The following is a 288,358-nucleotide window of genomic DNA, read 5'->3' as shown; positions in this document are numbered from 1 at the left end:
CTTCCTTCTTATATAGCATTTTCCACAAGTAGGTCTCAAAGCAATTTACAAAGGAAGTCAGTATCATTATCCTCTTTTTGCAGCAAGGGAAAGAGAGGCACAGGGAAGAGAAGAGACTTGCCCGAGGTCTCACAGCAGGCAGGTGGTAGAACCAGGAATAGAAGCCAGCCTTTCTGCTACAGTCCTATTTCCCAGGTTTAAATTATTGCTACTCTAAGATTAAAAGAATGGAGAATGCCTCATTCACCTCTCTCCAGGGTACAGTTACTCACCTTCATAGATTTCTTACATTTACATACTAGGCCACAAAAGCAAAATAAATTCCCTCTCCTCCCACATGCTTCAGAGTAAATGCTTCAACTTCAGTTCAGAGCCACATGTACAATGTGAATAACTTATCCAAAGAAAAGGCACCTGAGAATTTTAGGCTGCAAATTTGCAGGGATTTGTTGAGGCATTCCCTGTTTCTACTGTCCAGAGAAAATATTTCCCAACAAGAAATCTTACCTTCTCCAGGAAAGCTCTTTCCATTTATTTGTGTCCCCAAGGCCCCAAATTTAGCAAAGCACTAAAGCATGTATTTAACTTTAATCAAGCACATTAGTTGCCCCATTGAAGTCAATGGAACTTCTCAGGTGCTTAATGCTAAGAATGTGCAGAAAGTGTTTTGCTAAACTGAGGACCCAGGGAGGTAATGGCTGATGAAGGCAGAGAAGAAATACTCAATAAATGAACCAGAACCATCAGTAAATGAATCCCAATTGGGCAAACTTATTTGTATCTCCTGTCTCTGCTTCATTTGATAAAGAAATGTTGGCCATGGACGAGGAGCTTGTGCTGCTGCTTTTTTAAACTCTGCTTCCCAACAATAAGACCCTCAGGGAATGATCATGCTGTTTCTTTAATCCCCACTCTTCCTTATGTTCTTCATCAAGCCTCTTTCCCACCCACTTACAAAACCCTCCAGCCCATGCTTACTTGTACTTTAAACCCATGCTTGTTTGCATAGCCCAGGGCCTGGGTTAAAACTGGAGTGCTGTATAATTCTTGGAATGAAGTATACCTGCTTTGCACTGAGGATGCAGGATAAATCACTCAAGCTCCATTAATCTCTCGGTACCTTTTATATTTCCCTGGAAGCAACGAAGTTCTTCTCTAACTGACACAAGGAACCAGGAACAAATGACAGCACAATAAAATCACCAGATCTGTCCCAGACACACATAGGCAGCTGCAGAAACAGTGAGGATACAGTAATGTCGGAAGAGTGTTGTCAGGGGGAAAGCCTAGGGTAGCTCAGATGCAGGGACCATCACCCAACTCAATTAACTGTCCATAAAGTTTGTTAAAAAAAAAAAAGAGCTGTTGTATCCAGAGCTAACTGAAGCCCCATGGTAGACAGAACCCGGGTGCCATGTTGAAGGACAGAGAACACAGCATCACCACCGGGGCTAAGCAGACAGCCAAAAAGCCTGAGGCTGAATTGATTCAGTTTTTGCAGGTTAGTCTAAACTGAGATTAAGCTAAGAAACAACAACTGGACAGACACTCACTTTAGATTCAGAAAGCTCAGCCACATGCCTGCAGTGGCTCAGGTCAGAAGCTGGGGGGCACTAAAGCACAGCTGTCTGGCAGGTAGCCAGTATGGGTTGTGTGTTTGCTTCCTCTTCCTGCTGCCCCCAATGTCTCTGGGATTTGCAGTCCAGACTGATAGCAGCAGAACTCTGCAGAGTTGCTCATCACTTTCTCTTCCTAATTCTAGATATCTCTCGCTTTTGTAGTCCAGTCACACCCAGCAGTAAGTTTTTAGCATGGCAGGGCAGCGCTGTACTTGGGGGAAGGAAAGTTTAACCCCCATCCCTGGCCCCAAACCCCAGCCAGAGTTTGCTGGGGGGGGGGGCAGTCTCTGTCTCCCCCACCACCACCACCCTTCTCTGCTGGAGCAGACAGGATAGCACAACCTAGCCCAGGGCTAGAAAGCATGCTGGGATGCTGAAGGACTGTGAATTAACTTGAACCAGGAAAGGATCTGGGACAGAAGTCCCATAAACCAGTTTGACATAAATCAGTTAAGTCTGATATTATAGTCAATCAGGTTTATCTTAAACCAGTTTTAGCCATTTTGAAACTGGTTTATATGCACTGAGCTTACGTTCTGTTACAAGTTTAAACCAGTTTCCAATTACTTAAACCGGTTTATGCAACTTCTGTCCCTTGCCCTGGTAACTCATAAACCAGCTTAAGTCTTCAGAAACTGGTTTAAACCTGTAACAGAACAGAAGCTCAGTGCACAGAAACCAATTTCAGAATGGCTAAAACTGGCTAAAGATAAACCTGGTTGACTGTAGTATCAGACTTAACTGATTTAAGTCAAACCAGTTTATGAAACTTCTGTCCCAGATCCCTTCCTGGTTCAAGTCAAATCAGAGTCCCCCAGCATAGGCTGTGTTTTCACTTCCTCTTTCTGCTGCCCCCAAGGTCTCTGGGATTTGCAATCCAAACCCACAGTAGCAGAATTCTGCAGGGCTGCTTATCACTTCCTCTTCCTGCTTCCAGGTGCCTCTGGGATTTGTAGTCCATCATAACAGCCAGCAAGAATCCACAGGGTTGTTCCCTTTTGTTCAATACATGCTCACTTCAGAGAAAGGACTATTCTTGTTCAAGCTTTTATGAATTCAGTGCCACTACCTTTTTCCCCACCCACCCCCTCCTCAGCCTGGCAGGCACTGCTCCCTCCCCCTGCCAGCCAGGCAGACCCTCAAGTTAGCTCTGGGCTGGGGCCTGGCCATGCCCCCTCCACTCAAGCAGGGAGCAGGGAAAAGCCTTGGAGCTGCCAGGCTGGCAGGTGTGCTCTAGCACCCCCCGCCTTCTGGCTTAAGCCACTGAAAGCATGTGCCTGCATTTCCTGAAGCAAAAGTGAATGTCTGTTCACTTGCAAATCGGTTCAATATCTGCAGGTTAGACTAACCTGAAAAGACTAAACTGATTCAGCCTCAGGATTTTTTACTGTCTGTACTTAGCCCTGGTGTCCAAGAGGGAGTGCAGCATCCTGCAGGGAGCTTTCTCTGTGGTTTGCAGAACTGTCCCACCAAGCCTGTGCTGCTTCTGCTGCTACATGCCACTAGCTGCCTATAATAATGCTGGGTCACAGGTCTTTGCTAGGATGGGGAGTGCAAGGCCAGCAGGGGTAAGGCTGGGGGAAGAAGGGAAGGCTGAGAGAGGAGGTGATATGGTGCAGAGTATGGTCAGACACATCAGGGTACAGAGGTGAGTAGGGGCAACCCTATTTAAACCCACTGCTGCAGTCGAACAGGATTGCCAACCACAGAAAATATTTTTACTGCAAACTATTTTTGACTACCAAACTTTGTTTACTTTTTCAGTATGGGTGGTGCTAAATCCCTAAACTTGAATCCAGCCTGGCAGAAGAATTACATTTACATTATATAAAACATATATTAGTAAAAATGTGCATCAGTATGAATCAGAGAATGATTGCTTATCAGTAAGAAGCATGCAGGTTGTCAGAAAAAAAAAATCCTTGCATTCGCAAACCTGCTTGGAGAGGTAGGCTCCAGTAAAAACTTGCATAACATGTTACACAGGGACATACAATTGCCATGCTGCAGGGTCTCAACTGTTGAACTTCCACTATAATGGTCTTCTTATTTTGTTGATGATACTTTGAAAAATATGTCCCAGAAAGTAGTTTTTATAAACCTCCTTGAAGTACCATTTATTCAAATTTTCAATGAGAATTTTGTATCTATGAATTTTTAAGCGGTAGAGCTGTGCAAAATTTCACCGGCTGTTTTGTTTTGCTGCTGTTTCGACTTGTTTCGAACTTGAAACAGCGAAATCAAAATGAAACAGAGGGCTTTGAAACAGCCTCAAGTTTTAAAACTCAAGCTGAGCTTGCCTGCAGGGAAACAAAAAGTAAGGAGAGGGAGGGGGAAGAAGGGGGAAGAACTGTTCTTATATTGACTGTGTGGCTGGCCAGTGACTGTGATCTTTCCCTGAGGTCCCTTCCAGTGCCAGTGCTCTGGGGGAGGGATGGAAAAACAGTGTAAAAGGCAGCATCATTTCAACTGCCCTGCTTTCTGCCTTGGTGTCAGTCATACTGTGTGTTTCAGCAGCTCCGTGTCAGACAACAAAGGCTATAGCAGTGATCTTCTGAAGGATTTCCTACTTGCTAGCCTAGGCTAGGCTAGCAAGAAGGATTTCGGAACACCTTTTTGGCTTTTTCTTTCTTCTAGACACTTTTATTTTCTTATTATATTCATTGATTTATTCTTTTGAATTTTATAATTATATTGGATAGGATAACACTATAGAATTTACTTTATATAGGAAGGTAAATACATTTATATTTTGTTTCTATACATTTAAAGCTTTGCAGCATATATATGTACATACATTATAGAAATTATATAGGCAGAAAAACATATTTCTATTTGTTTTTATACATTTCTTCTTTGCACCACACCTACGGTATTGAATTTATATAGGAATGTGAATACATTTATATATTTGTAGAAAAGGAAGACATGAAACACACCATGAAGCATGGTGGAAAGGCAGGTGGCCAGCCTTCAGGGAGGAGCAGAAGAGGGGGCGGAGGGAGAGGTGTAAGTTACTCCCCCACCCCCAAACTGAGATGCAGCCTCTTTCCTCCAGCTGGAAGGGATGAGGCTTCCACAAGCAGCAAGGAGAGAGGAGCAATGACAGTGCCACTACCTGTGCCCGAGAATGTCCCCTCCGTGAGCACCAGCCATACCCCCCCCCACCACCACCATGACAACAACAAGTAGCCGCACCAGCATGACAGCCTACTCCACCCCTATTTCACTTCCCATGCTGAGCCTTCCAGTGTCAGAGGAAGAGCTGGAGCTGGAGTTGGATCTCAGTGTCCTAGCAAGGGAAATTCTAGGGCAGGAGGGGGAAATCACTGAGTTTGTGCTCCACACCCCTCAAGCTTCCCTTAGAGCCAGGTCTCCTTCCCCAGAAGGCACTTCAGAGGAGGTTGATGTAGCAGTGGAGGCAAGCAGCTCAGCTGAGTCCACTCCTCCTCTTGCTGTGCCTCTGCCTGCTGAGGAGGGGGAAAGTGCAGCAGCATCCGCACATGCACCTGCACCCCAGAACTGAGCGGGTAGTGTGGTCTGGGATCATTTTGAGATGGCAGATAGTCCCACGTATGCTATCCGCCTGCACTGCTAAGCCTAAACCAGCCAGGAAAAGGGAACAAAATACATGAGCACCATGGGGTTGCTGATGAATCTCCGCAAGCACCACCCCGTTGCCCTTGCTTCTCCTAAGCCTGGCACCAGCAGAAGCATGCCCGAAGGGAAGTCCCCCTCTCACTCCAAAGCCCCTGTCCCCCCAAAAGTGGGGGAAGTGGGTGAATCAAAATAGGATGCAATTTAACAAGGATAAGAGCAAGGTGCTGCACTTGGGGAGAAGGGATCTTCAATACACTGGTAGACTGGGAAGTACCATTCTGAGTACCATGGCAGTGGAAAGGGATTGCAGAGTCTTGGTTGACGCAAAAATGAACATGAGTCACCAATGTGACAAGGTAATAAGTAAGGCTAACCACACTCTTTCTTGCATTAGTAGGTGCATCATGAGCAGGTCTAGGGAGGTGATACTTCCTCTCTATGCGACACTGGTCAGGCTGCAGCTGGAGTACTGCATCCAGTTTTAGGCACCACACTTCAAGAGGGATGTGGATAACTTTGAGAGGGTTCAGAGAAGGCCTACTCATATGGCAAGATCCTATGAAGGCAGACTGAGGAACCTGAATCTCTTCAGCCTCTGAAAGAGAAGGCTGAGAGGTGATCTTGTGGCTATCTACAAACTCATCATGGGGGGTCAACAGGGAATAGAAGATACTCTGCTTATTAGGGCGCCCCTCAGGGTTACTAGAAATAATGGCCACAAACTAAAGGAGAGTTTGTGGCTAAGAGGAATGGGGTCTGATTGATTGTAATAAGGAACAGTCCAAATGAAGTGCTTGGATTTGCCTGGGGCTTGTCCCTCACCCCCTGATGCCTCTATTTCCATTTTCACTGACTGGTTTTCTTACCTGCTTTGTATCCCTGAAAGCTGGCAGGCTTTGGGACCTCAGCAGAGGTGGCCATCCCTGCAGTTTTCACCTCCCTGTGCCCTAACACAGACACAGTCACACAAGCACCCATGTCACGAGTTTTGCCAGTCAGCAGCCTGAGGTGCAGTTTCCCAGAAACCCATACACCTATCTCCTTGAAGCTTGGCAGGCTTCATGGCTCCAGAGGGGGCTACCGTCTCTGCAAGTCTCATCCAAATCAGGCAAGAAATGACAAAGTTATAGGCTGTTTTGTGCTTCTTCATTATAGCCTATGGGCAAAATGTCAAACAAGTGTCAAAACAGTGAAACTGTTTTAACAAAACGAAATGGAACAGCACTTTCAAATCAAACCAAAATTCAAAATGAAACACTATTCCATCACAACGTCAAAACAGAAGTTGAAACGGAATGGTGTCGTTTTGCACAGCCCTAACAAACTGTGTCTATTTTTTTTTCTTATTTATTATTTAGTCTAAATAAAATTCTTGGTCCGTAGGTTGTTCACAAAAAGTTGAGAGTATTTGTCATTTAAACTGTAAAAGCTAGTTTTAATTGCATGCATTGGTCACAAAGTAAGTTTCTGTTCCCTGATTGGCTGGTTTCTATTCTCTGTTTCCCTGGTTTCCATTGTCAACAGCTATAAGAGCTCAAAATTCATCTTCCAAATATACCCTTAAAATTCACTTTTCTCTGCAAGTAAACTCCTGCAAAATATTCATGAGATGCAAAATGGGCACGAATGCAGACAAAATAATTCATTTGCTACTCAAGTGAATATTCACTGAAAAATTGATAGTTAATTCTAACTCCTGGGAAAGCAGAATTGTTTGCAGTTGCCTTTGTTTGCTCTCTATTATTTTTTAAATACATTATTGGTGGCAATTTGATTTTTATTAATTATTTGTCTCACAGTAGCACCTAAGGCTGATCTCACATGGATCATGTATTGTGCATGAGCTACAAGCAATGAGATTACCAGTGTCTGAACAGGCATTATTTGAGGTCTGCATCATTTATTTGCAATTTGTCCCATGAACAATGTTATTGGAGTAGCACAAAAAGAATCTATAATATTACAGTCCAATGGTCATTGCTACCTCTTTAACAAGACTGCAACATCATTTAAAAAAAGCACTTAAACCTGTGCTTAACACTATCTTTAACAAAGACTGCAAGTGAACACATGCTTAAAAGTTAAAACATAATTAACTAACACTGTACGTAAGGATGCTTTCCTAAATCAGGGCCCAACTTATTACTATAATACAGGGAGAGATGCATGTGTGCATTTGAGAGTGGGAGAGAGCAAGGAAGAGAGAGGGAGAGATTTGAAATGGCTATAGAAGAACAGTTACAGTACTCATGAAAGAAGAGAACTTCTAACATGCAAGCTGTGTTTCTCACTAGCTATTCCCAATCCTACCCCTATAAATAACCCATTTTTAATGCAGTTTCCTTAACCATTTTATCTTGCTCACAGGGGGCTTTGAGAAAATTTCCCCGAAGGGACACAATAGATAGCAGAAAACTATCACAGTTCTGGCAGGCGCATCAGTGGGTAGATGTTTCAAGCTCATGGAATTCCTGAAGGGGCAGTGAAAATACTTCTAAAGTAGAAGAATTCCATCAGGTTTTACTTTAAATGAGAGGAACATTGCCCATTTCTTTTGCCCTTTGCAGATCTGACTGAAGGTAGCAAAGCTTTTTCTTTCTCCAAAATACCTGTGTGGCGGAGCAACAGCAATGCTTCCTATATCCCCTATATTCTAATTTCATTTCCAGGTCTCAAAAGACATCTAGAAAGCCATTCAATGTTGCTCAGAAGAGGAAAATAGGAATATAGACAGGGAAGTGACTTAACTAATGAGCTAAGTATCCAGATAGAAAGAGACAGGCTGATACTAACTAACATTACATGTTCTGTTGAGATGGATCTGACATTGCCCCAAATAAAATGATGTTTTAGGGCATGACTCAGTGCCCAGTAGTCTGTGTAAGGCTTTCCACTGACATCAATCATCCCCTTATAAACTGTTTCTATGCCCCTGCAGACAAACATTCTTCTGATACCTTTTGAGGCAAATGCTTCTCCAGCCCATTACCTGGAAAACTGCAACTTTTCCATTTTCACATTCAACTACTTCATTTGCCTGATATGCCAAATCTGCTTGGGATGGCAAGGCATGGTACACAAACACTAACAAAACATGACAGGCAGATGCAACTCTCTGCACTCTGCCACAGCAGGACAAGCCAGGGAGGAAATTTAAAGTGACCTCTTCCAAGGAAACCCAATGCAGAGGGGAAGAGAAATTAACTTTTTCTTTTATTAGGAAAAAAAAATCCCAGATACAAACTGGGTTTTCACTCTCCCTAGCCAAATACTGAAGAGTGCTTTACAGCTGAAGCAAAAAGAAAAATCCATGTGCTGTAGTCTGGCCTTCCTAATCTCTAACATAAAAACAATCTATGCTAAGGATATTAAAACAGGTGACTGCAAGTGAGTAGAAGACATTTCTAATACCTCTTCATATGTGGAATGCACTCCATATAAAGATTCTGTTTATACTATAAAAGTATATATATGCTACAATTTATAAAAGAAAAGCTCCTTGAGGTGCAGCACAGATCATTATGTGCTTAATTGCATCATCACTGATGATGCAGTTAATTTCTTTTTCAAATAGCACCTACTCCAATTTATTCTCAATTACTGTATTCTAGCTACATTCTGTGGCAAAGTGGGCTTCTCTCAGGCCAGCCGTCGCCAGACTCCCACCTGCCTACAGGCACACCGCCTGCCTGTCTCACCCGCCATGACTTGCTGGAAAATTAATAAGTAGATGTTGATTAAGCAGGAAGCTGCCCATTTCTTGCCCCAATGCCAGGGGGTGCTATCTGCGGCTCCGATCCTCCCCTACACCACAGCCCAAGCCTCACAGATGGCATCCAGATGTTACAAGCACACCAGCCCCACACTAGGCTTCAGAATCCTCCTCATAGGACCCTCCTTTGGTCCCCCCGCTCTGGCAGCCTATGCCGCCTTCATATGAGCTGCCGAGCTCCACGTAGCTGGCTCCCCTCTCGGGCGTGGTCCCTACTCAAGACCTTCAGCTACACACAGGCCCTGGCCTCACCTCAAAGGCCAGGTGGAGTCCCAGGTCCATGACTCTGGGTGCCCCTCACAGTGGGCACCTGGCCCTTTTGACCTTCTCGGTCCTGGCCCCAGCATGGGCCTGTCAAGGGGGCACTCTACCTCCGGCCTCACTAGCCCACACTCTCTCTGGGTCCCCCTTCCTGGACGTGGGGAGCTGGGGTACCTCACACCACGACTGGTGCCCCAGGGTCTCACAGGGGACTCTCACTCCCCCCCGGGGCAGCAGGTCGCGGTGCTACTCCGGATGTTACTTTCAACCCACTCTCTGCCTCGCAGCCGTGGAGGACTTATCAGGGTCAGGACTTGCCTCTCTCACTCTGGGGCTGAGTCCCCCGTTCACTTGGCCCCTGGCCCAAATCTCGGCCTCAGGTATACGGAGATTTACCTGGGCCTGCTCCCCTTGCTTGGGGCTCCACATCGCCCCCCTCACTGGGGTTTCAGATCTCTGCCTACTAGAGGCTACCACCTCATGGAGGCTCCATTACTTTGCCCTCCCTTGGGGCTAGCACACTGCCCCTCACTGGGGCTACCTGTCTTAGCCTCCTTCACTGGGACTCTGGGGCGGGGGGGTTGCTCCCTGGTGGGCACAGGTGGCCATAGCCGTGACTGGCCCCAACTCTCCCCCTCAGGATCTCGCACCCCCTCAGGGCTCAGGGGGCCTCATCTGTACCTGCCCCCCACTCTCCTCCTCGGGGCTTGCACCCCCGCAACTACCTCCGATGGAATGCAAACCCACCTGGTTGTGGGGGCTAGGATTAAGGTGCCCCGACCCGCCTTTCACTGGGGTGATAACTGGCCTGGCATTTCCTGGGGGCTCCTGCGACACTGAGAGCCCCACCAGGCCACCCACTCTCAGCAGGTGCAGTTTTAGGTCATGCCCAGGACCAGAAGCCTCCTGACCATCCCCTACAGCTCCTCCCTTACCTCCAGATGATACCAGCAGCCCTGCAGCCAGGCAATATTATTGCCTCACCTCCAGCAGCAAAACTGCCCTGTTTATATGGGCAGCCCTAGGTCCAAAATGGCTGCCTTCATCAGGTATCTGGTGGCTGCCAGCATCAGGCCCTTAAAGTGGCAGGCACCTATGGTGCCCTGCCACACATTCCATACAGCATCTGTCTTCTGGGAGAGTAGTGAATATTTATGGAAGCCCCCAACCATTGCACTAATTTACTTACAGAGCATGATCTGAAAACTGAAGACTACCCTGAACTCCAAGAGAATATTAGCTGAGCCCCATATATATCAAAGAGCAGATACAGTGCAAAAACAGCCATGTTGTTCCCATCTGTTACACTGAGTGTGAGGTTTTCAAACTAAAAAGAGAATTATAAAATAACATTCATTAGGCTCCCATCTTGCAAAGGCTTACACACTTGCTTAACTTCACACTCCACAGGCTCTGCTAATGACTCTAACAGAACTCTCCTAGTGCACAAAAATAAGCACATGCATGAGACTTTCAGGAGCAGCATGTTTGCTGTAGATCACCACTATGCTGACCATTTCTCTGAGCTCGTTTTTCTAGAACTGGTCAAGCTGTTTTAAATAAGAATAAAAACTGGCTCAAACCTTCATTCAACATGACATGAACTTTTCTGGAGCTTCAAATTCAGATCATTTCCCTATTCATTTTATCAAGGTAATCAGAGAAAGTCAAGGGGAGGGAGACCTGCCCTAGATCCCACCCTGCCAAAGCAGAATTGCTTTCTACAGCATATTTACAAGTTCTGATACTCCTTTGAGGTTCTAGCTGGGATGAAAAGTTCCCTGTACCACAGGCTTCTATAATATTCCCATATGGAGCAGAAGCAGAAAAGTTTGGAAATCTCACAAGACAAAGTCTCTCCTCATAAGATTTATGACTCAATTTGACAAAATGAAGCAGTTCTGATGCACATGGGAATTTGTGGATGCCTATTCAAATGAGTCTTTTGAGCCTTTTTAACTCCATACTCCAAGAGCTTTCAGTGCCATTGCCATTTCTTCTATAGAGCCTTCTTCCAGCCTGGCTCCTCAGTATCTTGAATATGCTGCAGACCATCCAATTCTAGAGAAGAGGTCAGTGTCAGGAAAGGACAATGACTATACAGACTGAAAGCATGGACAAAAGACTCTTGACACAGAAATTACCCCAGGCGCAAAGAAAACACCAACAATGATCACACTCAACAAAACCATCCAGAAATTTCACATTAAAAAAGGAAGAAAGAAGATTTCAAATGTCACTTTCATTTCACCACACAACTCTGCGCATGAGTGATAGTGTGAGGAAAACTAGGACTACAGAGTACGTAGCAGGTCACTAGGATTTCCCCCATTCTATTTCTTATAGCAGTTTGGTACATGCACATACATGAGTGCTCTTTCTTTTTGTAGTTTGGAAACAGTGAGAGTGAATAGGATTCTCTCTCTCTCCCCTCTCTAAAGTCTACAATAATGAGCCTAAGAATATGTTTCCACTCTTCTGAGAGAGAAAGCTTTTAGAGATGTTGCTAAATGCCTAGCTCAGAGATGTTTCTGAAAGTACTGACTGTACCCTCATCCTTCATGAAGTCACAATTCAGCAGCTGAAGAAAGACAGAAGGAAAGCTGGCATTCAGGAACAGCAGAGAAAGAATTATGAATTAAATTCTACTGATCCCAGGCATTAGTAGTTCTGCTTCATATAAAATCCCCACATTTCATTTCTGGCAGACAGATTCAAGAATAGGCAATGCATGTACAGAAATAACCAACCTCTCTCTCAAACCTTGCACTATGTGCACTGGATGTAACAGTGAAACTAAGAAAGCAAGACAGAAACAGCTTCTGGAGCACCAGTGAAAAACAAAGTATTTAATGTGAAGCTGATACAGGTATATAGCTACTAGGGCTGAGCAAAACGCCTGCGTTTCATTTCGGACTTAACATTTCGGAGGGACAGTGTTTTGCTTTGGGGTTTCGCAGGGCTGTCCAAAATGGCTGCATTTCACTTTGATTCAGATTTGGCATTTCAGAGGGACAGTGATTAATTTTTGTGTATCGACTCACTGTCCTGTTTCATTTTGGCTGAAACTTTTGGAATTTTGATGATGTTTCAGCCATAAGCTATAATAGAGAATCACAAAATTGCCTATAACTTTATCGTCTCTTGCCTGATTCAAATAAAACTTGCAGAGCTGCTAGACGTTTCTAAGGCCATGATGCCTGCCAGGTTTCAAGGGGATAGGTGCAGGGGTTTCCAGGAAACTGCACCTCAAGCTGTGTGTATGTTAAGGTGTGCCCTCACTGGTGCTACGTGACACGGTAGTGTGTCCCAGTGAGGGCTCCTCCTCCCCTACAGCCTCAGTCTGGTCCACCACTTTAAATAACAACATGTAATAATAACTTAGTTAGCAGCACAATAGCACCAGCAGCATCTCAGGCAGCCAAACTGTCACAGAGCCTTTCTTTCATTTTCTGCAGGAGCTTCTTCTCCAGCAGCTGCCAGAGAACTCTCCCTGCCAGCCCCAGCCCTGGGGCTTAGATGTGCCCAGTGCCCTGCATCCTTCCAGTCAGCTGACCAGGGACAGGTGCTGGGGGTGTAAGTTGTAGCCATGTTGATGTAAGGACATGGGACTAGCAGACAAGGTTCTTTGGGTCAGTCTGATATCTTTTATTAGACCAACCAGATAGTTGGAGAAATTCTTCTTTGCAAGCTTTCGGGTTTAAAAACCCTTCATCAGGCTGAGGAAGTGTCTAGTTGGTGTGTGTGCTCTTCCTGGATATAAGGAGTAGTAAAGAAGCCAGAGGCTGGCATGCAATGCAGGCAAGGAAGCCAGTCAGTGAAAATGTAAATTGAGGCATCACGGAGTGATAGACAGGCTGGGGTAGGGGGGGAAGGGGATATAGCAGGTAAAAGTGGAGGTACCTGCTACCTGGGGAGTCAGATATCAGGCAGGTTGTAGTGTGTCATAAATCCAATGTCTATATTGAGTCCATGAGTTTCTGCATCTAGGAGGGTCTCCTCCTTCCCCATAACCCCAGCCCATACCTCCAAGTTCTCCCTGGTATGGGAGCTCAGCAGGGACATGTTCTTCCCCTGCTGGCTGGTGATGCAGTGAGTGCCACCTCCAACTCTGAGAGCAGGGCATTGAATGGTTTTTAAAAAAGGAAAAAAGGAAATAGGTGCATATGGAGTGAGGAGGGTGGCACTCACTCCATCTGCACCGGGAGCTTGGGGAACCCCAGCAGCAGGTGGTTCACCTTGATGAACACCAGCAACTCCAACAAAACAGGATCCAAGGAGATGTCATGGGTGTCACAACATCCCCATCAATGCTGGACACCCTCTCACTTGGAACACTGGTTGGTGGACAAGACAGATGTTCCCAGGCAACCATGGCCAGATCCAGCCACATCTGGCTGCGGCTTGCCCAATAGGTCAAGGAATCGCAGTCTAGTGGCTCCACATCCTCGGCAAGATATGTAACCACCAAATCCTTGATGCTACTTACCCAAGCCTGGGGCCTGGTGCATCTGGACCCCAGCATGGAAGCCACACACATTGATAGCAGCTGGCATGGAGGAGACTGGCTTGTGCTGGGAGTGCTGACACGGGAAAGTGGAACCCCCTCCTCTTCCACAGCCCCTCACCTCTGCCCTTCTGCCTCCCTGACTGTTCACCAGCACCTCTATCCAGTGATTGAGGGTTTTGGTGCTGCCAGTGCACATGCTCCCCTTCACCGTCAGGTTGCACATACCTGCCAGCATGTGGACTGTACTGGACCACAATGGATCCAGCCTTTTTTTTATGCCCTCCTTCAGCCACTTCACCAGTACCTGCACCTCTGGGGAAAGTGGCTTGCCCCAGCCAGGAACATAGATCCCCTGGAATTTCACCATTTGGTTCTTAAACTCCTTGACTATGGGGATCACCTAGCTAAGGAAGTGTTGAGGGTCTTGATGGCCTCAAGAAAGTGCTTGAGGACCACCAAGATCTGAGAGATGGTATCCCACTCAGCTGTCTTAAGGGGGCCACTGATCTCCCCGAGCAAGGCCATCTCATGGATGGCCTTCTGTTGCTCCACCAACCTCTTAAGTATCAGGTATGTGGAGTTACATTGAGTCTCCACATCCTGGATGATTTTGTGCTGCAGGATGCTCAGCTCTGCCTGTTTGTCCTGCAGCATCTTGCCCCCTTTGATGCTCCAGTGGATGTAGCCCACCATCTTCCTGCATTTTGAAATGAGCTGGCTGGTGGTGCTGGTGCCATCACTGACAGCCTTGTTCCCCTCCAAGGCGTCCCTGACAGTAAGGTGCGACTTGTGTGCCACACAGCGGATGCCAAAAAAGTTGCCATCATGGACCACCTTAATCATGTTGACCCCGTTGTTACTGACCATAAACCCATTGGTGAGTTTGACCTACCCAACGAGCCACCCCTTCACCATGCGGTTCATGGCCCCCATGATCTCTGTTGCTGTGTGGGACTCATCCATCACCTTGGCTTGAAGGAGAGCCCACCAAGGGCCTGACTGATGGCACCAGTGCCCTGTGAGGGAGAGGTAGGCATGATGTCCACTCCGGCAGCTCCAGATGTCTGAGGTGAAGTGTAAGGCCACATGCAGACCTGCCTTGTGCCGCTCCTCCCTCAAGTACTCCCTGCATGCCTCATACAGGGAGAGCACCACCATCCTGCTGAAGGTGGTGCATGCGGGCACTTAGTAGGATGGGGCCACAAGCACCATGAGCCACCTGAACCCTGGCTGCTCAACTAGGGAGAAAGCCTGGCCATCCAGAGCAAGCATCTCCCCAATGCTCTGGGTGATCTCTCTCACCTTTGCAATGCGCCCCCCTTTCTGTCCACCTTTGCCCCACTGTTCCAGGGTGGCCTGCCTCTGCTTCGGGGGAACACGGGCTTTGGAGTGAGACGGGTACTTCTTTTCAAGGACCAGCGAGAGCTCACCGGACACCGCCGGAACCACGACGCTGAGGCAGAGCTGAGCATCCTACAGCACAAAATCATCCAGGATGTGGAGACTCAATGTAACTCCACATACCTGATGCTTAAGAGGTTGGTGGAACAACAGAAGGCCATCCATGAGATGGCCTTGCTTGGGGAGATCAGTGGCCCCCTTAAGACAGCTGAGTGGGATACCATCTCTCAGATCTTGGTGGTCCTCAAGCACTTTCTTGAGGCCATCAAGACCCTCAACACTTCCTTAGCTAGGTGATCCCCATAGTCAAGGAGTTTAAGAACCAAATGGTGAAATTCCAGGGGATCTATGTTCCTGGCTGGGGCAAGCCACTTTCCCCAGAGGTGCAGGTACTGGTGAATGGGAGCCTCACCCTGGTGCTGCCACCTGCCATGGGCTCTTCTGAGGCCTCCACCCAGATGGACCTCATGGTGGGGTCAGTGGCCCCTTGCCCCCCTGTCTGTGGGGGGGGCTCAGTGGGGTCCTGGGGGGTGGGTCCTGGTGGTCCCCCTGCCTGTCCCTCCTGTGCCTGGCTTGGGGCCCTGGAGGAGCAGGTGAGGAAGCTCCAGGCTGAGGTGAGCAGGCTGAAGGGGATCAGGAATGCAGAGGATGAAATTGATGCCTATCTCTGTTCTCTGCAGGCCCAGTCGCCCACTGTACAGCCCCCACAGGAGACGCGTCCAACGCAGGAGTCGCAGAAGGTGTCCAGATCCAGAGCTGCTCAGCATAGAGTGGTGGAAGCTCCCCAGGTACACCTGGGGAACAGGTTTGAGGCCCTGGCAGCTGTGACAGAGGAAGACACAGCAAATGCCTCCAGCGGGGACGATGCCACTCCCCACGCGACATAAAATGGCTGGAGATCGAACACCAGAAGAAAGAAACGCCGGGTCCTCGTCATCGGAGACTCCATCCTACGAGGGCTGGAAGGTCCCATCTGCCGGCCTGACCCCATGACTCGGGAGGTCTGAGTCATGCCTGGGGCTCGGGTTCGGGACATCACAGAGAGGATCCTGGCCTACATCCTACCTGCAGACCAGTACCCCATGGTTGTCATCCACATGGAAATGTATGACACAGCCAGGGGGAACCCTAACTGCATTATGAAGGACTTTGAGGCTCTGGGGGCCAAGTTTAAGGAGACGGGGGTGCAGGTGCTATTCTCCTCTCCTCTTCCAGCGAGTAGGCAGGGACGGCAACACGAGGCCTGCATTGGCGAGGTCAATTGGCGCTTATGGAGTTGGTGCCACCAGGCAGGCCTTGGGTTCCTAGACAATGACCCATGTTTTCAGGCAGGGGACTTGCTGGGGCAGGATGGGCTGCACCTCTCTCCTAAAGGCAAGCGTCTCTTCTCTTCCAGGTTGGCTGAACTTGTACGGCAAGCTTTAAACTAGCCTCGCCGGGGTAGGGGGCCGCAGGAAGACGTGGAGACACCACCCGAGCAACACAGGTGACACGTGCAAGGAATGCCCAGGTAAGACACAGGGGTCCAGATAGTCTTCCTAAACAGGGGGTGACACGCGCAGTTACGCAAGGCCTTAAATTCCTGTATACCAATGCTCAGAGTATGGGGAACAAACAGGAGGAACTCACCCTCAGAATAGCCAGTTCAAACCCAGACATAGTAGGGATTACAGAAACATGGTGGGATTCATCCCATGACTGGACAGTTAGCATTAGGGGCTATAGGCTCTACAGGCAGGATAGAGAAGGAAGGAAGGGAGGGGGTGTGGCGCTCTATGTCAAAAAGCAATCCACATCCTCTGCCAGCAAAATGGGGTCGGAGGAGGGGCAAGCTGAAGTGCTTTGGGTCAAGATACAAGGGGGTCATGGGGAGAGGGATGTAACGGTGGGGGTCTACTACAGACCCCCCAACCAAGGGGAGGAGCTGGACCAGGAATTTTTGGGCCAGCTTGCAGAGGCACTTAAGGCAAGGGATGTAGTTGTCATGGGTGATCTAAATTACCCAGACAACTGCTGGGAGGAGCAGTCAGCCAGGTTGGACCATTCCAGGAGGTTCCTGGAGAGATACAGGACCTCCGCTTAACCCAGGAGGTGCACAGTCCCACCAGAGGGAATGCCCTGTTGGACCTGGTCCTGGCCACAGGCGATGATCTGGTAAGGGGGCTTGACCACCTGGGTGACAGCGATCATCGCTTGCTGGAATTCAACATCCAGCGCAGGGTGACAAGGGCCTGCAGCAAGGTGGTAGCCCTAGACTTCAAGAGGGCCAACTTCAAAGAGTTGAGGAGATTAGTGGGAGAGATGCTGGAGTTCTTGAGGGCAGGGCAACTCAGTGCCTAAGATGAGTGGTCGTTCCTTAAGGAGACGATACTCAGGGCCCTGAGGTGATGGTCCCAACAAGAAGCAAGGGGGGCAAGAGTGCCCAAAAGCCTCCCTGGCTCACCAAGGATGTCCAGGAATGCCTGGTTGCCAAAAAGGTGGCATACAGCTGGTGGAAGGGGGGGCAATCTCGAAAGAGGAGTATACCTCCACCACTCGGGCCTGTAGGGAGGCTGTTAGGAAAGCTAAGGCAGACATAGAGCTAGGACTAGCGTCCAAGATCAAAGATAATAAAAAGTCCTTTTTCAAATATATAGGGAGGATGAAGAAGGAATCAGGAAATGTGGGGCCCCTGCAAGATACGCTGGGCAAGCTGGTGGTTGCGCCAGAGAAGAAGGCAGACCTCTTTAACAAATTCTTCACCTCCGTTTTCTTGGGCAGGGACTGGGACTCCCCCACCGTGATTCAAGACAGACTTGAGGGGAATGCCTCAAGACCTAAGGTTGAGGAGGACCCAGTTAGAGTGGTTCTAGAGGGGCTGGACGTGTTCAAATCAGCAGGTCCAAATGCTCTCCACCCCAGGGTGTTGAGGGAGCTAGCAGGGGTTATTTCAGGGCCCTTGGCACGGCTTTACGAGCACTCATGGTGCTCGGGCCAGGTGCCAGATGATTGGAAGATAGCCAATGTGGTCCCCATCTTTAAAAAAGGGAGGAGGGAGGACCCGGGCAACTATAGGCCCGTTAGTCTTACCTCAATCCTGGGGAAACTCTGAGAAGATCATCAAGGAGCACATCTGTGATGGGCTGGCATCGGGGATGATGCTCAAGGGCAACCAGCACAGTTTCATTAGGGGCAGGTCATGTCAGACCAACCTGATTGCCTTTTATGATCAGGTCACAAAACCATTGGATTCAGGTGTCGCCATGGATGTAGTCTTCCTGGACTTCACCAAGGCCTTTGACACTGTCTCCCACTCCATCCTCATTAAAAAACTAGGCGACTGTGGCATTGATGCTTACACGGACAAATGGATTGCAAATTGGCTGAAGGGTCGTACTCAGAGGGTGGTGGTGGACGGGTCATATTCGACCTTTGGGGGAGTGGGCAGCGTAGTCCCCCAGGGCTCGGTCCTTGGGCCCGCACTGTTCAATTTCTTTATCAGCAATTTGGACGACAGGGTGAAAAGCAACCTGTTCAAATTTGCTGATGATACCAAAATTTGGGGTGAGGTGGGCACGTTAGCAGGGAGGGAAAGACTGCAGAAAGACCTGGATAGGTTGCAGGGGTGGGCTAACAAAAACAGGATGCGTTTCAATATGGGCAAGTGCAGGGTGCAGGGTGCTGCGCTTGGGCAGTAGTAACCGGCAGCACACTATAAAATGGGAAACTCCCTTGAGAGCATGGAGGCAGAAAGGGATCTTGGAGTCATCGTTGATTCCAAGATGAACATGGACCGACAATGCGAAGTCACGGTCGGCAGGGCAACCGGACCTTATTGTGTATCCACAGGTGCATCTCAAGTTGGTCCAAGGAGGTGATCCTCCCCCTCTACGGGACAGCTGGAATACTGTGTCCAGTTCTGGGCACCCCACTATAAGAGGGATGTGGACAACACTGAGAGGGTCCAGAGGAGGGCCACCCGCATGATCCGGGGACAGCAGGGCAGACCCTACAATGAGAGGCTACGGGACCTGAACCTGTTCAGCCTTCACAAGAGAAGGCTGAGGGGGGACCTTGTGACCATCTATAAACTCACTAGGGGGGACCAGAAGGGTTTGGGGGAGACCTTGTTTCCCCTAGCACCTCCTGGGATAACAAGGAATAACGGCCACAAGTTGTTGGAGAGTAGGTTTAGATTAGACATCCATAAGAACTACTTCACAGTCAGGGCGGCTAGGATCTGGAACCAACTTCCAAGGGAAGTGGTGCTGGCTCCTACCCTGGGGGTCTTTAAGAAGCTGCTTGATGCCTACCTGGATGGGGTCATTTGAGCCCAGTTTTCTTCCTGCCCAGGCAGGGAGTCGGACCTGAAGATCTATAGGGTCCCTTCCGACCCTGCTTCTATGATTTTATAATTTTTTTCGGCATGCTCCCACTGGTGCCAGGCTGAGGAGGAGCAAGGGCAAGGGGGTGGTGCCTGTGGAGATGCATTAGCATAGCCATGGTGCTGTAGTGTTCCTCCTCCTTGCCCCAGCTGATCTTACAGCAGCAGTGCAGGCAGACAGCATACTTGGGATCATCTTCCACCTCAAAATGATCCCACACCACACTACTCCCTCGCTTCTGGGGTGTGGGTGTGGATCCAGCCTGTCCCTGATACCCCTCCTCAGCAGGCAGAGGCACAATAATAAGAAGAGCAGACTCATCTGAGCCACTTGCCTCCACAACTTCTACCTCAACCTCCTCCGAAATGCCTTCCAGGGAAGGAAACCTGGCTCTAAGGGAACTTTGAGGGGTGTGGCGCACAAACTCAGATTCCCCCTCAGCATCCATAATTATTTTTGCTAGGGTGCTCAGGTCCCCTGCTTCCAGATCCAGCTCTTCCTCTGGCACTGGAAGGCTCAGGCTGGGAACTGAAATGTGGGTGGAGGAGACTGTCAATGACATGCTGGTGCTGCTTGTCATGCTGGTGGTGCCAGCGAGTATTATTATGGCTGGTGTTATTGGAGAGGGTGCATATGCAGCCACTGGTCCCACCTCCTTGCTGCCACTAGTGCCAGAAGAAGCCTTATGCCCGCTAGTGCTAGGGAAGAGGCTGCGTCTAAATTCAGGGGTGGTGAACTTACAGCTCTCCCTCTGCCCCCTCTCCCTCCCCAGCCAGAAGACTTGGTACCTGTGTTTCCATCATGCTTCATATTTTGTGTGCTGGACACAAATCTGTGTGTGACTGTGTGTGTGTAATAAAATTTAAACTATGTGTATGGAGTGCTTTCAAGGCAAAACCCTGCTTTCTTTTTGTTTGAGGGTGTGGGGGGGGGGGGGAGAAATAAAAACAAACAACAGGATTTTTGGGGAAGGGTAGGCAAGGGTAAATAGATAGGAAAGGATTGGTAAATAAAATGGCTACAACTTGGTAGCAAGGCACTACCAAGCTGCAAGCTTACAGAGTTATGCTGCAGTGCTCTCAGTCTCTGCTGCTCCTGCTGAGACAGATGCAGCTGCAAAATGGCAGGCTCAGTTCGCAAATACAGCCTTTTATGCTGCTTCTCTGTTCCTCCCCCAGAGCACTGGGATTGGAAGGGACCTCAGGGACAGATTGTTGTCACTGGCCAGCTACAGATGTCAATATCAGAGCAGTCCTTCCCCCCACCTCCTTCCTTTCCCTCTTTCCCTGCAAGCCTGCCTCTGAAACAGCTCTGAAACATCCGAAACATCCTAAACGTTTCAGAAACATCCAAATCATTTTGGATGGCCTGTTTCACTTTGGAGCTGTTTCAGAGCCCTGCATTTCATTTTGGATTCAGTGTTTCAACCATCAAAATGTCTGAATCTGAAACTAAATGAAACGGCCACCAAAATTTTGCACAGCCCTAATAGCTACCAAACTACCCTGCCTTGCTGACAGACTTGAAGAAGTCCTTATGTTCCTGAATGCTGCAGCTGGTCAGATGGATCACAAAAGTAATGGACTTAGATTAAATTCTAATAGCATATTCACTGGTTAAAGGTGCTTTATTTTTTGGGTGGTCCATGTGAGATTTCCACTGGCTTAATTTTCAGACAGTGCTGAGCATCCTAGCACATATTCTGATTGAAGTTGTGGTGCTCAACATCTCTGAAAATGAAGCCTAAGTTTCCTTAAGTTGAGCATCCATAGTGAGTGGACTGCTTTGAAAATATCAGTGTAAACACTCCCTCAAGTAGGCAGAAGACCATTTTTATTTGATTATTATTTATTTAAATAGCAACAAACACCTGCTAAAATTCAAAAGTTACATGTCTGCCAGCAGTCTCTTGATTTTTAGCGGGTTCAGATTCAATACCTTTACTCAGGCTAAATAGCACACAACTCTGCCTGAAGTCCTATTGAAATAAATGGGTCCAATAAAGCAACAAAGTGTCACTCACTGAGAGAGCCTGGCCCCTATTAGCACCATCACTGTTTGTATTAGAATAGTTCCTTAAAGGCCGAGCTAACATTAGGCCTCATAGGCAGCAGAAGGGGGGCGGCTAGCGGGGCTTAGCCCTGCCAAACATGGGGCAGCAGTAGGGCTGCAAGGAACCTCAGCCAAGGGCTTCCGGTGGCTGCAGCAGGGGTGGGGTGTGGGGAGGGGTACACACTGCCCAGTCAGTAGCGCAGGACTGAGCCATGAGCGGGTCATCCAGGAGGCATGGCTCCTGCTGCTGCACACACCCCAGGAGGCTTGGGGGAACACGTGCCACCAATCTGCATAGGGCAAGGTGGCCTGCTACTGCAGGCTAGGGCTGGGACTGCACTGGGCTCTTCCCAGCGGGAGACGGGGCATGTTACACTAGGGCCAGGTGGCAGTGGCGCTGGGAGGGAGGCTACAGGTTTGGGGGGTGGTTGCAGCCACCCCAAGATTCACCATAGCCCCCCTTACCCCACTCCCAGCACCACCGCTGCCTGCCTACAGCATAGCACGCCCCTCCCCCTGGTAAGAGCCTAGCACCACCTCAGCCCCAGCCCACAGTAGCTGCCTGCCCTGCCCCACGCAGATCAGGGGCATGCACCCCCCCATGCCTCCAAGGATGCATGCAGCACCAGGAGCCGCCACCCCCTCCCCACATGAGCTGCAGCTCCGTCCCATGCCCTGCCCTGCCCCGGCGGACCAGGCCTGGCAGGGCTGGTGCGGGGGTCCTGGGTGCTCTGGCCCCTCCAACCCGGTGGTGCAGCCAAGGCTGGCCCTGCTCTGGGCCCCACTGTGCAGCACAGGGCCAGTGAGGGGAGGCAGCTGGGGCTGGGGGGCAGTGGGTTTGTTGGTGCCAGCACTGGGCAACAACCCTGGGCCCAGCTCTGCTCCACCCCCTTGCAATCTCTGCCCAGTCCCAGCCCCTCTCCCCACAGACCTTCCCGCCTGGGGGGGGCACACACACTCTCAACCTCCCCAAATTTTCTTTTCTCCCTCCGCCTAAGTTAGGTCTCCAAGTGTGCTTGGTACTGTACAAGCACACAGTAAGAAATAGTCACAGTTTCAACGAGTTCAGCAGCCATTAGACAAGGAGGAAGGAAGAGTTATTTGGTACCTTTGGATAGAAAATTAAGGTACAGTGTGATTAAGTGATTTGGCCAAGAATATGTAGGGATTTGTGGCAAAGCTAAAACTCGACCCCAAATCTCAAATCACACATTTTTGGACTTGATATCAAAATCACAGTGAAATTCCTGGCCTGTGATATGCCAGCAGAGAGACAGGATGTTCACTGTAGACCCTCTGATCTTGAAGCCTATGAAGTTATAAATCTCCCAAATCATGAGTCAATGGCCTAACCTCTAGATCCCTCTCCCATCAGACAAGCCTTCCTCTGCTTTTTTTTTCTTTATTACAAAAACATAAATATTACTCTTCTCCACCCAATATCACCTGTTCGGATCAAACTACATTTTAGGCAAATTAACTCCTCTTCCAAGAAAAAAAAATAATCCTAAATGGCAATCATCAGTCTATAAAAAGCTTTCAGGATGGAAAATAAAAATAATGGAAACCAGTTCATCCACCTCTAATAAAACAGCTCTCTAACAGGGACATATATTTTAGTATCTCTAGGGAATCGGTTATAATTCTTCCCTGTCCTGAAACATCAATAAGCTTCTCTACACGACCCTGACCATCAAGACAGGTCATATATGCTCTTACATGGGGCCTAGTCAGTCTACAGTTAAAGGCACACAAACCCCAAAGTATTGCAAACAAAAGGGGAAGGGAAGAAATGAGTTCCTGGGCCCCATATTTGGCTTTGGCAGAACTCCATGCAAGTGGATCCACATGCTATTAAGTATAGAAGTGGTGACTAAAAGGAAAAACACTGAGGAATGGGTATTAAGGCCCCAAGACTGCAATAGGATCCATGTAGATGAAATCCCAGTGGATCCAAACGACAGCACGGCAGTACAAATGTACAAGTTAATTACCTTTCTGAGGCTCAGACCGTGGTGACTAATGCTGAAGCACCTGTATCAGGGCAGTGTATAACAAACCAAATCAAGAGAGGACTCAGTGAAGTGAAAAATGGACCCATTTTTCCTTTATTGTTAAGTAAAAACAATGCTTTGAACTTTCAAAATTAGAATCAACTTTTAGATGAAGAGCAATGCTGGCATCAACACATAAAGAAATGTATGTGTTTTAAAGCAGTATTTACAATTTCAGGACAAAAGCCAAAAACCTGGAATTTTGGAGAGAATGGAACAGCCTCTCAAAAGTGGCAATCTTTGTGCACCAAATTTACCAAAAAAATGACAATTTGAAAAGCTGCACAGATTATCACTAGTGGTACATCAGTAAAGATTTTTTTTTTGGCTGGTATTGATGGCCGTTTATTAACAAGCCACATTAGCCAATACCAATCTGACAGCCGATATGTAGCCTGGCAGCTGGTAAGTCTGTGGGGGAGAAGGGAAGGGGGGAGGGAAGGAGCATTTGTGGGGGGGACCAGATCGAGGCCTCCACAGTGAGGGAAGGAGTGGAGCTGGGGCAGGGGGCAGTAGCTGCTGTGGCCGGAGTGGAGTGAGGGGCCTGGCTCAGCCAAAGTGGAGCGCACTTGGGGGGGTGGGAGGTGGAGAACATGAGCTGCCCATTGTGGGCTCAGGGCTCCCCGCCCTGCTTCCTGGTGGAACCCAGCATGGGAAAGCACAGATGGGTGGGTAGGCTTGGTGCTGCCATTGGGAGCCCCATGCTGGCCGCCCTGCCATGGTGAAGTGCCCCCCACCTGATGGAAGCAGTGGGGGACACAGCTATGTGTTGCTGCCATTGCAGCCAGGTGGGCACGGGGCACCTCGCCATGGTGAAATGGTCAGCATGGGGCTCCCAAGCCTGCCCGCCCCTCTCTGCTCTCCCACAGTGCACTGAGGCAGGGCACTCTTGGAGCATACGGTGATGAGGAGAGAGCCAGATTCAGATTCACCTGGATGACCGCATGGCTAATGGCTCCCCTTCTTCTTGGACCAAGCCCTTAAATAACCTCTCTGACCTCAGCAGCCCGGTCCAATCGAAGCTGCCAATACTGGCTACAAACCAACCAATCTCCCAAAGCATCCCTGGCTGCCTGGGCCCGCGCAGGGCCGGGTCTTTCCCCCCCTTGCCCAGGTGACCAGAGCATCTGCCTCCCAGGCGCCAGGCTTTTGTCTTGCAGACAAGGTGGGAGATCCCCACCCTGAGGGATTCAACACCAGCCTCCCAGGCTGGCTGAGACAGATCTCTGGAGAGGGGCACCGACAGTGGCATTTCTGCCACAGCCTGTACTCACCCCCACCCTGCACACAAATCTGGGGGCACATGCCCCCCCATTACCCCATCTCTGGAAGCACATGTAGTGTAGGGAACCAGCCCCCACTTCCCTGTCCCCCCAGATGAGCCACCCATGGCTCTGTCCCACTTTCCCAGCCAGGCCCCATGTTTCTGCCCTGGCCCCGGGCCCCATGCATGGCCCAGCTGGGCAGCATTCCCAACCCCAGCCCTACTCTACTCCCTCCCTCACCATGAGGATTTTAATCTGCCCTCCCCTCAATAGACTTAAAGAGTGCTTTCCACACACTCATCCAAGTCACTGATGAAGATAATGAATAGCACTGGCCCAAGGACTGAAATTTGGGGAAATCCACTGCCCACATTTTTCCAGGTTAAAAATGACCCATCCATCACCACCTTCTGGATGCGTCCCATAAGCCAATTCTCCACCCACCTGACCGTGTAATAATCTACAACACAACTGCTTAATTTATTTGTAAGAATGGGTGCAACACTGTATCAAAGGCCTTTTTAAAATCCAAGTAGATGACATCTACCTCAACTCCTGCATTTAAGAATTTTGTGACCTGGTCGTAAAAAAAATAAGGCTAGTCAGGCAGTGTGGAATCAGAAAAAATATATGCCTTAAACTTTGATTATTTTAGTTATAAGATGACATAACCGCTTTGTGTAGAATTGCTGGCTCGGTACAGTAGAACAGATAAGGGCAAGTGTTTGTTCTTTGTAACTCTTCTGCAAATGCTTCGCTCACCGCGGCCTTGAAGGTAGAAAAAAAAAAAAAAAGTATGTACAAAGTAGATTTCCAGGTGCAAGAAGGAGGTTTGTGAACTAACCCTATCTCCCCCATAATTCCCATCCTGATAACAGCAAAGAAATAATGAAGTAATATTATAGCCGCTTTTCATGCTAATTTCACTATATGATCACGTGAGTTGTAAGCGACTGTTAAAAAGTATATAAGCCTCCTGATTTTGCTCTTGGGGGGGGACCCCTTCCAAGTGCTTGGGAAATCCATGTCACTTTGGAACTCCCCCTACAGCTGTAGTTTCTTTTGAATAAAAGCTTCTGCTGACCTGACCCAAAAGTACTCTGTGTGTGTTTCCACGACAATTCCTGGTGCCGTGACTCGGATCCAGAACACAGGCTGAGGAAGGAGGACCGCAGGCTACCCCCCCCCGAACCCTGAGGCGCCAAACTTGAGAGGTAAGAGACCTAATTCAAAATCTCTATTGGGGTTTCGGAGGAGGACTGCCTGTAGGCTCCCAACTTGGCCGTGGTAACTGGATCTGAACCTTGTTAAAACAGGTCAGTCTGAACCTTACTGCCGGCTAAAATTTTCTGTCTGGTAAAGGATCCCATTTTGTGTCTGGTAACGTACGTTTTAGGGAGAAACTGTTTGAGGCACCTTCATCCAACAGCACATCGGGCTTGTAGTTAATTAACTAAGGCGGTGTGGGTTAGGAGGTCTGGCTGACTGAATAAATGTGCATGTGTGTATGTATTTAGAAATATGAGCCACTGACCAGGACTGAGACTACGGTTGGGCTCAGCCGCCCCAATTCTGCCTGACAGGGCAGTTTTGAAAGCAAGGGGGCCCAACTGGAACCTCGTGACCCAGTGGACAGGGCTTATTGAATGAATGTGTGTGTGTATTTAGAAATATGAGCCACTGACCAGGACTGAGACTACGGTTGGGTTCAGCCGCCCCAATTCTGCCTGACAGGGCAGTTTTGAAAGCAAGGGGACCCAACTGGAACCTCGTGACCCAGTGGACAGGGCGTCTGAGTGATTTTGTCTTTTCCAAACCCCTCGTCCCAGTAGCTTCTGCCGAAAGCAGGAGTGAAAGGATCCCTCTAGTGTTTCCCTCCCCATTGCCATTTTATGAGCCGGTGTCGGGTCAGAAGCCTTTTGTCTGGGCAGTGAAAAACTGCGGGGCAAGGCACTGAGCGGCCCGGACATCCTAAATAAGCCTCTCCTACGTCTCCCTGTGTGACTGAAAATGGGAACAAGTCAGTCTAAACAGGTTCCTGTCCCCCCTAAGGGGACTCCGGCGTACTTTATGTACACACACTATTCTCCCGAGACTTGCAAGTACCTGGATAAGTGGAACTGGTATACTAGGGATGATCCTGTGAAACATTTTCCACAGGAAGGAACATTTGATCAGGATAAAATAGTGCACTTGAGAGGGGCGTTAGAGTCCCGTGGATCCAAAACACCACAAAACCAGTGGGACGCGTTCTTTTATTGGTATGATGAGATGTCCAAAAGGCGGACAGAATCTCAAACTAGGAGCCTAAAAGACTCTCAAGAAAAATTAAAACAGCAGTTAAAAGCTGTTCGGGAGAAATTGGCTGCTCCCCCAAATTACACGCTGGCCACCGCTCCAATGTATCCAGCATTGCCCGGGGCGCCCCCACCACCGGAGCCAGCAGAGGATATCCTTGACCTTTGTTCGAACCCCGCTCTCCTGGGACTCCCACATCAGCAACAACCGGTTCAACATCAGGCTGCAGCCCAGGCTAGTGACCCATTAGCTGAAGCTCCTTCAGTAAATCCATCCACAGAGCTTAATAGTCCGGACTCATCCACCATATCTGCCACTCAATCATCACCAGTGTGGCAATTTACTCCTGGGTCACAACCCACCACAGGTGTATTTAGAAGAATGGGAATAGGCATGGAAAGATCTCCCATCAATCTGAGATCCCGAACTGCACAAGTTTACCCCCTAAGACAAATGCCAGGCATTGGCACCGATGGACAAAATATAGTAACTGTGCATGCACCCTGGACTCCAGGTGATCTCTACAATTTAACTCAAAAGTTCCCAAAAATCAGGGAAGACCCAGAAAAATTTCAGGAAGAATTGCAGACTGTTATAAATTGTTATAATCCAACATGGGCTGACATTAATCAGCTCATGCGATCCATTTTGCCCAAGGAGACTATGCTACGTCTGTACGCTGCCTGTACTTGGCCAGATCAAAACCCAGGGATTGGCCAAGACTTTATTGACAAGAGAAATGCTTTGGTTCAGGCAGTTCTCACAATTTGCCCAAAAAAGGCAGACTGGACCAAAATAAATACCTGTAAACAAAACAAAAATGAACACCCCAGTGACTATTTAGAATGCCTCAAACAGGCATTTGAACGATACTCAGGAATGGATAACCCAGTCGGAAATGCTAAACAAGCAATAGTGGCAGCATTCGTCCAGGGACTTAACCCTAAAATTGCTGAGAAAATTCAAACAGTAATTATTGGCTGGGAAACTAAAGATTTGACCGAAGTCCTTGCTGAGGCTAACCATTTTCATAACAAATTGGAACGGTCTAAAGACAGTGCCGAGTTTAAGTTAATGGCCTTACAGATTTCTCAGTTGCAGGGTCCAGGTAGAGGAAGGGGACGAGGACGGGGAAGGGGAGGCCCGGGTAGATTCAGGGGAAGAGATAGATCCTTGAGCCCACAAAACCCAGGCTATGGGAACCAATGTCATTATTGCAAGCAAGAAGGACATTGGAAATCAGAATGCCCCAACCGCCCCGGCCAAGGACCCAGACCCCAGCTCCCACCTCCACTTCCTGTCAATTTTCCCAGTGTTGAATAGGACAGCCTGAGGGACAGTGACATCATTGCTCCTTTGCTTGCTACTGACCAATCTGGTCCGTTTGTTGAATGCCTTATTTCTGGTAAACCTGTCTCCTGTCTTGTCGACACCGGAGCGTCCCGCTCCACGCTAAAGGCTGCTGAGTTTCCTTTTCTACCTTATTCTCCTGAAACTGTAAATGCTGTCGGTATAGGCGGACAACCTATCCCACATCCCGTCTCTGAACCTGTCTCCATCTCTATTGGCCCTTTGTCTGAGAATCATGCCTTTCTTCTTAGCCCCTGTGCACCTGTCAACCTTCTTGGTAAGGACTTGCTGTGTAAACTGGGATGCGTGATTTATTGTAGCCCAGATGGTGTTTACCTTGAGGTACCGGAACATAGGGAAACCGAGCTTGTGGCTTTGCTAACCCAGGAGTACTCTGATTCTGACACTTCCTTCTTGCAAGAGGAACTGTTGGCACGAGTACCTCCACAGCTGTGGTCCACCCATGCGAATGAAGTGGGGCACATGCTGAGTGCTGAACCAGTGCGTATCATCCTGAACCCTGCCAAGCCACTTCCTCGTGTCCCACAGTACCCCATCTCAAAGGAAACTGAGGAAGGGATCAAGCCTGTCGTTTCCTCACTCCTTGAGCAAGGGATTATTGTCCCAATACGCTCCCCTTGCAACACACCTATCCTACCTGTCAAAAAACCTGGTAAAGATACGTATCGCTTTGTGCAAGATCTTCGAGCTGTAAATGCCGCTGTGTTACCCGCTTTCCCCGTGGTCCCTAACCCTGCCACTATTCTTTCCTGTATCCCTTCAGATGCTACATATTTCACAGTAGTGGATCTTTGTTCTGCTTTTTTTTCTATCCCCGTTCATAAGGATAGCCAGTATCTGTTTGCATTTACTTATCAGGGATTTCAATATACCTGGACAAGACTCCCTCAGGGATATACAGAGTCCCCAACCCTGTTTTCCCAGATCCTAAAAAAAGATTTGGATCCTATCACGTTCAAAGGGGGGTCCACCCTTGTTCAGTACGTTGATGATCTATTGTTAGCCTCACCCACTTTAGAGGCCTGTGAGCAAGATACTTTGACACTCCTCACAGCTTTAGCTCAGAAAGGCCACAAGGCCTCAAAATCTAAATTGCAGCTCTGCAAGTCTAAGGTACATTATTTAGGGCATGATATCTCAGCAGGAGAACGACACCTTTCCCCTAGTAGAGTTGAAGCTATCCTCAACATTCCCAAACCTATGACTAGAAAACAGATGAGGGGATTCTTAGGTGCAACGGGTTATTGTAGACAGTGGATCCTGGGTTATGCTGCTTTCGCAAAACCCTTGCAAGCATTCACTCATGATACCACCCCGGAACCCCTCCCTTGGACTCCTGAAGCCGAACAAGCATTTGTGGTCCTTAAGCAAGCCCTCACTCTTGCTCCTGCTCTTGGACTTCCTAATTATAAGAAACCCTTTACCTTGTTTTGTCATGAACGGGAAGGAATCGCTTTAGGAGTACTCACTCAGCTGCATGGTGAAAAGCATCGCCCAATTGCATATTACAGCTCTGCCCTTGATCCCGTAGCTGCGGGACTTCCTCCTTGCCTCCGTTCAGTTGCAGCTGCTGCCTTGTTGGTTGAAAAGGCAGATTCTCTAGTTTTGGGACACTCTTTAACCGTTGCAGTTCCACATGCTGTGATGGCCCTTCTGCTCAAGGGCAAAACTCAGCACATTTCCAATTCCCGTCTTACTAAATATGAGAAACTTCTTCTGTCAGCTGCAAATGTAACCTTAAATCGCTGTTCAATTCTGAATCCTGCGTCACTTCTGCCTATTGCCTCTGATGGTGAGCCTCATGATTGCCTGTCTATCACAACTCAATTGTTAACCCCTCGAACTGACCTCAAGGACATTCCTATCCCAAACTCTGACCTTGTTTTGTTTGTTGATGGTTCCTGTCTTAGAAATGATGCAGGCAAATTAGTTGCGGGATATGCAGTATGCACTCAGTATGCTGTTTTGGAAGCCTATTCTTTACCCCAAGCTCGTTCTGCTTAAGTTGCTGAACTCATTGCTTTAACACGTGCTTGCATTCTTGCAAAAAATCAAACCACAACCATTTATACTGACTCTAAGTATGCTTTTGGTGTTGTTCATGATTTTGGACAAATCTGGAAACAAAGAGGGTTCCTCACTTCATCAGGGACCCAAATCAGTCATGGTTGTTATGTAAAAGCGCTCTTAGAAGCTGTTCAATTGCCTCTTGCTATTGCTATTGTTAAATGTAAAGCTCATGAGAAACCGTTTGATGATGTCACACGAGGAAATGATCTGGCAGACCGTTCTGCCAGAAATGCGGCCCTTTCTGGCCCACAGGCTCCTAACTCTGTTTTTGTTTGTTTTTCAGCAGACCAGTCTCCTTTGGCTAGCCTTTCAAGTCTGGCCCTTCTTCAAAATCAGGCCCCAAAAAAGGAAATAAATGACTGGCTGCGTGCAGGATGTTCACTGCACCCCGACTCTCTCTGGCGCTTCCTGGACGGCCGCCTGGTGGCGCCTAGAGAGCTTTTGTCACATCTTGCTCGTTTAACCCACTCTGTGGCCCATACGAGCAAGGGAGGAATGATTGCTACAGTACAAAGAAATTGGTTTGCCCCAAATTTTCCTTCCATGGCACAACAGTACTGTAGCTCCTGTCCCATCTGCTTAGCTCACAACATTGGGCAACGAGTAAAAACGACACCCGCAGCCCATCCCCCTCCATGGGGACCGTTTGTAAATCTGCAAATTGATTTTGTGCAGCTACCTAAGTGCTGTTCTTATGAGTACATTCTTGTTATTATTGATGTGTTCTCTGGATGGGTGGAAGCCTACCCATGCGTACGTGCTGATTCCATCACTGTAGCAAAGAAATTGCTCAAAGAATTCATCCCTAGATTTGGATTGCCTCTCACAATAGATAGTGACCGTGGCACCCATTTCACAGGACAGATAATAAAAAACATCTGCCAAGCACTCAACATACAGCAACACCTACACTGTAGTTATCATCCACAGTCAAGTGGTGCTGTAGAACGTAAAAACTCTGATTTAAAAACGCGCATTTCGAAGATTTGTGCTGAAACAGGCCTCAAATGGCCTGATGCACTGCCCATTGCTCTTATGCACATTAGAAACACTGTTAACAGAAAACATGGCCTAACCCCTTATGAAATACTCATGGCACGACCCATGAGGATGCCAGCTACACCACCTGTTGCCCCTCACCAAACAGACCTACAATTAACTGATGAAACTGTACTAAATTATTGCAAGGCATTAATGAAGTATGCCAGGTCTGTTCATTCACAGGTCCAAGAAGCCTTACCTCAACCACCGGATGTTCCCTGTCACAACCTCGAACCAGGGGATTGGATCTACGTAAAGGTCTATCAACGGAAAAACGCACTTCAGCCCAGATGGAAAGGACCTTTCCAGGTACTTCTAACCACTAATTCTGCTGTTCGTTGCCAAGGTCACCAAACGTGGACTCACGCCTCGCACTGCAAGAAGGTATCACCTCCATTGGACGCCGAAGCAGCTGTATTCCAACCAAGGTTGGGATCTTTCCCTGACGCCAAGGACAAAGACCCTCAGGACCTCACTCAGGCAAGTGAGGAGCATCAGGGTGCAAGTGCTAGTAACCTCTCCCCTGCACCCAACACCTCAGCCCAGCCGGATTCATCAGTTGAAGAACGAAGATATCATCTTCGGCCTCGAAGAAAGTGAATGCTCCCATTCGGAAGATCACCACCTCGATCAAGACCAAGAGCTGACATTATCAGTCCTTTAGGTAACTTGAGCCCAGAGGACGAAGAAAGACTTTGGCTGCCATCCTGGGTTTGGCTGGTAGTGTTCTTTTTCTTACTGGTGCTGGTTATGTTTGTTGTTAAGATTCTTTGTCCCTCCTGTATCTAAAAATGGCACTGATATCCTTATATATCACACTTGGGTATCTCAGTATCACCCAAGGGGGGTGGGAGAAAAATTTGTATTTGCAGATCTCCCATGCGGTGGCTCAAGCTGGAAATAAAAGTGACTGCTGGATATGCTCTCACAGCCCAGCACACCTACACCAAGGAATCCCAATGATCGGAGTACCAATATCCCTCCAGCAATGGGGAACAATAAACGGCGGCTTCATTAGACACTACTCGTTAGCTGCCCGTCGGTCCGCTCCTAAAGAATGGAGGGCCGCCCCTGCTAACTGGATAATCTCCCCAAGAGTAGAGGCGCCTTTCTGTTACAGATCCAACAACACCGGAGCTTATAATAAAGCCACACCTGTAGGACACTACCCTCATTGCCTAACTACTCTAGATTATAGCCCTAGTAGCACCAGTGGAATCCTGTTGGGTAACGTACCCTCTCTCAATTGTACAGGATTCATGGTCTACAACTTTTCTAAGGAACCTCATGTTGCTCTCATTGCAAACAGATCAGAATTTTACATTCACTCCAATTTTACTTCTTGTAATATATCTCGGTCCAGCAGAATAACAGCTGAACGTGGACCGTCCTATACGATGCATATCAATCGAAAGTGCCGGATAGGGCACAACAACTGCCGAGATTTGAGTACCCTTTCTGCCCCAGGCCTTTACTGGCTCTGCGGAAACAGGGCTCATAAAATCTTGCCCTGGAATTGGGTGGGGGCATGCACTCTTGGATGTGTTATCCCTGGTTTCGAAATGCATAGTGCAATATATCTGGAACAAGTAAAAAATTTCAACCATCACATGAAAAGGGCGGTTAACCCCTTAGCTACCAGAAACACAGGGTTCCATCGATTTGTGAGAACCTTCATACCGTGGCTTGGAGTAAGAGAATTGGAACTAGCCATAATTAACATTTCAGCCACAATGGAAGCTATGGGAAATGCCACTGCGGATGCAATTCAGGCTCTGCAAAAAGAGATCTCCCAGATCTCACAAGTAACTATACAACACCGCATAGCCCTAGATTACCTATTGGTATCCCAGGGAGGAGTATGTGCCTTAGTAAACTCCACCTGTTGTGTCTATGTCAATCAGGACATGCGAATCGAAACTGACATTCGCAAAATCCGAAATCAGTTAAGGGTCCTACATCAAGTGGCCTCAGAAAATACTGACTGGGGTCTAGAAGAAATGTGGTCTTGGCTAACCTCCTGGCTCCCAGATTTCGGGGCCCTTGGCAAGAAAATCCTGTATGGAATATTGTTTGTCTTGATAGTTCTGATAATGTTCTATGTCTTAATGCAACTGATCCTCTGCTGCGTGAAAGCCAGCAGGGGAAGCTTTAGCAAGGCAAGAAAACCCACAGCAGAGTCTAGAATAATGGTGTTACAAAAGTGTGAGCAGATTGAAAGAAAACATGAAAGGCTGCATGATGAAATAGAGGGGCTCATGAGAATGGAAATTTAAGGCTAAAGTGAGACTAAATAGTCTCAAAGGGGGGGGCTGTGGAATCAGAAAAAATATATGCCTTAAACTTTGATTATTTTAGTTATAAGATGACATAACCGCTTTGTGTAGAATTGCTGGCTCGGTACAGTAGAACAGATAAGGGCAAGTGTTTGTTCTTTGTAACTCTTCTGCAAATGCTTCGCTCACCGCGGCCTTGAAGGTAGAAAAAAAAAAAAAAAGTATGTACAAAGTAGATTTCCAGGTGCAAGAAGGAGGTTTGTGAACTAACCCTATCTCCCCCATAATTCCCATCCTGATAACAGCAAAGAAATAATGAAGTAATATTATAGCCGCTTTTCATGCTAATTTCACTATATGATCACGTGAGTTGTAAGCGACTGTTAAAAAGTATATAAGCCTCCTGATTTTGCTCTTGGGGGGGGACCCCTTCCAAGTGCTTGGGAAATCCATGTCACTTTGGAACTCCCCCTACAGCTGTAGTTTCTTTTGAATAAAAGCTTCTGCTGACCTGACCCAAAAGTACTCTGTGTGTGTTTCCACGACAGCAGGATCTACCTGCTATGAAGCCATGCTGATTACCATTCAGCATTATTTTTCCTACTGGACTCCCACAAATGTGATCCTTAGTAATTTTTTCAAAGGTTTTTCCAAGGATAGACATGAGGCTAACCAGCCTATAATTACCCAGATCATCCTTTCTCCATTTCTTGAAAATAGGGATCACATTGGCCCTTTTCCAGTCCTCTGGGACTCATCCTGAGTGCCATGAGTGCTCAAACAACTGCACCAGTGGTTCTGCTATGACACTGGCCAATTCCTTCAGCACCCTTGGATGAAAATCATCATGACCTGCTGACTTAAACACATCCAGCCCCTCCATATTACCCTTCACTACCAGCCCCTCCATATTACCCTTCACTAGGTCAGCACTAACTGTTGGTGGGTTGGAGTCCATCTTGTGCCTGTCTATAGCCCCTTTGGGAGATATGTTGTTATCCATGTTCAGGAATACAGATACAAAGAACTCATTTAGGAGCTCAGCTTTGTCCCTCCTATCTGTAGAGATCCTATGTTACCATGTGCCTTCTTTTTGCTCCCTAAGTACCTAAAGAAGGACTTTTTGTCATCTTTATTTTTTGTTCCCAGCCTGAGTTCCATTTCTGCTTTGGCCTTCCTAACTGATTCCCTGCAAATGCGAGCCAAGAAGGTATACTCCTCCTTGGCAGCTACCCCCTGCTTCCACAGTCTGTATGCCTCTCTTTTCCTCCCTAGACTTCCCTGGATTTCCCTGTTCAGTCAAGAGTGTTTCTTGGCTCTTTTTCTTCCCTTTATGTGCGCTGGGATGGTCCCCTTTTGTGACTGAAGGATCATTCCCTTGAGGAACACACACCCTTCCTGGACTCCCATCTCACCAACGCTCTTGCCTATCAGTGCTTCACTTACTAATCTCCTGAGCTCATTGAAGTTACCCTTTCTGAAGCCTAGCGCTTCTGCCCTACTAGTTATCTTTCCCACCTTTTGCCAGATAGTGAATTCTAACAATTGGTGGTCACTATCTTCTAGGTTACCCTGTATCTGCAGATCACCCACCAGGTAGCAAGCACTATGTCCAGTAAGGCATTTCCCCTAGTGGGACCGTATACCTCCTGCATTAGGCGAAGGTCCTATATGCTGGTTAGGAACCTATGTGAACAGGCAGATCTGTCTGATTGTTCTTCCCAGCAGATGTCACGGAAGTTTAGGTCACACGTGACAACCATGTCCCTTGAGTGTACCGCCTCTGAGAGCTGCCTTGAGAATTCCAGATCTAACTCATCCTCCTGGTGTGGCTGTATGTAACAGACCCCTACAACCAAGTCTCTTGTTTGATCCTTCCTTTATGCATATGAACAGATCATTAATTTCACTGGGGCAATTCACTAAAAATTAGGTGTTTGCCTCAGTTTTTTCAGGCAGGGATCTAAACAATATTCCTTTGCCTACTGTCCAATAACTTGTTTTACTAAATAATTGTCCATAAATTAAGTTCTGTCCTTCCCGAGACCATGCTCCCTGTCTGCTGCTTATTCACAGAAATGGGACTCTTGCAGCCCATCTGCTATATGCCTCCAGAACCAGTGCTGCTTCCAGACTGCTCCAAAGTTCAATCACCTTCTTTCCCAAAGCCCCAACCTTGTGGGCATGCTGGATTCAAAATCGGCACTTCAGGAAACTGTGACAGCAGAAGCAAACAGAAAAACGTGCTTTATAAGGGGTCGAAAAGACAATCACTCTTTTATTTTTACTTACTTTACTACCATAGAGAAAATAAACAGAAATAAACCAAATCAAAAACACCTATACATATTTCCTTGCCCCAGTTTTGCCACTGTTGACTGTTCTTTATATAAAAATCAGAGTCCAGGATGGCTTTTCCTCCAAATTATATAACACATGTTTCTCCTGTTAATCCAGATGCTGCCTTCTTTGGTTGGTCCTATAGTAAAACTAAACCCCTCTGCTATATTATGAGTATACTTTGATGTTTCTCTCCACTGTTTAAGTGTCTTGCAAATCACTTTAAGTGCCCTCAAATCTCTCACAGGCAGGTAAGGTTCTTTGGGTAGACGTGATATATTTTATTAAACCAACTGAGTAGTTGGAAAAAATTTCTTCACAAGCTTTCGGGTACAATTGCCCTTTGTGTGGGCCAGGGGTGAGCCGGGCCCGTCTTTGCGCACACGGGCTGTGGCCAGCAGCCCAGGCACATGGGGCCGGAGAAGACCGGGGGCGAGCTAGAATTAGTCACAGACGCATAGTGGTTGATTTAAAGATTGTTTACTTACACCAAAGATGGTCATGGTGTAGGCTGGACAGTTTCCAGGTTCAGCTCCGCTTAAATCCTCATTAGACAACTACGACAATTCGTTCTTTGCCCCGGAGTTATTGAAGCTCCGCGGGTTCGGTAGTTTCTCGTACAGGAAGGGATACGTCTAGGAATTTATCGGCGACGGGGAGAGGCTAGAGGCTGTTCGTTCTTTTCCCCGGAGTTGTTGAAGCTCCGCGGGTTCAGTTATCAGGCCTCTATTGCCTTTTAAGAAAAGCGTTGGGTCCGTAAGGATCCGCAGCGCTTAGAGATCTTCACACTCTCCCTCTCGAACTCCAATTGCTCTCTCTCCAACTTGGGCGGAAACCACCCAAGCCCTTTATACGGCTAGCAAGCCAATCGCTAGCCGCCACGTATGCATGTATTAGAATCGGCCAATAATGTGGCACGAATCTTCATACAAATGGCGGGAACTCCTTGCACCGTGCATTTCTTGGATGCAAAAGAAATGCACCATGCAAAGAAAGCTACAAATTTGGTGGGAATACTCCATTGCACCGGGGTTCTCTTCTGCAGCAGAAAACTCTACCGTGCAAGGAAGCTGCAATTTAGCGGGAAAAATAATTTAGCAGTGCCGAAGCACACACAAACAAAAATCACAACTTTGGGTTGTGACACCCTTCACCAGGCATAGGAAGTCTCTGCTGTTCTGAGACTCCAAGGAATGAAAGCAGTGTGACAGGATGTCAGTGAGAATGTAAACAGGTGGACATTAAGAAAACAAAAGGTACAGCAGGGAAAGGGTTGGGGAGAACAAGGAGAAAAAACCCGAAGATGAGTAAGGGAGATTCTACAGTAGTAGTAATTCAAGCTGCAAAAGAGGCTGACTGTGAAAAAGTAAATAGCTGGAAATTAGAAAGACAAAGGACAGAAAAAGAGGGCACGGGGAATGAAGGGGAGAAAGAAGTGTCAGGTCAGGTCTGGTAGGTACCTAGTGAATCAGATGTCAGGCAGGTTGTCATGTGTCATAAGTCCAATGTCTATATAGGGTCCATGATTTTTTGTATCCAGTAGATTTATGATAAATCTGCAACCAAAAACCCAGATCTCTCAGGATCTCTGGCATTCAAGGCCTAATCTAAACACCTAATTCCTTTATTCTGTTTATGGGATGTTCTGCTTTGTTCCACTGTATCAAAACCTTCTCAGACAAACTTGATTAGACTTGTCTCCCTAAGCTTCAGCTATCCTTGCCCGAAAGTGCTCCCACGTGAATGGGAGACATCATGGTTTAATAACCCTCCAGTTTCCCTTGCCTAAGAGCTACATGACACAGGCCAGAGGACAATTTTACCTCTTCAAATTTTAAATACAGCTTGTGGTTTTATTTAATTCTTTTATATTAGCAATAACAACCAACAATATTTAAATATTGTATATAATATTTAAAAATAATGATTGGTCTCATCTTAAAGCAATTAACTGCAGCAGGCTCAAATGAAAACTGCTTTGATTGGACCACAGGTCATATGAAAAAGTTCTGTTCTGGATAACCAGCATGCTCAGAAGCAGACATCTAATATAAATCTATTTGCAAATCCAGAAGTCAATCCAAATTCACCTACAGTTTGACTCTCGTCATCACCAAGACGCATTGCATACCAAGCACCTTACTCATCTAATTCAAGACTAGCACACATTACACCTAAAATGGTAGGTAGCACCAAGTGATATGATGTAATACTACTGGAGATATAACATGCAATGTTGTTATTAGAGAGGGCATGGTAATGAGTAACATAAGGAGATAAGAGTTAAGGTGGATCAGATCATCTTCATTTTGGCATTTCCTATTCTTTGCATTCTTAGTGGTACAATCCTGATATGCTTTTGTACTGAAATGTAAACTTTTGTGCTAGAATTTGACTACAGCTTGCAATTCCTTGCAGGCTTGCAAAGAGCACTATTTTTAAAAAACGCTATACATTAGATTTTTCCCCTCTCATTTTTCTTGATGTACAGTGCTGTCTAAATCAGTTTAAGATCAGGTCTGTACATGATCTCTGGAAATGAATACAAATACCTCTTATTCTGAGGTAAATTAAATAATCAGAAGATACAGTGGGCTCTAGCATTTTTAATACAAAGAAATGCAAAGCACACAGCTTTCTAATACATTAAAAAAACTCCCACAGCACTGATTTCCCCACACACACAGTCCCCTCAATTATAGCTGGGCTTTTACCCAATAGAGGTTTCTAGTGCTTATTTACATGAAGAGGTCAGTATCTTTTCACCTTCAAATGAGAGGAGGAACTGGACAATACAGATCAATTCCTGTTACCCTGAATGCATACGTGTGGTCTGACTACATCAACCATAAAACGACAGATGTGCCTGAGGGACTGTTCTCCCCACCACAGTCCAACCCCTATACTTGTGAAATTTTAAACAAATGCCCCTCTGCCTTCAGCATTTGCATGCTTTAAATGAGAGCCACACATTGAAGTTCTGCGCCTTGGGCCACATTACATTACACAGCAGCCCTAAATATCGTTCAGGAAAACAACATCTTGGTAAGAGAGGCTTAAGGGAAGCAATGGCAGATTTTTTCCTCCTGCTTCTAAGCCAGAGGTCACCAAACTTTGGACGCTCAGCGCCATGTTATTATCTTGCCAGGAGCCTGAGGCCTGAACCTCATTTGCATCTAAATTTACATAAAATTTTAATCAAAAATGCCCAGAACCCTAATATTTGTTGGCACTCATGTCTGCCTTGATAAACAGAAATTGCTTGCTGGAACTCACCAACCATAAAAACCTGCTGTTGATCAGCTTTGCCCTCATGTAGCAATTACAAAGAAAGGGTGGCTACTGGCTACATTTTATTACTCTGGGGCAGGCCATCAGGGTACTCTGTTTAAAATATGTGAGACAAAGCAGCTCACAAAAGTTGAATAAAAATAAAACTACCAAAGCCAGTGCAGTGAACAAGCTGGCTAAAGCAGCATCTGCTGAATGAGGGAAGCGGGGCACTGTACGTCTCTATTATCTCTTTCTGATTAACTGCAATTATTTTTAATTGGATTAGAACAAGAGCAAGAAGGCACAGTAACAACAACAACAAAAAGCTCCACAGATCAAGACAGCCTGTAGAGTGCACCCTCATCTACCACCTACTTTCAGCACCACTTCTTACATGGCTCAGCCTCCATCTTTTCCTGGTTGCCAGATGCCAAGACTTCTGAACTGCACCATGCTGTATGTTTGAGACTGCAATGGTACAGTTATCACAGTCACCTCCATTTTTAAAATGCTTCAGACCTTAGAGATTGTTCATTTGAATTTTTCTTCAGCTCTGTCAATCTCCTCATGTGATAGAGAGTAGATCAGGGGCAGGCAATTATTTTAGCTGGAGAGCCACTTAATGAGTTTTGGTGAGCTATCGAGGGCCACATGGGTAGCTCCACCCCTTGACAGTTGCCCCACCCACTTGGTCACCATCTTGGGACCAGAAGTCCCACCCCAAGCCCTAGCCTTTGCCACTAGAAGTCCCTCCCCTTGCCTAGGAGGTACTCCTTTTGGGAGGGAAGGGGAGCTGCCATCTTGGAACAAGAAAAAAACAAATCATATACTAAAAAAATTAAACATCTACTATAACGTATTTTAATTTTATTTATTTTAAATATTTTTTCCTGATGTATGTGTTTGCATAGTGCATATAGAGGCAATTGTATCATAGCACAAAATATAGTTTTGTATATTGTGTGTAGGGGGAAAAGGGGTGTATGGGGGGGTGTAATTGGGGGAGCGTGTGGACGGGTGTTTGTGGGGCGGGAAGGCTGTGTATGTGTGGGTGTGGGCCCATCCCATCTCCTCCTGGCAGCATGCGGTTCCCAGCTGTGAGGCCAGGAACCACACAATGTGGCACAGAGCCAGCCCTCCTCATCCCAGCAGCACACAGTTCCCTGCTGCATGGCTGAGACCCATACAGTGTGGCACTGAACCAGCCCATCCTGGCCCAGTAGTGCGCTAGAGTGCCAGGAGCCACAGGAAGTCCCATGCCATCAGGCTGGGACGGCTCCATGCTTCCACGTGGTGCTCCTGGCACTCTAGCCATGAGTGGCACATGGAGGCACAGAGCCAGAGTCCCATTAGCCCCACAGAGTGTGGCGATCACCAGTGGTTCCCCCCTCCCCCACCCATTCTTACCTGAATTTCAATTCTCAGATGAGGGAGGGCTAGGAAACAGCCACAAGGGCACCAGGGCAGAAGCCACTGCTAGCCAGAAGCTGCCAGTCTCCAGAAGCTTCTGGGAGGTGGAGGCAGGGTGATTGGGGTTGGGTTGGTTTAATTGCATTACAACCAGAGCCCAAGCTGCTTGCTGCTGCAGCCAACGCCTCATGCCACCAGCGCCTTGTTGGCTTTCAGACAGGCAGCCACCAGCAGGTAATAATTGTCTGAATTTTAGAGGGGCCCCACAGGCCAGATAGAATGGCCTGGTGGGCTACATCCAGCCCACAGGCCATATTTTGCCCGCCCCTGGAGTAGATAGTTGTAAACACTCCTAGGTCAGGGCACTGGGGCTACAACATCCAAATGAAAAGGGCTAAAATTCACAGAGAGCACAGGGAAACTAAATACACAGATCCTCAGCAGGACTCCAGTAAAGTGAAAGGAACCACTTCAATTCATTTCAGCTGGCTCCAAACCTCTCCATGACAAAACAGCTTTGACCACCCTAAAGAGAGCAGTCAGGATCTAGTCTGTTCTCCTGTCTCCTCTAGCACTAAAAGAGGGCTTACTTCCCCCAGGACCCCAAGCAAGCATCTTGACAGCAGCAGAGGCTGCCATACCCAAAGCTTGGGTGGGGGAAGGGGCAATGAAGCCCCCCCACCTAATTGGTCTAGCTCCCCCTAAGACCCCAGGAGGGGTAGCCTGGCCAGGCCTGTGAGGCAGAAGTGCTCTGTTTCCTTTCCCCTGCCTGCCCCAGCTCCAGGTAGGGCAGCCACAAGGCTGTTGCTGTCAAGATACTGGTATGGGGGTCAGGGGAGGAAAGGGAGCCCCCCCTGCCACGCAAGCCAGATCCAGTTCCCCTCAAGACCCCAGCAGGGGTAGCAGGGGGGCACATGTAACAGAGGAGGCTCCCTTCCCCGATTCCCTACACCCCGCGCAAGTATCTTGACAGTGGCAGAGGCTGCTGCACTTGAAGCTGGGGCAGGGGAGGATAGAGCCTCCCCACTACGCAGCCCCAGCCTCCCCCAGCTACCCCTGCTAGGGTCTTGGCAGGAACTGGGCTGGGCCCACGAGGCAGGAGGCTCTGTTTCTTTCTCTTTTCTGTGATAGGCATGGCGGCAGAGCTGGGCTGGTGTTCACCTGTGCAAAGCTGTATGGGATATTGTGGAATCACCCAAAATTAACCCTCACAGGTGCTCTTTGCCTTAAAGCATCCCTGTCTGATACATCAGACAAGGGTTAAATTTTCACATGACTGGCCTTTTTAAAAGTGCTCTGCAGCTATGAACATTTGTTGTGTTATAGCTAACAGCACTTTCTGGGGCCTCATTGCACAAAAAATGAAATGTCTGTATACACCAAAAGATGAGGACATAAATGGAAAGTGGGACCAAAAGCACATGGGTTTACAGGCAGTCCTCGCATTTACAGCAGGTTACGTTCCTGGAAAAGGTGCTGTAAGTCGATGCAAGTCGAATCTGATTTTCCATAGAAACAATGTTATAATAGGGAGTTACGTTCCTGACCAAGGGCCTGATGCCCCACTTTTTATAGAAATTACCATAAACACCATATTTAAATCAACTATTTAATCAACTATAAATGATGTACAGTACAAAGCTTTCTAAAGTGTACATCGATTAAACAGGGCAATGTATAAATCGATTAAACAGGCAATGCAGTAACTAATCCCATAAAGGAAGGAACACCTTCATCAGGATCATGGAATACAGAAGAGCTTCTTTTTCTTTTATCAGCCATTTTTAAGGACTGAATATATAAAAAAAAGCTTAACATGCACTAAGAATCCAAAGAATACAAGAAACTTATGCACCAGAGCACATCAGGAAGCAAACTGACTGGGTGACATATGTACATTTGTGCACTGCCATCATGCTGTAAGTGTGAGGATCCAGCGCCATAAGTAATAATGTGGGTGTAAATGGCAGAGCACCACAAGTACAAATCACCCTAAGTCGAAATGCCGTAAGTCAAGGACTGCCTGTATTTGAGAATGATCATGATAGACTAATTTAATATCCTCCTATGACAAGATAACAGCCTCCTTGGATAAGGGTAATGCAGTGGATTTAATTTATCTAGATTTAAGCAAAGCTTTTGATTCTGTGTCTCACGGGACACAAGATCAAATGGCTACAAACTGGCTACTTTAGATTGGAAATGAAAAGTAGATTTCTAATTATCACAGTGAAGTTTTGCAACAAGCAAAGAAGCAGAGGCAAAGAACTTGAATTGCTTTAAGACTGAACTTGGTAAGTTTATGAAACCAAGTATGATAAGACATGAAATTCTGGCTCAATAATTAGCATGCAGGATACATGGAATCATGTACTGGTGTTTACAATCCCCAAGTTGGGATATAGAAATAACTATCCTGCAGTCTAGTAATTCCATGCTTCCCAGCCTTTGCTAGTAGCCAGACAGTAGGGGCCAGGAAAGATTTAATTTCCCTCATGAATACTACTTCTTTGTGTCAGGGACAACAGATGGAGGCACCACCATTCTGTGAAACATTGGGACGTTGACTACAGCTTAGCCTGGATTTCTGACTAGGATGCAATTATGTTCCTGTCACTACTTAGAGGGTCTTGCTCTTCCACTCAGGGTCATACCAATCATCAAATCTGAAGTCAGAATGGAATTTTCCCCCACATGACAGGAACAGATGACAGGGAGTTTTGCCTTCTTCTATAGCATGGGGCATAATCATTTTTCCTAGAGTCTTCTGAGCGTATATTAACCAATGACTTCCCCATTGTTGCAATAACAGGGCAATGTCAGTAACAGCAACTGTGCAACTATGATTTGCTCTCCTCCCACTGTTGGTTTGTTGCCTCCATCTTTCTCACCTTCTGCTTAGATTGTAAAGTCTTGAGGGCAGGCATTGTCTTTTTATTCAGTGTCTGTCTAGAACTTTGTACTGTGTAACTGTGCTCCTTAACCATAATCCCTAAGGCTACCACAATGCCTTCAGCTAATGTTAAATAATTATGATCATGTTAGCTTCCATAGCTCTAACCTGACCTCAGGGCTCAGTACCTCTCAGGATCTGGCCCTGAAGTTTATTTACTCTGTACCAGTTAAAAGCCATTCTGGTTGCCCCTTTTGCTGATCTGACTGCAAGTTGAAATATCAAAACTATGGAGCAGGAGGACAAGGTTCCTTGGGTGAATTTGATATCTTTTATTAGACCAACCCAAATAGCTGGAGAAAAGTTATTAAGAAAGCTTTCGGGTTCAAAAACCCTTTGTCAGGCTAAGGACGCTGCAGCAGTCGGTGTGTGCTCTTCCTGGATGGAATGAAAAGTAAACAAGCCAGGGGCTGGGCTGGGGAGTCAGTTGCCAGGCAGATTATAATGTATCAAAAATCCAATGTCTATGTTTAGTCCCTGATCTCTAGTATCCAGGAGGTTGATGAAATGGAGCTCATAGGCTCGTCTCTGGGATGTGTTGTGTAAGTTTCCCTTGAGGATCAGGACTGAGAGATTGGAGAGAGAGTGGCCCTCCTGTGAGAAATGTGCCCCCACCGGTAATTGGGTGTTTCTGTCTTTGATAGATTTCCAGTGTGTGTTCATTCTAGTGCGCAGTTGTTGTTTGGTCTCTCCTACATATTTTCCATCAGGGCATTGGTGCATTGGATGAGGTATATTATGGAGCAGGAGGATTTATTTTTAAAAGATGACAAACAGATTTTGCAAAGTAGATGAGCTTCAAGCCATAATAAGCATCATCAATAAAGCTCTTATCTGTATCCCACAAGCAAGTAAAATGGTTTCTCTCACCATAATATATGAATTCCAATGGGCATTTGGGCAAGTTTTGTATATCAATACAAGCATTAGAGATGTTTTAATCAAGCAGTGAGTTATAATCAAGTGTTGGCTAATCAGAGAGGAATGGTTGCACTCGTACAGACCAATGGTCTGTCTGCAATGTTGACCATGGTGGAACAAACACCCCTCATGCCAAGGTGCAGATAATGCTGCAATATGGTCTCCTGAAGCATGACAAGCAAGGCAAGATCCAGACCTGCACAAAAACAAACTCATGTCCAAAACCAGAAAGAAAGATACCAGTAATCCTGTTAATTTTATCCTAACTAGAAAAAATGCAGTGTTGTACTTAAACACACATATGCCTAATCCTTTATTGAATCTCACTAAGCCACTTGCTTCAATAATATCTAATGGCAGCAGGCACCACATGTTAATTATACGGTGCATAAGAATAGGTTCCCTTTTCTAATTTTATAAACACATTTTCTTTAAAATGAGTGTCCTTTTGTTCAGCTGATGGAGGCAAAGGCTCTCACTGCACAGTCACTATTTACTCACCTCTAACACAGTTCAGATCAAAATAAACACTCTTAGGGTCTGATCCAATCCCTAGTGATGTCTATGGAAGAATCCTGTTGACTTCAATGTGCACTGGAACCCTTAATCCAGTGGTTCTCAACTTTTTTAGACTCAAGGCACTCCTGGATAGACTCAAGACCCCCTTGGAAAATGTCAGCTCTTAGTTTCCACCCTTTTTTTTTTAACCACAGAAAAATAACAGAGCAGTTTTTCTGTTGTAATGAACTCAGAAAGTCCATAACTATGGCTTTCTATTTTAAATCTCTGGGTTTCTCTTGTGAATCATGTCTGCAAACCTAACAGTGCTCACATCAGGTGGCACCCCACTTCACCCTTGACAGGATCGCAAGCCACCCTGGTTGAAAATCACTGCCTTAAGTATTTCATATCCCTGTAGGAAGGATTGAACTAGAACTGAGCTTCAACACTGTTGAAGTCAGGGTGAGCTCAGCTAAGAAATTTACAGATTTTCAAGGCCAGAAATTAATACTAGGATTATTTTGCTTGAACACCTGCATTAATTCAGGATTATTCTCCCCATTCTGTTGCAGTCACTATGAACTCAATCACTTGGAGAGGAATTTATGTAAAACAACTATTTCTATTAGAAAACTTTTAGGCTAGACACTGGCCGTTCCCCTCTCCCATAAAGCTCTCCTGGAAATGAGTCCTCACCTCATGTCTACCAGAGGGTGGGGAAAGACAATATGGCTGTTTTCCCAGGCACCAACAGCAAGCTCTGTGTATCCTAGTATTTTCACTGTGTCCAATAATGTTTTATAAGACTGTCCATGCCTCTAATCATAGTTACTGCCATTCTTTCCTACTGTGACTACATTGTTTGGTTTGGGTGATGGAAACCAAATGCAACAGTCACATAACACTGATTGATATGTTGGCACATAACAGTTTGTATGTTATTGGCAACTGGGTATCTGGTGGCATGACAGGGTGCTGAGATCCATTTTTAACTCACCAGCAAAAATACCACACTGAATACAGCAAAAATGCTAAAAAGGAAAGCTGCCCAGCTCCAGGCTCCAGAGAGCAGTGTATTTTACAGCAGCAAGACTAGCTTTACTGCCAGAAGGCTAGAAACTATTTTTTCAATAAAAGCTGTGACCCCAAAGAACAGAATGAATTGTGTATGACAACCAGTGCAGAATGCAACAGATGCCCTGTGCTGGGCTGGACACTATGGGCACATAACTGCTCTGCTCACATCTCTCTGCTGACTTCCTTTTGGTTGAGGTGGCACAACTTCAGGGGGTTGGTGATCATTCTTAGTGTCCAGGTTCTATCTAGATATTTCCACAGCCCCATTATCAGAGAACAAAAGCACCTGACAGATGTTAACAAATTCATCTTCTAAACATCCTTGTGAAGAAAGAAGGATTTACATCTCAACTTACAAAGGAGGGGCTGAGTGCCCAGTTCAGGAAAGTACAACTGCTGCCCTGAATAAAGGTGGCTTTGAATGCATGCTTAAGGCTTGCCTGAATTAAGGGGAGAAAAAAAAAGACTTGATGAAGGTGGCTCAGGAAATTAGAAGCATAAGCAAGAATGAAAGCCTGTTCTCCTCTGTCCTACAGCCCCACTTTTCCTCATAGGTATATGAGGAATTCATCCTCTTCCCCTCTTGGTTATTACGGAGATGAGGGCTGAGATTCTTCAGCACTGTGGATAGGGAAATTCTCTCTTTACAAGCTACTAGAACCCATGTTCGTGACCATCAGGGCCCAGTTAAGCAAATAATGTATTTACCTACACAAAACCTCTTTTTCCAAAAAACAGCTTCTGGAAACTGAAGTGTGCATTATATGTGATAAATACAGTAAGAGCAATTTCTGCCACTGACCAGGCAAAAGCAAAAGTAAATCCACACAGAATCCACAGGGAACAAAGCAACGAGCAGGCTCAGCTCCACAGCAGCTGCTAGTCAGTTACTTTCTTCAGAGAAAGATTTTTTTATTCTTCATTCTGCTTTTCCACAACAAAGTGTGTATATCTTATTCTGAGGTTTGTTGTATTCAAGAAGATATGGTATTTAATTGGACTGGAGCAATAAGCAGGTAAGCAATAAGGGGCCCTTTGGGCATCAGAGCTGGGGGGCAACAAAGGCACCAGTCACAGGGCTCAAGTGCCTGTACACCAATGCTAGGAGCATGGGGAGCAAGCAGGATGAACTAGCACTCCTGCTTGCAGAAAACACCTATGACTTAGTAGGGCTAACAGAAACCTGGTGGGACTCCACCCACGACTGGGCGGTACACATTGAGGGTTATAAGCTGTACAGAAAGGATAGAGTGGGGAAGAGAGGGGGAGGGGTTGCGCTCTCTGTCAATGAGCAATATACATTGACCCTTATCAAAACGGAATCGGAGGAGGAGAAAGTAGAAGGATTGTGGGTTAGGTTACATGGAGGTCAAGGAGAAAGGGATTTGGTGGTAGGGGTCTGCTACAGACCCCCACACCAAGGGGAAGAATTAGATTTGGGGCTCCTGAGGCAGCTCTTGGAGACCATAAAAACTAGGGAGGCGGTAGTCACGGGGGACCTAAACTATCTAGACATCTGCTGGGAGGCGCAGACAGCAAATTCCCACTGTTCACGCAGGTTCCTATCCTGTGTACAGGACCTCCACCTGACGCAGGAGGTACACGGTCCCAATAGGGGGAATGCCTTACTGGACCTGGTATTGGCAATGGGGGATGACATGGTAGGAGACCTACAGATCGGTGGTCACCTGGGGGACAGTGATCACCAAATAATAGAATTCATCATAAGACATTGAGTGGGTAAGGTAACTAGTAGGGTGAAAGTGCTAGACTTTAGGAAAGCTGATTTCAATGAACTCAGGCGTTTAGTCAAGGACGCACTGCAGAGTAGGAGTTTTGAAGAGATGGGAGCCCAGGAAGGGTGGCTGTGCCTTAAGGAAATGATCCTTCGGGCACAGAGGGAGACGATCCCGATGCAGGGAAAAAGGGGGAAAGGGGCCAAGAGGCTTCCTTGGCTGACCAGAGAAATCCAGAGCAGCCTGCGGGCTAAAAGGCGGGCATATAAAAAGTGGAAACGGGGAGAGATTACTAAAGAGGAGTATACCTCCTCTGCTCGCACTTGTAGGGAGGCAGTTAGACAGGCCAAAGCTACCATGCAGCTGAGGATGGCATCCCAAGTTAAGGATAACAAAAAATTGTTTTTTAGATCTATAGGGAGTAAAAGGAAGGCCCAGGGTGGAATAGGACCTCTACTAAATGGGCATAAGCAATTGGTGACGGACAGGGGGGACAAGACTGAACTCCTCAACGAGTTCTTTGCCTCAGTGTTCCTAAGCAAGGGGCAAGACAAGTCTCTCACTGGGATTGTAGAGAGGCAGCAGCAGCAGGGCACCAGACTACCAAGCATAGACCCTGAGATGGTGCAGAGGCACTTGGAAGAACTGGATGCGTTTAAGTCGGCAGGCCCGGATGAGCTCCATCCGAGGGTACTGAAGGCACTGGCTGACGTCATTGCACAGCCACTGGCAGGAATATTTGAACACTCATGGCGCCCAGGCCAGGTCCCGGAGGACTGGAAAAGGGACAATGTGGTCCCCATTTTCAAGAAGGGGAGGAAGGAGGACCCAGGCAACTATAGGCCAGTCAGTCTCACCTCCATCCTTGGCAAAGTCTTTGAAAAAATTATCAAGGCTCACATTTGCAAGAACCCAGCAGGAAAAATTATGCTGAGGGGAAACCAGCACGGGTTCGTAGCAGGTAGAGCATGCCTGACTAATCTAGTCTCTTTTTATAACCAGGTTACAAAATACCTGGACGCAGGAGTAGGGGTTGACGTCGTTTACTTAGACTTCAGGAAGGCCTTCGATACAGTATCCCACCCCATACTGGTGAACAAGTTAAAAGGCTGTGACTTGGATGACTACATGGTCCGGTGGGCGGCGAATTGGCTAGAGGGACCCAGAGAGTCGTAGTGGATGGGTCAGTATCGACCTGGAAGGGTGTGGGCAGTGGGGTCCCGCAGGGCTCGGTCCTTGGACCAATACTCTTCAATGTCTTCATCAGCGACTTGGACGAGGGAGTGAAGTGTACTCTGTCCAAGTCTGTGGATGACACAAAACTGTGGGGAGAGGTGGACACACCGGAGGGCAGGGAACAACTACAAGCAGACCTGGACAGGTTGGACACATGGGCAGAAAACAACAGAATGCGATTCAACAAGGAGAAATGCAAAGTGCTGCACCTAGGGAAGAAAAATGTTCAGCATACCTACTGCCTAGGAAATGACCTGCTTGATGGCACAGAAGTGGAAAGGGATCTTGGAGTCCTAGTGGACTCCAAGATGAACATGAGTCGTCAGTGTGACAAAGTCATCAGGAAAGCTAATGGCACTTTAGCGTGCATCAGCAGATGCATGACGAACAGAACCAAGGAGGTGATACTTCCCCTCTATCGGGCGCTGATCAGACCGCAGTTGGAATACTGCATGCAATTTTGGGCACCACACTTCAAGAGGGATGTGGATAACCTGGAGAGGGTCCAGAGAAGGGCCACTCATATGGTTAAGGGCTTGCAGGCCAAGCCCTATGAGGAGAGACTGGGGCACCTGGACCTCTTCAGCCTCCGCAAGAGAAGGTTGAGAGGTGACCTTGTGGCTACCTATAAGTTCATCATGGGGGCACAGAAGGGAATTGGTGAGGCTTTACTCACCTTAGGCGCCCCGGGGGGTTACAAGAAATAATGGCCACAAGCTAGCAGAGAGCAGATTTAGACTGGACATTAGGAAGAACTTCTTCACAGTTAGAGTGGCCAAAGCCTGGAATGGGCTCCCAAGGGAGGTGGTGCTCTCCCCTACCTTGGGGGTCTTCAAGAGGAGGTTAGATAGGCATCTAGCTGGGGTCATCTAAACCCAGCACTCTTTCCTGCTTATGCAAGGGGTTGGACTCGATGATCTATTGAGGTCCCTTCTGACCCTAACATCTATGAATCTATGGATTTTGCTACTCTTGCTTTTTACCTTATCACATGTAGAATCTAATGGCACTTTTACACGTGCTCTGGGGATGGGAAGGGCAGTGAGAGCTGCTTCAAGAGCTCCTGTAATTGAAGTGCTGCAGCATCTCATGTATCAGCATCCCCATGTTTCAAAATGGTGGTAGGGGTGCTTGAACTAAAGTTCATTCAATGAGCTCTAGTTCAAGTACCCCCACTTGCATTTTAAAGCACAGGGATGCTGATACACAAGGCATGGGAGGCTGCTGGAGCGCAGTCATTGCCAGGCTCCAGCAGACTCAATTAATCAAGTCTGCTTCAATGCACTGTAGTTACAGCGCATCAGAGCAGCCTTCGTGGTCATGTACAGGCACCCAAAAGTCATTTGTTTGCCTTTGTTAAGTCAAACCCTGGTTGCATTATTTTCCCCATCACTGTAACCTCTATTCCCCGTAACTCCATACCACCATTTTCTACTCCTTCAGTCCTCCCCACTAACTCCCCCACCAACATCACCTCCTTTTCTTCCCTTCCTTCACCATTTGACCTCATATTCCCCCCTCTCTCTGTCTGTTCACTTAGTCACTTGCCTGCCAGATCTCAGGTTTCAGGTGTGTAATTAAGGGATGGGGAGGGAGGCTTGTGAAGTAAGCCTGGTTCTGGTGAAGGACTGGCAAAGCAGAAACAAGATGAAGAAAACATACAACTGTCCTGTGCAAGTGACTGAAAGTAGGGACAGCAAGAACATGTGTACAACTAGCTCCAGGCTATTTGTGAGGTTGCTGCTATGAAATAAGCTGCCCCCACCTGCTCCTGCTCCACATGCTCCAAATCTCAAAAGGCAGCTGTGAGGATGTTCAAGGTGCATCCCATACCTTTTAAAAGGGAGTAGCATAAAGTCACTGTAGACACACTCCCAAATGTGCTGAGCACTGAAAGGGAAAAACCAGGAAACTACTCCAGAAACTGATCAGCTTGGGAGATGCCTAGGAGATGTAGGCCTTGGGCTTGAACCCAAATGCATCTCTCCCACCAGCACTGGCAATGCATAGGGGGTGCACGTGCACCCCCTGAGATTAGCCATGCCCCCCGAGATTATCTGCTGCCAATGGTCACTGCTCACCACCCCCTCCACCACCACTGAGACCACTACAACTGCCTGCAGACTGTTCCTGCTCGGCCCACCCTCACCACCAACATTACTGTGGCTGCCTGCTGGCAGTCCCCACTTGGCCCTCACTGCCAACATTATGGCGGCCACCTGCGGGCAGTCCCCATTCGCCCCTGCCACCGACACCACCAGCTGCCTGGTGTCAACAATTACTCTGAGATCCCTTTCCGCTGCTGTGCGGCTGAGAAAGTCCTCCCCTAACCTGTAAGCATGCTGGTGATTCCTTCTCCCTAGGTGCAGCACCTTGCACTTGTCCTTGTTGAACTCCACCGTATTCTGTTCCACCTACTTTTCCAACCTGTCCAGATCCACCTGGATTTGTTCCCTATTGTCTTTGTTCATCTCCAACCTGGTTGCCTTTTAGAATGAAATAGGACAATTTCAGAGTGTCCCAGGGGGACACAAGTGAAGGCACTGGAGCACCTGCCCATGGCAGGACCCAAGGCAGGGGTGACCCGCCTTAAGAAAGTAATGAAAAGCCCTGAGAAGAAGGCACATTTACCATTCACAGGAGAAGTGGAGCTGTGCCAAGAAGGACTGCCGGCACAGTTCATCATCCGCTTTTGTTGCCGGCTGGAAATGGCACCGGTGGATGACGTCAGCAAAAACCGCAGCCTGGCTGATTCAAAAGCCGGTGGCAGGGAAATAGAAGTGGGGGCAGGAACACTGGAGCCAGAAGCTGAAGCTGCTCCCTGGGCTGAATCTTGGCAGTGTTGGCGGCTCAGCAGGGGGCCAGACAGGGACCCACAGGAGGGGTTCCGGCTCCATTAAAGGAATTACCCACCTGGCTCAGCAGGGTAGCTGGACCAAGGAGGACGGCATCAAGGGATCCTGAGGACCACAGATGCCAGATCCATGAGTAGGGTAGGCTGAGGCCCGTACCCCAACTATTCAGAGGGAGAGCAGATGCAGAGATGAAGACAGTCCCACACCCCACAGTCATCTGGGGTAAAGGGGCATCGAGGGAAGGGCAAGGAAGAAAGAGACCAAACAAGAACATTAAAGGGACAAGCCGGTGACCCATCATCCAGCAGTCCTGAGGGCTGGCATGTGGCTGGGGTGTAAGGGAGATGGAGCCCCAAGAATGCCCGCAAAGGAAAGCACCCGGTCTGTGAGAAACTGCAAGGGGAAGCCCCACCACTGAAGAAAAGAAGATCAAGTCATGCATGGCAGGCAAGTGTCAGGGCCTCCCTCAGGGGTGAACGCGACTCAATGCACAGGTGCCGGGGACACAACCCATAGCCAGAACTGGGTGTGCGTTCTAATGTCGCTAGAAAGCGCCTATACAAGACCAGGTGGGTGCACAGAGTCAGAGAATCCAAGTAGTGACTAGTATAAGTGGACTTGAGCATGGAACCAGAATGGCAGCTTTTATGAGCTTCACACACAAAAAAAATATGCCTTTATAAAAGCTTAACAGCAAGCAGGCATAAGACCCTGAGAAACAGGGAGGCTGTTAATTGTCTTTTGAAAGTAATTCCTTTCAACCATAAAACCAAGACTTGATGAAAAAGATAAGCCAGGGGATGTGGCTGCTTGATAGAGTATTAAATGCTTCAAGTGGCAGCCATAGAAGCTCACAAGTCAGCAGGAATGTGGGGAATTAGCAACGCCTTCAGCTGACATGGGGAGCTGCTGCATAAAGAGCTGCACAAGGAAGTTTTGATATAAAATTAATTACTGGGAGACCTAAGGATTGGAAACAGCCTCACCGATGGATTTGAGGCGCCTGCCCAAGTACTGTGCTACTACAGCAGTCTTGGAAGGGGAGAAGGACAGGAAGCACTAAAAAGCCCAGCACCTAACTCCTCTGTAACTGCAATGAACCAGGCAGTGGAGACTGCCATGGTGACAGACGTGTAGAAAAGATGGGGGAAGGCTTCCTGGTGTGTCAGGTATTCATCTAATCAACAGGCACTTTCAGACCATAAATCCTTGGATAGAAGAATAATTATTTTGTTCCATGCTTGTACCACACCTAGTGTAATATGGCCCTGGTCCATGACAAGGTTCTGAGGTGCTACAGTCATAATACAGTGGTAATAACAACAATAATAATAGAAAGAAGATCATCACTTTAGAGAAGCCCTAACTCAAAGGCCACCATCACCAGAATGGAACATTTCTGCTGCTGCTGCTGGCCTATAACACCCAGTAGGGAGAAGAAGGCAGGAAGATCCTTGGCTTGACTTATTTTTTGCTGCTCCCCCACCCACCGACCTGTTGTCTGGGGAAAAAGCAGATACCACCGCCCTGGGGGGGAAGAGGGGGTTGCATGAACACTTTATACTCCCCAGCAGCTCTCTGCCCAGGTGTGCTGTCTAAATCACAGTCTCCCCTAGAAAGCATTTACTTTATATTGATATATTTTTTCCATTCCTATAATCTGACAGATGAAAGAAATGCTTCCTCTCTAACACTAACTCCCATATATGCAGTGTGTTCCCAGCAACATAACCAATGTGAAATTGCTCTTAGTCACAGGTACTTTAGTGGACCAATCATTAAAACAGAACTTATGACAAATGATTTTTCAAAATTCAAATGTTCCCTGGCAAAACTAATATTCTAGTTCATTGCAATCCCTATTAGGAGGATGCTATTTGTTTGCACAGTCTGTTATATTCCAGAACATGAAAGGCCAGGCTTAAATGGGATTTTTCAATGTAAAAGTCACCTACATGAATGACACACAGTACCACCAAAAGGCATTTCTAAAGCAGAAACCAGGATTACTGATGCACCATTTACTTCTGTTTATCCCCCAAATAAAGAGGAGGAAAATATTTCACTTGCATGAAAGTTGATCTTAAGAACTTCTTTAAAGCTTTGCCCTCTGCCAGGGAAGTCTGGTTAATCCAAGAAGGAGCAATCACTATTTGGAGGATTGTGATAACGCCCAAAAAGCCCACTCAGAATTGGGGTCCCATTATATGGTGCTGAAGATATGGTCCCATAATCTTTAAAGGCCTGGCTTGACTCTCCACCTCTGAGTGTTAGGGGCAGACTTAGACTATGAAAACCAAAGATGGACTTAGATTTGAAATATCCCAAAATCTGGGATGGCCAGAGTTTTGATTCCATTTCTGTCTTCTCAATGCCTTCCAGTGCTTTATCTTTTTCCTTTGTTTTAGTAACCTTTTAAGTAAAAATGTGCACATTCCTGATCCAGCACACCAGAACCAACCCCACCCCTAACTACTATACACTTTGACCCAGCTGTGACCCAGATCCACATCCATCTCCAAACAGCATGAGTTCAGGCCCCTTTCTAGAGAAGAAACGGATACATTTCTTGCTGGGAGAAAAAAAAAAATCTGATCATTCTGAAATGGCCCTGAGAATGAATGCATTACAGACACAAATCTTGACCCAAATACATCTGAGTGGCAAGATCTATGCAGGTTCCTGCTGTGAGCTATCGCTTGTGCACTATAATGGGCTGCTGTATCAAAGAACCTGTGTAACATCCTAATGCAGTACTCAGTGCTGCACCAAGAGGCCAGTCACGTAGAACGAAATAATGAAACATGTCAAGTCCAATTGTATAATACCGCAGAAGGAAAAGTAAACTCAAAGGTTAATGAACCACCCCAACATGTTTTTGATCTTGGTTCTTTTCTCCATTCAATAGGGGGTCTCATCCCTTTTGCAAACAGTCTCCTTAAAGTTTAATTGCAATCTTTCCACCATGCAGTTTAGATTTCTTTCCACCCTTCAGATTTTTGCTGCAGGACTAAAGAAATGTTGAATGTAGTCTTTTGTTATAGTTAAAAAGAGGATCGAGATACAAGAGTCAGGCTAAGGGGAAAAGGGTTTTGAGGGAAAGAGAGATGAGAAGGCTTCCATGTACTTTCAGGACCCTGTGTCCTGTCCTGGTTTACTGCAGAAGATCCAGAAGAAAGGGGAAGTCCTTTTGAATATGGGGAAGCAGCAAAAAGGAGCAACACAGGGAGCAGCAGGCATGGAAGAAGAACCATTAGCCTACAGACAGCTACAGCTAGAGTAAGATAGAATAAGATGGCTGGGGAAAAAATTATTTGAAAATAAAAGGAACGTTAAAAACAAAGTTTTAAAATGTGTGTGTGTGGTGGGGAGGCATATTTTTCTCCAAAAGGCCAACCATTTGGGGAGTGAGCAGGGTTAAAGAGCCTCATTCATCTTCCCTTTTACAACTCTGCTGACTCAGAACCTGGTCAAACAAGTTTAATCTTTTTAGCAACAACAAAGAGAAGCAGGAAGAGAATGGAAAGAAGCCAATTCCGAGTACATAAGAGAGAGAGAAAGAGAAAGCAAAGAGAGAAAGTGAAAAAAAGAAAACATTACTTTTACAGCTTTCAATGGCTGGCTTGACCACTGAAATCTAGTTTGATGAATTTGCAAAAACAAATGTGAAGGAAGTCCCAATTCCAGGATAATATTAATTACTATCCAAATCCCCATCATGAATGGTGGATTTAAAATAACAAAGGAGTGTTTACATGGCCTGCACCACCACCGCCTTCTCTTCCAGCCACCGCCTCCAGAACCTTCCCCACTTGCCTCCACCTCATCCCCTGAGCAGCAGGGCTTCCCCCGCCTCCCCTCCCCTCCCTACTTCCCTCTGTCCCCACCACCTCCCCGTCCCTGCTGGCTGTTGGGTGCATGCATACCTGCCTCTGCCTGCCTCCACCTCCTACCCGCCTCTGCTTTCTCCACTGAGCAGCGGGGCTTCCCCCTGCCTTTCCCCCTTCCCTGCTGGCTGTTGGATGGGTGCACGCACCCCTCTGCCCCCTGCCCACCTCTGCCTCCTCCCCACCTGGGCCTGTGCAACCAATTGCTGCCCGCCCTCTCGGCAGCGCATGCACAGTTAACCAAAAGCATTACAGACAGACAGACAGACAGACTAAGCCCTTTATTATATTAGAATTATTACAGCAGAAGAACCTAGATTTGCCAACTGAGATCAGAGCTGCTCTGTGCTAGGCGCTCTGCACAGACAGACCCTGGCTGAAGACCTTCCATCAGCACTAAGAAATAGTGAAAGATGAAACAGCAATGGAAAGACATGAGCATGAACGACATGTGTCCCCAGAGGCTGGGGGGCCATGGTGACTGCCTACACATGGTGGCGGCAGCAGCGGCGAGCGGGGACTGCCCACAGGTGGCCATGGTGATGTCGGGGCAAGGGTAGGCCAAGTGGGGACCCCCTGCAGGCTGCCGTGGTGATGTTAGCAGCCGAGTGGGGACCACCTGCAGGCAGCCACGGCAGTGTTGGTGGTGAGGGGGGCCCAAGCGGGGACCGCCTGCAGGCAGCTGCGGCAGTGTTGGCGGCAAGTGGGGATGGTGAGTGGCAGGGGGCGAGTGGGCACTGCCCACAGCTGCCATCCGCGCTGTCAGTGATGGCAAACGTTGAGTTGTGGTGGTGACTGGCAGGAGGTGAGTGGGTACTGCCCGCAGCCGCCGGCAGCTGCATCATTAATAGGGAAAGGGGGACAGTGACTGCCCACAGAAGCCGGCGGCAGCTTCAGCAGCAGCCAATCTTAGGGGGTGCACATGCCCCCCTGTGTCCCCCCTACGTCTCCTATAGACATGAGGTGTGTGACCTTGAACAAACCAGCCAGTAAGAACTGGGAATAGAGCTCAGACCTCACAACTTGCAGTACAGTACCCTGTCCATTGCATATTGTGTTGCCTCTCCAGACATCAGCCACCTATGCTGCTACACAGGGCCTCATCCTTTTAGGGTCCCAACCTGTTTGCATTTACAAAGTCTTCTGCTCCCTGTTACTCTCCCTACCAATACACATCTTGCAACACAAACCAGGGGTTGTGATCCACTTGTACCTTCAGCTAAAACTACCCCAATTACTCTAGCCCAGGAAGAATTCCCTAGAAATGTACAGAAACACCCTTTGTCACTTCTAGAGAACACCAGTATGTGAATATTGCTGTCAAGCTCTAATCTAAGAGCTGGTCTGCTCATTACCGGCACAGTCCTATAAGGAGAGTGGCTATCGTTTACTATAAAAGTATTTGAGGAAAAAAACATACTGTACAGAATAATCCTACACTGACAGGAGGATGAACAATAGGTCTTTTCTATCCTTAATTTCTATGATTCCCAGTCATGCTGAGTGTGATGTCTCCTCATTTATAATGTAGGAGTTAAGGCTGGGGCAACAATTATTTTCAGGATCCTATAATCTCAACTGTAAAATTTCACCCCAGGCTGCAAATGAAAGAGCTAAATCCTTCACTTTGGCATGAGCTACATAAAGACCCAAAGCAGTTCTACTGCAAGTGAGTTACACCAATATAAATGCACATAAGACTCCCTTCTTAAGATTTTTTTTTCCTTTCTGATCTGGATCCAAAAATAAGCTCTGAATTGAAATATGAATTTTTCATCTTCTATTTCTAGTCCAATATGTAACAATGGACCTCCCATACTTCAGACAAAAAACATCTATTTTCACCCACCTCCTGGGCTCTGAAGATATGTTTACCAAAAATATACCCCTCCAGTATCATCATCAGTGGATTGTGCCACCCTGTGAGACATAAAATGGTAAAAAATGGCTTGAGCCCACAATATCCAAAATCCATAAATGGCTGCTGAATGTCTGATGATCAGCTCTAGAAAATGAATAAATACACAAAACCTAACCTGGCAGCAGCATATGGTATCAATACAACTGTAAAATATGGAACCCCAAACTATTAAAGGGCTCTTTAGTTTATGCAATGCTGTTGTACTAGAGATGATGCAGACTAATCAGCACAACTTAACAGCAGCACTCATACTATTTCTTGCAGCCAGTCTGCACTTTTTCAACAAAATTTTAACATATTGAGATATGCAATTCCATCAAAGCCTAGCTTTTTAGGAAGACACATTGGCCATTTCCAGACAAGTATGGACATTTGTTTCCCAGGGGATAAGTAGCAGTGGCACACCTTGATGGGAGCATTCTCCACCAGTGTCTACAACTTTGGAACTGCAACTTTCTGTTAATGAATGAGAAAATGACACAGATTCAAAACCTGAGTGACACTGCTCAACCTTTTATCATTGTCCAAGCTGAATGCAGGACAGGGGACATAAAGGAGGTAACAGGGGAATGATCTGAGATATTTCCTCTGGTAGTAATATGTTAAGGTGTTGTAACAGGTTGAGGAACAATTCATTAAAGAGTAAATAGTATCTATTTGTGATAATACCCATGTTGTTCATCCTTCACAAGTGAAGATGACTTCATCCAGCAGGGGGGATGGGGTAGGAGAAGAGAGAAAGGAAGCGGGAAAGAAAAGGGAGGGAGAAAAAAAAAAGGAATAAAGAGAGCAAAAAGGAGAAAGAAGAAAGAGAGGAGGGTGGTGGAGGCTAGGTCACATGGGTACGCAGGTGACTTAAAATCCCAATCTTTGCCCTGAACAATCTGCTGCAGCAGGGGCAGGAGAGTGACAAGGACTGGACACCAGAGGTCCTTGTTTTCCTGGCCACGTGCTTCCTCATTGCCTCTGCTGTGCACCACTGCTTGAAAGCCAGTGCTTCACTCTGGACCAATGACCTCCAAGATGAGCGATTTGCTCCCATGACTCTGGGTCGACGCTGAAACTCTTTAGGGACTTCTTTAGGATGTCCTTGTAGCACTTATTTGGTGCGTCATGAAAGCATACTCCATTTGACAGCTCGCCATAGAAGATTCTCTTTGGCAGGCAAGTGTCAGGCACTCTTGAAAGGTGGCCGGCCCATCTTAGCCACGCCAGTTTCAGTAGGGTGTGGATGCTGGGGAGAGCTGATCTTCTGAGCACCTCAGTGTCCAGAATCTTGTCCTGCCACTTGATCTTTAGTATCTTTTGCAGGCAGCACAGGTAAAAGTAGTTTAGTTTCTTGGCATGATGCTGGTAGAAGGTCCAGGTTTTGCAGGCAAAAAGGAGAGTTGGGAGAATGATGGCTCTGTAAACCTTCAGTTTCATTAACATTCCAATGCCTCTGCAGTCACAGACCAACTTATGGAGTCTGCCAAAGGCCACACAGACTTTTGCTAGCCTTGCATTGACTTCATCATCAATGTGAACAGCACAGGAGAGCATGCTGCCTAGATAGGCAACCTTGTTGACCACCAGCAGCTGTTGGCCTTAAAACTGAGACGTGCAATTCCTGGGGTGTTGTGCCAGGCACAGCTTGAGACATTACTTCGGTCTTCTTTGTGTTGATAGTGAGTCCGAAGTTGTCTCAGGCTGACAAGAATAGGTCCGTGGACCGTTGCATGTCAGCCTGTGAGCCTCAGCATAATGTAGAGTCTTTAGCAAAGAGGAAGTCGCAAAGCATGGCTGTCTGGAATTTGGAGCTCGCTCAGAGCCTGTGCAGGTTAAAGATGTGTCCATCGAAATGATACCTGATCCCCATACCAAGGTCATCATCTTGGAAGGCATCCAACAGCATGGCAGAAAATACCATGCTGAAGAGGGTAGGTGCAAGCACACAGTCCTGCTTGACACCATTTGTGACCAGAAAGGGGTCAGAGCATTCACCATTTATAAGTACACATGCCATCATGGAACTGTCAAACCATATTAATGAATTTTCCGGGGCATCCGGGCTTCTTCATGATTTCCCACAGGCCTTCACAGTTCACTGTGTCAGAGCCTTTGCTTAGTTTGCCAAACGTGAGGAGAAGGTCAATGTTCTGTTCCTGGCACTTTTCTTGAAGCTGTCAGGCCGCAAACACCACGTTGGTGGTTCCACATCCTTTGCTAAAGCCGCATCCACAAACACCAAGGTTGGTTTGATGAAAATGATGAGGAAATACAACAGCTGCTGGAAGAGAAACGTCTCCACAGAGTCTACCTCTATGATAAGTCCGCATCAGCACAACACGCCTACAGCTCAATATGGAAGACCATTCATCACAAGCTGCGAGGGATGCAGGATACATGGTTAAAGAACAAAGCAGATGAGATCCAGCACTATGCTGACTGCAACTACATGAAGAAGTTCTTCAATGCCCAGGCTGTCTACAGTCCACTGGTCCTCGGATCCTCCCCTCTGCTGTCCACTGACAGGACCACACTGCTAACTGACAAGGCCCAGATAATACCCATAATTCAGGCAAAAAAGCAGAGCTGATCTCTTCCCCGAAGAAGTTCACCAAAGCCCTGATTCAGGATGGAACTTAAGCACTTGATTAAATTTCCCTCTCAGGCTTAAGTGATGTTCTGAATTGGGATGGACTTCAGCAGGTGATTCAGATTTTTTTCTTAAATCAGGAACAGACTAAAGCTGTCTAGACAGAGGTCAGGGAAGCAAAACAAAAAAGGTTTTCTACTGAACACACCAAGATCCATTATGAAGCACATAGCAGAGGTGGGAGTTAAAGAAGCAAAGGGACATGGCAGAGGAGTTTATGGAGGTGAACTCCATAGAAGGCCATGAGGAAAGAGAAGCAGAGGATTTCCTTTGGATAAATATTTTGAGCTTGGTTCTCCTCTAGTTTACAGCAGTTTGACATGGATTACAGTGACATTACTCATGATTTAAACTGATGTGAGAGGAAATTCAAGCTCATGATTTTAAACTTGACAACAGCAATTGTACCCATGTATAGAATTTAAAAAAAAAACCCTCTTTGCTTGGTACAGATCTGCTGCTAAGTTTTATAAAGTGTGGCATGTGATGTAGATTGCTACAAGTGTACATTTTTAAATACCAGATTATATGTGCACATAAAATTACTGTAGCCTAGAGCTGATCCATTGCTCTATGACATTTCATGTTGGGTTGCATCAGTCATGCCATGTTGCACTGCATCACCTAATGTAATGTGACATGACTGATGAAACCAGGCCTCATGCTTCAAACACCAGGGAAGTCTGATATCCACTGTTAGAAATTATTCAGAGCAGGTAGTACACAGATGAGATGCCTCCATGGAGCATTAAACCCAGGGTGGAATCAATACAAAAGAAGGCCAAGTTGGGTCATTTGCCACTGGAAAGTTGCATGCTCTATGTTCCACACCCAACCATTTTGGACACCTCTCCTCAAAATCTGCTCAGTCTATGAACTGCTTCCCCTTCGCTTGCCTGTTCTAGCTGCAAAATTCTCAGCACCTCCTTCAACCCATAACATAGCCTCTCTCCTCCATCCTTCTTCAAGAGTAAATGGAACCAGCTGTATCTGGGCCAAACAAAGCCAGAGTGGTTCTTTGTGAAATGGTCTGTACTGTGGCAGATAATGGAGTTTAGGTTGTTCCAACTCCTAGTCATGAGTCCCTGAAGGATTTTGGTTTTAGGAGGTTTTTCCTCCTAGACAGGACCTACACAGCTGAAGAATTCTTAGACTTCTTGAGAAGCCAAGACCAGAAGTGTAAGTTTAAGTTCTGAATCTCTACTTGGGTTAGGTTCTGGAGTTTGGATTGATCCTACCTGTAGGGAAGAAATATCAATGACTGTCTTGTAAACGTTAGGATTGCCCACTCTGGTGCTAGAGCATCTGACAAAGATACTTCACAATTTAATACAGCCAGACCAGACAAGAGAATATTCCCGCAGACAATTGGAAAAGGTGAGGTAAAAAGTTTGGCAAAATTCCACTGAAATGATTCTGTGATGACTATAAGTATTTTGTTTCCTGATGCAAAAGTTAAAAAAATATTCCAAATTCAAGTTCCAAAACAACTCTCAGAATAAAAGAGAAGAAATCAACCCGTGAATCCGCAGACATGTTTATAACTCTAACCATCTTGTGCTTGCTTAATACATCGTTCTCTATTGTATCATCTAGATTTCCACGGCCATCTTTGGGCACAGATGCTCAGTTGACTTAATTCTTTAAATTGCTGTATAGTCAATCAACACTTGTGATATTCACAGATTTGCACATTAAACAAAATAAGCTAAACATAGATGATGCTGTTGAAATCAGTATATAAAGACTTCTCCAGAAAAGCCAAAACAACGCCAAGGATCACTGTTAATACTAGCAGAAGTGGGAAGAACAAAGAAAGCCAAATTGGCATTTAGTACTTGGAACAAATGCTACCCCCGAAAGAGCACACATGATAACATTCCAGAGAACAGTGAGATAGAATACATATAATGAGTGAGTGTAAGACAATACTAAGTAATGATTTAGTCACATGCTGCCCCTCACGCATTTTTACAAATGATTATTTTCTAACTAAATGCTTAATAGAAGAAATGCTGCCTGAACACAAGCTGTCTAATTATCTGCTCATGCTACTCTTGCTTTTCCACAAAACCCCAGTGATATTAAAGTGTAAAGACTGGGTGATGTGGGGTAGGGGGATGGGACACAGGTATCCTACAAAACATGCAGTTTATCTATGCAACATTTTTAAAAGCACCTAAATGATTCCAACTAAACCGGGGGGAGGAGCTCGATCTGGAGTTCTCTCAAGAACTGCCAGAGGCCACACACACCCAGAACATAGTCGTCATGGGCAACTTCAATTACCCAGACATTGCTTGGGAGGAACACTTGACTAAGTCAGATCGGTCACGTAGCTTCCTGACCTGTATTGAAGAGCCCTGAGTATGAAGTGCAAGGGCCAACCAGACGTAATGCTCTCCTAGACTTGGTCTTGGCCAAAGGAGACGATCTGGTGAGTGACTTGAATATAGAGGGTAGCGTGGGTGACAGTGACCATGATATCATCACGTTCACTGTCCATCACAAGGCAGGCAAATAAACTAGCAGAGTTGAAGTTTCGGATTTCAAAAAGGCAAATTACAACAGGCTCAGGGCAATAATAGGGGAAGCGATGTGGGACCGGGGACAGAAGGTGAATGGAATACATGAAGAGTGTTCGTTCCTCAAGGAAATGATCCTTGAAGCACAAAAGAAGACCATTCCCCTGCAGAAGAAATGTAGCAGAAGGGCTGGCAAGCCCTCTTGACTTAATAGGGATATCATGGTCCCCTTGAAAAAGAAGAAAGAGGCATACAGACAATGGAAACTTTACGAGCACTTGTGGTGCTCTGGCATGGTGCCAGAGGGCTGGAAATGGGCCAATGTGGCCCCCATTTTCAAAAAAGGGAGGAAAGAGGACCCAGGAAACTATAGGTCCATTAGTGTTACCTCAGTCCTGGGGAAGCTCTTTGAGAAAATTATCCAGGAGCACATCTGTGAGGGACCAGCAGGGGAGAATATGCTTAGTGGCAATCAACGTCCTCATCAAGTAGCATAAGGTCCGATGAGGGGCACACTGAAGTGCTCTGGGTTAGGATACAAGAAAGTTGAGGGGAAAGGGGCTTAATGGTGGGGGTCTACTACAGACCACCCAACCAAGGGGAAGAGCTAGTCCAGGAATTCTTACAGAGGTAGTTAGGTCAAAAGATGTGGTCATCATGGGTGACCTGAACTTTTGAGACATTTTTTAAATATATAAGGGGCAAAAAGAAGGTACTGGGTAACATGGGGCCTCTGCAAGACACACTAGGAAATCTGGTTGTCACACCAGATGACAAAGCTAACCTATTTAACAATTTCTTTGCCTCCATTTCCCTGAGCAGGGATCGGACCAGCCCACCCCCTGGGACCCCCTCAGGCCCTGGGGGAGGCGCACCCAGGCCTAGGGTCAGTGAGGATCTAGTCAGGGAACTTCTGGAAGGACTGGACATATTTAAATCAGCTGGTCCTGACGATCTCCACCCCAGAGTGCAGAGGGAATTAGCAGAGGTCATTGCAGGACCCCTGGCATGGCTTTACGAGCACTCGTGGTGCTCTGGTGTGGTGTCAGAGGACTGGAAAAGGGCCAATGTGGTTCCCATTTTCAAAAAAGGGAGGAAGGAGGACCCAGGAAACTACAGACCAGGTAGTCTTACCTTGATCCTGGGTAAGCTTTTTCAGAGAATTATCCTGGCGCATGTCCATGAGGGGCCAGCAGGGGAGGATATGCTTAGGGGCACCAACATGGGTTCATTAGAGGCAGGTCCTGTCAGACCAACCTGGTGGCCTTCTATGACCAGGTTACAAAATCCTTAAACGCAGGGGTAGCAGTGGACGTAGTCTTTCTGGACTTTAGGAAAGCCTTCGACATTGTCTCTCACCCCATTCTCATTAAAAGACTAGGGGACTGCGGCATCAACACCTACACAGTCAAATGGGTCACTAACTGGCTGGAGGGCCGCACCCACAGAGTGGCGGTGGACAGGACTTATTCACCCTGGAGGGATGTGGGCAGTGGGGTACCCCAGGGCTCGGGCCCACACTGTTCAACATCTTCATCAGCAACTTGGACAAGGGGGTAAAAAGCACCCTGTTCAAATTTGCTGACGACACTAAGATGTGGGAGGAAGTGGGCACGCTAGAAGGGAGGAATAGGCTGCAATTGGACCTAGACATGTTACAGAGGTGGGCAGATGAGGACAGGGTGGGTTTCAACACTGACAAGTGCAAGGTGCTGCACCTGAGGAGGAAGAACCAGCAGCATACCTACAGGCTGGGGAACTCCCTTCTGGTCAGTGCAGAGGCAGAAAAGGATCTTGGAGTCATTATTGATGCCAAAATGAACATGGGCCGACAGTGTGGGGACGCGGACAGGAAGGCCAATCACACTTTGTCATGCATCCACAGATGCATCTCGAGCAGGTCCAAGGAGGTGATCCTCCCCCTCTATGCAGCACTGGTCAGGCCGCAGTTGTAGTACTGCATCCAGTTCTGGGTGCCGCACTTCAGGAGGGATGTGGACAACTTGGAGCAGGTCCAGAGGAGGACCACTCGCATTATCAGGGGCCAGTAGGGCAGGCCCTATGAGGAGAGGCTAAGGGACCTGGACCTGTTCAGCCTCCACAAGAGAAAACTGAGGGGGATCTAGTGGCCTGTTACAAACTAGTCAGAGGGGACCAGCGGGCATTGGGGGAGTCCCTGTTCCCCCGAGCACTACCAGGTGTGACTAGAAATAACGGTCACAAGCTGGCAGAGGGTATTGAAGTGGTGCTGGCTTCTACCCTGGGGGTCTTTAAGAGGAGATTAGATGAACACCTTGCTGGGGTCATTTGACCCCAGTACTTTTTCCTGCCACGGCAGGGGGTCAGACTTGATGATCTGCTCAGGTCCCTTTCGACCCTACCAACTATGAAACTATGAAACCTATGAAACATGGGTTCATTAGAAGCAGGTCCTGTCAGATCAACCTGGTTGCCTTCTACAACCAGGTCACAAAAGCTTTGGACACAGGTGTCGCGGTGGACATAGTCTTTCTGCACTTTAGGAAGGCCTTTGACACCGTCTCTCACCCCATCCTCATTAAAAAATTAGGTGACTCTGATGTCGACACCTACACAGTCAGATGGGTCACAAATTGGCTGGAGGGCTGCACCCAGAGTGTGGTGGTGGATGGGCCATTTTTGACCTGGAGGGATGTGGGCAGTGGGTTTCCCCAGGGCTCGGTCCTCGGGCCCGCACTCTTCAATATCTTCCTCAGCGACTTGGACAAAGGGGTGAAAAACACCTTGTTCAAAATCGCAGATGACACTAAGATGTGGGGAGAAGTGAGCGTGCTAGAAGAGAGGGACAGACTACAACTAGATCTGGACAGGTTACAGAGATGGGCGGATGAGAACAGTACAATACGTACAAGTGCAAGGTGTTCCACCCAGGGAGGAAGAACCAGCAGCATACGTACAGGCTGGAGAACTCCCTTCTCGTCAGCACAGAGGCAAAAAAGGAATTTGGAGTCACTATTCATTCCAAGATGAACATGGGCCGCCTGTGTGTCAGGAAGGCTAACCGCACCTTGTCATGCATCCACAGATGCATCTCAAGCAGGTCCACGGAGGTGATCCTCCCCCTCTATACAATATTGGTAAGGCCGCAGTTGGAGTACTGCGTCCAGTTCTGGGCACCGCACTTCAGAAGGGATGTGGCCAGCATTGAGAGGGTCCAGAGGAGGGCCACTCGTATGATCGGGGGCAGCAGGGCAGGCCCTATGAGGAGAGGCTACGGGACCTGAACCTGTTCAGCCTCCACAAGAGAAGGCTGAGAGGGGATCTGGTGGCCACCTATAAACTTGCCAAGGGTGACCAGCAGGCAATGGGAGAGTCCCTGTTCCCCTGAGCACTACCAGGAGTAACAAGGAACAACGGCCATAAGTTGACTGAGAGTAGATTCAGGCTAGGCATCAGGAGACACTACTTCACAGTCAGGGCAGCTACGAGCTGGAACCAAATTCCAAGGGAAGTGGTGCTTGCCCCTACCCTGGGGGGTCTTCAAAAGGAGGCTAGACAACCACCTAGCTGGGGTCATTTGACCCCAGCATCCTTGCCTGCCCATGGCAGGGGGTTGGACTTGATAATCTGCTTAGGTCCCTTCCGACCCTACCGACTATGAAACTATGAAAACGTGGGACAGTCCTCAAGGAGGACTATACAACAGCGGCCCACACTTGTAGGGAGAAGATTAGAAAAGCTAAGGCGGTGAGTAAATTTACTTTAGCAACAAGAATCAAGGACCATAAGAAGTCCTTCTTTAGGTATGTAGAGAACAAAAGGAAAACAAATGGAAGCATGGGGCCACTGCTTAACACCTCAGGACAGCTGTTTACCAACACTCAGGAAAAAACTGAACTCCTGAGTGACTACTTTGCTTCAATATTTCACCAGACTAAGTGGAAAATCATGCGAGATAAGGTTAAGAGGGGGCATGGTGGAACTGACCGCCTCTCTACTGTTGATTCTGAGATGATGCATGATCAGTTAGAAAAGTTAGACATTTAAAAGTCACCAGGACTGAATACACTTCACCCGGGAGTGCTGAAGGAGCTGGCCAAGGTCATCATGGGACCTCTGGCGAAACTCCTCTAAAACTTGTGGCACTCAGAGGAGGTCCATGAAGACTGGAAGAGGGCCAATGTTGTGCCCATTTTCAAGAAGGAGATGAGACAGGACCCAGGCAACTAAAAGCCAATTAGCCTAATTTCAATTCAGGGAAAATCTTGGAAAAATTAATCAAGGAGTCTACGTACTACACTTGCAGAAGGTAGGATTCTAAATGACAGCCAGCATGGCTTCGTCATGAGTGGGTCTTTTTTTACCAGTCTCATCTCCTTCTATGACCAGGTATCTCATCACCTGGATAAGAGAGAGAAGGTCAACATTATATACCTAGACTTCCAAAAGCCCAAGTTCACTGGCCAAGTTCGTGGATGACACCAAGCTATGGGGGAACATGGTCATGCTTGAAGATAGGCTGCAGATACAGGCAGACCTGGACAGGCAGATCAGAACCAGATGAGGTTCATCACTGAAAAGTGTAAAGCGGTCCATCTGGGGTCAAACTATCCCCAACATATTTACAGGCTCGGTGGTGCTAATTTGACTAGGACCAAGACTGAATGGGACCTAAGGATGATAATAGCCCGTAACATGAACATAAGCCATTAGTGCAATGCTGTAGCCAGCAGGGCAAACAATACTCTGGCATGCATCACGTGATGCATCTCATGCAAAACCAAGGAAGTGATTCTTCCACTTTACTCAGCATTGGTGAGACTTCAGCTGGAGTACTGCATCCAATTCTGGGTGCCACACTTCAACAAGGACATGGAAAAGCTTGAAAGAGTCCAGAGAAGAGCCACCCATATGATCAGAGATTTGCAAGGCAAGCCATATAAGGAAAGGCTGAGGGATCTGGGACTCTTCAACCTAAAATAGAGAAGGCTGAGAGGGGACTTGGTATCAGCTTACCGCTACATCAGGGGACTACATCAAGGGTTCGGTGAACAACTGTTCACCCAGGCACCCTTGAGGAAAACCAGAAGTAATGGCCACAAACTCCTGGAAGACCACTTCGGGCTCAACTCTAGAAAAAACTTCTTCACAGTCAGTGTGTCCAGACTGTGGAATACACTCCTTCCAGAGGTGGTGCAATCACCTACCCTGGAAATCTTCAAGAGGAGACTGGATGGTCACCTTGCTGGGGTCACCTGACCCCAGTTGTCTTTCCTGCCTAGTGCAGGGGGGCTGGACCTGATGATCATGTGAGGTCCCTTCCAGCCCCTTACATTCTGTGAATCTGTAAGCCAAGGTATTTACATGGCTAATGCCCATTGAAATGCATTGTCATATAGTCCTCTAAGTCAGTTATTCCTAGGTATTTCAGAACTGAAGCCCTATTGACTTTCACTGAGGCTTAGGTGCCTTAGGACTTAGACAGTCTAGTCACTTAAACACTTTTGAAAATGTCACTCAAATGCTGCAAAACATAGAACTGTTCCAGGGGAATCACAATCACCCTCAGAAGAGAAAGAGTTAACCATTTCTAAGATCCAAATTCCTAAACTTAAGAAATGCATAACTGTTTATTCAATATTTTTTATTGCTAGCTTGAGGGTCTCTCTCACTCATGTACTCATGTTTCTCAGGCATATATAGTTTCTTTGTCCTGTGTGATATACACTGAAAAGTAAATGGACAGTGGTAAAGTTTCTTTAGCCAGTGTAAAATAAAGTTCATTTATAAAGGTCTTGAACAAATTCATTTTCCCAGGGGATCACTACAAAATTATTTAGCTCAAGTGTCTTTATAATTGTGAGACAAGGTTCCTTGGGTGAATTTGATATCTTTTATTAGACCAACCCAAATAGTTGGAGAATAGTTATTAAGCAAGCTTTCGGGTTCAAAAACACTTTGTCAGGCTAAGCACACTGGAGAATAGTTGGAGAATGGTTATTAAGCAAGCTTTCGGGTTCAAAAACCCTTTGTCAGGCTAAGCTTAGCCTGACAAAGGGTTTTTGAACCCGAAAGCTTGCTTAATAACTATTCTTCAACTATTTGGGTTGGTCTAATAAAAGATATCAAATTCACCCAAGGAACCTTGTCTGCCTATGTCCTTAGACCAACACGGCTAAAACCTACACCCCTTTATAACTGTGATACATTAAGACAATTCATACCATCTGAACATAGGGCTATAGTATAAAGCATGTACAAGCATGGATATTTGTTCAAGACTTTTTAATGGATTTTATTTAGACAGGGTACATTCATAATGGGAAAGACGAACAGATAGATACAGTCTGGTCTTGAACATAGTGGGGAATGGTTCAAGAAACAACCTATTCAGTGGAGAGTTCATTTGAATACCTATGAAATGGAATAGCTTAAGGGAACTATTGTTGCCAGCTGGATAAGCTCCAGGATATATATCATAAGGGTACTAGTCACCAAGGCCAGTGAGAACACCTCAAAAAAATTAGAAGGATCTCCTCTCAAAAAGACAGGATTAAAAATTACAGTGGCAACAAAGAAACAAATGTAGCTAAAGCCCCAGCCCTTCAGAAAATAGGCTGCTACAAGCAACCAGGAAGTTGCTAAGATCTTATCCTCTATTGTGGGTTTGGGTATTAAGGGATAGTCTTAAATGCATAATTTTACACAGAATTTTAAAAATATCTATTTTCACTTTTTAGACATTGGATTTCCTTCTCTGACCTTCTTCCAGAGTCATTTTTTCTAGCTCTTGGCTTGCCCCAGTAATTTCTCCTTGCATTGTTGGTAAGAGCGAATGGTACATAGCTTTGCAAACCTCATTTAAATTATATCTCTCTATTGATTTTTTGTATCCATTCATGAAAGGTGCCTATTGCAAAATATCCCAGAGCTATGGGAAAAATAAAGCAACACAGTTCCTGGAAAAATGTAAAAAATGAGCCATCCAGAAACATACAGGAGCAACAGAAAGCTCATCAGCAAAACAAATCAATTTCCAGCTTCTCTCATTATCAATAAGAGCTAGATCAGAACCATAAGCAGAGGGAGGCAGGGGGAAGCAGCACAGATACTACAATACAAGACCTAGAAAAAATCGTCAACATCAAAGCATAGAATTTACTACTTATGCCAAACAAATAATTCCAGCGACTGGTAGAAATAGTAGGTTCTATATGGACTAGCTAACACGAAAGACGTGACACCATCTTGTTACCAAATTTGCCCATTACTTTGGGGTGTGCTCATTTATTAGGGATAGTTTCTAGGGTCTTGGTGATTCTGTCAATGTGCTGCTTGTGTTACTATACGGAGCTGTATCTCTCCCTTCTGCAAGCCCTCACCCCTAGTGGAGCTATCTTGCAGGACTCAGTCTCAATGGGGCTGGGTTCCTCCAGTCCCCAAATCAGTCATACACACAAACGCACACAAATTAACGTGACACGCCTGACCTGGCCGGGCTGATCAGCATGGACAGGCTGACACCCTCATATGCCCAGAATCAGTTCATAAGAGCAACAATAAAATGCAGTCAGACACAAGCACACAGGTAAACAGAATCCCTCTGAGTCTGGCTGGGTGTCCAGCTGACACCCTCATGGGCCAGCATTCAGTTCATAAGGGCACGTCTGAGTCAAACTGGGTCAATCAGCCTGTACAAGCTGATCCCCTTATGTGTTTCAAACTCAGCACGTCCCAATCTTTGGCCTCTTGATGAGCAGACCCCACAATATTTTTGGGCTTCACAGGGATCTTTAGCATAGGTAAAAGAAGCGTTGCTGCACAGCACGGGGGGAAAGAGAAACAGAGAAGGAAAAATATAGCCAATTACTACCAGTTTGACTATAAAAGTTATTTATTGCTAAGCATATGAAATATATAATGGTACTAGTAGTAAGAGACATACAAAAGAAAAACAACCACAAACAATTACAATACTACCCTGGTTTCACTAAGTATTTGGGGAAACTTAGCTCAAGCTTAACTAATACAGTTCAGGTTCAGAAGTTTATGCCTAGAGAGAAAAGAGAGAGAGAGAGAGAGAGAGAGAGAGAGAGAGTGCTGGGATCTCACCACACAAGGTACTCAGGCTGCAGAGCTGACAGGCACAGTCCTTGAAGGGAGATGATCTGTTCTTCCAGCATCCCAAGAACAACAGGGGATGATGGTGTCAGCACAGGAGTTTTCTTCTTTCTTCTTCTTTCCTTCCTTCTTCTTCCTTCTTCTTCTCCTTCTTCTTGAAGCACACACACTTTTTACAGATTTTTATACCCTCAGTTCAGCTGCTTAGAAGAATCCTTAATTGTATAAATCATTGTCTTTTCTATTGACAAGGGGTTATCTGGTTTGGAACATCTCAAGAAACTGATTGATAATCAGGAAACACTTAAGATTAGGGAGTAACCAAATACTTGGGAGCCAGCTTGAAATTCCTATGGATAGCAGATATACTGATGGGATATCTCATGGTTTCTTCAGAAACAATAGATAGCTTGCAGCATCAGGATTTTGGATTTTCACTTGTTGTGCACAAGCCTCAGCTTAGCATGACTTTTCCAGATCTTACTATAGTCTTTTAACAGACTTAAAGCAATTATTGCGGTGCTCATAACCTTTTGTGGAGAGGACTCCCACCAGTCATCTCGAGAAAAGTATGACAACACCTGTGATTAGGGCTCCAGTGGGCTGGATGCTGTGATGAACCCTTAACCATTGTTCAAATGTTGCGCCCATACCCCCTCTGACTCGGTCTCTTGCCTCAGCATTCCCTAACCCAGCAATCGAGTTTTAGTCAATCAAGTTTAAATAGGCCTCCCATAGTGGGACCGGGGAATGTACGGCCCGAGATGCCTATTAAACTTAGAGGGGGGGGAGTCCTTAGTAAATCCACATTAGAACTGGTCTGATAAATGCTGAGCTGGGTGTGTGTGAACATGGGTTGATTAACATTTAGAGCACAGATTCCCCATCATGCGGTGCTCCCCTGCTTCTCTGGTCCCAGAATTCACTGCAGTCTCTGCTTCAGGCTTTCTGTTCTCCATCTCTCATGTAAATGAATGGTCATCTGGTTCCATCTTGGATGCAAATGAGACCTAGGGCAGTTGGTTCACTCTTGTCACCCTTATCTTGAGGGTCTTAGGTGCGTCTCTCACTGCATCTTAATCAGTTTCGTTTACGTAGAGGAGAGGAGGGGGGGGGTGAGTCCTTTGTGAGTCAGACAGACTGCATCCTGTGCCAGGGTTGCCCAAGAACACACAGCTGAGACGTAACAATCTAGCCAGTGTGCCAAGGATGTGACAAGTGTGCCAAGAAGACCATCTAGTCAAGGACAGAGTGAGAGCCAAGTACTTCAAATAGCTCTTGCTGAACCAAATCTCTCTACTTCAGTTTTCCTAAAGAAACAAGCATAGCAGTAATTACCTACCTTGCTTACATATCTGACAGCCATGTCATAAGAATTAATAAGACAGTATTTGTACAGTGATACAAAATATTATGAAAATACTAAGCAGACTTCTTTAGGCTTAGTTCTATCTTGAACTGGTACAGCCCCAGTGGTCCTGACACTGCCATTCTTTTTTCATCTTTGTTTTACTGTAGATGCCCTCTTCAAGCCTTTCTTGTGAGGGATACTTCTGGCGTACACTGAAATTTTCCAAAGTTTCTAATGATTCTGGAGTCCCAATGAGACAGTCCTGAAAGGTGCCTAATTCCCATAGGTTGGGTGCTCAGCACTTCCTGAAAATTATACTTCAAAGATGTACTTTTAACAAAAAGTTGGGCACCCTTAAATACTAATGGCTGAAAATCTTGGCCAGCAGAATTGACCTTCATGGGTGTTGTGCAGCAAATTCCAGCTGAAGTCAATGGAACTGTCCCTTATACCGAGAGACGATTACCATAAAGCAGTACAGAAGTGCTCACCTACTGTCCTGCCCCACTTCAGTCACAGTACAGGTATTCCAAGTTGAAAGTTCACCTTCTGCATGTGCTTCATCCCTCCCTGAATACTCTGCCGTTAGCTAATCAACTCACAGAAATAGGTCTTCCTTCTCTTTTGGCTGTTTCATCCAGGGATCTCACTGTTTCTTCCAATCTTATTTCATGCACATAAAACATGAAAGAGGAAGAAAAGAAAAATATATTGTCGTCTTTATGCACCATGCAAAAATATATACAAACATGCAGCACAGTTTAATTCAGGGCTTTGTTTGCATGAATTTAATATTCATAATGTACCTATTTTTGTTTTAGCGTTCGCCATGAATATAACTGAAAAATTGCTTCTGATTATAGACAAAAAAGAAAAAGAATGTTAACACTGAAACAAATAAACACTGACTGTGTGGTAAATAGAATACACTAAAGGATTTAATTCCCTAAATGAAAGGGTTGGGGGGAGGGGGGGGCAGAGTATCTCTACTATTGAATTCAATTGAATTGATTTCAGTTACTGTCTGTGGTTGTAGTTTCCTACAAATAATTTACAGTGGAAATGTAGTTTTTGCTGTACAAATGGTTGTGGACTAAGTATAAAACTGGAAGCTTTTCTTCTCCTACTGAAATGTAGGAATAAATTCATGTCTTGTCTCCTGTGTAGTGCATTAGTGACTCTCGTTATTTCTACCAGTGGCTTCTATCCAACTGAACTGGATGGTTTCTAAAATAGAATAAAATCCAGGAGAAAGAAGAAAGGTCAAAAGTGAACAGTGAGGCTCTAATTGATGAGGGGCTTGCCCTGCCCTGTGGGAGTCATTAATCATGGTCTAGGAAAAAACCACACACCTCTCTGCTCCCTGCACAACCCAGCCCAGCAAAACATATTACACCCATGATCATTTCTGCACATCCCAGCATTGGAAATACAATGCCTCATTACTGTCCTTACACATCCAAATATGATGAACAATATACATTTCATCTGTAACTGCCCTTGCACACTCCAACACAGTAAAATATACACAGCATCTTTCTTCCCTTATCATGACCCACAATACATTGCACTTTTTCTCTCAGTTCCAGGACCCCTGAAAGTTTCTCTATTTGATGAAAGTGGCAGCCACTGCTCCTCCCTCCCTACTTCTGACTGACTCTTGAGTATTGTTCCACATCAGCCATGCCCACTTCCAGCCATCAGAACTCTCCCCTCAGAGCAGCATTGAGAATCATCCCTGTCTGCATTGAGAGAAAAAATGTGCTTCTCTCCATCAGGACAGATTAAGACTAGATTCATTCTGCTGGGCCATCCTCTTAGAGCACAGCAGAACATGCCAAAAGTAGTACGTGGAGTAACATGCCACTTCCTGAAATATGCAACTGTGTGTAGGAAGGGAGTAGGGAAGAGGCAGGAGAATTGTTATAGTGATGATGTGAGGGTATGAGTACACATGCACAAGGTCACTTGGTGTCTAATAGACAAGGCTACAGGTAAAAGGCCTAGAGCTGATTCTCCTGCCTCAGCAGATAAATAAACTCCTCAAAGAAAGAATCTGGTCTCGGGGTTCCATTTCTACCTCGCCCATTCACTCTGTGGGTTCTTGGGTATGACCCTAATTGCCCCCAATTAAATAAGTAGTCCCTAAACATGGGTGTCCACCTGAAGACATCACCAGGCTGATTTTCAGAGAAGCTGAACAGCTGCAGCTCCAAAACCCCTGACACCTTGATAATCAAAGGTCTCTTATAGAAGGAGACCCTGACCTTCTCAGGTCATCACTGCCCCGCCTGGAAAAGAAAATTGACAACACTTGATTACCTTCAGAAAGGATTTTGTGACCTATGGATGCAACAACAGTGTACTCAGCTTTCAAAAGAGCTGAGACCCAGATATTTCAGGGGCTCAGTGCCAACCCAGTCAGGACAATGGCACCTAAACAAGATTGTCAAATGGAACCTCAATACAACAAAACTGATTTTCAGTAGAGGATTCTGCCCAGTGGGTCTCATTCGGGCATGTATGGACAACTTGGCTGAAAAAAATAATGCTCTCTGTGCTCTGTTGAAAAGCTGCCCCCCAAGAGCACAAGGTATTTATTGTTAACATTTATTTTATTATACAATATTGCAGGCAGTTCAGACGGATTGTATCCCCTGGCAGTTTTATGCAACTTTTTTTTTCCATATTCATTAGAAGGAAAATAAAGTGCTTGCAAAGTCTAGGAAGTCCCCAACTGCAGTTAAATCCAGAGCATTTCAGGGACTGTTCCTTCAGGAAGGCATAAAGATAATTTACATTCTGACCTAGATTCCTGCCCCAAATGTATATTCCTGGATATGAAATGACATTTCATTTGTTCAAGGTTTTTTTTCCCCTGCAACCCTACAAACCTAAAAAGGTACCAGAGGAAAAAAAAACAGAAAAAAAGAACAGATTCATTTCCTGATGCAGCACACGTGTAATTTTGAGCAGGTGAATAGTCCCAGCAAGGTCACTGGGACTCTGTGTTTGTGTAGTTAAGCACATATTTAAGGGTTTCACTAAAAAGAAGTCTAGGCCTCACTGTTAACCAAGCCCTTAGTCCATAAATAGCTAACATCTCATTTCATAATTACAGATCAATTTTTTTAGGGTGTCCTAGGGATGGTATTTGTAACTAGCTCAGGATCTCTATTCCATTCAGTCCTTAGTACAGGCCTTCCCTCTTGGGCAACTTGGCTATCACTGCGAGAAAAGTCTTCTCTGTACCTCTGGTTTGGAACCATCTTCCTACGTTACTGTGCTATATCTCACTATCTCCTTTCACATCTCCTCAGAACACCCAGATTTACTCCCTTGCCTATAAATTAGGTAGGAATACAGCAAATTCCAGACTAGACAAGACAAAAGTCAATGATCAGAGGGTTGTTTTAGTCTAGTACCCTGTCTCTAACAGAGGGCAGCACCAGCTGTTTCCAAGGGAGAAACCTGGTACTAACCAGTGATAGGATAACCAGGAAAAGCAGCTCCTTTGCAACTCATAGTTGGACACATGCATATTACAAAGACACAAAAGAGACCTAATACTTCACCATACTATGAATATTAAAAAGATTAAAGCAACAGAGAAAAGCCTTCATGAACTGTGAAAAGGAGGCCAAAGAGACTTCTCTCAAGTGCAGTCAACAGCACCTTGTTCCAACATTGACAGTCATTCACTGTAGAGAGGTGGATGAGTGGGAGCAAACACAGAAACTAGCAAAAACACTGGCTAGCATCTTTGAATATGAATGTGATAGGCTGAGGACTGCCCCTCAGCCACTTAGTGCCCAGCAGATCACTGCAAATAGTCATCTCTTGTAGATAACAGAGGTCTACTCTTCAGCTGAGTATAATCATGTAACAAATGTCTGACCTGCTGATTTCATTTAGTTAAGAGATACATGTCCTCTAAGTTTTCCTGAAGAGTATCACTCTTTAAAAGCTCTGTATTTCTCTTCCCGGAGCAGGTGCACAAGCAGCAGCTACTTTATCTCAGTGGAGGTATTTGGATACTATATGAAACTCTAATAGAGCCAGAAAAGAAAGTTTGGTGACTCCTGATCCCAAATGCTAACCTGTCCTAACAAACAGCAGAGCCCTCCCAGAAACCTAGTAGCCACCACAGAGAGATGGGGACAGAGAGAGAGAGCTGTGTTAGTCTATAAAGGTGCAAAACTTTCTTGCCTTGTGCCACAAATAGAGGCAGCATTTGACGACGGTTATCCCAACACTATCACCAGTTCCCCCCATGCATACAGTGATGACATGTGCCTTGGGCCTTGTCTGTATTGAGGTGCCTGCATCATCCACACAACTGCAATACTGCGGACATGGAAAGGCAGGACTTGCATCAGTTACACTACTTCATGATTTAGCTCTACAGGTACAAACCAAGCTTTCTACACCCTTGAAGCGTGTATTGTAACAGTTTCATGGCCACCAACAGTTGAACTACAGCTGTAATATGCTGTCCAGGTGTGCCCATCACCTGCTACTAGTTCATAGTCACACAGCAGCTGTTTGTTACCACTAAAGAAGGAGCCTTATCCCCTAGCCTAACCCAAGTAGTAGTTTCTCAGCCTTTCAGATCCGAAGGTTCACAGGTTCAGTCCTAGAAGACAACTCTTCTCAGCTCATGGTTACATAGAACAAATGCATGCCCTCCAGGTTAAGAACACAGCTTCCTATTATTCTTTAGCTCTTCAGAGTAAAACAAGATTTTCACCTGTCTTCTCCTCAACATTAATTAACAGCCCTCATTTCCTTTGTGGCTCCTGTGCTACCATGCTTTCCTAAGGTGATGTGAAGATAAAGCTTCATAGCATCTGACATCTCAAACCTTCAGAGGAGGGAATAATTCATATCAGATAGCAAAGAACCGTAACAAAAATGGAAGGCTGGGAAGGAAAAGGAACACTTCTATGTCATGTTTTCAAAACAGTCAAACAACCAGCAGGGTCCCTGGCTATAAAAATACCCATTTGAAAAGAACTTACCTTATATGATAGGAAATGCTTGTGAAAAGGAGAATTACCCACAATCTACATAGGATCTTCCAGATCAGAAATGCTGCAAATCTGGGTAACACATCCTGGGTACTGCATGGGTTCATTGTGTGGGGATATAATAGGCAGCCTATACCTTCCAGACTGAGGTTACAATATGATAGCAGGATGAAAGCACTGTTGGGTTATGTTCATAAATTTACATGCATGTTATGATCACGTAAGGTTTATGCCTGAAAGCATACAACGTAAAGTACATCTGACAGGTGTACAAACTGAAAATATGAAGAGAGATCATGTCTACATGTCAGAACTCAGCAAACTAGTGGGAATTCTCAAAGATGGGGTTCAACTATCTCTTGATAGTTCCTCATACTTTCAGTAGGACTTGCTGATAACCAGGCAGACACAAGAGGCTTGATTCATCACTGCTCTGTACCCTTTGAAGTCACTGGCACCTGTACAAAGCAAAATTCTGCCCTTTCTGATATGCAAATGGGAACAGGAAAGTCTTTGGATAATCAGGCCCATTGTTAAAGGTGGAAAATTTTATTAACTGAACAGAGAAATGACCATATGCTCCTGTACCACTCTCTGCTGGGCAAACTCAGAACTGCTCAATTGGGTGTCATATACCCTAACTTAATAGAGAGTCTTCTTTCACTCGGGCTAAGTACAGACAGTCAAAAGCCCAAGGCTAAATCAATTCAGTCTTTGAAAGTTAGTCTATGCTGCAGAGATTAAACTGAGAAACAACTGGACAGACATTCGGTTTTTATTCAGGATCTGCAGCCACATACCTGCAGTGGCTCAGGCCAGAGGATGGTAGGGGGAGGGGTGCTAGAGCACAGCTCTCTGGCACATAGCCAGCATGGGCTGTGTGTTTGCTTCCTGTTTCTTCCTGCTGCCCCGAGGTCTCTGGGATTTTCAGTTCACAATCACTGCAGCAGGACTCTGCAGGGTTGCTCATCACCTCCTCTTCCTGTTTCCAGGTGCCTCTGACATTTGTAGTCCATAGTCACAGCTAGCAGTAAGTTTTTAACAGGGCAGAGCAGGGAAGCTCTTTACTCGGGGGAAAGAAAGTTTAACCCTCCGCCCTGGCCCCAGACCCCAGCCAGAGTTTAGCCTGGAGGAAGAGGGAACAATCCCTGCCTCCTCCCCCTGTAGCAAAACCCCCCATTTTTCTTTATTTTATTATATTTTAAAATGCATTCCCTCCCCTTTCCCCAACCATTTCTGACTTTTTCTCTCCCTCTCTATTCCCTATAGATAAGTATGAGTGAGCTCAGACTTAGGATAAGCTTTAAACATTTTGATTTTGGTAGCATGTTTTTGGTTTTGGATATCCACTGTTTTATATTGTATAATTATTAGGTTTGTACTGATTCTTACTGTTGTATATTGTATTATTATCATTTTCGTATTGATTTTTATTGTTTCATATGGATATTGTATGGTTTAGGCCTGTGTTTGTAAGTAAACCAAAGTCATGCAAGTTTCCATTTTATATATCAAGCCTCCATCTTGTGTTGTCTGCCTGGTCATCCCATGTTGCAACTGTACGAGTCACGTATCCCTCCCATGTAAATTGGTTCCTGGATGAATGAAAATAATTGGAAATGATTGAAATACAATGGTAGCAGGCCTCTACTGAATGGCCTGTAATGACTGGGCCATCATCTCACATTGATTCATCCAGAAACCACCCAGGAACAGAGACAAGAACCCAGCATTTGAAAGACAAAAGACCCTGCAGAACCAGCAACTCTCACCATTACAGACACCTGAAAGTGCACATCCCTGCATGGAGCACACATACTCAGTACGCCAGGGGCTGACCCTTGCCTGGGCATGCCTCCTGTCACTAGGGTCATACAAGGTCTGCCCCTATAAAAAGGGGCAGTGAAGACAGACCCAGTGAGATGCCCTCTCCATCTGGACCAGCACCATGCCACACCACCGATCCACCCAGAGGCCCTGCCAGCGACCCCCATCTGGACAACACCTACTGGACAAGGACCCCTTTCCAGCCTGGATAGGTATATATTACCTGCACACCTCCTCCTACAATTTGGACTCTCTCTCTCTGTCTCTCCTCCTGGACTTCAGTGGACTTCAGCCCCTGCACCAAGCCTCTTTAACCCCTGCTGCCATTCTGTGCGTGTGTGTGTGGGTGCAAGGGAACCAATAAGACATTGTGTCACCATCTCCCCTGTTCAATAAAACTACTGTCATTTGCAACCCCGAGTTGGGTCATGTTTTACTAAATCCCAGTCCATTCCTTATCTTAAATTCCAGCCTGATTCTCTCTCCCTTTCTCTCAGCTCCAGCCCCCACCCCTCTCCACTAGTTTCCCGATCTCTTCTCAATTCCTACTGCCTTTTCCCTATGACTTTCTGCTGTCTTTCTCTGCTTTCCCGCTGCCCCTGCCACCTTTCAGTCTCTCCTGCTGCTTTTCTTGTGATTTTCTGCTGTCCATCTCTCTGTTTTCAGGCTTCCCCCACACCTGCTGTAGTCATCCCCCCACCCTCCGCAGCTTCCCAGCTCCTCGTGGCTGTCCTGCAGTTTTCTCCAGCAGCTGGAGCCCTTCTCCAGCTCCCAGCACCTTTTGCCGCTCCCTGCAACTTCTCTAGCTGCCCCGAAGCCATCCAGAACCCCTCTTTAACACCCACACTTTCCCTTAGTCCTATTTTCCCTCTCCCCACCTACCTTTTCAGCTCCCCCGTAGCTCTGGCTCCAGTCCCAGCCTCTGTCCTGGCATCGCTTCCCTGTTCTGCAGGCTTTGGGCTTGTCTTTTAATCAATTAAGATCAATAAACCTAAAGTTACCCGCGACCCTCAGTTCTTCAGCTCAGGCCCCTGTAGTCTACTGGTTCTAATCCCAGTCCTGGTAACTTTAACTCCCTACACTTCTACTTTCTTACCTTAACCTTTCCCCAGGTATCACAACACCCAACTTAGGAACTCACCTGTGTGTATGTGTAGGTGGGTGGTATGTGTGTAAATTAGTGAATACACATATATATACTTATATGGATATCATTGTGTGTGTGGTATATGAATTAGTAATCTATGTATGTGTATTGGATGTGCAGGTGTTGGTAACTGGTAACTGATTCTGTCTAAATTTGGTGTGTGTAGCATGTATGGGCTTAAACTGGTGATAGACGTGCATAAACCTAAACTAGTTATTTTGAACATGTGTGTATATGAGTTGCTAGTGTGAGAGTGTGTGTGTGTGTGTGTGTGCATATGGCATTGTGTGCTTGATATACGAATTAGTGATCTGTGTCTGACTTTTGGAGTGTATAGTGTATGCGTCTGAATTGGTGATAGGTATGCATGTGCCTAGGCTGGTTTGAATGTGTGTGTGCCTGAGCTGGTGGTGTGCGTGTGTATGCACCTAACTGATTTGTGTGTTTGTATATGTGCAATTGTGTCCTGTCTAACAACGCAATATTGAAATCCTGAGAGTTGGCCTGACCCCCCCAGGGCAACACCCCCAACAACCCTTCTCTGCTGGAGTGGACAGCACAGCACAGCCCAGGGCTGAAAAGTATGCTGGGATGCTGGGGGACTGTGATTTAACTTGAACCAGGAAGGGATCCGGGACAGACATTTTATAACAAATCAGTTTGACAAGGTTTGACACAAATCAGTTAAGTCTGATACTACATTCAACCAGGTTTATCTTAAACCAGTTTCAGCCATTTTAAAACTGGTTTATGTGCACTGAGCTTCTGTTCTGTTACAAGTTTAAACCAGTTTCTGATTACTTGAACCAGTTTATGTGCAACGTCTGTCCCTAGTTTTGAAGAGCAAAAGGCATTTTTTGGAGCAGGAGGCCATCATGATGATGATGATGATGATGAGTGGAACCGCAGCTCCTGCCCCTAAAAGTTACAAAGTGCACAAAGAGCAAGAGGGGAAAGAGTCACAGAGAGGTAGAGGCCAAGCTAGGGCCCAGTGCAGCAGACCACACTGTCTATATCACTGCTGCTTTCAGAGTTCTGAATAAAAACTCTTGAGCTCTTAGGAGGCCATGGGTTTGTTATTAAACCCTGCATTTCTGCAGTGCCCTCTCCAGGGATCTTCACCTTCTGTACCTGCATACATTATGCCTCACAAAAACCTCATAAGATACGTACTATTTCCCAGCTCACAGATGGGGAGGACTGTGGCACAAGTTAAAATAGTACTTGGTCTCATACAGATAACAGTGAGAAACACCGTATACTAGTTTCCGTTAGACCTGTAGGTAACATCTGCAGCAAGCAGGCTTTGCAACATACAACCCAGGCACTGATTGCTTTTTGGGTTATTTTGTTCACACTAATGCACTGGAGTTACCATCAGCACTAAAACCCATGCTGGTACATGGTGTACATTAGACTGGCAGGCATCTCCCTTGACATCACTCTCTAATAGATGGTGGCTCCTGTAGCGAGAAGAATAAGCTGGGCAGCAGGGATCTTGGAGCAATTACTAGTTATAGACAGCTCTCTAGCCATTAAGCCACCACAACTTCTGGAGCCCCTTCCCAGAAACTCATCTCTCTCTCTCTCTCTGTTTTATAAATATGCAGCTTCCATGCCTTATAATATATTCCGTCCTCCCTGCTGTTTTATGTTTCCTACATTGCCATATTACATTATATTAATAATTCTTAGCAGTTGCATAGCCTTTTGTTTTTTCAAAGCCCTTGAACGGCAGCTAATTAGTCCTCCTTACTCACTTCCAGCCTATTCCTACATGTAAAGTAGATGAAACTGTCTCATGTTACATTGGGGAAAATGGTGGAGCTTAACTCAAAAGTCATGCAGACTCAGAGCCACTTCATTTTTTACATTATACAAGCCAAATATTTTTTTTTGCCTACCTGTGTTCAGTACAAGGAACAAGTTTCTCTATCTACAAAAAAATAACACAGAGAAATAAATAATCATCCATTCAAGTTCATAGACTGCGAATACATTGCTCCCAGCTATTCTGAGCACTGAGAGCCCATGCCCACTAACTTGTTTATGCAGATGCCTCCAGGTCAAGGGCTCATTCATTGTTTCTTAGCTGGTGCATCCAGAAATACCAGACCCCTCAGGCTAAATCACAGAGCTAAATTAACTATGTTAATCATCTCTGCACATTTCTCCTACCTAAGCCAGGGCAGCACAGCCCTTGTAGCACATAGAAAGAGATATCTGAAGCAAAGATCGTGCTCCCTGTTTCCAAAGCAGTCTAAATGCAGCAGGGTTTGGGAGGCAACATTATCTAATGCAGGGGCCTGGGAGTCAGGATTCCTGGATCTGCTACCAATGTTGCTATGTAACCTTAAGGTCTTGTCTAGTCTAAAAAGTTGCACAGATTTAATTATGCCGGTACAGCGAATGCAATTATATCAGTAAAACCATAAAGAAGGGCAATAGCCTGTACTCATGTACTGTATATCTTTACTACAATAGCCACACACTAGGGAACAACATAAAACAAGATTGCTCTGTCTGCACTGCTTCCAGACCAAAGGTAGGGTAGCCACTTCCATGCAGCACTGCAGGAAAGCTAATTAACATCAGGGCAAACTAGTAGGCATTCTCAGCCCTTAACACCACTACTGTAGACTAGAGGGATGGGGAAGGTGAGCCATCTTTTATGCCCACCCAAGGCTAAAGGACTTCCCTCCTACTGGGGGTGGGAGCACAGAGCTAGTCTACAATATCTGAGGCCCTGGAATCAGATAGGCATGGAGGCAGAAGGGAAGAGTTAACCTCTTCCAAAGCTAAAAGCCCTTCTTTTCAGGTCAGGTGTCTTACTTCCTCCTGTCAGGGGGGCAGTGAGTAAGGAGCAGTCCATTGTATCCGAGGGTGTTTCTGCCTGGCATGGTAGATATGCAGTCCAGACATAGCCATTGTTATGCTCATATGGGCTAGGGACAGACATTCAAAAAGCCAGAGCCTGATTGATTCAATCTTTCCAGAATTGAATCTTTTGCTGAATTGATTCAATCTTAGTCTAACCTGCCTAGATTGAACCAATTTGCAAGCGAATAGACATTCCTTCAGGACTAAGGAAATGCAGGCACATGCCTGCAGTCACTCAGGCCAGGAGCCAGAGGGTGCTAGAGCATACCCTTAGCTGCAGAGAAGCTGTGCTGAGTGGGAGGGGGGGGGGGGGCCGGACATGTGGCCAGCCCCAGCAGTAGCCTGAAGTGAACTAGTCAGGGAGGAGGTATAATTCCCCCATCCCTGTCCCACGGGCACAGACCCAAGCCAGCGTCCACCTGGTGCTATCGCAGGAGCAGAGGCATGACCAGATGCTGGCTGGCATGGCCCCCTGAGGTAGAGGGAGCAGGGAGGGAGTTTATTCCCCCATCCGCCCCCAGGGGACTGCAGCCAGGGTCTGGGAGCCCCAACTGCTGCCACTGATTGCTCCCTGTACGGGGTGAGTGGCAGAATAAGACCCCTCCCTGCCCCCTCCTCCAGGTGCTGGAGGGAGGGAAGAAATAAACCCCCTCCCTGCCCCCTCACCTAAAGGGGCCATGCCTCCGTGCCTGCCACTGGAGCAGCAAGGGGGGAGCAACCATGATGGGGGCAGCAGTCCCTCTCATGGTTTCCCAGAGCATGAGTTGCTTCCTGGCGGGGGTGGTCAGAGCTGCCGCAGACTCTGCAGGGAGAGTGGTAGCACTACAGAAGGCTGGGGGGGCTATGGCCACCCCTCCAAGCCCTGGTGCTACCACTTGCCTTGTGCAGTCTGCAACAGCTCTCACTGCTCTGCCCATAGTGCAGCCCTGCCACCTCCCCCTCCCCCCTGTCAGAAAGAGGCTCATGCTCTCAGAAACCATGAGGAGTTTCCCTGTAGGGATTATTTTCCCCATCCCTCCAGCATCTGGAGGAGGGGGCAAGGAAGAAATTAATTCTGTCACTTGCCCCATGCAGGGAGCAATCGACAGTGGCAGTCAGCCAGGCTCTGCCAGCCCCGCAGTCCCCTAGGGGCACAGACAGGAATAGACCACCTCCCTGCCCCCTCTGCTTCAGGGGCTAAGCTGGCTGGCATCTGGCCATGCCCCCCACCCCTGCCGCTGTGGCAGTGAGGGGGAAGCACCAGACAGACCCTGGCTTGAGTCCATGGGACAGGGAGGGGGCAAATAAACCTCCTCCCTAGCCAGTTCATTTCAGGCTACTGCTGAGGCTGGCCATGCCCCCACCACCGGAGCAGCAAGCAGAGAAGGGCCTGGCAGGTCCACACTGGTGAGACAGGGGACAGAGGGGGGACCTCGTCCCTGCCCCCTTTACCTTAGGGGGGGCTAGCATCTGGCCATGCCCCCATCCATTCACACCCTACCCCCCATGCTCCAGCTAAGGAGCAAAGGGGCAGGGCTCCCCTGGAGCAGACAGCCCAGCTCAGGGCTGCAGAGCATGCTAGGATGCTGGGGGACTCTGGTTTAACTTAAACCAGGAAGGGGTCTAGGACAGAAGTTTCATAAACCAGTTTGATCTCAATCTGTTAAGTCTGATACTACATTCAAACAGGTTTATCTCAAACTGGTTTCAGCCATTATGAAACCAGTTTATGTGCATTGAACTTATGTTCTGTTACAGATTTAAAACAGTTTCTGCTCGCTTAAACTGGTTTATGTGCAACTTCCATCCCTAGCCATGTAGACCAAGCTTAAGACACTTCTAAGCCTCTGTTTACCCTCCTGTGACAGGCCTGTACAAGAAATCCTCAACTTACATTGTTTCGACTTACAACGATTCGCACTTGCGGCACTCTGCCATTTACAACCATGTTATTACTTACAGAGCTGGATCCTCACACTTATGACATGACAGCAACTCAGGCAGCGCACAAACGTCATGCTGTCATGCCATAAGTGCAAGGATCCAGCGCCGTAAGGAATAACATGGTTGTAAATCGCAAATTGCCGTAAGTGGCCCTAAGTCTCCCCTAAAAAGCCCATTCCATGCCCCTGGTGAAGGTGTTCCTTCACCTTCTGATTAAATAAAATTAAATAGTTGATTTAAATATAGTGTTTATGGTCATTTCTATAAAAAGTTGGGCATCGGGACCTTGGTCCGGAACGTAACCTCCTATTATAACATTGTTTCTATGGAAAAATCATATTTGACTTACATCATTTTGACTTAGAGCACCTTTTCCAGGAACGTAACCTGCCCTAAGTGTGAGGGCTGCCTGTATTGTTATACTCTAGAGCAGGGGTGCTCAACCCCCAGCCCATGGGCCAGATTCAGCCTTTGGTTCTGGGGCATCTGGCCCACAAGGCTCCCCATGGGTCTGGAAATTTGACAGCAGGAGAGTGGGGACACCCATTCTCTGCTGCTAAATTTCTGGAGGTCTGGGAGCCCTATGGCACAGATAACATAACCATGTGTGCAGGGCAGCCTGGGGCCTGATCCCAGCATGTCAGTTGAGTGGGGGTGGCACGGAGCCCAAGCCCAGCATGTGGGGGTCTGATCCTGGCACACAGGAACCACACAGAGTCAAAGGGCCCTAGGGCCCAATCCTGGCATGTAGGGGTGGTGGAGCCAATTCAGCCCAATCCATTCATTTGGCCAATGGGGCCAGAAGACTGACCACTGCTTCTCTAAAGAGAAACTAGGGATGTTGCTCAGTGCCTGTCAATCACTTTGCTGAAAGCTACTAAAGAAGAACAAAGTATTAAGGATTTGCCCCCAACAGCATCTACAGCAGTTCCCCAATGTTTCAATCCTTCTTTGGACTCAAAGGAAGAGGCTAGGAGGGTCAGCATTCCCTTCAACACAGAAGAGCTGCATTCAGGGGAGTGTGACAAAAGATGCAAAGGGAGCATATAGGGCATGTTCCTGTTATAGGGTTTTCTAGCAACATCAAGCAATCTTGTCCTTTTATCCACTGTGACCCTTAGCATAGCAGCAGTGTCAGCACTTGCACTATTTAATGCCACAAACAGGGAGCTGCCTGGACATTAGAAATTCTTACCCAACTAGAAACCACAATGGGCAAAGTCCGGATGTTAGGAACTAATTTTACACTGGTTTAAGTGAAAGCAGGATCATGCACCCACCTGCTGTCACACAGCAGTTTGCTTGCTCAAGCACAGTGGAAGTAATGACTTATTCATCATCACCACTTGTCTCCGAGGTTGATATTGTCATTCCCATTTTACAGATATGAGTTAAGACCACTGGAAAACATCCAACCCCAGGAAATAAGCCACAGAGTGGCCAGCAGAACATGAACAGTGAAGTCTCCCAGAGCCAACACAAGGAAACCAAACTGATCTTGAGATCACTACAGCATCAATATGTTTTATTTCAATATATGGATGACCACATTCACTTGATCCTTTATACCTTCTGCAGTCAAAGAGGCTAGTGCAAAAAGCTGCTATTCTGATTTGGTTGCACTCTTCTGACTTTGCACTGATGCGTGTAAAATGCCTGGATCAGCTGTCGAACAAGGGTGAATCAGGTACAGAATGAGTTGCAAAGAGGCATGAATCAGTTGAGCCTGAATGTACCACCAAGAGTGGAAAGAGTAAAGGCTCTAACTGCTCTAGAGGATTAGAACAGAAAATTACCACCATTGCTAACAGCTACACAGCTGCAATGCTGCGAATTTGTTTGCAAAAATTCCCAAGTGTCAGGAAGGCTCCACAAAGTGGCAGGAAGGTTGAACTAGCCCAGCTGAAGCCACAGGCCCTTTCCTTATGCCAAGATAGCACACAATTATCGCATACTTGTTTTCTGTTCCAAAACTGTTAGCAAATTATCCTTTGCAGTGCTATTTTGTGGACTCTTTAGGCAGTTTGCATTTGCTAGAACTCTAACCCCATTCAAACCTGAGTGTGTTTGCACAAAGACAGACAAGCACAGGTTTGCATTTCCATGGCACAAGGAGCTGCTCTCAAAAGGAGCAGCTTTGCAGGAAGGGTGTCGGAGGGTGACCAGACATTCTATTTTTCCTGGGACAGTTCTGTTTTAAACACTTCTCCCCAATGTCTTGCTGGCTTAGTCAAATTAATGCTTTTGTCCTGTTTGCCAAAACCTGTTTCTACAAATGGGACAGAAGCAGTGATTTCTAGCTACAGGCTACATCACCTCCCTCCCCCCGCTCTCCAACACACTCAGCTGAAACTAGTTTGGAGATGGGGGAAGCACAGCATCCCATTTTGAGAGTTGGAAAGTATAGTCACTGTAGGATGAGCCCAAAGAATCCCATGTGTAAAATACAGGGGGGGCGTTCTAGGTTCTTTGTCACCTGAGATTGGGTCTCCACACCTCTGAAAACCAAAGCACACTAAGTATTCAGTATTCTATGACACCTGCTGCCCAAGTTACCCTGTCCCTGCCACACCTTCTAATGAACACCTTTCCAGACCCAAGAACCCAGGAAATGGGGCCCATGTCCAACTCTGAGTTTGCCAACACCACCTCCAGCCTATGCTAGGAAACACTACTATGAAACAGTGAATCCACTCAACTTCAAACCACAGGTAACGCATCCTTCCTCAGAGCAGCATAGCATAGGGCATATGCCAATAAGCATACCCAAGACAGGAAGACTCATTGATATATGTTCAGTGTCACTCAAAGGCAGCTTTACTATCTCCTTTTTTCAGCTTAGCCTGGAGAGCTTGCACCATACTTAATTGTGGTGCTCCTTACCTCAAACCAAAGACAATGTAGACATGCCTCTGAGTGGGAAAAAAGGAGCAAGCAGTCTTCACAGTAGCCTGTCAGCATTAGAGTCGGGGCCGCACCGAATTCATGGCTTCAAGGCTTCCCCTGCTTGCTTACATACAGTTAAAAACATAACTAATTAATTACAAGGAAGTTGATCTGATGTTGTTTGGTTGTTTAAAGCAGATAAGCACCAAAGTGCCAGGCTTCATCAGGTTCCCACGTAAATCCACATGATTAATTCAGCACCCTGTTAGCTTGGGATCACAAAATAACATGGGATGAGCATGACTCACACAAAAAAGCAGTGCCAGCAGTGAAGCAGAGATGAGTTTCATCAGCATTCAGCACAGGCAGAGAGGGGAAAAACCACCACAGACAGAACTACAAAAAACTCTTCAGAGACAGCTGTGAACTCACCTTCTCATGCATGCTGCCATTGCCCCACCCCAAGTCAAAACTAGCAACTTAAACTGCTCTGCAGTTGGGATCAGTAATTGCTCCAGGGGAACTGTGTAGCCAGGCACACACGAGTCAGATTGCTGTATTTGTTAGATTCTGGGAAAAGGCTGTGGATAACAAAGGGAAGAATCAGCTTCAGGTATTCTGCAGAAAAGGTTACTCCCATTGAAAGAAGCATTAATTAATCAATACAATAATAAAATAATAATGATCTGGGTGTCTGACAGGCAAGAAATTAATACACTAGACACTACACAGAATGTGTTAAGGACTGTGAGGGTATCAGGAGGTGCCAATGAAACATCTCCACACAGAGACCTTACCCAGCACCCCTTATATGAGGGTTCAAATGAAGGCACTTCAAAGCAAAGGCCTTCATTAACATCTGTCAGTGCAGCCAGGGGGCCTCCATTCCACCCTTCCCACCCTCCAGTGTTGGCTGAGCAACCCCTAGAACTGAGCTCCCTCCACTCCTTCCTTCCCCGCTCTTATTCTGAAGACAGCACCGGGGCTGGGAGGGGGGAGGAGGAGAGAGAGGCTGCAAATACATTGCCACTCTAAACTGCATCTCAGATCCCAATCCCCTGCTGGGAAATGCCTGTTGGGTCCTGCAGATAGTTGTAACTCATGACATTTCCTGTGAAGTGCCATGATTTACATTGGGGAGCTGCACTTCTGTCAGCACCCAATGATGCCCATCAATAAAGACCAGTTTCATTGTTCATAGAATGCCACTATTTTGTGCACTAAGGGTTCATAGAATCATAGAAGTAGGGTCGGAAGGGACCTTGTAGATCTTCAAGTCCAACCCCCTGCCTGGGCAGGAGGAAAACTGGGCTCAAATGACCCCAGCCAGGTAGGCATCAAGCCGCTTCTTAAAGACCCCCAGGGTAGCAGCCAGCACCACTTCCCTTGGAAGTTGGTTCCAGATCCTGGCTGCCCTGACTGTGAATCTTGCGGATGTCCAATCTAAACCTACTCTCCAACAACTTGTGGCCGTTATTTCTTGTTATCCCAGGGGGTGCTAGGGAAAACAAGGTCTCCCCCAAACCCTTCTGGTCCCCCCTAGTGAGTTTATAGACAGTCACCAGGTCCCCAAAAACCCACTGCACTACTAGGCATCTTTCCATTGACTTTCATAGATTGTAAGGACAGAAGTCATTAGGCTCATGGCCTTTATGGAGCAGGCTGCTGGAATTCACAGAATTACTCCTGTATTGAGCCCAATCACTTGTTCAACTAAAGCAGGGCTGCCCAACTTGTGTGTGGCAGGGGGCTGCACATTACATACTGCCCTCCCCCAGCCCCCATTCCACTGCACAGGCAGAACAGCCTCCTTGCTGCACAGGAGCCCACAGGATGTGTGCTAACCCCTCACAGGCTGGATGTAGCTCATAGGCTGTCAGTTGGACAGCCCTGGACTAAAGGATGTATCCCAAAAATTCATATAGTCATGATAGGAAGACTTCAGGCATTGAAGAAACCACTACTTCTCTGTGACAAATCACTATCACTGTTAACATTTTGTGCCTTACTTCTTATTTGAATTAAGGCACATTTTTTAAAAATAGCGGAAGTTTGAACTTTCATAGGTTCAGAATGAGCCCCTGCATCAGGACACTTGTGGGGGAAAAAAATCATATGTAACCATCTGTAGCAGCATTAAAAATGGACCCACCTGAAGGAATAGGAAGGGCTGCCCTGCAGAGGGACAGAGTACGAAGAGATTGAGTTTGTCCCAGTAGGGACACCTTTTGCCATGAGGGCAAGTGAAGCTGCTTTGGAGGTAGCCCTCTTGGAAGTGGAAGGGGTGATGTAACCCCAACAGGGTTTCAATGAGAGACTTTAGCAAAAGCCCAAAAAGAGTCCTGGCCTGGGGCTGGCTGAGAGGCTTCGTTAAAAGAGGGGAGCAGTTTTCCTGGGGAGAGAACAAAGGAGAGAGGGAGGGGGTGAGAGACAGGCAGGAGACCAGGGAAAGGATCTCCCCACACTATCTCCCTCAAGAGCCCCTTGCAACCCTGCAGAAGTAGCAGGGAGAGGCGGCAGGGAAGAGTGCTGCACTGTGTCAGTTCTCCCTCCCTTCCCCTCTGAGCCGTGCCGGGGCAGGACAAGAGGAGCTGCCTGTGAGGAGACTCCAAGCCTGGGAAGACCCTCCTGCAAGCCCCTGTGTGGCTGAGTGAGCACAGCAGGGTAGGTGACACAGAGCCAGGGGGAGAGGCTGGAGACTGCCCTGGTTTTTCCCCTGTGAGTGAGAAGGCACCGGGGAGGGGGCAGGCTCAGGTGCTGGAGGGAGCCCTGCACTAGAGCAGCAGGGTCTGCTCCAGTCACCAGAAGCCCAGGGGCAGGCAGGGCTCTGGGAGGGGCTGCATTTGCTGAGTGCTGTGAGGCTGTGCTGGGCAGGGGAAACTGTTACAACCTGCAGCCCAGACACTGCTCCCTGCTGAGCCAGGGCAGGGGTCTGGGTAGGAATAAGCTCTCTTGCAGGGACAGCAGTGTAGAAGCCACCACCTGCTGCACCGAGACCCCTGGAGCTCCTGAGAGGGAGGCCAGCACCAGGGCTGCCCAAAGATCCTGTGCAGGGGCACAGACAGTCCAGCTCCCTGAGACACCCAGCCAGGGGCAGTGCACACAGGGTCCTCAGTACACACTGTATGAGTTATAGACCAAGTTCTTGATGGTTTTAGTTGGATTATCAATGTATTTATGTATTGGTTCCTTATTTATCATGGGTAATTTGCATACCTTCCCCTAGTGTAAAGTGTATCCAAGAAGTATTAACCCTTAAGCCACCATCACCAGGTCATGTGGTGTAACATTTGTTCTATTGCATTGGTTATATGTTACCTTGTAAATAATTAAATCCTCTAAATAGTTTTGTAACTGTCTGTGAGGTTGTTTGATTGTAAGGGGAGGCTTTCCACTTGGGGACCTGCAGCAGCTACCCAGGGAGTTGGGCAGGGCCACTTGTTACCAAGTACCCCAGGATCCCACTATTCAGGTGAAGGCATGGGTAGTGTTGCACCCAGGGTTACACATCTAACTGAAGACTGTACCATAATGCATCCACAGGGGGCTGTGCTACATGCAGATTGGAAAGGCAACTTTAAATTTGTCAGCTGCCGAATTCTGTGCACATGACCTTGCAAGCCTAACATTATTTTAATGTTGCTCTTTGTGCATGAATTTTATGTAGTTGCCTACATGCATAAATAAATTTACATGCGATGCTGTCACAACACTTGGGCATGTGGAAGTAGGTGGCAAGTTATCTAAAAAAATCCACCCCAGGATCACATTAGATTAAATCTTAGCGCTATTGAGAAGCTCCAGCCCATCAGAAAAAGCTTTATATAAACCAAGTGGTGGAGGTATTATTGCAGTCATGGAGGAAATTGGTTAACTTGGCCCCTACTACATAAGAATATTGACTAGAGCAGACATCAGTGATGATCTGATGTTTAGGGGAATGGTAACCCAATGAGACTAGACAGAGAAAGAGGAGCAGAAGCAAGATGGACAAAGGGCAAAAATTAGTGAGCAAGCCACTGAAAAGTTTCAATCCATTTTCTTCCTTGCTGAATTCCTCGCTTCAATTATTGCTTACATTTCTGAGCGCAGAACTTTTGCGACTCACTAATTAACCCATACTGACAAGCCAGCGTCCCTGAGAGATGCCACAGACAGCAATACAAGCTTGCAGAGCTGAAAAGCATGGGAGTTGAGCAGAGCAGTTACGCTTGCAAGGCTTCTCAGTAAAACTAAAGGAACGTATGGAACCTGTGGGATTTCACAGGAAACATTAGCACTGTCAAAAAGGTCACCCATTTCTGTGAAACTTCCAAAATTCAAACAAATGGCACTTGCAAGCCAATTAACTGCAAACAACAGATTTGGAGGTTATTTATATAACATCTTTCAAATCTAACCATATTTCAGCACCATCTAACACATAAAATCATAGAAAAATAAGCCTGGAAGGGACCTTGGGGGGTCATCCAGTCCAACCTCTGCTTGAAGCAGAATCATCCCCATTTAAAACATCCCATATAGTTTCTAATTGCAGGTGACACAAACACTTTTCAGTGATGGAGATGCCAGAGCTCCTCTAGCTAATCTGTTCCAGTAGTTAACCACCTTCCCAGTTAAAAAGTTCTTCCTAATATCTAACCTAAATCTCCCTTGTTGCAATTAAGCTTTTTGCTTAAATTGCTTCTTGTCCTGTCCCCTCTGGACAAAGAAAACAATTGATTGCCACCCCCTTTAAAAAATCGTTTTTTCTATTTGAAGAATGTTATCCAATCCCTTCTCAGTCTTCTCTTCTCTAAACTAAATAATCCCAATTCCTCCAACACAGAACTTCAAGTTAGGCCTAATCAGTGCCAAACAGAGGATAACAAAAACTTCCCATAATTTATTAATACGAGTGTTGCACGCACGTTAACTGCTTGAACTAAATATTGATCTTATTTCATATGAACTTTCATTTCTACCCAGGAGAACTTTTACAATCTTTTCTCTGATGCCTGATAAAGAGTGTTTGTGGCCAAAAGCTTGCAATCAATGGCGATACATAGGGGATTCACATGCACCCCCTAACCGGCCATGCTCACCACTTAGGTGATGGGCAGGTAGGAGTGCCAGTGCCTACCACCTGCGAGCTCTGGCCGGGGAGTGGAGCGCTGTTGTGCTCCCGGAATCGACTGTAGCCACTTCTGGAAGCACCTGCAACAATCGGCCCTCTCATGATTAGCTGCGGGGGACCCCCCCAGTCAGCAGGATTGGGCACAGGGGGACCCCCACCCCAGTCGCTGACTGGTCGCTGGGGGAGTCACATGCTACCCCTAAGGCAGCACCAGTTGCCCATGCTTGCAATTAAAGAATTTTTTTGCAAAAATCATGTTGGTCTAATGAAAGCTATCCAAGCCCTGATTGGTCATATTTCAAGCACTTCCTCCATGTACTTAATGCATTCCTAATGAGGTGTCAGTGGTTAAGCAATGCTGTGGAATGTGGCAGCAAAGTGAAAAAACACAGATAAACAGGGATCCAGGTTTTCCATTTCCCACAGAAAATTTGGATTTCTCATTTTAGCAGAGAAACCTGTGGATTTTACAGTTTTGCAATGAGCCCTCTGCAGGCTGGCAGTGTTGCAACCTGCAAGGGACTGGGGGAAACGTGGAAGAGGGCTGTCAGGCAGGGGGCACCATGTTCACATGTGTAAACAGCCCCAGGGAGCCTGGAGAGCAGCTCCCACTGGTAAACTGGGGGGGGATTGAGGTCCCCATGGGGAGGGAGTGAGTTGGGCAGGGCTGTGACAGGCTGGGACTGTTGCCCAGCTGGGTAGTGTGGGGGGCTTGGGGCCACAAAGCACAGCTGCAGGGCCCCAGTGGAGAGCAGGGAGCATGTCAGGGCTGCAGGCGGCTCATCCAGGGGAGGGAGGGGTGGGGCCAGCTCCCCACTGCTGCTGCACTCTGGCAGAGGAAGGGGGTACACTCCCTCCAGATGTGTGCAGGTGTGGGCAGGATGCAGGCTCAGGCTCCTGCCCTGCTGCCCTCCCCTGGGGCCCCTGCAGCCCAGCAGGTGTGACCAGGCGCTGCAGGGCACAGCACTGCTGCTCAGGAAACCTGCTTGCTGCTGCAAGCGCCATGCTCCCCAGTGATGCGTCCCCTACATGCAACCCCATGCTGCGGCCCCTGCTTGCGCAGGGGGCACGTCACCAGGGCAGTACTGAGCTTGCAGCGGCCAACAGGTTTCCTGTGCGGCCACATTGTGCCCTGCAGCACTAGGTTGTATATATGCTGGGCTGCGGAGGCCCTGGGGGAGGGCAGGCAGGGTTGAAGCCTGAGCCTACATGCCACACCTACCCCATGCACAGATCTGAGGGGCATGGGTTCCCCTGACCCCCTGGAAACATGTGCAGCAGCGGGGATCTGCCCCTTCCCCACCCAAGCCTGCACAAGTGGGGAGCCGGGCTCTGCTCCATTGCAACAGCCACCACCTCCTGCCAGGGGCAGGGAACTGCAGACCCAGGACCCTGGCTCCATAACCCTAGCTTGAGGGAGCAAGGGGCTGTGGGAAGCCTTTAATTTTAATCATGGATTTGAGGGGTTTTATCAGAAAGTTTGCAATTTTTTATCAGGGAAAACCAGGATCCCTGCTGATAATTCACACCAACCCAGCAATCAATGGAAATTCATATTTTCAACTGATTCTCAGACCAGACACTGTCCATCCTGGTCCCGAGAGTGCCCCTGATTGGCATCAAGGACAAATTTCAGGCAACTAGATTCAACTTTCTCCAGGAAGAAGGTGCCGAAATCCAAACTTTGGTATGGAGCACCATGTTGTAATTAGCCTCTCTCAATAATGGTTCTGGATTAATCCTACTCAAACCACTCTCAGAACATAGTTCTAGGATCCAAACACCACGGCTTCATGTTGTTGTGAATCAAACTAGCATCCAAAATCAAGTCTCTTCTAAACTCCAAGATAAAAGGGGAAAGCTTTAAAAAAAAAAAATTAGATACAGAACAAGACCCATCTCTGATCAAAACATGCTGCCTCCTGGCCCATGCTGCACACTAAAGCACATGGCACTATTGGATTAATCACTGCTGCGTGGGAGAGGTTCACACACATCAGCCCAGCATGGTGTCAACACCAGGCTTTGTCATCTTCCAGATATATATATAACAATTTACCGTGACAGATCCTGAAAAGGAAAACTTTTTTCCAACCATAGTCTAGCCACAGCCTCAACTGAGCACATGATGATTAGGGATCCTGGTTTTTGGGGGGGGGGTTTGTTTGTTTTTTGTTTGTTTTTAACAGAAAAATCACAAATTCTCTGATAGGAAAACCCCAAATCCACATTTTTCCACAATTAAAATGAAATGCTAATATACATAGGTATCAATTTAACACAATGTTTTATTGATATAGTTACAATTTTGAAGCAGTTTCGAAGCCTACCAGTGCCTCAATCATTATAATAAAATAAATTCTAAATACTTTTTATATTTTGGTGTTTTCTTTTAATCATGGAAAAATCAGGGCTCCCCCTGCCCCCTTCACTCATAATAGTACAGAGAATGGTCCAGATCTTGGGCTTTGAGGCCTACGGGCCAGGGTAGCAGCTTGTCTCCAGCTGTCAGGAGGTGGAATACCTGAGAGGACTGGTAAGAAGTGAACTGGAGTTCTCATAAGGCACTTGGTGATGGCCTTCATGGTGCTTTTAACTTAGTGTGAATGCTCTGGCCCCCATACTGGTGCACATTACTCAGCAAAAGCATATAAAGTGGCAAAGCAGAGGTGTGAAGTGTTTGGAAACTTGCACCCAGGTGATGCCGAAAAGGTGAAGGATGAGAGCTCCTTTGCTATTAACTTCACCCTGGACCCCTTCCCGATGCTGGTGGTAGGTAAGGGTCCAATCCAACTCAAGTCCTAGATAGGTGACTGTGTGATAGTGTTCAACTTTCTGGTCGCCAACAAATAAAATGGATGAATTATGTTGGGAACAAAAGGAATCAAACCATCTCCTCTGGATAAACTCAAGCATAAGAACTAAATAAAAAACATGCACCTCTCTTGTTTTGGCTGAAAATCCAACACCTTCCTGTACAATACAAGGCTGTTTAGGAAGAAATAAAAAGACTGAGAGATGGGTAAAGTGTGGCCAAAAAAAAAAAAAAATCTCAGGGGACACAATAAAAAAAACAAACAAACTGAGCATTGGCTTTGATCAGCCTTTCTGTCCTCTTCATCATATTAATTTCATATGTTAATTAATAATATTCTGCACTTCTAGGTGCCTTTCATCCAATAATCAAGACACCCCTAACAGTATTCATTCCTCAGCTCTCCTAAAAAGCAAGGTAAGTAACTGTCTCATTTCTCTCTTATAGGTGATTAAACTGAAACAGAAGATAAGGTAAAATGTTGCCTGAGACTACCTGAAGTTTGCAAGGGACCTCAGTCTTGCTATTTGAGAATGAGCAAGCTTTGGTCTTACATAGGCGCCTAAGGAAAGTAGCTAGGGGAGTGTGCCCGATACAGAAGCCAGGCATCAATGATGATGATTCACACTAAAAGCCTCTGTTCTCAGAGATATGTTCATGCAACTCAGGTTTAGAAACATATCAGGAGTTTGAGTGCTCATCCCAAACCAGCCAACATAGTTCATATTTACAATAAACTGCTCCTCACAATCTACAAATGAAAAACACATTTCTGGCTCCCTGTAATATACCACCAACTCACTATGTGCTCTTAATTTCCCAGCGTCTCTGTTCCTCATCTGTAAAATAGGGATATTGATGCATCTACTCCTTTGTAAGCTGGTTTGAGACCAAAGCATGAAAAAATGAGAAATGAACCCCAGACCAATGTGTCACTTTTAGCAGCGCATCACCAGCCACTGCATAAATTGCAGATTCTTGGTTAACAACTTACCGTTAATATTTATTACTATATGTTTGCAGCCATACAGATCTTTATTTAAAATGTCTTGTGCTCTGTCAGCATTAAAAGTGTAACAAAGCAAATGACAGGTTCCTCGACTGTAACAGTGTGATATCTCCTGTTTTAGAGAAGAAGCCCGTATTCAGAATGAATATCTGCTCTAAGCATGGAGGTAGGTACAAAACCAGTAAGGGTATTCACGGATGGAATCAGGAAAGTGTCTTCTGTTCAAGTTACAGAGCTGGGGAGACCAAACTCCCCCATCTCACTATATTGCTTGCTGGATATTTCAGACCTAGTCTATTTTGAATCCATGCTGTTCGAACCATTTAACCAAAAGCAAGCGAACAAAAACAACTGTTCCATTCAGCTTTAGCATTAAGTTTAGATCAGATGCTGAAGATATGCTGCTGGAATAATGATGTTGCTTTCAATTCATTGCATGTGTGTAAAATCACAGTTCATCCACTGTGGAGAGGTTTGCACTGCCTAAACCTCTGATGTTACCTACAGAAAAAGGTAATAGCTGTCTAGAAGTAATTGAAAGGAATAAACCTTGACAATAGGAAGAGATTGTTTGAGGGGATCCCAGTAATGGAGCGAATATAATAGCAATAGGGAATAATGAAGCAAAATGATGATTTAGGTTGAATGTTAAGAAAAGCTTCCTAATGGTAAGAACAATTAAACTCTAATTTTGTGGACACTTGTGCACAGGTTTATTTTTGCACAGGTGCATAATCCAATTAAGGTTGTTAAGACTTCATTGATGCCAGCCCTTATTTTTATGCCCTGTGAACAGTACCACTAAAATTTTTACAGGATCAGGGCACTGATGTGCAAAATGGCCTTTTTGTGAAGGGAATCCCATTGCTGGGAACATTTTGATTTGGACTTGCACCAACCAATAGAATTTCTACCCATAAGAAATAATCATTCATTGGCTTAGAATAAGCCTATGAATTGACCCAAGAAGAGCTTTCCATCTCTGACTTATTTGAGTCTGTTACAAGACTCACAAGGTCATCTGCTCCATCCTTCTGTTAATGGAGGATTATTCTCAACCATGAATAGCATCTACCATTTTGTCCAGGTCATTTTTAAATAAAAGCCTTGCAAAATTTCCCCTTTACCAGACACCATTATCCACCCAATTCTAATGTGCTTTTTTTGTCAATAGTGCTGTCAGAATAATGAAATCCTGACTCTGCTAAATTGCTAAAAAAGATCTAAAAGTCGAATCTTATTCCAGTATAAACATGAAAGCACCAGCATAAAAATAGGATTGTATTAGTGATTCTCTATTGTACTTTATTAACATCCTATTTTACTTAGAAAGGCAGGTGCTGAATTATCTGTGGATTATTCCAGCCAGAACTTTTACTTTTGGAGGGGGGGGGGGGGGGGGGGGGGGGGTTCAACAGCAAAAACAAAAAACAAAAAACTGTGCTTAAAAAAAGTCAGCAGGAAATGCACACACACGAAAAATCCAATGCAGCACTGAGAACATCAGTGTAGTAGTCCATGCTATTGCTAGTTTGCTGAGGAGTTAGAAGAGTGAGAGATTAGAGTTTGATTTTAGTTGCCAAGAGCAGCTTTTTACCACCTTGGCATTGAATTGAATGTATGCCCACTTTATTTATCAGTTCTGGGGTCCAAACTTTGGACTGGGAGCCAGGTTGGGGTTAATTCTCCGCATTTGCCAGAGGCTTCCTTTGTAAGCCAGACCAAGTTATGTAAATCACTGCTGTGATACAGATTCTTAGTCTGTAAAATAAGGAATAACAATCCTTTCTCTCTCTCGTTCTTTGTCTCTTGTCTACCTAGATTTTGATGCTCTTTAGAGCATGGACTATCTTGGGGACACATATATATAACCTAGAACAATGGGGCCCTGATCTCAGATAGGATTCATAGGTGTTATTATAATATTTGTTAGTGCTATTATATATTATAACACTGTGATACCATCCAGTCTTTCTGCCACTATTCCTCCCATTGCTCTGTCCTTTCCTAGGTACAGCCGAGCTCTGTCCAAGGATCATTTTCTTTGGAGTCGAGCAGAAGAGTGGGCACATGGGTATATGGAAGCTACATGGTACACTGCTTCTTAGGGCAAGTGGTTCACCACCCTGTTTGCCAGAGAAGACCAAAAATGGGTGGGTTAAGAGGTAAGGTTAAGCATGTATGTACACATCATGAAACAGTGAAAGGGGTGGAATGGCTGATGCCAAAAAGGGAAAAACAAAAGCCATGGGAGCTGGTTTATGGATTTAGGCAAAGAAGTGTGGGTAAAGTTTGTGTGTGAAGCTCAGCTCCTCAGTAAAAGCCTAAGTTTTCACGGAGGGTAGTTTAATCTGTGTATAGCGATTCCATTGACTAATTCTGTAATGGTGGAATGCACCATTTGAATTTTTGACCTGAGCAGGATTATCCTATACCAGGATACCTTGCCATACTGTGTGAATCTTTAGTTTGTAGGGAAGACTCCAAACTAGGACAGTCACTTAGCACATATAACAAAAACTCCCCCGAGTTTGAACACAGTTTCAACCAAAAACAATAAATCAACTCTATGTTCACTAGAAATAAAGTTCCAGTTCTCCCAGAGGTTCGTGAACCTCAGCAAATCTGACCTTTCCTTTCTGGTTTGCAATGAAACTCAAGCCAAACCAGTTTCACATTGTTTGGACTCTCCTAATGAGAGTTTTCACAGCTCTTATTGCTGCTCCTGACATGTTCTGCAATCGTGCCCTCACTGAAATTTATATGGGTTTATTCTCTTCACATGCTCCTGCCTTGCCCTTTTTTTGTTTGTTTGTTTGTTTTTAAATAGCTGGCAGAAAACATATTGAGTAGAAAGTCAGTGGGAAGTCACAGCTATTGTATTAATGGTTTATTTCTTTACCTGTTGAGAAGTCCTTTTGTGCTCCCATTGAAGAAGAACATGCATGTAGTGACGTTTAAATCGCCAGCATGGCATTTCTTGAATGAAAAGACAGGCAGCAGGAATATAGATGCAATGTTAAGATTATTTTTGCTATGGTCCAGTCAAGATGTTGACACTTTGGGTATGAAAGGCAACATGTATTTTTCTCTTGGCAGTTTCTGTTAAAATTAAATGTTTTATATCAGGCAAAAAACTAACAACAAACCAGCTTCTCCCTCAGTGGGAGGAAAGTAACAAATATGGAGTATTGCAAAAGCCGAGTTCAAAATTACTATTCCCAATGATGTAATAAATTTAGAGAGATTTGCTTAGAGACCTTGGATGAAATACTAAAAGGTGCTGCTGGCAGTGGTAGATTCCAAAGGGAAAAAAACAAAAGCAAAAAGTAACATTTAAAAACATAGCCTGGCCTGTCAACATTTTCGTTATCATGTAATACCTTAAGGACATAACTTACAGCTCCAGTTTTCAAAGCACAAACTCATTGCTTTTTCAAATCATAAGAAAGTAAATGGGTAATAAGGATATCCAGCCATCACTGCACTTTTAAGCCAAAATAGTAAGATATGTTTTTTTCAAATAGCTTTGAAAAGGGCAAACAAACAAAAAACCACCCCTCTCATTGCTATCACTTCACATTGGCTGAAGGATAAAACCAAGGGGGCTTCCTTGAGAACTGGGAAACTGTCCAAGGTTGTGGTTCAGGTAGAGCATCAGAGATTTGCTGGTACCCTTTTAATTAAAGCTAGCAATTCAAGAGGAACCATCCATGGCTAGAGCCTGCGACTCCAGCTGGGAATCAAAGATAGTAACAATCAGGGCTGTGCGAAATTTCATCAGCCATTTCGCTTAGACACTGTTTCAACCAATTTCAAGGTCAAAACAGCAAAACTGGAAAGAAACATAGGCCATCAAAATAGCCTCAAAACAAAATGAGGCTAGTCAAGACGTTTTGACCATAGGCTGGGGATGGGAAGTCAGTTCAGATGGGCTGGCTTTCCATCCCCAGCACAAGATCTGGCAGAGGATGGGAAGTCAGCCCAGCTGGGTTGATACCCCCATCCCCAACACTAGATCACGCCGGGGGCAGTGAGGCAGCCCAGCTGGGCTCCTTTCCCATCCATGGCACTAGATCATGCAGGGGGGCAGCCCAGTTGGGCTGCTTTCCCACCCCACCCCCACTCCCCCTGCCCTTGCATGATCTAGCACTGCAGATGAGAAAGCAGCCCAGCTGGGCTGCTCCCTGCACCAGTGCCATCTAGCACTGGGGATGGGAAGTCAGCCCAGCTGGGCAGACTTCCCGCCCCCAGTGAAACCTCGAAACAGAAAGGCTGTTTCAACAGATTGCAACAGAACAGCTGTTTTGACTTGAAATGAAATTTGATACAAAACACTGTTCTGTCAAACCGCTGAAACTCAAGGCTAAATGGAACAGTGCCATTTTGCACAGCCCTAGTAACAATCAGCAGCAATGCTTACTGCCACAGAGCTCTTAGATACACTAGGGTAATTTGGTGTATTAACTGCCTAGTGAAGAGGCTCACAAGCAACCATCAGCCCATTTGGATTAAATATGCTTTGCACAAGACTAGCCCCCTTCACCCTTTCAGACTCTGCTGGTGCAGCCCCAGAATGAATGGGAGTCATGGACCTAATAATTACCAAGATCCTCCCAGTGCAGTCCTCCACTGCATACTTGACCTGTCTCACCTACTTTAAGAGGAAGCCATATTTTCAGGTAGCATCTTACTGGCAAAGAGAGCACTACACACGTCCTGGAATTCATCTGCATGCTAATCTGGCCAGTAGCAACACAGCAGTTTCCTATGGCCAGTCCAATCCTAACAGATTTCTCAAAGTAAGTCTTCCTGACTGCATACTACCTGTCAGCCAAAATTAGACATATGGGCATTGACAACCATAGGGCTGACATAGAAAAGCAGCTGTAACTGTACTTAACAAGAATCATACCATCACAATCTATGATCAGTACAAGTACCTTGCCAAGCAGGGTGCCCTTTGGTCCAACAAGCAGTGCTGAAGAAAGATTAATGAGTATACCATCCAGTCTTGCAAAGAACAGGACAATGATTTCTGGGGTCAGGTGAAAAACTTACCAATTTATAGAGGAGCTGGACTAACTACTCACCAGTCACCTTCCACAGAACTTGATGTGCTGCTGAAGAGAAGTTAGTTGGCTTTTTAAATGTTCCCCTTACACCAACAGTCATCCAGCTGGGGCCAGGGGGTGCTAGCACAAGCAGCAAACTGGTAAGTTGTACTGGGTGCTTAGAGTGGTCAAAGTGTGCTGGGGTCACACACCTTGGGGGCATGAGGGGGTTTTGGTTTGAGGCCAGCACTACCCCCATGCCTAGCAGAGTTCTGGAGGGTTGAAAGTTTGCTCATGGAAGAAAGGAGTGGGAAGGCTAGGAATAGTGCACCCTGGGATGCTAGAGGAATGACAAATCAAAGGTAACCCTCACTTGAATTGGCAGAACCTTAAACTATTTAAAATATTTAAAGGGTACGTAGCACAGGTTAACACCCTATAATGCATTCATTCTGGTGCGAAATAACCACACCCCATAACAGATCCATCACCATTCTTGGATCTTATACCTGCACCTCCAGAAATACTCTCTCATCCAGTGCATCAAATGCCCTGATGGAAAATATGTAGGAGAAACCAAACAACAACTGTGTACCAGAATGATAGATTTTCGGTGTGGACAAAAATACCCAACTACCTGTGGGACCATACTTCTCACAAGACAAATCACTCCCTCTGATCATTCAGTTCTAATTCTCAAACAGAACTTACAAAACACCTTTTGTAGACAAGCCTACAAACTTCACTTCATAAATCTACGGGATCCAAAAATCATGGATTCAATATAGACATTGGATTTATGACGCATTACAACCTGCCTGACATCTGATTCACCAGATACATGCCAGACCTGACCTCTTACACTTTTCCTCCTCTCCCCCACTTCCTCCTCTCCCCTTCTTTCCTGCCCTTTGTCTTCCTAATTTCCACCTATTTACATTTTCAGTGTCAGCCTCTTTTCTACCTTGAATTATTACTACTATAGAATAAACTCTCTCTTACTCAACTTTGGGTTTATTTTCCCCCCTCCTTTCCCTGCTCTATCTTTTGTTTTCCTAATTTCCACCTATTTACATTCTCACTGACATACTGTCACACTTTTAGCTTCTTTCGTTCCTTGGTCTCAGAACAGCAGAGAGTTTCTATGCTTGAAGAAGGGTGATTGCGCCCAAAAGCTTGCCAAGAACTTCTTTCCAACTACTCAGTTGGTCTAATAAAAGATATCCCATCTACCCAAAGAACCTTGCCTGTTGTTAGATCAGGAATCAGGAGCTATTAGTCTGGTGAACTGGGGCCTTTTCTGCAACACTGCAGGACACTAACCAGGGGGATGGCTCTATTCTCTTCCTGTTGCTCATCCACCATACCCAGCTGAGAATCACAGAATGGGGCATACTACTAGGACCTAAACTGCATTGCAGTGTTACATTGTGCCTATGTAGCAGACATCTATTACTTGGATTTATATTGAAACTCTGGCATTATCTCTAAAATGGATCAGAGACAGATCTTTGTTATAAAAATCCAAACTGCTGTTTCATTGAGCTGCATAGCAGGATGCCCATTATATTTTAAAAGATTTGAGCTTGTGCTGCCTTTATGTAAAACTGGTAAATTCAGATGGCCCAGAATCTTAAAACACCTTTGGTGGCTCCTTCTGTCATGTTGATCTATTGTTTTAATGCCACTCTGCTATCACAACAATGGCTTTGCCTCAAAAAAAACACCAACCTGCTCTCAAGTCTGTTCCTCTAACCAATTAAATTCTAAGAGCACTGCAACACCAATCTGGATCAAGCTAAAATAAGCTTTGTGTATCAAATATTTAATACCCCAAAAATCTCTTCTTGAGACTATATCCAGAAGCATAATCCCCTGCCTGCCCTGTCATCTCCACAGACAGGTTGGGGTAAATATATTCTTGTCCTAACATACCTCACTTCTTACGTATCAAGATGCTTTTCAGTGGTTAATGCAAGTAAACAGCAGCTGCAATGACTTAAATAAGAGCAGATCAAGAAATCCCAACCTGCTTTGGAAATTTCAAAAGAAGCTGAATGCTACCAATATCCTTCAATAAAGTTAGTTTCTGATGTGGCATCTACCTCAGGGAAACTCCACCCAATTGCCTCAGGGCAGCAATCTGCAGCCTTCAAGCAGGATTTATGATTCTGTTGGAACTTTGTGGGGGTGGCTCTGCAAGAAGACCTGTCAGTACCAACTTACAGAGCAGACAACTTTTCCACTGAGGAAACTCCTCACAATGCAAGGGTAGATTTTAGACTTTCTTCTCCAACCTTCCAAGAAGCCTTTACAACCCATGCACATTAACTGGAGCAAACAACCATGGCAAGTTAACATACAGAGGTGGGCAATGCCTTATCACAATCCTAAATGGTCTACTTTAAACTAAAAATAAAATTCTTTAATAAGGCTGAAAAACAGGCTAATTGTATAAACCTGCCAATCTGTAGCAAGTGGAAGATGTAAAAGAGAGGTGGAGAAAGCAACTGGCTGTTGTTTAATAGTCTCAACTCGACATAAGTAAAAGGTTTTTTTGTTTGGTTGGGGTTTTTTTAATAAAACAGTAGCAACAGACTCAACAGGTTCCTCTTCCAAAGGCAACTTGTCTCCACATAATACAGTCAGAAGATGGCTCCTCCACTCATGGCTTAACTCCTGAAAACTGATTCTGTGTTAGCCTACTACTGGACTGCTAAGCACACTGTTGAAATGCACAAAAGGTGACAAGCTTGTAGACGGCAAATGCTGTTCCCATATTCTGCCTTGATAGCAGCAAAGAACAAACATGCAAAGCAATGGTGGGGTGGAGATCTCTCGAAGCATTGGGTATATGGAAGGAAGAGACTTGTGGAGCCTACTCAGCAGATACTTACCCAAATCCACCAGTTTCTTTTCCCTTGACTGAAGCAAGGCACTCAAGAACTTTGCTCCTGAAAAACAGCAGCAGAGACTGGTATTTGCAGAACATGAACTCCACTCCCTTAGAGCACCCCATTTGACTCTTGGAAACTGCCTCTTTTCCATCAGACTCCTTCCCCTGGGGGAAGGTCCCTGGATTTCAAGTCTCTCAAAAGGTTACCTTTTGTAGTTTCCACTGGCTAGTTTCTGAAGAGATGGACTCTTGTTGCTATGGTAATAGGAAGCAAAAATCAATGCTTCAAGTACAAGGCTCTGGGAGGAGTGTTGTTCTGAAGTCACTGTTTTGTTATCATGAATCCCAGGTGATTCTGCAGGAAGAGAACAGCAGAATTAACTCACGAGTGGGGAAGCCCCAGACTGGGTGTTACTGGCTATGCATTATTAGTTTTATTACTATTATTAGTGGGGATAGCTGAAAGAACTTGAAAATCCTCATCTACCTCAAAGCTAGGCCCTTGGAAAAACATTTGTGTAGTAAAACAGGTATTAGAGAAATTCCAGTTGAGCCCATATATTTCAAAGAGTTTATTTTTTTCAGTAAGTAGAATGTGTCAGCAAAATAGCCCAGTGCCTTGGCCCCAAATGGCCATTTTTTTCCCCAGGTGAGGTTTACAGTGTGGAGGGCAAATGGTTACTTATAAATCAGATTTCTTTCAGGTCGATACAATAAGGGTAACATTCTGGTCACCATTCCTTACCAAGCAGCTACCCCAGAGCCTGGGGAAGAAAGGGTCATGGGACCCAGTGGAAAAAAAAATCCTATGACAGAGTTCTGAAGTGTATTTGTAACTTGGAGATAATGTGTGGGCTGTGTTCCAGCTGAGGATGCTCACAAGTAGCCTTCACAGACTGCGGTGAGGCTTATTTATACAGCACCATGGATGGACACGGCATTTTATAATAGATAAAATGTGCTGAACAAATAATAGTCCATGCCCCAGAGAGGTTACAGTCTCCATGTATTATTTTCAGCTTATTTCAATGCAACTATCTATTGCCTTAGGGGAAAATCAATCAGTGCATACCAAAGACATCCCCAGTGCATCAATAAAATCCCTCCCAGCAAAAAGGACTACAGAATCTCCCGTCTTAGCCCATGCAGTTAGAGCTATAGCAGACAAAGCACAAGGAAAAAGATAGACCTCGCTCTGTTTTCTGAGGGGACAAACTCAGGCACTGCTAGACTGATAGGAGAAGCAAGTTCCAGAGCCAAGGCCCTCTCTCTGAAATGCTTTCCTCCAGCTCCTCACATTTAACCCAGGATCCAGGGGTTCCAGGTCCCATCAGCTGAAGCTCCTGCTGTGAATTCAGTTGCCAGGGAAGGATTAAGTCATCTTGCTCCCACTTACTGTATCGCAGGCCACACACACCCCAAGCTGATTCATGAGGACAAGGACTGGGAAGAGGGAATGTAGGATGTGAATATCATGGCCAGAAGACTGTAATACTGTGCATCCCACTGATCACCATACAGATAATCTGATAGGACAATATATTTTCCTTCAAAGTCATAGATGTCAGGGTCGGAAGGGACTTATTATATCATTGAATCAGACCCCTGCCCTGGGCAGGAAAGAGTACTGGGGGTCAGATGACCCCAGCCAGGTGTTTGTCCAATCTCCTCTTAAATACCTCCAAGGAAGGGGATAGCACCACCTCCCTTAGAAGCATATTCCATATTTTGGCAACCCACACTGTAAAGAATTTTTTCCTGATGTCCATTCTAAATTTGCTCTCCTTCAGTTTGTGGCCATTGCTTCTAGTTACCCTGATGGTGCCCTGGTAAACATCATATCCCCCATTTACTGCTGTCCCCCTCTCCTCCCCCGATGAGTTTATAGGTGGCCACAAGATCACCTCTCAGACTTCTCCTGTGGAGGCTGAAGAGATTCAAGTCCTTCAAATCGGTCCTCATAGGGTTTTCCTGTAGGCCTTTAACCAGATGGGTGGCCCTCCTCTGAACCCTTTCCAAGTTATCCACATCACTCCTGAAGTGCGGTGCCCAAAACTGGATGCAGTACTCCAGCTACGGCCTGACCAATGCCGCACAGAGGAGAAGTATCACCTCCCTAGACCTGTTCATGATGCATCTACTTATGCAAGAAAGAGTGCAGTTAGCTTTACTTATTTACTTCATCACATTGGTGACTCATGTTCATTTTGCAGTTGACTATGACTCCAAGATCCCTTTCTGCAGTTGTGCTATTTAGAATGCTACCTCCCAGGTTGTAGGAGTGTTGATGATTCTTCCTCCCCAGATGCAACACATGGCACTTATCCTTGTTAAACTGCATCCTATTCTGTTCTGCCCATTTCCCCACCCCTTCCAAATCTGCCTGGATTCACTCCCTGCCCTCTAGTTTGTTTACCTCTCCCACATAGTGTGGTGTGGTCTGCAGACTTGGACAGAGTGCTTTCTACTCCCTCATCCAAGTCACTAATAAGGATATTGAACAGCACTGATCCCAGGACAGAGCCTTGGGGGACTCCACTGCCCACATTTCTCCAGGTAGCAACCAACTCATCCATCACCACTGTCTGGGTGCATCCCACAAGCCAATTTTCCACCTGCCGGACTGTGTAATAATTTACATTGCAACTGCTTAGTTTATTTATAAGAATTGGGTGCAACATTGTGTTAAAGCCCTTTTTAAAATCTAAGTAAATAACATCTACCTCTATTTCTTCATCCAAGCATTTTGTGACCCAGTCATAAAAAGAAGCCAGGTTAATCAGGCAGGATCTGCCTGCTATGAACCCATCCAGTCTTAGCTGATGGGACCAGATGACTTAATAGCATGATTTCTCATGTCTTCTGTCTTCATGAGACAAGTGGATCAAAGACATGAAAAAAAAGATACCATAGTTAATGTTTCCTCCCTCAGTGACATTCAAGGCCCAGGGCATTGAGTCAATGTGTACTCCCATTAGCACCTTGCTTGTTATAGTAGCTGTGAGATCCTGGACTAATCCAAAAGAATCAACATCCACAAAGATATTAAAGCTTAGCTGCCCACAACTTTCAGACACACTAACTGCAATGCCCCGGTGAGAAACATTGTCAGAGCAGCTAAACATTCCACGGGGCATTAAAACAAGTTCTATGATGGTCCTCATCCCATACTAACTGTCTCAAGACTTGCATACCATTAGATCAAGTTGTAGACCGGGAGGCTGCCTACCTTAAACCAAGCACAGTAACATCACTTCTTGCAAGCAGGTTCAGATGAGATAAGGAAAAAGATCAAGGTCAGAGTGGAGCTTTGTCAAACTTCGGGTTCAGGCTTGTTCCCTGACCTTCAATGTAAAAGAACAGAAGATCCAGAAGGTCAGAAGATGAAGTCAAAGTTGCAAGAGAGAAAGGAGATATTAGGAGCATTTCAAGCATTTAAGTACTACATAACACTGTCTGTAAATGGCATTTGTTGGCACATAACGAATATGGCTGATTAATGAGATTTTGCAGATTCTTTAGACACAGATTGGATGAGGGGTCAGCAACATTTCTGGGCAGTGTGACAAAAATACCCACAACCTCAACTTGTAAGATGTTGGGGTAGACAGCGGGGTAGCCACATGGGGCCCAATCCCTGTTGTGGCAGCACAGCCCCAGCCCCTTCCCTGCTGTTCACCCCAAGGTGCACGTGCCAAGCAAAAAGCCTTTGTGTGCCATGCTCTGGCATTTGTTCTGGGGGATGCCTACCCCCAGCTCAGGTGGTATTGGATGTTTGGACTGAGAGAAATCTATCTTTAGGCCAGGAGATTCTACATCTTAATGTAGCATGTATGTGTGTGGTTCAGCACAGGTGTAAACCTTCTTTACAAGTGGGTCAAACCCCCAAAATCAGAAAAGAATCAAGGGCCACATAGAAAAACACTGCTGGAATTTAGCATGCACAGTAAACTCTCTGAGCTTGGCAGTCATCAGCTGCTAAATTCAGTGGCAGTGATAAAAAGGAGGACTCATCCTCCTTTTTATCACTGCCAGTAGCAATGTTCACCCACTGGAGATGTGCAAAAGCAGTGGCTCCAGTCAGAGCCCATGCTGACATGGTAGTGAGCTCAGAAAGCTCAGTAGCTCTTTGGCCCAGTTGTAGAAAAGACTGACTGAGCTTAGAGTGGGAGCACCACACCAACATGCCAGCAAGCTCAGACAGGGACATCTGCCATGGTGCCAGATCAGGAGTGCTCAACCTTTTTGCCCTGAGGGCCAGATAGGTGGCACCCAGTCCTTCTGCAGACTGGATCCAGCCGGTGAGTCCAATCTGGTGTGGAGGGCAGGCAAGGAAAGCCCAGCCCAGATCCAGCAGTGTAGGAGAGGGGCAGTCCAGGGCTTGGAAACTGAGTGGTGGGGGAAGGGGTAACAGCATTAATTGCCACTCCTCCTTTCTGCTAAGTTTCTGACTCAGGGGAAACCTGGTGGGCTGGATGCTGTGGCTCCATGGGCTGGATTTGGTCCACAGGCTGGGGTTGAGCACCAAATGTCAAACACTAGGACAGTCACACAGATTTCACAGGTCACAGCTAGTGTAGCATGTCTAGCCTTACAGCAGATCTGTATGGTTATTGAAATTTAGGGTTGAATGAGGACTGTCCTGAAGCACTGCAAGATGTGTGCTACTCTTTCCCATATATAGCCAACCTTGCAGCCCACACTGAAACCATCCTTGTTGCATTTCCTATTCCTGGAGCAGAACCCTTCCAGAAATCACTGTATAAATTGCTTGCCTCTTCATCTGGGCTCAGCTGTAAAAACAGGTAACAGAGGCAGGAAGCGAGGACAGAAAGGCTGGATGTCAGGAATGGGAGGTTATTAGTAACAAACTTCTTTCTCCTCAAAACCTGCAGTGCACAGGAAAGTCCTAAACAGAGTGCAGAAAGGGACAAATTGGGAGGGAAGCAGGGTTAACCTGAAGTTCAACAGCACTTCCAGGGTCAAGGTGGATTGCTGCATTTGATCAAACGTGGGAATTTCTGCATAGATGGTGGGTGTGAGGAAAACTGTGACTAGTAGTACAAGCACAGCCTCAGCTCTTCAGCAGAAAGCTAGCAAGTGATCTCCTACATGGAAGTTCACACTTTAATAAGTCCCCTGTACAACACATTCCTTCTGGGAACCAGGAAAAAAAGAACACTGCACTTAATGGGAGTTTTGCCACAGACTTACCTTAACTTGGCTCCAGAGAAAGGAGTGTATAATACTAATTTTATAAAGAAATCAAGCTGATGAACAATAGTCCTTGTATTGTGTGAGGATGAGCACCATATGTGGGAGCATCAATCTTTCCATTTCCAAGGGGGAGGGAGAGGAAGGAGAAGTAGGGTGTGTGTCTGGGTGTTTCTTTTAAATCCTTCTATGCAGAAGTGCCTTGCCAGACAAAACAACTCCACCAGGCTGGGCTGGTCCCTTCAAAGGGCACAGCAGAATGAGGGTGGGTTAACAATGACTGTGACCCAGGCTGTAATGTGTAGGGAAGAGAACAGAAAGGATCTGGGAAGAGCTATTTACTATTTAATCCTAGATGGCAGCACCAGTCTACAACCTGAAGTTAAACCAGGCTTTTTTTTTTTTTTTAATTTATTTTACTGATGCCCTCTGCCTCAAAATAAGCACTTCTATCCCCATGCATGTACTACAACCCCTTAGCCCAGGAGTGCTCAACACCCTGCCTGCCAGCCAAATCCAGCCCCCAGAACGCCTTGCAGGTGCAAAAATTTGGCGGCAGGAGAGCAGTGCTACTGCTCCCCCGTGGCCAGGTTTCCAGATCCATGGGGCCTATATAGCCTGGCCCTGCAACAGGCTTGTTGGCTACTGCTCTCATCACCACTTGCATCTAACATTGCAATTGTTGACCAAGCCTAATTTGATAGGGAGATGTTTGGGAAACCTGTCACAAGCACATACGCAGAGGGAGGGGGAAAAACAAACAAACAAACAAACATTTTTTTTGGTGGAGTAAAGGGCAAGGATTGGAAGGGAGCCAAGCCCATGATCTGGGCCAGGGCCTGCTGTGCCCATGCAGCCGCTCCTTCCCCCACAGTCGTTGCCCGGTGTTGCCGGCCCGTGGTAACGAATCTGCACCCCACCCCAAGCCCCACACTGGCTCCAGCTGCCTCACCACACTGCCCAGGAGGGCCTGGAGCTGGGGGCCAAAGTGGGGCCAAGCTCTGCTGCACCACCAGCCTGGAAAAGACTGAGCCCCCAGGACACCCACGCCCACCCCAAGTCACCCCCAGGAAGAGCCTGGCGCAACCCCTGCCCTAGGTCACAGCAGCAGCCTGCCCTGCCCCACAGAGATCCAAGGGCATGCGCCCCCCCTCCCCCCAAGGTATAGCAGCAGAAGCCATGCCCCCAGACAAACCACTCACAGCTCAGTCCCATGCTCTGCAAATTGGGCAGTGCCTGCCCCTCCCCTAGCTGCAGCCCCACTCCCTCCCTCCCCACCCCTGCTATAGCCACTGGAAGCCCTTGGCCAGGGTTCCTTGCAGCCCTACCACTGCCCCATGTTGGGGGGGGGCAGGGGTGCTAAGCCCTTTTAGCCCCCCTCCTTCTGCCACCTATGCACATGCAAGAAGATTACTCCCAATGCAGCCATGATCTAAAAGGGCAGAAAAACCACAAGCAAAACAAGGCCAGTTGCACAAAGCAACAGGAATGCCAGGTGCACAGTGAAGAAGGAAAGGGGAGAAGACCAAACAACAGGTTGGATTAGTCACAAGCAAAAGGACAGGGGAGCAACCAATAGGCTGGGACAGCCAGAGCAAGTCACAGTGCAGGGGAAGGAGTGGACATTGTGAAGTATGAGGAGAGGCTGGAGGGAACTGGACTTATTTAGTCTGGAGAAAAGACGACCAAGGGGGGAATTAAAAAAAAAAAAAAAAAGCTGTCAAGGAAAGCCTTCAACTATCTGAAGGGTGGCTCCAAAGAGGACAGAGCTAGACTCTTCTCAATGGTGGCAGATGGCAGAACAAGGAGCAATGGTCAAGTTGCAACAAGGGAAGTTTAGGTTAGATATTGGTGGGGTGAAAGGGGAGATACAAACTATCATAAGGAGGGTAATACAGCACTGGAGCAGGTTACCCAGAGAGATTGTGGAACCTTCGTCCCAAGACATTTTTAAGACCCCAGGTAGACAAAGCCTTGGCTGGAATGATATAGGTGGGGGTGGTCCCACTTTGGACAGGGGGTTGGAATAGCTGGCCTTCCAAGGTCCCTCCCAATCCTAATTTTCTGGTTCTGTAAGTAAGAGTGCACAGGCAGCTGCCAGGACAAGAGAGGAAGACATCTGACTAAGCATTAGGCCAAAAGTGAGATGAGGAAAAGAGTGAATTTGTGGCTGCACTGAGGGAGAAGGGTCATATATGCAGCACAGTAGGAGGCAGAGAGGCTGAGTGCCAGTCATAAAGAAGGAAAGCAGGGCAGGTATGTAGTCACAGTGAGGGAGGAGGGACCCATGTGTAAGCAAAAGGGGAGCAAGGGGATGGATAGCACCTACACGAGGACAAGCCCTGAATGCAGCCAGAGTGAGATGCAAGGGTCAGGAGAGGAGGCAGTTATGCAGTAGACCTAAATGTACAAGGAAGAAGAACCAACGTTGTAGTCACATGGCCCTAGAAAGTGGATTCATGTGCCTGAGATAGGCTTCAAATTTCATTTTTTAGTAGGCCTCAGTTTTGTGAGACTGATAAAATGCCATCAAGGAAGGCAGAGGCATATTATGGTATCTTCTGTGTTGCCAGGCAACCCCCATCCCTCCTGCCCTGGAAGCTGGAAACACTGGTGCTGTGTTTGTTTCCTCGGAGGTTTTATTATCGTAACTCCTTTTCATTTTGGCCTTGGAAGACAATTCATCATCTTCAGCCCATGTAGAATGGCCCCTGCCAAGGCTATGGTTTTGATCGCACTATTGCTGTGCTTGCAGAGGCTGCTTTGGCTTCCCATAAAGTGCCAGACTGAGTTTTAAATTCTTCTATTGACTTCCAAGGCTTTGTAGGGAATTGGTCTACTGTACGACTTTGACCTTCTCCTGCCATATGTCTTAGCTCGCCCCTCAGGATCCAGAGGAAGGGTTTATAAGTCGTACTGAGCACTCAGCAGAAATATGCTGGAACTCATGCTTTTTTGCAATCGGCACTCTTTTGCACAATATTCCCCTGTCCCCAAGAGATCTGAGCCCACTCTGCAATTGTTTAACAGCCATCTCGAGACATTTTTCTTGGGAAAAGCTTTTAAGCTTGATCGGTGATGGAGTTAATGTTGTTTGCTGTGCATCTCTCTCCGTCTTTTTTTTTCCTTTACAAAAAATAAAAAATTAAAAAAAAAAAATCAGTATTAATGGAAAGCACCAGGAGAGGATTTTCCACAAGAGTGTTGTAAAAATGCAGGTTAAAATGACTGATTGTGCTGCATCCTCATTCATGAGCTACTGAATACTTTCCTGGGGAACAAGCCCCCTCCCCCAGCCCACCTACAGTCATTTCACAACATACACCCTGCGTCTACCGGGCAGACATGAACAGCTGTCGCATTCCAGTCCCCCTTCTCCTCTAGTCCACTTGTGGAGACTTACTTCTATAAAATTAAATAGGGATGTACATGCAACAGAAGGGGAATGTGCAGGGTTGTGTTCTTTAACTGTGCAGCTCACTGTTTGTCTGATGGCTATTTCAGGACCCCTGTAAACTGAACTGGTGGTCTTTGACCAACTGCTATCAATTAGTTTAAAATGCTGCTGTTTGGAAAGGGTGTTAGACTCAGAACTTGTATTTATTTAAGTATATTTAAAATCAGAAGAAACCAAATGCACTCACACAGAAGTTACCTGGTTACATTTGTTTGGTTTAATGCCTTAAATTTACAGGGACAGGTTACACCAATGATTTTCAGCCAGGAGGTCCCAGCACCCTGGAGTGCTTTGAGATCCTTTCAAAGGTGCCACACAATGTTAGTAGTACTGTTAGGTGTACAAACACATCACAAGACAAACACAGATTTCAAATGGGGATCCAGTATCACAGGTATTCTGACCTGTTGTGGGCTTTGAGTTCTTTGCAACAGAAAAACTACTCTATTACTTTCCTGCAGTCAAAAACCAAGTGAAAGCTCAGAGCTGGCATTCCACCCCCTCCACCCGCCCTGATCATCCCCACCCCAAGGGATGCCTTGAGTCTAAGAAGATTGAGAACCACTGATTTCTACCACCTTAAGCCAAGTTTAAACCAATCTACATGCAAAACTTGCATCCATGTCCATTAAATAAATTTGAAAACATACCTTTGTCCCAACAGCTACAATAACATGCATAGAACAGGCTGCAAGATAACACAAGCAGACTCCAGTGTGGGGCAGCAGGCCTCCTAGTACTGCATAAGTGACTTCACAAGGCTAAGCATGCAGGGGGCCAAAACTCAGGCACGCTCCTGGAACAAACTGCATCACAGCAGCTGTGTGCAAATGAGCAGGTTCAGAGTTTGAAAGCATGAGAAAACTCTGCTCTAGTTCATTATGGGGTAGAGGGAGGGGGAGGGGACAGGGGAAGAATGCTTTGAAGGGCCATGTCACCAAGTGTCAGTTTTTTTGAGGGGTTTTTTAAACTTTTCATAAGTGATCTAGATTGGGGTGTCAGAAGCAGACTGGCTAAGTACACAGGTGATACCAAATTGTGGGGAAGTGTGGTCACACTAGAGGATAGGCTGGCAATTCCGGCTGACCTGGACAGGCTCGCAAGGTGGGCGGATCAAAACCTGATGACATTCAACACAGAGAAATGGAAGGTGCACCACCTTGAGACAAAACCCACACCACACTTATAGGCTCTGCAGTGCTATACTCACTAGCACCACGACCAAAAGAGACTTGGGGGTCTTGATTGACCACAAGATGACCAATGCAATGTTGCAGCCAGAAAAGCAAATACAACTCTGGTTTGAATCTACCAATGCATCTTAAGCAAGACACAGGATGTCATTTTCCTGCTGTACTCAGCCTTGGTGAGGCTGCAGCTGGAGTACTGCATCCAATTCTGGGCTCCACAGTTTAGAAAGGATGTGAAGAAGCTTGAAAGAGTCCAGAGAAGAGCCACATACATTATCAGAGGTCAAGAGAGCAGGAGACGCTAAGAGCCATGGGACTCTTCAGCCTGGAGAGCTCAGGGGTGACTTGGTGGCAGCCTATAAGTACATATTATAAGAGTCTTGATCAGCCCGTCTGTTCATAAAGCTTATTCACACTTCGATTGGCCATCTCAGCAGCCACTCAGAGTGCTCTACACAGATGGAACTAGACAGCTGAGCACTGCCATGACAGTGGGGACTGAGGAGCTAGAGGGAAGGGGGTAAAGCCAGAGGAGCTGGCTTTCGCCTCCCTCCCCTGGACCTTGGAGGCAGAGGAAGATGGTGGGGACCAGAGAACCACCATAACAAAAGGGATGGAACGGGGGGCCAAGGCCAAGTCTGCTTCTTGGAGCCAGGGGCTGGCACTGCCCCCCTTCCCCCCCCCCCCCCGCCAAAGCAGTCAGGGAGGCGAGTGGGAAGGGAAGGGGGGGGGGGGGGTGGCAGGGATTTACCAGTGGCTGCACCCTGCTGCTGCAACTGTGGGCCTCAGCCCAAAGTGCTGGGGGAGCAGGGAGTGGACACAGACCTCTGTCCCCGCCCAGCCCCCCATCATTCTTAACAGGTATTTGCTAGTAAGTACGTAAGGGGTGTGCATCAGGAACTGGAAGAATGCTTGTTCCCCAGGGCTCCGCAAAGGAAGACAAAGTCACAAACTGCTGGAAGATCATTTTAGACTAGACATAAGGAAAAACTTATTTACCATCCAAGCCTCCAGAGTCTGGAATAGACTCCCCCCAGAAGCACTGCAAGCACCTACTCTGGACACCTTTAAGAAAACACTTGGATGCTTATCTTGCTGGGGTGATCCAGCCCCAGCTGACTTCCTGCCCCTTGGGCAGGTGGCTGGACCTGATAATCTCGTGAGGTCCCTTCCAGTCCTAATGTCTATGAAATCTATGAAACCATATCACGGCTTTCTTTAGATTAAGACTCTCACATCCATAGCCACAAGATACAAAGCAGTCAGGCCACATATATGGTTACCCTGGTTTTATATCCACAGACGAGTTTACATAGCTCCCAGAGCCCCTCTCTCAAAATCTGAATATTTAATGAACCATGGAGACTGAACTTCTCCCTTATGGGTAGGAGTGAGCAGTGGCAATGCATAGGGGGTGTCACCCCCTGATAGCCAGTGCTCCCCACTTAGGCAGCAGCAGGCAGGAGCACTGGTGTCCCCCCTCCTCCCGTGAGTGCCGGCGTCTCTGAGTCGGGGAGACTGGCTACATAGGGACTCCCCCTGGTCGCTGACTGGCCTCTGGGGGGGGGAGGGGAGTGGGGGAGGAGAGACGACATGCCCCACCCCCCCAACTCGGGAGGCAGTAGTCAGCCACGGGAGTGGGTATGTCAGCTGAAGCAATGCAAGAATATAGGCACTTTGCAGCCCTGGGCTGGGCTGGGCTGTGCTTGCCTGCTCCAGAGAACACAGCTGCCCCCCCTCCCCCCCCCCCAACCCCTCTGCTCCCAAGTTGGAGCAGTGTGGGCTGGCTGACAATGGGGGGGGGGGGGGGGGGGGGAAGGGGGAGAACATTGCCCTCCCCAGGCAAACCCCAGGTCTGGGGTCAGGGAGTGCTGTACTCATAGTGTTAAACACCCCTTCCCTAGTTAACACTTGCAGCCAGCAGTGACTGTGGACTACAAATCCCAGAGGGATCTGAAAGCAGGAAGAGGAAGTGATGAGCAATCCTGCAAAGTCCTTCTGCTTTAATTCTGGTCCCAAAGACGTTGGGAGCAGCAGGAAGAGGAAGTGAACATGCAGGCTGCGAGCCAGGCTCTAGTGCCCCCCAACTTCTGGCCTGAGCCACTGCACACATGGTTGCATTTCCTGAATCAAAGATAAATGTCTGTTCACTTCTGTTTCAGTTTAATTTGTGCAGTTTAGACTAACTTGCAAAGACAATCAATTCAGCCTTGGGCTTTCTGACTGTCTATACAGTCTCCACGATACCATATACGTGCAGTAAGTACCCCAAACCTAGTCCATAGTAGGGACTTCTAGATACCAAGGGGTTCCAACTGTTTTAGAAAGTTACTGTAGAGGATACAAAATTCTACTTCTTTGCCGACACAGTGTTCACTAATCAACCTCTTAACAGGTTATTAGGTTCCAATGCATTAGAAGCAATTGATGTGCATCACTACAGAGAAGGCTGTCCCTAAAGACTTTGTGGAGATTTTTGCTAGAATATGCTCCTCATCTGCAGTTGGGCTTTTCATCTCCACAATTCTCGCATAATCTGAGACACCAGAGCTCAGAAACATATATAGGGGCACACACCCTCAATCTAGCTGATACAGATAAGGGTACAGGCCCTCCACCCAGAGGTCCCCAGTCCCTTAAGGACTGGTTATTTCATCACTAGGGTGTGGTGCTGGCAATGTGGATGGCAGGGAGGAGATTTCTGTGAGGGCATTTCTCCAGCTGCTTTGTATTTAGCACCTAGCACACCTACAGGATCACTGATACTGTAGCAGAAAGCCCCTTTTCCTCTTGCCTGCAGTTGCTCTCCCCTCCTTGGATATGTTTTTCCTCTTCTACCTTTTCTTCCTTCCTCTTTCTTTCACTTTAAGATAAGGAATTGTGTTTTGAAATTTGTGTGTGTGCATTTTGTATCTCCCCTTGTATTTTGGTATTTTTATCTATTTGTGTGCCATGGCATTACTTTTGTAGCTTATATTTTATACTCCTCACCTTTCAACTTTCAACTAAATGTGTTTAGTTTCATAAGTAAGTTATACATTGTAACAATGTTAACAAGGGCAGGAATCAAACTGCCCTTCCCTGTATCAGGCAGGCCCCTGAAAGAGCGAGTGAATCAGTGATTGAATGTGTAACAGGGTAGCAGGCAGCTATTAACACCTAAGGAAACTGTCTTCTATTGAGTTCTTCCGTTGGCTGATCTGCAATGTAGCAACCAGGACATCTCTAAATGTCACTGTTCAAGGGCTAGAAGCCCTGGCCTGAGTTCATCAATGCCAGGGACCAACTTTTGGGCTGAGTATCTCCAGATCGACTACTCCCAGAGCCCTATTCAAAATTCATCAACGGACTCCCAAACCTGCACGTACATGCGGATGACCCCTGGGGCTGACAGATGCCATCCAGTAGCCACCGAGGGGGGAAATCCCACGAGGGTCAACAACCCCTGGATTGGGCAACCCTGAAAACTGGGGAGTCACCAAAGTCTGCCAAGGACAGATAAAAAGCATTGAAAAGTGACCCTCAGTGGTGCCCTCTTGATCTCCAACTTGACCAGCACCCGACCTGTCCAGCCAGAAGGACCAGCCGGCGACCCCTTTCTGGAAGATAACACCACACTGAAAGAAGCCTCAACGGCAGACTCCAGCACCTGTGAGATAGGCGTGTGCGTGGGGAAGGACCAGCCCCATGGTTTATGATTTCACTCATTACAGTGTTTCAATCTGCCTAATAAACCAGAATTTTAAGGATCCCGAGTTGGACATTTGTAGCCAACAATACTATATATCAGGTACAGAATCATTGCACTGGGGCTCCCTAGGTTTCTCAAACCCCCCAGCAGTGAAATAAAAGGCTTCAGGGAACACCATGAGTGTAGGATCAGATCCTCTCTCCCACCCCACTTGAATTCTCTTCTTGTGACTTATTTATGGAGCAGCTTTATTTCATTCAGACAATACATATTTAATTTCTACACTGTGATTTTAGGGCTTTGATCCCTTCAATTTGTTTGTTCTTTCCTTTGTGGGTTTAGAGAAACTACATGATAATTCATAGTCAGCTAATCCAATTTGCCCATGTCTAGATATTCCAGCTTAATTTCAAGTGTCATACAAATATAAAGTTCAAAAGGAATAACAGCGACATCTGTCTCTTTGAACCAGCTCTGACCCTTGCCTGGGTAAAGAACTGGCTGTATTTTTGCTAAATTTATTCCTTCTCTATTCTGAGTTAATTTAGTGCTGAGGTCAGCCCAGGAAACAGAGTTAGAAAAAATCATCCCAGCATAAGGATGAAGCAATAGCAGCTTTGCCCCCTCCCCTGTGCTGGAGCTGACAAAGGCCATGTCAGTCCCTGAAGCAGATGAGAAGAGTCCAAGAGTTGTCCTGCCTTGTACCCCTTCCTGCCTTCTTCCAAGACCCTATAGGTGCGACAAAAGCAAGAGGACACCTGGCCATTCTTCCTGGCCCATTTTCACCATGGATCATCTTCAAAAACAGGAATTTCAGTGTGGGACCTGCCAAGCTAGCATTGTTCCAACTAAAGGGACCTGCTGCATCAGGATTTCCTTTGGCAGGTATGCCACTATGCTCCTGGGTATCTACATAAGTGATGCTAGACAACTGTCCCTTCAAGAGATCACCTAGTCCCTCTTCAGGAGAGAAGGAAGGCCCATCTCCACAGTCCTTTAAATCCTGGCTCAGTTGTGATGGGATCATCTGATGTTTGCAGCCACCTACTGAGACTATCCACTGGATGGGGTCTCACAGGCCACTATGCACACTTTTACACATGGCCTGGGGTGGGAGAGGCAGCACTTTAATTGAAGCAGATCTCGGAGTCACTCTAAAGCACTGCTGCATCTCCTGTATCAGCATCCCTGCACTTGAAAATGGCAGCGGATGTACCTAAACTAAAGCTTGGTCGAACAAGCTTTAGTTCAAGCACCCTCACTGCCATTTTTAAGTACAGTGACAGTGATACATAAGACTCAGGAGGCTGGTGAAGCGTGGCAATTGCCACGTTCCAGCAAACTTGATTAATAGAGTCTGCTCTAACACACTGGAATTTCAGCACGTTGGAGCAGCCTCGGCGCTTGTGTATAGGTGCCCTAAAAAGCCACCAGACAGTAGCAGCTTCCTGCAGCCTGGACAGCCTCAAAGGTGACAGACTTCAACCCATTAGCAGTCCCTTTTGCATTTTTGCCAGTGACAAGACACTGCTTATAGTTTTGATATATTCCAGATTGCATTTGCAAGTTTGAAAGAAATATAAAGATCTCACAGTAAATATCAAATGTGTCCCTTTACCAGCCAGAAAGTCACAGCTGCATTCCATGCATGGGGCATAAATAATGTTGCCATTAAAAACTGCAAGTTACATACCTACCTGATGAGCAGCAGAACTGCATAGACTTCAGTGAAGCTGGGTTGGTTTATGGAGGCTGAGAATTGGGTCCCTCACACTATCTGTGGAAGGAAGGAGGCCTTGAAAGAAGTAAAATTTAGCGCATTAGTCTGGGCCAGCATCATTTCTGAACGGGCACTTTTGAAAAGCCACCCCTTTCTTATTCACTCATTGCTGTAAGTCATCCTCCTCACCTCATTAGCCTTTATCCATTTCTGGATCTGTTATTTATGCAAACTTTAACACAAACATTATTGTCTAAACCTGCAGGAACTGTAGGTGATGGGAGCAGTTTGAGGTGTTCTAGAAGAAACAGAAATTGTAGAAAGCTGGGTAGGAGTGCAAAGAGGGGGAGATATTAGAGAACTGGAGGTTCAGACTGCTCTCACCTGGCTGCAACCAAAAGCCTTACAGCACATGGAATGACCCTATTAGGGTTAGGAGAGTTTTCTCCAATCAAAGCCTAAACCAATTCTCACAGGGGTCTATTCCAGCCCTTTCTGTGAGGCCAAAGGGAGATGGACTAAGACCATGCAGTAAAATTTATCCCTGCATACATGATGCAGCCTAAGGTCTATACCCCACTTAAACCCTAAGTCTAGAGAGGCATGGGCATTAGTCTAGGGCTCCACAGAGACTTGAATCACACCATTAAGGACAGATCTGCAATGCCTACACTGGGGTTGCAAGGCATATTTTCCTAGAGCACTTCACACAGTTGAGTAGAGACCCCTACTCCTCATCAGTGCCACTGAAAAACTCCATGCATATTCTTTGAGTCCACTAATACCTTTTAGTCTGTTAATAGAAGGCATTTAAATAAAAACAAACAAGCTCTTCTCCCAAACTGGTCAGCCAGGGGCTTCTACAGAACCCTTCTTCAGTCAAAGTGGTAGACTCTGAGTTTTTCCTCCAGTGCCTCTGAACCAAACACCAGCCGTCAAACAGAACAAAGCAATCAGCATCTGCACACCCTATGCTTAAATTCGTAATCCCTCCTACATTCCCCTGAGCTCCCAGCTTTTGCCCAGAATGCCAGCTCCTCGAGATGTTCTATTCACTCCTCCCTTGGCTCAAAAAGATTAGCAGACAGCCCAATACTGCTCTCCTACCTTTGAGCTTTTTCCTTCTTTCTTCTCCAGCAGCTCTTCATATCCTGGTGAGGCTCCAACAACACACTCAGGCAAAACAGGAAACAAACCCCCTCCACTCCTCACCTGGCCCTAAGCCTTTATGGAGACCAGGTGTCTTCTATCCACCTAAAATGGAAAACAATTACCCAGACACAGATGAAGTGGGCTTATAAAAATAAAAGGACCTGCTTCTTGTGAAAAGGGCCCACTGACTTTCTGACATGAGGTTTTAGGTGTTTTAAATAGGAACTCTTTTGAAATCTGGCTGTCAGTGAAAAAAAAAAAGCAAATAGTAAGAGTCACCAGTGATGTTCAAATGCCATGTGGTAGCCTGTTCTGTACAGAGATATGCCTGGTAGTCCAAACTTAGCATGTTTGTTCTTTCCAGACATACCTGAAGGGGTAAGCAGCTCACGTATGCTTCATATACTCCTCTCCCCACATCACAGAATGCGCTGTCCCCACGGGTGCCACAGAGACACCAAACACTACAATGAATGTGAGAAAGCAAACCCACGAAGGGAGTGCCAACATCCAAGAACAGTAGTCCAAAGGTAGAAGCATGGTTAAAGCCACTCAGTGCTCAACCTGACTTCTGGGCAGTCACGTACACAGGGAAAAGGATCCACCAAGCAGGAGCCAACTTCTGAGCTATGTGGAATGCTCTGTCAGGCATCAGGGTGACATATTTCCATAAACCCAAGATAATCTCCATTCCCAGCTACATGGCAGCTGTTGCTGCAGCAAAGAAGTCATTATTATGTCTGTTATTTAGATCAGATTCAAATTGATTTACTTTGTAAGAACCCCCAAGAGCCTCCTAACCTGGATATTTGGGCATCTGCTAGCCATCCCTCACCCCAAGATTGGGGAATAGAGAGGCCTTGCACCTTGCCTAGAAAGTCAACTGAGCAATGTCAGGCCAAATGTTGTGTGAGTTCTGGAGTCTTCTAATGCAGAGATGGCTAACCTGTGGCACAACAGCTGATCAGGGAGGGGACAGGCAGCACAGCAGAAGGCAGAGGAGGAGATCAGGCAGTGAGCATAGAGCAGGAAGCAGAAGGCCAAGAAGATCAGGAAAGGAGCACAGGGTAGGGAACCTACCTACCAGCCCACCCCCACTTCAATTATAGTGTCATTGGGTCTAGATCTCCTCACTCGTTCCAAAGTTCCAGAATGCTTCTGTTCACAACCCACCAGCCAGGCCTTGAATTACAGGAAACTTTTTAGCTGTGAAGCAATGATGAGATCTTCATCAACACTGCCTCTAAATCACCCAGGAGGTTCCTCTCTCTTCTCACACCCACAAGAGCAGTAAAAGCTATTTCTAAGTCTTCTCAACCTCACCCAGTCCAATGTAGGGAGTGAGGTTCTGTTTGTCTGGTGGATCACACAGGAGTTGTTACTGAAGCAGGATAGACTGTCAAGGACACCCTCTTCACTTGATCATGTCCCTTTATTTCATTTTAATATGTGATGAAATCCTACCCCTTAATCTGAGAAAATTCCCCTGCATAGGTATAGCAACAATATTCACCAGCTTTCTTACTGTAGTGTTTCCTGGGGGCAGGGTTAAGCCACATGGCAGTACAACTCTCTATATCCTATGCTAGTGCTCTTACCATCAGTACTAATGTTAGAGCTGCATCAGTGAAAAGCCTATGTCAGCAAATTTCCACAGAAAAAAATAGTGTAGTCTATCCTTAGCCCAAAGGGGAGAAGGTGGACCACAGTGCAAAAGATTCATACAACGATCTCCACATGATGTAAACCACATATTAAAAGTAATATGTGCCCATATAATAAGGGCTTATGTAGTACACAAGTCACTGCACCATGATGGATCACCTAAAGCCAAGAGGTTTGGGGGTTTTATGGGCTTTTTCTATGGGGCTTCTATTATGGCAAATTTCACTCAGTCAAACTACACTCAGGGCTGGCACAGATTTACACAGCCCTAACAGATATGTGGGGCTAGGTTTCCAAGGGTTCAGCTCCTACAAGTGAAACCAGTTTTGCAGAGGACCTTGGTTCCCATTTAGGTTTCTAGGTAAATCTGACTTTAAAATCTGTCTTCCATTTTTGTGCTAAACTCTTCATTTGGTGTCTCCTTATCCCCATGTCTCCACTGTACACCCATGTCAAACTACCACCCAGATTGAAGCAGAAAGACATCTTCTCTGCTAATTGCCTGTACAGCATGTGGTACAGCAGGCCCTGATCCTCCAGTGGGGTTCCTGGGCTCTGTCATGATACAAAATGACTTAAGAACAAATAAAAGTGCTTGGCCCCATTCTCTCTCTTGGTGACACTAATGGAAAGGTCTGTGACAGTTCAATGTGCTGAGCTGTTTTGAAAGCCTGGGACTCTCGTGGAAAAGACTGACTCAGATGCTCTTCTGGCCATGGAAGTCTACTTGCCAGCATTCAAAAGGAAATGAACAGCCTACAGAATTTAATGTTAAAAATTAATTTACTAAAATCAATCCTTATGGTAAAAGCCTATAAATGCATGGCTGAAATCGACTCCCTATGCATGGGTAAAGTCTTTGATGTGGGTTTTAAGTGGTGCAGAGGGCAGAGTACAGAACCTCCAAAATGGGGCAATTTTAGCCCCAATTAATGTTTTTTAATTAAAAGCCCACTCAGGCCTGAAACCCTGCACTCCTTCCTCCCCTTAATGCTCTAAATTAAAGGCAGTAGGAGTTTTGAGTGCGCAGAGAATATCAGATCCAGGCTGTATGGATTTCTTCGGAAAATTCAATTTCCAAGCATAGGTATTTTCCACCACACAGTGCAGTGTGGAGTGATTTTCTTCTTATGACCCAAGTGTTACATCTAAGAACACAGCTGTTTTTAAAAGGAAAAGCCTGCAGGAGCTATTACTATTGTACCGTGGTCATACTTTTCTAACCTGTAACCTTAGCCGTTGCTTCAAAGATAAAGACAGCAAATACAAATCCATTTTTAAACTATTATTTCTATCACCACCACCACCTATGCTTTCTCACTTATTTCTAAAGAAACTCAAATGGTCCCCAACAGACAGCTATTTTTTCTTTGCTTTGAATTGTTCACTAGAATTCCAGCATCAAGTGTCATTACATTGAGCCACAGATCAAGTTAACAAAAAATGGCCAGCAACAACCCTCTCATGAGTAAAATTTACCCCCTCCTTTTCAAAAGCACTCAGGCACTACACTGACCAGCATGGCCTCAGAACCAATGAAAAATAGAAATAGACCATCAATTAAGGGCTGAGGAAGTTCCAAATCTGCTTCTGTAGGTCCTCCAAAGAGACCTCTCACAAAGCCACGGAAGGTCAGACTTGACCTCCCTAATATTTCTACGATAGAAAAAAAAGTAGAGGAAAATTTTCAGGACTTCCTTACAAATAACAGAGATTAGAAAAGGGCATGACCCACTTTTTTTTTCCTTCCTAAAATCACCTCTAAGCCATCCCCAGGGCAGGGGGCATAAATGGAGTTTCAAAGAAAGAAGCACTTGATACATATGTACTGGGATGAATTTCTCCTTTAGCCATCCTCTTCCAGATCTGATATTTCAGCACCTCACACTGAGTCCATTTCTTAAAAGCTGAGTCACTGTCTCTAAATATTACAGTATCTATTTTAACACCAGTTGGAATTCCACTGGTTTAAGATGAGACCGTGTGAAAACCTAGATTCACTTTGGTTTCTGTAAGACAGACAACCCGAGTCAGCCACAAGCAAACCCACTTAGCCAGAGTTAACCAAACACTTATTTTCCATTTTATTCAATAATTGCCTTTAATACTAAAATGCATTAGATTCTCAAAGCAGAGGAAAAAAAAATCACATTTAAGTAGAAAACAAAATTCTCATCAGATGAAAGAAACATTGTGGCAGGTACACCATTTTGAAACAGAATTGTAATAATTTAATAAAGCTGCTTTATCTTCATAAAATAGACAGAATGGTGATTCTTTTTTCATTTTTTTGTTTACAATGATTCAATCACTGTGAAAATGTACATAACATACATATCAGCATATACAACAATTTATTCTTCGTATAATCAGCAACAGAGACACCATGATGAAACGTACTGTACTAAAGTCCCACTGAAATCCTGCCCTCCTTGGGCAGATGAACAGTAATGGTGTCATCAGGATGGTTCTCCGGGCTACAGAAGCTAGTAGCTGTAAGACTTAAGACATTCTGTAACTAATACCTTAGCATTTAAATAGCAAGGAAGTATTTGTTGCTGAAAACTAGCTTGCACTAGGTCAGCTCTTTGTCATTAAAGACTATATCCCACCTCATACCAGCTGAACATCAGCTGATCTCAGTATAAGATTAAATTTCACCAGTGCTTAGAGTGGAGTTAGCTGGGTTTTGTCTGCTAAGGTTAACTGCAACTCACAAATTGGATTAGATTACCTGTAGCTGCAAAAGCAGCTGTAGAAACAAGATCATCAATTTTCCCCAATGACAGACAAATGTGTTTCCATTTGTAATTAGTTTTTTCCCCCTAGAGTAATTTCAACATATTAATCAAACAGTGTGTTCTTTACAAAAGCAACTTGTTTCCTGTTTAAAAAAAGTAATTCACTTCTGCACAACGTGTGATCCACAGGCCATCTCCAGTTTTGCAAGAAAACAGGGACAACTTCATCAAGATAATGCATTAAGTGCTCATAGATTATGGGGGGGGGGGGGTTTCAACTGACGGTCTTCCCTCCCCTGCCCCTCATAGTCCCCCATTGTATGTTCTAGCATAAAAACAAAACCACTGCTGTAATGGGTGTCAATGTAAAGAAGAGGAAAATTCCATTTCTGAAATAATTTTCTAAACTTATTTTATGGAGTAGGTAAATGTTACATTTCCAACAGAGCATGTCATGTCTTCACTCACACACGGTACCTTTGAGGTCTGATCTCTAGGAGGTGCTAAGCGCACAATACAACATTGGTTTCATTTGGAGTTGGGGATCATTGGTACCTCTGAAAATCAGGCCTTCCTTACACTTGGTATAAAATACTAAAAATTTTTTATTGCCTGTGTTAATAGGTCGGCAGAGCAAGTTTGCCACAAAGAAATATATGGGGGGTAAGGAGGGCAATTATATTAAAATTATTTTCCTAAGTCAAATTGGATGACAGTTTAAGTTACCAAGGGATGTGTTAGTTACAACTTCTCCACACAAAAAAAAAAATGTGATTTTGGGGCAGCTGTATCTAAATGTGGCTATAGCTTAACTAACAAAATTTAACAGAGCTCAGCCAGAAAATCTGGACTGATATGGAATAACAAAAAAGAAAAAAACTGACAATATAAAATACCTAGAAAAGAGGTACGACTCGCGTGGCTGACAAATCTTTACCTGTTCTTCCCTGGTTTCTCTTTCTTTCCACATGATAACAATATGTCTAGGAGCTGCCTTCTGCTCACTCTACATCCCTAGCTGCAGCACAGGCCAGGGTGGAAGAGACTGCTGTTTAAATGACTGTCTTGGAGGCATCAGGGCTTACTGACCTCTTTAATACCTCTCTTTTAAAACAGAATTATTTCACATTTTCTGGGCTGAGCTTTTATTCAGAGTAACAAGGAACATTTCCTCTGGGTGAATTAGAGAAATGCTTTCTTTTTCTTTTCAGTTAGCATCTATTTTCACCCAAACACCACACTAGTGGTAGCAGCATAATAAAGGCCCATGTTTAGCAGAAATTAACAGCTGGCCTCTCCCATGCATTCTACACCCACCAATTAGTTGACAGTACAGCCACTATCTATTATATTTTTAGATAGGAAGAAGGTGGTGGAATAGGATGGTCCAATTTGCACAGATCTGCAGCACAGTGATCAGGGCCAGGAGAATCGGTGTTAATTAGCTGTCCTCCCCCCTCCCTCACCCTGATTGATAGTTTCTCCCAGGTCTGTAAAGGATAGTGTAAAAGCCCTCTGTAAAATTATCTGGTTTTGGGATGTTAAGTCCTAGCATAGCCTCCATGGAAGTCAATGGGAGAGTTCAGTGAAGCTGGATCAAGGCCTTGGTCAGCCAAAGCAAGAATAATGATACTGGTCAGTGTTGGATGTCAGCCAGCACTCTGCTCCAACCTCTCTCATGCCAGGGAGCCAGATTAAATGGAAGCAAGGCCAGGCAAGTATACATAGCACATACATCTCTACCTGTTGTATACCTGGAGATGTAGGAGAAGCTAAGGAACAGAGGCTATACATCCATCAAGTGCTGGCTCTCTACCTCCAACTCATTTCTGGGAAGCACCTCTTGGAAACCAGTCACCTGTTGGTCTAGTTCTTATCAGGTGACTTACAAGCACCATGAGACCTACACCCTGTTCCGTCTGGAGGAGCTTGGACATGTTCAGTTTGTATCATTTGACAAACCAGCTCCCCCTGATTTAATTTATATTTGGGCACCTGAAAAATTAAAAACTCAAAATACAAGCTGAATTAAACTGTTAGGTTCACTAATTTGTTACAGGAACAACAGGCCTCATGGGCTTTGTAAAAAAATTCTAGTCATGAAACTCATGGGTTTGTGAAGAACTCCTCCCCTCTTCAGGAATCATTAAGAATGTCAAGGAAACTTCAACTCATCTTATCAGCTGGCCAAATCAAAACAGTTTGGGAGACATCCTCATGCCAAAGGTTGCAGGATTGCCATTTTGGGAGCTATATGAACAAGGGACGTGTGTGTTGGAGGGGTGATACCATAGAATGAGGCTGGGTTACTGCTCCCACACATGCACACAAAAATGCTTCTTTCAAAAATTGTATATCAGGCCAACCAGGATTAGCTTCTGCAGCTAACTAATCAGGGACACCCAAGAACCTCCTGTGGCTCAGTAAAGAGACTTTAAATGCCTATGAATAAAGCCATCAGAAAGTAACATCAGAACAAACAAAACACCCAGCCTAGTAATTATAGGCAAATCTCTATAAAACCCCATACCACCCTGTTTCCTCTATTGCTCATATAATCATATACATCTATTTCCAAAAAATTATATATTCAATGACAGCAGTACAGTACTCAGATATGAAACAAAACTAGAATGAAAAGAATGTACTATTTAAAAGAAAATGAATCAAACTTCCCAGTGAAGGTAATGGAAGGAAGGAAGCATGGTTCCATTTTAGAGGGATGCATGCAGTCACACCAGCTCATAGGATTCAGCTTGCATGAGGTAGTAATTAACACCAGAAAAGAAAGCTCTAGTAATTACATTAGAAGTTACTTTTTATAGGGTATTTTCAAAATGTACTGGTAATGTAACAACTGGGAACCCATTTTAGAGAAGCTCAAACTTAATCATATTCATTTGATTCATCTTCTCTAAAGAAATGACTTGAGCTTATTTGTTTTTTAGGAAAATAAAGATTGGAGCCTGTTTTCCTGTTGACGTTTTTAATTTAAATAAATCAAAGTAACGAATATATTATCAAAACATGTGACGCCTAGAAAGATTGTTTCTCTAGAAACCATTATTTGCAGTTTATTAGCAGTGTCTTTATTGTTTCCCTCCTCATAGTTAACTTTTAATCTCTACGGAATATTCTTTTGAGTAGAAAAATCTGTCCTATGAAGGGTTAAGAATAATGTACTAACCCCTACCAGCCCACCCACTCAAAACCTATTTGAAGAATTACCCATTACAAGAAAGTAGAGAATATACAATTCTGTGAAAATCCTCATGCCTTTCCATTCTATAAAATGGCTGTTAAAGTGAAGTAGATGGAATGGACTTGGTCTTTTCAAAATCAATTGTATATATGCAAATTCATAACCATGCAAAATATATACTTAGTGATGAGAAAAAATTATGAATCACTTTAATTTTCTCTCCATGTGGAAGGCACATTCATTTGATTAGTAGTGTTGTTATATTTCACCTGTCTGTTCCTAAATGTATCTGCTATTGCTTACTCTATACCTATTTATAATGCAGGGAAAAAGAGAAATAATAACTCTAAAATCCATCCCATGATGAGATACATACATACACACACACACACTCATTTAGCATAATCATGATTGGAAAATGTTCAATCACGACGTGTGTGTCTAACAGAGATGCTAATTTAGATCTCTTAAATAATTCCATTGCTTTGACTCTGAGATGATTAGAGACAGGGAATATCTCAATTTAGGGACTCCTGAAGAAACTTTTCCATGTGGTGGCTTGAAATTACAATAAAGAAACAGATATCATAAAATGTTCAGCACAGTGCATCTGACAACTGGAAAACCAGGCAGAGTATCTCCAAAATGACTTTCTGCAATGATCTTCTGTAGCCCTAGGAATTACAGTGAAGGATGCAAGGGGTAATGAGAAAGGGGAACAAACACTTGCTACATTGGCTCTGAAATTTGCAGTTTCCCCAAGTGTTAAATATAATGTTTGTGGTATTTTGTTCTGTTTTGTTTGCACTCAAAAGCCTTTTGCCATCACTAGACATACAGTAATTTGCAATATCAAATACGAGAATAGTACAGATAAGCATGTGACAGCAAAAGGATTCTTAATGCAGGGGTGTCCATAGCAAAGTAGCAACATTTTAAAAGTACAAACAACTTTGTTGGGTGAATATTAAAAGTCACTGAATTGCTATTTTAACAGTTATACACAAGAAATGCCCACGTCATAGTGATTACTAAAGATGACTGGAGAAGTTTTCAATTCAATCTTTTACAAAGAATGGTAATTTATATTAGAATTCTGAGATATAAAAATATATAAATTCAAAATACTTAATACATAATACTTCTTACAACTGAACTGATCTTATCTTTGCCCCACCCCAACAAGAAAAAAGAAAAATGAGCTAATTTGCTTAAACTGAACACCCCTGCTGCCTGTAGAAACAAGTGGGATTGTCACATTAACAATAGCTTCATTTATAAACAATACATTTAGGGAAAGCTTTTAAATACAGCAAGTTGTGAATCATTGGTCAGCAATTAAAAACAATATGCGTTTGTAGTGGTGTCGTTTCTCCTTGCTATATGGTGATGTTTAGAGTACTATGTCTTTTAGTCTCTTCACTCCTGGAGAGTCCTTTTCTCTACATTCTTGCAGAAGTGGGTTAATTTCATGCATTACATTTTCACTGTCTGCCCCTCTAGGCTCTGCCTCCGTAGGCCGAGAAGGGCCATTGTTTACAAATTGCTCCAGGTCACGGTTTACTGAGCAGTGCATTATGTTATAGGACACTGAAGGTTTGCTAGACAAGGGGCTCTTCAGATGGAGGGGTGATGTAACCGGGCTCATGGCTTCACAGCCATTCCCTGCCTCGCGGACTGCGCCATTTACCTTTGGGCTGCAGATAGGCAGATCCACTGTTCTTTTTCCTTTCAGGTTGACAACCCGCTCCTCAGTGAGGGGTTCGCTCCCTTCTTTGCCAAATGTTGCAAAAGTTCTTTTTGTGCTACAGTCTTCGTAAGGTTCTGTATCCACAGTGGTAGCTTCTATGGAGAGTGCAATGACGTTCCTTCCATGCTCAGGTGATTTTGCACGACTGGGGACAGAGTTCCGGGGCATCCAGCATCTGTCAGAGTGACCAAGGATCCGGCACTCTTCCCTACAGTGAAATCCTTCATTCTGATCTGCATGAAGAAAATACAATGGCTTATAAAATTGATAACTTTCTTTCTGGAAGTTGACCCTATAGCTCTTACTCACGGGGTACTGTATTGACACCAACACTGAAGTCTCATCAGCTACCATGGCGATGGCCATAGTGTTTTTTCTCTGCGCATCCATACCACAGTTGTCAGCATCATATGCAGCAGAAAATCAATATTGACTTGTTTTGTAGGATCAGGCCTTTATCTATTATTTCTACATAAATGTGAATGTTTTTACAACAAACAGCAAACATTTTTAAGGTAACATTTTTAAAGGGGAATTTTTATTGCCACTTTTTTATTATTTTAACAGTCTGAAGTTCAATTTCCAATAAGTTGTGTGTCATTTGTTTTTCTGCTGCTGCTGCTGACAGAACTAAAACCTAAAGGAAAACAAGTTTTGATAAGAAATAAATTAAAACAGGTTTGTCCTGTGTGTCAAGCTGCTCAGAGTCAGCCTTTTTTTGTCCTCAGTAACCAATGCTAAAAGCCAGCATGCTTTTCACTTGGTTCTACATGACAGCTGGGGTTGGGGTGGGGGCTTTTTTTAGTTGTTTGTTCTGTTTATTTTTACACATTGCTTAATTCCTTTTTGCCTCCCACTCAATCTCGGAGACTTTGTAAACACCCAGCACCAGTAGCTCCACTGAAGATTCAATTTGTCACTTCCAGCACTTGATCTTCCTTCGGATAGGAATAATGAAGATCCTTTTCCTGCCATCTGCTCCTGAACATAAAACTGCCCCAGCAACATTTTCTATTTTTAATATATATGGGATAATATTTTGTGCTTCTCTAGGACTTTCTCTCTACAGATCTCAAAGCTCTTTATCAGCTCTGAGTCACATCTGCAACCTCTGTGCAAACCCCAGATAACACAGGACTGACATAGAGGGTCTACATCCAACCCAGAACCAAGTAGAGCCACTTAGTGTTTACAGCAACCACAGCCTACTCTGCTGGAATATGTGCTAAATGGAGCTACATAACCCACAAAACCAGCCACTTCTATGATACACACAGGGTGTAGATTTCCCAAGTAACCATCCTGTAGCCAGTCATGTTGTATAACAGACATGCAGTGGTTCTGTATCATTTAGGGATTTCTACATTTGCATTAAGGGATAATTTCTCTCCTAATTAGCTGCACAATTCTCTGTGGGCTTGGAAAATATTCTATTTTACAGATGGGGAAACTGAGGCAGAGAGCAGTTAAGTGGCTTATCTATGGTCACAGTGTAATTCAGTAACAGAGCTGGAAGCATGGGTTTTGACTTCTACTACCTTGGCCTAAGCACAAAGCATCATTTCATACCAACAATGCCCCAATTCTTTCAATATGTACTAGTGATCCTAGCATTTCTTCCATTTGATCAGAACTTATACCTGCAGACAATTTAGCAAACCCTTCAAAGCAAACCCCTTTCAGGATAAAAAAAATATGTAGCTCATTTATATTGTAATCTGTATATGAGCAAAGTTTAAAAAAAAACAGTGTCGTAAGAGTTAATGCTAATAATAAAGCATTTAGTCCTTGTTGGTTTGATATATTGAACCTCGTGAAGATGCACAATCAGCTTTGGTTTGTTTCCTGTCCATTTGAAAGCAGTTCATTTTGATGCTTTGTACATCTGTGTATATAACCTCAGCTTTTCAGATACATTTGTATTTCCACCACATTCTAGCACAAGGGCAGCTGATAAAAATTCTCAGCACATAACACAATGCACCAAAATATGAGCAGCTTAACACTTCTGGAGACTCTACAAGGAAAAAGCAAATCCCAAAAAAATAAAAGAAATAAAAGAAAAAGAAACCAATTCATTAAAAATCTATGTAAAAAAATGTTCACTGCTCCTTACATTCCAGCAGCTACCCCGTTGTACAAAAGGTGATGCTATGGGGCTGTGTAGGAGGTCTGGGTCTCAGTAGCCTTCTTGCTAGCATTCTCAGAAATTGATGCTCTAAGCTTTACATGCAGGACAACCTGCATCCGGATGTAAAAGCCAATGTTCTTATACTTTAATTTTGTTACTTTCAGTGACTAAAGCAAAATAAAGGGTTGCTCAGAACATAGCGCTGTCTGCCTTTTTATCCACACCTTAACATCAGAAGTATGCTAGAGAAATCCAAGGTTGTGTAGTCTAGCTGCCAGAGGTGGCTGGAGGGCGTTCAGAAGTACCTTGGGTTCTAACCTCTGATGAGATTCTGGTTTCTTGTGCTGTGTGACCTTGACTATGTCACTAGAACTCATATGCTCCTCAGTCCATTGTAAAAAGTATGTAAAAGCAGTCTGTCATGGAATACCAGGTGCAAGGTTTCAACCAAACCTTGCTATGTAAATTCCTAAGAAAAACAAATTTGCTGGTCCATAACTGATGATCCCGATAGTATTTTATTTACACTTATGAAATCTACACTGTCCTTCAAAAAAGCATTAACTTCCAAAGAAAAAGCTCAGCTGCACCCCTTAAAGCTAAATGCAACAACATTTTGCTTTTGACCAATTCATTCCAGCCCTCGATATATCTGTTAAAACACATCACTTTGTCATTGATTACTGTGGATCAAGTGGAAACAGATGCCTCAGAAATAGCAAAAGAATCTTTATTTTGATTGCAGCTTTAATAAAAAAGGCCTGCTAAGCACATCTTCTTTCTATTATGCATTTACAAAACATTTTCCTGTGGCTGTTAGGAGGTGAAAGTTTAGCTATTTGTTCTGGACAAATAGTCACATATTTGTTTTCATGTCACCTCCTGACCTAGCAGAATAACTGATAAGAACTCAGAAATACTGACAGAAGAATAGCTGGGGAGTTTTACACAGATTTACACTCTTTTATATATATATATAAGAAAGAACCTTGTGAAAGATATGGGACTGATAAACTGAGGCCTAAATCCCCCATCTATTCACAGAACAACTTTGCCCTGCATCTCTTGTTTCCAACAACATGCATCAACTTTGCTCTGGAAAGACTCTCTTCCAAAGTAAAAAGATGGCTTAAACTCTGCATCACATGCATTTCACTCACTAGGATAACTACCAGTCAGGTGCCAGTTCTTGTACCATTGTTATGATGGGCATGCACAACCTCTAGAAAACTGACTGAAATACACTGATTCATTGTGCTAAGTCTGCTAGCCAGCAGGCAGTAATGCTACTCCAAGCTTCATTAGATGGCAACAGTGACATCTCCCTTTAGATGTGGGCTGGATTGGGCCTCCGGCTACAAGTAGATGTTGCATTTGTTCTGAGAAAAAATATTTTATCCCAGGACAAAGTGTGATCATTCAGACATTCGTGTCTGTTGTCCTAGGACAAATCCTAAAAAGATTCACAGGATCAGTGCTAACAGTTTGTCCAGGGACATCACAAAGTACTTCTGAATGGCCGTCCCAAGATTGCATCATTGAATCAATGGCAGAAAAGTAGCAGTGAATTCAGCTGTTCAGTAAACCTTGACTGTAAGGACGATATGTGTTCATACCAACACTGAGATTCTTGTGTTCTGGGACAAATAAAGACACAACTTGTACCAGGAAAAATGCAACATTTGTTCCTAGCCTCAAATACAGAGGTGTAAATACCAGGGTCTGTGCCCTAAGCAGTAGTGGCTGGGCCAGCTGTGGCATTAATGGGGCCAGCAGCTGCTGTTCTTGCATCCCTCTAAGGGGGTGGCCAGGGCTGCAGCCCCAGTCTCTCACCCCTCGTTATGCTACTGTTCAGATACCACATGTATCATCATGGTAGGGATGACCAGACAGATTTAGTTTAGTAAGATAAAGGAGAAGAGCTCCTTGTCCCAGTATGGTGACCTGCAGATATTCACGCCTTCTTCTCTGCTAACATCTGTATCTTAGCTCTGTTATAAATGTCAGGTGTAACAGAAGCAAGAACAGGGATTGCTTTTCCCCCTCCAGCACTTGTGTGAAAAAGGCAAACACAACCAAGCTTTGCGTACTCCGGTTGCACTAAAGGGGAGGGTGACTAGGAGGGCAGTCCCAGAAGTGTGTATGATGTGTGGCAGCAGCTTCAACCCTCCTATGCACCAGCCAGCAGTCACAGGAGAACACTGCCAGGGGCAGAGCACCTTAGGGACAGAAACTGCAAACAAACTGGTTCAAATCGGTAACACAAGAGAAGTACAGTGCACATAAACTGCTTTCAAAATGGCCAAAACCGGATTAAGATAAACCTGGTTGGCAGCAGTATCAGACTTAACTGATTTAGGTTAAATCAATTTATTGAACTTCTGTCCCAGATCCTTTCTAGATTCAAGTTAACTCACAGTACCCCAGCATTCCAGGATACTTTGCCTCTCCCCTGCAAACCTCTCCTTGCAGGGCAGATGGGATAGCCATGACCCAAACTGTCTGTTCCAGCTGAGCAGGGAGGCGTGCTCTAGCACATCCTGGTTTCTGGCCTGGGCCACTGCAAGCATGTGGCTGCATTTCTGGAATCAAAAGTGAATGTCTGTTCACTTGCTTATTGGATCAATCTACACAGCTTAGACTAACTAACCTGCAAAGGTTGAATCCATTCAGCCTCAAACTTTCTGACTGACTGTACTTAGCTTGATAGAGCAAGCGCTGCAACTCCCACTCACAAGTGTACAGCCATGAGCACAACCCCCTCATCCCCTGTCCTGAGGCATTCTGGGTGCTCCTGCTCTGTGGAAGCACAAAGCCCCAGACAGTGCTGCTCTTTCTACTCCTTCCCCAGAGAGCTCCACCTTGCCCGGTCATAACAGCACTCACAGTATTTATTCAGAGTATTTATTCACATTCACAAACTGCCTGTTTATCGCAGTATTTTTTTAACAATTGGAAATGAGACAAAATTCTTTACAGCTCTAGACCCACCCGAGTCAATACAATTGTTACTGCCTGTACAAAAAATGTGCCTAATGTGAGAAACAAAGCAAAGGTAATAATAATCACATAGCAGTGCACACAAGGCATACACAAAGGGTAGACAGCCAACAGGGGCCTTCCTGGAATCAATGAATGAAAACTTTGGGGCCAGTCTCACAGAGTGTGGAAGTCGGTCACCACTACCTGAATGAGGCACAGGCAGGAGAAAGTAAAGGCAGGGGAGCAGATGAGAGTCATAAAGGCTAGGGACAAACATTCAAAAAGCCTGAGCCTGAATTGATTCAATCTTTGCAGGTTAGTCTAACCTGGCTAGGCTGAATCAGTTTGTAACCATACCAATATCCCAGATATGCAGGCAGAAATGCAGGCACATGCCTGCAGTGGCTCAGTCTAGAACCCAGGGGGCTCTAGAGCAGTCCTCCCTTCCCTTCCACAGTACTGAGTTGAGGGGGGGGTGTGGCCAGGCCTCCACAGGATGCTTTGATTAGGAAGGGATTTCCCCGCTTTGATGACAGAGCATTTATCATATGCATTATCAGCATTTATCATCAGAAAACAACAGCCTCTCTCATTAGTTCAAGCTCTTCTTAAACAACTTGTTCCAAAGAAGGAATGGAGAGACATTAGCAGCTGACCTGTTGTATTAGCTCCAAAAATCCCTAAGCAGACACAGTCCCCTCTCCCATAGCACGGACCATAGCCAGCATGTGGTATGCCCTCTAATGCTGAGAGGTGTCTGTGTAAGGCAGAGGGAACTGGGGAACCCCTGCTTAGCAGGGTGTGGGGAAGGGATGAGGGAGGAACAGGGGGAAGCCAGGCAGACACTTGCAGTCTCTGCCAGAGCTGCAGCCAGGGAGCAGAGGGGAGGGGCCAGCCCTGATATGGAGCAAAGAGCCCCGCTCAGCCCAGAGAGCATGCTGGGAAGCTGGAGGAGTTTGGTTTAACTTAAACCATCAAGGGGTCTGGGACAGACATTGCATAAACTGGTTTGACCCAAATCAGTTAAGTCTGATACTACATTCAACCAGGCTTATCTCAAGGTGGTTTCAGCCATTTTCACACTGGTTTATGTGCACAAAACATCTGTTCTGTCACAGGTTTAAACCAATTTCTGATCACTTAAACTGGTTTATGTGTAATGTCTGTCCCTAGCCAAAGGGGCTGCAGGGCTTATTGCAGCAGCAGGACAAACAATGCAGCTCTGCTGCCCCATTTCCTCTCTGCTCCCACTACAACGGAGGCCCTGTTGAAGTCAGTGCCCAAACCTGAATACGAATACTGCCACATTCACTTGGGCTGTTGTAGAAGTCGAATGCACTGGTCTGGCAAATACTGAGCGGAATGAGCCAGGTAAGTCTCTAGCAAAATGGAATATGGGTGGGAGTGATCACTGCAACTATTTGCTTTAAAAACATATAAAATAATGGCTAGATTTAGATTTTCTAAAGAGCTCAGCCTGTTGTGTGTAAATAAGGAGGGAGTTCCTTGGAAAATCTGTCCCTAACATGCTGAGCACAAGAAAATATACATTCTTGGTGTGTAGGAGGGATCAGCCCATAAGACCCATACTGTATAAAGGGATATGATCATGCAGTCTTGCATGCAAGAAGTATGAAGAGGCATCACATGAAGGTAGGACTCTACACAGTGGGTTCACTAAGTCTCCTCCCGTCCTGGATCTTATGCAGAAACTTAACTGAGAACAAAATATGTTGGAACAAGATTGTACTTAAAACAGTTCAGCATTATGGCTTAGCCCCTAAAGCCTATACCGAGATTCTTTCAGACATGGCTTCAAATCCCTCTCTCTCAGGGGTGACGCGTAAGGGGTACACGGGCACCCCCTGCATGGGGCAGTGCACCCCCTGCAAAAAGGCGCCACCGCAGGCAGTCGCCACTTGCCGCCCCGCTGCCGGCACTGCCAGCAGCATCTGTGGGCAGTCCACAATCACCCTTGGCCACCGCCAACGCTGCCAGTGACGCCTGCGGGTGGTCGCCAACCCCTGGTCGGTGCTCGCCACCCTCCCCTTCCCCACCAACAGTGTTGGCAGCGTCTGCGGGAGGTCCCCACTCACCATCGTTGGGCTCACGCCGCCACTGGCACAGCTGTGGCCCCCCCACCCAGCAGGGGCATGCACCATTCATGCTCTCTCTCTCTCTCTCTCAAAAACAGACCCACAGTCTTTTATCTTGATGATTTTTGAACTAATGAGTTGCACCCATCCTGCCTAGCTGGGCGAGTCCTGCATCTCCCACCCAGGATCTTATAGCCTAAGTCTCACATACAGACTGGTGTATATTACTTCCTGGCACAGAAAGTACTGCTGGACCCATTACCCTACCTTATCAGGGAGGTGTAAAAGCACAGCATGTGATCTCCTGCAAAAATTTCCTTGTATGTTCCTGATCACAATTTTGAAACAACCAAAGTGGAGTCAGCCCCTGAGGAATCCATCCCAGGTTTTATGCAGGACCAGCTGCCTGCAGGGCAGGATAAGGAGGAGCATCTGGTCAGTTCCAACTATACTTTCAGCCCAGACAGATGTTTTCAACAATGCTGTCAGTGTTGCACTTCAATAGTGATCCTTACAAAGTTAATATAATGGCCACAGTGATCTGAAGCACCACAGCATTGGTGAAGGCCAGGAATCCTGGTTTTCTCTATTTAAAAATATCATAGAATCACAGAATCATAGAAGTAGGGTCAGAAGGGACCTTGTAGATCTTCAAGTCCGACTCCCTGCCTGGGCAGGAGAGGAACTGGGCTCAAGTGACCCTAGATATGTAGGCATCAAGCCGCTTCTTAAAGACCCCCAGGGTAGGAGCCAGCACCACTTCCCTTGGAAGTTGGTTCCAGATCCTAGCCACCCTAACTGTGAAGTAGTTCCTACGAATGTCTAATCTGAACCTACTCTCCAACAACCTGTGGCCGTTATTTCTTGTTATCCTGGGGGGCACTGGGGGAAACAAGGTCTCCCCCAAACCCTTTTGGTCCCCCCTAGTGAGTTTATAGAGGGTCACAAGGTCCAGCCTCAGCCTTCTCTTCTGAAGGCTGAACAGGTTCAGGTCCCATAGCCTCTCATTGCAGGGTCTGCCCTGCTGCCCCCAGATCATGCGGGTGGCCCTCCTCTGGACCCAGCGTATCTTGCAGGGGCCCCACATTTCCCGGCGCCTTCTTCATCCTCCCTATATATTTGAAAAAGGACTTTTTATTATCCTTGATCTTGAATGCTAGTCCTAGCTCTATGTCTGCCTTAGCTTTCCTAACAGCCTCCCTACAGGCCTGAGCAGTGGAGGTATACTCTTCTTTGGAGATAGTCCCCCCCTTCCACCGGGTGTACGCCGTCTTTTTGGCAACCAGGTATTCCCGGACTTCCTTGGTGAGCCAGGGAGACTTTCAGGCACTCTTGCCCCCCTTGCTTCTTGTTGGGATTGTCACCTCTTGGGCCCTGAGTATCGCCTCCTTAAGGAACGACCACTCATCTTTGGCACTGAGTTTCCCTGCCCTCGAGAACCCCATCACCTCTCCCACCAATCTCCTCAGCTCGTTGAAGTTGGCCCTCTTGAAGTCTAGGGCTACTGCCTTGCTGTAGGCCCTTGACACCCTGCGCTGGATGATGAATTACAGCAAGCGATGATCGCTATCACCCGGGTGGTCAAGGACCTGGAGCCCCCTTACCAGATCATTGCCTGTGGCCAGGACCAGGTCCAACAGGGCATTTCCTCTGGTGGGACTGTGGACCTCCTGGGTTAAGTGGAGGTCCTGTATCTCGGCCAGGAACCTCCTAGAACAGTCCCACCTGGCTGACTGCTCCTCCCAGCAGATGTCTGGGTAATTTAGATCACCCATGACAACTACATCCCTTGCCTTAAGTGCCTCTGCAAGCTGGTCCGAAAATTCCTGGTCCAGCTCCTCCCCTTGGTTGGGGGGTCTGTAGTAGACTCCCACTGTTAAATCCCTCTCCCTACGACCCCCTTGTATCTTGACCCAGAGCACCTCAGCTTGCCCCTCCTCTGACCCCATTTTGCTGGCAGAAGATGTGTATTGCTCTTTGACATAGAGCGCCACACACACCCCTTTCCTTCCTTCTCTATCCCACCTGATTATATCAAATTCCCTGATTTTTTAAACCAATTTGGAAGCCTACCAGCACCTCAATCATTATAATAAACTAAATTCTAAATACCTATAAATTTTGGCATTTGATTTTCAATTATCATGGAAAATCAGAGCTCCCTCTGCCCCCTTCATTCACCAGGACACTGCAACTGTCTCCCTCCCCAATACACTACTTTATGGTGTTGAGCAGCCCTAATAGGCTGGTACCCTACCCATGGCATTGTCCCTCACCTCGGCTCTGCTGGTGCCCCTCACTCTATACCCACAACCTCCTCACCCAACACTCTCCACCCGCAGCCCCCCAGCCCTGCCGGTGCCCCGCACTTAGAACTCACAGCCCCCTGGGCCCTACCAGAGGGGGTCCCAGTTGCCAGAGCTACAAGGCCAGGGACCTGGGTCCGCAGCCTCCTGCTCTCCCCAGCAGCTACCAAGCCCTGCCTACCACCCAGAAAAATCTGCATTTTTCTCCTTTAAAAAGAAAATCTGTGTTTTTCTGCTTTAAATGAGAAAATCCGCATTTTACCATGTTTTAATGTGGCAAACAGAAAACCCAGATCCCTGGTGAAGACTAACCACAAAGGCAGTGGGCTACCACTTTTAAGTCAGACTATGGAAAAGTAGCCACAACAAAACACAAGCAATTATTAAACAAACAACCATTTCTGGATTAAATATGGTTCTCAAAGTGCAAAGCAAAGCCCATGCTGAGCTCCAGATTTCAAACCATCTCTATTCCTACCTCAAGGGACTATCACAAAGGCTACTAATAATGAGCCCCAACCACACACATGTTGTGTCTGTATTGATTTTAGAGGTCTGAGCCAGGCAATCTTCAGACAGATAAGCAGGTGAGGAATAAAATAGCTAGATAGGTCTGGTGGAAGAGAGAAACAAACCCATGTTTCATCTACATAAAAATGATAGAACCCATGTTGTAAACAGTTGGGAACAGGAGCCAGAAGAAGTGTAAAAATACTGCAAAGCAGGAAGCCCAATGCAGAGTCCTGGGGAACGCCATAATTCACAGGGAAGACTGGAAGAGCACTGATCTAAAGTAACAAACTGCCACTGCAGGAGTGAAATTGTTTCAGAACAGTGCCTGTTAGGCCCACAATACGTACAAGCCCAACTGTCTCAAAACCACAACTTGCTTAGCTTCTCAGCGCTTACAAAAGCCTATTGTAAAAATGTTTTACCAGCCTCATGGATAAATCATGATGGAAAGGAAAAAAAAAATCTGTTACTCAAAAAAAAAACCAGCAAGCCACATTGAGATTTGGTCTCAGGAAGAAATACCATCATTTATACAAACACAAAGTTCCCTGCTTTGGAAGTACTGACAGCCTTAGGGTCAGTCCCAAAGCTCACTGAAGTCAATAGGAAGACACCCAATGATTTCAAGGAGCTCTGAATCAGCTCCTTAGACAACCTGAGAAAGACAAGACCAAAAAAAAGACAGTACAGGTTAAGAAGGGTAAGGAGATAGCTGCGAGATACAGGGAGGGAGAATTCCTAGAGGCAGTAAAGGCCTGGAGATCAGGACAAAAACAATGTTCCAAATGTAAAATGACACAGGAAGGATGGAGTGAGGGCAAGCATGGAGGAAGGCAGTGAAGGGAGCTACAAGTACAGAGGATATGGAGCTATGACAAGAGCAAGACTGGCAGCAGGAAGATGAGAGAGCAGAGATGTATTTGGCAGATGGGGACAAGATTCAGCAGGGGCAGGAGGGATCTTGACTGATGGACTAGAAAACAACAAGCAAGCAGAGAGAGCAGCCAGGGAGAGGGAGTGAAATGAACAAGAGAGAGGAAGGGGAGGAGGAAGGGGAGGGTGATGGCATTTGGGATCATGAGCATCAGTGGAAGGAAGGAGGCTGAAGAGGACAGAAGAGCAGGCTATGCCAAAGGGCTAGAACAGGGCAAACAGAAAAGCAGTCAGGCACTGGAGAGACGCAAAACCCTGCAGAATTCCTGCTGCATAACATGCTAGACTCCCCCCCGCCCATGTTTACAAACCTAGCAGAACTTCATACCTACCAAGGTCTGGAGAAGGGGAAGCTGCTGCATCTATAGCACATGCAGGGAAATATTGGGGCTTCTTATTATGCTCAGGCATTTTTACAGACTCATGAATTAATGACATGAGTGATATACTGCAGTCTCCACAGTGTGACAGGTTTCAAACAGTCTGCAATCAATACCAAACACTGTAAACATGCCCCCCACCCAGCTCTCGCCTCATTTATGTTTAGTGGTCTTTTTCTTTCCCTTCTTTTCTATTTCTTCCCCTCTCCTTTTCTCTATTTCAGGGGGGAGAAAAGAAACACTACTGTAGCCCTGATCCTGGGATACCAGACAACCACAGTGCAGCCCACAAGGTGGGCATGGGAGAGATTAAAGAACATGGTTTTATACAGGCTTTACGTTCCCTGGTCCCAGGGCTGATTCCTGAGTGTAAAATAGGCCTAAAGACCATTCTAACATGTGGGGAATTAGTCAGGCACTACAGTCAGGACCTCTTTCCTTCTTCTGCCCAAGCAGGATACTGAGAGGGGGGTGGTATAGAAGATATTAGGATGGCTCTACACAAGCCAAAAATCATTCCATACTGAAAGAACTGTCCAATAGCCTGTTGCATGAGAACACTAGCTGGGCTGAAGTTCCAGCTTGTACATCTTCCAACTTCACAACTACATCTGTGCAGAGAAGAACAGCCATCAGAGGCTTTACACAGGACCTAGTGTCTGGCACTAGGTGTTGCTTCCAGATATGGTTAACACAGAAGGATCTCTGAAATAACAAGCACCAAATGCCTTTAAAATCTCACAAACTGGAAGATACATGTGGGAAGAGTGCAGAATGCCCAGATTAGATTTATACTGCTTGTGGTACAGATGTGTTAGCTGATGCTTGGGTGCTGCCAATTCCTTCTGTTCTCCTATTCATATGCTATGTACCTGAATTCACCCTAGCAAAGTGCAACATGAAAAAGGTATTAAAAGCTGGGCCATTCAGTTCTCAGAACAACTGAATTAATGTCAGTAGAATTTTCAGTGCTGGCCAAAGCAGCGAAGTTAAAACATACCGAGGTGCAAGTGGTAGAGGATTTAATACTTCTGATAAATGGGAAGATGACACGTGCTATTATACGATCAAAGGTGCAATTTGGGCAATACAATAGTCCCTGGAGTTTCCATTTTCAAACAGAAGCTCAGTTCACTCCAATCCGTCAGAGAAGGTTTGCAAAGGTGAATAAGTAGAGCTCATTTGTGTTATTACATGGGGAGCAGGAGAAAGGAGCAGAGAAGGCGCTTGAAAACAAAAAATGAGAGGTTTACTAGGATAATCAGGGACTAACTGAGCCTTGGCCTTCACGTTTTGTCTGGTGGGTTTGTGGAGGGAAGTACAAAGGAGCAACTAAGGGCACTTAACATGCTAAATTGTTTCAACATGTGGCCGCTTGAATGCACTTAGTGGCTAGCGACAGAAGTTACACATAAACCAGTTTAAGTGATCAGAAACTGGTTTAAATCTGTAATAGAACAGAAGTTCAGTGCGCATAAACCAGTTTCACAGTCGCCAAAACTTGTTTAAGATAAATCTGGCTGAATATAGTATCAGACTTAACTGATTTGGGTCAAACTGGTTTATGAAATTTCTGTCCCAGACCCCTTCCTGGTTCAAGTTCAATCACAGTCCCCCAGCAACCCAGTATGCTTTGCAGCCCTGGGCTGTGCTGTGCTATCTACTCCAGAGAGCAGGGCTGGCCCCAACCCTCTGCTCCCTAGCTGGCACAGTGAGGGCTGGCTGATAAGGGCACGTGGGGGGCAAGCCCAGCTGGGGATGCAGCCCAGTCTGGGGGCAGAGGGGTACACTGCTTCCCACCCCAAAGGCAAACCCAAGCTGAAGTCTGGAGTCTGAGGTCAAGGAGGGGGGTTAAACACCCCTTCCTCCACTCAAAATTACTGCTGGCTACAACTGTGGACTACAAATCCCAGAAGCACCTGAAAGGAGCAAGAGGAAGTGATGAGCAAACCTGCCGAAACCTTCTGCTGTAATTCTGGACTGCAAATCCCAGAGAACTCAGGGGCAGCAGGAAGAGGACATGACCACACAGCAAGAGAGCCATGCTCTAGCATCCCCTGGCTTCTGGCCTGAGCCATTTCAGGCACGTGGCTGCATTTCTGCTTCAATTTAACCTGTGCATCTTATATTAGCTTGCAAAGACTGAATTGATTCAGCCTCAGGCTTTTTGACTGTCTGTACCTAGCCAGTAAGTGCTAAATTGAACCTAACACCACCCATAGAGAAACTAGCTCTACAAATTCTTCAAACATTTTGTATTTTTTCAGTCCTGGAAACATGCAGCTAATTTGTGTGTTTATCCCTGAATATTCATGTAAACTATTATGTAAATAAAGTGTTGGCTGTTTTTTCCACACCATTAATTGTGCTTTTGAGCCACATGAGGCAGTCTATGGAGAAGTCTGTGTGAGGAAGCCATATATGTGTTAACATTTATTAGTGTACCTGCTTTTCACTACCTATTAACATGAGTACCCTCATACAAAAGTATGGTACTATCTTAATGTTTCAGTGTTTCTTCAGCAACTGTATGGTTATATTGTAATCATGATGACACTGCTTCTGGGTACAGCAAACAGCATGATCATTAAAAAATTCATTTCAAAATCTTCCTGGAAGCTAATAAATTTTACAGCAGTTTCAATCCTTTCTCATTGAAACAAAGAAAAGCTTAGTTCAAGACAAATTAAAAGTAAATTGATTGCCTTAGGGGAATCTATTCAAATATCACTTTTCCATGTTAGCAATCTTTTCCTAAAACAAGAAGAGGACAGTTTCTCTCTCATGCCCGCTCTGACTATGTGGAAAGGCAAATCATTAAATCCCTGTTTGCAAAACCCATGGAAAAAACCAAACTTAAAATAAAATGAAAATGTGTCACTGGGGTGCAGGCCTAACATTTGCACTGGAATTTATGAATAATAAATATGAATAAATAGTAAACATGAAGGGATCAAACATTACTGTGAATGTTTACTCATGGTTAGCCATCTTTTGCAGCCAGTGCACAACCGCATTATTTTACACTTTTCTTTATAATTACTCAGGGTGTTTTTTTCCATTCAACACCTTTATTTTCATTGAAACACAGTGTAAATACCAGGCAGAGCAGACATCCTGAATGGAAATAAGGGGCAGTGCCCATGCTGTGTGTGTAAATACAAAGTTCTGAGCAATAAAGAAATTTCTAAAAATCCTCATTGCAAGCAAGCCCTTATAGCTGGTTCTGCCTGTCCTGGCTTCTAAAAAAAAGAGAGGGAGTGCCTTTCCTCAAACGCAGGTTTCATCATGAGCTGACCTACATACCTCATTGACGGGCTGCCCACCCCTGCTTGTGACTTGCATCCTGTTCTGCTACTGGGGCAATGTATCTGTGTGCTTCCTTTTTCTCAAAAAAGACTGAAAGGAGGCTTATACCAGTTCTCTGTACCATCACCTCCTTCAGTCAGCTCTGCTGCGCCTTTGCAGCACCAAATTCAATCACAAATGTGTTGGTTGTTTTTTTGTTTTGTATTTTTTTAAAGATGAATGAATAAATAAATACTGTGATGAAGACAAATATTTTAAATATAACTTAACAGTTCCTCTTAGTACAAGACAAAAAACCCCCTGTAGCAATCTTCACTTTAAAACTGGTGTTCACTCATCTCTTTTCCCTTGTTAGCTTCAATGCTGGCCCTTCAGGAATGGTCTAGGACCCAGTACCACACAATTCCAACCCTGCAGAGCTGATATAGCCATGACAGCTCCTGCAGTGCAGAAACCCTAGATTCTTATAACCAGTTATTAATAAACCAATACCCCAGCCCCACTGGGTATTATGCTGCTCTAGTCCCCTCCCTTAAATCAGCACAGTCCTATTGACTTCAGCCAATCTACACCAACCTATGCCAGCTGAAGCTCTGGCCCTTGATCTATTTTTTCCAGAGGGGCTGGAGATCAGGGAGTTGCTGTTATTGGTTAGTGAACAGTGATCTACTGGTTTAAGTACAAATAATAAGCTCCAGCAAAATGATACGCTCCAGTCTCCCACCATGGGGCATTATCTGCTTATAAATAAGATTCTGCACCTCTCCTTTATCTACTCACCTACTATCATGTCAGGAAACAAGAGGTGGCGAATAGCGTTTTTTGTTTTGTTTTTTTTTACCTATGGGCTTTTACAGATACCTCTGCCTGTATTAATAAGAAATCTCCAACCTATGCACAAATATAATCCTGTCATAGCTTCCGTAGTAACATGTTCAGTGGATGCTAATAGATGAGGACAGTGACAAATGCTTTTTACTGCAATGAGGAACCTTTTTGTTCCTTTTCCTTTCCCACCACTTGGGGCTTATGCACGTTGAAAAATCTTATGCTTTTAACCCTGCACTGTCTTTTCCAATATCAGAGGTCAGCAGTGTTTAGACAAGGCAATCGCTCATGAGGAATAATTTTAATGAAACAAGGGATCTGAATGAGGCTAATTTATTATGCAGCTCTTGATAGGACCCAACGTATAAATGCAGCTCCTGAAAATAATTCTTATAATGTTCAACAGACTAGCTATAAAGGGCCACATTCTTGGCTGGTGTAAATCAACATTGTTCTGTTGAAGTGCGATGGAGCTACACCAGTTTACTCCACCCTGGAGATCAGGCCCTGTATCCTTTTTTCCTGGTCTATTTTACCATTAATAATGTCCTTCTCTTCTTGTTAACTGTACTTGTATAATGAATGAAGATTGACATGCACTGATACATCTAAGGTACCATTCTAACTATACATTAGGCAGCTAAGAATAGATTTGGTGCAGAGAGGTTGAGGGGGAAGGAACCGCTTCTTCAATAAAGCTACCTTTTAGGCTTTTTGAAGAAGGAGGATATTGTGGGAAGGAAGAAGATAAGCCAAGGGGAAGCTGGATTTTGGAAACACTCTGCAGTACAACAGAGCCAACCCCATACGGTATAAGAAATAATTTAATGTAGCACTGGTTTAACATTGGATATTATTTGAGAAATTGGGTCAAACCATACCTTATTCACAAGAAAAATCTCACCCCTGTGCAGAGGACTAGCACAGTGCAACATTTCAAATTCAACTAAACCCTTTTTTGAGGTTTTAAAAGTTCCAAAGAGTTTGTACCAGGCCCAGAGTGGGACAGATTTCATCTCTGAAATTCAGGTATCTACATACAGATCAGGGTATTTTATATGGGCCTCACCACTGAGATAGCTGAACCAACAGAACTCATTACACGCATCTAGTGAGCATGACTGGGCCCTAAGAGGGGGATAAACAAGCTCATCTCTCTAACTATAATGGTTCTGTCATTCATATGCACAGTTCCTATTAATGCTAATGGGAAGGCACTGTTCTGCATTTCATTGAGAGAAGAATACGACCCCTTGACTTCATTACAGAAATTCAAATTCATTAACAGTGGGTACAGAGGGATTGTCCTAAATACAATCTTTGTTATATATTTTCATGTTAATTCAACCATTTGAGTATATTATACCCTACAGAGGAGAAAACATTTCTAGTCTGTTAAAACACATTTCCCACAATTGGGAGCAAAACTTTGTCTCCATTTATGCCTTGACACCAGCTTCCTTCAGCTTAATGGGAATTTAGTAGTAAAGCAAATTAATCCAAAGGTTACTCTTCTATCCTATTGTCAAGTCTTAAACAGACAAATTCAAATATTCCATGTCTTGAGGTAAGGCAAGTCAATACATACCATGCATCCAAATTTGCACTGGAATAAAATTATTACAATATCCTGCTGAAATAAAAAAAAAAAGCTACTTAACAATTGAGATATAAATGCAACAAAAAAAAACATAGCTGGGGTAGATGAGAAGAGATTTCAAGCTTGATCCGCCTGACAGAATAAAGGGCCAAATCCTAGGCTGATGTAAATCACAGCAGCTCTACTGGCTTTGATATAGCTATGCTGATTTACACCAGTGGCAGTTGATCCTCAGAAGATTTCATATTAGCCTTACCTTAGCCAGGGTGAAATGACCATTCATTCTCAGACTCCTTTTGTATGAAACTGACACAGATGATGCTGCTGTTTCTTAGTCTTATTGTAAGGAAAGTAATGGGTAATTTCAAATGAAACAGTGAAATCCCAGGTCTTTATGCTTGGGTGAGGTTCCTAAAGACGCAAGGTCTTTTTGCAAAGTAACAACACCTGAACATTGCACCCTGCTTCCTTAACTGCCCCTTGGATTTTGATTCCATGGGCTATTCATGCTAACTCCTTGTACGCACTAATGTGTCCTATGCGTTCTAAAACAGCTGCTATGTCCTGTTCAGAGATGGCTGCATTTAAGTGGTGGTGGAACTGTTCAGTATGTATAAACTGAACAGGTGCTTCAAGTTCCTTTAGGATGAAAGCTGCTACAGCAACATAAGATTAAAGTTTCTAAGATCTTATTAGAAACACTATGGACAAACATTTGCAAACTACTGTATTTTCAAAGGCAATATAAAAAGCAAGAAATGACAGCTTCAAGGTCAAGGTTGGACGCCTCAAGCATAAACATACTGCACCTGCGCCCACACCTTTGGATGAAGGAAAAGAGGTATCCCCCCATCCCAGGCATCTGGCACAAGTAGTCCCCTCCAGCCTAGAGACTGAAGCTGAACCTTGGAAGGTGAGACAGAGGCTCTTGTAAACTATATGAATCCAAGTAGCTAAAAAACCTAATATGAAGGGCAGATCTTAGGTTGTGTATGGAGTTCTGATCTAATTCTTGTGATCTGCTAAAAAAGGAACCAGTCCCAGAAAAAGAAGGGGTGAATCTGCCTGCGTTAGTGGGAGTACTACTGGGAAGACTTCCCATATCAAAGCAAAATGATGGAATTGATAAGCTACATTCTAGTCACCCCCTAAATATTGTTTAGGACAGGGACTGTGTCTTCCACAAGGGGCTCTGATACTGGCAAGCCTTTTTGTAATTTCATATTACAAGTGAAAAAGAAAAGGAATTCAGTGTTATGACAGTATTGGTATGTAATTTACTCTTATTACTGAGATTAAAAACAACATTATATGCTTAACACTAAATACCTGCCATTCCTCAGATTTCTCAAGGACACATGTAAATGTCATTATTATCCAAATAATCAAAAAAATATTCACTGGAATATTCAACTGCCTGTCTACTGGAAACTCACAGCCTTAATCTAACACTGATCCTCTGTTGTCCTTCATGTGAATATTGATGGGAAGCCAGCCAAAGCCTAGGGAAGTGAGCTTCATCCTGGTGGATGGGAATCTCTCGTGTCAGATACAGTCAGCCTGACTAATGAAACCCACAGCTTGCCAAAACCTACAGCCTTACTGTCTGTTCCAGCCACTGAATACGTTTAGAAACCCAGTGGCACCAGCCCAGCCGTCTACAGATCCCAATCAACTATCAATAGCTTAAGTGTAAGTGATTGTGTATGAAGTATGAGTCAAATGTGTTTCCTTTTTCAGTTTTAGGACCTCCAGTATTGTTATTGCCCAAGTAATGCTTGCATGGAATTAATCATATGCATGCCCACAAGGCAAACCATTATAAGAAATTCTTTGTACTTTTTAGAAATATGTAGCTCTGAACAGCAGAGAGATCTGGAAGAGTTCCCAGTAGAATAGGGTGTTCCCATTGCTGAGTATTAGTTGGGGAATCCTCTGTTACAGCTGGTCCCTCACCTTCCTTTACCACAACACTGGACCAACATTTCTCCAGACAAGCTGACTGACATTCCTTCCCTATTCTTTTGCTTTAACCTCTTGTTTTCCCCTAAAACAATCTCAGTTTTTCATGCTAGCGGACACTTTCTGTAGGGAATAACAATATTCAATGTAAACACTCCAGCCCACATCCTCAATGGCATCCAGTAAGTCCTAGAGGCAGCTGAAGTTGTACAAGACTTTGATCCTCAGTTCAGTTCTATGAATGCTGCTATACACTATGACAGCTATATACTGTTCCAGTCCTGCTGATCACAACAGCAGAGGTGTACTCTGACGTTGCCCTCTTTCACTGGTAACACTGACAATGAGAAAGGTGCATTCTAGCTCTGTGCTACCAAGATAAACCTGCTATGCAAGGGGTAATGCTCATCTGGCTGACTGAACTGGCTTTATACCCTTTTGTCTCCAGGGCAAAAAAACTGTCAGGGCTGGGAAACTGGCCCATTAAGTTAGGCAGACAATTAGTTTTAACAACTGAATATATGTCCTCATAAATTAATAGCATTGTATCATATAAAAATACATGTAACAGTATAAGGTCAGTGGTCAAATCTGAGACCTCATTACAAATTTAGGGGAAGTTACATTACCCATGAGATATGTCTCAAGCTCAATCCTAGTAGTCTAGGTGGAGTGCCTGTCTGACTGCTCAAACATTCACAAAGGCTAAATTAATCCATGTCACACTATAAACCAAGGATCCATGTCAAAGCAACTGAGCAAAGGAAATGGAAAACAGTCACATGTTCATAATTTGTGTAAATATTCTGTGAGTTTTGTAGTAGTCTAACACAAAACACACCGATGGCAAAGGGTCCCCATGAGAAAGGAATCACTCAGCAATCACATACAAATATCATTCTGATATCAGAAATGTACTATACACTGGACTTAAATCAGACCCCAAATGGTGCTGCTTTCTTAAATCAGTGAAGCACAGGTAAACAATCTGCATTTAATCCGAAGGGAGGCAGGCAACAATTTTCATTTACCTTTAACGTAAAGGGAAGCAGGGGGCATTATAAGTTTGCACCATCCTGTCTACCACACTGTAATAACTTCTGCTTATTTCTTTTGATGGTGTCAACTGGCACAAAATTACTGAAATAAATGGAATGACACCAATTTGATGCTGGATCTGGATTGGGCCCTTTTTTCTTTCCTTTCTCAGACTTTTATAGTAAAAGACAACAAATACTAGCCAATCACCAAATCTGTCTCTTGTCACCTCCTGAGAGATGAATATATTTGTAATGGATTCCAACTAACCTGGTTTCCTAAACAGGAGTTCAACTACCTTAAAAAAATGAGACTCTCTGGAAGGGGAGTCTGGTCGGACTCAATGATCTATTGAGGTCCCTTCCGACCCTAACATCTATGAATCTATGAATCTATGAATTCTGAAATCTCTGTAGGTTCCTCCTATCCCTACTTCTGATTCTTCCTCTCATGGCTTCAGATCCTTCTGTATCTCTCACACATGCACAGAATTTCATTAACACCATAAAACACATGCTTGATTACTGGTTGGCTGCCACCTTCTTGCACTCCAGATTTTAGGACACATGTTCTTAACGGCCAACATAACGGTTCTAATGACATGCCTTACTAAAATTTCAAATACAGTAGATCATAGATATACAGCTCAAACTCTACTGAGTGCCATTCAAAAGCTACATTTTCCAATGGAGGGCCACCTAGGTAAACGTACAGTCTTTGACTCACTCAGCAACTAATGTTACCTCACTGAGCTGTCCAGGGTCCACAGGTGCATCTCGCAGTAGATGCTAACATTTCTACAACATGCAGCCTTGAAGTGTGGCTGTGGTCATCAAGGTGACCTTCTTACTCAACATCTTTCTCCCTGTATGATTTCTGACTGGTTAGTCAAAAGTTCAAGTCCTTGCTCCTGTTAATCATCAACTCCAGTGCAGCTATGGGAGGATAAGATGGATTTTATTCCACTTTGTGTGGCATTCACAAAACTGTCAGCTGAATTCCAGTACAGCAACACTATCCCCAGTGATGGTATGAAAGTGGGCCTAAACCAAACAAAATTTTTCGGATCCCAAGCAATCTGCAACACTGACTACTGGGAAGGGTGTTGGGTGGGAAAATCTTTTTTCACTGAGCAAGTCTGACCTATTCTCACAGAGCACTAATAAATATGGTACCCCCAGAACATTATTTTTCTGAATCACATTGCTAACTAAACCCTTTAAATATCACCATAGAGTTCGCCTAAATACTGCTAACTACTTAGCCTGCCCACCACCATATCCACAGTGCAGCACTTCTGTAAAGGAATGAAACAACACTGATGTGAACTGATATAATTGGGTACTTTCAAGTACACTTGGCTGAAGGGGGACAGCTGGCTTCATTATATTCAAATTCACCCAAGGCCTATCCTACAATCCTCACTTATTCGAGGCTCCCAGTGAATCAACAAGAGTGTTAATACTGTTTCCTGAAGGGAAGATACAGCACTACTGCATGCCAGGAGCTACAGGACTAGAACACAGTTTGGGAAGCAATTTGCTGTTACTGCTGGTGAATGTTCTGAGACTATATAAGCTCCTTTGTTCAAGCCTCATTTTCAGCACCACTTCCAAGCAGGCAAATATGGTCCTGCAGTAATTGTGCTTAAGAATCTCTGTAGGGAACTTCCCTCCTGTTTCTTCCCTGTCTGTAGTGCAGATATGTAATACTCTTTGCCTCTGTGTACTCTCATAATTTCAAAAACACTTACACATGGAGCATGCATTAGAATGAAAAAACCATTAAAACTCGGAAAGGAGAAACTTTGACAGGATGCATAATATACTAAGTATAATTAATTAAATTGGATGAGGCACTGGGGGGCTGAGAGAAGAGAGGATGGAGACTGTTCTTGGAAATGGGATGGTAATGTACTAATGTTCTGTGTGCCATTTATTAAGAAACAGACCTGGGTGGATGAATGAGGCTTTGAGTAATTGTAGAAAATGGCACCAGCCAGTTGGGCACCTAAAATACAAGGGAACAGGGTCATAACAAGAAAAATAGGCAATTAAAAGTATTGGAAATAATAATGAAGGCAAGAGGAGAAAATAAAGCAATGAAGGACTATAAGCAGCAAGCTCTTTAAATACAAATGTACTCAAAGGCAAGAGGGCCTCTGCAACAGGCACCAAAAAGTTAATGACAAATGAGGTTAATAATATTTCACACAGCACCTTCTCATCCTTGTCCTCAGGAGTCACAAAAGTAGCAGTATCACAGAAATAGGTATATATTTGCCACATTCAGAGAGGCAACATAGTACCAGCTTAACAACTGCATCCACCAGATAATTAAAGTGATTAGAATTGTTAAAAATTGACAAAGTACCAGGCCCAGATTAATTACACCCCCAGATTATAAAGGCAGGAGCACAGCAAATAAGAAAGCCTTTAGCAACAATTTCTGAGAGCTCACCAAGTGCTGGGGTAGCAATAAGAAACTACAGGGTTGCTCATTTACTTGCCATCTTGAAAGTCAGATAAAAAAGAAGGTCCAGGAAATGAGACCTGTAAAACTGCTTTCATCAGTTGTCAGGTTGTGGGAGGGAAGATACTGGAAACAGTAATGACAGGATTGCTAAACGTTTGGCAATATACATACGATTCAGTGAGAGGAAGCCTTGTGAGTTCAAAATGGAATGAGAAATTTGGGGGGGGGGGGGGGGGGGGGGGGGGGGGGGGGGAAATCTTCCTAACTGGTCTAAGAACAGCATTTCTTAACTGTTGGGTCATGACATATGAAAGGGTCATGAACAACCTTTAGAAATGGGTTCTCCTCTAAAGGAGAAAAACATGGGGAACCACAGGTTTTCCCTTGCAGGCTGGCAGAGTTTCAGCCTGCAAGGGGCTGTTTGGGGTCCCCCCCCATGCCCCACACACACCCAGCCACTGCCCAACACATTGGTGAGCTGGGGCTTAGGGGCAGGAGGGACTAGATCAGAAGTGAGGGGCAATGGGTCGGGACTGGCCAATGTTTACAAATGGGTCCTGGTACAAAAGAGATTGAGAACCACTGGTCTAGAACATGGTTACCTGAAAAACTGTTCATCTCTGAGCATCCCTTCATGGCAGTTAACAGAGGCTGAGATACAAATTTCCTCCACAGACCCACTCTACCTTACAAAATATTCTGAAAAAAAAAAAATCAATCATTTGTTTAAATATGTAGAATTTAAATCTGGTAAAACACATAAGATCATGTAATCTGACCCATTGTATGACACAGGACATAGAACTCCACGCAATGACTGTAGTGTACAGACTCATTACTGTACGATGTAATGCAGCACATCAGGAAAGCATCCAAACTTCATTTAAAGTGCTGGAGAATTTATTGCATCCCTTGAAAATCTGTTCCAATGGTTAAATATCATCAGTATTTTAAAAATTGTGTCTCATTTATATTTAGACTTTTTCTGAGTTCAACTTCCATTACCTAGAGCAGGGGTAGGCAACGTTTTTTGGCTGGAGTGCCGAAAAACCCATAATGCCTACCTTGGAAGGTGCCGGAGTACTGGCATGCCAGAAAAACAAAGTGAAGGCAGGGGGTACATGGCAGGATGCCCTGCTTGTGCCCCTAGCCCCCCAGCCAAAGCCCCTCCCTGCCCCTCAGCTCTGCTCATACCCCTGCTGCCCCTGACCCCCCAGCCTGCTGCCCCTTGCCCCCCAGCCCAGGCTCCATGGCTATCAGCAGCTACCCAGAACCTGGACCAGCTGCAGCTAGGAGGCTGCAAACACCTGCTGCCTCCCTGCCCCAGCCACGGCCTTAGCTGCCTCCCAGATCCGGCCTCTGGGGAAGCAACAGATACCTCGGGCTCCAGGGAGGCAGCAGATACCAGCGATGCTCCCCGCTGTGCTGCCCTCACACACACTGCACTTCCAGCCCTGCTGCCCTCCCCTGGGCCCTCCCAAGTGCAGTGTGTGCAACCCAGAGTGGCAGCACACAGAGGGACCACACAGGGAAGCTGCCTGCTCTTGCAAGCTCCACACTGCCCGGGTCACACTTCCCCTGTGTGTATGGGAGCACCGTGGGCAGTACACAGGGTTGAGCCCCTTGCTGCTGCCCCCGCCTGCAGCGTAAGTGTGGCCAGAGCAGTGGGGAGCTTGGAGTGACAGGCAGCTTGCTGCACCCCCCACTGTACCCTGCCGCGCCAGGTTTCACATGTTGCTCTGCAGAAGTTGCAGCAAGGGCAGCACAGTGGGGAACATTGCCGGTCCTTTGTCTCCCGGGAGCCCAGGGCTGGATCTGGGGCTGGGGCCAGGGTTGGGAGGCAGCAGCTGTTTGTAGCCTCCCAGCTGCAGCCAGCCCAGGACCTGGGTAGCCTGCTTGCATCAGGCCTTCCATCCTCCCAGCTGGCTGCTGGGAGCAGCCCAGGCTCCATGAATATCAGCAGCTACCACAAACCTGGGCCAGCTGCAGCTAGGAGGCTGCAAATAACTGCTGCCTCCCTGCCCCGGCCCTGGCTGACTCTCAGCCCTGGGCTCCAGGAAAACAGCAGGTGCTGACACTGCGCCCATTGGGGCCAGGGCCGTGGGCAGCGTGGGGCTGGGGCCGGGGCCCACTTGCAGTGAGGGGCTGGGGCTGTGGGGCCAGAGCCACCCAGTAGCATGGGGCTAGAGCCGGGGCCCATGGGCAACAGGGGGCTGGGGCTGGAGCCTGGCCGTGGGCAGCATGGGGCTGCGGCTGGAGCTGGGGCCAGGGTCCGCTGGCAGCACTGGGCTGCAGCTGGGCTGTCACTAGCGCCGGGATAGGGCCGGCAGCAGCACCTGGCTGAGGCCAGGGCTGGGGCCATGCACGGCTGGGGCCCTTGGCAGCGGTGGTGCCGGCTGGCACTGGGCCCACGCAGGGCCGGGGCCCACTAGCAGCTCGTGGCTGGGGCCTTCAGCAGCACTGGGATGTGGCTAGGTCCCATGCAGGTACACAGCCCCGGCCCCAGCCCCATTCGCAATGCTGCCAATGGCCACGACCTGGCAGTGGCACTATGCTGGGGCCCACGGTGGTGGTGAGGGCTGGGGCCAGGCCCACCAGCAGCTGACACCAACACCGCAGCCTCATCCCGGAGGTGTGGATCATGCCAGCCCAGCAGCAGCAGTGGAGGTGCCAGCCCCAACCTCATCCCGGCACTGCCAATGGCCCCGGGCCAGCAGTGGTGCTGGGCCGGGATGGACAGCAGTGGTGGAGGTGCCAGCCAAGACCGGGCCCACCAGCAGCACATGGCCAAGCCTGCCAGCAGTGCCAGGATGGGGCCGGGGCCTGCGCAGGTCCATGGGCCTGGGCCCTGGCCTCACCCCATCACTGCCGACGGCCCTGGCCCGGCGGCGGCGGTGGTGCCGGCCAAGCCCGCTGGCAGCATATGGCCGGGGCCATCTGTAGTGCTGGGATGGTGCCAGGGTCCATGCAGGTCCACAGTCCTGGCCCCAGCCCTGGCCCCATCCCTGGTGCTGGCACTGGGCCAGGGCCCACAGCAGCAATGGTGCCAACTGGAGCTGGGCCCACTGGTAGCACATGGCTGGGCCCAGGCCAGCGGCAACAGTGGTGCTGGCTGGGGCCTGCCGGCAGCACATGACCAGCAGTGCGGGGTTGGGACCAAGGGTCTTACCTGGCTGGGGTTGCCGGTGTTCTGGGGCTGGGGTCCCGCAGTGGCTAGGGGCAGCAGCAGCACAGGGCTGTTCCCGGGCAGCCATGTGCTGCTCAATCTGAGCATGCCTCTTCCCGCCCCTTGGGGCAGGAAGCAGCCCGCATGCCAATAAAAACCATGCCACATGCCATGATGGCACGCACGCCATAGGTTGCCGACCCCTGACCTAGAGCTTGGTTATGCCTTGTCCGCTAAGTATCTTCTTTCTCTGTGGACACTTAAATGGTAGGACAAAGGTAAGCGTGTGTTTTCTTCTAGGTTGGCGGATCTCCTCCGGCGGGCTTTAAACTAGGCTCGTCGGGGGGAGGGGAGTACGAGGGCAGGGGAAGCTGTGGACCACCAAACCATGTGGCACCCACAAGGACAGCCCAGCCTGAAGAAGGAGAACATTGGGAACCTGAAAGCCATGGGGAGGCCAGCACAACAGAACAGGTAAGGAACAAGAAGGTAAGAAACAATGGGCCCCATGGGACTGGGAGCAGGGGGGCAGCAAAGGCGCCAGTCGCAGGGCTCAAGTGCCTATATACTAATGCTAGGAGCATGGGGAACAAGCAGGATGAACTAGCGCTCCTGCTTGCACTAAACACCTATGACTTAGTGGGGCTAACAGAAACCTGGTGGGATTCATCCCATGACTGGGCGGTACATATTGAGGGCTATAGATTGTACAGAAAGGACAGGTCGGGGAAGAAAGGGGGGGGGGGGGGTTGCACTTTATGTCAGTGAGCAATATACATCAACCCTCATCAAGACAGAATCCGAGGCTGAGGAAGTAGAAGGATTGTGGGTTAGGCTACATGGGGGGCAAGGAGAAAGGGATTTGGTGGTAGGGGTCTGTTACAGACCCCCACACCAAGGGGAAGAAATAGATGCGGGGCTCCTGAGGCAACTCTCGGAGACCATAAAAGCTAAAGAGGCGGTAGTCATGGGGGACCTAAACTACCCGGACATCTGCTGGGAGATGCAGACAGCAAGGTCCCATCGCTCACGCAGGTTTCTAACTTGTGTACAGGACCTCCACCTGACACAGGAGGTGTATGGTCCCACTAGGGGGAATGCCATACTGGATCTGGTATTGGCAACGGGAGATGACATGATAGGGGACCTCCAAATTGGTAGCTATCTGGGAGACAGTGATCACCTTATGATAGAATTCAACATAAGACAGCGAGTGGGTAAGGTAACTAGTAGGGTGAAAGTGCTAGACTTTAGGAAAGCTGATCTCATTGCACTCAGGCGATTAGTCAAGGAAGCACTGCAGAGTAGGAGTTTTGATGGGATGGGTGCCCAAGAAGGGTGGCTGTGCCTAAAGGAAACGATCCTTTGGGCACAAAGCAAGACGATCCCCGAGCGAGGCAAAAGAGGGAAAGGGGCCAGGAGGCTTCCCTGGCTGACCAGAGAAATCCAGGGCAGCCTAAGGGCCAAAAGGGGAGCACATAAAAAGTGGAAACAGGGTGAGATCACTAAAGATGAATATACCTCCTCTGCTCGTGCTTGTAGGGAGGCAGTTAGGCGGGCCAAAGCTACCATGGAGCTGAGGATGGCAACCCAAGTAAAGGACAACAAGAAATTGTTTTTTAGATACATAGGGAGTAAAAGGAAGGCCCAGGGAGGAATAGGACCCCTGCTAAATGGGCAGAAGCAATTGGCGACAGATAGAGGGGACAAGGCTGAACTCCTCAACGAGTTCTTTGCCTCAGTGTTCCTAAGCGAGGGGCACGACAAGTCTCTCACTGGGGTTGTAGAGAGGCAGCAGCAAGGCGCCAGACTTCCATGCGTAGATCCTGAGGTGGTGCAGAGTCATTTGGAAGAACTGGATGCCTTTAAGTCGGCAGGCCCGGATGGGCTCCATCCCAGGGTGCTGAAGGCACTGGCCGACGTCATTGCAGAGCCACTGGCGGGAATATTCGAATGCTCGTGGTGCATGGGCCAAGTCCCGGAGGACTGGAAAAGGGCTAACGTGGTCCCCATTTTCAAAAAGGGGAGGAAGGAGGACCCGGGCAACTATAGGCCGGTCAGTCTCACCTCTATCCTTGGTAAAGTATTTGAAAAAATTATCAAGGCTCACATTTGTGAGAGCCCGGCAGGACAAATTATGCTGAGGGGAAACCAGCATGGGTTTGTGGCGGGCAGATCGTGCCTGACCAACCTAGTCTCTTTCTATGACCAGGTTACGAAACGCCTGGACACAGGAGGAGGGGTGGATGTCGTATACCTGGACTTCAGGAAGGCCTTCGATACGGTATCCCACCCCATACTGGTGAACAAATTAAGAGGCTGTGATGTGGATGACTGCACAGTCCGGTGGGTGGCGAATTGGCTAGAGGGTCGCACCCAAAGAGTCGTGGTAGATGGGTCGGTCTCGACCTGGAAGGGTGTGGGCAGTGGGGTCCCGCAGGGTTCGGTCCTTGGACCGATACTCTTTAATGTCTTCATCAGCGACTTGGACGTGGGAGTGAAATGTACTCTGTCCAAGTTTGCAGATGACACAAAGCTATGGGGAGAAGTGGACACGCCGGAGGGCAGGGAACAGCTGCAGGCAGACCTGGATAGGCTGGACAAGTGGGCAGAAAACAACAGGATGCAGTTCAACAAGGAGAAATGCAAAGTGCTGCACCTAGGGAGGAAAAATGTCCAGCACACCTACAGCCTAGGGAATGACCTGCTGGGTGGCACGGAGGTGGAAAGGGATCTTGGAGTCCTAGTGGACTCCAAGTTGAACATGAGCCAGCAGTGTGACGAAGCCATCAGAAAAGCCAATGGCACTTTATCGTGCATCAGCAGATGCATGACAAATAGGTCCAGGGAGGTGATACTTCCCCTCTATAGGGCGTTGGTCAGACCGCAGTTGGAGTACTGCGTGCAATTCTGGGCGCCACACTTCAAGAAGGATGCGGATAACCTGGAGAGGGTACAGCGAAGGGCAACTCGTATGGTCAAGGGCCTGCAGACCAAGCCCTACGAGGAGAGACTAGAGAAACTGGACCTTTTCAGCCTCCGCAAGAGAAGGTTGAGAGGCGACCTTGTGGCTGCCTATAAGTTCATCACGGGGGCACAGAAGGGAATTGGTGAGGATTTATTCACCAAGGCGCCCCCGGGGGTTACAAGAAACAATGGCCACAAGCTAGCAGAGAGCAGATTTAGACTGGACATTAGGAAGAACTTCTTCACAGTTCGAGTGGCCAAGGTCTGGAACGGGCTCCCAAGGGAGGTGGTGCTCTCCCCTACCCTGGGGGTCTTCAAGAGGAGGTTAGACGAGTATCTAGCTGGGGTCATTTAGACCCAGCACTCTTTCCTGCTTATGCAGGGGCTCGGACTTGATGATCTATTGAGGTCCCTTCCGACCCTAACATCTATGAATCTATGACTGTGCAAGGCTTCAGTTGTTGATTCGATTCAGAGGAAATTCGGCCCAATTCAGCAGCTGAATCTCTGAATCCGAATCGAATCAGGAAACCTATTAATCTCTCCGAATCGAATCCGAAATCTTTGATTTGATTTGGAGAGATTCAACAATTCAGCCATAGACACAGCTTTATATGGGTTTTTTTACGTACCTCATGGTACTACGCACAGCTTGTGAATGCTGAGATGGTGGGGCAGATGGAGTGTCCCATGGGAGCGTGAGTGGTCCCCTGTGTGATTGGCAGTGGACCCAGAAGTGGACCAGAAGTACTTCCAGTCCACTTCTGTGTCTGCCGCAGAGCATGCAGGGGACCCCCCCCCCCCCGACTCAGCAACTGATGCCTCCTGAGTCCGGGGGGCACCTGGGGTCCCCCTGGAGCCAATTGCTGAGAGGGGGGGTGCAGGAGGGAGGGTCCCCCGCACACTCTGCGGTAGACCCAGAAGTGGACCGGAAGTACCCATGGGATGCTCCATCTGCTCCACCATCTCAGCATTCATGAACCATGCCTGGTACCTCGAGGTACATAGAAAAAATATATAAAGCTGTGTCAATGGCCAAATCACTGATTCTCTGAATCAGAATCAAATCTTCAGACTCAGATTTGGCCAGATCAAATCAGGATAGTGATCCAAATCAGCTAATCGAATCACTGTCCCCTGAATCAGGCCAAATTCAAATCAAATACTGCCCCCTTCACACAACCCTATTAAATATACTTGGGCTATATTGTACCAATGGGGACAGGAAACTTCAGTGTCAGAGTATCAGAAAACACTTTGTTTCCAACCTTCCTAAATTCAGATCTAGGACCATCAACAGGAGCCCTCTGGCTGATACCACCTATGAAATGATTCAAGGCTTATAGCTGTGATGTCCAGAAGCCTAATACAACTCCAGTCATGTCAGAGGGAAGATTCCCATTTTTTTAGTGGGCTTTGGATCAGATCCCATGTCTCCAAAGCAGTGAAGAACCAAATACACACTATTTCATAGAGCAAAACCTTTAATTTTACCCAGAAACTTCTGTTATGTGTTTCTTAGTTAGACTGGTCTGCAGAAAACATGGCACATTCAGATGAGATCCCTCCTCACTTACAGAACATTTCTTCTGATTATTTCCCAGTCTGAAAGCCTTCAGGGCACAGTGGAAGGTACCTCTGTTCAGTGAGGCTGTTGCCTAAATGTTCCAATAACAATGTAACAAGATCTACCAGGTCATGAAGAAAAAGCTTAGACTGAAATAGCAGAGGTCATTTGCTTACTGTGCACATGTGGAATTGTTCAGTTTAATTTCATATTTTATGTAATATTGTATATTAACATGAAGTTCCCAGATGCTACAGTGATAAATATAACAATCTGTGTATACATACCCACATAAATGAATATGTTCCTACCTAAGGAGATGCAGATGGAAGGTGAAATAAGGACAAAATTTCTTGATTTCAAACAAGCATTTGATGCAGCTTTCTACCACAACAAAGTGATTTACCAAACTGCTGAAGGGGACAGTTACTGGCACAGAGCAAACATTTCTTGTGAGACAGGAAACAGTGTCCATAAAATGATATAGCTCAAAATGGAAAACAAGTCAGAAATGAAGTAGAACAAGCGTTAGTATACCTTTTCGTAAATGGGTTTTATGTGGGCATCCTGGTTACCTGTGTTAATGGCAACCTTGGAGGGCAACAAAACTTTGGAACAAGACAAATAAATTCAATTTCTCTGAATAATTTAGATGGGTGTGATAACATGGATCTCTTGGGATTCAGAGAGAAAAGCTGTATCATAAAGAGGATCTGTAAATCGATGAGTCTAAAGTATCAAAAACAATCAAAGAATCAGCTCAAAGAAAGTGCATGTCAGAACAAATTCAGAACACAAGGGTATTATAAGATAGAGTTTATACAGCCTTGCATCTCCTCATAAGAAGGCTTCTGAGGTGCTTAGTTTAAGAAAACTAGTAAGATGGTTTGTGCCATGGAGATGTACATGAAGCATCAAGAAGAGACACACCTTGATTCACTTAAAATGTTCTGGGGAACTGTTAGTGTCACAAATAACTCAGCAGGTAAACTCAAAGAATGAAAACTAGAAAACAAATGAAAGTCCAATATATATTAAATGCCTGATACCAGAGACACACCTGTGTACTATCAAACATTCCCCAAAGCTATTTATACACTCCAGTAATTTGCCTAAATTTACCTAGCACTTTAAGTAATACTTCTGGCTCCCTAACTTTTTCTGATTTACTGATATATTATGTTTCACCTTCAGTTTTCTAGCCAAATTCTCCTTTTCCACACTGGATAAGTCCCTTTTATAGCTTCTTACAGATCTGTATCTGTTGACTACAAGCAACTGATTTGAATTGAGAAATACTCTTCTTTTCTATTATGAATCACAGTGCTCCTTCACTTGATTGGAATTGGTTTGAGTATTGAAACATTTAACTTGCAAGAGTGTTGAAGTGAGTGAACAGACAATGTCGCACCCTCCATTCCAGGCATATCATGCCTTTTATATCCATACAGGTGAAAAGCAGCGACACCGGCACAAATCAAAGCAGAAAAAAAGTTCAGAGTTTTAAGTTACTTCTCATCCTAATATAAGCACTGGAGTAGTGTTATGCACTGCTATCAACAGATTAAGTTTGAAGTAGGATGCCTGGATCTTTTCAGAAATCTTCATGAAATCTCTACTTTCTGCAATTAGGCTTGGACTTTCAAAGGAGTCAGGAGGAGTCAACTGCCCAGCTCTTTTTGGACTTGAATTGGATTTGAGAACCTAAATCCCTTAGGTTTATCTGAAAAATTCCAAACCATGACCTTTATTGCTATTATTTTACACATAACTGCAAATAAACCAATGTGCCCTTTAAATTTCCACCTGCAAAATCTAAATCACACAAAGGAGTTCTGTTTAGCAAGCATTTCACCAATTTACAGTCTTCCATAAAGACATGGCTTTTTTCTTCCAAAGATGCTGAAGGCTCTCAACTTCCATTAATTGGAAACACAGGATTAAGCCAGAGGTCTCCTACACTGTCATCCACTTTGGTATTTTGACTATAGCCCCATAACACTCACTCCCCGCATCTACAAACCTGCACCGAAATTGGGTCCCCATTATGCTAAACAGTATACAAATACCTGTGTGAGATACCTACATGCCAAACAAACAAAAAGAAAATGAAGGTGTACCAGGAAGGGATGTGACTTAGAATCATAAAAAATTATGGTTGGAAGGGACCTTAGGAGGTCATCTAGGCCAACCACCTGCTCAAAGCAGGACCATCCTCAACTAGATCATCCCAGCCAAGGCTTTGTCTAGCCAGGTCTTAAAAACCTCCAAGGATGGAGATTCTACAACCACTCTAAGTAACCTGTTCCAATGCTTCACCATCCTCCTAGTGAAAAGGTTTTTCCTAATATCCAGCCTAAACTTCCCTTGCTGCAATGTGAGACCATTGCTCCTTGTTCTGTCATCTGCCACCACTGAGAGCAGTCTAGCTCCATCCTCTTTGGAATCATCCTTCAGGTAGTTAAAAGCTTCTATCAAATCCCTCCTTCAATCTTCTCTTCTCCAAACAAAATAAGCCCAGTTCCATCAGTTTATCCTCATAAGTCATGTGCCTGAGCCCCCTAACCATTTTTGTCACCCTCCGTGGGACTCTCTCCAACTTGTCCACATCATTTCTGTAGAGGGGGGCCCAAAACTGGACACAAGACTCCAGATGTGGCTTCACCCGTGCTGAATAGAAGGGAATAATTATTTCCCTCTATCTGCTGGCAACGCTCCTACTAATGCTCCTCCTACTTGACCAGTGTAATCATGGCCAACCATAGGGGTGTGTGAGGCCTGGGGCAAATCAGCCTGTGTGGAGGGCCCATGGGATCCCTTTAACACCATGCAGGGCCCATGAGATCCTTGCAAAGGCAGGGCACAGGCTGGGGTCTCCTCCACACAGGGAGGGAAGGTGTGTCGGCTTTTTCCGCAGTGTGGGGTGGAACCGCCAGCACCAGGCAGGCCCCATGGGAGGGGCTGTAGCTGCAGCCACTCTGCCTGGCTCCGCAGGACCCCTCAAAGTACAGGGCCCAGTGCAGTTGCCCCAGTTCGCCATACCCTAGGGATGGGTCTGACTGTAAAACAAAAAAAATCAGTGACAGACCCCAAATTTACTGATTCCCAGTCCACTGAACCAATAACCAAAATACCCACAGTATTCACACAGGTAGTGAGTGCAACAGAAAATATTCCTAACTGACAGCAAGTAAAGATTGCAGAAGCATTTAGTAATTCTGTGACCTGTTTAAAAATATCTATCGTATAATCATATGTGCTCTGTGTAGGATATAAAATCTAAGACTCCCAGTTCAGTGCCAGCACATTCCTTAAGACAGAGAAAAACTGTAAGTTTCATTTACTTTGTAGTGTCAATTATTTTGAGGTTCTGACTTATGAATTATTACATAAACCATTTACTAAAACAGCTTAAGTATAAGCTCAGTGCTATAGTGACCTTTAATAGCCAGCCTCTGATAAACTGCAATATTTTAGACACACATAATATTTCAAAAAACTATGAACTTGTATTTGTTTTATCCAACACTGTGGTCTTCCCTAAAATATTTTTTATTGCATAAATGTTTTTGTTTTGAAGATAGCTAAACCAAGCAGTCTATGATTTGTCTTTACAACACCCACAGGGTTTACTGCACTGATCTGGCCATAGGTGGAAAGACAAAGCAACTAATTTACACCAAACTGACCGTGGCAATGTTTAATGGACTGAGAAGCTGTTATGGCCATGGAGTCACTTCAGCTGCTGATGGCTGTTGTGATCAGACAACACTTAGCTCTTCGGTATTCAACATTTTATTCAAGGTAGCCACTAAGTAAGCTTGTGTGGTTATGAGACTATAATAGGTGACTTTTTAAAGAGTTACTGTTGCTATCCTTATACCAAACCTGTCCTGTTTTGTATCAGAATTATACACAAAGCTTGTTGGTGCAATATTATGGTAAACTCAAAATCTGTCTAACTTGATAGTGACTGGCTTGTAAATAGAACCCTGTGTTCTTTAAGTAGCAGCATTAATATAAGTCATGTACTGAAAGTCAGGAGAAGCAGAGGGTCACTGCCACTATTCATGGTCATTGTTCCTTTAATAAAGGGCCCTGTATTTTACAGCAGCAACAAAATTGATGTGGGTTGCCATGGTAAGTACACATTTTCTTATTTGGTGACATAATAGATAGCTTTGTATAATTCATTGATATCAGAGTGACTCCTCACCCAAAAAGTATGTCACTCACATAACTAAGTCACCTGTTCTTTAGTCAATCTGGCAGTTTTAATTAAAATGAATTTTTACAATCTCGCCAATGAAACACTTAGAGTTGCCGTACCACCAGAACGTGGAGATGTTTGCAAATTATACAGGCCCCAATGACATCTTTTTTTGCTGTTTTAATTACAGTAGCATTGCAGCATTAATCATCTGAGCCTCCGTTAAAAAGCAGCACAGTCATCCTCGATCATAATTAAAGGGAAAGGCCAGGCAAACAGGGGCTTTGCAGTTTATCATACTTCCTTTGAAAAATGTATTTCAACTTAAAGATCCACAAATGATAGTTTTATTTGGCTCTAATCAGCGTCATGAAGGAAACACCAAAAGGTTAATAAGAGACGGCTATTTTGTAATGCAAGTTTCCTGGTGCCAGCCCCAACAGTTCAGTCTGTTTTCAGACTCATTAGCTATGTAGATTGATTACAGTCTGAGATCAGGAAGCGCTCACTTGCTGTGTTAGCAGAAGGTTAGTTTTTATTCACACACCTACCCTACTGCTAAATAGGGGTGTGAGAAATGGGCCGTATTCAATTCAGATTCTTATTCAGCCCGAATCAGGGACAGTGCTTCAATTAGTTTATTCAGATCACTGTCCCTGATTCAATTCGGTCAAATCTGAATCTGAAGATTCAATGCTGATTCAGAGAATCAGCGATTTGGACATAGACACAGCTTTAAATGTTTTTTCTATATACCTCGAGGTACCAGGTGCAGCTCATGAATGGTGTGATGGTGGGGCGGATGAAGCGTCCCACATGAGCGTGGGGGGCCCCCACGTGCTCAGCAGCAAACCCAGAAGTGGACCGGAAGCACTTCCGGTCCACTTCTGAGTTCTCCAACAAGCGCACAGGGGACCCCCCTGCACCCCTCCAGCTTGGCGACCCTGGGTGCCCCCCAGACCCAGGAGACACCAGTCACTGAGCCAGGGGGTGCAGGGGAACCCCCAGCGTGCTCCCCAGCAGACCCAGAAGTGAACCAGAAGTACTTCTGGTCCACTTCCAGATCTACTGCAGAGCACACTGGGGACCTCCCCACATTTCTGTGGGACGCTCCATCCGTCCCACCATCACAGCATTCACAAGCTACCTGGTACCCTGAGGTATGTAGAAAAAACATTTAAAGCTGTGTCTATGTCCAAATCTTTGAATCTTTCCGAATCTCTCCAAATTGATTCAGAGAGATTAAAAGGTCTCCTCATTTGATTCAGATTTCAAGATTCAGCCACTGAAACAAGTCAAATCTCCACCAAATCGACTCAGGGGCAGAAGCTTCACACAGCCCTACTGCTAAATATGAAATTGATTATTTTAACCATTAGCAGGCTCAATTGCTTTAACGGACCAAAGAAGTTAATACTGTTCTTGGAGGTGACTGGTAAAGGGGGGTGGTGAACGGGCATCTGCTCTTTGTAGCTCAGTTATGATGCAGAAAGAAGTCACAAGTTAAGTTAGTTATCTTGGAAATTTCAGAAGTGCCAACAATTGTCTTTGTTGTCTTTGCCTTCAAAGGAAGCATGAGAGAGCAAGAGAAATGGATAGGAGGCTTCCTCAGCTTCTATGTGAACTTTCACAAAGAGATCTTGCCTTCAAAATGTTTGCTCAGGATTTGAATTTTAAACAGTAAATACATATTAACAAAACCAAAAGCAAACCAAAAGTTTAAACCATCTGAAAAAAATGTATTTCCTCTCTCCATTAAGGCCCATTTCCTTTACAGCTCCCATTCATCATTTGCCAGTTCTCCAGAGTCATTCAGGGGAAAAAAAAAAAAAAAGGGGGGGGGGGGGTGGGGGGGACCAGACCTAAATTTCTCATTTGAAAAACAAAAGGAAAAAAGGCTAATTAAGAGATCTCTCAAACTTTCAGGGGGTAGTCATGCATACATCACGAAAGATTGAAAAGGTAAAGCTGAATTTCCCTTTGGCAGTTGACTTTAAAAGAAGGACATTGCCAAAGGGTTCATACCTGGGAGCTACTTTCTGCACTTACAGGGAAATAGGCATGATCTTCTATAAGAACGATATGTATGACCTCAGACTGCAATTGATTTACATCAAGGTAAGAGACAGTCTAAGAGTTTTCTTTACTACAATGAGCCAAGAAGCAGTGCCCCAAAGAAAGCCAAGAAAGCCAAGAAAAAGTGCCCCAAAAGTCAGGGGGACACACCTGTTATGCAGAAAAAGGAGGTTACAATACAGTTACAATACTGTTTAGTATTACCTGTCTTGCCTTAAAAATCTGATTTACTCTTATGTATTTCCGTAGCTATTATTTCCAAACTTCCACTGTTCCATCTAACTTCATCTTCCAGCCCAGGCTTTCCCAAATGCTACGAAACCTACTAACCTAAGAAAGTAATAAGGCCGAAGATTCACCACTGTCTGAAAATTTCTCTGTTATCTCTGAAATTCTCTAGCGTCTGCTAATTCCTTCCACTACCACTAAGATGGCTAAAAGCCCACCCAAACCTAATGGCACACTGGGCTAGTGCAATTAAGATGCATCGGTTTTTCTAACCAGCAGCACACCAGGGAACAATGTGGCTAACATCACATCTGGCCACCTCTGACTCCACAGTCCAAATGATCAGGCACCCACTTACAGCTGAGTCATTTGGAGGCAATCTTTAGCATAAGCTCTGAGAAGGATGTGAACTCCCACCCCCAGAACCACAGCAAGATTTCTGCTGTAGAACCCGGCCACAGAACCCTTCACCACTTAAATGGGCTGCCTCTCAGTTCCATATACGGACTGAACAACCTGGTCCTGACACCCTGGCAGGTCAGGTGAGTGCCATCTCATATTACCAACTCCCTGGTCTGCTCAGCAGCATACAGCAGTAAAGAAGTACTTTCCACTCTAGAGAGTGGGGTGCTAAGGAGAACAGACACTGGGTGGGGGGAGGCACAGTTAATTTTCCAGTATATACAAAAATACCATTTATCATTATACCAACTATTCACAACACACTCCAGCCCCTTTCTGTACTGCTTCCATGAGACACATCAAAGGCTTTAACCAACCCTGGTTTAAATGCTTAACATGCAAGGTACTGAAAAAATGCTCAACATGAGAGGTACTGAAAAAACAAGAAAAACCAACACTCTTATCTAAAATTCAGCTTGCTCACTTTTTTACTAAATCTTCTTTCTAAGTTTCATAATTCATTCAAAAGCTGGACAGCCCTCCTCAGTGCTAGCCAAAGAACTGCATTTATGGTTCTACCACTGAGCTTATGTCTAAGATGTTTCACTAAATGGTCTATGTAATTCATAAGTCAAAACTCCTATAATAATTGATGCTACATACTAAAGAACAGTTACAGCTTTTATCTGTCTTAAGGGATATGCTGCCACTCAACTGGCAGGCTTAGATTTTATTTCTTATACAGCATATATGAATATAAGATAGCAGATAGTTTTAAATCAGGTCACAGAATTATTAAAAACTTTCATGGTAATGTAGCTGCATCTTCACTTCCAAAGTCCTGGAATATATCATCAAGTATTTACATGGGTACAAGAGTAAAAATTACCACATGAACTTTTGCACTGTAAAAAGGAGTCCCTGGTATAAAATTGACAGGTAGAAGCAGTGCCCTCAGAATCAACAAATTATGCCACCTATGTTTTCCTCCAGTTAATAACATTAGTCATGCTGCTTAATGCACAACTGGAAGGTAGTCAGATACTATGGAGAGTGCACATGGCATAAGAACCTGCACAGAATAGAATACAACGAACCAGATCCAGCGAACATTCATGCGAGTAACTTTATTCTCAAGAAAAGTCCATTTTCTTCACTGAGACTGAATTCACACTTGTACTACTCACCTTTATACACCACTCTAGTAACATAAAAGGACATTAAAGTAGGGAAAAAATTGAATTCATATCCAAAGACCCCTTTCACAATGCCACCAGAAATGAGAATCAGGATAAAATAAACTCCCCACGTGAGCAAAGTTACTCAAGTGTGTAAACACCTAAAGGATCAAGTCTATAAAGATGACATTTTATACCAATCTTTGCTGATGATCTGCTTCCAATAAAGTAAAAGTGGTGCTTTTAGAATCAGTTCTCTAAAGAGACACATCACTGACACAAAGTGTTGATCAAAACTTCTCAACCTTGATTGTAAAGCTTTTTGTTATATTATTGCTGTGGTGGTTATTTCTTCCACTAGCATTGTATGATGTATGTGTTTGTTATTTTCATATTTTTCCCTCAGATTCTATTTTTATCTAAAACAATGAATCATTGCTTCTTTTTGGCCTCCTACAGCAGATGCTAAAAATATTGACCACCGCTGGGAATTAAAAGAAGTTTGAAGTCTCTATTACTGCTAATGTTTTAAATAAATATTTGAAGCAGTCACTTACACTTTTGTTTCTGAATTAGCAAGTGTTTCTGAGGCTTACACTTTTAGAGTACAAGCATACTGCTGGCTCAGGGTAAGGTGAGAAAAGGTAACTGAAGAGATCTAAACATTTCTCTATACATCTATATACAAGCACACACACAGAAAACTAACTAAAGTTTTGTACTTGATATGTTTGCAAGAGGACAAAGGCTTTAAAAAAAAAGAGATTCAGTACAAGTAAAACCAACTACATGAATTACAAAACTACATCTAGTCTCAAAGATGCTAATTCAGGTCCTGAGGGATCTAATCAACCTCTTCGTTGAAGTAAAGATAAAACTTTTTGACAGCAAATGCTATTCTCATAAAATGGAATTTTCAATTACTCTATGAACATCTGGTCCTTGCTACCATTTATGGAGCAAAGCACCACAATGCTTTGCAATGTCAGAAAATATTCCACACCAAGTATTTCCCACTACACTGACAGGCCAGCCGTAGGAATGTACATTAGGAAGTTTCAAGCCAAAAAAAGAACTTTCTGACACTACTGTTGTAATCTGGCATTGTTTGATTGAGGACTTGTCTGCACTGGTGTGTCAAACTCAAATGTGAATTGTATCAGTGGAAATCACAATTTCCAGTGATATTTGATTTTGATGAGAGGTTAATATCAGTACCCTGGTAAAACTGGATAGATGCAATGATGAATCAGGCCCAGATAGTGCATGGCTTGCATTCTACAGTACATTTTCATGGTAAACTTGTAACAGCAGTTAGAGTTAACAGGAATCAGATGCTTCAAACCTTGCTTTCACAAACAAACCTGCTATCTGAAAGTTCAGTTGCTGAAATATTTAGTAAACAAATATGTTAAATAAACTCACTGTAATGTCCCATACCTCTAGAAATAAACAAATTATTAAAATGCAGTAGGTAAATTCAGTCGTGAAGGGCAGAGACATGCGACTGTGTGTGCTCCTATACGTTCCATTTGGTATCATTTAGCAGGGGAAGAAAAACAATTCAGCATGATAATGAACTCCAAATTGGGTACATATTAGAGCAATTAAAGCAATCTTTTTAACTGATGAATTTCTAATCAATAATTAGGATCATGAGGTAAAGTGGGACTGGGCAGGATTCTGACTTCTAAAATAAGCTAAGTAGCAAATCTGCAGGCGATACTTCCAACCATGTGCTGTTGTTCAGGTGAGCTAGACACCTGCAACCCTAAGATCTGCCATTCTATATAGGGCATACTTCACTAAGGGGAAGACTAAATCCTACAAGAAGACAGACAGGGGAAACACTCCTGCCTGCTGGTGGAATTTTGCATATTCAGCACCACTCAACTTCAGAGCCCAAAGCTGCACAATTAAAGAGAGACTGTCAAAGATGTCAGCTTACAAATTTCATTTTAGCAAGCAAAAGCAAACAAGAAGGGTTTAACATCCTCAGCTGGTGACCTGAATCCCCCGCAACAGACAGGCCCAAAGATGCTCTGATTCAGCACCACCCACTGGCAGCCTCTACCTTCCTTAGGAGTCCCCCTGGAAAACAGTACTTAAAGTTGCTCTGTCCTGTGAAATCTCCCAGGATGGAGGGGAGTGATGGAAACTTTGCATAAGCACCTGCAGGAATTCATCCATCCAGCTTCAACTGTCTCCATAGGTGGAGAGCCTGGAAATCAGGCATCAGACCTGCCTCCTTAAGATATATTTATCCTCTTGAGTTTTGTCTATAGGTCTAGTAATTGGTCTTTATGAAGCTACCTTGCAGAGGAATTAAATCTACCCCCAGGTCGCAGACAACTAACTGGGCCCTTTGGCCACCATAGTTACTGGCCTTGCCTGGAGATTGTGGTAGGGATCTAATACTCCTTGCATTTAAGTTCAAAGCCAAAGGATTCATTGAGTATGAAAGTTGTGTCTTTACCTAACACACCCATTCCGGCTAGGATATTTGCAACCAAGCTGGATCTCAGCATCCTGTCACACAGAGGTACAGATCTTCTTCCCAGCCAGAATGGCCACTCAGCCTGTACTTTCCTAGTGCAAAGGGTAGCAACAGGAGTCCATAGTAGAAGACTAGACCTACAGCTACCAGGGCATTGCTGCAGCTTAGGGGCATATGCCATAATAGGAGAGCTTTGTAAAAAGATAAATTTCTCTGTCTCTATTGAAGTCAATGAGAGTTTTGCTACTGATTTTAATGACAAGGCTCTAAGGAAATTCTCAGGGCCTAAGAACCCTGGCTGACAGAATTCAGGAGCCTGTCTCTCCAAGAGCAATAAAAGGGGAGAAGATTAGATCTGATTCCCTCTCTTATTTTGTGTAGGAAATAAAATAAATAATCTCCACAGCTGAGGCATGCCTCAGCCACATCACACTAATTCTCCCACTGCAACTGAAAACCCAAGAAGAGAAACTACCCTGCACCTAGCAGCAGATTTTCTAAATGTTAATGTTCTTCCAGTTTAAGTACAATTTTCAGCATTTTGGCAGAAGCTCCTGGTTTTCATGAGCAACTTCTATATCAAGATGCTACATAGACTGTAAGGGCCTGTGCCAACCAGGGTCAATGAATCAGACTCTCAAGAATCAGTTGGGAAACACTGTTATTACTGTAACCTGACTACCTTGATTTTCTTCATCATTTTCTGCAGCCCTCAATGGATAAATCACCTTAGGAAAATGTTTTTCTCCTGTACCTTCTCCTTTAGCATCTGCTGCAATAATTGCTATGTTTGTGCTTGTGCTCTTGGTACCACTATTTTATAAACATGCTGATAACCTTCCTGGCAGGTTCCCTTTCACTCCTCTAGATAAAAGAGACTTCTGATAAGCTGGTCTGCCTTTATGCCTGCCCCAGCCTGCCCTCCGGCATGACATGTTCCAGTTGATGACATGTTCCATTCTTCACAGCCCTTTTGACCAGAAAAAGAGATTTCTTCAGTCACCTAGAATTTGGCTTCTCCCCTCTGTGCTCAGGTAAGCTTCTAGAGTCATATTTCTTGTGTGATTAAGAGATATGGTTAATGCAGCTGCACAAAATCAAGAGCAAAACAGAATGCTTATGGCTCTAGGGCTGCAAATAGACATTGCCCTTGTTGCATCAGAATTTTTTTTATGGTGGAACAAAACATGAGTGAATAGAATGTCCTTGCTCTCTATCATGGCCCAAATGCCCAAAAAGGTTTGCAGAACAACTCCTGGTAATGCTTTGTCACATCTTATTGCAGAGATGCCTGCAATCTCCATCTGCCCTAGGTAGGCAATTCTGGGGTACACATTTTGCACTGCCAAGCAAGGGAACCCCCTGGGGGTTCATATTGCAAACATGGAGTATAGAACCCCATGGGGTCCCCTGGGTTGGGACCAGGCACGCACAGCCACTGTTCCGCAGGATCAGGCTCCTGAAGCCCTAGAAGTACTCAGGGCCTAATCCTGTGCAACAATGGCCCCAAGTACCTACCAATCACAGATGATCCCATGACAAAAGACAGCTGCTTGTAGCCTAAGACACTTATGTAAAATTTAGCTCTTTTTGTTAGGCCTTGAAATCTGAAATGTTCTTTGGCTCAAAAAAAGCTCCCACTCTACTGATGACTGGCTTAATATTCCAGACACTTTGGCCTGATTCTGATTGACAAGTAATTCCACTGTAGTGAATGGAGTCACAGCGCTGTAAAACTAATGCATCAGAATCATCCTTGATCTTGCAGAACTATTACTGAGAACACAGAAGACTGCAAACTGCAGCAAGGTCTGCATCTGAAGTAACATGACAGAAGGTCAGATTCTACCACTGATACTCCTGCCATGCACATGGACCAAATGGCTAATTGTCCCATGCCCAGTTATCCAAGCCTTTAGCCTCTCACTGTTAGATCTCCCTGAAGCAGTTACTTTGTTGACACACCAAAAGAAATTAGCAGATCATAAAATAAATGGAGGTGAGGCTCAACTCCAAAAAACTTGAGAACTGATTCTGTTACTCATTTTCATGCTAAATTGATTCAAACCTGCAAAGAAAGCTGCCATAGAATGTCCAGTATGGTAAGTGAGCATGATGCAGAAACCAGGGACTCTGCAACACAACTCTGTTCAGCTGGCTGTAGAGGATTTGGAGTCCTTGGTTATGTATATGTATATAGCATGCACCCACCTTTTTCTCTTTGGAGGCTGTGGTAAACCCATCACAGATGCCTAGATTTTGAAATTTGTGAAGGCCAGGGAAGACAGGTAGTTGGAGAAAATTCATGCAGAACACAGTAATTGCAGAACATTGCATTCTTCTGTTTAAAGTCAGCTGTCTCAAACAGGTCATTCAAGTTAGAGTAATATCAGGATGCATGCTTCTAATAGTATTCCATGCATAACCTAGAGTACCCAACTTCTAAAAACAAAAACAGGCCCTATGATACATGAGTAGAGATACAGGGACAAGGCCAGAGGACTCTAATGTAGCTATACCTATCCTACATCAGGTCTGAATTTGGCCCTCAGTGTCAGTTCTCTAAGTACACATATAACGACACTAGCAGCAAAGGAACTAAAGAAACCACCACTCAGATGCCAAAACTAGCGTATTTAGAAGGAACAGGTTATGTGAGGATATCTGTCATATAGCATCAAATCAAAAAACCTGAAACAGACTTTTTCCATTGAAATGGATATGGCTTACACAGTGCAGGATCAGGTCTATCACTGTTCCTGTTCAGGGTCCAAAACAGACGGCTTCTACTCTTCCATTTAAAAATCTCCGCCCAAATGAATGCTTGCTCATACCCAGCTACTTGGCAATACAGAATCATGTGCATTCGAAGTGCAGACAGACCACAGCCCAATAAAGCACTTGGGCATGTGCTTCACCCCAGCTATGTGACATAGATTAAACTATTTTCAATGATATTTAAGCATCTGTTTAACTGCTATGCAGTACCAGGGCCACAATGAACAATCCTGGCAAGGCAAACATTCCTATATAAGATAAATGCCAATGAACAGAAACTTAAAGCTATGACCAGGGATCCTGGTTTTCTCTGATAAAAGAATCACAAATTCTCTGATGAAAAATCACAAATGCTCTGATAAAACCCCCAAAATCCGTTATTAAAATTAAAAGCCCCCTGCAGCACCCCCCAGCCCTGCTGGTGCCTCTCACTGCCCCCAAAGCCCGCCCTCCCCCCCCCCCCCAGCCCTGCTGGTGCCTCTCACTGCCCCCAAAGCCTCCCCAATACCGCTGGTACCCCTCACTGCCACCACAACAGCCCCCCACCCTACTCGTGCCTCTTGCCCCCCACCCACAGCCTTTTCCCCCCAGCCCTGCTGGAGGGGCTCCCAGCAGTAAGGGCTATGGGGTCAGGGCCCCAAGTCTGCAGCTTCCTGCCCCACAACAGCAGGCAGCTGCAACAGAAGCAGCATAGAGCTGGCTCCCCCACTGCTGCTGCCTGCTCGGGTGCAGGTGGGGCCAGCTCTCAACTACTCCCCCCCGCCCCTTGCTGGTGCCCCCCCCAGCCATGACCCACAACCCCCCAGCCCTGCCAGAGGGGCCCCCAGCCTCCTGCAAGTCCCACTTACCTCAGGCTCCAGAAGAAGACTGAGGCTGAGCTGAGCAGAGCTGAGCTGTGGCTGAGAGCCTCAGGCCCCACCCTCCCCCTCCAGGCAGGGCTGGGGGTTTCCCACCCTGTTTGCAAACAGCTCTTGCAGGCTGGAGATCAACCAGCCTGCAGAGCTGTTTGCAAAAGCAGGGAATCCACAGATTTCTCTGCTAAGAGGAGAAATCCATGTTTTCTCTGATAAAAAGGGGAAATCCGTGGTTTTCTCTGTTTTTCCATGGGAAATGGAAAACCCGGATCCCTGGTTATGATAGGATGCCCTTCAAATATTCAAAGGCACAGGGTGGAGTAGGTACCCTGCACCCCTTGACTTCAAATAGGAATTGGGGACCTATCACTTATTGTGCCTCTGAAAATCTCCCCCTAAAACCTGATCATCTTCATCCAAAAAGAGATTCAGTTACAATGTACTGGGTCAAACAGCAGCATGAGTAATTACACGGGGTAAACATAACTCCAGTCTATATTCTTTTCAACATATTCTCATTGTTATCTCATACACACCTCAGATAGTTTTCTACAGAGATTACATTTCTGATAAGGTTGTATGCTATCTGCAGTCCATTGAGATTGTTTTTTTGCTAAAGAAATGTGACAAGAAATTAACAGATGTTGTTCAGTCCACTCAACAGACCAGGAATCAATTATGAATATTTTTGCTCCTGCAACCATCTCTTAGTGCAAAAAGCATCTTTGGAAACCTTTTCCAGAAAGAAATGAAAATCATTTCTTTGTAATAGATGAAGAATAAATGATACCTATCAGTTTGCATTCTCTGACACACTGCTAGTCCTCAGAGAATTAAATTGCCACTGTATAGTTATATAAATGTTTAATTTTTTCATCTTTAGCCATAGAATGGTTGTCTGGAAAATACATTATTATTGTAGATGTCACTACTCTCCAATTAGTTTGGCTGACAGTTTGGAATTGGTAAGTGACCTCTTTGTACTTCTACTTAGAGAGTTTTATAGGGTTAACTATAACCATTTAATAGTATCTATCAGGAATTAATACAGTGATCATTTTTTGGAGAAAACATTTTGTGACGAAAATGGGCAACCTCCTTGTTTGAGTCTTTTCTAACAACAAAATAAAAGGCTTTTACTGATGTTTACCATGAATAGAATTAAACAGCCAAAGACCAGTTCCTAATCTCAACATTTTGTTTTCATGTCTTTAAGTCTTTTAGCAGTGGGGCTTCCAGTTGAGCCTCAGCTACAGCTTATCTCAAGATATAGCCAAGCACCCTGAGGCTTCCCAGAGCTTGAGCACCAAACAGCATTCATACTTCTTAATTGAAAAGGACAGGATGTTTGCATAGGAGGTTTGCATCAGAAAGACATTAAATGCTGATGCAAACCTCCAAGTATACAAAGACTTGAGCACAGCTAAACTCCTCTCACTTTCTTCCCCCCAAGCTAATACTCATTTGAGTTTGTACCATGGCTTGATTTTCCAAATATTCATGTGGTTTCCCTCCTTGGGTGGATGCAGTATATATGCACGGAGGAGTGGGGAAACAAATATCCTGCCCACTGGACTGATTAAATCTCCAATGAAATGTGTGAATAATGTGCATATACAGTCAGCTGACCTTTCTGAATGGTTGTTCGGATGACATCTGCTCATGATCTCTTGAAATGCTGCTAGAGTGTGTAAAAAAATAAGGCACAGGATCTTTAACTGGGACAGCAAGATCAAAGGAAGCATGCAGTAAGTTTGAAACAAATAACTTCTGCTCCAATCCAAACTCTGTCACTAACCTGCTGGTATACAAATGCTCAGAGAATCAGGCACTGAAAGGGAGGATAATTCTGGCTGCTTACTTACCTGACTGTGTGTTGCGAAGGTTAATTTATATCTGCATAGCACTCTGATGATATAAAGCATTTTACACAGTAAATGCTAATATCTTTATTGCACACCTAACCAAGGGAATATTAGAGCTGTCTGCAGCCAGCTATTTATTGTTACTACAGACTGGGAGCTCCAGGGTTCTCCCTTTAAATGCAACATCTTGTATTGACATAGCCTACCTTGTTCAGGCATCTGAGACCCCATAGAAGTAACGCTGGTATTCAGCACGTCATTGACGGCGGTGTCACAGTATAGGCCCCGTTGGACATCATGTTCACTGTCAGTCTGGTCACTCTCCTCATGCCCGCTATCCTTGAGACTATTCCCCTCTAAGTCCTTGAATGTTGAACTGCTGGGTTGAAGAAAGAACAATGATTTACTGTCATGTCGAGTGTGATCAGATAAAATCTCTCTCTGCCAGGGTGATGTCATAGCCCCAAAGCAAGACCTTCTCTAGCTGCATTGTCCAGGAAAAAGAATCTCTTTAACAGGTAGTCATAATGCAGTACCACAAAAGGATGTCTCCCTTATGAGATACTTTATACATGTTATACTGGGCAACAAGGTCTGAAATGGTAACAACCTAAAGGGATGTGAGAACTACTGAGAGATCTTGCCCATTTCTCATGGAAGTAAAGTGCTGCTGCTCATTGTGGAACAAGCCACAGAGATGAAAAGTTGAAGCAGCATACAGCTGAAGCAGACCAGAGGCAAGATCAGGGAACAGAGGATCGCCTTTTACTTGAGAAGGATAATAGGAAGAGACAACAGTTCAACCCATTCAACTCAGTATGTCACGTACAGCTCTGATCCACTCTAACAGAAAAGAAATGGAAGTCTCCTGTGAATATGGGTACCTAATGCTGAATGTGCTAGGTATGGCTATGGAGAACTCCCCTGCTGTGTTGCTGAATATATAAGGTACAAGGGAAATGGCATTTTGGACCAGTAGAGATAGACTAAGGTAACACTAAAAAAAGGAGCTTGATAGGAATTGCACTGCCTCACTGTATCCCTTCATCCCATAAAACAGAAAATTCAGTTTATACGGCCCTTCAGAGTATATGATATAAAATGACTCTCTGGAACTCAATGCTGCAAGATATGAATGAGATCAAGAGTTAGCAGGATTAAAAAGTAGACATCTATGAAAATAAAAACATACAAAATTACATTTGCTAGCATAAAACTTAAACAAGATCTAAACCCTCATTCTTTGAGGCATAAGCCAACCTCTAACAGCTTGATGATAAAAAGAAAAGTCCTTGGAGAGCAAGGCTATTCTAAATCTTGTCCATTAGATGACTCCTCATATTATTCACTAAAGCTGCTGGTACTGACCACTGATGGAAACAAAGTACTGGACTAAATGGAGCCCTCGTTTGACTTGGTATGGCAGTTCTTTTATTCTTAAAATGGAAGCATGCCAACTTAAGAAAGACAATACCAGGCACATTACACTATTTTAGGCTCACCTTCACTAAAGCACATGGAAAATTATCAGGGCCTGTATACAGCATGTAGCTCTGAACACAAACAAGGTACCTAAAGGCTAGCATCCAAACCAGCATCAGCATTAGGAAACTTAGGCTTCATACAGACATTACAGGAACCCCTCACTATTCACGAATTCATTATTCATGGATTCGAATATTCACGGTGCACCACACCAATGGCACAGCTGCGCTCAGGGTGGGTCGGGGCAAGTGCTGCCATGGCTCCCTCTGGCACTGCACCAAGCTCCTGCCTCTGCATAAGCCAGGCACGGAGCACTGTGCAGGGCGAGGGAGGGCAGAGCTGGGAAGTAGGCGGAGAGCGAGCACCAGGAACTAGGAGGGAGGTGGCAGCAGCATCTTCTCCCCTGGAGGCAGGCGTGGCAGCGCTCAGAGTGGGTGCGGCGCGGCAGAAACAAGGGATCAGTCCCCAGGCACTGCAGGGGAACCCGCTTCCAGCTTCTTCATTGAACAATGTGGAGAGGAGAGCAGGGGGCAGCTATGGGGGTCTGACAGGGAGCCCCATCAGTATTTGCGGATTTCGCCATTCGCAGGATCTTTAGAACATATCCCCCACAAATGGCGAGGGTCTCCTGTACAGTTAGAAGTTCAGGGAGTTAGATCAGGTTAAAAATAGCCCCCTAATCTAACTCCGTAATTAGATAGGTGCCAGGAGCTCAATTTAAAGTAAGCTGGGGTAGGGGGATGGAGGGCTAGTGGGGTCTGCGAGGTGGGTTGGGGGGGATAAAGAGGCTAGCAGGGTCCACCGGGGGCGGGCAGGGGAATTCAGAGAGGCACTCCAATCCTGCCAAATCCTCCCAGACCCCCCAACCTCCTCCTCCCCCTGATGCCACCAAACTGCCCTTGATCTTACAAACCAGACCCAAGGCCAATTTTACCAGCTTTCACCAGTGCCAGGAGCCTAACTGAAGTAAGCTGGGGTGAGGGGGAAGAACAAGTAGATCGGGAAGCCTGTCAGCTTTGTGGAAGAAAAAGATTGGAAGCATGGGGGACGGCTCCCTCCCTCGGGGACTAGGAGCTATTTTTAGCTCCCTACCTCCTCCCCATCCCTAGTTAAACAACTCCCCTTCCCAGCAAACCAGCTTTCCCTGATCCCTCCCCCTGCCTTACTTTGATTGGCTCCTGGCACCAGCAAAAGCCAGTAAAACTGGCACCGGAAACAGTTTTTGGGATGGGTGTTTGGTGGGTTTGAAGGTGCTGGCTGATCTGGTTGATTTGTCTGGTGGTAGGGGAAAGGGCCAGGAGCTAAAAGTCGGGTGCCAGTGGGGGGGTGGAAAAGTGTAGCCCCTGGGCTGGGGCCAGCAGCTAAGCTTTCCCAGCCCTGCAGCTGGGCTCAGAACATGCATAGAAGTTCAGTTAAACTGGTCTCACCATACCCAAACTTAGTGCAGCTCTGAAACATAGTTAACTTAAACTAGGTCAGCCATTTTTACACCAAGCTGACCTACCTGGAATTTCTGTACAGTTCACATTTAGATCAACCTAACCAGGGATCTAAGTGTAAGGTCCACACATGGGCCAACTAAGGTAGATCAAATGCTCATTTTTAACACAAGCTAACTCCCCCCTAACCTCCCCAAACGTCTGTACCCACCCAAAGTGGAAAGGCAGGTTCGGGAGACTGGTGTCTACTGCACTGTTAACCGAAGGAGTGTGACCATGGTACACAAACTAGGGAGAGCCAAGATAATCAGGGAAAGCAGAGCATGTACCCAAAGCACTCATTGCCCATATGACTTCAGTAGGTCTCCTTGGGGAAAAATGGGTGTTTGTTTCTTTTATTATTATGATTATAATTTTTTTATTTTTTTTGCTGTTGCATGTAGAGGCATCAGTTCCAGAACAGATTCTCATTGTGGGCCAGGTGCTATACAAATACAGAACAAACTAACAGCCCTGAGGAGCTTATTAAGTCTTCCAGTGCACCATAGTGAGAGTGCTGAGAGGACTTCTGTTACCACAGCCCCCTTTTCTAGAACAAGAAAGTTTTCCCTACACTCACTCTTCACAGGATCAGGCCCCAAGTAGGATAGGATCTCCCTCTCCTCAGGGGAGCAGGACTCTTCTATTAACACACCATATTAGAAGTAGAAAAAACCCTACATAAACCAGGGAATCAAATTCTGCTGACTCACTGTGGACATTGCTGCTGATTAACTCTACCAGGACATAGGAGAAGCAGGCACAACTCTGAGGGAACCAAGAGCAAAGACAGAGAGCTCCTGGGAACCCTTAAAAACTGCCAGAAAACAAAGGCTCTATTTCTGTGTTCTATTAAGCCAGGTAGGAGCCCAAGATTGACTGTACATGGATCACAACTAATAATTTGGGGTGCCTCCATTTTTTACTTTTTAAAGATACCTGATGTGAAAGGGGAAAACTTGGACACCCAGAATTTCTAACCATGGATTTATGAAGGCTATGGATTAATAAGGGTGACTGCTGCTAGGACTAATGAGATCTCACCTACCAGTTAAAGGAGAAGGCTGCCTGCACTTTGCAATGCTTACAGACTTTGTGTGAAGCAGGTGAGGAACACTACCTGCTCCTAGGTTCAGTTTTGTCTTCCTGTGGGGTCAGTTCCCACAGGGCTTCTTACAGCTGGGACTTCACTGCCTTCAACATGAATTGGAAGGGAACACACAACTTACTGCAAGAAGCGCTAGAGGTGTGGGCCAGCCTCAGAAAGAGTTCCCAAGGATAGCTGTGGGGGTAAAATTCCTGTGACAAATCACAAGCATCCCAGGGACCTGAGGGATTAGAGATTTTCTTTTACAGCTTGAGGTTGGTTGCAACAAAAGTTCTTCTATAGGCCCTCAAATTCAGAAACTTGGAAGAGAAGTGCAGTGAAATGATGTAAAACATGGAACTTTAAAACACCAGATTAAAGTCATACATAGAACATCTTGAAATGCATCTTCACATGTGGAGAACACCACAAGCAACAAGAAAAGGTAAAGCTGCTTCAGTGACATGGAAAATGAATTGGTTACTGCTGGAAAAGGTGATATAGATCAAAATGAAATGTGCAGACTCCTCATCTACAAAGGAAGTGACAACCTGGAAAAGGAGTGCATGCCTGAGCAGAAGAAAGGGGAGGATAAAAATCTAAGCAAGGTAGTACATGACAAGGACGAGAGGCCTCATTTACAGACTCTCCAGCCCCCTGGGGCCAACCAGATTTTGACCAAGGAGAAAAGGACATTATCCCCCTCCATATGATTGTTTTCCATTTGAATTACAGTATTGCCTAAAAACCAACCAAGATTGGGGCCCCACTGTGCTCGGCGCTGTACGGAGTGGGAGAGAGGGACCCCGCTCCATAAAGCTTACAGTCTATCTCCATAAACCATTTGGATCTCTCAGTCAGGGCTAACTCCCTAGGAGGTCTTTTCACAATGTCCTTCAGGGTTGCTTTTCCAAAAAGCAAAGAAACAAGAGAATCATATGTTCAGCTGGTGAACATCAACACTGACTTTTTTGGCGCTACACTGATTTACACCTGTGGATTATCTGGCCCTGATTTTATAGCTAGCTTGGTTTTTTCTGAAATCATTTATTACTGGGAATGGCCTGTGCTTCAAAGCACTAAAGAATTACACATTTTCATTACTTTGCAAAGGCCTTTTGTGTCTCCACGGAAACCAAATAGACCACCTCCCATCCAATGCTTTGCAGAAGCACAAAAGGGAGAAACTGTAAAAATACATATAAATTGGTAAATCTTTAAACATTACCTTTTAAACAAAGATGTCCCTGTTGAAGCCACTGACTTTGATTCCAGACAACATCATAGGATTTTAAATTAACAGCATATTAATGTGTGTGTGTGTGCATGTGTGCACGCATATGCATGGGTGCACACAAGCATGAGTGAAGCATGAAAGAGGAGAGAAAAAGACAAAAAAGTAAAGGTATAAATGCAGTAAGTAACATCACAGATTTTGGGGGGTTTATATAGCAAAGTCAGAGGAATTAAAATATCTCCACAAAAGCAAAGGGTTTTTTGGATTAGAATTATGCTGCTGTGTTTAAAAGATGATATGCCTATTCTCCAATATCTGTGCAGCATTTATGACATGCATTGTGCTTCAAATACAAGACAAGTAAAGGTGAAAGGGCAGGGGGAATATTGTTCTACAGCCAGTTGCTGCTCCCATCATGCAGGCAATCTGTGTTACAATGCATTTATCTTTCCTGCAGTGAAACATACCATAATGCAACAACCACACAACATGTTTCCACGGCTGCCACTTCTAAAGGATGGGCAGGTACCTGAGAATCATCAGTAATAGCATTTCCCAAACAATACAGCGTTGGAGTAAACAGCATTGTGGGAGTTGGGAACGCTGCTTGCCTTTATGCGAGGTATGAAGAAAAGATTAATAGATTTGTTTTTCAGAACGATGCCTGCAGACTATATTGTGAGGCATGACATGGTGTAGGCAACTCGCCTCTCTCCAGCAATCACATTATCACTGTTAAATATCACAAACAAAGCAAACAAAAAGACCTACCCTTCACTGGCTGAACCAAGACAATGACTTGTAACAACATCCTTACTCCTTATATTTTTAAGACATAAATATATGGGATTTTAGCCAGTGAGATAATTGGATTTCCTCTAGTACTAGAATCACATCTAAACAGTTCAGGGCCCAGTTTTGCTCTCCATTACACCTTTGCTGCCCCATTGACTTCAAAGGATTGCAAGCATAAAACTCAGAAGAATTTTAACCCTGATCTTTAAATTCTTCCTACTTAAACACCAAGATCCAGAGAAAGAAATTACTTCTTAGACTGTGTGGGAGAGTGAAGGCATGGAAGATGGAAGCACAGCCCTGTTCCTCCATCTGTCATGACACATCTAACCATATTCTGCAAATTGGGATGTACTAAGTATATCTCTATAAAACACAGTTCCACAATGTGCAGGGAATGCAGCCTTCCTGCCTTGCATTGTGGCCACACACTGCTATTTCTGCTGTCTCTGCATCCTTTATAGCAGGGGTGGTGCTGACCCAGTGTGGTGTGGCAGGGGGTGGGACACCACTGGTCCTATCCGGTTCCAGGCTGTCAACCTTGCACCCACAGGTAGGGGTGCCAAACAGAGCCAGTGGGCAGGGTCTCCTTGGAAACCAGCCCAGGATCTCCACTAGCAAGGCACACTCAGCCAGGCAGATGGGATGGACCACGGGTGAGCAGGCATGAAACAGCGTCCAGGAGTGGGACAGCCAGGCAGGGGCAGGGCCAGGCCTGAATCCCAGGGCGGTGACAGCACGGGACCGGGGCCCAGGGCAGAGCTGCAATCCACTCCCCACATGTCCCTGCCCACAGAACCAGCATCTATTGCAGGGATATGAACGGAATGGATCCTGGCTGTGCCCCAGGCATCGGTCCCATGCTGTTACCACCCCACAATCCCAGCTCTAGCCCCAGCCCACACCTATCCATCCCTCTCCTGGATGCCATTCCCCACTCACCCAGCCGTGGCCCCATCCCAACCACCCAGCTGGGCACGCCTTGAACCACAGGTGTCCCCAGCCAATCTCCATGGATACCCTGCCCACCCACCATTCCATCCAGCATTCTCAGCAGTGTATGCAGGGGGGACTGGCAGTGGCAGCTGGGCATAGAGTGTGGCCACTGGGCATGGAGTGTGGTTGCTGCACTGCCCCATCACATGCCTGAGGACTGCAGGATCAGGCACATGTGCCACGGCTCAAACTGCCCCCACACCTGGGCTGGGCAGGGCTGAGGGACTTGTCACAGGCCAGATAAAAATCCCTTGGCAGGCCAGATCCAGCCCATGGGCTGTATTTTGCCCACCCCTGCTTTATAGCCTTGAAAACAGAATGGGAGGGATGAATGCTTTTAGTCTTTCTCCAATAAACTAAATTCACCACTCAATTACTTCAATGCAACCCAGTCAAAGTCAACAGGGGTTAAGCTGGTATAACAGAGATGTTCCTTTACTGGGCTCATTTTTTTCCTTAATGACAAATTCTAAGTATATCAGCGAGGGCAGAATTTACCAATGGGTGAAATGCACCTGGGAATCATTGCTAGGATTAAATTAGGTCAGGGGTCAGCAACCCCCGGCACGCATGCCGAGCATGGCACGCAAGGCCATTTTGCTCCGCATACCACTGCCAGCCCGAGCCCTAAGCAGCTGCTGCCAGCCACGAAGCCCAGATTGCTCCCAGCAGGTGACTGGGAGACTGCAAGCCCTGCTGCAAGCAGACCGGGCTCCTTGGGCCAGCTGCAGCCGAGAGGCTGCAAACAGCTGCTCCAGGCTCCAGCATGTTGGCACTCCAGCACCTTCCAAAGTAGACATTGTGGGGTTTTTGGCACTCCAGCCAAAAACCATTGCCTACCCCTGAACTAGGCTGATGATTTGGTTTTACCAATGGGAAGATTAAAAAAAAAAAAAAAAAACCCAGCAAAATGTTGGTTTTCCTTTAATATTCAAACTGAAAAAGGGAATAAGTATCAAACCAAATGACCTGCCCTAAACACGTTTGTTTTTCCCCTGCCTCACATGGCAAAAAGCACTCCCCCATCCAGATCTATCATTTCATTCCTGTTCATTCAAATAAAATAAACTCTATGAATTTTAAAGTTGTCAGAGTAACAGCATTTTGGCTTACATCACTGCTAGTTCCCAATGTGAATGAGGCAAACAGAACAGAAAAGACTTTCCTGTATTAAAAAGAAAAAGCAAAAGTAATAGGATTTAATAGGAAGTAAATACTGTAAAAAAAAATCAAATGATTATTCCTGCAATATTTTGCATTTTAAAAAAGGTGCATATAACAACAAGGGGAGGAACACTAAATTTGGATTTTGTTATGAAGCACTTTCCAGCAAACCTACGTACCTTTTTATTAAATGGGCTCTGCTGTTAACGTAGTTGGAATCAAAAGAGTAGTTTTCAGTCTGAAAGGAGGAAAAGAAAAGGGAGATAGTTACAAGTGTGATTCATCTAAAAACTGGAACAGGCACATTTGCAGGGTGCATTGTATTCAGGACAAAGAGAACAGTAAATTCTGCACCTAAAACAAAGGCAGTCTGCACCCAGCCCAGAAATCCTTACTCAGGTAAGGCTCCCACTGCAGCTAATGGGGGTTTAAACTACATATATAGGCTGGGGCTCTTCTAGTGAACAATTCCTGGTAGCAGATCCAAATGGGCAATGGCCACCAAGCCTTGTCCTTACTCAAAGCCTTATCCTACATGAGGGTTTCCTAGTCTTCAACAGTAACTACATATTCCAGTGTCATGTAGCCTTGGGCAAATCACTAATTGCTCAGTTTTTAGAAACCAGCAACTAATGTCAAATGCCTCAGTTTTTAAGTGGCCATATTAAGGCCCCTAATTTTCAGAGATGCTGAGCACACAACTACCATGGCAGTCATTTGAAGGTGGGCCTGCTCGGCACCCTGCCCTCACAAAACCAACCTGGGCACTTTACACCAGAGGTGCACAGAACTCCTGAAGATTTTTGACATTATCCTTTCCATGCCTCAGTTCTTTTACCCATGAAACAGGAACACAGAGGGGGGGACCATGAGGAGGTCCATGAGAGCTAAGTATAGACAGTTAAAAAGCCCGAGGGTGAATCAGTTCAATCTTTGCAGGTTAGTCTAAGCTGCATAGATTCAACCGATAGGCAAATGAACAGATAGCAGAATCACTTTTGATTCTGGAAATGCAGCCACATGCCTGCAGTGGCCCAAGTCAGAACCCTGAAGACTCAAGAGCATACCTCCCTGCTCAGCTGGAGCAGACAGCTTGGGCCAAGGCTAGCCTGACCACCCTGCGATGGGGGGGCATTGCAAGGGAGGGGCAGTGCATCCTAGGATACTGGGAGACTGAGTTTAATCTGGAGGGGATCTGCGACAGAATTTCAATTAACCGATTTATTCTAAATCAGATATTTTTGAGCCTACATCCATCCAGGCTTATCTTAAACCAGTTTCAGCCATTTTGACAGTGGTTTACGTGCACTGAATTTCTGCTGTGTTACAGATTTGAACCAGTTTCAGATCGTTTATACCGGTTTATGTGTAATGTCTGTCCCTAGGTGAGGAGTTTTTATAACACTATAACCATTATAAGAAATGTGCAAGGTAAGGAGAATGGGTTTTCTATAGTGATCCAATTGCCCTGATGGAGCCCTGTAGCCTTACTCCAACTATATTCCCATCAACTTCCCTGGGACTTGCACACACAAGGCTGGATTTACCCCATTTGAAGGTGAGAAATACTTCCGATGCATGTCTAAGCACTTGACAGGATAAGGCTTGCTGGTGACCGCAGAACAATTTGCAGAGAAGAAACAATGTGACCACGCTCTGTTACAAAAACTAATTGCTTTTAATTCCCTGATGGACCCAGTTCTGTGTGTCAATTTGACTGAAAGTTCAAAAGTTATTTTTCTTATTAGTGTATAATTAACATGTTAAAATATTTATTGCATAGATATGTAAATGTCAGCAAGGTAATCCCCTCCTGGAGAATTTAAAGTGGGCACTCTGCTTTGTTTTAAATCATTTAATTAAACACCGGTTAGCAGAGATATCTGGCTTTATTACTAATACAAAAGCAAGCAATGACTGGTATTGGAATGGAAGCAAAAGAAGGGGAGAAAATCATTGGGTGTAAAACATGGTGCTTGCAACCAAACCCACTAACAAGGTCCATATTTAAAACATCATTTCACTTTGCATTAAAAATCCCACTCTTTCCAGGTAACAGCAGGTACAGAATAACCAGAACAAACAAGGGGAAGTAGAGAAGAAGGCTTATTCTCACAGCTTATCGGGAAGAGGAATAGCCTCCCAAGGAAAGTGAAGGAACCTGCATTGCTTGAGCTGTTTAAAACTGAACTGGACAGAAGATTCATAATGGGAAACAGTTTGTCATTAAGAGCAGGGGGATAGACAAGAGGCTCTTCTAGCTAGCATCTCTACGTGCGTCAATGCTTCTGTTAATAACAAGGTATCAGCTGATCCTAGAGTCTGTCCTTCACTTGAGAGAGAAGGGTAGTTACTTGTGTTAGTCTGGAATCAGACAGAAGGCAGGATAGATTTGCACATGTACAGATTGAATAAATCAAATGCACAGCATAAGCTTTCATTAGCAAAGGGTTTACTTCATCAGATGCTGTAAAGGGAAATCTACCCTGCCTTCTGCCTGCACTTGAGACATTGAAAAGACTTGAGTCTCCTTCTTCCATACATGTATCTTTTACCTTCTCTGTCCTTCTCCCTCCATTAATCAGGAAAGTCACAGACTGTTAGTAGCACCTAGGATCTGGTGTCATGCACTCTCCTTGCACCACCCTCATGACAGCAATATTCTACAGGTGCCCCTTGACCAGCTTTTGGCTTCACCCCATGCTCTCCACCTAGCAGTACACTACATACCACCCACATGGCAGAGAAAGTAATGGAGAGCAGCCATTAGGGGTGTGCAAATTGGGCAGTATTCAAATTGGATTTGGCCCAATTCAGGGAACAGTGATTCAATTCGCGGATTTGGATCACTGTCCCAATTTGATTCAGCCAAATCTGAATCTGAAGAGTCAATTCTGATTCAGAGAATCAGAGATTCAGCCATAGACACAGCTTTATATATTTTTTCTATGTACCTCAAGGTACCAGGTACAGCTCACGAACACTGAGATGGTGGGGCAGAAGGAGTGTCCCACGGCAGCTCCTCCACATGCTCAGCGGCAGACCCAGAAGTGGATCAGAAGTACTTTGAAGGTATGTAGAAAAAAACATATAAAACTGTGTCTATGGCTGAATCGTCGAATCTCTCTGAATTGATTTGGAGGCTTCCAATGCGATTCAAAGAGATTAATGAGTCTCCCGATTCAATTCAGATTTGGAGATTTGGCCACTGAGTTGGGCCGAATCTCCTCCGAATCGAATCAGTGACTGAAGCTTCACACACCCCTAGCAGCCATGATATGGGGAAGCAGCCAGACAGCATTAGGCATTACCAAGAGAGCTCTGCCAGTCCCCCAATCAGCACATGAAAATATGGGCACCAAATACCAGCAGACAGGTAGGATACCCTGATCACTTAAGGATCAAAATTTGCTCTCAGTGCAATCCTTGTGGGAGTCACACAGGCATATCCCAGCACAGAGGCTGGATCTATGCTACACCATACTATGCTATGCAGGTTTTCTGAAGGAGACTTCTAACATGGCAGTGCTATTCCTCCCTTTCCCCAGGCCATGCCCCATCCTTCCCTGCTCCTTTACACAATCCCACATCTTGCCTGAGGCCTGAAGGGACCAACATAATACAATCTTAATAATAAAAAACAACCTAAAAGACAAAAAATACTGTCTCATAATAACAAGATTTCAACTTTTCCGAAGTTCAGCCTATTCAGCTGCAGCTCCATCCCCTTCCAGTGTTTTCTCTCCTTCATGTTTTCCTATTTTTATTGCAATTATGAACATGGTAAAATAAACCTGCACATCTTTTAATGTCTCAATAAATAAAAAGAGCACAGAGTCTGTCATTAACACAATCACAGAGGCAAGAAGCACAAAATCGGGCAGCCAAAGCAAAGCTGAATGTGAAATCCAATTGGGAGCCAGTGGAGGTTACACTGTCATACCAAGATAATAAAGCAGAAGCAGCATTGGTTAAATGTGACCTTTTCTGAAATACAGCACAATATCTAATTTAACAAACAGGAGCCTCCCAGTGAGAAACATGCTATCCTGTGAAAGCTGGGGGAGTTGGCCTTACGCTCAGCACAGCTCAGTTATTACTTTCACATTGTAATTACTGCTGTATAGTCACACAGGAGATTTACTGCACATACTGCCAGTCCCTGCAGTTCTTGCATCCTTGTTCCTGCAATATGACTTTGATTGTTAAAAGTGCTCTGTGTCTCTAAAGGAAACACACACGTTTATATTTAAAATGCACTGAGCCAAAGATTTACATTGCATAATATTTCTGACACTATGTTTACCCATCAATCCACATTAGATCTCTGACGCTATCAATCCTGAAGCTTCTCAGGAGGAGGGAGGAGACCACATCCACAGAGATTTCTGTTGCGTTTGCCTCCACAAACACACTTGGGATGGGGATGGAATCAGGGATGTGCGTAGCATAAGGAAAGATGTGGTTTATAAAAAGGCTCTGACAACAGCTGAGCGATGGAGGACAGGAAGAATCAGAGGCTGCTTTAAAGCAATCACTGTTATGATGGGACTGCATTCAATCATCCTACACTGTCTGATGCAGGATGGCTCAAACAAGTCTGGAGCTCTTCATATGGCCTGCTCCCCACCTCTTCCACTCAGCTGTAATGCCCAATTTACAGCCTTCAGCTCTCACCTCCCTAAACTACTTTTACATGGAGAAAGAGAAAGAGTGGGTGGAACAGGGATTGTGTCCAGAGCTGCTGTTTGTTTGTGCAGATAGCTAAAGGAATAGCAGATGGAGGTTTCCTCCTAAAACAGGAGAAGAGAAGTTGCGATGTACCCCCGGCAGAGCAATGATAAACAAGTAGATGTCATGGCTCTCAGAGTTCTGCCAACTCTTATCCCCCGCCCCCTCCCATGCATTAGCATGGCATAAACAGTAAACACCATGTTAACAACTCAACCCAACTAATGGGACTGAACCTCTGCAAGCCAGCAACCCCTGTGACTAAGCCTGAATTGATTCAATCTTTGAAGGTTAATCTAACCTGACTAGGCTGAACTGGTTTGAAACTCAACAGACATTCTCTCTGGACTGAGAAAATTCAGGCACATGTCTGCAGTGGCTCAGGCTAGAAGCCGGGGGACACTAGAGCAGACCTCCCTTCCCTTCCGCAGGAGCTGAGCTGAGGGGGGGCGTGGCCAGGCCCCAGCAGGACTCTGTCATTAGGGATGTCTGCCTGCTCAATCCCAGGCTTTTCCCCACTAGCTGCTCAAGGGGAAAGAGTGTTGTCAGACCAGGGTAGCACTCTGAGGCAAGGTGGGGGGGTGTGCAGTGTGTGCATCTGCTGATGATACAGAGCTTTTTGAATCTCCCTCCCTGCTTCCTCATACTGCCTGCAGCAAACTGACAGGTGAGCAAGCCAGGGGGAAGGGGTGGGAGGGGGGGAGGGCTGATAACAGTCTTTATCAAAACAACAGCCTCTCTCCACATTACTTCAAACTTCTTAAACAGCTTACTGGCTGACCTGTTCATTAGCTCCAAAAGCCCTAAGTGGTCACTGTTCTGTCTGCGTATCCCAGTGTGTAACAGGAGGGACGGCAGGGTCGCCGTGCTAGCCCTTGCCACCTCCTCTACTGTGCCAAGCTTTGGACTTGCATCCTCCTATTCTTTCCTGCCACGGCTTTGATAAGTGTTTTTGTAGGGAGGCTACCTCTCCTCCACTTGGCCACAGTTCTCCTGCTCCAGGTGTCCGGCGTGTCTCGGCCTTGCGGGCCTTCTCTATACGCCACCCTTCTCACCAGGCTCTTCCCTCTGCGAGGCTGCCCTTCTCACCGGGCTCTTTTCTCTGCGAGGCTGCCCTTCTCACCGGGCTCTTCTTTGAAGCTGGGGTCTGTACCACCGAACTCCGTGCCCTCACTGGGGCTGGGATCCTCACTCTACTGTGAGTCCCCTATGAGGCCTCCTCCATCCCCTTATAGCCTCACCCAAACCACCGGTGTAACAATAGCACACACAAACAACAACATAAACACAAACCCCTGGGCTACAATGCAAACATAAGCCTCCAGCTATAACTAGGCTCAGGCCTACTGGGTTTTCTCTCCTACCACGGTGACCAATGCTGCTCTGGTATTCAGGTTCTCTCTCTTCTGACCAGGAGCTTCCTCATCCTTAGCTGTTGGTAGGGAACCTGCCGCCTGGCCTCCTGCCTGTGGTTTATATAGGCCAGGCCCTGCCCCTTCTTTCAGCCGGCTAGGCAGGTGTAACCCATTAGCCCCCTTTTGTTGCCTCGGCGACCGGCACCTGACGAGCCTTCCTGGCTCTCGCAGTAGCAGGTACCTTAATGTCCTGCTACACAGTGAAATTGGAAAGACACACACACACACAGACACCTCTCGGCATTAGCTAGCATACCACATACTGGCTATGGTCCGTGCTGTGGCAGAGAGAAGGAAGGGATCTCTGCTTAAGTAGTGAGTGGTAAGAGGGGAAAAAGGGGGACATGGGAAAGCCAACAGACTCTGCTGTGCCTGCAATTCTGTGCCAAGCTCCAGCCAGGAGCAGAGAGCCCTGCTTCTGTCCCAAGCTCTGTAGAGCAGAGAGCCCCACCCAGCCCAGACAGCATGCTAGGATGCTGGGGGACTCTGATTTAACTTAAACCAGCAAGGGGTCAGGGCAAACATTGCATAAACCAGTTTGACCCAAATCAGTCAAGTCTACATTCAACCAGGTTTATCTCAAACCAGTTTCAGCCATTTTCAAGCTGGTTTACATTCACTGAACATCTGTTCTGTTACAGGTTTAAACCCATTTCTGATCACTTAAACCGGTTTACGGGTAATATCTGTCCTTAGTTTGGCAGCACTGTTTGCTAAAGTATTGGTCTCCTGCTATTATGGAAAACAAGCCTTATGTTACTGAATGCAAGTCTTTCTTGATGCTGCTAGACATAATGAGAACAAGTAAATTCCTTTTGATTCCCAAATGCCAATCCTTTCCTGGGGATCACCAGCCTCTCCCAGAACTCCAATGTTTCTGCCAGTGCAATGTTTCTTAGCAAAATGTTGTCACAGAAAGTAGCTTTGTTCATGCAGTGCTCAGAAAAAGCAAGGAGCGACAAAGTGCTGGGACTGTCCTAGGAAAAAGGAAATCTGACTCCACTCACTGATGGTTTGCACATTTCAGCAAGGGCTGGCATCAGAATCCAAACTGGTACACACTATGAGGTTTCTGAGGCAGCCTAGCAGTTTGTGAGACTGCTCCTCGACTGTCAAATTATCTGTCAGGGTTATCTCAGTGCAGGCTACAGGATCAGAACAGAAAAATAAAAAAGAAATGAGGTTTTTTTCATAGTTATGGTTTATGGCTGACATTATCTAATCAGCATCCACTCAACTTATTTCTGGTTCAGCCTGCAAGAAAACAAGCATCTCCAAATGGAAGCAAAATGACTGAGAAGGGGTATATTCCCTAAATGTCAGCACTAATACATTCTTCACTAATGAGCCACCAAGTACAAAGCAGAAATTCAAGAAATAAGTCAACAAAAGAAAAAAGCAAGTAGCCCTTTTTCTGATCAAAACTGTAGTTCCGTTTTGTAAGAATGTGTGAGAGGGCAGAAAAGTGTCCTCTCTCTCTTGCACCTAAAAGAAATAACAGTTATTCTTTGTGATCAGAACTACTCCCACTGAAACCAATAAGAACAGGCTCAAGCCCTTCTCATGCAACCTTCCTGCCCATTCTCCCTCACCAGCTTTCAGAATCTCAGATCTCCCTGGGAATCTGCTGAGTGGTGCAGAGAACTCATCTCCAATTGATTTCAACAATCATGAAGGATGCTCAGCACTTCTCACTATGAGATCCTGGCTTGGTCTCCTAAGAATAAATAATGAAGTCAAGTTTTCAGGACACACTGAATATTTCTTTTGGCATAAATTCACATAGTAACATTCCAAAGGACTTCATGTACATCTTTTAGAGGGGATGCCAAATATTTAAATATCTGTATGTCGAAATCAAATCCCAGAGTCTGTGTTACAGTGTAATATCAATTCCATCAAAGAGAAAGCCCCAGCCCTGCATTCAGCTTACCAATGTTTAATTTTAAAAATGCTTTGAACTGCAGTCTTAGCAACACAAACATAAATATATCAACAGAAATGCTCAGAATCCAGCAATCAGCAGGGAAGTTCCAAACATATTATTTTTCCCAAGCAACTTGTTGTTGCTTTCTGTTCAGAACAATCACTTTCATTAAATAAAAAAAAGCATAAACATCAATAAAGTTTTTCTTGAGTTAGACACTGGAGGGGTGAGTTTTCTATTACCACATGACCTATTAGCCACAAGATACTGACCTAAAAAGTACTTACAGGTCCTCACCCACACTTGAAAACAAAAGAATACAAAGGTAGCTTACTGTAAAAATACAATGAAAGCACAGAGGAGGTTGTGAAAAGGTCAGTAGTCCAAGATTGTTACAGTGTTATTCCTATGACAGGTATCATGGCCCACTTACACCAGGCTCCATACAGAGCAGAATGCAATCCCTGCCCCAAAGAGTTTACAGTCATGGCTAAGCTTACCCTATAAGGCATCTGACCAAATGTTTGTAAAACTTAAGTTGCTGTATTTCATTTCAGGGCCTGCCATTGCTGGTTTTGTGTCTGCAATACAATATTATAAACAAATACATCATTTCAGGGTTATTTTTTCTGTTCATACAAGGTTAGTCTATCAAGTGCACTCAAAACCTGACCCAGCATAAGTGCCCCAGAAAGCATACAACATCCTAGCGAACGTCCAATGCCTGGAACTGCCTCCCTGGCCCTTCCACCTTCAACATCTCCAAGGCTCTGTTCCAAAACCAGCAAAGTCAGTGACAGACTTTCATTGATTTCAAAGGGCTTTGGATCAAGCTCAAACTCTCTTCCCAGAACCTACAATTTCTAGGAAAACTAAAATGAAAACAAAACAAAAGAAAAACAAATCAAATCCTTTTCTAGAACTCACGTCACCCTTCAGAAGCATTCCTTGGCCCCTCATATTTCCACAGACTCATTCTCCACTGCCCAGCAAATTCTACAGTTATTTACACCAGCGGACAGGAGTGCAAAGGAGGTGCAAAATATCACTTTTCTGATTTGTCAACATGTTCACGCTCCTTGTCACAGATAAGAATGGCTACATGAGGAGCAAGGCAACAGAGAATTCTTCTTAACTTGCTGTAATTTGTACCTTTGTCCATGCCCTTAGCCATGTCTCTAGTGGGTTATGGAATAGAGAAAATCCCACACAATTTACTGATTCGTTTGATGCACTGGCTGGGGGAGTAGTTAGTTGATTGTACAATTTCACAATGATTACACACTTAATTCATACAACACAATTTTATTTTAAAATTCTTTGCTACGCATATAACACTGCTTAGCTTTAAGAAATACCACAAACATTAAGAACACAATAACTACATATATCAGAAACAATGCTCCAAATGCACTTCCTTCCCAAACAATTACAACTCAAAGTTAAATCTGAATCAATACTATTATTTTTCATAATATACTTAGAATCCTAGAATTCCGAGAAGCCAAACACCTAAATATGGTTTCATTCCTCAGTAGTACAATTTAATGGGTTGGCCTCAGTAGTACGGTTCAATGGGCTCGCCTCAGCAATACGATTCAATGGGCTGGCCTCAATACTGATAGGACTAAGTCCCCTTCCTTCAGTCCCTTACGGGTGCTCTGCGGCTTCAGCACGAACTAAGAGATTCGTGTTCACGGAGAGGGTGGTTCAGGTGATCAGTCTGATCCGGCCTACACTTGCGATTCTTCCTTCGTTGTTCTGCAAGTGAAGTTACCTCCAAATTGGGACAGTAGGTTACAGTTTTTATTGAGTGAGTTGCTGTCTTGGGCCCCTCCTACCCAAACCTGTCACTACTCCCAAATTTGGGCTCAGATCTTACTTAACAGATTCTTTTGCTTGGTAATCAGTTTCTTTTGTTGATCATTTTAACTACTTTGAGGAACTTCCATATCACTGAATTGACTTTTATTTCCAATCTTTTCAAAGGGCCTAGGTTTGATTTCTCGGAATGTGGGATGTTTGCTTAAGGGTCATTTTTAGGTTAACTTTGTTAAAGGCCTCTAAAGATAAAATTCAAGAGTTAAGACTTTGAGCAAAGTCAGGACCTTGCACACGTAGACCAAAACAATGGCCTAGATAAGAAGATAAATCTTGTCTTCTTCCTAAGCTGGCTAATGGGCAACTATTACAAACATTCAAACTATTTCATTCAATATGACAAGCCACACTCTCTAAAGCCTCTTCAGTGCATCTCCTGTTGATTTTAAGTTGGCCCTGGCCCAGCAACAACATCCATATGGACATCCTTCTATGTGAATCTAGCTGGGAACAATCCGTACACTGGAATTCCCTGCTCCTCCATGGAGGACACATCTTTGGAACACCTCAAGGAGCAACTGAAGAAATGAGCTGGAAATACAGACGGGGCCACAACAAGGAAGATCACCCTGTCATAATGGCCAGCTCATGGAGGAAACAGTTGCTACTAAAGCCCACGGGTCACATAGCTATCTGTGTCAGTAATCAACACACTCTGAGGGAGAAATTTGTCACTCAACCTACACACCAAGTCAGCATGCTCAGGCCTTGTGCAGGTGTCAGGATTTGTCCGTACAATAATTTAGGAATGGAGGAAAATGGACAGGACAAAATAAGGGTTTACCTCCACATGCAAATTAAACTGGAAGAAGGTCAAGTATAAACTACAGGCAAAATAACCTGAATACCTCTGTGGATAGAAAAGCTCTAAGACAACAAAAGTTCCTCTGTGAATCTTTACCCAAAACTTGTACCAACTGATTTGAGATTCAAAATTTTCACTTCTTCCCTCTTTTGTTTTCTTGCTTCTACTGTCTCTTCCATTTGTCATCACTTAAGTGCCAAAACACATGAGACTGGGCAGTAACAGTGCAAGGGTAGCCCAGGTAGAAACAGGAAGTGACAGTAAGTTTACAAGAATTGACGTCCAGTTTTTTTTAGAGAATTTGAATAAAAGATGGCCTGGATGTTTCCCCCAAACAGAACCTCTAAAGTAGGGACAGGGAAAGCCACAGTGATTGTATGTGGACTGTGAACACCCCCAGAGCTTGCAAGAATGTGGATCTAGGGTGCGTCTCATTATTAAGATAAGGATCAACAGCATAAGATTTGAAGTTCAAAGATGGAAGATGTTCAGATCTGGGGCCATCTTTACCCTGATTTTATTGACATGTGTCCATCCTTATTTAAAACTGCTCAGAATAAGAACAAGAAATATATATCATCCACCCTTTTTGTTCTTCTTCTCACCCCCGGGGTGGAAACATTTCTGTCTTTCTACAAATAATTGCAACCTGCTGCAACCTCCTGCCAAAGCATATAGAAACCCTTCACAAAATGAGCTACATAAAAATGACATGTTTAGCACCACTTTTTGAGAATTACCCCTGAGCCTTTTTTACATGCCTTGTTAATAAAATTCGCATGTCACTCTTTATTATTAGAAAAGAGCTTAGATCTTTAGTCAGGGCTGAGGCATAGATCTCTTGGTTTAGTTTTAAAAATATCCCCCCCCCCCCCCCACAAATTATGCACCAGTTCCTCAATCCTAACTCAGAGTTCACATTGAAATGCATGCATTCATCATGAGAACAGGTATTCTGACCTTACATCAGTACAGTGGGCACATTCAGAGACCACAAAAATGTCAAATCATTCATAAAAAAAACACATGGCCCCTGGTGGGAAAAGCAAAGCTTGTAATATCACTTTTCTCACTCTCATTTACTCCTCAGCCTTGTTCTCCATGGGACAATCAATCAAGAAACTGCAGATTCTGAAAGGCATCCACCTATTAGGATAATCGTGCCAACACTTAATTATTATGATGTGAGCTATATTACATGCAATAGGAAATACACAAAAGTTAAATCAAGCACCTGGGGTATATTTGTAAAACATGGATAATTTCAGAACATGATTTAGGGTAAATCAAGGCTAAGCCAGCAATGGCTAAAATCATTACCATTTAATGAGCTATTTGTTATCTCATGGGAAATAAATTGTGGGTTTAAGACAATCCCCAGTAGGCAACAGCAACAGCAAAATAAACAACATGGTAACTAATATCTAGTCTAGCAACATCAGCAAAGCAGCGGATAAGCAAGTAGACCATGGAGACCTAACTCCCCTCTTGAGGTGGTCCCTGTACTTCAGAGTTCAAAGTAAGGCTAATACAGAATATGGAACCCTACAATTGTCCCTGTCCATGCTGTATGCTGTTCTATAGCCAATTAGAGAAGCAACCTCCCTCTCCAGAGCTGCCAGGCCAGCACCTTTAACCAGAACTGAATTAATTTTAAAAATTTCATAGTTTCATAGTTTCAGAGTAGCTAGGGTCAGGAGGGACCTGAACAGATCATCTCGCCTGACCCCCTGCTACAGGCAGGAAAGAATGCTGGGTTCACAAGACCCCAGACAGGTGATCATCCAACCTCCTCTTGAATTTGCCCAAGGTAGGGGCAAGGACCACCTCCCTGGGAAGTTGGTTCCAGATTTTGGCCACCCAAACTGTAAAATATTGCCTTCTGATCTCCAACCTAAACCTGTTCTCCATCAGCTTATTACCATTGTTCCTTGTCACCCCAGGTGGTGCTGGGGAGAAAAGGGCTCTGCCTATTTGCTGTTGATCTCCCCTGATGAGCTTGTAGGCAGCCACTACATCTCCCTTCAGCCTCCTCTTGCTGAGGCTGAACAGGTTCATGTCCTTCAGTCTCTCCTCATAGGGCCTGTCCTGCTGCCCTCTCACCAAGCAGGTGGCCCTCCTCTGAACCCTCTCCAGGCTGGCCACATCCCTTTTGAAGTGCAGAGCCCAGTACTGGATGCAGTACTCCAACTGCGGCCTGACCAAAGTCGCATAGAAGGGGAGTATCACCTCTCTGAACTGGCTTGAGATGCACCTTTGGATGCATGACAAGGTATGGCTGGCCTTGCTGGCTGCGGTCTGGCATTGGCAGCTCATGTTCATCTTGGAGTCACAATAATAACTCCAACATCCCTTTCCACCTCTGTGCTTTCAAGAAGGGAACTCCCCAGCCTGTATGTATGCTGTGGATTCCTTCTCCCAAGGTGCAGCACCCCACATTTGTCTACGTTGAACCTCATCCTGTTCTCATCTGCCCACTTTTGTAGTCTGTCTAAATCTAGTTGCAGCCTCTCATCCTTCAAGTATGTCCACCTCACCCCACATCTTAGTGTCATCAGCAAATTTGGACAGCGTGCTTTCCACCCCTTCATCCAAGTTGTGGATGAAGATGTTAAACAGTGCAGGCCTGAGGACCGAGCCCTGGGGTACCCCACTGCTCACATCTTGCCAGGTTGAGTACAACCCATCCACCACTACTCTCTGGGTGCGCCCCATCAGCCAATTTTTTACCCATTCAACTGTGCAGGCATCAGTGCCGCAGTCGCTTAATTTATTGATGAGGATGGGGTGAGATCATCATGCTGATTGCCCCTGAGCAAACTGAACCCTGCAGTGCTCAAAATGAGGGCTTTGGCCTTAAAGGGACAGTACAAGGAAAATACAATAAGACACAACACACATACACCCATTCAGTCCTACCATGGATCTTTAAAGGCCTGGTCAACTTGATATACATATCATGACCTTGCCTGCAGGGGCCCATCCACAAGGGGAAATGCTGACCTGGTCTGAGGGGACGGTGGCATAAGGTCAGGAATGTCTCAGGAAAGAGACAGAAAGTGAGAGAAAAGGCTACTAGCAGAGAAGATGGCAGGGGTTGGAGATGACTGATTTATCTTCAGGCCTTCCTTCTAAAACACTAAAGATGGCTAGTCATTTTCAATTCTCTGAGAATATATGGCAGTCCCCTAGCTGAAACCCAGCATATCATTTTGAAGACATCTCCCTTTGTGCACTGTTTTGAAGGCAGCCCTGCAGTTTCTCCAGGGCCATTTACGTGGTTAGACTCCCAAGAGGTTTGGATCACAGGTTTTCTCCTGACCTCATGGAAAGTATTTGTCTTTGAACTAATCTTTGATTTGCTTCAAGTCTGCATTATGCAGAAATACTACACTAGGAACTTAGTACTTTGAAGGAATAAGAATATGTCCCTGTATGTCATAATTTCCTGCACAAGTACATGTGCTGGCTTTGGAGATTATATTCTCACACATTTTACACAAGGTGTTTGGGAAGCAGAAGTGACTGTACAAAGCACAGCAGGCAATTCCCCTCAGACTGCAAAGAAATCCCAACATTCACAAAAACTAATTTAAAAAATAAGAGCAGGATTGCAAACACCAATGAACAGTTATCCACACAAATGACCTCATTGATTCATTAACTTCAAGGGAACTACTGGTGTGAGTAACCACTTCCCACTCTAAGGAAGGGATTCACAATCTGGCCGCAGGGTATTTAAGGAAGGGATCTTAAAGAGTAAATATATTTTATACTATTAGGTCTTTACTCCAAAATACTTTGTAGATAAAATTATTCAATGGGACATAGTAACAAATTATTTTTCTTATAAACTGATGATGTGTCTATTATCGCTGTAAAACCAGAGTGACTTCAAGCTGACTGGGTCCAAGCAGAAGTCAGGGAAAAGATAACATTTTCTACTCTAAATAGAAGTCCCTCCCCACCCCTCAGATTGATGTTGGCCCTCCATTAGTGTCTTTCATTATTACACTGATAACTGAACAGGCACATATCCGCAGTCAGTCAATGACAGACATGAATGATTTTATGACCAGCAACATGACTGGTTGCTCTCCAAGCTAAGATAAGGGCAATCAAATCTCATGCTCTAGGCTGTAAACTGATCACCAAAGAGGTCAGAAAAGAGCTTTTCCCACTCAGGTATAACATTATGTAACTGAACAAGTATAAAACAGGTCAGTGAAGGGAGCTGCTTTGCCTTGTGGCCAGATGAAGACCACAACTAGAGGCAGGGGACCAGACATAAATGAATAATTATTTAATGCAGTGTGACAAATATTGTGCATTTCTTTCTTAAAATCCATATTCAGCCCTGGCAACAAGTTCTGCTCAGATATACCCACTATCCATAATCACAAGGTCTACAGCACATTGCAATCTGATTTACAGAGCACCTCCAAATTCTGAGGGGTATCAGATGAGCAAATCCCTGAAAACATCTACAGAGAGATTAGAAATAGGAGTCAGATACAACTTCCATTCAGGAAAACAAAACTGATTGTGACCTTGTTTGAGGAGTCACCATATGATGATAAGAGATGGTACAATGAACAAAGCCCACACCACAATTCAAGAGCCCAGTAAATCTTTATTATAAATGAATTGTAGTTTGGCTCAGAAACTGCTGGAGAGTCAGGCATGTATCTAAAAAGAGCAACTCTAAAGAACAGGCCTTTTCAGCAGTTGGACACTGCCTTAAATCAGCAAACTTCCCAAACCTTTCCTAGTGCTCATTTTGTACGTGTTGGGTGGGGTTGAAGGAGAGCAAAGGGGAGTGTCTGTGTGAATTTAGTGCTGGGGGAAAGTGCTAGTTTCACAGCCTTGGACAATGAAGACCTCTAATTATCCACAGAACAGGCAGCAGCAATGCAAGCTTCCCAAAGTGCCTCTACTCCGACCAGAGGGATGAGGGGGGAGTTCAGCAGGAGTGGCCCATTCAGTCCTTGGCCCTTCTGCTGAGGCTGCCACCGAGGGAGCCAATTAGTGCCAGTCATGGTAGGTTCTGTGATGCATGCTCCTATGTGCCAGGAACCAGATGGAGACTACTAAGAGATTTCACATAGCCTCCTGCAATTATAATCAGATGGGGACAACTCTCCATCAGTGTCAAACTCAGCTGGATCTGCACCCAGCTTGAGTCAACATCCCCAAACAAGACTAAAGAAAAATGAAAGCCAACTCAACTGTTATTAAATAGCATTTAAAACCCAGTCACTTGAATAAGTTCAATAAGTTTAAAAGGATCTGACCTCCGGTATCTCCCTTTGAAGCCATTTTCCTATATCCCAGCTTATTGCTAAAACCTATCATACATGAGATTGCAAACTGTAAACTAGCAATACAGTGTCTCTGAAACAGTAAGTGCATTTAGCTCCTGATATTGATCGTTTATAATTAGACGTAATACAGCACATCATTTTCCTGCTCTTGATCAATGAAACCATGCTTTTTTTTCCTGCAGACATTCTGATTGCTGCTAAACCAAATGGAATGGTGCCTCAGTTCAGCAGGAACAAGCAGAGACAAGGATGTGCAAACACAGCATCCACTTAGATTTACTGTCCCAGAAATATAAACAGAATATTTATTTCTGACCTTTTAAGTACTAATTCCAAATTTAATGAAGCACAATGAACATTCCTCAGAGCCAGACTCCATGGTTGCTTAACATTGGCAACCCTCTAATTATTACTGCAGCTTAAATAAAGGGCATTTGGTTCTGTTGGAAATTATTAAACACTGAAGGAACTGACTCCAGCCTCCATTTTCTCTTGATAAAATAAAAATCAATGCAGCAAAACCACTGATGGAGTATCTCTCTTAGCATTACTCAGTTCTCTAGAAGGAAAAAATGTATCAAAACAATATATTAAGGCACTGGCATGCTAACTAATCTATCCTGAATTCCTGTTCCTTCCCCAAATAAATATAGGAGCTTCCTCATTTTGTATCTGAAAATGGATGAGAACAGAAGAAAAGCAGCTATTGTGACTTGTTTTTAAGAGGGATTGGATTAGAAACCTAGATTCAGTCCTAAGAGCAGCATTGCACAATGAAGCCATAATTACATGCCTGAAAGTGGCTAATAATATCACCAGTTTGAATTTGTTGGCATATCAGAAATCTGCAGCGTCATTATGAAGTGCACAAATGTAGTAATAAGAAAACTACCTTACATTCATAAGGTACCTATAATCCAAAAGCTCTTTACAAGCTGTTGTACACAAGGATCACTTCAGCAAGCATTTTCAATGCAGACACTCAGGCTGGAAATGGGGCAGACATTCTGCACCAACACTACAAAACAGAAAGGGAAGCAAAGAACACCGAACCTAAAGAGGGCATTTTGTTAAGAGAGGAAGCCTGAGGACATACGCTGGAACTATAACAAGGGCAGCAGGGCTATCCTATTCACCACAGCCAAAGCCAAAAAGCCACTGGGGGGGGGGGGGGGAAGACAAGGCTTTATATGTACAGTAGCTTATACCTGCAACATCTTTCTTCCTAGCAAGTTTTACAAACAGCAGGTTTGACTCCAACATGCAATGAGAACAGCAGGGCTGTGTGCTGAAGATATCTTGTGAGGACTGAAGTATTCCTTTCCCCATGTCTCCCCATAAGCCACTTAACAACAGAAGAGATACTCTAATACAGCCAATGTATTAGTCTTCCTGGGGAGAATGACCATATTATCTATACTTCCATGCACCATCAGCCCTATGCTCTAACACCCTGCATATTGGGACAGAGGCTACCAAATCCCTGGCCATTCATAGTAAAATCACACTGCACCTGTAGGGTCTGGTTCTCCTTGGCAATGACCTCAAGCTTCGTCCTGTTTGTACATTACAGCTGAGAAGCAGCGTCACCTAAGGGGTGTGGGATCAACCACTAGCACAAAGCAGTGGGTAAGAAGAAACTAAATCTAAAGTTAAATTATTTAGTCTACAGATTGTACTTTAAATCCCTTAACACCCCTTCAGAACAGACAGGACCCCAATATTTAATGCCCATATAAAAGGCATGGCATGTGCTAAATTACATGAAGCTGAGGTTACATACCTTGATCAGAGCGAGTTAAGCAGCTCCTGTTGGTTTAAGGGAGTTCAGGGAAGTGAGGCCAATCAATGCCCATCCAGAGGGATAGGGGACCTTTAACGATGGCAACTGTCAGGACATCAGATTCATGTGTCACCCAAAAGGGAGTGTATTTCAACACATCACTAATGAGATGGAAGTTACTGCTCTCCCCTGCACAGTGGGAAGGATTGGAGTGAGGGCTGGTGGAACAGGAGGACACAGGGCAGAGAGGGGGCAATCAAAGTCTTTCTGAAAAGCAAAAGTACCCAGCTGGTGAGCACAACCCAGGCAATTTCCTTCCAGGAACAGGTTCAGGAAGAATGAGCAAAGACACTTGCCTCCCAGCAGCTGGGGCAGAGAAGCCTCAAAGCCTGAGTGCCATAAATCTCTCAGACTGCATTTGAAAGATGTCAGTTCCCTGCATTTTTTCTGTCCCATCTTTCTGACTCCATCTCCCCGCACTCTCTCTCTCCCACTCCTGTGTCTCTCTGTTCTCTTCTTCCCAATACACACCCTGCTTAAACACTACACTTACATTAAAGCCACAGAAACCTCTCTCTGAACTTGCTAGTGATGCCACTGCTACTGTCTATCAAATCCTTTGACTTCCCTTCTCTCTTCCAGCTCCCATCTGCTGCCTAGGGACTAGTGCTATGGTTTGTCTGCCTACAGTATCTAGCGGACAGTTCAGATTCTAACCAAGATAACCCTGGATGGATCCCCTGATCCCTGTCCCGAAATGCTTGCAAGCATCCCATGATACTCTGGATCATTTTAACAGAACTCATGAAAATGGATAAAGTTCAGGAGGCTCCCACAAAGCTGGAATAACTAAGCTTCATGCAGGGAAGGTGGAAAAAGAAACCCACATTGTCCAACCTTGGGGCAGCTCTCCTGGGTCTGAAGCATAGCCACTATCCCAGGCTTTAGTAGCAGTCACTGCCCTTTTCCACCATGTGCATGGGTCTACAGACACTGGAACAACCTACATTTAAAATCTAGTAGTTCCTTCTCCACCAATATCCAGTGTTCCTGGCCCATTCAGAGCTGAGGTAGAATCTGCCTCTCTGTGCACAGTGATGTGTGCAGGCCCTGTTGTATGGTCACTCCTCCTGCACATACCCTCCTGTAGGGCTTGTGTTGTGGAAAAGATGACACATGGAGCAAATTTAACCCAAGTGAAAATACATTTCAAGGAAAAGTCTTGATTTGGCCTCTGGGGCCAACAGCCAGTACAATCTAATAACAGGCCTTTTCCATCACAAATGCCTAGGAATTTCTGAAGTGCACTATGTATAGCAGTGTAGCCTCTAGCATGCCCTTTTACACCCTTCTAAGTACTACAGGGTTGTTGGCCCTGAAACAATCTGGATTTAATCAGACAGTTTAGAGTAATGGGGCATGACTCAGAGACATTTTAAAAACCTTTAAGAACTGCCCTTTCCCTGTCTCCTTCCATTATGAATGAAAACTAATGTAATAGATTCTCTTTTCTCTAAACGGTCCTCTCTCAGGAGTTAAATAAAACTCATTGTCATTCATTCCCTGGAGCTCCGGGTCAGACATGATATATTTTTGGGAGGGGAAGAGGGAATCTCTGATTTCTCATGGCAAAAAATGCCAAAAGTATTGCAATTGTGTTGGAAATAAGGTTGTGAAGACATGATACTGCCTTTCTATTAAATCAAAGGGAAATTATATAAGGGCACCTCACCTCAAACTGTCTGCATATAGAGCATCGCTTCCTTCTGTGACAGGAAGTCAGTTCAGGGGCAAAGAGAGAGGATGGGGGGAGGGAAACAGGCTTTGTTAAGCAGCAGGAAAAGCGAGCAAATACCAACACTGAAGAGGCACAGGTTCTATATAATTAGTCATGCAGCTCACTTGCTTTCATCATTGGAAGTCACTCAACCTCTCTGTGCCTCAACTGTACAATGGAGATCATGATGTCTAGCTGCCTTTTTAAACTTTGGATAATTAAGAGTATTTTCTCAATACACAGAAGGAGCATTAGTCCTGAATATTTGTCAATGAGAAAACACGGACAAACAAAATCTTCACAAGGGGCCCAGGCTGGCAGCGGGGCTGGGTTACCAGGTGGTGCTGGGGGCGGGGCAGGGGAAAGCGGCCCCTTGCCCACCCCGTGCCCAGCACTGCAGCCGCTCGCAGCCCACGTGGGGCTACCTGTACCTGCTCCAGACAGCCCCGCATGGGCTGCAAGTGGCTGCAGCATGGGGCACTGGGCACAGGGCAGGTGAAGGGCCACTTTTCCCCGCGCTCAGCTTTTCTCTAGGCTCCTTCTTGGTGCAGAAGAAAGAGGCCCCTCCCCTGTCTTGTGGCCAGCACCCCAAACTGCAGCCACTTGCAGCCCATGTGGGGCTACCTGTTCCTGCTCCGGACAGCCCCGTGTGGGCTGCGAGTGGCTGCAGTGCAGGGCGCCAGCCACGGGGTGCTGGCGGAGCCACTCTCCTCCATGCCAGGAAGGAGCCTGGGGAAAAGCTAAGCATGGGGAAAAGCAGCCCCTCCCCTACCCTGTGGCCGGCACTCCCTGCTGCAGCCACTCGCAGCCCACGGGTCTGTCCAGATCAGGAACAGGCAGCCCCATGCAGGCTGTGAGCAGCTGCAATGTGGGACACCAGCCGTGGGGCAAGTGAGGAGCCTCTTTTCCCTCCCCCCGTGCTCAACTTTTCCCCAGGCCAATTTTCCCTGGGCTCCTTCCCTGCCTGGGGTCCTCCCCTGTCCTTCCCCCTTACCTGCAGTTCTGGCACGGGGCAGCCACCCTGGTCCCAGGCCAGAAGCCCCAGCTGTTGTGGAAGCCCACCAGGCTTCCCCTGCATCATACTGCCCTTGGTTCCCGTCATTTTTGACAGGAACCAAAAGCAGGTATTAATTTTCTAAACTTTTTAGGGGCCCTGTGGGCTCGATAGAATGGCCTTACAGGCCAGATCCAGCCCGCAGGCCGTATTTTGCCCACCCCTGGCACAGGGAGTAATTATGAAAAGAACATTCTGGAACAGGCCTGGAAAAACAGTTCCCGGGCTATAGGACAGTATCTACATAAAAGAGGCAAAAGTTTTGGAATGGATTCAATCCCTCCAAGCCCAGTATGCTTATTAATACTGGCCAGGGTAAGGAGTAAATATCCTTTATCAAAACACTTTATTTGTACCCCGTGCATCCCTTCTAGATTTTTCACTGTAAAAAAAAATAATAATAATCTTGCCCCACTGTAAAGTTAAAACTAGACACTGAAAGTCTGAATACTGACACGAACATGGACCACCTGCATATTTATTCCCACAAATAGTCAGCAGGATTCAGAACCCATCTTCTGCACATGCAATTGAGAGAGTTGCGCATGTGTACACATTGGCGCTGGCTCCGGTGGGCTCAAACTGTCTTCCATTAAAATTCCACAACAATGAAAGATAATAAAACCCTGTGAAACAGTGCCCTGTATATTTGTCTTGTTATCATTTAAACTGTTTATCTATAATTGCTAGGAAAGAATTGCAATCAAACTATCATCTGCCAGCTACCACTCTAAGTCTCAAGGGTATTTTGCTCACAATAAAATTATTTATCAAAAAACAGCTTCCTCCATTTTTGCTGCATGAATAAAATTGTTCATGCAGCCCTCCAAAACACAAATCCCTTGCAGTCATAAAAAAGACAGTACATGAAGACTGAAAGGTGTTGTAACTTTCTCCCTGTTATGCCAATGTGTGGAGGTTGACACGGCAATGCTAAAATGAAAAGGTGAATGGAAATACTGTTAAACTGTGGAAGATCCAGGCTGAAAGATAGGAATGTTATTGCAAGCTGGAATGAAGCCCAATCATGCTGGTCAACATAAACAGAAGTGTAACAACCAGGTTTGCATCCTGAGTGACAGCCAGCTGGGCTAGTTGCTGCCATTCTTGTGCCTCCTCTAAATGGGCACCTGGGGTTGGTGCCCTGGTCACCCACCCCTAGTTACACTGCTGAGTGTAAAGCAGCACAGAGATGCTGGCTGTGGTCTACCTGCAGACTGTGTAAGAGGGGATGACAAGTGGACAGGCAGCATTTTCCACCATGTGACATTCTCTTTCCTCCCTTTGATAGGAGTAAGGGCCTCAACATTCAGAGCAATGTACTTCAGAGGATAAAATGCACATTAGAAAAGGGAAACTAAGGAAACCTTCAAGTCCAAAAGTAAGAACCAATCTACATTGCCAGCAAGGTGCACTGCAGCTCATGTGGACATACCCAGCTAGCTGGGTGACTGAGTAAAGCACTTGCTCTGCTCAGTGTAACAGAGAATCCCTGCCCATTACCAGGAGAACTTGCGTAGGTAAAGGACCAGGGATCAGGCACCTGAGGCAATTGGGGACCTTGGCCCTGGGGAAAGAGGGGGGCCAAAAAGGATCAATCAGGTGGCTGAGTTTAGGAATATAGGCCCCATCCTTGAGCTGAAAAAGGCAGTCTGGTCCTGAAGGGAAAAGCACGCCTGCATAAGGCTGCTACAGGAGACAAATACCCAAGCAGTCCCAGAGAGGTGATTTAGAACTCATAGCTTACAGGGAAACATTAACCCTGGGTTGGAAGGATTTTGTTTCACAGCCATTGTGCTGGTGTTTATTATGTGTTTTAAATACCGGAGGACTGGATTGTGGCTATAGGGGTCACAGACAGGTGTGCTTTAGTGCATTCCCCTTGCAGCAAGCACCAAGGGTTTCAACCCTCCCAGAAAAGGGGAGATGCCATCAGAGCAAGGCTAAACCCTAGTGACTAAGGTCTTGACCCATAGGCCCAGGCAAAGTAAGCAGTCAGAGAAGAGAAAAGAGGAAAAAAAAAAAAAAAAAGGACTGAGGCTGTGACAACCAAGACCCTGAAAAGTGCCTTAGAAGCCTTTGGGTGTATTCCTGTAAGTAGGAAGTATCACAAGAAGGTGCAAAGGCCTCCAAGTGTAGCTGATCAGGCTGGACAGAGCCACCTACCCGGTGAGGTGAGTACCTATTGCTCTTCAAGAACCCCTCCCCCATCAACAAGGAACATCAAAGGTGTGACAGGTGAGTGACTGGAGGTAAAGTGGGGGGGGGGGGGCAGGAAGGAACTGGAAAGCAGTGTGAACCCTTGCAGGTCTTGCATGCAGCATAAACCACTGCCTGGGACCTTGAGTAAAGACTGGGGCAGTTAGCCCATGCAAAGTTCTGAGTAGGCATGTAAATATAGTTTTAAAAACTATCCATTTAACTTCTCTAGTTATTGATTAAATGGTTAATTGATCACACAGCAGCTCAGACATGGCTACTGCTGGGAGCTGCTCCCTGGAGCCTGGAGAGGAGGATGGGGAGCAGGGGGCAACACAGCCCATGTGAAGCAACTGCAGCAGGAGGGGCTTTCCCAGCCACTGCAGGGTTGGGAGGGCATGAACAAGCAGCTAATTACTTAATTGATGTCACTAAACTGCCACCTGTTTTCTTCCATAATCTCATAGGCTATGGGTACTAATCCAGCCCCCTTCCCCCTCACCCCTCCTGTCTTCCTGTTCCTGAGGCACCACCCTGCTTCCCTTCCCTGCCAGACTTTACCCCACACTAACCATTAACCAGTAATGCATTACCAGTATAAACATATATCACTTAAACCTTTAACATCCCTACTTCCAAACTGCCACAACTGCACTTCAGTCAGTACCCAGATAAAACTAATTAGAGTTAGTCTACTCTACACAACCCAGTCACACCTCTGATTGCTGCTTAACCTTAAAGAAAGGAAAGATGGAAAATGGAACACTGAAACCAATCAATTTCTGCCTTCACTGCAGACTTGAGCCCATTAGCTTCATACAGCTCCCCAATGACAACCCAAAGATGCAGCTTTTCAAAGTATTTTTCTCCAAGAAGTTCAGAGCTTCACTTCTGATGAAACACCCAGACATCTACTGGTCTGGCCCAAGGCCCAGCATTAAAAGGAGCACTTTGGCTTTAATTCTTCTCATGAAAAGGTGGGAATTGTAAGTAATTGTCTTGCTGTCCCCTCCACCATGCCTTATTGCTGCTCATTCACTCTTTAACTCTCCCTGAGTTCTGCTTCTGTTCTAGCTGTCTGCTGACTGTATGGCATTGCTGCAACTCTGATGTATGGTACAGGGAGCTAATGGACTTTAAAATGTGGACAAATAGTTCATGCTGATGGTCTCAACGGAGTAACAGAGATAACTGTGCTACAATGGGGGTGAAGTTTCTATTTCACTGTAGGAAGGCAGAGATGCTTTGAGGTGTGCTGTCAACATTCCATTACATTTTCTTTTTCCTTACTACAGAGAGACCCAATTCTCTGCTAAGGCTTCTGAGCAGCATGCTTTGAAGGATGTGTCCTGTATAGAGTACAACTACCAAAGGATATCAAGAAACTGTGGGCCAAACTCATCACTTAATCCTGGAGAATTAGATCAGGGATTGTTTTAGTCCTGCATGTACAAGGACACATGATGCTGGATGCATTTTTAACACATTTATTTTTTCCAAATTCATTTTATCCAATGTCAGAGGAACAGAGGAATTTCAGTATCAGGTTAGATCATTGCTCTACTGAATGTATTATCCTGCCTCTGGACAATGCTTCAGAGGAAGGGTTTAAAAAAAAAAAAAAAATGAAATTATAATGAAACTAGTGAGTGGTGCATTGTTAACAACCCTCAGAGATCACCCCACCCAGATCTGTCCCCTCCTGTTTAGAGAAGGCAGACAACAAACTACTGCTTTGAACCCAACCACTACTGGGGGAAGCCAGCAGATTGACCTACATATGGTTTGTATTCTTTTTTAAACAATATATCACTCATACATTTGGTGCATGCTATGTGAAAAGATCCCACAGCTGTGCTTGATATTAGCTACTTTTGTGATCAACTGATCCTTTCATGTGCCAGATAATGCTACAGCAGGGAAAAAAAGAAAAGTTCATCAGAAGCACCCCAACTGTTGTTAACTCAAAGGATAAATTGTAAGGACATAAATCAGTGAGATAAACTAGTTTCCAATTTAGTGGGGCTTTATTAACACATGAACTGAATGGCATTCTCTTTCAATTCCACCCATGTTCAGAAAAGGAGACAAAAAAAATAAGAGTTCCCTCTGCATTATTAACAATCTGGTAAATACAGCCAGTTAGTTATTACAAAGGTGCCAAAACTTCACTACTACTTGTTCCTTTCAGTTAATGTACCATAGCAGAGGATGAATTGCTATTACAAGGAACTAAAAATAAAAGTGTTTCAGACTCCATAATTGGCTTGTCTTGTTGGGCTTTTTAAGGAACCAAAGTACCAGTTCCAGGCTATTAGCCCTAAGGTTGTAGGAGAACGGTGTAAAATATTTCTTCATTAAAACTCTTGCCTTTCTGCAAAGGGTTTTTTCCCCCCATTCTTTTCTTTTTAAAAGATGTGTGTTATCAAACGAGCTTTGGTTTAAAGAGGTCTTCAAAACCCCAAGGTAATAAAAATAGACGAGGTTTTTTCAGCTGAAAAGCCAGTCGTAGTTTCCAGTCATGCATTCAGCTCATTTTTCTACAAAAAAAAAAAAAAAAAACCACAAAAAACAAAAAAAAAAACCCGTAATATTCCTGAGTTGTGCTTTTTATCATGGTCCATTTTAAATAATCAATCCTCAAAACCTGCATCAGATTACTTTGTTCTTTGAAGCAGAGATGATCTGGATCCATCTTGGGTCTTGCGAAATGCCAAGCACATGATGCTAGTAGTGCTCGACTCAAAACCTATTGGTAGCGTGTCCGTTGGAAGCAAAGAGGCACTATGAGATATTTCAAGGTCAAACCACTTTAATACAAATTCTTCAAGATTGGGGCCACCTATAGTGCTTAGAACACTGGGATACTACTTCACGCCTGGGGCTCCTACATGCTTCCATGGTGTACACAATATTAAATTAGTGATAACAATAGCAATAATGGAGAAGTGAAGATTAATAAATCCCCAGGGTATTTTACATAGGCAAAACTCCAAAGCAGCAGGTGCTTTGCCAAAAGAAAGACTTCAAGTGTGGGCTCAAGATGCTCATTCAGGCAAAAAATGATAATGATATGGAAGCACAGTAGATGGGTTTGGCTCTGCTTTGCTGTTAAGTGTCCCAGAATCATAGAAAATTAAGGTGGGAAGGGACCTCAGGAGATCTAGTCCAAACCCCTGTTCAAGGTCTAAAAGCCTCAAAGATGGAGATTCTACAACTTCTCTGGGTGATTTGGGAGGGGATGGCGGGGGGGGGGGGGGGGAGGGGGGCAATGGACGAAGCCACAGTTCATGGGGTGGTGTCAGCTCCCACCACTGCTTGTCGGGGCAGGGGAGGGGAGGGGAGGGGCAGGGCAGAGCATGTGTCCCTGGATTTGTGTGATGCTGGGCAGGCTGCAGCTGCAGGGTGGAGCCAGAGCCACTGCTGTACAGGGGTTTTCTTGCTGGGGGCTGGGCTCGGAGCAGGCTCTGGTAGCACTGGGAGAAGGCTGCAGCCACCCCAAATTTCTGCCTCCAGCACCCCTCCCCTTCCGACTTACCAGCTGGAGGCAGCTCTCCACGCTGCCAGCTCTGTTCCATGCTGTGCTTCGGCTACGTGCAGCACAGGCATTTATCAGCCAAATTATTGGCCCCATTGGGCTGATATCTGATATAGACAATTTCCTTTATATCAGTACTGATCCACTATCGGACCGATGTATCGGTGCACCTCTAGACCGTCACTCCTTGTTCTGTCATCTGCCACCACTGAGAACAGATAACAATCTTCACAGTGCATACCACAGTAAGATTCTGATTACCATGAGCTACTGTAATACAAATAATTTAATCTTCTAATACTTGTAAAGCCTTATCCTACACCCACTAACCTCAATTGCAAAATTCTGGTAGATATCAGTGAAATTATGATGTATGTACAGCACCTAGCACAAGGAGTTGGGGTCCACAGATGGTCCTTTGGTGCTAGGGCTCCCAAGCATCATATGAACCACATAAACAATCGTACATAATAATGATTAAGATGACAAGTTTCAAAGTAGGTAACACCATACAGTAGTAGAAGCTCACTAGTAAGATTAAAACACACCCTGTTTCTCAATGTTTTTTCACAAGGAAATAGAACTCTACTTTTATTTATGAAATAGCCTCAGAAGTATATTTACTACTTTAGGTTTTAGATTTGAAGGCTACTGTGTTGGTAAAAAAAGTATCTGTTAGGTATGATTCCTCCTTTTGATAACACCTAGGCAATATCTTGTTAAAAAGGGCAAAACAACAGTTATTAATTACCCTAATTAACCTAATTCATAAGACACGTTTGTGTGGCTGTCATGACAACTGCTTTGACTAACTTGCCAAGAATAGCTGAGCTGTCCATTCAAATCAGTCCCTGATAATTACTAGTCTAGTTTACTGGGCTTCTGTGATAATAATAATTAGTGCTACTGTACAAAGGTCATGCTAAACAATTTATGAATGATGCATTTTGCATGGTGATTATGTAAGTCTCACAAAATGTACAGAATGTATACAATTACATTTTTAACGTGGCAGGAGACAGTTAGATTCTAGCCTGCCCATAGATTCTTTTTAGTACCTTTGTTTGAGAAGCAGCAGCAGGGTTGGAAGAAAAAATCATTAATATTAACTGAGAAACAAAGTGAGCCAATTAAAACTTGGGTGCATGACAACTGACCACAGCTCTGAATCACTTAATTACACAGCATGACTTAGAAGAGATTCCTCCACAGCATTATAGGGAATCATTAGGTGTGCAAGAAGGATGAAGAAGGCTCAGCATCTGTGAAGATGGTTAAAAGAAAGAGGAAAAAAATAGGAGAAAAGCTTTGATTATAAACTGTAATTTAGGCCAAATTTATTGTAGTTCTTCAACAGAAGAACTATACCCGCACTGTTTACTAGCAAAATGCTCCTAACAGAGCCCAGTTTATATTGCTGGTGAAGCTTATTCCAGGCCCCCAAACCAAACAAGACATACTGACAAGAGCTGTATGCCAATGTTAAGGTTTACATTACTGGCTTTTGCCAGCTTAGTTTTGCCAGTCACAAGAAACACCTCATAACACTCCTAAATACTACTGCACCAGCAGAGGTACATACTGTGGACCTTACCTTAGAGCCACAAAGCTGGCTCCCATTCAAATCCATAAGATCAGGAAAGGGTTTTCTATAAGGTTTAAAAAAAGAAATATTTTCTTTGAGAGAGAGAGAGAAAAAAATCTATTTTACTGTTCACAGCTAAAAAAAATAAAGATAATTTTATTTCTATATTTATGCTTTGGATTCTCTTTCTGTCTCTCAGTTTGCAAGGAAGAAAACAGCTTGTCAGTCTTTCCTTTGCTTGGAATCAGTTTCTAGCTAAGGGCTCACTTACAGTCCTCTGCCTGAGGAAACCCACTCTGTTCTACAGCAGCTCCTACAGATGGAGAGATTGGGCCCAACTGAACTTTCAGGTTCACATGCCCCAGCATAACAGCTACAGGCACAAGGCTGAAATGCAAATGTGTTCAGAGAAAACCTCCCATTGATCTTAGGATAGACTAGAGATGTCTAACTTCCAAGCAGCCAGGGGTTGCATGCCCCAGGGGTCACATGAGTGCAAGCCATAGGCTGCACATTCCCCCAAACTGTACTGCATATGTAGGAAGCTCCACACACATACTACACTGTGCACGTGAGCAGTCCCTACCTCAGCTCCTTCACTGTACCATGCCATGGCTCCTCTGGTAGCATGGGCTATGCTGCCCCACCTCCTGAGGCAGGAGCAGAAAATAAAAGCTGAGGGAGAAGGAGACCACACATCAAGCCCTTACAAGCTACATGAAGCCCTGGGGCCACCTGTTGCATAGCCCTGGCATAGCCCATTTTTCTGCAGCCACTTCTACTAACTGGTTCATGTCGCATGCAAGTCTACTATAGTTGCCAGGTAGCAGAATGATTCCCAGAGTCCAAATGGTAAAGCCTCATGATATCCAGATCCAATCCAATGTCAGCCTACAATTAGTCTTATGAAACCCAATCACATCTTGTTTCACAATGCTTGAATTTTGGGCCAACTGTGACCTAATCGTGTCATTTTAAAGGAATGACTTCTACTCATAATCTATTATTTGACTTGACAACCAGTGTCAAGTCCAACGCTTCCTTAAAAAGAGGTTTTACAACTCCTCCTTCATTTTTCTGTGTCTGCAAATGCCCACACAACTGTATTAAGCTGTTTTACATCATTCTTGACCACCTAAGGGCAGTCCTACATTGCTTATATCATAAGCATAACTAGGAAAACTGAGTAAATTTCAACCATGTCAATTGCTTGTAATTCTGAACAACCTTAGTTCAACTGTTTGGAACTGAGATACTGGAGATAATTTGCTTTAATTGTAGCAGAATACGACTATCAATTATTAAAAGACAAACACATACAAAGGAGTTAGAAATGTGCTGGGAGATTTTATGTTATTTCCTAAAAGACACCTTTTTGTCAATTACTTTTTAAAAAGTAAGAGTAGTGTTCACATCAAATGAAAATTATAGACTATTAACAAATAGTGGATTCGTTGGCTAAAAAACTATAATCTATTTCTGCTGAGCTTAGCAGTAGAAGTCCAGAAGTCTTCTACAACACTGGACAAAATCACTTGACTTACCTAAATCCAATTCCCTACCTGTGAAGCAGAAATGAAAATAGTAACATAAATTATTTACCATCCAATTTGCTTTAGGATTATTTGGCCACCATTAGCCTTAAGGGTCAAAGTCCTATTGAGATGAAAAGACCAATTCAAACCTCTTGGAGCAATCAGATACAAATTTCAGAGATACTGATCCCTAAATAACAGCAATGGGAACTGCAAGTGATCAACTCCTCTGAAATTCAGGCCCATTGTTTTGGTTGGTTAAAAGCAGAATTGGGAAGACAATCCCACAGTATTTTACACTTGATTTAGATTTTCTCCACAGCCAGGTTCATCTATGCTGAAAATGCTGAGATGTTTATTCCAGCCACAACCAACAATGCTGCAGCTGCACCACTGTAATTTTGCTAGTGCAGGTAGGTGTCAGGCATTTTAACCATCATTTGATCCTACCCCAAGAGTCCAAAAGCAGTATGAAATGAAACCCTCCCGCTTTCTTATGAGTTCAGCTAATAGGAGGCATAGGCGCTCAGTACTCTTCTGGATTTGGGGTCTGAAAAGATAACGTAAAAGATGTATTCTCTTGAAGATGCATGTGTAATTCTTATTAACATTCATGTTAAACATGCCTTTGTAGCCAACACAATACATTGTGGTGCAATGTATATTATGCAAAGTACAGGTTAACAAGATTGCAAGTAAGTGTGAAAATTCAGTTAATTATTGGGCAGGTAATCTACATTGCAGTCTTTATTCTATGATCACAGCTGCAGAGGATTTTGGCCCATGGAAAACTAGCTAAGTACATGGCTCTGGCTCCTTCTGTCATATCCAGCTGCTAAATTATATTAAATATTTTCCGAATATAAAACTTTTCTATCTAAACAGTTAATGCAGTTGCTATGGAGGTGTTATGTGAATGTGACCAGGAGGGGATGTAGTCTGCACCAATCTGAATGGGCCAGAGAGGTGTCTACAAGACAAACACTGAATTACAATGTGCTGAAAAGTGAGAGAAACCCTGCTCTGCAGGACAGAACAAAACAGCAAGCCTCAATTGTGTCAGGAAACATAACATTTTACAATGTAGATAGGAAAATCCCAACAAGCAGCGAGGTGTAAGGGAACTTAATCAGCTATGAATGCAAGACAGCCTAATAGGGTCTGATGTGATTGGGAACCTAATATGCTCAGATGGTAGGAAACTCAATGCTGTACTTGATGAGGGTACGTGGAATATGCATCTATGATTATTAAGCAAACTGGCCACTGGAAGGTTTTTCGTTTGTTTGTTTGTTTTTTCAATCAGAGAGGAGCTGGAAGAGTCTGTTGCCTGCTAAGAGAAAGTTATACGAGTTAGGACTGACGCTTTAATTGAGGCGTTTCTACTATGCTTACCACTATTGTGTCCGAGTTCCTGGGAAGATTAAGGGATGTTAGATTTGGCCCACAGAGATTCACAAAGGGCTGAACTAGTGTGAGGAAAGTTCAGAATTGACAATGACTGAACATGCACTTCATAACCTCATTAATTTGCAACATCCAAACACAAAGTAAAAAAGGCCTGTGAAACAAACCACAATGATACACAGAGGAGATGGGGATAAGAGGAGCTGTTCAATTGTGCTAGAGTGTTACTGCTTCCATTGCAGGCTACCTTACAAAGACATACTGGTGGTGGTGGGGGGGGGGGGGGGAAGATATGCTTTGTTCACCCAAGTATTAGTATTTTTGAGGTTGTTACAGGCATGACAAGAAAGGGTTGTATCCGTTAGTGTCTTCCTGAGATTGTAATGTGGTTTTGCTTTCATTTGCCTCACAACATTAAACCTAGGACTGTCAGATACAGTTTTTGCTTTTCTGAATTTTGTATGTGAAAGCCAACACACAATTCTTCCAGATTGTTTTTCCACCCATGATTCTAGAAAAGAAGGAAGGAAAGAAGCAGGCAAAACTACCATCCAGACCCCCTTCAGAAGACCCCAGGAAAGGTCTTGAGATATGGGAAAGGAGGAGAGAAATGGGAGCAGCATTTAGATTTAAAGGACAGTTTATCATCTTCAGAGAAATCTCTGAAGACACCAATGTAATTGGATCCACTTCCAATTAATACTGTATATGTGCTATGCTTTGTTACCAATTACTGAAAACATCTGCAAGTAAACATCTTCATTTTTAAACATTCATCTGCTACTACACTTTTTCCTCCAATTCCCCCACCTGAAGTCACAATTATTTTTATTGACTGACTTTAAAAGGGCACCAACACACAGCTCAAACTGCCATACAATATAACGAACAACAGTGTTCCATTATTATCATAACAAAGCAAGCAACTGCGATGTCACACGTGACAGGTTATGACTTCAGACTAGAGGCAACAAGGGCAGATAAGCACTTAGTGTCATTGTAGTTGAAAAACAACACCTTCCTACTCAACAGAAACTGTTCTCCATATATACAAGTCTCCCATCTGCTGATTAAGGACTGACACGAGTATTTCCTCCAGCTACTGCTGCAGCTAACAGGCAAGTGGAATGTAGTCTATTCTTCTTCATGCATTATAAACAAACCTAAATCACAGTTGGAGAATCACTGTTCCTGGGAATAATAGAAGCAGCAAACAAAACAAACCTTGATTTTTGGATCCCAGACTGTTTGCAATGCTTGCATTTAAAAAAAAAAAAAAAAAATCATCTTCTGTAACAAAGTGAATACAATTGCCATTGAGACAGGAAGAACCCTGGCATCTATTCTTTTCCAAAACACTGTTCTGTCCAGGGCTACACTTAAAAATCAAAATGCTTTTTTCAGATTGATGAACAGAAATTACAAAAAACACAGTGAACTGCAGAAGAGGGAAAATAATGTTGTCCAGAGTTTTCCCCATGTGAAATCAGCAGCTTGCAACAATTTGTTACGAGTCTAATGAAGAATTTTCCCCAAATTCTACAGGGTATAATCATTCTCCCCTCATTGTGCATCTGTATACGCCCACCTATGCTAATGACAACCAAGTGTGGGAATCAAAAAGGAAGAGCCTACTCCTAGACATATTTCCATTAAAAAAAAAAGTCATCTTGTCACTGAGAAAACACCAAACAAAAGTCCCTAGCTACTGTTGCCAGAGAACTGACACAATGATGTTTTGTGCTTCTGTACTCCCTCTGCTGGTTCTGCAGCAATACTTAACTCTCATGATCTCTGCAGCCAGAAGCTGTAGATAATCCTCCACAGGGGGGTCATGGAGGAGAGGAGCATGTGGAACAGCTTTCAACTGCTTCAGTGACATCACTACTGCTGTCAGCTCACACAGAGGTAAAGGATCAAGACCTTAGCCAGAACATAGCATTTGCCAAACAAAATGGACAATATCAGCAAGGGGGGAGAAATGTGTTCAAACTTGCAATGGAGTATTTTCCAAAATAATAGAAGTCTGCAATAATAGAACACTGCAAATGGAAAGACTGTTCTTGAATACATTATTAAATGTCACTGAAGTTGGACCCAAGTTAAGACATTCATGTCTGAATCCAAATTTGCCCAGGAGCAACCAGGAAATTCTAGAGACAAAGACTTGGTTCCCTGTCCAGGTCAGGGTCAGAATCTTCCCAAGTTTCAGGGATGCTCAGTGGGGACATCCATCTCAAATATATGCAACAGCTGAATTCTGACCTGTACTACTGATCTGCTAAAAACAGAACTTGGTGACTTGAGGCATGACTTCTCCTTCATTGCAAACAGCACTACCTTACTCCAAGCAGTCTAGCTGGATCTTAAGAATGAAGTAAAGTACTATTCAATACAAGTAGGGATGCCATATATAGCATCAATGTATAGCTCTAGCTACAACAGGTAACTGAGCTTATATAAATGTCTATTATAAGAACCCATGTCTTAAAGAAGAATTTTGCAATCATTTAGCTTGTTTAGAAGAACAGACCACTTGTTAAAATACCGATCTGATCATGAAGCTACCCAATATATCAGAACTGCACACATTCCACATTGTCTAGACATACACATGACCCATAAACAACTTTAAAAATGCAGCATTCGTTGGCTTCAATTGTCAAATACTTGTGTAAAACTTAACTTTAATGTTGTTTGTAATTCAACATATTAAGCTCCTACAAGTGTACGCCAATACAGTTTAGTTATGCAAGTCAATAATCAATAAGATCAACAACAGAGAATTTAGCTGCATTATAAAAACAGGCAAATAAGCCACTACAGAAAAATAAAATATTGAGTCATACATCTTCCCAACTCATTTAGCCTAATAATGGTGAATGATATTTTCCAAGTACATTATTCAGCAATAAAAAGGCAGAATTATTTGATCAACTTCTAACCTTTGTGATTCTAAACAATCTTTCTGTGACCCAGATTGACTGAAGCAACATCTGCAAAGCCTTTCACAAAATTGTACTCAGTATGCACCATGGTAGGTCCATAGCCAAAGTTAAATATTATTTTAAACCCGTCATCCTACTAATAGATGAGCAAACCTACTGCATTACCGTTGCTTGCAGATCTCTAGTATCAGTGAGAAAATGCCAGAGGGTTTTAGCTTAATGGAATTTTACATACCTGACTTAGTATGGGTTAATGTAATCCACCAACATAGGAATTTTAAAACCTGCCCTGTGGCATACACCTGCCATTACAAAAGATCTTATAATCCTACAAGCTCAAGATCCCCACGAGAATGATAAAGGATTCATGTCCAGATCTCTTGTGGCCAATAAAATGCAGAGGCAGAGACCCTTTTTGTGCAGCTCAAAGATACAGAAATCGACGTCAATTTCCATGTAATATTTATTTGATTTAATAAGGGTTTTTTTTTTAAACTTGCAGTATACTGAGCTTTGTCATGGGAGGACATCCGAGATGCCACTGAGAACATGTAGCACAATAAATTGGATGTACACTTTTCTACTGCAGCATTAGCACTGACTATACCAGCAGCCTTAAACAACTTAACAAGGAAATAAGAACTAACTGTAATTCTTTGTTAAACAGGGGATCACTTGAAGACTAAAGCAATACTTATTTGTCCAGCTGACATAAGGCATAACTGTCTTAAGTTGGGGCTCTGTTAGTTGCTACAGGAAGGATACTGTGGTCTTTTCTCTAGCAAACCTCCCCAAAGACGTCTGTGTGCATCTTTGCTTGGAAACTAAATGTAGAATCAAGCCCATGTAGCAACACTGGCAATTATGGGCCTGATTTTCTACTGTACCCAAACCTCCCACTGAATTCAGTAAGAGTTTGGAATAACCAGGAAATGCAGGATCGAGCCCTGCAGCTATTACCAACTTCAAATGTACAAAGGAAGACACCTCACTAGAGCCCCCAACTCATTGTGAATTCAGAGCACACTGCAATTTAAATTATAATCTATGCACTTATAAGAGTAATTACAACAACTATTTATGCTACAAATAAGACCATCCTGTATTTTAATTAACAGAAAATTATTGGTACTCAACTATAGCCTCTATTGGGAACAATATCTAATCATTTAGTAAAACAAAGCCATGCACAAACCCATATGCAACCTGGCTCGGAAGAAGAGAGCAAGCATAGCTACCAATGATTACAGAAGAAGCATTTGCACTCAAGGAGAGAACAGGCAGGCTGGTGGACAGCACATCTGGCAGGAGCCTGGCTATACAAAAAGGAAAAGGGCAATGCACTCTTTGGGAGGAACATGCAAAAGTCATCTAACAATAAAACAGGATAAACTGTACTTACGTATATAGCTGGGGCACTGCAATCCAGCCTGAGCACACACATCCCAGTATGATGCTGACATATTTGAACAAGGATTGATTGCACTGCATCAATTTATATCACAATTGAGGTCAAAGGGAACTCCTAAACCCTAGAGAATAAAATGGCTTTATCTCTTGCTTTACATGTTTAACTAGAATTGGGGTGGGCACTCTGGAAGTCAGAGAAACCTTATTTAAATTGGTATGAGGAGCTATACCAAGGAGTAGCCAGAGTTCTTCTAAAATCCAAAGGAGGTGTTTGCAAAGTTATGCAAAGCAGATCTAGAATCTGTCATCACAACCCAGTCTTGTAATTCTTTTGCATCTAGGATGGCCTTTATGCAAAAAAATACTATGTTTACAAATCACAGAAGTGAAAACAAGCAGGTACTACTAAGAGCCAAATTGGAAATTATTTTACTTAAGACCATAATTATTCACTTAAGACCATCATCCTGATACTGTTTAGCAAAGAAAAGCTTCAGAGGAGTTTTTTCTTCTTAATTTAAATGAAAGCCCTTATTTGTTACTTTTTTAATAGTTACCTGCACTATCTTTTCTCAGCTCAAGCACAATAAATCTGACCACAGGCACAAGACCAAAAAATCAAACTGAATGGGAAATATGTAATTAACAGCTAGTTGTACTCTCAGGTATCCAAACTGAAATATATCACATAAATAAAGGCCTCAAGAGGTAAAAGAAATAAATTTACAATTCTCAGTTCCTGTTTTCCAACACATTCATATGAGAGAGAAGATTTTTGTTTTTAAATAAGATTTTGATGTTAGCAGCAGCTGTTTACACATGTAGGCCTATATCCTGTCCTTGGAACCGCCCCAGAGGATGCTCTTGTGCCCTTGTAAAACTCCCTGGAGTTGATGAAGATCCTGTCTTTAGTCTTCATCTTCACTGGGATCCAACTGCAGGACTGAAGCAGGCCAAATCTCCACACCTCCAATGTGATCCTCCACAGCTGAACACCTTTCAGGGTCATTTATGCCCAGGGTAAATGAATGTGAACTGGGTATAAGATCAGAGTGGCACAACTTCACAGCCTCTTTGTGCGGATTACAAAGTGGGTAAGACAGTGCAGAAGTGACCCTACAGTATCCTTTTTTACTGATTCAAACTTACTCTGGGAACCAAGACATTTCAAAACCACCAACAAAACAAAACATAAACCTGACCCCATCATATCCTGCTTCCATAGAAAACCATAACTGCCACCTAACCCAGGTATCATTTGGATTCAATCCTACTTCCAGCAAATCTCTTGAGCAGGCATACAGGGCCTTGAAACCTTCTGCAAGGTGGAACAAACATAATTTTGGGTGGGATCTCAGCTCTTTATCATCAATATAAAAAGAAAAAGCAATGTTCAGTTTGACTCTGGTCCCAAGAACAGGATAGCAAGAGCCTTGATCAGTGCAATACATTGTTAAACATGACTGTGAGCTATGCTATCTCTGTTGCAAAGTATTGACATGAATTTTTCAAAACTGAAAGCTTGAAGGGATTGCATTAGATGATGTATAATTTGGTTAGCCTGACCTTAGAATGGAATAAAAAGCTGCTTATTTCCATAATGTTGCCCTCAAACACTATAAAAGGTCATATAATGTATTATGATATACAAAACAGTTCAGGGATAGTCAAGCAGAGGGATTCTCTGTGACTTGCAATTATGTGGCTATTTACATATGTATCAATTTTAAGTGAATAGTAGATGTTCTCAACAGGTACTGGATTTCTAACACAAAGCCTAAAAGTCCTCCAATTATCCACAGAACAAGTATAACTGTACACCAGCAGCGCAAGCTACATTCACACCATCTTTTACCTATGTGTTTCAGCTCTGACCAGGACTGTCTTCCAAGGTCTATTTTCTTGCTGTCTCTGTCCTCAGCCTCTCTTACAGAGGCTGCCAATGATAGCATCCACTGTGCCCATAGGCACTGTGAAACAATTACCTATTCTCCAGGAACAAGACTGAGATTTCCAACACATGACATAGCACCCACAAAACAAGTCAGATGGTAATGACTCAGTCACTACTAACCTGTGCCAGAGACAAAGAGGTGACCTAGAGGTGTAAGGGGATGTATTCTATTAGCAATCCCATAAATCAGCTGGACGTTTGTTTCCCCATCAGGTACTCTTGGTGAGGTTTTTCTATCAGACAAGGCTTTCTTATCACATCAGAGTTAAAAAGCAAAACATCTACTAGTTATTTTTAAACCCACAAAGGGGTGAGGGGGTGGGGAGGTGGAGGAAAGTGTCATTATCTAATATTAAAAACCATCACCTGCTTTGCCAAGCTTTTAAAGAAGAGTAATTTCCATTAACTACATGACACAAAGACAAATTCACAAAAATGAAGACACACTAATTAAAACAGTGGGTTTTGCATACAGAACTCTGAGCAAATCTGAAAACAGGGCTGAATTACAGTGACCTCCCAAGGAGATATCAAGGCTGCCATCAGAAGTTAGTCTTCTGACATACTGAAGATCACTGCCAATGATGCTTTAATTATGATGGTCTCTTAAAATAAGCTTTGTTTCTACAGCATGGTACATCTGAATGCTGGAAATTTATTTTGCTTTGATTTTTTTTAGTTCTCTCTCATATATATATATAGTGTTACTCATAGGTGAACCAAATCTTTTCAATTATATATCATGGTTTCCCTAGTGTTATACTAAAGCAGGGCCCTTCACTTATAAATGGCATGGCTTGTAACAAATTGTTTGTTATGCCAGACAGTAACTGATTTCCACAAACCAAGCATATTAAAGCGAGTACATTAATTCTGGTTGTAACACACAAAATGTGATTATAAGAGAGACTTTTGGGGTTTTTTGAGGCTAGCACAGAAAAGAAGAAAAAGCTAGAGGGAAAGAAAGAATAGTCAAGTAGAGAAATGACAAAGAGAAACAGTAATGCTGATTTTATTTCCTACAAAATCATATTTGTTGCAAGTCAGAGAAATTCACAGGGAAAAAAATAAAACAAAACAAAACTCTCCATGTGACCCGAAAAGAACATTAATTTTGTTCAGAAGACCATTTTTCTGGTCAGAAGACTGCCAAAAAATTATTTAGAAGCAGTGGGGCCCAGTGCTGTAACTCCTGCTCACAAAGTTAACCTCTAAAACCACTCTTGCGCAATCCTAATGAAGTCAAAGCAAGCAGGTATTATTTAAAGGTCAAGGGATTGGGCCACTAGTACTCAGTCTTCATGAACACTAAGAATGCCTGAGCCCACTGCTGGTGGCCACCATCTTAGTAAAAAGTCTCATTCTGCAGTAACAGCAGCTTAGGATGGTAGATTGCTTAGTAGGGACTAAAACGAGGCTGTAATTCTAGTGTCCTGTTTGTCTAGTGAGATATGCGCTTTTGCCCCATGCAAATCAAGTCAAATTAATGCAATAATTAATTTGAAGCTGCAAAAATCTGACTCAAACTCACTCTTGTGGCAGCACTCATACAAGTTAGGCCAGGTGAGCACAGTCATAGTCCGGGGGGGGGGTTAGAAATCAGACCCTAACTCTTGAGCATCAGATTTGGAAGCATTATTAGAATCAATGGCTTTTCCAAGTACAGCCTTTTCTATCAGGTTGATATTAAACTAGTATCAAAGCAAGACAGGAATTGATTTTACAAACTCTTAATACACCTCCTCAATCCCAAAATAGTTTCACTCTTAAATTGGCCTTCCAATTGCTAGAATGAAAATGTTCCCGCAGCCCCTTAGCAAGACAGCTTTCACAGCAGTACATATAGGAAGGCCCATTTCAATTGGTCATTGATCTCTAAGCACAGCTTCCAGTAACATTCATGTAGAAAACCCTGGCTGGACATACAGCCCTTCTAGTTTCAAAGTTTAATCTCTCCTCAGGCTCAGCCACAACCCTGCCAACACGAGCCCAGAATATGCCTTTGCAGCTGGAACTGGGGAGGGCCTCAGAGTTGGATGATGTGGAATGAACTACGATCATGACAAAATTCCAGGAACCCATTCCCACCCCCAAAATCTCTCGACAATAATTTTCCTGACAGACACAATCTGAAGTAACTGTTTGGCACAAACATAAAAGAGTGTCTCTCATTTTTTATCCATCAGATTCAAGTTCAAATCTCTGCAGACACAGATGTTTGTCTCCTTCCAGACCAAATGGACAAAGGTAGGGAGCACAAACAAATTCAATTTAACCAGCATGACACTATATACACAGCCCAGATACCTGCCATCATTTCTAACTATGCTACGGCAAAAGAGGAAATGTCTCCTGAAGAGCATTTCTCTCCACAAACAACTCATCCTGAGGGACTTTTATTTCAAGGTTCTTAACTGTTAAAGTAAATGAGCCTCACATTAAAGACTGGCTACATATCAAGCTAATCCAAAACTATCTGCTAGGAAAAAGGTTTTTAGGAGACATTTGCTTACTTCTCAGACAAATGTTTTATGCTAACTGGCACATAAAGCTTTACTATTTACCCCTGTACTGTATCTTCTATCAAATAATGCTGTGCCTTCCCATCACTACAACAAGGGAAAGTCACATTTAGGTTGAACATTAGTAAAATCTGCCTCACACTGAGATCTGGAAAAATCTCCCAAGGGAAGTAGTGAAAGCCTCATCACTTGAGACATTTGAAACTAAACTGGACAAAGTCCTAGTAAATATACTGGCAGGAAAAATCCTGCACTGAATGAGAAATGGGCTGCATGAGATAATAGATCCCCCCTCCCCCAACTAGGATTCTCTGGTCTGAAATTTTAAGTAACTGGACAGAAACTGTAATTGTTAAACAGTCTGTACCTGCAGGTGTTGTAATAACATGCTTTGGAATGATAACTGTTAATGAACAATAATTCCTATTAATCAAATAAGCTTGCCTATCACTGCTGTTCTGATGTTGAATGATTGTGTTCACAGCAGATCCACTAAGACTGTTGCAATGAGAGCTTCAGCCTAGCGATCAAATGTTGCAAACAGGATGCAATGGACATTAAAAAGGAGTACATACCATATACAGGAGAACGCAGATCCTATGGAGGGGAGAGAAAGCATAGCTACAGATGAAATGTAGTAGAAAGGTGGGCTCGGGGAACCAGGCTGCGCTTCCACAAATGCTGCAGTCTTTTTAATGGTCTTTTGTACTATTTCTGAAAAGTATGGACTGAACTTCTTGGGTCCTCCAGAGCTCTAGTACTCCCTTCTGTCAAATGAATCACAGACACCATCATAATCACCTCCCCACAACAGCAGCTTCCCTTGGGGACTTTAGAGAAAGGTTGCTGTTTTTTTTCAAACCCAGTTTCTCACTTTGACCAGACTGCCAATAAGATTTCACTTGGGTTCAGTTTCTCCCCTTCCTACTTATTAATGAGGTACCTGTCTTGAATTCTTGCAGAAAAAAGCGCAGAAGGAAAGAAAGAAATCAGATATTTCTACAGTTCAGAAGGGTCGCCAAGGGTCATTTCCATCTCTCATTTCTGGATCCTCCTTTCCTACATGACAAGAACACCAGCAGTGTGACAATGGCTAAGAGCATACCCAACAATGACTGGACAGCCAGGAAGCCCATGAAAAACCTGGCCCAAACTCATGGTTCCTTAACTAAATCTATAGGTGGTTTCCCTCTGCACTGTGCTTCCCGATCCCTGCTAGTAAATAACTGGCAGCCTGACATTCCACACTGCTTCTGCCACTAACTTCCATCACCATTTACACCGACCTGGTTCCAAGAAGCATAGCAAAATGAGCTCCTGTTGATGATGTCTGTATTCATTAAGCCAGAAGGCTTCAACACAAGCCAGTTACCTGTGCAAGGCCAAATCCAAAACCATCAACAGGCCACTGAGCTCATGCCATGTCCAGAGAGCCACTTGTACTCTGGACAGAAGTGGAAAGGTCTTTTAACTGCTAGACTTCTACATGTCCAACTGACACTGAAGTTAGGGAGAGAAACAATTTATTTGTTTATATCGCTATGTGTTTTATCACTTCATGTTCCAATAGCTTTTAGTACATTAAACACCATAAGTGAAGGAGGGGGGGGGGGGGGGAAATCGAGTTCGGCATGAAGGGAAATGCCATTTCCTCTGCCAATGCCTAAGTTTCCTAAGAGAAGAACCCAGAATCTATAGAGTTGGGGCATCTTTATAGAGATTTGCACCTAGCTGGACCCAAAGCTTAATGGCAATACAGCTGCACTGGGAAGCAATTCGTGCAGAAATGGATTCTGGCTGTGACTATTAACATTTTCAGCTGAGCTCTTATGTCTCCCCTGACCTCCTCTTCCCCAGTGCTGCAGACCTCCAGCTGCCCACCCACAGTTCTAGCTAGTGCCACCTACATGATGGTTTTATAATTAAATTTACTCTGAAATACTGAATCACAGTCTCAGTGTGCTCATAGTAGGGCTCAACTACTCTGCACATGGAAGCTGCAGTAAAGTCCTTTCCAATATTCAGGGGTTCTGACATCCTGAGAAAGACTGTACTCAATACCACTTCTGAAATCCTCCTCCAAACAATACAATTCTCCAGGCAGTAATTATTCATGGGACATTGCCCCTATAATACTAAAAGCTTTTGCTTGCATGCAACCTTGAAAAGTGCAGTTTGAACTCTAGGGCACTCTGAAGCCCCAATTTGTACTCTGGGCTGTAGTCAGATGTTTCTCAACAGTGATGGGAACCCTCAGTCACCTCTTATGGAGTATTTCACTTTGTCTCAGACCTGCCCAAGTTCAGGGTTCAAAGAACAAATACCTTTGTTATCAGTTTTCCTGGTCAGAGGCAGACTTTAGCCAACCAGTTCAGATCCAGTATCTCCAAAATTCAGAGACATTTGGATCCAGAGTTGATTCAGTCCTTCATCTGTATATGCAGTAGAAGATGTGAGCTATTATATACAAGTCAATGCCAATGCCATTTTAGGTATAGCTAAGGATCTCTACTATGGCTTACATACCAACACCAGAAGTTAAATTGAGCTTTAATTCTCTGGAACAGTGCTCTATTACTTCTGCTGTACCCTTCTAATTGCATTTAGACTCTCTCTCACTTCCAGCAGCTACAGGCTGTTACATTTGGTACTGGCTCTGTGCGCTTGTGCACTGATGCAGAAGTTGCCTCAGCACAGCAGAAAAATGGGTAACCTTGAAAGAGCAAAGCAGTAAGATGCCAAGTGAAAGTCTGGATCTGCTATGACAGGACAGATGTGGAATGCAACCAGCGTGGGAGAAGGGAAGAAAATGTGATCTGTCAAGGAGACCCAGAAAACAAGCCAGGGTCATCTTATAATTTCAAACTACAGATCTCCTTTAAAACTCTACAAATGCATTTTGCTGCAGGACTCTGACCATTCCATATCAAAGGGTTATACCCCTATTCAGAGGCCAATAAGTTATGCTTTAAAGGGCCTAATTTTGTAGTCCTTATATGCTAAAATATCTATGACTTCAGAGAGATGTTTGCTGATACAAAAACTTCAGGATCAGGCCCACTGACATCAACTGCTTTATACAGGTCTTACAGACTGACAGGTATTAAAGCCAAACTGCATTCTCAGTAACAAAAGTTTCAAACTGGGAACTCCTCCACTGTCTTCAGTGAACTTGTTTTGCATTTACACTAGTGTACTGAGAGCAAAGCAGAGTAGGCCATAAATATTTTAGCTGCTTTTCAAGCTTTGTTATTCTGTTTAAAGTAGGAAACATGACACTCCTTTGATTGTTTTGCTTAATAGCAAATAATAATTCAAAGAGAAACAAACAAGTAAATGATACCTGCAATTTGCAGGGAAAACCCAATGGATGTGGAGGGTACTAGCAAGGATGGCCAGGATTAAAGAGGCTCCAATTTGTTTCCTGGCAGTTATGGAAACACCATACGTATTGGTGGTCAGCACTAACTCATACCACATGCTGAGGCAACACAACAGGGTAGGCTAGAAGTTGTTCAGCCTCATTTAAAGTGATACTCCTAGGGCATTTTAAAAGTGGCTCTTCTACTCCCACTGTGCATTGCTGCCATAGTATCAGTGACAACATAAAGACAAAAAACCTTCCCAAACCTACTTCTAATCATAACTAAAGTCAAAGCATGCTGTTTCCTTAGGAGTCACCACCTTTAATCTAAATAAGTGAAACTGATCAAATCTTCTTTGCCAAGAACAGGAATAGAAGAGGGCCCAATCCTGCCATCCTTGCTCACATCAGCAGTCCTGTTGACTTATTGTGCTTTCAGGATTTTGACCCAAATTAGTATACTAAGTTAGAAGCAAGCTTCTGACTTAACTTTTTCTACCTATGTATTATACCACGCTCCTCGCCATTAAATGCTGCTGCTAATTGCAATCAACCAGTTGCTTCTGCTATGTTTAAAGACCACAGCAAACTATGGCAACGTCAAAGAACAGGAAAAGCATATTACCATGCAAAATCCAAGACCCATTATCTGTACATTTATTACATTCTGATCTACACTCTTCCAGAAGCAAGGTACTATAAGGACAAGAGGTCTGATCAGCAAGAAGACACATTGTCTTTATACCGGAAATCGCACAAGCAAACCTTTGTTTGTTACTAGGGAGGTTACAAGTAAACTCTCTAGATCCAGCCTTGTGACTTTTCCCAAAGGCCCTGACCAGACTCACCTCTGGCAATGGCATTCCATTGATGATCAGATCCGGCTGCTGAGGACTTTGCCCAGTGAAGGTGTGATGATAGATGTGGTTGGACCCTGTGTTCCTTGTGTTCTGATTCTCGACATTGAGGAAGGTACTTTCAGATCTGCGACAGCCCAGAGGCAAGGTCTGCTGATGATAGTCAAAGTAGTTGAGAGAGGAAGTAAGGGAGGAGCAGCTCACAACATTCATTTTGTCAGTCTCCTCTACATCCCGTGGTACCAGCCGGATATCATTCTTGCTGATTTTTTTCTTCTTGCTTGATTTCTTTTGATGCCCATACGAGTACTCGGCAATTCTGTGGGACAGAAGTGGCAAAATGAATATTTAACAGCATCCTGAACCATGCCCTGATTATTAAATATTAACAACCCCCTGGGGGTTAGCCCCATCTCCACATAAGCTTCTTATTCATGCACATTACATCATCTTTTGGGTCTTGTGGCAGAATATGGTCTTTAGTTTGTTTTCATATGTATTAAGTTTTCAGGTCAAACAGGAAAAGTAAAGAAAAAGAAACATTCCTCTGTGTTTTGTTTGCTGTTTATAATTGTTGATATTTAGTTACCAGGAATAAAGTTCAGCCTGCAGAAAAGAAAAAATGGAGATGTTAAAATCCACTAACTGAAAAGGGTACCTGAATTAATTTTCATATGTAATAAGTGATTTATTTTTGCTCATGTAAATGAAGTCAGCACGAATATATTTCCCCCTTACCCCCAGATCTTCTCCCATAATATGAGATACAGCAGCCCCCTCCTCTCCAATATTCTCATCTGGCAAGCTTGTTCCACCATACTCTCAATGCAGTTTGTATATCAAGATTGCTTTTATTCTGACTCTTTCATCTTAGCATTTAATAACTTGAAATTTTCTCTCTAACCTTTACATTTTCCCCATGTCTCCCTTCCTACACAAACCCCTTGAGATTTTTTTTTCCTTCTAGAACTGGGGCACAAAAACTGCATTGTGAAAAGAAAAAAAAAGTTATCCTTGTTGACCTTTTTTAATACAAGCTTCTTTTTCTCTCCTTTCTCTCCCCCTCTTCTTTGAACCTGATAAAAGTACCAACTGATGCTGGATGTGCACCTCTTATTCCCTTGCAATGCACTGAAGAAACAAAGTTATCATAAAACAACTTGGGAAGGTGAACAACAATGTTACTTACAGAGATGATGCCAAGTTCAGTTAAGATTGTGGGGGGTTTTAATACATGGGACAGTGTATCATGCCATACTGAAATAAGTATGCATACAAGGTGCCAGAAATCACAACACCTCTGAAAGTAAACATGTTAAGCTGTACCTTGAAACACACATACAGAGTCAAAAGTAGTCAGTTTCATTGCCTAATATGATAAAGGTAGGGGTTTTAAACTCAGCAATTACAATACAGATAAGTGAGCAGAATACACAATACAGATTTATAGAGAAAGGTAATATTGTATAAATATTCTTGCTCTACAAATCGAATTGCCTGAACATGAAAAAAAAAAAAATCACCAAGTCAAACAGCTCTCTCATATAATCTTACGCAACTCATAAATTATCACATTTTATTGAAGACTTTCTACCAGATGTTGATAAGATGAGAGAAAGAGTCTAAATGGGTCCATGAAATGTATGATTGGGGAAACTGATAATCAAAAACACAGTTAAGCCTATACATTACTTATCTGTGGCTGCAGCTGACTTCTCTTGATCAGATTCACACTGACAATAGAATGTTCATCCCCTTGAGATTGTAAATAAATTAAAGGACTTCATGGGATTATTGTTGCGCAAATGATCTATATGCATGCTGACTGATCTAACAATACTTGATGAAGCTTTAATTGTTTTGTTTACCTAAATGTATAAGTTTGGCAATGCGAGATCCCAATTATTTCCTATAGACATTCATTTTGCTGTCCTTTCTCTATTGATCAATTATTTAATTAAACTGCACTTCATTAATCCCTAAACTTTCACACTAAGCCTAGTAGTTATACATACATGTTAAGTTGTTAGGGGTGCTACCAGAATCTGATTTTCTACATTCAGATCCTATTTTTGTTTAATGGACCAAGCTGGCAAGAAATCCAGTGTATTAGCTTTCACTTAAGCCTAGGCATCCCATAATAGAATGCATACAGTGCTTTATTTGCAGATGATTTTCCCCATCAAGCAAAAGGGCTTATAAACATGCTTTATGTTGTGAAAATGGGGTATAAAAACTGAACTCTCAGTCATTATATCTGTGTAAATAAAACTTTAAAGACTGCACATTCTCCTGCACTATAAAATTGCCACAGGCAATCATACGTTTCAAAGGTAGAGCAAAATTAATTTCCATTCCTTCCATCTGAAATGACTCAGTGCTGAAGGAATGGAGGAGTCATGGCTATTTCACTAGTAACAGGATTAGACCATTTATGAGGCATTGCAGCTGCTCTTTTATGGCGTCTGATTGATATTCATGTGTGGTTAGCATTTGTCTACTAACTTGTGTAACACAGAGAATAGTAAAAGACAGACAATAATCGCATGGCTGTTACATATTCAGGGGACTCAATTTCACATATTAGCCTTTCATAGCAGCTAATGCTTCAGATGCAGATATGACCTAGTGTCTCTAATTAAGTACATAGGATCATACATACATCTATGACAAAATAATGCATTGCTGTAAATATGCTGATTGGAACAACTGATAAGATCTAAACCAACCATTACATTCTCACACTAAATTAGGTATATTCAAAGAAATAAGTTTCATTGGAATCTATTGTCACTTGTAACCAAGAGCTGCATTGTGAACTACATGGGCACAATAGCTCTTTTGAATAGAAAGAAAGGGCTTTAAGGACATTGCTTCACTTCACGAATTCGAGCTGAACCTTGATTTCTTTCATGGTATGTTCTCCCAGCTTCCACTTTCCTTTTATATTTCACCACTCCCAGAGAAAACACATAAGAAGTGCCCATAGTGACATCCTCTGGTGGGGACAGGGTGCAGGCACCAATGCAGAAGAATCACAAACAAATCCCCAACACCAACTGCTATTGTATGTGTGGACTCAATGCTAGGAGCACCCACTATAATTCCCTCTTGGAGGAATTTCCTTTCCACCTACTCAAGGTTTAAAAAAAAAAACAAAAAAACACAAAAAAAAAAAAATCCAGTGCTGCTTTACTACCAGCAATGCAGCTGTAAGAATCATGGCTTATTCTTCCAATCGTAAAAAACAAACAAACAAACAAACATTTTCCATCTTTTTTTAAACAATACTATCTGCACTTGGAGGTGACTGCAGTAAGTATTCTTTCCTAAGATCTCAGAAGCAGCTGTGCAAAGCACCTTATTTCTGCTACAGAATACATAAAAAATATTTGAATTTATATCAGGGTAGACTGTCAAACCACAGTATGACAGTCAGAATAGATTTCCTCACACTTACTCAGAATAGATTTTTTCTTCTTCCTAAAGCATTTCTCCCAAAGTAACATGCAAAGAATAAAAAGAAAAGAGCCCAAAGAATTTTTTTCTAAAAGCAATTTTACAATGTTCATCCTCATTCTTGCTCCTAAAGTAGATATAAATCACAAAGTGTATCATAACAATGGGGAAAATAACCTGGATTTATACATCAAAGCACATACTGCAAGGTACAAAGAAACAAGCTGACTTTACCTGCAGTTGTAGGTCCTGATTTCCTTGTTATCCCTTTTACACTTTACTGCCACAAAGATCATGGTGACAAAAAGAATAGCTGCAATAGAACCCAGGGCAATAATGAAAATCAGTGACAAGTTAACAGATCCTATGGATTCCTGGGCATCCAGAGATGGAGACAAGTATATCAGAATCAAGGCAGATGCTGAGAGAGAAGTTTTTCCATGGTCATGGGCCACTACAATGAGCTCATAAGCGGTCTTTGAATTCTCCCCAAATGCTCTGGTGGTCCTTATCTCTCCATTGATTTGATCTATTTCAAAAAATCCTCTATCCCCTTCTACCATTTCATAGGATAGTCTTCCATTTTCACCCTCATCATAGTCATCTGCCTTGACTACAGTCACTAGGTAGCCAACTCCCGCATTCCTAGGGATGTACACTTCTGCGGTCCCATTGACCAAGGGAGGGGCAGTGATCACGGGGGTGTTGTCATTAACATCCAGGACAATCACTCTGACGGTGGCATTGCTCTGCAGGGATGGGTTGCCCCCATCTTTGGCCAAGACTTTGAATTCAAATGCCTTGGTCTGCTCATGATTGAAGGACCGCAAAGCATAGATGTCTCCAGAGTTGGGGTTGATGGAAACGTAGGTGAAGACGGGCATATCCCTGACTTGAGAGGGCACAATCTGATAGGAGACGCTGCCGTTAAGGCCCAGGTCAGGGTCCCTGGCAGACACAGAGAGGAGGTAAGCCCCAGGAGTGTTGTTCTCCTGCACAATGACTTGGTAGTAGGGCTTGGAGAAGTGGGGGTGGTTGTCGTTCTCATCAGTGATCTTGACAGTAAAGGACTTGGTGGCCTGAAGGGAGGGGATGCCATTGTCCTTCGCCTGGATAGTGAGGTTGTACTGGTCCCTCTGTTCCCGGTCCAGCCGGCCATCCACGAGGATGGTGGAGAAGCTCTCATACTCCTGCAGGCGGAAAGGCACATTGCCCAGCAGCTTGCACTGCACCCTGCCATTGGCACCTGAATCACGGTCGGAGACCCTCACCAAGGCGATGACATAGCCTGGAGGAGCATTCTCACTCACCTCCACCAGCTCGCTGTTGACTGAGAGCAGGTTGATGAGGGGTGGGTTGTCATTGGCATCCTGCACGGTGACTGTCACCTTGCAGTGGGCCGGGATGGAGTTGGGCCCAAGGTCTTTGGCCTGCACATCCAGCTCATAAACATGGCCCTCCTCATAGTCAATGGCTCCACTGACTGTGATGAGGCCACTTTGGGGGTCGATCTGAAAGAGGTCACGAGCACGCTCAGACACGTAGCTGTGGAAGGAGTAGAGGACCTGCCCATTAGTACCCTCATCAGGGTCGGAAGCATTGAGGCGAAGAAGGGGAGTGCCTGGAGGCGCATTCTCAGGCACACTCACAGTGTAGGCCAGCTCCTCAAAGAGCGGGTTGTTGTCATTGGAGTCGATAACCCGGATGCTCAGCTCCACGGTGCCCAGGTTGGGAGGATCACCACCATCCAGGGCCGTGATCAGGTAACTGTAGTGGGACTGGGTCTCACGGTCCAGGCTCTTCTCCACCACCAGCTCGGCGAAGCGGGACCCATCGCCACGTATCTTGGTCTCCAGGCCGAAGAGGTCATTGGGGGTGATCTGGTAGCTCTGCACGCCAAAGCTGCCCGAGTCAGGGTCGTAGGCACTCTCCAGTGGCACTCGCGTGCCTGGGCTGGCTGTCTCTGAGATCTCCAGCTCTATCTGGTCTGTGGGGAAGCTGGGCGCGTTGTCATTTAGGTCCTTGATCTCCAGTTTGATCACGCAGATCTCCATGGAGCTGGACATTACCTCCAGCGAGATCACACACTTGGGGCTCTGGCGGCACAGCAGGTCCCGGTCAATCTTCTGCTTGGTCACCAGCAAGCCCGAACCGGGGTTGATGTCTACCAGGTGCGGCGCGGAGTTAGACACCACGCGGAAGGCGGCGGGTTGCCGCGGATCCAGCACGAAGCCAGCCTCACGTGCGTCCTTGGCCACGTTGGCAATCACGGTGCCCGCTCGCTGTTCCTCCTCCACAGAGTACTTCAGGTTGATGAGGGCCCCAGCCCTGGCCCACAGCGCAGCAGCCGCCAGCAGTAGCAGGAGCACATCCATCTCCAGCTGCCTGTTGATTCCGAGCCTGGGGGAAGCGTGGGGGGAGCAGCCGCGCTTCCTCAGGCCAGGGGGCTACGGGCTCCTCCAAGCTGCGGGTGGGGAGGGCCGTTGGGGGCAAGTGGCAGCGTCCCTGGGCATCGAGGGCTGGTGGGGACAGGGCTGCCCCTGCGCCTGGAAGGAGTCAATGACTGGGCCCAGTGGGAGGGAAGGAAGCGGCAGGAACAGCTAGCCAGGACCAGGCGGCCTCCTCATGGCTCCCAGCCCACTGGCTGGGCTGCATCCACTAGAAGCGGCAGCCGCGAGCTGGGGCGGCGGCGCTTCCCGCTCACGGAGCAGCCCGGAGCAGGCAACGCGGTCACGGCCGGAGCCAGCGGCCGCGCGTCCAGCGGGCGACACCCGCGCGCTGTGGGCACCGGCCCCGGACTGCAGGTGCGGGGCTGGGCTGGGCGATCCGCCACCTCGTCCTGTCCCTGAGGCGGGCGCCTGGTGGCGGCGGCTCTGGCAAGGAAAGTTTCACTCCCGTCGTCTCCCGGCTCCGTCCGCTGCTGGCCAGGCCGGGCCGGGCCGGGCCGGGCCGGGCCGGGCTGCAGGCGGCAGCTCGGCAGGACGCGGCTCAGGAGCACTGAAGTTCTCAGGCAAATCCAAGCGCGCGGGGCGGGCGTGCGAGAGCAGAGCACAGCCCCGCGGCGCCGGGCATGGTGCGGGTGCGGGTGCGGGTGCGGGCACAGGCGGCCGCTCGCTCTCCCAGCCGCCGACCGCCGCCGCTCCAAGCCGCCGGCCGCACCATCTGGAGACACCGAGCGGCTCTAGCCGGGGCTACGCAGGCGGCAGCCAATCCGGGGCTGGGGATCCGCGTTCCCGGCCGGGGGGCGGGGCCGCGCGGGGGCGGGGCCGCGGCCGAGGTCGGGGTCGCACCGGAGGTGTTCTGCCCGCGCGGGCCCGGACTCCGGCGGCTCGGGCTGAAGCGCTGCGCCCCCTCCCCGGCCGCAACCGCAGCCTCAGTCTCCCGCTGCCCGCGGGGCCAGAGCCAGGGCGAGCGGAGCGGGCGTTGCCCCTACGCGGCTCCAGCCTGGAGCACGCAGTGAACGGGGCGTGCGGCGCGCGGGGCGGCTGTCTCCGACAGCCCCGGCGCAGCCCCCGCCCCGCCCCGCCCCGGCCAGGCCCGGCCCGTCCGAGCGGAGCGCGAGGCCCGCGCTGTTGCACGACCCGCCCGGAGCCTCGCCCGCGGGGCTGCGGGGCAGGACTCTGCCTTCCGCTGAGGGGGCGGCCGCGACCGCGGGACAGGGTAGCTCAGGGCCTCGCAAGCCCAAAAGGCCGAGGCAGGTGGGCGGGGTCGGCAGACAGTAGGAGCCCCACTCCCCCGTGCCGCTACCCCGCGGCACGAAGCGGACGAGGCTCCGGCCCGCCTAAAGGCTTCTGTCAAGTGCTGGCGGGGACTCGCCCCCCCGCGGCCGCGGCACGAGTCCCGGGGGCTCCCACCAGGGGTTAGGGGTGGCGCAGTAAACGAGTGATTCGGCCCTGGGAGACTGGGTCAAGCTGTGCTGCCGACTCTTGCATTTCCCCGTGAGGGCAAAGAAAACGAAATGGACGCGGAGCAAAGGCCGCGCCGCTCCGCCCGGCCCCGCGCCCGTCTCGGCGGCGGGCTGCGCTGCGCTGCGGCAGCACCAGGGCTTCAGGCGCAGCGGGCCGCGGGGCTTCCGGCAGAGCGGGGAGTCCGGGGCTGCGGCCTGCGCAAGGCCCGAGCGCTTGGGCCTTTTGCCGGCCTTCAGCGGGCATTGACCGGGCTCTGCGAACACAGCAGCTGCCGAGACTTCAAGCTTGGAAAAACAGCCGAGCAAAAAGCATGTCCAGGTGCGCTGCAAACATGACAGCGTTGTATGGAGGGTGCACATGATTTTCAATCCTTATCTCAGAAACGCAAGGGGCAAAAACACTGAGGGAGGCACCTTGTGTTGTCACTTTAAAAATAAAAAAAAAAAGCTTCTGTTTTCTTCCCAGAGTGATTTACCTTTGATCTCGGCGTGTGGCAATAAAGTGCATTTAGGTATAATTAAAAGGCCGAAAAGGGACATTAAGAAGGTTTTATGCCCTGAGCACATGATATTGCTGGCGCGTTTGGCAGCTTTCTGAAACATTGCTTGGACTATTTAAGCAGAACAATTAGCATCGTGCTCGGCTGCCCGCACGTCTGGGCTCGGAAGCTTTTAGCTGCAAACTTGAAAACAAGCTGCTCCCCTTCGAGTTAAAAAGGGGATGAGGCTGCTGCTTCCTTGCGGCGAGCCTGGCTCAGGAGCCAGCTGATCAATAGGAGTGTGCTGGCGTCTTTGGGAGGCGACTGAGGTGGGCAAAGAGAGTCTGAATGGTCTTCTCGGCCATTAACAGTCCCCCAGGTAACGAGTAATGGAAGCATTGCTCAGGTAAAAGTATTGCCATGGCAGTGGCACTCACAGAGATGCCCACGGCGAGATAAGCATCCAAGCGGCGGAGCTGCTACCTCGGGGAGCCCTAATGCAGTGCGTGTGCTCCCGCGGCTAAAGAGGGGACGCGTTCGTGCCCCAGGCCACTGCCTTTGTCATTGCAAAGACCCGCTCTGCATCGGCTCTTTGCCGGGAGCTCCGCTGCCAGCGCCTCTCATCAGCAAAAGCCTACGCTGTGCAAGGCCGTGCGGGGCGGGGAACCAAAGCCGGAGCTCCGGCCCCTGCATGGGCAGCTGGGTGGTGGGGGAGCGCAGGCAGGACACGAGGGCGCTGCTTCCATGCTGCCCCACAGGGAGCAGCAGCCGCCGCCAAAGCAGCTGCCCGGCTCCCGGCTCCCGGGTCCCTCCCTCTCCTGCTCTGCCTATTAAGATGGGCATTTAATGATCATGGGTATAATGGCCATATTGACAGACCGGCCACCGCCAGCCCTTCCTCCGAGCAAGGATGGATGTGAGTGAAAAAGCCATGATGTATTTAAGGCACAACCGCAAAAATGAAGTCCTCTCCGGACCGCGGATCCCCGCAGGAAGGCTCCGGGACTGCACGTTTCTTCCAAGACGCAAGAGGACCACCTAGCGGCGCTGGCAGGGATTTTCCTGCTCTCTGACCAGCTTAAAACCCCGGTCACTTCCAATGCATGGTACTGCATTGCGTGGCTCTGAAGCAGCTGCTCCACCCTGCAGGGAATATTGGAAAAGAGATTTTTGTGTCTCAAATGCCAGACATGACACTAACATCACGTAGATTGGCAAAGCCTTCCATTAAGCCTCTGACAGTCCTTTCCCTTCCCGGGGATTGATAAGGGACCTGTTGGAACAGTTTTAAGGTCCAGTAAAAGAAATGGCCCAGTATTAGGCAGGGACAAAGACAGGAAAGCACTGGGGAAGGGAGCTCAGAGGGCTTTCATTAGAAATTAGTAACCTCCATTTTTAGGAGCTGTGTTCCCGTCAGGGCCCAGTTGCTGGTGGCAGTAATATCCCTGTTCCCCGTCAGTCCAGCTAATAGAAAGGGATGACCTAGTTCCTTTTAACTCCTTTTCCAATGAATTCAAGCCAAGTTCAGAAATCAGAAGGCACTGAGCCTTGCCAGCATTTAACTGTTTCAGCAGCTCACAAGGCTGATGGGTTAGCATCTCTTGAATGCCTGCTTTTAGTACCGTCTCAATTCCCAATAAACAAAGAACTGGCCTCTTTTCATTATTGTTTCTTAATAAAAAAAAAGCCTAAGAGTTTCTTTTTTTTTCTGCAGGAGCACTGACTTGTAAAAGCAGGTTAGGGAAGCAGGCAGGTATTTGGAGATAGTAACCTCCCCCAGGGACTCTGACCTGCAAACCCTGACCTAGGACCCACTTCCCTTCCTCTCAGCTCAACCCACACCCTGCCCAATTAATTCACATCTTCAAGAGAATGGTCTTCTTCCTCCAGGTCTTTAGAGGCAGCCACTGCTTTCCCATTTCCAGCCGTCAAAGCATGGTCAGGCTTCCCCAGCCCAACTGAATGTTTTGCACAGTCTCCATTATGCCTGCACCCCCACAGCCTACAGCAGCGGGACAACAAGGAGTACTCCAGGCCTGAAGAACTGGAGCAAGAAGTTATCCTAGTGGATTGTGGAAGATAGTAAGTCCTCACTTTCCAGTGACCTGAAAGGGAGCAGTCCAGCCAGCCATCAGGGGCTATCTGGCCCAGACAATTCAAAATAAGCGGTAGTGGGAACCCACCACTTGAGAAAGGAAGCTCACTCAGTTATTTTTAACTGTTCTTTCTATTGCCGGGGGAGTGGGATACAGAACTGGTGGGGTCAGAGTGAAATCATCTCTCCTCAGTGTAGGCCAGAAGGACAGTGGTGGTATTAGAGACTTTGCTTCCTATTTTCCAGCCTATGGAAGGAAATGTTAGGAGGAGTAAGGGAGAGAGCACGAAATCCTTGTTCCTCCTTCTTTGATCTCCTGGGAGGACCTTGGAGTCATTACTGAGGCTGGAGGGAGAAAGAGGAGGAACTGGGGAAGGCAGGAGATAGAATGAGTCTGGACCTGGTTACATATTCGATACTGTGTTTCACAAAATAATTCTGATCACTTGAACTGTGCCATGTTTGAAACCTAACTGTAGGACTATAAACAATGGTAATTAGAAACGGGGAGGCATTTATGGGGTACTGCAGGGATCTGGGATAGGTCTGCGCTCATATAATACCTTCATAATAACCTGGAAGAAGGAGTAAACTGCACATTAATAAATTTGGCAGATGATGCAGTAGTGGGAGGTGTTGTGAACACCAGTGAGCACAGAACATTACCACAAAAAGGGCCTAGAGAAATTAGAAACATGGGCAGGAAATTACAAGATGAGACATCTTGGACAAATGCAAGCTTGTACATCTGTGAAGAAAACTACAACAGGGCTCTACAGTGGGAAGGAGATCCCTGGAAAGCAAGAGCATGAAGAGAAACTACAGACACGCTCCTACAAGCCCTTTGGGCACCACACTCTTGTCAAAGCCAAAGGGAGTCCTGTACAAGGAGATTTTGGAGGATCAGGCCCATAGGTTCAATGAATGGACAGCAAATCAGACATGCCACTCTGCTGTGCATTAAGGCAGCAAGGAAACAAACACCCTGGTGCATTTTTAAATCAAAATGCTTTGCCAGGTGGAGTAAAGAGGCCAGAGTTTATATATAGCTCAGGTGGCCACACCTGAAATACTGAGTTTAGTCTGGGGACCCTTGTTATCAACAAAGTATTGACAAACTGAAGGCAGTTCAAGAAGAAGGAACAAAATGGAAAAAGGCTTAGAGAGACTGCTTTTGGAGGAAATAGTTAAAGATTTAAATAGATCTGTGGCTTGCCTAGGAGATGTCCAAGAGGAGACAAAATAAAAGCATTGAACAGATGGTGGGTATGAACTCCAAGGAGGGAGGGAAATTATTTGGTACAGTATGATGAACCATAACTAGGAGGATAACACAGTATCAAATTACATTAATGGAAATGGAAAAATTGAATATCAAGGAAAACAATCTCTAGACAGTGAAAACTAAGAGACCATGGAGCAGTGTCCCACAGGGGAATAATGGAAGTACCATTGTTTAGGATATTTCATTCCAGATAGGATAAACCCTAATATATGGACATTTTGAGCAAGAGCACTGGAAGAGAGCAGGGCAGGATGGAGCCTAATACTGTGGCACTTTCTCTTTCAAAATATTTCTTTATTGAAATGAGTATGGATTTAGGAACTAAGATTTATTATTATTATTAACTATTTACTTTAGGGGCAACCTAAAGGAACACAGTGAGATTGTGGCCCCATTGAATTAAGTGGTGAGAGACTATCCCTGCTCTCAATACTTTACAATTGACGTATCTCAAAACAGATAAAATGAGAGAGGAATAACAGATAAGTGAAGTGATGCACCTAAGGTCACAGAACCAAAATATATAACTAAGGTATCTTGAGCCCCAGTCCACTACCCTATGCACTGGACTTCATGGCTTTCCAAATCTGTGCTGTATCTGTCAAAACAGTTCTTCTAATCTAAAGGCAGTTTCAGTCCTACCCCTTTATGTCTCTACTAGATGTCTGAAAGTGCTGTCAGCAAAATGGATTAATAATCCCATTATCAATTCAGCTAGATTGCTAGGGTGAGGAGAAAACACTACTTCCCAGTGAACTAAAATATGCACATTAATAAAGATGCTACATGCTAGCTTTGAAATCCATGGGCTTCGTGCCTGTTCCTTGCAACACAATTATTGTGTGGGGTTTTGGACTAACTGTGAAGTACCTGACACTAGCTCTTTTTTGCTTGCTAAAGGAGGCTACCATTCCTCCTTTGCTCTTCTTCATCTCCTTGGCTATCAGACATGGGAAGCAGATGCCAAACTCCATGCAACCATTTTCCAGCAGCAGCCTCTCGTTTCCTAGCAACATCCTCTGGCACTTGTGTCCAGGTCTGTGGAGCTGTCTGTGGTCCTGTCATGTGGGTAAAGTGCCTTGTCCTCTCGGATGGCAGGCCCCTGAAAAATGAATCTGCAAAATGTGAAACCAAGTCAGCAGGCTCAAGCAGATCAGGCAGCAGTGTCTGCACAGCTCCCAAAGACTGTCCGCTTGGATCTATATTTGAGATGCATGCTTAGGGTGGGTAGTACCTGCATTGCAGTAGCACCCAGTCAGGAACTAAAGGACCCTGGGCTAGAGACGGTACAGTTCCTCCAGTAGTCCAAAGAGCTTACTGCATATGTTTTGCAGATTTTTGGTGATGAGGGTTTCCACTGCAGCTAGCTCCTTCCTTCTTCAGGTGCTAGGGAGTTCAGTGCAGCCCTGGGAAAGAGGCCAAGAAACTTTAAAGACCTTCCTCAAGTCCCTACTCTGTTCCCACTGCCCCTTCTAGCAGAATGCAGATCTGCCCCACCCACACCTCTATCTGTCTGTGTTCTGGCTCATGTCTGAAATGCCCCTCATATCAGGGGAGGAGTCTTCTATGAAGGCAGAGGAGCTGACTCCACCTGGCATGCAGGCCCTCTCTAGTGGCATGTTTCATTGGGGAAGCAGGACTTATAGACCCTATAAGTCTCTGTGACAAGGCCTGATGATTCAGACTTCTTGTCATGGGATGTGTCTGGCACATAACAAAGATATTGGTTCTGGTTCTGCCTACACTGTAAAATAATGAAAGCTTTTAATTAAAATAAGGTGGTAAGGCTTAGGGTTTTCTGTTTTAGTTTTATTGGGACTGACTTTCTTTCCAGCCCAGCATTTAAAACTGCCTAGCTTGTACCTGTCAAAAACTAAATCTTGGGATCTAAAACATTTATATTTAAAACTAAGGTATCAACCTGCTGTCAAGTTTTGGATTTTTATTAAACATTTATTACATGGAGGAACGTTGAAAAAATGACAAGCTCTTGGTTAGTCTATGACTGTACTAGGATAGTGAACTGACAAAACACCCAAGGACCTTATGGGACCCCAGCTATTTCATTAACCCATTTGTTTATAGAACAGGAATGGAAAATGAGTGGGTTTTCATCAGAGTTGCTGGGTTTTTGGTTGTAGCCATGTTGGTGTAATGACATAGGCAGGCAAGGTTCTTTGAGTAGATGTGATATCTTTTATTAGACCAACTGAATAGTTGGAAAAAAGTTCTTGGAAAGCTTTCGGGCACAATCACCCTTCTTCAGGCATGGGGAATTCTGAACAGCAGAGAAATGGTTCAGGAGGGTTCTCACAATGATTCATTGTGATGGACAGCAAGGCAATCCCTCTGTAATTTCCACAGTTGGAAATATCTCCTTTCTTGAAAATTGTCACCATCATGGCATCCCTTAGATTAGCTAGGATTTCCTCATCATTCCAGATCCTTAAGATGAGGGCATGGAGCTGTGATGTGAGCTCCTCTCCCCTTGATTGAAGATTTTGGCAGGGATTCTATCAGATCCAGATGCCTTGCCATTCTTCATCTGCTTCATCATTCATTTGTTCTTCATCAGACAAGAATTATATTTAAGAGGAATATCAGGGGGAAACAACCAGTTTCATCAGCGCTCTCCTCCCCTGACCTGACACAAAATCCTTTCATTCATATCCCCATTTCTCTTTACATGTTCTTGCTTCTCCTACTCTATTTTTTGTTTTACCTCCTGCCCTCAAACTCCAAGCTCAGGATGGGGAGGGAGAGCCGCAGGAAAGGGGTACCACACAGAGCAGTACATCTCTCCAAGATATTTATCCAGGGCTGTGATGATAGGTCACCAAGCTACTGCACAGGAGTGACCCCAGGTTAATAGCAGTGATATTGGCTAAAAGTTTACAAGTAAAAGCCCCCACAGCCCGGGGCAAAGCAGCCTGCACGGGCTCCTCCTCCCTGTCCCTCGGTGCACTGATGCCAGGGAGGGGCGGCAGCGCACCAAACACAGCAGGAGGGGCAGTGGCCCAAACAGGCAAAGACATCTGTTCGGGCCCCTCAGGTAACCAGCATATTTGGTTATTCAGCACCCCTCCATTCCCCATGGGTGCCAAATACCAGAGTTTTTGCTTGTACTCAGTCTTTGCAAAGGGCTTGATCCAGTGCCCACTATAGTCAGTGAGGCTCTTTCTGCTCTTTCAGTGGGCTTGGGATCATTGCCCACAGGCTCTTGGACTGAAGTAGGGTGGTTAGGCCATTGTAACTGGCCACTGCTTTTGGCTGCACACCTCCAGAAACCTCCAAACCAGAATTACATCTATAACATGAGATATCACAATGTCATTTTTACAGAACTTGCCTTCTGATCTAACAGTACTTACACAAACCTGACAGCCACAAAGGAATGCCTAGTTGTCAGCTGGAATTATATTATTTGGGTTAGCACCGAGTATTTAGGTACCAAAAGCAGCCTGGTGATGCTAGCAGCACAACCAGTGTTACCAGGGCAAATGGAATTAGCCTGAAGTAGGAAGCTCTGAAAAGGAGCACAAGCTAGCAATGGCCCAGAAAACAGAAGTGGCAGAACATTAAACTGGCTGGGAAGTCCTGCACCTTACAGTATAGCAAAACCCCCAGTTTTTCTTTTTTTTTCTTTTAAAATGCATTCCCTCCCCTTCCCCAACTATTTCTCACTTTTCCTCTCCCTCTCTATTCCCTATAGATAATTATAAGTAAGCTAAGATGTAGGATAAGCTTTAACATTTTATTTTAGGTAGTAAGTTATATTTTTCTCTCCCCTCTGCAAATAAGTGCCCTGCTATTTTGATATAGATATCCACTGTTTTATAAGTGATAATTATTATGTTTGTATTGATTTTTTACTGCTTTTATATTGTGTGATTACTGTTTTAGGCCTATATATGTAAGTTAGCATAAGTCATGTCACATTTCCATCTTGTAATGTCAAGCCTCCATCTTATCCCCATGTCCAGTTGTGTAACCTATGATTCATACTACCCCTCCTATGTAACTTGGTTCCTGAATGAATGGGGATGAATGAGGGTGCTTGAGAGACAATGGCAGTAGGTCTAAAAATAGCTCCTTCTGAATGACTGAACCATCAACACCAATACCTGGACTAAGGAACCAGCTCTTGGAACTACCTTGAGCATTCAAGAAACAAAAGATGAGGCAACCCACCATTGTGCCAGGCTACACATGCTCAGTAAGAATACCTGAAGCCGTCTGGAACTGGACTCACATTGCCTGTACAGGCCCTCCCCATATGAGATCAGAGGTAGTCTGCCCCATAAAAAGGGGTAGTGAAGACTCCTTGGGACGCCCTCTCCATCTGGACCAGCACCATGCCACACCACCTATCCACCCAGAGGCCCAGCTGGTAACCCTCCTCTGGACAACACCTACTGGACAAAGTCCCCTTTCCAGCCTGGATAGGTAGCTATCACCCCCTACCCCTCTGTTTCTCTTCCCTACCTGGACTCCAACTTTTCCACTGAGTGTCTTTCTCCTGCTGCCATTGTGAGTGCTTGTGTATGTGTGGGAACCAATAACTTCATGGGGCTGTGTAGTGTGTTTAATAAACCTGTTATTTTGAAAACCCAAGTTGGGTTTTTTGTCTGTTTCCCAACTGTTTCCTCCTTGCCACCACTTATCTGTACCTCCCCCCCGATCTCTAAGCTGCCAGTTTCCAGCCTTAAGCTCCCAGGTTTCTGCCTCTCTCTCTTTCCTGGATGTCTGCTCCTTGCCACCATTTATCTGCCCCCCCCATATATCTCGGCTGTCTGCCTCAGTTTCCAGCCCCAATATACCTTAAGTAACCCCAAGCCTCCGTTCCTCAGCCAGCTTCTCTCTAGTCCACTGGTTCTAATCCCTGTTCCAGCAACTTTCACTCCTTGCACTTTAACTCTCTCTCTCTCTCACCTTAACAAATGCAGGGTGCAGGGTATAGACAAATGCAGGGTGCTGTACCTTGGGAGAAGGAATCCACAGCATACATACAGGCTGGGGAGTTCCCTTCTTGAAAGCGCAGAGGAGGAAAGGGATCTTGGAGTCATTATTGACTCCAAGATGAACATGAGCCGCCAATGCCAGACCGCAGCCAGCAAGGCCAGCCATACCTTGTCATGCATCCAAAGGTGCATCTCAAGCCGGTTCAGAGAGGTGATACTCCCCCTCTATGCGACTTTGGTCAGGCCACAGTTGGAGTACTGTGTCCAGTACTGGGTGCCGCACTTCAAAAGGGATGTGGCCAGCCTGGAGAGGGTTCAGAGGACAGCCACCCACTTGATGAGAGGGCAGCAGGACAGGCCCTATGAGGAGAGACTGAAGGACCTGAACCTGTTCAACCTCAGCAAGAGGAGGCTGAGGGGACACCTGGTAGCTGCCTACAAGCTCATCGGGGGGATCAACAGCAAATAGGCAGAGCTCTTTTCTCCCCAGCACCACCTGGGGTGACAAGGAACGATGGTAATAAGCTGATGAAGAATAGGTTTAGGTTGGAGATCAGAAAGCAATATTTTACAGTTAGGGTGGCCAAAATCTGGAACCAACTTCCCAGGGAGGTGGTCCTCGCCCCTACCTTGGGCATATTCAAGAGGAGGTTGGACAATCACCTGTCTGGCATCTTGTGAACCCAGCATTCATTCCTGCCTGTGGCAGGGGGTCAGGCTAGATGATCTGTTCAGGTCCCTCCTGACCCTAGCTACTCTGAAACTATGAAACCTTCCCCTGAGTATCCCAGATACCCCAAGCACACACACATACACTGTACCATTCCAAGTTAGGAACTTACGTGTGTGTATGTGTAGGTGGGTTGTCTGTGTGTGAACTGGTGAGTGTGTATGTGTGTATATATATGTCATTGTGTGCATGATATATGAATTAGTGATCTGTGTACGTGTACTTAGTGTGCGGGTATGGACAATTGATTTTTTGTCTAACTTTTGGGGTGTATAGTGTATGTGCTTGAATTGATGATAGCTTTGCATGTGCCCAGGCTGGTTTGGATGTGTATGTGCGTGAGTTGGTAGTGTGTGTGTGTATGCACCTAATTGCTTTCTGTGTTTGTATATGTGCAATTCTGTCACACCCTCCTGTCTAACAGTGCAATATTGAGATCCTGAGAGTTGCCCTGACCCCACAGGGCAACAGTAGTTTTGTTCATTACTACCTGTTAGACGGGGTGGGCAAAATGCGGCCCGCCAGGCCATTCTGTCCAGCCCACAGGGCCCCTAAAAATTGTAGAAAATTAATATTTATCTGCCCCTGGCTGCCTGTCATGAGGCCCTCGATGGCTTGCCAAAACTCAGTAAGTGTCCCTCTGCCCGATATAAATTGCCCGACCCTGTGTTAGAACCATCAGCATGCTGTACAAACAGAGACCTGATACTGCAAGATTCTGAGTGCTTATTCAGTTCCTTTTGACTGCCACAGGAACCAAGATGCACAGCACCTTTCAGGGTGAGGATCATTTCCATGGCATGTCAGGAGTGAGCAGAAATTTTCAAATGTTAACCATTTTTGGTTTTCCATTTCTCCTTTTTCTTTTTTGCAACTAAATGTTATAAAAATAAACAATCCACAGAGCTTTTACCTCCTTTTATTTTTCTTTGTCCATTCTGCTACTTTTTAAAATTTTTCCAATTATTGGAATTGCAATTTTAAAAAGGTTTTTTTCCTTTTTCCGACACAGATTTTTAATGATGTCAGAGAGATTTTGAAAAGCTGCAGTGTGGCAGAAAGAAAAGGAAAACTGGGGAAACCCTAGCCAGTATTAATTATATTGCAATCTTCTGCAAAAGGTGGAGAAAAAAGAAAATAAAAATATATCCATTAATTTTTTTAAATGCTTTGGTTTTGAAAATCAGACATAAGACTAACATTTTAATACATCAACTTTTTTCGTTTTATTTTTTAAATTTGTTTTCAAAACTGAAAAGATATTTTTAATGAAAAAACACATTTCAGTCATAATATTTTGGTTATTTGGATCCTTAGCAGTCAGAGGACCAGTCCTTATTTGGGGAGATAGTCAGCTACCCAGATAAATGACTCAAAATTATTTGCCTGTGTAAAAATGTTAGATATTTATGCATGAGTGGTGGTGGGGATCAACTACAGAAAAACAACTGGCTGGTACACTAAAGAAAGGGTCTCTCTCTAATCCCAAACCTAACTTTGTTTACATTTATACAGCTTCCTCACTGTCTGCAGAGTTGCACAGATATAAAAGGCAGAATCTGGCACTCACTTTTCCAATAGAAGTTAAGGAAGTGATCCTCAACCAGGGTGCTGAGGCACTCTGGGGTGCTATGACATCCTTTCAAGGGTCTTGTGGGGTGCCACAAAATATTAGGTGTGCAAACACCTACACATGATTCACAAAATAAACCCAGAGATTTCAAACAGGAATATATACTACCTCAAACATCCTAAGCTGTCATAGTCTTTCTGAGTCTCTGCAACAGAAGAATTGCTCTATTATTTTTCCATAGTCAAGAAACAAGTGGAAGCTCAGAACTGGCATTTTCCGAGAGATGCCTCAAGTCTAATGAGTTTGAGAACCACTGGGTTAGGAGTACCAAAAAGAATATAATTTAATTCTAGGGAACTAGAGAAACTCTACATCACTCAATAGTTTAGTTCATTTTTACTGATGTAGCATCTTTTATCCAAGATCATATCATGCTGAATAATCATGAAGTGTATAATGTAAAATTAGGCAGCTATAATCAGATTTGATGGCTATATTAAAAATGGCCAGAGTTCAGGGCCAATTCTTCACTTTTATGCTGGTATCAGCCCAGAGCAACACCAATGGAACTCCTGCTGATTTACACCAGTGTGACTGGAAGGAAAAATTTGGCCCCTTGGGCCAAATCAATACCTCAGTGGGATGCCTGCACAGCTGGAGGTCTGAGGGAACTGTCATGTGCTCTGAGGCATGGAAGCCTAACAGGAGAAAGCCCTGCTGCCCACCTCAGTGAGTGTAATTTTGGGAACATTCAATTGGTTCTAAGAGAGTGAACGGAGAAAATGGGCAGTGTGCTAGCTTGAAATTGGATCTATCAGCTACTTCAGTACAGTTCCAGCTAAACGATCAAACAGTAAACTTCTCCAGTCAATGCCTTGTGAGCAGAAGAGTCAGCCAGGAGAGTTCATATGTCAAGAAGGAGAAATAGCAGGTTCTTTTTTTTCTCAAGCTACCTAACAAACGAGGCAGATGCATTTTGTAGGAACAAAGATGATACAGAGAAGGCTGCAGCAGCTCAGGCTGAGTGTAATAACCTAAACATGAGCGGATGAGGAATTTAGCAGACATTTGCCCTAACCAAGAGTATATTGGGAAATATTAATGCAAATGGGGGCAAGCTTGATTAACCACTTTATTTACAATATGTTCCATTAAGTCACAGAGTGTAAGGGGCTGCACAATTCCAGGAGGGAGTAGTAATAGGATATACAGCCTTTCACCTCTGGGTTGCTGGCTTATATCCAGCCCAGGCTGGTACTGAGTATTTATTATCTGACAGCTAGTTGATGGCCTGTGTAAAATGAGCATGTTGGTTCTCTTTCCAGTTCCCAGAGGACACATTATGAAAAGCTACCACTATAATTGGCATCTTTGTTGGCTGCCTCAGCAAAGAGGCTAAGGACTGAATGGGCTGTGGAGACTGAACTTCCCTCCAGTTCATTTAGGTGACACCTCCCAGACAGGACTGAGGCGCAATGGAAAGGCTATGCTGCTGCTGCTGCCCCCATCCTATTGATACTGAAGACATCACAGCTGTCAATGTGCAGCCTAAAACAGACAGCAAATTTGCTCTGTCAAAAATTTAAAGGCACAGATCATTGTCCAGATGCTTTTTCAGTCCTCTCACTGTGTAAAATGGAGGAGAGGGGGAATGGATAAAATGCAAAGATTTTTTTCATATTATATGTGATATAACCTAGGTAGATGAAGAGTTTGAAGAGACTTGAAGGCAGTGTTCTGTTAGAAAGAATGTACTATGACAGCCCACTAGTCCTCCTTTAGTTTGACACTGTCCTATGAGATTTAGGGAATGTTCTATTCAAGGCCAAAGTCCCCATTGACTTCATGATTATACCCTGTATTTTTAAATGCAATTTATAGTCACCCTGGGAAATTCACTGCTGGAATAATTACATCAAAATGAGTCATGTTTCAGGATAATTTCATAACCCCTTGCCCTACATAACTCCAGTGGCTTAGTTAAGGAGAGAAGGGTCATCTTACTACAGGCCTCAGGAAAGGAGCTATGCAGACCACTTGATGAGCCCAAAAGAACTTTAACTCTAAGGACAGTATCAGACACCTGGAAGCAGGACTGTAATCTCTGTCTCCAGTGATGTGTTTCTACAATGTCTGATAAAATGGGCACTAGTGCAATACAAACACATATAATAATGTCATAATAGAGGGAAGTCATAACTGGTGACCTCTGCTTCTTGTGGAGGATCAGGTACTAGCTATGCTGGGAACAGTACTGTAAAGGACACTGTATTAGAAAGGATCAGTAGCCTGAGCTCAGATGGCAAATTCTTAAGAGGAAATGACATTGAATTTAAGAATGGTGAAATGAATTCAGTCTTGCATGTATTACAATGTCAGTAGATGACTGCTTCACATCCAGAGATGCATGAGTCAAAAACACAGCTTTGAAAAATGGAAGCCAAAAAAATGTCATCCTTACTCAGACATCAGAGATGAATATCATTCACAGAGATTCCGCTACCCCAGGCCTTGATGGCAAAACTGCTGGGTCAAAAGCAGAGGGTCAAAAGTTAGTAGAACCACTTCTGAGTCTGAAGAAAACCAGGCTTTTAGATGTACAGGGCAGACATTTCCTATTTAAAAGCAACCCATTATATTAACTCATCTAACAGGATAATACTACAAGTGCTTGATATCATCCATTGCAGAGAATGAGCTATATTTTCAATGCAGACTTCAAACATACTTCATAATGCAGTGAATGTCAGGCATCTGCATGCACAACAATCTAAGCAAAGATTAATAGAAAGAAGGTAAAAGATTAAGAGCAATGGCAATTCAGTGATATTTTGTATGTGCACCAGCAATGTCCGGAGGAGCACTACAATGCAGTTCAGTGCACAACTGTGTGCAGGTCCTTCAGGAACACATATTGGATGCTTGCCTGGATTTGCAAACTGTGTGCCGTGTTATGAGCACAGGTGAAGAACAGACAGCCTTAGGGTTTACAAGTCAACAACACTATGGTTGAATTGAGAAGAAACCAGACTTCTCACTGCAGGAGACCCACCTGCTGAACAAGGTTATCCTTGGTCATGAAATAATTTCCAAGCCTTATCTTGCCTACATAAAATAGGTTGGAGAAATTCAGCAATGCTACCAGGGCCAGCTTGCCCTGACAATCCTAGAATCATAGGATTGGAAGGGACCTCAAGGGCATAATGAAGAAACCTGGGAAGGACCGGGAATTTGTTCGGTGATTCAAAGAAATACTCTAGGGAAATTGCTCTAGTCCAAACTGTTACATGGATAAGACAAGGTTAGTGAATTCTGCATATCAGCTAAAGCAGCAATGGTTACATCTCTGGAAATGGGCCATTGTCATCTAATTGTGAAACTAGCTGAGCTATTTACTGTACATTTCCTTGTCTATCTCCCAAAAATACTTTCATTCTAGCATGTGGCATGGTCTGCTGTTGACGCTGTAGTCACAAACGACCGTAACATTGTCCCTCTGTCAGCAGACATTAGATACCTGGTGTTGGCAGAAATCAGACAGTTCCAAAACATTCTTTTCCTAATTACTGGAGATGGCTCTGAGCCATGGAATTCACATCCAGATACTGACCATGCCAACAGCCTGGAAAGATCATTTTTAGGAACTTGTTTCCACCTACAATACTGCTGAGAGCCAGCTATGAATTTCAAGGGCATATTCTCAGATGATGCAAAGAGTCATGGCTTCACTGAAGCCAATGGAGACATTTACACCAGCTAAAGTTCTGCCCACAAGTAAGAATCTGGGCCCAGGTCTCAACTCCATTCCATCAAGATGCAAAGCTGGCCATTTTTGGGCTTTGGCCAGATTATACTTGCTGTTCATTTAATGGTGTCCCATGATGTAATGTTTCAAATGTTGTCCACATATCTCTCAGAGCCATCAATTAGGAGAAGATTCCAGTTTCCATACATTCATAATGAAAGAGTGGGGGGTATGCACCTTGGAATTCCTGCTGTGTCCCACCCCTTCTCAGTGTAGGTCATGCTCACCCACAAAAGACATACACATGCATTACTCAATGTTTCTGTGCTGCTTGGGGCACAGCTGATATGCCCATTTGGTGATAACACCTGATTATTGGTGTGCTTAGGCATCCAGAGATGTGAAATGTCAGGGGAAAATAATTTGTCACACAACATTACCTATGAGAGAGTGGGGGAAAAGGGCTAGAAAAATGCCTAACAAGTGCTATAATTATAGCTTCTTCAAATGACTACACAATGTCAGACATAGAGCAGGGGAAAACAGCTGGCATAGCTTATGATGACTGCACCTGAGGTAGATATTGTTCCCAGCCAGTGATTAATAGTCTGTTAGGATTTATTTTTGCATCACGTAAAATTGAATGCAGCATCTCTGAAAGTGGCCAGATAGGCAACGCTGGAGACAGAACTCTTCCAGCTACTCATAACGGCTGTACAGCTCAGGTACGGACACGGGCTGATACCAGAGCTGACTGGACCATACATGCAAAATGGGTGGTGCAATAGTTAGTCCCTATTTGTATGGGTAACTGCAGGCTGGCAGGGATCTACCAGTATCCCAAGGCTTCAGGACCCCTAGGGTTGATGGTGTTACAAGCTTCCACGCAGCACTTTGCAAAACTTCCCTGAAACGTAATCTGGTGACTAGATCAGGCTTTAAAGTTTGGCCTCATTCTTCCTGATATGCAGGTAAGGATGAAATAGAGAAGCAAAGAAGGGTTTATTCCCCCCCTCCTCACCCCCCACTCCCCAACACCAATAATATCTTCAGGTCCAATTTGGAACATGGTGTTCAAAATTGCATAGAAGCTTCAGAAACAAGATTATCCTCTATAACATACCTCTTTGCCAAGACTCCTTAACAAGAGCACCTTCCACACTATGGATTCTAGACCCGTTGTTGGGTGGATATCACCTTACTCAGCATCATCAGGAACAAAATGTACTAGGAATCCATATGCTCCTCACATGTCAATGTGTCAAGAAAAAAATCATACAGTTTGATCCTTCCCAAACACAGGGCTCACAATCATAACCCTACTAATCACACCATTCAGTGAAGGTGCATAATCTAGGGAAGACACCTGACTCCAGTTGTGGTACAGAAAGGGTGTCTCATGTAGAGAGGGTGGCTCACTCAGCTGTTCAGTCAATGCACCATTCTGTTCCAGCAAGAATTCTAGCAACAGTGTCCTGAAGATAAGGACAGTGAATAGAGACTCAGATGCCTGGTAACATCCAAATATTGATGTCCTTTCCCCTCATGGAAAGATGCAGCAGATGATCTTTGCTACCTATGTGATCAGTCACAAGTATTTCAGTCCCTGCTGATGACAATACACCTTCTGATATGAGGTTAAGAATGAATACAAATCCAGCTGGGCCACAAGATTCATCACTCCCCAGTCTGAATCAGATGGGGGATTGCAGTGTTTTATTTAACCATAATGGATAGCTGTGGTTGGTAAAATGAGTAATAATCTTGTTCAAAGATGTGCTCCTGGGTTGCATGGCATTACTGCTAATGTTGCAAACTTTCATCACTGGTACGCAGGACAAATTCTTGCCCATTAGCAAATGCTGCAGAGAATTGAAGAGCATGCCTCTGACAGAAGCTGAATTTCTGAAAATGGACAGGGTCTGGCAGGTCAGCTGTAAAGCCCTCCCATGTGCCCAACTATCCTGGAGCCTCTCCGATTCTCATTTCATCTCACCTTAGGCCAGCAGGACCACTAATCCCAACAGTTTGTACCCTGCTGGCCAGTCTGCCTCAGCTGGGGGATTTCAGAGGATCAGACCTTCAGCTGGTGTAAGTTGCCATTGCTCAGTGGAAGTCAGAGGAGCTGTTACAATTTTTGCCCACTGAGGATTTGCCCTGTATTTAGCAATCAGCCCTACTTTTATACTTGAAACAGAAACCACTGTACCTGTTCTCCAGGGTCACCCCTTTTACTGACCCTGGGAACCTCATGGACCTGTTTTCTTATTAGGCAGGCTATAAATAATAGGTCTTCTATCCTGAACCAGGCAATTTCACACTTTCCTGGTCACCATACCTACAAAATTGTGTACTAGCTATAGCAGAGAGGCTGGAAAAGGCATTCAGAGAGAGACTGGATCATACATGACTTAAGAAATGCCTTTCAAGCAAAACCTGTTCCAAACTGTTGTGTGTTACAAAGCAGCAAAGCATGCCATATTGATATTGGCGCCAGCCTTTCTAGTGACAAGACATGCCATTGCCACTGCCATTTGTCCAACTAAAAACTTCAGAGCAGTGAACTGCAAAGACCAGATACAGTGGATACTGTACAGTGGCTGAGTTTCATAGACAGCTCCAAGGGATAAGGCGGATACCATATCCAAGGGATATGGTGGACAGAGCTGAGTATGAGAACCCAGACTGCAATGACAGACAGGGTTTGTGTTTGCAGACCCTGGCTAAAGAATAAGATACAACAATAATAAGAAGAAAAGTCCTATGCCAGAAAACATTAGTGCTAGGAGCAATTTCAATTTATAGCAATTATGAGATCCTCAAAGCTTCAAAAATGACAGCCAAGGGAATCAGAATCATCTAAGACTATGATCCTGGAGACTTGAGGATGCATAAGCATTGATAAGTTAAGAAAAAAGAACCCTGAAATTGCTGTGGGAGGTTAAAAATGTCTATTGCATGCAGTGGGCTAAAACCCATTCCACATCTACAGAACCACACTCTGGCTGGCCTGGAAAACGGGTGTGGACTCTTCTCCCACTGTCAAACATTGCTTGGGGTCCAGACAAGGTGCTTCCATCTTTTTCTGTGCTTGGTTGATCTTTGCATACACTCTGTTAAATTTCTTAAGACTTTGCTCTTGAAATGCTGTTTGATGGAGAAATTCTTTCAGTTAGCCCCTTTAATACATTCTTCTAACTGCCCAATGGCACATTTGCCATGAAGACAGTTCAGCTCATTCTTAACATATAACCCAGGCATTTCCATCTTCTCTAAATGAAACTACATTGCTGTATTGCTTCTGATGTAAAGTAAACTGATAGTCACAACCTTAGGACCATGATTCTCAACTTTTTACAGTTTGGTGACCCCAGGTTAAAACAGCAAACATTTTGGAGACATGCTGTCTTCTACCTGCCTCCTGTCACCACTGGAAGGTCCTCAGGCAGGGCTCCATGGCTCAGGGCAGGGACTGTCTTTTTCTTGTGTGAACCCACAGTGCTAAACACAGTGGGGCCATGGGGCGTCTACATTGAGATACCTAACGGCTCCTGCTGTAATAAATATCAATAATAGCACATTTAAAACAAAATGTAACTGAGTATTTTGTTCCAAGGGAAAGTCAAAAGGGAGATAATGTTCCAGAGAAGTCCATCTGGGAGAGCTGTTTGATGTGCTACATGGAAAGGAGAGGATGGGACTCAACTGTTTCCTGATAGAGATTAAAACACAACTTTGTACTCACCATTTACATTCATTAGCAGTCTCATCAGCAGGGAGGCCACAGCTGCCCTCCCCTTACACCCCTGGGGTCACCATAGAGACTGTTGGTCTGGAAGCCCATTTCCACTGCCCATTCTGTATCTATTTAGTCACCCAAGCTATGAAAAGCTCACTTTTCTCCCCACACCTCAAAATGTTTATACAAATCAGTATTTAACCTTGTGGTGCCACAGTGCTGGGTTTTCTGATGTGATGGGATGATGCAAACTATATTAGCAATAGCAGAAAGCATGCTTGGAGCTGCTGATGGCAGGTGGGTTAATGTTTTTCTTCTGAAGCCATCCAGTGGAAAGCCTATTCAACCTAGAGGTGTGATTAGAGATCACATTTCAGCAACTGAATAATGGAAATGAAGCTAGTTGAAATTCTGCATGCCTCCACAAACAAACAAAAGCTTTAGCCAGCTTCCATCTTAATCTCCAGGCCATTGCCAGGCAGGCTTGGAATTTAGGCCCAGGGCTTCCTTTTGTATTGCACCTGCCTTAACTAACAGATTGCACACTAGTATCAAAGAAGGAATGTGTTCCCTGTGCCTCCTATTTCCCTTGAAATTCCTATCAGCTCACACTTTCACCTCAGGCCAGCACACCCTGAACTAAAACCCCCTGCTTTATCTAAATGGATTCGAGCTATGCTGCTGCTCAGCCTTCTGTAAACAAAAAATAACATGAAATAAATAATAAATAGCTATCTTGAAATACATACAAATGCCACCGGGACTTTCTTCTTTAATGCATGCTGTTTTCCCCCTGGGATTAGTACTCAAACAAGCCTCTTTGAACTGTTTTCTTACAAGTCTGTGGTTCTGGCTGCATCTTTACTTTCTTTGACTTTCTCCTATCTAAGGCCAGCAGCACAGCTACATTGTGTCCCGCCCATTCTCTCCTCTCCCAGATTCAAATAGTTTTTTTATGCGCAGAAATAAAAGTGACTACTGATCAGAAAAGCAATATCATACCACTAAAAATATAAAATAAATCACAGCCACCATTCTATTTTAAATGATCTGGTAATTACAGTTCACACACCAGAACATGTGTTGTTTATGGGAATACCAGAAATCTGAACTAAGATGGACAGTGCTGTTATAGGCAAGCAGAACGTTTGCAGCAAATAATTTACTGGACACAGTTAGCCCCTTCTTCTGATCATTAATTAAGCACAAATACGAGTCAATCTTTGCACATTTGTTCATTATTTTAAATTACTCAAAGAATAGTTTATAGGACACTGCTCAGCCTGTGATCTGTTCCTACACTATTCAACTATATTCAAATCAATATTAGCAACACATACCAAGCCACATAGTAGGATTTGTGACCAGCAGTTGTACAACCACTGAGACTGAACATCTGGACTAGGTCTGGTCTTTGGATTCTGTCTCAATGGTCTAAAACGGGGCGGGCAATTATTTTGGGCAGAGGGCCACTTAATGAGTTTTGGCAAGCCATTGAGGGCTGCGTGACAGGCAGCCCAGGGCAGATTCATATTAATTTTCTAAATTTTTTAGGGGCCCCACAGGCCAGATAGAATGGGCTGGTGGGCCGCATCTGGCCCCCGGGCCACATTTTGCCCACCCTGAGTCTAAAGGGAGGGTGATAAATCTTGAGCAGCCTCCGCTCTTCCATACAGTTGCCTAGTCATACGTGTTAAAAGTCTCGGTGTGATGGATGCAGGACTCAGGACAAGCAGATTCATCAGGCACCTGATTAGACCTCTTAAGCATACACCATGATCCAGAGGATCAATGGTTGCCTACTACTTTAATTCTCAACCACACATTTCAAGATGGCCCTTCTACAGCACAAATAGGAATGAGAACCACACATGCACAGGGATTCACATGACTTCCTTCCTCCATGAACATTTCTGTGAACAAAACTCCAAATGTGAAAATCTTTGGTGAGAGCACGTAAAAGCATCCAATACACTTTCTATTGCAACAACTCTTCCCCAAGTCATTTGTGTACTGAACATGCAGCCTTACTCAAGTAAAAGTAATGAGCCCAAGTGCTCAGAACTCTACCTGTTCTGACTGATGCTGCATGAAAGAGGAACAAGGGGAGGAACATACTTTGGTCAGAAATATACAGTATGTAAGCTATGGCCAGTTTAGTTCTAATAAATGGAATTAGTGCATTCAAGCCCCTGCCAAGTGACAGACAAACAGTCAGAACCAGCCTCAGCATTGCTGAGGGGGACTGTCAAACAATCTGTTTGCTTATGAAAGGGGAACAAGAAGATTCTTCAGGATACACCACAAACTCAACAGACTCACTTTACATTACAAAGGGGAGGAAAGGAGAAAGGTGGTAGGGAAATGAATGCTCTTTAGGTTCCATACAGTAGCCTCCAGTTTCAGAAGGGAGCACATGTGCTCGTGCTGGGGTCTGTGCACATACATCAACATGGCAAGGGACATGTATTCAACTAAGATGAAGATATGTGGGGGCACTTGGCCTGCAGCAACTGCAGTGCCATGTGGGAATTTCAGCATGGTGGCTCAATAGTGAAAGATCTCATCCTTGGAAAACAGTGGTTTCACAAAGTCTTTAAGCATAGCTTAAGGAAAAAACTCCGCTGCTATGCTATTGAATGTTATACAGATAATGATAATATGCATGCAGGGGTCTGCTGGCCTGGAGCTCATTGCAGGATCAGAGCCCTGAGATCGATTTCACTTCCCTGATACTTCAGCTCATTACTCTTCCAAGAGCCTGACAGCCTTCTGGCAGACAGTAGAAGTTTATGGCTGACACCAGTTGACAAAAACTATAACAAAACAAAAAGTTTTCACTCCTGTTAGTGGAGATTGCACCTATGAAGGGCAAAGAGAATATCAGAATCACAACTGGCTCTGAAGATTCAAGAAGAAAATTCTGCTCCACAAGCTTAAAGGGGTTTACAGGTCTTTTGGAGCATCTGACCTAATATCCCAGAAGCATTTCTGATTTCCTTGTCATGAGAAAGCTTTTGCATTGACACTTCTGTCCCTTGCTGGAACTCCCAAGTACTGAATACTCCATACACCTATGAAGCCATTTCTTTTATTTAAAAAAATATTGCACAAACCCTGTTTATTTCAGGGTGAATATGGTGAGGCACTGATAAATAAATGGGAAAGGCCATTATGTGCTATAAAAAGCCACACGCACTTCCTACTTGCCCTGCACTGTGACAAACCATCTGCTTCTCCAGTACTTCCCTTTGTTTATCTTGCTCAGCTCAGCTGAAATTAAAATTGACAAAAGCAATTTCTACAGATCAAGTAGGAAAGATAATGAGAGTGGCTTCTTTATACACTTTGCCATAGAAACCTAGGCTATCCTTAGTTCTCATCATCTTTCTTGTGTAATAGCTCAGAAGTCTATGGAAGTAAAGCACCCAGCTGCAGTGGGAAGTCCTTCTGCTAAAGCCAAAGGAGAGACACAGATGGAACTAACCCCAGGAGATCTATCTAACAAACACAGCATTGAGAAGATTTGTTTTATTTGTGGTGGTGTTGTTTCTTCCATGCTGTGAAATGCAAAGTAGTCTATTTCATTACGGAAACCTGTTAGGCTGAATTTGGAATGATTAAAGGAAAAAAAAAAAATCAATAACAATTTTCCAAAAGAAGATTTCTGGCTGATTTGAGAATATCCTGTGATAACATCTCACATTGTTCCAGCATCTTTCATCCCAAAGTATCCCACTATGTTTTGCAAGCCATTCAATCTAGAATCCCTAGGTAGTCTCAGTTCTTATCAAATTCAGCACGAGGTTGCTTGGGACAAGACTACAAGAGATGGCTGCTGTACATACACTTTACTCATTACTTAAATGCAGGCCTTCAGTCAATCTGCCAGCATACTGCATAAGGTGCCATGCAAATAGAATGAGGATGTCAGAATCTACCCTTTAACAAGAAAAGCAATAACTGTTTTAAGACCTCGGATTAGTTAGGTATTTAAGCATGCACCTAAACCTTTAAATACATTAGAGTCAATGGGACTACTCCGATGTAAAGTCAAGTACTTATGTATGTTGCTGAATCAGGGCCAAATAACGCACACACACTCTACTCATATGTATATATTCAGGCCCTTAAGCACTGCATCGCTTGTTTAAAAGCTAGGAAGGAATTGTGCACAAGCACAGTGTGAAGTTCTTTAAAGACTTGGGACTTTGATATTTCTAAATCCAATTTCTCCAGACATATTAATAGCATGAGGCCTCTTTTCCCAGAGATGCAGAAGCAGAAGCACTAGTCTCCTCTGAATTATGCTAAGGGCAAGTCTGAAGTTTTTAAAAGAGATTTTTGAGTTTGGTTTTTTTTTCATATCTAAGAGCAAAAAAAGGCATCAGAAAAACATCAAGCTGTGAGAAACGCCATTTCCCCGTGCTGGGATAACTCAGAAATAGCCAAATAAAACTGTACTACATGTTCCTAACAAATTCCCCAATGGGCTGAGAAAAGGCTGAAGAAATACCACCCCAGAAGGTAATTGTTTCTTTCAAGTTATTAGCACCTGCAAAGAAAGACTTTAAAATAAAGTGCCTTCTGGCTAATGCGACACTGTCACAGGGGGAAACAGACCCAAAATTTATGGGTGCACACACATGGCAAGGTTCGATTCATGCAGGTCATCTAAGTCACACAGTCACACTGTGAGGACTGCAGGGTTAGTTTGCTGAAGATAATGCTCATTTGTATGACTCCAGAGTCCTCAATTTTATAAGCCAGTTTCCCATGTCCCAAAGATCTCTATTTGCTACTGTCTTGTGGGGACTTTACCTGACCCCTTTCCTTTGAACTAGTGGGCCACTCTTCCAAGTTATACAGAAACTACTACCATGTTGCTGCTCTGTCTTTTCCAGCTTTCTTCAAGAGTATGAGGCAATGGCTCCAACCCTCTTCCCTTGGGCAGCTTGAGAAGAAAATCTCTTCTCACTGCAGCCCTCACAGCTCTGAACCTCAGGCTCAGAGTCCTAGTCCACAATCTAATTCAGTTAACCAAGAGTGCTAGGCCTTGTAGTTCACTATCAGTCCTAATGACTTAATGGAGAAATGGCTGTATGTGAGCTGGAGTGTTTCCCTGGCCCACTGACCATAGCAGGTTTGTCAGGTTTTTTCCTGAAGTCACCAGATACTTGGTAACAAGCAGTGCCTCTGCCTGGTGCTTTCAAAGACAAGATCTCGAGCATGCAGCTGCCCATCCCTGAAGACACTGGAGACTCCAGAATGTACCAGAAAGGGAAGATGGCCACGGTGCCACTGTCTTTCTCCCTACCAGAAGTATTACTGATAAATAAGGAGAACCTGGGAACTGAGGAAGGGGATCACATGGAGATGTCTGGGGGGCTCCAAATGGGAAACAGAGGTTATATCTGTACTAGTAACATCTAGTCCAGGCTGCTGAATTTATGCCAACCTGAGTGGATGTTCATGGCTCTATTAAACATTATTTGATGATGCTGAAGATTTTCACAACTCCCCAAAAATAACTGGGATGAATAACGGACTCATCGCATCAGTTCCTGACCAGCATTTAAATAGTAACACCTGCTAATATATCATTGCTAAATCTGAAAACTGCTTTCCCATAGGAAAATCAGAGAGAAAGAGAAGGAGGGGAAAAAAAAAAAAAAGAGAGAGAAAGATATAGGATACTACCTTAAATAAATTAGCCAGATGACTATTTACACCAATCCTACTTTGTTACACATAAGAGGCCAGATACTGATTTCTCTCAGTCATTAGAATCTGGAGTGACACCAAATGTAAGAGAGCTACTCAGGGTAAACAGGATTAGAATCTGGATCCATCTGCATATTAATTTTATTACTTGTCACTAATATGTTTGAGAGAACAAAATCTCCATTCAGCATTTGTGGACTGCACCTGCAGACTGAGTGGAGATGTCAACTCTTTTGTGCTCAGTATATTCATTAGGCATGTCATTCCTATGATATATTTATTGTTTTTATAATAATGCACTTAAAATTCAACAGTGCACTCTCCCAACATTAAAATAAAAACAGAGATTTACCCCTCAACATATATTATACATTAAAACCATATTTTAGGTATGTGAGTAAGAATTCACCCAACTCCTCATTAGTCTGCTTATAATGAGACTCTACAAATCATAACAACAAAAGCAGAGACCTTCCCTAGTAACCAGATGAATGTGCACATATGGAACAGTGCCAGAGGGGCAAGCTACACAGTTCACAACCTTCAAACTATGCTAGTTAGACCAGAGAGGTTCAGATGGTGGAGACGGAGAGAACAGCATGCGGTCTGTTTTGTAAATCAGAAGAGAAGAAAGCACATCATCTAAAGAATCCGAGTACACAAACAGAATGAAAAATGATTCACGGTGCCACTTGCTTGACAACTTCTGCAGGAATCGACCAATGCAATGTGACATTTTGGTGACTGGTATGGGGACGTGACTTCTTCATCTAGACCTTGCTAAACTTTCTGGGGATTTTGAAGGGTTTGATGATAATAATAACTGGTTGTTTTTGCATGAGCTGCTTTTTATGCATTCTTGACTGTAAGTGATAGGAAGAATAAAAAATTTAGTCAACTTCTGGCAGCTTGAGGGATCTCAGTCTGCCGTAAGCAGGAAGGATATGGGAGAACTCTATCATATTGTCTGAAGTTTGCTCCTCCTCAGAGAGTTGTGGAATGAAAAAAGTTATTTCTTTAATACAGCAACTGTATCAGTAAAGGATGAGGTTACACAAGGCTAATGGCATAACATTAACCCCCCTGGCAACAGTACAATGATCTGCCATGTTCCTGGCAGGTATCTGACAATAAAATTGGCAGAGCCTGCGACTCCTGTGTTCCAGCTCTGACACTGACTACTGTTTCCTCGGACAAGGCATTTAATCTCTCTGCCTCATTTTCTCCATATGAAAAAGGGAGCCTGAGATTTGAGATGTATAAAAGCCCAGTTTCTCAGTCACAGTCTGAGCATCCCCCTTAAATTATAACCTTGGACTAAATCCAGCCTGCCCCCTAGGCACCTTTAATTTAAGCATCACACCTAAAATTCCTGACACCAGGAAAGAGATTCAAAGAAATGGGATTATGTAGTCAATGGGGAGTCTGGCACCTCTGAGGGATTATTTGGAGAGCCTGAGTGCTGAACAGGGGCCACCTACAGATAAACTTCAGGAAACACTGAATAAGGGGTAGGTCTGAGCTCCTGCCCCTCTCCGGAGTGAAGCTGAACAATAGGCTGAACAAAAGGCATCTTTTTTCCCTCAAACCAGAGAACCAAGTATCCTTCTAAGCATCAGTAGCAGTGGTGACCATCTTCTACACAAGAGCCCAGTCGTAGAAGACCCAAGAAGCGGAAGGCATTGGGTCTATGCCCTCTGCATGGGACCAGAGCAAGCAAACAAGACAGAGCATGATTCTGCAGTGTAACCCAATGGTTAGAGCACTGCCTGGGAGGACACAGGCCTAAGCTCTGGTCTCTTCACCCAAAGCTGTCAGTTCTACATTACCCAGTCATGAGATAAAACCCAGAAATTACCCTGGGAGTAGAGACTGGAACCCAGCTTCAACAGGACACGTAGAAAATACCCCAGCTGGACTATACTTATGCAAAAGGGTTACAGCACTCTCCTTGCAGTAGGTGGAAACTGTGGTTAGAATCCCCTTGGGTGAGGAATGGCCTAGAACTCAGGTCTTCCACTTCCTAAATGGCTGTTCTAACCACTAAACTATTTCACACAAGGTTCCAGCTCCTTCTCCAGTTGTATTTTTGAGTGAAAGTTGCCCTAGCTGCTGTGCTTTGTACTAGCTGCTGTGCTTTGTACTGAGGTCCATGTTGCTGATGCAATGTGGGTATGCTGCCAGCATACCAGAGAAACTGGGTACCAGCCCAGCTGCATACTGGATTACAATGAAGCAGGAGCAGGCTGTACACCTCCACACATAGGAAGAAGCCTAAATTTAAGCATCTAGAGACCATTGGAATCTAACATGGAGGTACTGAATGAATTTAGACACTTCAGGGTTCTATAGCTGCTGAAATGGAGGGAATTCAGGCTCATATTTTGCCATTTAGTTGCCTAAACTCTCCCTAAATCCTGTTCAGGCTCCTAATTTACTTACCTACATCTGGCCTCTTGTACGTCTATAATATTTATAATACCGTATTTGATAGTAGTTTCTGTAACCTTGCACATGCAGCATTGCTGAGTGATGGCTGTACTAAGGCTGCTCTGACCACTACTTTGACCTTTCTCTTTTTGGTCTTTCTTCACCACAGAGCTGAGCCCTGCACTGATTTAAAATTTGAATGATCCTGTTAGAGTCAATGAGATTATACAGGGCATAAAGCAGTACAGAATTTGGACCATCGTGCTGCTTTTTTGCAGTATTCTCATAGGACTTTCTTTGTTTCTCAGATAAGACAGTGTTTGGCCTGAACCACAGGGTTTGGATTCAGATCTGAACTTCAAAATGAAGAGTGCTCAGCTTTGGGGCTTTGGTGCAGCAAATTATACATATATAGGCCAGCTGAGTCCAGATCAGAACTCCTCCAAAGACCTGGAGAGGTTGCCTGTTTGGGGGATTGGTTTGCTCTATTGCAATGATCAGGACAGATTTCTGGACCAGACCCAGGTTTTGATTTCAAACAGCCTCAAAGCTCAAGATGTTCAGGTAGGAGGGTATGATATGGACCATTCACCAGCAGAAATCTGCAGTTCAAAAGGCAGACAATAAAGGACTACCAAGGACATACTTCTCTTCTATAATGTGGAGAAAAGCAGAGGAAAGAGGTTGCAAAAAAATATTTAATCCCTCCCTCCTGAGTTATTTGCTGCCACTTACAAAACACACCTCCTATGTAACACTTAGAAGGGTAAAGGAATTGTTTTCTCTCTACAGTGCACAGGTGTTCACACTGCTGTAGGAAGTGAATGCTGGCCTCTTAGAAAACATTCTGCTTTAAATCACCATTAGGTGGATTGGTTGGGTTTTTGTCAGTTTAATGTTTCATTGGCAGCTGCCGTTTGACACTACAGGATTTGAGAACAAATTGGATTAACTGAAACATATTTACTAGAATAAGCACGAAAAGAATTTGCACAGTTGCAGTCCAGCAAGATAAGTGTGTCATCACTCCAAGCCTGTCACTGCAGAGAGTGACTGAACTCCTCCATGAGCTCACTACACCATTGGGGGCTAGAAATACCACTCTAAAGCAACACACTTGACAAATCTACAAGTCACTGTTCTCATTCCTGCATGATCTCGATGCACATTTACTTACTTAGATTCAAAACATAAAGGAAAGAGCATCACTTAAAACACTCTGGGCAGCATTGATGGACTTTTAAGAGAAACAGTCCTATCATCCAGGCACTTCCCTCAGACTAGTAACCAACTAATAAAGTCAGCTCAAACAGTTTCCCAAGCACCCACAGGTAAGAGTGAGGTGATTTACCATTGGAACAAACTGATGGTCCCAGCCTTAGACACCACTGTATGACCAAAGAAGAACTGCATAAATGTGAATAGGTTACCGCTGCTCCCCACTCTCGGAATGACTGGTCTGTCCTGGTTCAACCATTTGAACCCAAACTTGGAGGCAACAACAATCCCTGGAAAAAAGTGAATGCTGGAGTAGGCGTTTCACCTGGTCAGTCCACTTCCATATAACCATGTAACCCCCTTCTGCCGGGCACCAGCCAGCAGTAACGAGGGCTAGGTTCAATTTTGGGGTACTAAATATATTCTCCCTTGGCTCGAGCCACCCAGAAAACTGGGAACACTAAATTAATTACTAGGGTGTCCCACATAAACAAAAACCCCCTCCTCACAAGCACTGTAACCAGAAACAGATTTATTACAAAAAAAAAAAAACCAGAAGAAAACACCAAATGCAATATAAAACACTACTAACTACATGACATAGTCTGTAGGTTGCACTGCTCCAGGGGAAGCTGCTAGAGAGCATGGGTCCTTTGGCAGTGCAAGGGGCCTCTCTGCTCATGGAGAGATAGTAGCATGGCAATCTTTGCTCCCACAGAGAGACTGTATATGTATGTGGGAGTAACTGCAGTTCCAGACAGCATGCACACACCCCACCCTTCTGGGCAAAATTATATAGGCCACTGAAACAAAAACTGCAGAAAAACTCCAAAGGAACCAGGTTAATTAATGGCAACAGCCAGCCCAGCCACACAGCTGACTAAAACAGAGGACTATCAAAAGAAGCAAGGGGAAAGACCAAACCTACCCACTGGCCCTAGCCTGCAGGTGATTTGGGTCACAGCTCCACTGAGGGCATAAAGTTGCAAACCTCAACCCCAGCTGGAAATTGTCAGGATTAGAAACTCCCAGGTTCCAACGCTGCTCAAACTGCCAGGCCTAAATCCTGGCCAGCAAACCCAAGGAACCAATATTTTTTTATCCCAATATTAATCCCTTAAAACCTCAAAAATTAAAAAGGGGAAGAAAAGGAGGAGAGTAATTCTTCCAGACACTAGGAGAATTCTCTTCCTCTTTCTCTCCTCTACCTGAGCTTCCCTTTTTGCTATCTGCAACTCCTCTTCCATTGGAAAAGACTTCACTCTCCAGCAGGCACTGGCAGCTTCTCTCTCCCGAAACCAGTCTAGCTCCCCTTACATCCCTTTGCCTGACATCACCCTGGCTTTGTCCAGCCAGGGAGCTCCACACTCCAGTTCCTCTCCCAACCAATCAGCCTGAAGAATCCTCTGCTTCCCTTAGCCAATGAGGCCAGAGGGTTTTACACATTTCCCCCAAATACAGACCCCAGCTTGCCATGTGCTAAAAAGTGGCCAAAACAGAGGAGCCATCTTACCCACATAAAAAAACAAAACACACACATAAAGAAAAACAAACACAAAATACAACTCCTCTGTTACAGTCAATTCACAGTTTACATAAAAAGGAATGAATTAAAGTCTTTGGAGAAGCCAGCAATCCACAAGAAAAGACCCACACACCAAAGAAGAAGAGACCAATGCTATGCTGGACTCCCCATTGAAGGCTTGATAACTGGCATCAGTGTACATGCATTGCTTCCCATTCACAGTTATATGTATGTGATGGACTGAACGGGTATCAACTAATACAATTTTAGTTTAAAAGTTGATGGGTGCTTTTTATTCTCCACTAACCATGCATATCTCTGTTAGGGGTAACAGAAGCTACCAAGGGACGTGCCCCAAGCCTTCATATCAGAACTTGCTGCTTTTCTGGAAAGTATGCTTCAATCAAACACAAGCTATTGAGCTGGAGTAACTAGATTAAATTTGCCAGCCTGTGATTTACAGGAGATTAGATTGATGATCTAATGTTTTTATGAAACACCAAGCCATTACACCTGCCTTTCCTGTCCCTCTCCATATTCTGCATAACAAGATGAGCCCTGCAACCTGTCCTCAAGGTTAACAAAAGGATCAAGGGAGCAGAGGAAGTTCTCTAGCTGAGGCCTCCTCATAAAGAACAGTCTCCTAGCAACTTCTTCTCCTTTGTATCCAGGTCAGGCAGCTCTGCTGACTGCAACCTGGGAGAGGAAGATCATTCAAATTAGACAGGTCCCCAGCCACACCTACATAAACTCCATGAACAGGAAGTCTGTGGAGATTGCAGATAACTGGTGTCATGTACTGTCAGTGAGATATAACCTTTAATAAAAGAGACACTTTCTGCACTAGTTTCAGCCCCTGGGTTATGTAAAGGTGAGAAAGTCATTGCCAGAGGCTAACCCTAAGGCAATGAAGACATGGATCATAGTAGCAAGGTATGTCTGGAAGGAAATGGTCCCAATACACTGGCTGATGAAAAACACCAGGCTCAGTTCTGCTGCCAATTGCTGAATAGCCCCAAGAACCAAAAGTGACCCCAGTTGTGAATGGGAGTTGTAAATGGTGGGCACATTCCCAAATCACTTGGAAGGAGACATCATTCCCACTACATCTTCTGGCTACTTCCCCATAGCCTACTGCCAGAACCTCCATCTTCTCCACAGCAGGCCTGGCCAGTTCACTCTCCACCATACTCCAATCTATGCCAAAACTTGGGACTGACTTGGATTTCACCTCATAGCTGATGCCAGAGGGCCTATTAAGAAGGTTGTGCGGAGAAGCCACACTACTACCACGCATATTACACCTGCTCTCTGAGAACACTGAAGTGATCAGTCTCAGGGCTGTCAAGCTGGTGTCAATAGTAACAACTCAGTGTGCTTAATTAATATAAAAGCAGGTCAGGAAGCTGCAATTTCATATACCCAGGGCTATGTTCCCTGCTAAATGACTTCACCTTTCACATGATGAGTCTAGAACAATTTGAGTTTCTTTAAGATTCATAGATTCATAGATGTTAGGGTCGGAAGGGACCTCAATAGATCATCAAGTCCGACCCCCTGCATAAGCAGGAAAGAGTGCTGGGTCTAGATGACCCCAGCTAGATACTCGTCTAACCTCCTCTTGAAGACCCCCAGGGTAGGGGAGAGCACCACCTCCCTTGGGAGCCCGTTCCAGACCTTGGCCACTCGAACTGTGAAGAAGTTCTTCCTAATGTCCAGTCTAAATCTGCTCTCTGCTAGCTTGTGGCCATTGTTTCTTGTAACCCCCGGGGGCGCCTTGGTTAAAGCATTCTCTTTCCTGTCAAATGTTAATGTGAGCTGTTCCATCAGAGACAACGCTGCTGATGGGCCATCAATGCACAGAATCACTTTCAGTAATGACCACTCCACTCCATACTGAGTAAATATGCCTCTAATACAGCCAAATAAATCTCCTCCAAACAATTGCAACTCCAGTGCCATTCAAAACAATATCAATTTCCCCACCAAACACTCCATACCTTGAAAAGTTTGCTTCATAAAAATCAGGAGACTGGCATTGGGGAAACATTCAAAAAGCAATGACACCATCTCCCAGCAGTGCAGTTACACTGAACACAAGCCATTAGCCCTAGTGCTGCACAGATTTAGTGAGAACATCTCACTCATTTCCAACAGATGGGAGAAGAGTGCAGGCTCAAGGGCCCAAAGTCCTATGGAGGAAGGAGAGAGGATTTTAAGAAGTATCTTGCTCCCATACTCCAGCTCTTCAGAAGACACTCTAGATGGCTGATCTATTGGACTTTGGATAGAGAGGTTTGATGAAACCCTAAGAGCATTTATACATGTGCTCCAGGAGTTGCAGGGAGGCGGGATTTTAATTAGAGCGGTTGGATCTTAATTACCATGCTCCAGCAGTCAATTAATTGAGCCTGTTCCGACATGCTGTAATTACAGTGCATCAGAACAGTCACACTGCTCATGTATAGACATCCTAAGGCTTGAGGTCTTGGGGTCTGCCTTTCTATATAGCACTGTCCTTCAAAACATCATCAAGGCAATGCCAAGTGAATCATACCAACTCTGTGGGCTCCCTATCCATAGTATTTATGAGTGTGACAGTAGTACCTGGACACCTCAGTCACAGTAAGAGGCAAACTCTGTGCCTAAGAGCTCACCATCTAAACAGATAAACAAAGGTTGGAAGAAAAGAGGAGTATATTATATCCACTGTTCACCTGGAGAACACAAGCACAGAATGTTTCAGTGACTCACTTAAGGTCACACAGGAAGTCTGTTGCAAATAATTTAACCCCAGCTTTCTCAAGTGCTAGTCCAATGTCTTAACTCACAAGAACATCCTCCTTTCATGCTTCAAAAATTATTGGAGGCTTTTCTTATGGGCAAATCCAGACAGAACTGAAAACACAGCACAGAGCTACAGGGCAATTAGGAATGGGTCATCCCAGTGTCTATCTGTCCATCTACAAGAATGGATTAGCTCCCACACAGGAAGCCAGGAGACATATCGGTTGCTCTAGAGGACAAAAGCTGCAGGGAGACAGGTTTCATGTTAACATGGCAAGGCTGGCAAAAGGAGAAGGCCCGAGAAAATACAGCTTGTCGGTCCCTGAGTATCTCTAATAAAACCTCATACTTGAGTCAGTCCATTGATTTCTGAATCTATCTATTTTTACCAGATTAAGCTAACCCAGTTTAAGTGCAATTCAGACTGGTTTAATTGTACCCCAGTGGAACTAAGTCAATGAAGACAAGCAGAATGCATAAGGAGGGGGCAAGAGACAAGGTCCCCTATTTTGCCATTGGTCAGTGTTTGCATGTTCAGATCACCCGGTGCAGAGGCAGAAGCCTTCTTTTACTCACCTCTGCCCCCCACCCCACAAGTCTGCCAGCTCTTAATGAAAGGCTCTAAAGAAAATAAAAGATTATTCTTGAGTAAACTAAAGTCACCCTGTAGCTGCTCTAACTTGCCCTTTGCTTCTCATGGCCCCATAAGAGTCCTGGAAAGCAGAGAATAGAAACAGCAAAATGCAGTACATTCTCCAATACACCTGCAATCTGCCCCATATAGGCCAAGGACCAGTGCAGAATTGGGGAATCCAAAGGGGATTCCTACAGTGTCCTTTCTGCCCACTTTAAGGCTCAAGCAGTGTAAAGACTCCACTACAGGGAATCTGTAATGCAGAACGGCTGTATGAGCAGTACAGGCTGCAGAGAGATTCTTCATGTTTTAAGAGGAAAGATTAGCAGAGATGATTTCTCCTCTCTCTGTCATTAACCTGACATAATGTCTTTCCTGCTGGTGGCTTTCAGGCTCAGCAAGTTTGTTATAAAATTCATTATCAGATATTGCAATCGCAGTCACCTTTATTGAGCTCTGCATTTACAATAATTAAACCAATAAACACTGATTTATAAAAATGACAAACAGGAGCTCCCAGTAAGTAGGAAAAATGGGTTTTCTTTATTGAACAGTTTCACACAGAAAAAATATGCAGAAACAAATCATTTTAGTTTATGGAAAAATTAAGCAGTCTCCCTTGGGAGCTTTCACTTGATAGCTAAGACCTTAAAAATAAACAGGACTGGAAAAAAGTACCCTGACCTCTGAGGAAGTCTAGATCCAGTCCCTCTCTACAGTGTGGCCAGAAAGTTCCAAAGGTTCTCAAAAAGCAGCCCTCTGGTATACCAGGGGAAGATGCAGTTGACTAGTTACAGATTCGCTGCTGCTGACATCAGCACACTGGGCACATTAAAACATACAGTTGATCAGTAGTTGGGAGGACAGGTCAGAAATAGTGCAATGATTGGGGCAGATGCCAGAACAGAGTAAATGGTGAGTGATGCCAAGGAGAAATGATGATGGAGAGGTTAGAGACACAAGATGGAGTATGAAAAAGAGGAAAGGGGTGAGAAATGGACAGAGTGAAGGAAAAGGTAAAGAGAGATATTACCATAGAAAATGGCTGGCAATTAGGAGTAAAAGAATGCAGAAGGTAGCATAAAGAAGGAAAAAGGATGAAAAAGGAAAGATTAACCAAAAGGATGTGAGGAAAGGGAAAGAGAAAGCAAAAGAAGGAGTACAGAGAATAGGGGAGAAGAAGATAGTAATTTAAAACATACGTATACAAGTCAGCAGGACCGAATGATCTTCATCCGAGAGTGCTGAAGGAGCTGGCCAAAGTCACTGCAGAACCCCTTGTAACAGCCAGAACCAGAGGGATTAATAAGCAATAAATATGTGCTTCTTGGAGGCATTTGGTATTTTGCCTAAACAGGAAATATTAGTTAATATAAAGCTTGTAAGTTTGTAAACCGCACGTGTAACTTGTCTGTCATAAGTTTAACCAAAATGATACATTAACTGTTCGTGGAACTGCCTGGGCCCCATAGGCAAAGCTGTAGATGTGAGATTAAGACCTAATGGTTTCTGCTCAGGGTTCAGCTTTAACAATAAAAAACTGGATCCAACTGCCTGGCACACCCAACACATTCCAGGAAAGCACATCCCAAGAAAGCATATTCAAATGAAACCTAAAAGGGGTTGGGGCTTAGGCGGAGCAATGTCAATTTCAAACCTAAAGGTGCTGCATCATAATTTGCTTATTGGATAAACTCGAGTTTGGGTAGTAAACTTTTATGATAATTTTTACCACCTTTCAATCCCATAGGGTAACAGCTATAGGGTAACATTGTGAGTGGCTCTAAAACCAACAGATTAGCATAAGACTAGGTATAAAAAGTGCATGCATCAGGTGACCAGCAGGAAGGAGGGAACAGAACAGTCACTGCTGTTCCACGCCTGGACCCTGGATTCCCAGTGTGAGTGAGGATCGGATCCTGATCAAGGGATCTTCCCCAGTAATCCCTCTGACAGCGTCGATCAGGGACGCTTTCCTCTTTCCTTCACTCTGTCCATTTCTCACCCCTTCCCTCTTTTTTATACTCCATCCTGACTTCGCTGGAATCACTTGACGCATACCTGGCATTGAGGGACTATCGATAAGTTGCTAATCCATGCCTGTCTATCTGTTGTTTTGAACAGCCCAGTGGCTAATACCCTCACAGTGCCCAGCTGGCCTGCGACAGAATTGATCTATCTGTTGTTATTATCTATAATATACTATTAGCTCTTTAATACTGCATTATCTGCTTATCGCATTTATCTTTCTGTTAACTGTTGTATGTGTGTAAGCTATAATAAATTTGCCTTTACTTCACTCCTAACTTTGCCTCCTTGACCCGAAACTGAATTAAACAGCCCAGTTGCCCTGTGATAAAACTGATACACTCACAGTGCCCAGCTGGCCTGTGACAACCCCTGACGAAACTCTTCCACAACTCGTGGCATTATGGAGAAGTCCCTGAGGACTGGAAGAAGGCCAATGTTGTGCCCATCCACAAGAAGGGTGGCAGGAAGGACCCAGGTAACTATAGGCCAATCAGCCTAACTTCCATCCTAGCAAAAATCCTAGACAAGTTCATCAAGGAGTCTATCTGCGATAAACTTGCAGAAGGTAAGATTCTGAATGACAACCAGCATGGCTTCATCGCAGGCAGGTCTTGCCTTACCAACCTCATCTCCTTCTGTGACCAGCTAACTCACCACCTGGACATGAGAGAGCATGTAGACATTGTATACCTTGACTTCCAAAAGGCCTTTGATCTAGTATCCCACAATGTCCTTTTGAGAGAATTGGAGGATTGTGAACAGTCAGGTGCATGAGAAACTAGCTGCAGGATAGGACCCAGAGAGTCATAGTGAATGGATCTGTGTCATCCTGGCAAGAAGTGGGCAGTGGTGTCCTGCAGGGGTTGGTGCTCAGTCCAGTACTTTTCAACATTTTTATTAATGATTTGGATGTGGAGGTGAAGAGCTCACTGGCCAAATTCGTGGATGACACCAAGTCATGGGGGAGCGTGGTCATGCTTGAAGATAGGTGTGAGGGGAAACAAAAGTCCCTCTGGCATTTCCCAAACCCCCACCCAACCGACCCCAATATTTACTGCAGGGGTCAAGATGAATGGCAGCTGGGAAGAAATGCTGACGCAGGCTCGGCAGTTCTGGAGCTGCCTGAGCTTGTGAATCAGCAAGCTCCGGGGTGTGGCTCCAGAGAGGCACTGGCTGCTCAGAAAGCAGCCAGGAATACAGCTGACAGGCAGGGCAGAGGATAGCAGGACGCCAGCTGGGAGATGGCGACTGTGGAGCTGGGGGAGCACCAGCCCCGAGTGTGGGGCAAAGGAGCTGAGCATCTGCTGGAGAACTCCAGCAGATGAAACAAAGAGCTCAAGCCTTGGGAACAGAGGAATGCCCAGGAGCAGAGTCACAGCCACAATAGGGAGCCCAGGTACTGCAGTGGGGATTAGCAGCAGAGAACTGCCAGCACTTTCGGGCAGCATGGCAGGAAGGAAGGCGCAGGAGGCTACAAAGCCCTCCATGGGAGCGACAAGCACCAACAGCTGGTGGGATCAGGAAAAGTCAACTACAGGTCAGCCAGGCCCCAGGGAGGTCACACTGGAAAGACTGACAAAGGCTGGGCATAAGGCAGCTGCCTGTCCCCATGCCTACTATGAGGGAAGGGACAGATAAGTCCCCACCTGTCCCCCATCACCCCCCAAGTGACCAAGTGGGTACTGGGAGACGGAATCCCAGGGACCCGTCGGCAGACGACAGACACTTTCAGTTAAGTTCTCCTTAGTTACAGTTAGCCCCAACTGGGACAAGTTTAGTTACCCAAAAGCTGGCCTGAAGACGAGGGACTGACACAGAAAAGATTGCCAGCCAAGAAGACCTGGCCCATTGTGGGGCAGGCAGCGTGGATGAGGCAAGATCATCCAGGGGAAGACCTGTGGTGAGCAGCATTTGCCCAAGCCGTGGATGTGGTAAGGGTGGGGTAAAGGGAAGGTTGGAGCCCCACGAAGAAAGACCAGGGTCGAAACCCCTTTGCTTTGGGGCCACCTACAGGGAACTGCCTCCCCATCAACCAACATCAAAGACATGGCAAGTGAGTAGGAGCAGCACCCAAACCATCTAGGTGGCACCAGAACCCGGTCTCAGCCTGACATCACTAGGGGGCAAGGCACCTACCAAGAAGGGAATGAAGCCCTACAACACCTACCAGCAACAATAGGCAACAGATACAGGTGGACTTAGACAGGCTAGCAAGTTGGGCAGATCGGAATCTGATGAAGTCCAATGTCAATTAATGTAAAGTGCTCCACCTCAGGATGAGCACCCCACACCACACCAACAGGCTTGGCAGCACCAAACTGACCAGCACCACAAATGAAAGGGACCTGGGGGGTAATAACAGACTATAGTATGAATATGAACCAGCAGTGCGATGCTGTAGCCAGTAGGGCAGTTAATACTCTGGCATGCATCAATCGATGCATCTCCAGCAAAACCAAGGAGGTTATTCTTCTGCTGTACTCAGCACTGGTGAGACTGCAGGTGGAGTACTGCATCCAGTTCTGAGCACCAGACTTTAACAAGGACAAGGACAAGCTTGAGAAAGTTCGAAGATGAGCCACCCGTATGATGAGAGTCTTAAAAGGCAAGCCATATGAGGAAAGGCTGAAGGATCTGGGACTCTTCAGCCTGAGGAAAAGAAGGCTGAGAGGGGATTTGGTAGCAGCTTACCGCTACACTAGGGAAGTACATCAAGGGCTTGGTGAGCAACTGTTCACCAGGGCACCCGAGGGGAAAACCAGGAGTAATGGCCACAAATCTCTGGAAGATCAATTCAGGCTTAACATTAGGAAAAACTTCACAGTCAGGGTGCCCAGACTGTGGAATAAGCTCCCTCCAGAGGTGGTGCAATCACCTGCCCTGGAAATCTTCAAGAGGAAACTAGACAGTCACCTTGCTGGGGTCACTGGACCCCCAATTATCTTTCCTGCTTGGTGCAGGGGGCTGGGCTGGACCCAATGATCTTCTGAGGTTCCTTCCTGACTTACAATCTATTAATCTATGGCCAACACGCTAGCAAAGATGGAGGGAGAGACAGTGCAACATATAGCAAAGGGGGAAAACTGCCTGGTAGAATAGACAAGGGAAGAGTAAAGGAGACACAGAGTTTCAGACTAAAGTTTTATAAAAAATAAAACTAGATACAAACTATTCTATATACACAGATACATTATGAACATGCTTGCCATGCATGCACACACCCACACCCACACAGGGACTGTAAAGAAAAGAGGGAAATTCTACCTGTTCCAGACTCAAATTGGATAAATCGGCATAGGTTCATTGACCCTAATGGAGTGATACCAGCTGAGGATCTGGTTCATCACATATACATATGCAAACACACCTGTATACTTACTACATCTATGGTGGGGCAAGGTACTTACAAGGCCCAGAAGCCCTGCAGGACAGGAGATTCTAGGGAGCAGCTCAAAAAAGGGAGTTGCAAAGAGGATACTCTGAGCCAGGCAGGGGAAAGTGGAACCTTCTACAGTGCCCACTGAATGAGGCAAGACACCTTGGGGTAGTGGCTCACATTTACCCATTCAATACATCTCTGCAGACAAGGGCTCAACAGGCAGCAGCCCTTCAATCTAGGTTTGGGTTTCAAATGCTGTCAAGTTCAGGACTTTTTTCTAGGGATGCAGCTTGGCCCTTTCTGAAGAGGGGAATCATTTGCAAAATTTGACTGCAGAGATGGGTATGAATTTTGGGCACATAGTTCTCACATGCTAAAATCCAGCATTTTTTCTACATAATTCTCACACAAATACAGAAAAAGCAATCCCTTTGTTTTTATACATATATGTATGTATGTATGTATGTATGTATGTATGTATGTATGTATAGCCTGTCCTCTCTTCACCTCAAAGGGGTGTCCTCTCTTCACCTTAGGGGGTCGGACTCGATGATCTATTGAGGTCCCTTCCGACCCTAACATCTAAGAATCAAAGAACTGCACCACTGCCATCATAATATATAGAGTGCATATTAAGATGGCAGTGGTGCAGTGCTTTGAGGTGAAAAGAGGACAGGCTGTATTTTTTTATCCAAAATAAACAAGTTTGTTTCCTTATTTGGTTTTTGCTTCATGCTTCATCATCTTGGAGGGACATGCACCTAGTAGTGTAACAACTTTATAGCCATCCTTGTAACAGGTGAAAATTTCAACAAGAAACCACTAGATAGCAGCACTGGACCAACAACTGATGCACCTCAGTTTTCATTAACATTTGGTGCATAGGGACTGCTACATGGGTAAGTATCGTTGTTCCCATTTTACAGACAGAGAAACTGAGATACAGCAAGAGGTTAGGTGGCTTTCTCAAAACTCTACAGCAAGTCAGTGGTAGAGTCACAAGTAGAGCTAAAAAATTCCTGGGAGTTAATCCTACTCCTGGACTCTTGACATTTTGATTTAGTATTACCCAATTCCCATCAGTGCGTTGGGTCCCACAGAGGTGGGACCCAACGCACAACTGGGTGGTGAATATCAAGGACTATAGGCTGTACAGGAGGGATAGGACAGGGAGGAAAGGTGGGGGTGTGGTGCCCTACGTCAAGGAGAAATACATATCCTCAATGAGTAGCACGGGGTCAGAGGAGGGGCACACTAAAATGCTCTGGGTTAGCATACAAAGAAGTCGAGGGGAAAGGAACTTAATGGTGAGGGTCTACTACAGAGCGCCCAACCAAGGGGAAGAGCTAGACCGGGAATTCTTAAATCAGCTCACAGAGGCAGTTAGGTCAAGGGACGTGGTCATCATGGGTGACCTGAACTTTCCAGATATCTGCTGGGAAGAGCAGTCAGACAGGTCTGACCACTCACGTAGGTTCCTAGCTGAGATACAGGACTTCCATCTAACCCAGGAGGTGCACAGCCCCACCAGGGGAGATGCTTTGTTGGATCAGTAGCCATTTGGGAGACAGTGATCACCTTATAATAGAATTCAACATAAGACGGCGAGTGGGTAAGGTAACTAGCAGGGTGAAAGTGCTAGACTTTAGGAAAGCTGATCTCAATGCACTCAGGCGATTAGTCAAGGAAGCACTGCAGAGTAGGAGTTTTGATGGGATGGGAGCCCAAGAAGGGTGGCTGTGCCTAAAGGAAACGATCCTTCGGGCACAAAGCAAGACGATCCCCAAGCGAGGCAAAAGAGGGAAAGGGGCCAGGAGGCTTCCATGGCTGACCAGAGAAATCCAGGGCAGCCTAAGGGCCAAAAGGGGAGCACATAAAAAGTGGAAACAGGGTGAGATCACTAAAGATGAATATACCTCCTCTGCTCATGCTTGTAGGGAGGCAGTTAGGCGGGCCAAAGCTACCATGGAGCTGAGGATGGCAACCCAAGTAAAGGACAACAAGAAATTGTTTTTTAGATATATTGGGAGTAAAAGGAAGGCCCAGGGAGGAATAGGACCGCTGCTAAAAGGGCAGAAACAATTGGTGACAGATAGGGGGGACAAGGCTGAACTCCTCAACGAGTTCTTTGCCTCAGTGTTCCTAAGTGAGGGGCACGACAAGTCTCTCACTGGGGTTGTAGAGAGGCAGCAGAAAGGCGCCAGACTTCCATACGTAGATCCTGAGGTGGTGCAGAGTCATTTGGAAGAACTGGATGCCTTTAAGTCGGCAGGCCCGGATGGGCTCCATCCGAGGGTGCTGAAGGCACTGGCCAACATCATTGCAGAGCCACTGGCGGGAATATTCGAACGCTCGTGGTGCACGGGCCAAGTCCCAGAAGACTGGAAAAGGGCTAACGTGGTCCCCATTTTCAAAAAGGGGAGGAAGGAGGACCCAGGCAACTATAGGCCGGTCAGTCTCACCTCCATCCTTGGTAAAGTCTTTGAAAAAATTATCAAGGCTCACATTTGTGAGAGCCCGGCAGGGCAAATTATGCTGAGGGGAAACCAGCATGGGTTTGTAGCGGGCAGATCGTGCCTGACCAACCTAGTCTCTTTCTATGACAAGGTTACGAAACGCCTGGACACAGGAGGAGGGGTGGATGTCGTATACTTAGACTTCAGGAAGGCCTTCGATACGGTATCCCACCCCATACTGGTGAACAAGTTAAGAGGCTGTGATGTGGATGACTGCACAGTCCGGTGGGTGGCGAATTGGCTAGAGCGTCGCACCCAAAGAGTCGTGGTAGATGGGTCGGTCTCGACCTGGAAGGGTGTGGGCAGTGGGGTCCCGCAGGGTTCAGTCCTTGGACCGATACTCTTTAATGTCTTCATCAGCGACTTGGACAAGGGAGTGAAATGTACTCTGTCCAAGTTTGCAGATGACACAAAGCTATGGGGAGAAGTGGACACGCCGGAGGGCAGGGAACAGCTGCAGGCAGACCTGGATAGGTTGCACAAGTGGGCAGAAAACAACAGGATGCAGTTCAACAAGGAGAAATGCAAAGTGCTGCACCTAGGGAGGAAAAATGTCCAGCACACCTACAGCCTAGGGAATGACCTGCTGGGTGGCACAGAGGTGGAAAGGGATCTTGGAGTCCTAGTGGACTCCAAGATGAACATGAGCCGGCAGTGTGACGAAGCCATCAGAAAAGCCAATGGCACTTTATCGTGCATCAGCAGATGCATGACAAATAGGTCCAGGGAGGTGATACTTCCCCTCCATAGGGCGTTGGTCAGACCGCAGTTGGAGTACTGCGTGCAATTCTGGGCGCCACACTTCAAGAAGGATGCGGATAACCTGGAGAGGGTACAGAGAAGGGCAACTCGTATGGTCAAGGGCCTGCAGACCAAGCCCTACGAGGAGAGACTAGAGAAACTGGACCTTTTCAGCCTCCGCAAGAGAAAGTTGAGAGGCGACCTTGTGGCTGCCTATAAGTTCATCATGGGGGCACAGAAGGGAATTGGTGAGGATTTATTCACCAAGGCGCCCCCGGGGGTTACAAGAAACAATGGCCACAAGCTAGCAGAGAGCAGATTTAGATTGGACATTAGGAAGAACTTCTTCACAGTTCGAGTGGCCAAGGTCTGGAACGGGCTCCCAAGGGAGGTGGTGCTCTCCCCTACCCTGGGGGTCTTCAAGAGGAGGTTAGACGAGCATCTAGCTGGGGTCATCTAGACCCAGCACTCTTTCCTGCTTATGCAGGGGGTCGGACTTGATGATCTATTGAGGTCCCTTCCGACCCTAACATCTATGAATCTGGTCCTGGCCACAGGCGACGACCTGGTGAGGGGTCTGCAGGTGCTTGACCACCTGAGCGACAGCGATCATCGCCTGCTGGAATTCACCATCCAGTCCAAGGTGGCAAAGGCCTGCAGCAAGGCAGCAGCCCTGGACTTCAGGAGGGCGGATTTCAATGAGGTACGGAGAATAGTCGGGGAGGCTCTGAGGTCCCGGAGGGGAGGGGAGGCAGGTGTCCAAGAAGAGTGGTTGTTCCTTACGGAGACAATCCTCCAAGCCCAAAAGGAGGTAATCCCAACATGAATCAAAGGGGATAAGAGGGTGCAAAAGCCCCCATGACTCACCAAAAGCATACAGGAACGTCTCCTAGCTAAAAAGGAGGCGTACACCCAATGGAAGGGAGGGGCCGTCACCAGGAAGGACTATACTTCGGTTGCTCAGGGCTGCAGGGGGGCAGTCAGGAAGGCCAAGGTGGAGATGGAACATGGGACTAGCTACCCAGATCAAGGACAACAAGAAGTCCTTTTTTAAATATATAGGGGATAAAAAGAAAGTATGGGGTAACGTGGGGCCTCTGCAAGACACACTAGGAAATCTGGTCATCGCACCAGACAACAAAGCTAACCTATTTAACAATTTCTTTGCCTCCATTTTTCTGAGCAGGGACCGGGTCACCCCCTCACCGGGGCCCCCATAGGTCCCAGGAGAGGCGCACCCAGGTCTAGGGTCAGTGAGGACCTTGTCAGGGAACTTCTGGAGGGACTGGACGCATTTAAATCAGCTGGTCCTGATGATCTCCACCCCAGAGTGCTGAGGGAATTAGCAGAGGTCATTGCAGGACCCCTGGCATGGCTTTACGAGCACTCATGGTGCTCTGGCATGGTGCTAGAGGACTGGAAAAGGGCCAATGTGGTTCCCATTTTTAAAAAAGGGAGGAAGGAGGACCCAGGAAACTATAGGCCAGTTAGTCTTCCCTCGATCCTGGGTAAGCTTTTTGAGATAATTATCCTGGCACAGCAGGGCAGATTATGCTTAGGGGCAACCAACATAGGTTCATTAGAGGCAGGTCCTGTCAGACCAACCCGGTGGCCTTCTATGACCAGGTCACAAAATCCTTAGATGCAGGTATAGCAGTGGATGTAGTCTTTCTGGACTTTAGGAAGGCCTTCGACACTGTCTCTCACCCCATTCTCATTAAAAAACTAGGGGTCTGTGGCGTCGACACCTACACAATCAAATGGATCACTAACTGGCTGGAGGGCCACACCCAGAGAGTGGTGGTGGACGGGACTTATTCACCCTGGAGGGATGTGGGCAGTAGGGTACCCCAGGGCTCGGGCCCACACTGTTCAACATCTTCATCAGCGACTTGGACGAGGGGGTAAAAAGCACCCTGTTCAAATTCGCAGACGACACTAAGATGTGGAGGGAAATGGGCATGCTAGAAGGGAGGAATAGGCTGCAATTGGACTGAGACAGGTTACAGGGGTGGGCGGATGAGAACAGGATGGGTTTCAACACTGACAAGTGCAAGGTACTGCACCTGAGGAGGAAGAACCAACAGCAGACCTACAGGCTGGGGAACTCCCTTCTTGTCAGTGCAGAGGCAGAAAAGGATCTTGGAGTCATTACTGATGTCAAAATGAACATGGGCTGACAGTGTAGGGACACAGTCAGGAAGGCCAACCACACCTTGTCATGCATCCACAGATGCATCTCAAGCAGGTCCCAGGAAGTGATCCTTCCCCTCTATGCAGCACTGGTCAGGCCGCAGTTGGAGTACTGCCTCCAGTTCTGGGCGCCGCACTTCAGGAGGGATGTGGACAGCATGGAGAGGGTCCAGAGGAGGGCCACCCTCATGATCAGGAGTCAGCAAGGCAGGCCCTATGAGGAGAGGCTAAGGGACATGAACCTGTTCAGCCTCCACAAGAGAAGGCTGAGGGGGGATCTAGTGGCCATTTACAAACTAGTCAACGGGGACCAGTAGGCATTGGGGGAGTCCCTGTTCCCCCGAGCACTACCAGGAGTGACAAAAAATAATAGTCACAAGCTGGCAGAGAGTAGATTCAGGCTAGACATCAGGAAGCGCTACTTCACAGTCAGGGTGGCTAGGATCTGGAACCAACTTCCAAGAGAAGTGGCGCTGCCTCCTATCCTGGGGGTCTTTAAGAGGAGGCTAGATGATCACCTTGTTTGACCCCAGTACTCTTTCCTGCCATGGCAGGGAGTCGGACTAGATGATCTGCTTAGGTCCCTTCCGACCCTACCAACTATGAAACTATGAAACAGCTCTTGGCTGGAAAACCTGGATATCTAGCTCAAGCTGTGGAGGCTCAGGATGTGAACAGCAGGAAAATGAATCAGCCTAGAAGTCTAATTTATATGGTGTGTTGCATCAGTAGATAGGCTAATTCTCAGTGCTTTCTCTCTAGCCTTCTGCTCATCTATTTGGACCAAAGGCTGGATAAGAAACTCAGATGTTTGTCAGAAAGAGTACTATAGTATGGACCAGACCTGGTAAACATTGAGAGAAAGAAAGAGGCCAAAGGAAGACAATTAAATCATTACATGAAAGGTTTTGCATTAACAGAATATATTTATCCAAGGCTTGTAAACCTGGAAGAGTATGGAATGAGATTTTAGGTTGGTCATAAGGCTTTCGACATACAGGACATGTACAATGGAGATAACAAACAGCACCCCCCTGCCCCTCAATGAAATTCTGAGCCAGAAATGTCCCCCAAGAACTGCGTCATTTCCTCAATGTTGTGACCAATAAGGAGGTACTGGGCTAGGCAGAAGGACTCTTCTCTTAGGGGCAAGGAATGGGACTTAGAATAGAGCAAGACCCAGATTTCCCCTGCAAGCAACCCCTGGCCCCCTCCCCTGGTATGTCTTTCACCCTGCTGCTGCTTCCAGCCCTCCTCTTTTAGCTGGTGCCTACAAGGGAGGCAGGTCACAGAAGGCACTCATGCTGACAGAGGAGGAACCACCATGGAGCCTGCAGTCATTGCACATGCTGAGGCAAACTGGCACCTTGAGACATGAGCCTGCAGGAAACATTATTCCACTTATCAAGTTACTAATATGGGAGTAACTGTGCTATTTTCTCTCTGAACCCTATGACCATGCCCAGGGCAAATTCCATATCTCCAGAAGCCTGAGCAAAATGAGGCAAACCTCAGTGCTCATGCAGCCAATAAAGTCACTTGGCCTGCTTTCCTGTGGAACTTGCCCACCCCCCACCCCCACAACTCCCCCCCAGTCCTACTAAACACTGCAGGAAGAGCAGAGGGCCTTACACACAGCAGTGGAAACAAGTAGGCTAGGGGAGATCTAGGCATCTGCATCTGAAGGAACAAAAGGGAGACTATGAATGAGACCACATACTTCTATTTGTCACCACAATGAGTCAAGCCAATACAACACAAACTACGGTTCACAGCTCCTGCATGGGAGCAATGGTACCGGAAAGCAGCTCTTTCTCTACCTCAGACACAAGTGTCTCCTGCAGGGAGAATCTAAAAAAAATCCTGCAAACACTAGTCAAATACAACCCTCCTTACTGAAAATGAACTGATGTCCATTACTGATTTCCCTTCAGCTCTCTGAGGGACTCACAGTTAACATACAAAGGATTAAATTGCCTCATTTAAAACAGAAATCAAAGTGTCCCAGTGCAAACACTTGAATCCTGACCCGAACAGCCACACAGGGCTTGAATCTTAGCCCTGGTTTTGTGTGCTCTACAGTGAGAGTAATGCTTCTGAAAGACAAGGTTCTTTGGGTGAATCTGATATCTTTTATTAGATCAACTTAAATAGTTGGAAAAAAAAAATTAGCAAGCTTTCAGGTTTAAAACCCCTTGGTCAGGCTGAGGAAGTCTCTGCAGTTGGTGTTCATTCCTGGATGGAATGAATAGTAAAGAAGCCAGAGACTGGGCTGGTATGCATGCAGGAAAGGCACTCAGTGAAGATGTAAATTGAGGAGTCAGTGGGTGAGAGACAGGCTGGGTGGGGCGGGGGAGAAGGGGGATGAATGTAGCAGTTAAACAGTGGAGAGGTACCTGGGGAGTCAGATGTCAGGCAGGTTATAATGCGTCATAAATCCAATTTCTATGCTTAGTCCATGATTTTTTGTATCCAGGAAATTGATGAAGTGAAGTTCATAGTCTCACCTCTGAGAAGTGTTTTGTAAATTTCCTTTGAGGATTAGAACTAAGAGATTGGAGAGAGAGTGGTTTTCTTGTGAGAAATGTGCCCCCACCGGTAATTGGGTATTCTTGACTTTGATAGATTTCTGGTGCATTCATTCTGGTACACAGTTGTTGTTTGGTCTCTCCTACGTATTTTCCATCAGGGCATTTGGTGCACTGGATAAGATATATTACATTTCTGGAGGTGCAGCTCTAAGATCCAGGAATGCTGATGGCTCTGTTGTGGGTTGTAGTAATTGTGGGGGTGGTGAAGATGTGTTGGTGGGTTTTGCATTTCTTGTCATGGGACGGTCTGGATACATTCGGTGTGTTCTGGGCCTGAGGAATTTTGCTTCTGGTGATGAGGTTAGTGAAGTTCAGTGCTTGTTTGAAGGCTAGTATGGGTGGTTCCGGGAAGATCTCTTTAAGAATAGGGTCTCTTTCTAGTATGGGTTTCAATTGTTTGAGGATTTTACCTGGCTGGGGAGGAAGGTTACTACCTATGGGCTGCTTTCTCTTGGGCTGGAAACCACCCACTGCAGTTTGGAAACAGGCTAAATTATTTGAGTGCTGATACTCATCCAGTGCCTTCCTGTAATTCTCTCTAAAGGACAGACAAGTTCTCCCACAACTGACTGAGAAAGAATCTTGGAGCGTTTTAGCACAAAGAACCACACCAATGACCCCAGACACACATGGGCAAGTACAAAAACTGCTATATCTATACTGCTAGTTAGGGTCATCCATAAGGCCAGCCTCAAACCCTAACCTACTAAAGTGCTAACCCTCTACACTGAAAATCACTATGCTCAACCCCTAGCAAAAGTCCTACACATGCTGGGAGTTCTCATGAACAAGGCCTGGAGACAACTCAGTCCAGACTCACTGCCCAGTCCAGCCCTTTTACAGGGTTTTTGGAACTAACCTGGGCTCTGCACGCTGCAAGGAATGGAAATCCACAAACAGCAACCCCACAACTTTCTGTTCTTGACTTTCCACATTTCTGAGCCTTACTTCCTGTCTCAGCTGTCCATAATGAGAGTCAATCACTTAAAGAGAAAAGTATTCTGCAAACTAGTTCCTAGAAGGACTCTGCCCTTGAAACATGCAGCACAGTACTTCGGTGCAAGCCACAAGTTAAGATATAAAGAGAGGGAAGGACAACCCTTAAAATCCACCCTATCAGTGGAGCATGCCCACTGAGGACACAGGAGAATGGAGAAAGCTTTGCAGTGCGGATGCTCACACCTGGGTGCTGAGCCCTCAGTGCCACTCACTGGGGTCTAGTCTGCCCTATGGTTCCTTGGCTACAATGGTTTATGAATCCTTTCAGGGTGTGCTGTGGAAGGACTGGTCTGTCCTTTCTAGGCTCCCAGGCTGAAGTATTCTGTACCTCAGTAAAGTGAACCGCTTCTAATTTGGCATGCTTTCGACTTGTGGCTGCAGCCTCTGTTCCAACCAGCAGCAGGACATGGATCCAACTGAGGATAATGACATTGTCCTATTGGCATTATAGTAATTGTCCTTTGGGCAATGGGAAGCAGATAGGATAGGGGTCAAGGAGCCATAGAATATGCCCCCAAGGTGATAGCACTGATTCTTTCTTGTGGGGGTGGTGAAGAATGTTAATGCCCCCAGAATAATAGCAGATTTTGAGCAAATGGGGCTCCTGAACTCTGCTGACACCACTGCTTGCACAGATGCTCTTGAGCAAGTAAACTGGAATGGATGCTGCTCCACTTTTGTGCAGGCCTTGGCCCACCTGTTGGCAAGTGCACAGACAGTTTTAAAGGATGCACCAGGGATGATTTGATGCCAGGGAATTCCAGAGATCTACATTTTCAGATTTGGTCAAGATGGAACATTATTTCTGCCCAATAATGTGGATATCTGAGGGGTTTCTGTATCCTCATTCATGAAGCCCTGACACAGGAATACCTGGCAGAAGGTTTCTTGATTCACTCAGTAAGTGCACAAAGGTGGCACAATGTGCATTTGTCTGACTAAAGGCCAGCAGGCCCTGCCTACAGCTTGTTTGGACTATAGGAAGTCAGTCTTGTTACTGGAGCATGAGCTGGCCTCTAGCTCCCCTCTTTGCCAGTCAGTGCTCTCCTATGTGAATGCCTCACCCCAAATAGAGCTATATGGACTTGAACTACCTGTTATTCTTCTGAAGAAGAGCACTTTGTACCCAAAAGCTCATGTTGCATCTCTCCCAACTATACAGTTGATCCAATGAACAATATCACTAAAAAAACCTTGCTTCTCACGTATTTCCTGAACCATCACGGCTATAGTAACACTCCAAACCTACTACACTATTCTTTTGTCCAGGGATGGAAAAATGGAAAGATTCCCTGTTTAACTGTGTGCATCACAGCAAGGGGAATGGTGTACCTTTTATCTGCCTGGATTTATCCTCCTCTGATCTCTGACCTCGGCTCTGAAGCTGAGGCATTCCAGTTTCTTGTCACCAAGACTATAGCAGTGCTTCATAATTATTTTTTTTTAATGTTTTTTGTGGGATGGTTCCGTGGGTGGGATGGGCCAGGGAGCTTTTATAAGCGATGCTATTATCATTATTGCAGGCTATGGTGGTACAAGAAGGCATGAGCTTGCTTGCATCCCAGAGTGCAAGAGTGTGTAGCTATTCCAGGCCTATGGGAAAAACCATCCATCTAAGCCAAGAAGCTTTTTAGTCGCCTGGCAACTGATGGGCAGATTAATGACTGGACAGGAGTAGTGAGCTACAAGGGGGACTGTGGGAAGTTTGCTCCGCTGAGAAATTTTACAGCCCATTTGGAGCTCCTGCTGTATGAAATGTTCTCCTGCACCATTACCCAGGAGCAGCCTAAAATTGAGCCAACATGAATAGGATGCTGAATTATGACAAAGCAGCACAGAATTAGCCCTACTGGATGGACCTTAGCAATGTCTATTTTGCTGGTAACTGGACGCTAGACCCATAGCACCAGGAGACTTCATAAGTGCTCTGGATTTAATATCACCACAGGTCAGACAGTGGGCTCAGTATTTAGTCACCCTCTAAAAATGGTCTAATGTTAGTGCCAATTTGAGACAAGGCACATAGAGCTTGTGTTTGCAGGCACTGATTGGATTATGCTGCTAACCCTGTTTTGCATGCATACAGCAGCAAGTGCCACAATAAATCACTGCTTGCCTGTTCAAATTCATTTCCTGCTTGCAATCCATCTGCAATTGCATCTGGCTGAAGGCAGAAGTAGTGGGCTCAGGGAACATGGAAGCTCTTTCATCTTTAACTGAACTTTGCAGAAAAGATGCACCCAACAGTAAATGACAGCCCTCAGAACAGTAAAGAGATTGGATATCAACAGGCAAGGGTGGCCCTTACATTGGAATAGCCCACTTAAAAACAACAGCTCACATTAGATTTGACTACTGCAGTGCAGTCCCCTCTTCTGCATTCCAGAAACCAATTCCTCCATCTCTTCCCTGGAGAGGGCTAGGAATCCTAGTTATGCTCCACATCTTAGAGCAGTTGCTATGCTCCCGGTATCCATTCTACATTCTCCCATCCCACAGCTTCCAGACAAGTTTATATACCACCCAGGGTAATAATGTGTGTGTGGTATAACGGTGGGCACCAAGTTCAGGACAGGACCAAGTAACATACAGTTCCAGTGAGCTGTCAGACAGGGACTTGTGGTTTTTTAAGGATCTGATAGTCTTTCTACACTGAGGTCCCAGAGGGTAAATTCTCTCCTTGTCACAGCTTCTTGGAGGTGGCATCATCATGTGGTAGATCCTGGCTTCCTGGATACCATCTCTGTTCAAACATTATGAAAGCACAACAGAAACATAGCATGCTAGTATTTACAAACTGGCAGCAGCTGATTTCTAGTGCAGAAGAAGGGAAAAGACAGATTGCAGGAAATTTGCTTAGGAGGAACTGAGGAAAAGCACTAGAGGTGGGTTTCCAAACTTATTAGCTCATGTCCATATTGCAAAGTGGGCAGGTTACCCACCTTAGTGAAAGCCTAGATTGACTCTGCATTGACTGCATACCCTAAGACCAAGAATAGTCTTAACTTCCCAACTGACTGAAACCTATACACACTGGCCTTCATATTTTAATGTTTCCATTTAGGGTGTCTCAAGTTTGGGTGCTCAAGCTGAGACTCCATGGGCCTGATAATTAAAAGGTGCTGAACATCTATAGCTCCAAGTGAGGTCAGCAGGAACAATGGGTGCTCAGCTTCCTCCAAAACAACACAGGTTCTAGAGGCTCCCTGTTGAACATCCAAAACCAGAGGTGACCCAAATTAGTGAGTGGACACTTCTGAGTACTGAGTACTTAAGTACTTCTGAGTACTTAAGTCAATGAGTTCTAGAATTCAGAGCCTTACAGAGCTTTCAAACATTTCCTTCCATTTAGGTCAGAGGCAGAAATTATTATTTTTTATTATTTTTAATAAACTATCATGAAACTCCCCACCCAAATCACTCAAAATTCTCCAGTCTCTTTTTAGGAGGTTCCCAAGAACCTAACACATCATGACACTTGTGTGTGTTTCATGAGAAACCACTAGGTGGCAGCATCACACCTGTCCAGGGATGTGACATGCAACGACTCTTGAGAGGACAATTTTTGACCACATATACTCATTTTGCTAAACGCAATGAAAAGAACAATTCAGACGCCAAACCTGTTAGTGAAATTAGTAAGTTGCAGCCCTTTGTTATTCAAGACAGCATGAATACGCCTAATATAATTTCTTTGTATCGTTGTCCAGGGAGTAGCAACAACGCCTAGTGCTTGATTAATCATCCTCACTACACCCTGGTGAGGTGGGTAAAAGAAAATTGGCTCTGACTACAATTGTACGCGAGGGAAATGAAGTGAAGCAATAATGTGCCTGGTCTTAGGCCCAAGAGGGAGTCAGTGTCAGACCAGGGATTGTAAGAGTTCCCACCACCCAGATCTGTGCTTACACCAAACCTCTCTACACCTAGGAATGACACCTTGGCCCTACTCAGAGACTGTGCACATCCCAAGCT

The 288,358-nt window shown here is 45.2% G+C and overlaps 1 protein-coding gene and 2 long non-coding RNA genes across 5 annotated transcripts; all 3 read right to left on the bottom strand.

Moving 5' to 3' along the window:
- Nucleotides 1–70,741: 70,741 nt before the first annotated feature.
- On the bottom strand, nucleotides 70,742–76,492 carry LOC109283305 (uncharacterized). The gene is made up of 2 exons (XR_002090420.2): nucleotides 73,170–76,492; nucleotides 70,742–72,637 (listed from the first exon to the last, which is right to left on the bottom strand). It is a non-coding gene; the product is annotated as an uncharacterized LOC109283305 (long non-coding RNA).
- A 23,567-nt stretch (nucleotides 76,493–100,059) lies between these two features.
- LOC102567893 (uncharacterized) lies at nucleotides 100,060–121,782 on the bottom strand. The gene is made up of 6 exons (XR_363869.4): nucleotides 121,641–121,782; nucleotides 120,511–120,608; nucleotides 108,491–108,605; nucleotides 105,469–105,616; nucleotides 105,263–105,319; nucleotides 100,060–100,413 (listed from the first exon to the last, which is right to left on the bottom strand). It is a non-coding gene; the product is annotated as an uncharacterized LOC102567893 (long non-coding RNA).
- A 3,628-nt stretch (nucleotides 121,783–125,410) lies between these two features.
- PCDH19 (protocadherin 19) lies at nucleotides 125,411–236,471 on the bottom strand. 3 transcript variants are annotated; one of them, XR_002090415.2, is made up of 6 exons: nucleotides 233,336–236,471; nucleotides 229,634–229,961; nucleotides 185,806–185,864; nucleotides 177,591–177,763; nucleotides 154,199–154,295; nucleotides 131,192–131,276 (listed from the first exon to the last, which is right to left on the bottom strand). XR_002090415.2 is itself a non-coding variant. In XM_006278630.4 (5 exons), the coding sequence occupies exons 1-5, from the start codon at nucleotides 235,474–235,476 to the stop codon at nucleotides 130,687–130,689; spliced, it is 3,291 nt and encodes a 1,096-aa protein (XP_006278692.1). In that variant the 5' UTR covers nucleotides 235,477–236,461; the 3' UTR covers nucleotides 125,411–130,686. The 3 variants fall into 3 exon arrangements, 2 of the variants coding, with proteins under 2 accessions (XP_006278692.1, XP_006278693.1); XM_006278630.4 differs by lacking the exon at nucleotides 154,199–154,295 and having other exon boundaries at nucleotides 125,411–131,276; nucleotides 233,336–236,461; XM_006278631.4 differs by lacking the exon at nucleotides 154,199–154,295 and having other exon boundaries at nucleotides 125,411–131,276; nucleotides 177,591–177,760; nucleotides 233,336–236,460.
- Nucleotides 236,472–288,358: the final 51,887 nt, after the last annotated feature.

This window comes from Alligator mississippiensis, chromosome 8, assembly GCF_030867095.1.
Source record: "Alligator mississippiensis isolate rAllMis1 chromosome 8, rAllMis1, whole genome shotgun sequence".
In the NCBI taxonomy this organism is placed as follows: domain Eukaryota; kingdom Metazoa; phylum Chordata; order Crocodylia; family Alligatoridae; genus Alligator; species Alligator mississippiensis.
Note: the sequence above shows the minus strand (reverse complement) of the source record. Positions and strands in the feature narration are given on the sequence as shown.

Bases quoted from the DNA above. Each gene is read 5' to 3' on its own strand.
- PCDH19 (XM_006278630.4), bottom strand. From the start codon at position 235,476: ATGGATGTGCTCCTGCTACTGCTGGCGGCTGCTGCGCTGTGGGCCAGG. The intron at 229,962-233,335 runs GTAAAGTCAGCT...TCTGTCCCACAG, and splicing joins ATCAGGACCTACAACTGCAG to AATTGCCGAGTACTCGTATG. The intron at 177,764-185,805 runs GTACGTAGGTTT...TCTTCAACCCAG, and splicing joins AGAGCCCATTTAATAAAAAG to CAGTTCAACATTCAAGGACT.